The sequence below is a fragment of the Ranitomeya variabilis genome, chromosome 3, assembly GCF_051348905.1.
Source record: "Ranitomeya variabilis isolate aRanVar5 chromosome 3, aRanVar5.hap1, whole genome shotgun sequence".
In the NCBI taxonomy this organism is placed as follows: domain Eukaryota; kingdom Metazoa; phylum Chordata; class Amphibia; order Anura; family Dendrobatidae; genus Ranitomeya; species Ranitomeya variabilis.
In genome coordinates this window covers 613062793-613351150 of record NC_135234.1, presented here as the reverse complement: position 1 = coordinate 613351150, position 288358 = coordinate 613062793, and the positions used below count along the sequence as shown (strand labels likewise).

Below are 288358 nucleotides of genomic sequence, written 5' to 3'. Positions count from 1 at the left end.
AGTACACTGAAGGTACAGATCTCGGCCCTCAGTTCCTTCTATGACTTCCAACTAGCCTCCCATCCTTGGATAGTGAGGTTCGTCAAGGCCATTCAGAGACTTAGGCCTACAATTCGCAGTTCAGTGCCTCCCTGGGACCTAAACTTAGTGCTAAATGAACTTTGTAAAGCACCTTATGAGCCATTAGGTCAGGCAGACCTGAAAGCCGTAACACTTAAAGCCCTTTTTCTAGTGGCAATAACGTCAGCACGTCGCGTTGGTGAGATCCAATCTTTCTCTATTAAACATCCATACTTAAAAGTCCAGGATGACTGTATCATCCTTAAACTAAATCCCGGGTTCCTTCCTAAAGTGGTTACAGACTTCCACAGAAGTCAAGAGATTGTTCTACCTACATTCTGCCAGAACTTCAGTAATGACAAAGAGCGATTTCTCCACGCTCTAGACGTAAAAAGAACAATTCTACACTACTTGGAGATTACAGATAGCTGGAGAATTGACTCTAACCTCTTCATCCAGATGACCGGGAAAAACAAGGGGAAAAAAGCATCCAAAGCTACTCTAGCAAGATGGATTAAATCTACCATCACGGCAGCCTATATCTCGGCAGGAAGAACTCCTCCAGAAAGTCTCAAGGCACATTCGTTGAGAGCAATCTCAGCCTCATGGGCAGAAAGCGCTGGGGCTTCTATGGACCAAATATGCAGAGCTGCAACATGGTCGAGGTCAAATACCTTTTGTAGACATTATAAGTTAGATGTAACTGTGAATCAACAGACTACATTTGGGAGGAAAGTCCTCCAGGCTGTAATCCCGCCCTAAAAAATAAAGGAGTTATTTGGTATTTCTCCTGGTGGTGCTGTCAGGAGGGACGTCCTGGAAAGTAGGAATTAGTCCTACCGGTAAGTATGTTTCCAGGAGTCCATCATGACAGCACCCCTTATATACCCTCCCTTGAGTTCCCCTCTGATATGTGATGTAAACATGGGAAGAAGGGAATTTCAATAAAATAGAGTTGCATCCATCCTGGTGTGGTACTTGGAAAATCACTGAGGGGTGGAGGTGGGGAGGGGCTATTTAACCTCTTCTGTGTTTCCTGTCCCTATCAAGGATAAGAAGGACAACCTCCTGGTGGTGCTGTCATGATGGACTCCTGGAAACATACTTACCGGTAGGACTAATTCCTACTATCCCTGTGTGGCCTATTAATAAAAAACAACAACATAATCACGTTCCTCCATCATGTTCTCATACACTTTATGCAGTTAATAGCCTCTGTGTCTGTACTGTTACATACTTAGGCAGTTAACTGGTTCATGCAGCTTTACATGAACACCCGAGCCTTACACTATGGCTGGTCCAAATAACTAAAGCAATTGTTACCATCCACCTCTTGTGTCTCCCCTTTTCCTCATAGATTGTAAGCTTGCGAGCAGCAGGGCCCTCATTCCTCCTGGTATCTGTTTTGAACTGTGATTTCTGTTATGCTGTAATGTCTGTTGTCTGTATAAGTCCCCTCTATAAGTTGTAAAGCGCTGCGGAATATGTTGGCGCTATATAAATAAAATTATTATTATTATTATTATTATTGCCAAGTGAATTTTCATAGATTAGCGGTTCCAAAGGTTAATGGAGATCAGCGGTTGCCATTAGAGCACAGATGGGCGCAGGACTGGTATTATGTACTCCATCTCTAGTTTAGTGGATTAGATGTATTATATACATATATGTGATAGATGTATAATTCTTGTGGTCTCTTTCCAATACTAATGTCCGTGCAAGCAGGGCTGTGGAGTCGGTAAGCCAAAACCACCAACCCTGACTCTGACTCCTCAATTTCCCTGACTTCTGACTCCAACTCCACAGCACTGCCTAACTACTGAGCATGCACATAAAGTACCGTACAGATTAATATCAACTAAAAGCCAAGATCCTTCGATCAGGAACAGAACAGACATTTATAGGACATTTCATAACTTTTCCAAATTATTATGAAAACATTTACAGCACATCCTGCACTGAACTACTGTACCCAATTTATTATCGGAGTTGGTACATTTTATACCGACTAGGACTTCACCAAAATGGACACCAACTCCGACTCCACAAGCCAGTGTGCAAGTTTACTTGCCGCAAATTGAATTTTTATAAAGAATTCAGCAAAGCTGACAAATTTAAATTTCAACAGCTGCACGTGCAATCTCTACTACACAGTCGTGTAATTAATTTGGGTGGGTAGGGTTTGTTAAAGTTTCTTACAAGTTCCGTTAACTGTTCTATAATTTCTCATACACTATGTATTTTACCTATTGCCTCATTATTCCAAAATCTTGTTGTCACAATTCCACCACTCCCAATGTCCTCATCACACTGTGATTGACAGCTCAGCCACCCTATGAGATCAAGGGTGTGCTGGGTTGTCAAGTATTTTGAGTGACAGCCCAATTATTGAATATGAGGCAGGGGGGTACTTGGCTGTCAATATTTTGAATGATAGTCCAGCGGTCCTATCTGGCCAGGCGAATGGGGTGATTACCTGACTATTAAGCTGGCTGGCAATGGTTATTAGCAAAAAGATGATCCATTTCAAATGGGAGAACAACATATGGCTAATTAATGGATCAGTTTTCCATAGATTTCAATGTTAAAAAAAAAACGGATCCAGCTGAAATCAGTTTTTTTAAATGGCCAAAAATGGTCTGCACAACTTATTTTGCCAACGGATTGCTACTGGATCCATTCTAAAGGATTATTACTGGACATTACTAGGACATGTGAACATGACCTAAGACAACATTAATTACCCTATTAGCAATAAACGAAAGACAAATATTTCTTAAGAAAAGCTTCCTGTTGCTTTTTTTTTTAATGATCTAAAAACATCATCAGCAAACAGGGTGGATTTATTGATATCTGTATTACAGGATTGCTTTCACAGCACACATTTCAAGGACATAGCGTAACCTCTTAATAAAATGGTCCTTTTTTTCACTACTTAATTAAGTGGTTCTTTCAGCTGCACATGATATAAGTACCGTATATTCTCGAGTATAAGCTGACCCGAGTATAAGCCGACCCCCCTAATTTTGCCACAAAAAACTGGGAAAACTTAATGACTCAAGTATAAGCCTAGGGTGGGAAATGCAGCAGCTACTGGTAAATTTCAAAATAAAAATAGATACCAATAAAAGTAAAATTAATTGAGACATCAGTAGGTATTAGGTATCAGTAGATATTCAAAGTGTTTTTGAATATCCATATTGAATCAGGAGCCCCATATAATGCTCCATGCAGTTCTTTATGGCCCCTTAGATGCCCCTTATAATGCTCCATGCAGTTATGGCCCCTTAGATGCCCCATATAATGCTCCATGCAGTTATGGCCCCATAGATGCCACATATAATGCTCCATACAGTTCATGATGGCCCCATAAGATGCTCCATACAAAATACGCCCCATATAATGCTCCATGCAGTTTATGATGGACTCCATAAGATGCTCCATATTAAAATATGCCCCATATAATGCTGCACAAATGCTGATTATGGCCCCATAAGATGCTCCAGAGATATTTGCCCCATATAATGCTGCACATAGCCTCATAAGATGCTCCATACAGATATTTGCCCCATATAATGCTGCACATAGCCCCACAAGATGCTCCATACAGATAATTGCCCCATATAATGCTGCACATGGCCCCATAAGATGCTCCATGCAGATAATTATACTTATACTTATACTCACCTACTGTATTCTCACCCATCCCTTGTAGATTGTGAGCCTTCGCGGGCAGGGTCCTCACTCCTCCTGTACCAGTTATGACTTGTATTGTTCAAGATTATTGTACTTGTTTTTATTATGTATACCCCTCCTCACTTGTAAAGCGCCATGGAATAAATGGCGCTATAACAATAAATAATAATAGTAATAATAATAATTGCCCCATATAAAGCTACACATGGCCCCATAAGATGCTCCATGCAGATATTTGCCCCATATAATGCTGCACATGGCCCCATACAGATATTTGCCAAATATAATGCTGCTAATGGCCTCATACAGATATTTGCCCCATATAATGCTGCACATGGCCCCATAAGATGCTCCATACAGATATTTGCCCCATATAACGCTGAACATGGCCCCATACAGATATTTGCCCCATATAATGCTGCACATGGCCCCATAAGATGCTCCACACAGATAATTGCCCCATATAATGCTGCACATGGCCCAATAAGATGCTCCATACAGATATTTGCCCCATATAACGCTGCACATGGCCCCATAAGATGCTCCATACATATATTTGCCCCATATAATGCTGCACATGGCCCCATACAGATATTTGCCCCATGTAATGCTGCACATGGCCCTATAAGATGCTCCATACAGATAATTGCCCCATATAATGCTGCACATGGCCCCATAAGATGCTCCATACAGATATTTGCCCCATATAATGCTTAATGCTGCACATGGCCCCATACAGATTTTTGCCCCATATAATGTTGCACATGGCCCCATAAGATGCTCCACACAGATAATTGCCCCATATAACACTGCACATGGCCCCATAAAATGCTCCATACAGATATTTGCCCCATATAATGCTTAATGCTGCTCATGGCCCCATACAGATTTTTGCCCCATATAATGTTGCACATGGCCCCATAAGATGCTCCACACAGATAATTGCCCCATATAATGCTGCACATGGCCCCATAAGATGCTCCATACAGATATTTGCCCCATATAACACTGCACATGGCCCCATAAGATGCTCCATACAGATATTTGCCCCATATAATGCTTAATGCTGCACATGGCCCCATACAGATTTTTGCCCCATATAATGTTGCACATGGCCCCATAAGATGCTCCACACAGATAATTGCCCCATATAACACTGCACATGGCCCCATAAGATGCTCCATACAGATATTTGCCCCATATAATGCTTAATGCTGCACATGGCCCCATACAGATATTTTCCCCATATAATGCTGCACATGGCCCTATAAGATGCTCCATACAGATAATTGCCCCATATAATGCTGCACATGGCCCCATAAGATGCTCCGTACAGATATTTGCCCCATATAATGCTTAATGCTGCACATGGCCCCATATAGATTTTTGCCCCATATAATGTTGCACATGGCCCCATAAGATGCTCCACACAGATAATTGCCCCATATAATGCTGCACATGGCCCCATAGGATGCTCCATACAGATATTTGCCCCATATAACACTGCACATGGCCCCATAAGATGCTCCATACAGATATTTGCCCCATATAATGCTTAATGCTGCACATGGCCCCATACAGATTTTTGCCCCATATAATGCTGCACATGGCCCCGTAAGATGCTCCATACAGATAATTGCCCCATATAATGCTGCACATGGCCCCATAAGATGCTCCATACAGATATTTGCCCCATATAATGCTGCACATGGCCCCATAAGATGCTCCATACAGATAATTGCCCCATATAATGCTGTACATGGCCCCATAAGATGCTACATACAGATATTTGCCCCTCATAATGCTGCACATGGCCCCATACAGATATTTGCCCCATATAATGCTGCATATAGCCCCATAAGATGCTCCATACAGATAATTGCCCCATATAATGCTGCACATGGCCCCATAAGATGCTCCATGCAGATAATTGCCCCATATAAGGCTGCACATGGCCCCATGAGATGCTCCATGCAGATATTTGCCCCATATAATGCTGCTAATGGCCTCATACAGATATTTGCCCCATATAATGATGCACATAGCCCCATAAGATGCTCCATACAGATAATTGTCCCATATAATGCTGCACATGGCCCCATAAGATGCTCCATGCAGATAATTGCCCCATATAACGCTGCACATGGCCCCATAAGATGCTCCATGCAGATATTTGCCCCATATAATGCTGCTAATGGCCTCATACAGATATTTGCCCCATATAGTGCTGCACATGGCCCCATAAGATGCTCCATACAGATAAATGCTCCATATAATGCTGCACATGGCCCCATAAGATGCTCCATACAGATATTTGCCCCATATAACGCTGCACATGGCCCCATAAGATGCTTCATACATATATTTGCCCCATATAATGCTAAACATGGCCCCATAAGATGCTACATACAGATATTTGCCCCTTATAATGCTGCACATGGCCCCATACAGATATTTGCCCCATACAATGCTGCATATAGCCCCATAAGATGCTCCATACAGATAATTGCCCCATATAATGCTGCACATGGCCCCATAAGATGCTCCATACAGATAATTGCCTCATATAATGCTGCACATGGCCCCATAAGATGCTCCATACAGATATTTGCCCCATATAACACTGCACATGGCCCCATAAGATGCTCCATACAGATATTTGCCCCATATAATGCTTAATGCAGCACATGGCCCCATACAGATTTTTGCCCCATATAATGTTGCACATGGCCCCATAAGATGCTCCACACAGATAATTGCCCCATATAACACTGCACATGGCCCCATAAGATGCTCCATACAGATATTTGCCCCATATAATGCTTAATGCTGCACATGGCCCCATACAGATTTTTGCCTCATATAATGCTGCACATGGCCCCGTAAGATGCTCCATACAGATAATTGCCCCATATAATGCTGCACATGGCCCCATAAGATGCACCATGCAGATATTTGCCCCATATAATGCTGCACATGGCCCCATAAGATGCTCCATACAGATATTTGCCCCATATAATGCTGCACATGGCCCCATAAGATGCTCCATAGAGATATTTGCCCCATATAATGCTGCACATGGCCCCATAAGATGCTCCACACAGGTAATTGCCCCATATAATGCTGCAAATGGCCCCATAAGATGCTCCATACAGGTAATTGCCCCATATAATGCTGCACATGGCCCATAAGATGCTCCATACAAATATTTGCCCCATATAATGCTGCACATAGCCCCATACAGATATTGCCCCATATAATGCTGCACATGGCCCCATAAGATGCTCCATACAGATATTTGCCCCATATAATGCTGCACATGGCCCCATAAGATGCTCCACACAGATAATTGCCCCATATAATGCTGCAAATGGCCCCATAAGATGCTCCATACAGATAATTGCCTCATATAATGCTGCACATGGCCCCATAAGATGCTCCATACAGATAATTGCCCCATATAATGCTGCACATGGCCCCATAAGATGCTCCATACAGATATTTGCCCCATATAACACTGCACATGGCCCCATAAGATGCTCCATACAGATATTTGCCCCATATAATGCTTAATGCTGCACATGGCCGCATACAGATTTTTGCCCCATATAATGTTGCACATGGCCCCATAAGATGCTCCATACAGATAATTGCCCCATATAATGCTGCACATGGCCCCATGCGATGCTCCATACAGATATTTGACCCATATAACACTGCACATTGCCCCATAAGATGCTCCATACAGATATTTGCCCCATATAATGCTTAATGCTGCACATGGCCCCATACAGATTTTTGCCCCATATAATGCTTAATGCTGCACATGGCCCCATACAGATTTTTGCCCCATATAATGCTGCACATGGCCCCGTAAGATGCTCCATACAGATAATTGCCCCATATAATGCTGCACATGGCCCCATAAGATGCTCCATACAGATATTTGCCCCATATAATGCTGCACATGGCCCCATAAGATGCTCCATACAGATATTTGCCCCATATAATGCTGCACATGGCCCCATAAGATGCTCCATACAGATATTTGCCCCATATAATGCTTAATGCTGCACATGGCCCCATACAGATTTTTGCCCCATATAATGCTGCACATGGCCCCGTAAGATGCTCCATACAGATAATTGCCCCATATAATGCTGCACATGGCCCCATAAGATGCTCCATACAGATATTTGCCCCATATAATGCTGCACATGGCCCCATAAGATGCTCCATACAGATAATTGCCCCATATAACGCTGCACATGGCCCCATAAGATGCTCCATAGAGATATTTGCCCCATATAATGCTGCACATGGCCCCATAAGATGCTCCACACAGGTAATTGCCCCATATAATGCTGCAAATGGCCCCATAAGATGCTCCATACAGGTAATTGCCCCATATAATGCTGCACATGGCCCATAAGATGCTCCATACAAATATTTGCCCCATATAATGCTGCACATAGCCCCATACAGATATTGCCCCATATAATGCTGCACATGGCCCCATAAGATGCTCCATACAGATATTTGCCCCATATAATGCTGCACATGGCCCCATAAGATGCTCCACACAGATAATTGCCCCATATAATGCTGCAAATGGCCCCATAAGATGCTCCATACAGATAATTGCCTCATATAATGCTGCACATGGCCCCATAAGATGCTCCATACAGATAATTGCCCCATATAATGCTGCACATGGCCCCATAAGATGCTCCATACAGATATTTGCCCCATATAACACTGCACATGGCCCCATAAGATGCTCCATACAGATATTTGCCCCATATAATGCTTAATGCTGCACATGGCCGCATACAGATTTTTGCCCCATATAATGTTGCACATGGCCCCATAAGATGCTCCATACAGATAATTGCCCCATATAATGCTGCACATGGCCCCATGCGATGCTCCATACAGATATTTGACCCATATAACACTGCACATTGCCCCATAAGATGCTCCATACAGATATTTGCCCCATATAATGCTTAATGCTGCACATGGCCCCATACAGATATTTGCCCCATATAATGCTTAATGCTGCACATGGCCCCATACAGATTTTTGCCCCATATAATGCTGCACATGGCCCCGTAAGATGCTCCATACAGATAATTGCCCCATATAATGCTGCATATGGCCCCATAAGATGCTCCATACAGATAATTGCCCCATATAACGCTGCACATGGCCCCATAAGATGCTCCACACAGATAATTGCCCCATGTAATGCGGCAAATGGCCCCATAAGATGCTCCATACAGATAATTGCCCCATATAATGCTGCACATGGCCCCATACAGAAATTGCCCCATATAATGTTGTACATGGCCCCATAAGATGCTCCATACAGATATTTGCCCCATATGCTGTTGCTGCGATTAAAAAAATAAAAACCACATTCTCACCTCAGGCCCCCGGCACTTGCTATATTCACCTGCTCCCCGTTCCACCGCCGACCGCCGCTGTGTCTTCTCCATCCTGTGCACTGACGCTCAGGCAGAGGGCAGCACGTACACTAATCTTGTCATCGCGCCCTCTGACCTGAGCGTCAGTGCAGAGGACGCGGAAGACGCAGCGGCGCCGACGATGGAAGGGGGAGCAGGTGAATATCGCGCACTGCGTTATACTCACCTGCTCCTGGCGCGGTCCCTGCACTTCTGTTCCCCGGCGCCGGCAGCTTCTTCCTGTAGTGAGCGGTCACATAGTACCGCTCATTACAGTAAAAATTATGCAGCTCCACCCCTATGGGAGTCGGGTCCATATTCATTACTGTAATGAGCGGTACCATGTGACCGCTCACTACAGGAACAAGCTGCCGGCGCCGGGGTAAAGACATGCAGGGACTGCGCCAGGAGCAGGTGAGTATTATTACACAGCTCCGCTCCCCCTCCCCTGCCGACCCCTGCGTATGACTCGAGTATAAGCCGAGAGGGTTACTTTCAGCCCAAAAAAGTGGGCTGAAAATCTCGGCTTATATTCGAGTGCATACGGTAATTTTGAGGTTATAGTAATTTGTCTTCTGTATACCAAATTAAAGCGGAATTTTGTAGAGATCAAAACAATATTCAAGCCATTATGCCTTGGGTGATGTTTATCTGACATATGCTTTATTTTGTGTTTGCTACAATTAACTTTGCTCCATTTTGATGAAGGTTTTTTAGCCACGTTTAAGTGTACAAGCCCACGATCCGGAATAGAAGCATTTTGGACACAGCTCACCTGCACTACATCTAAAATGCCTCGTTGTACAGCACAAGCACAGTGGATGGGATTTATAGAAATTTATAGATGACATGTGCTTGACTATGCTGGTGATGCTGGTGGTAGTTAGGCTCTTAGTGGTCAGGCCCCTGCTGATCTTGGAATGATACAGATTGCAATTTTCCATTTGTTTTGTTTTAGAAATTTCTTTAAAAAAGTCCCAAACTGGGGTACACCTAAACCCCTCTGATCACCCCACTGCCTCTTACAGCCTGTTTCGGTGCTGCCGATCCCTCCCTCTCAGCGCTGCTGTCATTGCTCTGCATGTCAGCTTCCTAGGTTGGGTCAGCGACTTCATCATCCACCACTTTGTCTTTCAGCTCCGCACTCTGGTCCTCCAGACTTGGTGACTTAACAACCTGACTTATTGGTAACTGTCTCAATCATCATCTACCTTCTTAGACAAAATTTGCCATTCCCCACCATCATCATCTTGTGACTGCTCTAAGTTATGTGCATTACTAAACAGCATGTTCTCCTATCCCTCTTGGAACATGCAGTGTGAGAGGGCACAATCAAGAAATGATAATGGAAGAACTCTTCGTAGTGTCCTAGTGTGGGATCACTGGTCTCCTGGAATTGAACATAATGGGAGGATGTCCCATGGGGATAATGATCAGATCGCCTGTAAGTAGCAGAAATGATCACTTGCGATGAGTGCCGACCACTGTACAAACCAGTACTCCTGAGGGACGCTTGTCACCGGCCGGGAAAGAACCCGTGGTCCTCGAATCTTAGTACCGAATTACTGACTTCACACCACAGAAGTACTATAAGTGGGCAGCAAAGACACCAGCGCTCTGAACGGAACTGCTGCAACAAAGGTATTTCTACCTAGTACCTAAGTGTCCTATTTGATCTAATCCTTCCTTCAGAATTTATCCCTCTGATTATTGATTTGATTTGTGTCGATTAGCAGGGCATGGTTTCAGCCCATGCAAACAGCTAATGCTACATTGCTTCACAATTGTAATTTGTTGCCACGGTTTTACCATAAGTCTCCCCACTTCTTATCTGGCAGCCAATTTTTCAATTTCTGAGTAAAGCATAATTTACTATATAATCATTGTCAGTAGTATAGGGCATACGCAAGCGCAAATATATAGTTTTTGGTTTTCTATTTTAAACATTGGGACAAAAGGGTGGTATTGTCGTATTATTTGCAGCAGGGGCTCTACCATGCTATTGCCACTGGTTAATTTCCTATTTCCAGACAATATAAATTATTTGAAAAAAATTTTCTAAGACAATTTGGTGTTTTTCATGTCTATTTAATACTGGGAAGTTGTGTGGTAGATCTCAAAACAGGGGGATATACAAAGGCCTGGTTGAGATGGGCACATGGGGCAATATTATCGAGAATCACTCCTTCTACCGTGCTTCTTACAAATCAAGCATCTTTTTTAGGGATCGTTTTGGGTGGGAGTGGCAGGGACAGGGTGAATAAAATGTTGCTCTGATAGTTTCCGGACATCTTCTGACACAAAAACTGTCCTGTGCTGTTGAGTCAAATAGGAGACACTTAAAAATTTTCTTCTGGAACTGAAGGAAAGTGAGTGCTACTTGAGACTTCTTTGTTGTGTATCCGCTTTTTGGGCTCCCCTGGTGGTTGCTGGTGGTACTGGTGACTTGTTTGCACTTTGCTGCTTCTGTTCACCTGCTTCCATCAGTGTTTGGGAGTTTCCTATTTAGCCTTGCTCTCCAGTCATTTCCTTGCCGGTCATCATTGTAACCAGAGCCTTCGGTTGCATGTTCCTGCTACTAGTCTGCTGATCAGCTAAGTGGACTTTGTCCTTTTGTTTTGTACCTTTTGTCCAGTTTGCAGTTTTTGTGATTCTCTGTAGCTGGAAGCTCTTGCGGGCTGAAATTGCCACTCCTGTGTCATGAGTTGAGACAGGAGTCTTAAAGTAATTTCAGGATGGTTTTTGAAAGGGTTTTCAGTTGACCGTGAAGCAGGGCCGGACTGGGACTAAAATTCAGCCCTGGCATTTGAAGTTACACAGGCCCACTTGTCACATGGTAACTGTATAATATCTTTGTACACTTGTAGGCAGGGCCGGTTTTAGGCAAAGTGGGGCCCTACGCCTAGGCAAAGATTAAAATGGGGCTCCAAATGCTAACATATTGCACATCACACAAAAGCATTTCGGTTGTATTTACAAGTGCTGAGTTCAGGCCGCTAAATGAGTTTGATCAACAATACTGAAGTTGTTCAACACTTGTTTCCCGGCCTCTTTCCACCAGCTGAGGATTAACGATGGGACAGAATGATGGGACAGATCCCCATACAGTATCATGTTATCAGCAGCACATCTACAGTTTACACCGGCGATGTGCTGCTGAGAACAAGGATTTTTGTTCCACCAAAAACAATCTGAATATGCAGCATTTTACTTGTTTAGTAAAATACACCCCATAGTCCTCCATATATTATAATGTGCACCACAGTCCTCCATATAGTATAATACACTCCCTATAGTCCTCCATATATTAAAATACACTGCTCAGTCCTCCATATAGCATAATACACTCCTCATAGTGCTCCATATAGTATAATGCATTGCCATAGTCATCCATGTAGTACAATTCACTTCCCATAGTATAATGCACCCCATAGTTCTTCATATAGTATAACGTATTGCCCATAATCCTTGATACAGTATAATGCAGCCCACATATAGTATAATGCAGCCACCACCCTACAGAATATAATGCAGCCACCCCAGAGTATAATGCAGCCACCCCAGAGTATAATGCAGCCACCCCATAATATATAATGTAGCCCCCATAGAATATAATGCAGCCCCCCATAGTATAACACAGCCTCCCCCATAGAATATAATATACCCCCACAATAGTATATAACAGCCACATAGTATATAACACAGCCTCCCCCATAGAATATAATATACCCCCCATAGTATATAGCACAACCCGCATAGCAGATAACACAGACCATGTAGCAGTATACAGCACAGCCCATGTAGCAGTATACAGCACAGCCCACATAGTAGTATACAGCACTGCCCACATAGTAGTATACAGCACTGCCCACATAGTAGTATACAGCACTGCCCACATAGTAGTATACAGCACAGCCCACACAGTAGTATACAGCACAGCCCACATAGTGGTATACAGCAGAGCCCACATAGTAGTGTATAGCACAGCCCACATAGTGGTATACAGCAGAGCCCACACAATAGTATACAGCACAGCCCACATAGTATACAGCACAGCCCACACAGTAGTATATAGCACAGCCCACATAGTAGTATACAGCACAGCCCACACAGTTGTATATAGCACAGCCCACATAGTAGTATACAGCACAGCCCACACAGTAGTATATTACACAGCCCACACAGTAGTATATAGCACAGCCCACACAGTAGTATACAGCACAGCCCACACAGTAGTATATAGCACAGCCCACATAGTAGTATACAGCACAGCCCACACAGTAGTATATAGCACAGCCCACATAGTAGTATACAGCACAGCCCCCCACATAGTAGTATACAGCACAGCCCACACAGTAGTATATAGCACAGCCCACACAGTAGTATATAGCACAGCTTACACAGTAGTATACAGCACAGCCCACACAGTAGTATACAGCACAGCCCACACAGTAGTATACAGCACAGCCCACACAGTAGTATACAGCACAGCCCACATAGTAGTATATAGCAGAGCCCACACAGTAGTATACAGCACAGCCCACATAGTAGTATACAGCAGACCCCACATCTCTCCTCCCCCCTAGAATGGCCCCACAGTCCAGTAAAAAAAAAACACTCCTCACCTCCCCTCTTCCCTGCGGTGATCCCTGCTCCTGTCTCGGCAGCTGCCGCTACACTGCCTGGGACACAGTGAGTGCGCGCGCATCCACAGTGTCAGAGGCAGAGCGGGGAATGATGGGAGAGGGATCGTCAGGTGACGCTCTCTCCTCCATTATTGCATTCAACTGTACAGGCATCATAGACGCCAGTATAGTTGAATGCGGCAGTGGCGGCGCTGGGGGGGGAAGGGTGAGTCGGCGTGCAGCAGCCCACTACTGGCACCGGCCCTTCTGGCATTTGCCAGAACTGCCCAATGGCCAGTCCGGCCCTGCCGTGAAGTCCTCTTTTGTATCCTTCTGCTATCTAGTAAGTGGACCTCTCTTTGCTAAATCTACTTTCATACTGTGTATGTCTTTTCCTCTTAATTCACCGTTATTACATGTGGGGGGCTGCTATCATCTTTTGGGGTATTTCCCTAGAGGTAAGCCAGGTCTGTTTCTTCCTCTACCAGGCGTAGTTAGTCCTCCGGCTGGCGCGTGGCATTTAGGAAGCCGTAGGTATGCTCCCTGGCTACTGTTAGTTGTGTGGTAGATTTAGCTCACGGTCAACTCGAGTTTCCATCACCCGAGAGCTCGTTCGTTATTTATATGTTTCTTACGTTCCCTTGCCATTGGGAACCAGGACAGTATGACCGGCCCATGTTAAACTTATTGGCAGAAGAAAGGAGAGAAAAAAGAAGTCTGTAAATTTTTTTTTTTTTTTTTGTTTTTGTTTCCCCTATGCTTGCTCCATAGTTGGATCAGTTGTATTTCAGCTCTAATTACTGCCTTTGCCTTTCTCTCCTTATAATCCTTGAATGGCTCTGAGCTCACCTGTTTAAAGATGGATCCTCAGAGTTTGGCTGCAGGTTTAAATAATCTTGCTACGAAGGTTCAAAATTTACAAGATTTTGTTATGCATACTCCTATTTCTGAACCTAAAATCCCTACACCAGAGGTGTTTTCCGGAGATAGATCTCGGTTTCTGAATTTCAAATATAATTGTAAATTATTCCTTTCTCTCAGACCTCACTCGTCAGGAGATCCTGTCCAGCAGGTTAAGATTGTAATTTCTTTGCTGCGAGGTGACCCTCAAAATTGGGCATTTTCATTGGCACCAGGGCATCCTGCGTTGCTCAATGTGGATGCGTTTTTCCTGGCTTTAGGGTTGCTTTATGAGGAACCTAATTTGGAGATTCAAGCTGAAAAAGCTTTGATAGCCCTATCTCAAGGGCAAGATGAAGCTGAGATATACTGCCAAAAATTTCGTAAATGGTCTGTGCTTACTCAGTGGAATGAGTGCGCCTTAGCGGCAAATTTCAGAGAGGGCCTTTCTGATGCCGTTAAAGATGTTATGGTCGGGTTCCCTGCGCCTACAGGTCTGAATGAGTCCATGACAATGGCAATTCAGATTGATCGGCGTTTGCGGGAGCGCAAACCCGTGCACCATTTGGCGGTATCTTCTGAAGAGACGCCAGAGAAAATGCAATGTGACAGAATTATGTCCAGAAGCGAGCGGCAGAATTATAGGCGTAAAAATGGGTTATGCTTCTATTGTGGTGATTCTGCTCATGTTATATCGGCATGCTCTAAACGTACTAGGAAGGTTGACAAGTCTATTTCCAGACGGAGACTTCAATATCTGGTTAAATGGAAAGGCTATGGTCAGGAAGATAATTCTTGGGTAACTGCCTCTGATGTTCATGCCTCGGATTTGGTTCGTGCCTTTCATAGGGCTCATCCAGATCGCCCTGGCGGTTCTTGTGAGGGTTCGGTGCCCCCTCCTTAAGGGGAGGGTACTGTTGTGTATCCGCTTTTTGGGCTCCCCTGGTGGTTGCTGGTGGTACTGGTGACTTGTTTGCACTTTGCTGCTTCTGTTCACCTGCTTCCATCAGTGTTTGGGAGTTTCCTATTTAGCCTTGCTCTCCAGTCATTTCCTTGCCGGTCATCATTGTAACCAGAGCCTTCGGTTGCATGTTCCTGCTACTAGTCTGCTGATCAGCTAAGTGGACTTTGTCCTTTTGTTTTGTACCTTTTGTCCAGTTTGCAGTTTTTGTGATTCTCTGTAGCTGGAAGCTCTTGCGGGCTGAAATTGCCACTCCTGTGTCATGAGTTGACACAGGAGTCTTAAAGTAATTTCAGGATGGTTTTTGAAAGGGTTTTCAGTTGACCGTGAAGTCCTCTTTTGTATCCTTCTGCTATCTAGTAAGTGGACCTCTCTTTGCTAAATCTACTTTCATACTGTGTATGTCTTTTCCTCTTAATTCACCGTTATTACATGTGGGGGGCTGCTATCATCTTTTGGGGTATTTCCCTAGAGGTAAGCCAGGTCTGTTTCTTCCTCTACCAGGCGTAGTTAGTCCTCCGGCTGGCGCGTGGCATTTAGGAAGCCGTAGGTATGCTCCCTGGCTACTGTTAGTTGTGTGGTAGTTTTAGCTCACGGTCAACTCGAGTTTCCATCACCCGAGAGCTCGTTCGTTATTTATGTTTCTTACGTTCCCTTGCCATTGGGAACCATGACACTTCTTGTAGAGAACCAAGCTGTTTTAGGTAGCAATCTGGATGAGATAGATTGCTAAATTTTTATACCAGGCTCTGGTCTTTCAATTCACCAGATACGGTTGAAGCACCTGGTCCAATGCTTGTCTCTGGTGGCTCCCCTGACTCTGACCATCACAGTGGTGTCCACATGCAGCATGGTGAGACTTCCTTCCTGTCATTGCTACAACAATTTGGGCACTTGCCAGCAGGGCCGGACTGGCCATCTGGCAATTCTGGCAAATACCAGAAGGGCCTGTCTGGTCATGGGTTGCCTTGTCTGTTAGGTTGTTAACAGAATCGGTGTTCTCAAGTTACCCATACTGTTAAGAGTTGTGATAGAGCACAAGAATGCTGACTCCGTCACTTACCCCAGCAGGCCACGGGTATCATTAGAAATATTGGTCTTGTAGAAAATCTTTCTTTCCTCCATACAGGGTAATATTAGTAATATATCCCATCTGGTTCATGGGGACGGGGACAACATGGGCCTGTGTGATTTCAAATGCCAGGACTGAATTTTAGCCCCAGTTTGTACTTGCTTGCCAGTGAGAATGATTCCCCCTTCTCCAAACTATTTTTTCTGGGATGCCAATTGTCTGGGGGCAGTTTGGTGGGTTTATTTGGTGGTCCCTACCTTCGTATATTAGAAAGGTGCACGTGTACCCTGTCGTGCTCTCACACATTTATATAATTTGATACCATATTTGGCTCACTTGGAGGGAATGAATTGCACAGATGGCCCTTGAAAATCATAAAGGAATCGTCAAATGCAACATTTTGTTCCAGGGGTATAGGAATTTAAAAAAATAACCCCTTTTAGGAGGGAAATTAGGGGTTTCAAGGGATCATAGTTGGGGGGTCATTTCTTGGAGGGGAGGGGTGGCTTGGAAATTATCACTAAAATGAAGGAATCTCATTAGGGTTTCATAAAGGGCTTGGGAAATCACTCTATTGGGCAATAAAATCTGTCCACAGTGTTGAGAGTGTTTTTTTAACAAACCAATGTTCAGGATAAAAATATTTGAGGGATATTTGTGAGGATTCATGAACGAGAATGAAAGGCAGTAAGTTTCTGGGAAATGTGACCCTAGTTACTACTTACGAACACGCCGTAAAGTGCAGAAGTCAGAGAGTCCGAGGTCAAAAGCCAGGAGTGTACATCATAAACAGAGGAGTGATGCAAAAGCATAGTCAGGTTACAGTCCAGAGTCAGAATTCCAAGAAAGTAGCAGATCAATATATAGGGGCTATGCAAATGGATGGTCAAAGGCAAATCCAAGGTCAGTCAACAAAGATCAAAATATTAGAACTCAAAGAATAAATTAAATACACACCAAACTGAGCAGAGCTACAACTGGCAGATATAAGAAGCAAACAGCCAGCTAAAAAGCCTGGGAATAATTCCAATCAGGAGACACCTGCAGGAAACCCAGCACGCCCCGACCCTGATTGGGCGACTGGACTGTCACTCACCACGCTGACAACTCAGCACGCCCAATCCTCAGATTGGAAGTCTGAGCTGTCTACCACAATACCGAAAGCTCAACATGCCCCTGCCCCAGATTGCCACTCACCACACTGAGAAGAGGAATCATGACAAATGTATTGTCGGGCATATAAATTTGTTTGATGGGCAATTAATTGCAGGTCTCCTGGGGTAACAAAAAATTGGAAAAAATCAAAGGGGGTTAAATTAGTCAACTTTTATACCAGGAGCTGCTAAAAAGGGGGGCAAAAGGAATTATTGGGATACCACAGTGGAGGAGGGACTGCATAACTTGGCTCTGCCTCTAATGTTTCAGCAGTGGCTGAAAACTGTTCTGCCTCAGAAGCAGACTCTGTATCAGTCCCGGAACTGCCGGAGAAAATCAGGGTGTATGCTTGCTCTGCAGTCAACATTCTTCGAGCAATTATTATGTTTTATCTCTTCCTAACAAAAAAAAATTCTAAATCTAATCTACAATAACACTAGTAAACCTAAACCTAATCAAACACATATTTTTTGGTAAGTTTTGAGAAAAACCATAAAAAAAACCCTAATCGCAAAGTGTAATGAATGGAAGCGGAGGCACAGGTGGTGAAGTTCACATTTGTTTTTTATTGATATTTTTGTGGAACCTCGATCAGGGGGGCTCCGAAGGGGGCGTGACTACATGAGCCCCAGGCACCTGTGGTAAGTCCCCTCATACAGGGTTGGAATGGAATGCCTGGGGACATGGGTGCTACTTCCAGTTAGACCATGAACACGTGGCAGCTGTCCCAGTGGAACAGACGGACAAGCAGGGTTAACAGATATTGTGGAGCTGACACAGGTGGTACTGGCATTGTCCAGAGGTATGGATGGCTGAATGGCGGGACATGACGGCCAGAGCTGACTGCGCCCGCACCAGACAGTACTACACAGCGCAGGCGCCGGATTTCATGCAAAAACAGCGCGGAGGGGGCGGCGCCCGGTGCCCCTGAAGATTTCAGTGATGGCAGTGTGGCGTTTCAAGCAGGGGGGTGAGGACCTGCCTCCCTGGCGAAAGACAGGTATTTTGGAGAAGTTATAAAACGCTTTATTTTGGGAATACATGCACCAAAAACTAATAGAGCCACCTTGTTAGAATGCAGCATTACTGCTGCACAAGGTGGCTCTTTTAGTTTATAACGGCTGGAGGGGGTGACAGTGGCCCTTTAAAATTATAAAATAAGAAAAAATTAATATGATTAGGGGGATGACATGGCGGGGGTGATCAAGGGGGTGAGTAGGAGATTGAGGAAAGATTTACTGGAAATGACTTAGAAATTAGATTTTCTCCAGTCACCTTCCACGACAGCGGTACCGGAGGATGTCTCCCCGCCCTAATGGGGGACAGGAAACACACAAGAGGTTAAATACCCTCCCCTTCCTGCAGCCTCCAGTGTTTTTCCTGTCCCCTATGGGGCATGAAGAGGTCCTGCTATAGTGCTGCCGTGGCCAGCGTTTGGAGCACGCAGCTTTACTCACTCTTAGCCGGGCAGCCTGGTAGGGTGCGATGCTCTCCTGCCTGCAGTGCTGCTCCCGTCTCCATTTCGTTTGGACTCGGGACCTTTGTCCCGCTCCTCCTGCGCCCCTTCTGGGGTAAAGCGGAGTGGTGATGTGCGACCGGGGTCCCCGCGCTTCCTCCTCTCTCGTCTGGTGCCGGAGTCTCTGTACGTGCGAACCGGAAGTGACATTCCCAAACTTCCGGTTCACTTCCTGTGCGTTCCAGCGTGGAACGCACGCACGTCTCAGCGGTTTGATGCACTCGCCTTCCATGTGGACATAGCGGTTTCTCCCTACTACCTACACCTGGGATCAGGAGAGGAGGAGCACACAATCGGACGCAGTAACCTCAGCTATTTAACCCTGGTTAGGGTTCACCTCCAGGTAAGGCCCCTGTCTGTCTGTCTGTGTAACTGCAGTACCGACTGACAATGGATGGTGACAGACCCCCTCTCTGCATCTGCCTAGCCCTGCGTCCTCCCTCCCACTGTGAGTAGCGGGCTAAGGTTCTTCCCACCTCCCCTTTACTTCTAGGATACATTACATTTAGTCCCCTTCTCTCTCTTTCAGGGAGACAAGGCCTCTGCCCCTAAGAAGGACAAAACTTCCAGAAAATTGGAAGACCGCAAATGTGGCGTGTGTGCATCAAAGCTTCCTTCCTCATACAAGAAGAAGCTTTGCCAGCCCTGCACTGATGAAGTTTTACGCTCCGAACAATCATCTCTGTTCGAAAGCATTAAATCTCTCATTAAACAAGAAGTTCAGTCCTCCGTATCAGCCCTTTCCCAGTCCCTAGTACCGCAGCCACCTCCTCCCAAAAAGAGGAAATTGGCAACGGTTGTTTCTGACTCTGACTCTGGGGAACTTCATTCTTCTGACTCAGAGGATTTGTGGGAGAATGAGTGCTCCACTTCTACCCCCAAAGAGGATAATAAAAAATATTATTTTTCCTCTGATGACATACAAGAATTAATTAGTATGGTCAGGGGGACAATGGGTGTTGAAGAGGAGGAGGAAAAGCAGTCAGTGCAGGATGAAATGTTTAGCGGCCTAAAACCTAAAAAATTGAAGGGGTTCCCGGTTCATGAAAATGTGCAGCGTCTCATCCTACATGAATGGGAGTCACATGAAAAAGGGCTTAGTGTTCCATCTGAACTAAAAAAAACGATTCCCTCTAGGGTTGAGCGAAACGGATCGTTCATTTTCATAAGTCGACGACTTTTGGCAAAGTCGGCGTCTCATGAAACCGACCCGATCCCTGTGAGGGGTCGGCCATGCGGTATGCGACTTTCGCGCCAAAGTCGCGTTTCAATGATGCTAAAAGCTCCATTTCTCAGCCAATGAAGGTGGACGCAGAGTGTGGGCAGCGTGATGACATAGATCTCAGTCCCCACCATCTTAGAGAAGGGCATTGCAGTGATTGGCTTGCTTTCTGCCGCGTCACAGGGGCTATAAAGGGGCGTTCCCGCTGACCGCCATCTTACTGCTGCTGATCTGAGCGTAGGGAGAGGTTGCTGCCGCTTCTTCAGAAGCAGGGATAGTGATAGGCAGGGTACATAAAGCCACAAACCGCTTGTGCTGTAGCGATTTCCACTGTCCAACACCACCTTTTGTTTGCAGGGACAGTGGAAGCTACATTTTTTTTTCCTCAGTGCTGTAGCTCATTGGGCTGCCCTAGAAGGCTCCCTGATAGCTGCGTTGCTGTGTGTATACACCGCTGTGCAAACCAACTGCTTTTTTCAAAGCACAAATCCTGTTGTTCCTTCCTTTCTGCACAGCTATCTTGTGTGTTTGTCCCCACTTTTGTGTGCAGCAGTCCTTTTTATAGCTGCCTGCCATACTTTTCTGAGATTACTGCAGGGAGATAAAGATTGGCAAGTCTGCCTCTGTGCCAGTCCTGTGTGTGGCATCTGTCTCTCATTGTGTGCCACCGAAAACCACTGTGTAATACTTGGCCATTTATTTTTTTGGGGTAAATTCTCCCTGTAAAAAAAAAAATAATTAGTGGGAGATAAAGATTGGCAAGTCTGCCTCTGTGCCAGTCCTGTGTCTGGCATCTGTCTCTCATTGTGTGCCACCGAAAACCACTGTGTAATACTGGGCCTTTTTTTTTTTTTTTCTAAATTCTCCCTTTAAAAAAAAAAATAATTAGTGGGAGATAAAGATTGGCAAGTCTGCCTCTGTGCCAGTCCTGTGTGTGGCATCTGTCTCTCATTGTGTGCCACCGAAAACCACTGTGTAATACTTGTCCATTTATTTTTTGGGGGTAAATTCTCCCTGTAAAAAAAAAATAATTAGTGGGAGATGAAGATTGGCAAGTCTGCCTCTGTGCCAGTCCTGTGTGTGGCATCTGTCTCTCATTGTGTGCCACCGAAAACCACTGTGTAATACTTGGCCATTTATTTTTTGGGGGTAAATTCTCCCTGTAAAAAAAATAATAATTAGTGGGAGATAAAGATTGGCAAGTCTGCCTCTGTGCCAGTCCTGTGTGTGGCATCTGTCTCTCATTGTGTGCCACCGAAAACCACTGTGTAATACTTGGCCATTTATTTTTTTTGGGTAAATTCTCCGTGTAAAAAAAAAAAAATTAGTGGGAGATAAAGATTGGCAAGTCTGCCTCTGTGCCAGTCCTGTGTGTGGCATCTGTCTCTCATTGTGTGCCACCGAAAACCACTGTGTAATACTGGGCCTTTTTTTTTTTCTAAATTCTCCCTTTTAAAAAAAATAATAATTAGTGGGAGATAAAGATTGGCAAGTCTGCCTCTGTGCCAGTCCTGTGTGTGGCATCTGTCTCTCATTGTGTGCCACAGAAAACCTAGTGTGTAATATTGTTTTGGTTTTTTTGGTTTTTGTTTTTTTTAAATTCTCCCAGAAAAAAAAAATAAAATAGTGGGAGATTAAGATTGGCATTTCTGCTTGAGTGCTGGTCCTGTGTGTGCCATCTGTCTCAAATTATTGGGGCACAGAAAACCTAGAGTGTAACATTGGGCCTGATTTTCCTTTCAGTGTCAGGCACCTATAAAGGTATATATAAATCCTACAGAAGTTTGAGTTCACCTTATAAGTTGTTTTACAGTAACAATTACCGTTACTTTGGTTACGTTTTGCAAACAATGAGGAAGTCTAGTGGAAGAGGTCGTGGCCATGGGCGGTCATTGTCAGCTGGTAATGATGGTAGTGGTGGTGGAGCATCAGGTGGTCGTGGTAAAAGCAGTACAGCACCTAAGTCTCGAGTTGTTGAGCCAGGTTCGTTGTCTGGCTACACAAGGCCTCAAACGCTCTCTTTTCTGGGAGTAGGAAAACCACTTTTGAAGCCGGAGCAGGAGGAACAAGTATTGGCTTTCATTGCTGACTCTGCCTCTAGCTCTTTCGCCTCCTCCTCGGAAAGTGCCAAATGTCAGAGCAGTGCATCGTCAGTGGATGCTCCCGGTCAGGAACAAGTCGCTTCCTTGTGTCCTTCACCCAGAACAACAGTGAAGGATGCGTCAGTCGACAGAACAGGTTACTCCATGGAGCTCTTTACACATACCGTTCCTGGGTTAGACAGTGAAACAGTTAACAGGCCATGCCCATTCGAAGTTGAATCGGACATGGAGTGTACAGATGCACAGCCACAGCCAGATTACTATGCTGTTCCTTTGACTCAGACCAGAACATTGCCCTCGCAGTGTACTGAGGCAGAATCAAACCCAGCGGAGACTATGGTGCCCCGTCACGAACGCAATACCACCGGCTTACACGGTGACACAGACGAAGTTGCACACGACATAGAAGAGGAGGTCATAGATGACCCAGTTGTTGACCCCGATTGGCAGCCATTGGGGGAACAGGGTGCAGGCGGCAGTAGTTCTGAAGCGGAGGAGGAGGAGCCGCAGCAGGCATCAACATCACAACAGGTTCCATCTGCCGGGCCCGTATCTGGCCAAAAACGCGTGGCAAAACCAAAACCAGTTGGAGGACAGCGTGGCCATCCGGTTAAAGAAGCTCAGTCTGCAATGCCTGAAAAGGTATCCGATAGTAGAAAGAGTGCAGTCTGGCATTTTTTTAAACAACATCCAAATGATCAGCGCAAAGTCATCTGTCAAAAATGTTCAACTACCTTAAGCAGAGGTCAGAATCTTAAAAGTCTAAATACAAGTTGCATGCATAGACATTTATCCACCATGCATTTGCAAGCCTGGACTAACTACCAAACGTCCCTAAAGGTTGCAGCACCCTCGGCCAATGAAGCTAGTCAGCAACGCTACATCCCTTCCCTCCCTGTAAGCCCACCATTTCCCGTGCCACCTGCAGTATCTGTGCAGCTTTTGTCGCCAGGCCAAAGCAGTCAGGGAATCACCAGGTTAGTAGTAGGAAACACTGCATGTAGGGCACCTGCAAGAATACCATCTCCAACCCTCTCTCAGTCACCCATGTCCACCGGCACCACCGCTAGTTCCACGATCTCCAGCTCTCCAGTCCAGCTCAGCCTACATGAGACTCTTGTTAGGAAAAGGAAGTACTCATCCTCGCATCCGCGTACACAGGGTTTGAACGCCCACATTGCTAGACTAATCTCATTAGAGATGATGCCCTACCGGTTAGTTGAAAGCGAAGCTTTCAAAGTGCTGATGGACTACGCTGTACCACGGTACGAGCTACCCAGTCGGCACTTCTTTTCTAGAAAAGCCATCCCAGCCCCCCAACAGCATGTTAAAGACCGCATCGTCCATGCACTCAGGCAGTCTGTGACTACAAAGGTGCACCTGACAACAGATGCATGGACCAGTAGGCATGGCCAGGGACGTTACATGTCCATCACGGCACACTGGGTGAATGTGGTGGATGCAGGGTCCACAGGGGACAGCAATATTGGGACAGTTCTGCCTAGCCCACGGTCAAGGAAAGAGTTGGCTGTAGGCGTTCGCCCCCCCCTCCTCCTCTTCCTCCTCCTTCTCCTGCAGAAGCGAGAGCTTGTCCACAGACCACAGTCGCACATCCACTCCATCCGCAGCTGCCACTGTTGCACACCAGGTGTGCCATTATGGGACAGCTAGTGGCAAGCGTCAGCAGGCTGTATTGGCAATGAAGTGTTTGGGCGACAACAGACACACCGCGGAAGTTCTGTCCCAGTTCTTGCAGAAAGAAACTCAGTCATGGCTGGGCACTGTACATCTTGAGGCAGGCAAGGTAGTGAGTGATAACGGAAGGAATTTCATGGCTGCCATAGCCCTTTCCCAACTGAAACACATTCCTTGCCTGGCTCACACCTTAAACCTGGTGGTGCAGTGCTTCCTGAAAAGTTATCCGGGGTTACCCGACCTGCTCCTCAAAGTGCGCAGACTTTGCTCGCATATCCGCCGTTCGCCCGTACACTCCAGCCGTATGCAGAACTATCAGCGTTCTTTGAACCTTCCTCAGCATCGCCTAATCATCGACGTTGCAACAAGGTGGAACTCCACACTGCACATGCTTCAGAGAGTGTGCGAACAGAGGTGTGCTGTTATGTATTTGTGGGAGGATACACGGGCAGGCAGTTGGATGGCAGACATGGAGTTGTCAGGTGTGCAGTGGTCGAAGCTACAAGACCTGTGTCAAGTCCTTCAGTGTTTTGAGGAATGCACACGGCTGGTTAGTGCAGACAACGCCATAATAAGCATGAGCATCCCCCTAATGTGTCTGCTGATGCAAAGTTTGACGCACATAAAGGAGCAGGCGTCTGCAGCCGAGGAAGAGGAAAGCCTTGATGACAGTCAGCCATTGTCTGGTCAGAGCCGTGTAGAGGACGCGGTAGCGGGCGAAGAGGAGGAGGAGGATGATGGGGATGAGTACTTTTTTAATGAGGAAGCTTCTCCTGAGCCAACAGAAATTAGTGGCGTTGCAAGGCCGGGTTCTGTTTTTTTAAGGGAGACAAGTGACGTAGATTTGCCTGTAACTGCCCCTCAAAACCAGCACAACCGCAGATTTGACAACTGGAACTTTGGCCCACATGGCGGATTATGCCTTACGTATCCTCAAAAGGGACCCACGCATTAGTAAAATGATGAGCGATGACAATTACTGGATGGCCTGCATCCTTGACCCTCGCTATAAAGGCAAATTGCAAAATATTATGCCACATGAGAACCTCGAACAAATATTAGCAACCAAACAAGCTACTCTTGTAGACCGTTTGATTCAGGCATTCCCAGCACACAGCGCCGGTGATGGTTCTCACACAAGCTGCAGGGGGCTACAGGACAGAGGTGTTAGAGGTGCACAGATCAGAAGTGGCGTTGGACAGAGGGGTTTTCTGACCAGGTTGTGGAGTGATTTCGCAATGACCGCAGACAGGACAGGTACTGCAGCATCTATTCAAAGTGACAAGAGACAACATTTTTCCAGTATGGTTACTAACTATTTTTCATCCCTTATCGATGTTCTCCCTCAACCGTCATACCCATTTGATTACTGGGCATCCAAATTAGACACCTGGCCTGAATTGGCAGAATATGCATTGCAGGAGCTTGCTTGCCCAGCAGCTAGTGTGCTATTGCAGCACCCCAGAGTCCTGGTTGTTGCAGTGCTGTGGCTCCGCCACTACGGGGAGCTATGGTGCGTCTGATTGCACTAGGGAGTTTCTCTGATCAGGTACACTCACACCACACTTCACACTCCGGCCACCAGGGGGGGTGGTCCTATCTAGTAGGCCACTCCTCACAACTCTGGTAAAACTGGGGGTTGGACAGGAAGACAGGGAGAAGTAGCTGGGAAGAGCTAGTGAGAGGACCTGTCAGGGATGGGATCCTGGCAGACTCCTCAGAGCAGAACTAACCAGTAAACAACGGGAATACAGAAAAGGAGAAATACCAGAAGGGGTCTTGCTGTTAGACCGAGGCAACATCCTTCTGAGGCGCAAACAGTCGGTGGCCGGAACGCCGAGCAAGTAAGAGACTTTAAGTACATTGCAAACCACGGCAGGGCAGCTAACTACAGGTTGGCTGTCTCACTTAACACCTAAGCAGACAACGGAGGCAGCTGTGGGAGAGGGGCGACTCTAGGGTCCCGGAAGAACTCCAGGCCTACCCCGTCATACGGGTGCGTCCTACCATATCAACTGGAGGACGGAGAAGGAACAGTAGAGACAGAAAGAAACAGTTGTGAGGACTATCCCGGGAGCTCAGCAGGGAAGAACTACAACACACAGCGCTAGAAGGTAGATACTGATTCCCACCTGTAAAGAGAGCTCCTGATGTGTCGTTGGACCGGCCGGTCTCTGAAAACCCAGTTAACAGCGCTCTGGACTGAGGTCTCCCACATCTTCAGTAAAGAGGTAAAGAGACTGCAACCTGGTGTCCTCGTTATTTACCGCGACCTGCACCCCACAACTGCACCGCTATACCACCGTTAACAGCACCTATTTGCAACGGACGTCCCCCACTGACAGACAGGGCCACGGACCGGGTCTAGCCACCGTGACAACCCCAGGACTGAGACCCCAGAGGCCCGGCTCCGGGTACCCCTCGGCCCTGCGGCGGTGTGGGGGCGCTCCAAATCTTGGCGTCACGAACAGGATCTACTTAAGCCTGAAGAATCAGGTCATGTGTGCCTAGAGACTGTGATTTGTCGTGCTTGAACTGTACTTTATTGAGAGAACTGTGTGCTACTGCTTGCCGCGGAAAGTTACCGCCAAAATTCGCCATTGCCGCGCGCGGAGGGAGGAGCCTTAGCTACGTGGGCGGGATCGGCCAAAAGAAGCGCGGAACGGAAAGCGCGGTGAGACGCCAATCCCGGAAGAGGAACTCCGACCTCCAGCAGGTTAGTGGGAGGAAGGGACGGCCATGTCCGAGTCGGGAGGAGAGGAGGTGGCGGTCGCAGCCGCGGACGCAGGGGCAGCTCCGGTCCCCGCAGCGGGCGAAGCCGCGGCCCTAATACCGCCACTGGCTGCCGCAGAGCCCGTTGCCCCCATCAGCCAGTCGGACACCGCCGCTAACGCAAAAGCCATAATGCCCTTCTCCATGCCCTACCTGCCCGGAGCGACCTGGCTCCCACGATACTCTGGGGAGGCGCATACATTCACTGACTTTAAAGAAGGGCTCTGCAGCCTACTCGAGTTCTATCCCCTAACCGAGCCTCAGAAGGTCCATATGATAACCGGTCAACTCTTTGGGGCGGCTCTGAGAGAAGTGAAATCCTGGCCCGCTGAGGATAAAGGAACTGCACAACAGATTTTTGCCAAGCTTAAAGCCACCTTTGATACTCGCACTGCCACAGAGATTAAACTGACTTTCTATGGATGCAAACAGAGGTCGCAGGATAGCTTACGGGACTATGCCCTTAATCTCCAGGAAGCGATGCGGGCCATTAAGCAGAGTGACCCCGGCAGCATGCAGGATGAGGATAAAATCCTGAAGGAGCGGTTCATCGAGGGGCTCCTGTGCAGTCACCAGCGGGGCCAATTGCACTTCCTGGCCATGCAAAATCCAGACTTGACTTTTGCGCAGTTTAAAGATAAAGCTATCCAGGCATTGCAGGAGCGGCAGCCCAGCCGCGCAGTGCCACCCAGGCGCCCCGCTCTCACCTACCACCAGGAGGTGGCATCGGATACCCCAGTTGCCGCGGAGGCCGACGCCCAGAGCTTCGAGGACGACTCCCCTGCAGGACTCCGTCTCCAGATGCAAGAGCTAACCAAGAGCGTTGCTGCCCTGGCCCGGACGGTGCAGTCCCTACAGGAGGCCCCCAAAGAGAAGATCCAGTTGGCTTCCAGCCCGGAGGATGTCCCTTGGATGCGACGGAGGAGGACTCCGCCGACCAGGAGCCGGCCCGACGATCGCTTCCACCAGGATGGACGACCCATCTGCCGCCGCTGTCATCAGGTGGGCCATCTTGCAAGGTACTGTCCTTTAAACGAGCAACCCCTGGGGCAAAGGGCCAACCCCCAGGAGTAGGACGGTCAGGCCCGCAGCATTGGAGAACCAAGTATATTGGAGGACGACCAGTTCTCCCTGTAGTGATTGATGGAATCCCCTTGAATGCTTTGCTGGACACCGGTTCTCAGGTGACGACTATACCTTACGTGCTCTACAAACGGTATTGGGAGGACGCTGATATTACTCGTGGCCCTGACGATGATTTCACCATAATCGCCAGTAATGGTCAGCCGTTGCCACAAGTGGGGTATAAGGAGGTCACCATCAAAGTGGGGCGGGTGGAATTGAAAGCCCAAGGGATTGTGATTGTAGATATTGATCGTCGAGAATGTAATCCCATGATGACTCTTGGTACTAATGTTATAGAAAATTGTCTTGCAGAAGTGATTGTTTTGTTGCAACAGGTGGCAGAAACCGCTGGCCACAGTGAGCAACGTGCCCTGCAGAAGGAAATCAGAGCTCTGATGCAGAGACAGCAGGTAGAGCTGACTGGTGGTGAGATTGGTTGTGTCACTGTAAGTGATTCAAACCCCATCGCGATACCTCCCAAGAGTGAAATGTTAATATGGTGTCGAGCAGCCATAGGCCTCAGGGGTAAGGACTACCAGGCCTTGGTGGAACCTGTATATTCAGACAATAGGCCTACTGTTCTGACAGCCCGGGGGGTGGTTGACGTCTGACAGGGGAGAGTGCCCGTACGTGTCCTCAATTGTGGGGAGGAAGAGGTCCACCTAACCAAGTATACCACGCTCGCCAAATTGTCCACTGTCAATAATAGTGTAATACAGACACCTGAACCCTTGGTCCCGTCAAACGTGGCGGAGAACAAAGGTTCTGCAGAGCACTCGAAAGACTGGTGTCGGGAACTGCATGTGGGCACTGACTCCACCCCGTCTCATCAAATACAGGGGGCTTACAGGGTGGTACACGAGTACGAGCAGGTATTCAGCAAACACCCCTCAGATTTTGGGCAGGTGAAAGGGATCCAACATCACATCCCCACGGGAGATCATCGACCCATAAAAGAGAGATATCGCCCTGTACCCCCAGCTCATTACCAGTGTGCCAAGGACATGTTGCGGGAAATGAAGGAGGCTGGGGTGGTGAGAGACAGCTGTAGCCCCTGGGCAGCTCCGTTAGTCCTCGTTAAAAAGAAAGATGGTACAATGAGGATGTGTGTTGATTACAGGCAGTTGAATCGCATTACACATAAGGACGCATACCCACTGCCCAGGATAGAGGAATCTCTGGCTGCTTTAAAATCTGCTAACTACTTCTCTACCTTAGATCTCACCAGTGGGTACTGGCAGGTTCCTGTAGCGGAGGCGGACAAGGAGAAGACGGCCTTCACGACACCAATGGGTCTCTGCGAGTTCAACTACATGCCCTTCGGACTGTGCAATGCTCCAGGAACATTCCAGAGGATGATGGAGTGCTGCCTAGGACACATGAACTTTGAAACTGTGCTGCTGTATTTGGATGATGTCATTGTCTTCTCTAAGACCTACGAAGACCATCTGAAGCACCTGGCCGAGGTGTTCGAAGCCCTGTCCAAATTCGGCTTAAAGGTGAAACCGTCCAAGTGTCATCTGCTCAAACCTAAAGTGCAGTACCTGGGCCATGTGGTGAGTGCTGAAGGAGTGGCCCCAGACCCCGACAAGGTCACAGTGATCAAGGACTGGCCAAAGCCTAGTGACCTCCACGAAGTCCGGCAGTTCCTCGGGTTGGTAGGTTACTATCGGAGATTCATTAAGGATTTCACCAAGAAGGCCGCACCCTTGCAAAATCTGCTGGTGGGCCAACCAAAGAAGACCAAGGGGAGGAAAACCCCCTTTGATTGGAACGAAGAGCTGGAGGAATCCTTCACCTGTTTGAAGTCGGCACTGACGGGAGAAGAGATACTGGCTTACCCCGAATACGATCAACCGTTTGTGCTGTACACAGATGCCAGTAATGTGGGATTAGGAGCCGTGCTGTCCCAGGTTCAGAACAGCAAAGAAAGGGTGATCGCTTACGCCAGCAGGAAACTCCGTCCCACGGAAAGGAACCCTGACAACTATAGTTCCTTTAAGCTGGAATTCCTGGCCCTCGTCTGGGCAGTGACAGAGAGGTTTAAGCACTACCTGGCCTCCGCGAAATTCACCGTCTTCACGGACAACAATCCGCTAACGCATCTGGGTACTGCCAAACTCGGGGCTTTGGAACAGCGGTGGATGGCCCGGCTGTCCAACTATGATTTCACCATCAAATATCGGGCAGGACATCAGAATGCCAATGCCGATGCTCTGTCCCGAATGCCCAATCTACCAGAAGTGGGAGAAGACCCGGAGGCACTTGAAGAGGTGGAGCTGCCTGCCTTCCATCGCCCCAAAGCCACTCAGAACTCTCACCATGTGAAGAACAGGCACAAGAACCAACCGGATGCCACGCTGAATCCCCTGCCCCACCACGGATGGGCAGAAACCCAGGATAGTGACCCCGCGGTCCGTCAGGTGAAGGAACTCTTGACGCAGGCTGGGTTGCACCCTGGCCCAGATGATCCACAAGAAACTCAACAGCTGTGGAAGGGGAGAAGCAAACTGTTTATCCATGATGGCAAGTTGTGCAGGAGGAGCATCGACCCACGTACTCATGAATTGGTGTGGCAGATAGTGGTGCCAAGGCGAGATGCGCCCATGGTTCTGGGAGCCTACCATGATGGAGCCGGACACTTCGGATGGAGGAAGCTGGAGAAGCTGCTCCGAGGGAGGTTCTATTGGATTGGCATGAAGAGAACCATTGAGAAGTGGTGTCGAGAGTGTGGTCCGTGTAGTCTGCGAAGGAAGGACCGTGACAGTCAACGGGCTCCCCTGCGGCCTATCATCACCAAACGGCCGCTCGAACTGGTCGCGCTGGATCATGTGAAGCTGACGCCTAGCCGGTCGGGCTATATCTACGCCCTTACCATCGTGGACCACTACTCCAGGTTTTTGGTGGTTGTGCCTGTCAAGGATCTAACAGCTAGGACTGCCGCCAGGGCCTTCCAGCAGCACTTTTGTAGACCCCATGGCTACCCAGAGAAAGTACTGACCGATCAGGGGCCTGCATTCGAAGCGGAAGTGTTCCAAGAATTCTGCCAGTTGTACGGGTGTAAGAAGATCAGAACTACACCCTACCACCCCCAAACCAACGGGATGTGCGAGAAGATGAACCAGGTAGTAATCGATTTATTGAAGACCTTGCCTGTGGAGGAACGGAACCTGTGGCCGACAAAGTTGCCTGACTTGGTGGATATGTACAACCACATCCCAGTAAGTTCCACCAACTGTACTCCAGCGTACCTGATGCGAGGAAGGTCTAGTCGGTTACCCGTTGATCTGGACATGGGGGTCCTAGTACCCGAAGATACCTCGCCGGAGGCAGATTGGGATACAGAAAGGCAGCGAAGATACCGCGAAGTACAGGAGTGTGTGGAGAGAAGTCTCGCCCAGGCTAGGCAGAAACAAGAAAGGGACTACAATCAACACGCTCCTGCGATTCCCCTGTCACCTGGTGAGCAAGTGCTTAAACGAAAGAGGAGGTTACACAAGCTTGATGACCAATGGGAAGCGGAACCGTATACCATCTTGCCATCCGACTTCGACAACACTAAGGTCTGTCTCATCAGCAAGGACAGAGGGGAGACCTCGACAGCGGTATCCAGGGATCACCTTAAGGTCTGCCCCGATAAGTTGAAAGAGAGGGGCACGGCCCCAGAAATCTCCCCGCCGGTGGAAAAGGAGAAGATGTTCCATACTGTCCTTGGTGACTTTCCCCAGTCCTGGACTCAGATAAATCAGGCCATCGCGGTACCTGTTCTAACGTTTCCACAGCCGGACCCACCAGAAACAATGGTGGTACCAGATCATCCGGTCCCGCAACCTCAACAAGCCTTGCCTGAAGAAGCCATGCCAACCGTTGAACCGGCAAATCCTCCCTCTGCTGTCAGTGAGCCTGCCGTACCCACTGTTGATAGCAGCAGCTCTGAGAGCCCCAACCTGCCAGTGCTACCCAGACTCACTAGAAGTGTAGTTAGAAAACAGCGCACTACACCAGCGGTAGCAAGCATAGCGGACCCTGTTAGACCAATAGCAACCCCTGCGCTGCGAAGGTCCACACGCAGCACTCAAAATCAAACTCCCCTCCGCTACAAAACTTGGAGGTATTGATAGGGCTGCTATGTAATTGAAAATGTTTGTATGCATATCCTTTTGTTACAGGTTTTTAAATGGACACTAGAGTAATGGACGGTGAATTGCTCAAAAACTTCCACAAGGGGGGCCCCTTTGTTTACCCGGGGTCCCCGCTGTTTCAACCACTGAACTGAGAGTCATAAACTGTGCATGACCAAACTTTCGCAACGTTCAAGAATCCTCACCTCCCGTAAAGGGAAGCTCTGTTATGTTCAATTGTTATGTATTATTGTTCTTGTTTTCCCAGTCCCGGAGTACTGGATTTAACCGGGGGGGAGTGCAGCACCCCAGAGTCCTGGCTGTTGCAGTGCTGTGGCTCCGCCACTACGGGGAGCTATGGTGCGTCTGATTGCACTAGGGAGTTTCTCTGATCAGGTACACTCACACCACACTTCACACTCCGGCCACCAGGGGGGGTGGTCCTATCTAGTAGGCCACTCCTCACAACTCTGGTAAAACTGGGGGTTGGACAGGAAGACAGGGAGAAGTAGCTGGGAAGAGCTAGTGAGAGGACCTGTCAGGGATGGGATCCTGGCAGACTCCTCAGAGCAGAACTAACCAGTAAACAACGGGAATACAGAAAAGGAGAAATACCAGAAGGGGTCTTGCTGTTAGACCGAGGCAACATCCTTCTGAGGCGCAAACAGTCGGTGGCCGGAACGCCGAGCAAGTAAGAGACTTTAAGTACATTGCAAACCACGGCAGGGCAGCTAACTACAGGTTGGCTGTCTCACTTAACACCTAAGCAGACAACGGAGGCAGCTGTGGGAGAGGGGCGACTCTAGGGTCCCGGAAGAACTCCAGGCCTACCCCGTCATACGGGTGCGTCCTACCATATCAACTGGAGGACGGAGAAGGAACAGTAGAGACAGAAAGAAACAGTTGTGAGGACTATCCCGGGAGCTCAGCAGGGAAGAACTACAACACACAGCGCTAGAAGGTAGATACTGATTCCCACCTGTAAAGAGAGCTCCTGATGTGTCGTTGGACCGGCCGGTCTCTGAAAACCCAGTTAACAGCGCTCTGGACTGAGGTCTCCCACATCTTCAGTAAAGAGGTAAAGAGACTGCAACCTGGTGTCCTCGTTATTTACCGCGACCTGCACCCCACAACTGCACCGCTATACCACCGTTAACAGCACCTATTTGCAACGGACGTCCCCCACTGACAGACAGGGCCACGGACCGGGTCTAGCCACCGTGACAACCCCAGGACTGAGACCCCAGAGGCCCGGCTCCGGGTACCCCTCGGCCCTGCGGCGGTGTGGGGGCGCTCCACTATCAGAAAGAGTATTCAGTGCTGCTGGTTCAATATTAACCGAAAAAAGGACTCGTCTGGCTACCCAAAATGTGGATGCTCTCACCTTCATTAAAATTAACCACTCCTGGATTTCAAATTATTTTGCCCCACCTTTCCCGGCTGACACCTAGCTTTCCTATAAAAAGGTCTTGCTTGTGGACTGGTCTTACTGAGTGTTCCAATCTCTTAATTTACAGCAGCTGTTTGTCCAGCATACGACATGTTTACAACTCCCTCAATGGGAAAATTCCCCCCACGGGGCCGTGGTCTCGCCAAGCACCCGTTACAGTGCTGTTTGTCTGAAGAGGTGGGTGTGCCCGCTTTTGGTCGACGGCACTGCCACTGGGTCCCTCATAGTACAATGAAGTGTCTCTGGCGGTGGTGGTGCGCACCCAACGTCAGACACACCGTTGTAACATGAGGGGCCCTGGGACGGTACCGCCGGCCACAAGAGAGTTCCCCCCCCAGCTCAAACTGTGCTCTACCACGTGCAAAATTATCTCGCACAGCTCCACCAATGTTTAGTCTATGCGCTGACATCATTCAATGCCTGGCACTGACAATACCAATTTGTTGACATCTATGATGCTAGTTAAAGTAGTCTGGGTCAGTGTCCTATATTGACACCAGTAAATACTTACTGCCAAATTACTTTGTCAGAAACTCAGCAGATGAGCCCACCCCTGTACCTAAGTATGCCACACTTTTTTTTTATTGTTTTGCGAGACATTAACATCTATTTATTTTTTGTGAGTACTAACTGTGTCAGACACTCCTTGCAATCCTCCTCCGCTGACCACAATGTTGCCTGTGTATCCATGTAACCAATTTAAAACTGCCTTGAGCCTATTTTTATTTATTTTAGGCCTTCATTAGCCTGTCTGCGGTCCCTCCTTGCAATACTCCTCCACTGACCACAATGCTGCCTGTGTATCCATGTAACCGATTTAAAACTGCCTTGAGCCTATTTTTATTTATTTTAGGCCTTCATTAGCCTGTCTGCGGTCCCTCCTTGCAATACTCCTCCACTGACCACAATGCTGCCTGTGTATCCATGTAACCGATTTAAAACTGCCTTGTGCCTATTTTTTGTTATTTTAGGCCTGCGTTAGCCTGTCTGCGGTCCCTCCTTGCAATACTCCTCCACTGACCACAATGCTGCCTGTGTATCCATGTAACCGATTTAAAACTGCCTTGAGCCTATTTTTTGTTATTTTAGGCCTTCATTAGCCTGTCTGCGGGCCTTCATTAGCCTGTCTGCGGTCCCTCCTTGCAATACTCCTCCACTGACCACAATGCTGCCAGTGTATCCGTGTAACCGATTTAAAACTGCCTTGAGCCTATTTTTATTTATTTTAGGCCTTCATTAGCCTGTCTGCGGTCCCTCCTTGCAATACTCCTCCACTGACCACAATGCTGCCTGTGTATCCATGTAACCGATTTAAAACTGCCTTGAGCCTATATTTTGTTATTTTAGGCCTTCGTTAGCCTGTCTGCGGTCCCTCCTTGCAATACTCCTCCACTGACCACAATGCTGCCTGTGTATCCATGTAACCGATTTAAAACTGCCATGAGCCTATTTTTTGTTATTTTAGGCCTTCGTTAGCCTGTCTGCGGTCTCTCCTTGCAATCCTCCTCCGCTGACCACACCAAAACTGCCCGTGTACCCCTGGAACCTATTTAAAAGTTCATAGAGCCTATTTATATATTTTATTTAATATTAATAAAGCCATGATGGACTACGCTGTACCACGCTACAAGCTAACCAGTCGACACTTCTTTTGCGAGAAAAGCCATCCCAACCCTCCACCAGCATGTAAAATACCGCATTGTCCATGCACTCTGGCAATTTGTGAGTACAAAGGTGCACCTGACAACAGACGCATGGACCTGTAGGCATGGCCACGGAAGGTTACGTGTCCATTACGGCGCAATGGGTTAATGTGGTGGATGCATGGTCCACAGGGGACAGCCTACTAAGTCTGTCTGCAGTCCCTAATTCAAATTGTCCTCCACTGTCTAAATCTGAGCTTCAACCTTCTGGCTCTCCTTAAGTGCTTTTTTTTTTAAAAAAATTGGTGTTTGGGGCCTAATACCTCTGTTTGCCGCTCACTGGTGTTCTCCTCAACTGAATAAATCTGAGCTTTAACCTTCTGGCTCTCATTAAGTGCTTTTTTTTAAAAAAAAATTGGTGTTTGGGGCCTAATACCTCTGTTTGCCGCTCACTGGTGTTCTCCTCAACTGAATAAATCTGAGCTTCAACCTTCTGGCTCTCATTTTTTATTTATTTTTTTTTAAATTGGTGTTTGGGGCCTAAAGGTACCTTCACACGAAACGATATCGCTAGCGATCCGTGACGTTGCAGCGTCCTGGCTAGCGATATCGTTTCGTTTGACACGCAGCAGCGATCAGGATCCTGCTGTGATGTCGCTGGTCGCTGAATAAAGTCCAGAACTTTATTTGGTCGTCCGATCGCCGTGTATCGTTGTGTTTGAAAGCAAAAGCAACGATACCAGCGATATTTTACACTGGTAACCAGGGTAAACATCGGGTTGCTAAGCGCAGGGCCACGCTTAGTAACCCGATGTTTACCCTGGTTACCAGCGTAAAAGTAAAAAAAGCAAACAGTACATGCTCACCTGCGCGTCCCCTGCCGTCTGCTTCCTGACACTGACTGAGCTCCGGCCCTAAAGTGAAAGTGAAAGCACAGCGGTGACGTCACCGCTCTGCTGTTAGGGCCGGAGCTCAGTCAGTGTCAGGAAGCAGACGGCAGGGGACGCGCAGGTGAGCATGTACTGTTTGTTTTTTTACTTTTACGCTGGTAACCAGGGTAAACATCGGGTTACTAAGCGCGGCCCTGCGCTTAGCAACCCGATGTTTACCCTGGTTACCCGGGGACCTCGGCATGGTTGGTCGCTGGAGAGCTAGCTGTCTGTGTGACAGCTCTCCAGCGATCAAACAGCGACGCTGCAGCGATCGGCATCGTTGTCGCTCTCGCTGCAGCGTCGCTTCGTGTGAAGGTACCTTTATACCTCTGTTTGCCGCTCCCTGTTGTTTATCCTCAACTGTATAAAGCTGAGCTTCAACCTTCTGGCTCTCATTAAGTGCTGTTTTTTAAAAAATTGGTGGTTAGGGCCTACTAACGGTGTCTGCCGCTCCCTGGTGTTTGTCCTCAACTGTATAAAGCTGAGCTTCAGTCTTTAGGCTTTTGGCCTATAGTAGCAAATATTAAACTGCATTTGGCCTACTAGTGTGGTTGGGCCCTTAAAACAGTGTCTGCTGCTCCTGGGTTTGCTACTCCACTGAACAAAGCAATGCCGCCTGTTTAGTCCTGTTACCAATTTTGAACTGCATTTAGCCTACTTTATTCTTTGGCCCTATATCTGTGTTTCCTCTTCATCCTGCCCATTGCCCAGCCACTGCTAGATGAGTCTGCTGGTACATTGACCTAGACCACTACATTCCCCTTGCACTCTACACAGCCAGAATCTGACCCTGCTGAAAGTAAGGTTCCCCTTCCCGCATACTATACCACCTTACACAGGGACAAAGAGGAAGGTGCAGATGAAAGTGCAGGTTCCTTCATCAGGTGGGGGGGCATACTCGTTGGCGACGTCACTGGCACAGGGCCCCTCAGAGTACGCAAAAGTGTCGCTGCCGGTGGGAGGCGCCCCCGCCGTGCAAACACACCACTGTACTTTGAGGGGCCCTGTGCCAGTGCCAATGCCAACGAGTGGGCCCCCCCTGCTTGCTTAGGATCACAGCACTTGCAAACGTGACATACTTACCTCCCTGCTCCACCGCCGTGACGTAGTCCACGTTTCCTGGGCCCACTAAAACCTTGAACCAGCCCTACCCCCCACAACTTTTGCCAAATGACCCCCAATTTCCAATGCCCAACTATTATTATAAAGTTAATTAAGATTGACAAGCTTCAGAAACAAGAATGGATGTTTTTGGCATTAAAATGGGCACTGTAGGTGTTTTCCTGGCCTCCACTCACTGTCGACTATGCTTCCCCATTGACTTGCATTGGGTTTCGTGTTTCGGTCGATCCCCAACTTTTAGCGATAATCGGCCGACTGCACTCGACTCGACTCTGGACAAAGTCGGGTTTCGCAAAACCCGACTCGATCTTAAAAAAATGAAAGTCGCTCAACCCTAATTCCCTCTAGATGGAGACGTCTCTCTTTGGGATACCCCGAAAGTAGACGTTCAGGTGTCTAGAGTATCAAAAAAGACAGCCCTCCCATTTTGAAAAATGGAAAGCCTACTAAGGAGATCTTGGGATACCTCCACGAATCTCCTTAGATCTAATATAGCATCCACTTGTGTGGCTAGGTCTCTGTTTCGCTGGCTCCGCACTCTGGAGGATCACCTTACCCAGGGAACATCTAGAGAAGTAATCCTGTATTCCCTTCCCCTTCTCCAGAAAGCTACGGGATTCCTCGCCGATGCTTCGGCAGAATCTGTTAGAGTGGCTGCTAAGGCAGCAGTCCTCTCTAATTCAACCAGAAGAGCTCTATGGCTGAAATCCTGGAGTGGTGACATCACTTCTAAGACAAAGTTTTGTGCCATTCCTTTCCAAGGTCACTATCTATTTGATGATACTGTATATTAGACAAGGCCACAGACAAAAAGAAGGCGCTTCCCGAACAGAGGAATCCAAAAAAGCGTTTTTTTCGTCCCTCAAAAGATCAACCCTCCCAGAGAGAAATCAAGGGGAAGGGCAAGTCAGGCCGCTGGAGCCATCCAAAAGGGGGGAAAGGTAGGAATACCCTCGTTCCCCAGTCCCAGCAGACTCTGGACAAACAGTGACTACCCTCAGGGCGTGGAGGGTCGGCTCTCGAGCTTTATCAGCCAGTGGAGGTCCATCTCCTCAAATCAGTGGGTACTTGCTACTATCCAGGATGGACTAAAGCTAGAATTCGAGAGCCCTCCCCCTTGTCGCCTAAGAATCACCCCATTACAGAGTCTCAGCCCTCAAAATGCATTTCTTTCGGGACTTCAAGAATTACTCCAAGCGAGAGTGATTTCCCCAGTACCTCAACAGGAGATAGGCAGAGGACACTATTCCAACCTATTTCTAATCAAAAAACCTTCAGGGAAGCATCGGATAATCATCAACCTGAAACCCCTAAATCAGGCAATTACTTACAGAAGATTCAAGATGGAATCTGTCAGATCTGCAATTCCCTTGATTGGTCAGGACTGGGTGATGGCCACGGTGGATCTGAGGGACGCATATTATCACGTCCCAATCCATCAAAAATTCCAGAAGTTTCTAAGATTTGCAATATCTCAGAACCAGCAGATAACACACTACCAGTTCAATGCCCTCCCCTTTGGGATCGCATCGGCACCTCGAGTCTTCACAAAGATCATGACGGAGGCAGTAATGTTTATACATCTTCAGGGAATTTGCATAGTTCCATATCTAGACGATCGGCTAATCATCGCTCCTTCTATCTCCCGTTTCAATGTGGACATAGTAAGAACCCTAGAGATCCTAGAGTCTTTGGGATGGATCCCGACTCAGGAGAAGTTGGACCTACTTCCTTTCACAAGGAAAAAATTCCTAGGGGTCCTACTAGACTCCGAACTGAGAAAGTCCTTTCTACCCAGAGAACGCCAGCTCGATCTGGTACAGAAGCTAACAAAATTCAGAGCCCTGAAAGCCCCCACTCTGCGACTCCATGTCCATTCTGGGGTCCCTAACATCTAGTATCTAGATGGTTTCATGGGCCGAAGCTCACCCGAGAGTCCTTCAGTCCCACGTTCTATTATCCTGGAACAGGCAGCAGAGTTCTCTATCCAAGAGAGTCCTCCTCCCCAATCATGTCAAAACATCCCTAGTATGGTGGCTATGTCCCCGGAACCTCCAACAGGGAGTCAGCTGGGACCAGATCCCACTGAAAATACTCACATCACACACCAGTCAAAGAGGATGGGGAGCCATGGTTGAAGGAACCCATTTCCAGGGCACATGGTCTCCAGACATCAGAGCTAACTCTTCAAATTTCAGAGAGCTGAAGGCGGTGGAAGTGGCCTTGAAAACCGTGTCATCTCTTGTCCAGGGTCACCATGTCAAGATATACTCCGATAACATGACCACTGTAGCGTACCTCCGTCATCAGGGGGGTACGAGATTCGAAAAACTAAAAATCCTGACTTCAAGAATTTTTTCCTGGGCAGAAAGACACCTCCTCTCTATCACGGCAGTCCACCTAAAGGGAGCTGCAAATACCCAAGCAGACTTCCTCAGCAGAAGAGATGTACATCCAGGGGGAATGGTTCCTAGATCAGGAAGTCTTCCTCTCCCTGGTATCCAGATGGGGGATCCCGGAAGTGGACCTATTTGCCAACGGTCAGAATACCAACCTACAAACATATTTTTCTCTAAATATGACAGACAGAGCGCTGGGCATAGATGCTTTCTCTCACCCCTGGCAGTTCAACCTCGCCTACGCTTTCCCTCCAATCCCGATGCTGTCAAAAACCCTACAAAAAATTTGAGGCGAATGGGTTATTACAATTCTGATTGCCCCCATGTGGCCGGGAAGGAATTGGTACAGTGCCCTGTTAGATATGGCCCAAGAGGGGCCAATAAGTTTATCTCAGAAAAGCGACCTACTTCGTCAGGGGCCACTATTACATCCGAACCTACACAGGTTGAATCTTGCAGCATGGCTACTGAGGCCGAGATACTAAGAGCAAGAGGCCTCTCTGATGAAGTGATTCACACTCTTCAGAGAAGTAGGAAACCAATAACCAATGCTATCTATGCCAAAGTCTGGAAGAAATTCTCATCTTGGTGTCTGCCGAACATCCCAGACCCATTCCATCCGAATATTGCCCAGATTCTAAACTTCCTCCAGAAAGGTTTGGATCTAGGTCTTAAACCGAGTACCTTAAAGGTTCAAATATCGGCTCTTAGCTTTTATTTTGACCAGAACCTAGCCAACCATCGTTGGATAAAATGTTTTATAACATCAGCGACAAGAATCTGTACCAGAGTTCATAGCCGTGTTCCCCCGTGGGACCTAAACCTGGTCCTTAAAGGTCTAACTCAGTCAGGACCCATTCGAACCTTTATCACAGTCTTCTTTAAAGGTTCTTACCCTAAAAACTGTCTTTTTAGTGGCCATTACCTCCGCCAGATGGATAGGATAACTACAAGCCCTATCCATGCAGGAGCCCTATTTGAGGATAACATCTGACAGTATAATCATCCGTCTAGACCCTACTTTTTTACCTAAAGTAACATCATACTTTCATAGAACCCAGGACATAGTGCTGCCCTCATTCTGCCCAGATCCCTCTAACAGGGGGGAAGAATCCTTCCACACTCTGGATGTCCGCAGAGTGGTTCTATATTACCTTTTACAAACGGAGAGTTGGAGGATTGATCGAAATCTCTTTATCCAACACTCAGGAAAGAACAAAGGTAGACAGGTGGCAAAGAACACAATCGCCAGTTGGATTAAACAAGCCATATCTCTCTCATACTCATCTCAGAATCTATCCCCTTCTTCTTCACTGAAGGCCCACTCTACACGGTCATTGTCAACATCATGGGCAGAGAGAGGTGACGCATCTATGGAGCAGATATGCAGAGCCGCCACCTGGTCTTCGGTTCATACGTTCACCAGGCACTACAGGCTAGACTTTAACCGGGATTTGACATTCGGCAGAAGAGTTCTGCAGGCTGTTGTCCCCCCCTAGAAATTAAATTGTTGGTACTACTCTGGTACCGCTGTCGTAGAAGGTGACTGGAGAAAATAGAATTAGTCTTACCGGTAATTCAGTTTCTACGAACCTTCCACGACAGCACTAATTTCCCTCCCTATTTAATGATACTTATCGATGGGTTCCTGCACCTAAGTGGTAATTATACATGCTACTGTGTCCAGAAAAAACACTGGAGGCAGCAGGAAGGGGAGGGTATTTAACCTCTTGTGTGTTTCCTGTCCCCCATTAGGGCGGGGAGACATCCTCCGGTACTGCTGTCGTGGAAGGTTCCTAGAAACCGAATTACCGGTAAGACTAATTCTATTTTTTTTTCTCGCTGACAGGACAGCACTTGAGCATAGTGTATCTCTCTTCTCTCCCAGGTTTTGATTTCTGTGGATGGGGATAGGGGATAGTCTCACTGGTACCGAGGTACCATGTGGGTGTTTGGTGACACCGTTTCTCTCTCCTCTGACATATTAGATCATGTATGAAAATGGTCACCCTTGGCACTCTATCAGTTAATAATAAGTTCAATTTTCAAGTTATTCTAATTTTTAATGAATTATAAGTAGGAACCTCAGGGAAATATCTGGATGCTGGTGATGGGTACCAGCATCCAGATATTTCCCTGAGGTCCCTACTTATAATTCCATAGAATTCTCTCTTCTCTTCTTTACTGAGCGAGCGGCGCATGCGTAGTTCACCTCTCGCTCTTTTCTTTTCTTGCCTGATACCTGGTGCTTCAATGCGCACACGCGAGCTTGATCTTTCACTTCGGGTCCTTCCGTATGCTCACGAACCCACCACCGGATGTGATGTCTCGGCTGCATTTATACACAGCTTCCTGTAGCGTTTTGCACCTCACTGCACGTAATCACCGGAGGCTCACCGGCATCTCTCCATCACAGGTAGCTATGTTTATACCCGGGTCTTTCTATCTTTAATCGCTGTATTTATACCCTTAGTTTATCTGAATATCGTGTAATTGTTATACCACATTTCTTTTGATGGGTTTCAGCATATGGGCTGTCCTTCGTTATGCCTAACAGCACGATACGCACCACGCTGCACTGAATACCCTCCATTTATTGCACACAGGTATTTAGAATCGTCACTCTATGGCTAGACCTTTTAGTCATACGTGTTATTTTTGGTATATAGCGTTGGATTATTATATCTGAACCTTTAGTTATCATTTTATTATGATTTCTTACAGTCTGCATTTCTCTTTTATTGCATTACGGAATGCACTGGCTATTTTGTTGAATTCTTGTAGGGAATAATATTGCACTTCAATTTTACGTGCTGTACTTTCTTTTCCTACATTACTTTTACTTTAGGATCTTTTATCTGTCCTCCCATCTGTTTGGTCTATTTTCAATATTATTTTCAATATTATTATTAATTAGTTTTGGATACTTACCTCATTACCTTCATGCGATACTTTATTTATCCATATGGAAATATACAGCTGCTTGCTATATTTTATTATACTTTATTTAACCTCTTTTCCGTGTTTTTGGATTCGATGTATATGATGATGTTAATCATAAGTTGTTCATTTATGTTTCAATGTTCATAGACTTCCTTGATCAAGGCAAATGCTGCCGAAACATTGGATGAAATTATGTCTGTTATCCTATGATGTTGGCTGTTCATTAAAAACTTGAAATCACTTGAAAATTGAACTTATTATTGACTGATAGAGTGCCAAGGGTGACCATTTTCATATTTGACTTTATTCCTTTGAGCACCATCCACTTGATAGAGTGCACCACTTTTGATCGATTTGATATTAGATCATGTGAGAGGACAGGGAAATTATTTTTAATTCTGATTGCACTTTTTTTACTTGATCGCCTTTATGTTGATTAATAGCAATCACATGATTGGGGACCATAAAAACCAGGCTCCAATAATATTTTCCAGGGTCTTAAACTTGAGGGTGGATCAATCATGCTTTGGGTGTTATGGACTGACCTGGTTTGGAGTAGTGATATTGCAACCACTAGCGGCAGCACCGGCAGGTAGTGTAGTCAGGAATAGTCAAGGAGTCAGTACACAGGAACAGCAATTAAGTTTTGAGGAATAAGCAGGAATCGTAATCAGGGAAGCCAGAGGTTGTTACCAGGAGCAGCAATGTTGTTTGAAGGAATAAGCAAGAATCGTAGTTAGGGAAGCCAGAGGTCGTTACCAGGAAGCATAAATGTCGTTTGAAGTAATAAGCAGGAATCGTAGTCAGGGAAGCCAGAGGTCGATATCAGGAGCAGCAATGTCGTTTGAAGAAGCAGCAGGTGGAAGGAAGCTTGACTACAGACTGGTAGCTCAATAATCACGAATGGAAGGAGAGCAAGGCCAGGTTTAAATAGGGTGTTCAATCAGGATGGAGCCAATCAGAAACTCAGGGTGGCGACCAACAGGAACTCAGGGTGGAGACATCAGCAACAACATAGGTACAAGCATTTGGGTTAGCACGGACCTGTCCAGTGCTCAGAGGGAAGAGCTGCCATCTGGTGCACAGGAACTGATGGGTTCGAATCCTGGCATTGAGGTTGTCTTGCAGCCAATGGCACAGGGAACATTTGACAAGAATGAATTCAATGAAATTTCAACAATTTGTTGATGCAAACACAGCACCATTTGTAAAAAAAAAAAAAAAAAGCTGAAGTTGAAAAGAGGATGGCTTCTGCAAATGGATACTGATTCTAAACAAATGTCAAAATCCACAATAGACTACCTCAAAAGGTGGAAGCTGAAGATTTTACAATAGCTCTTAGTTCCTTGACCTGAACATTATTGAAAATCTAGACCTCAAATGCAGTGCATGCAAGATGAATAGATGGTAATCCCTCACATAATAATACATTTTGGCTGGCTACAAAAAGTGCCATGCAGCTTGCCTAAATTTTTGAATTGGCCCATTTTCCTTTTTGTAATTTTTCAAATATAAAAAATGACAATATTCAGTATTTTGCCTAAAATACAAAGGAAATGTGTCCACTTTAACTTTAGGCCTTTTAGAGATCGGGTTTGCTCATCCCTAGAAATGAATGGGAAATTCCATTACACTGCAACATGTGTAGAGTTTAATTCCACTGTGTGGTCATATCGCATATCAACCGGTTAACCAGTAGTCCAAAAGATCTCTATACCAATTGAAGTGGAATGGTGGAAAAGAGAAGACAACGACAGTGTTTTATACAGCAGCGCATCCAGACTGGGACAGTAGCCAAGGAATTGCTGTACCATCAGGCTGAGGATGTGAGCCATGCAAGGCACGTGTGTAAGGTTGATCCGGTGTAGGGCTGCCACCAGGATTGCACCATTATTGCACACTGCCTTCCTTGGCTCCAGGTTAAGTAAAAACAGCCATTGCTCAAACTCGGCATGGATAGTTATCCACAACTGTTCTGTATGACTGTCATCTCCAAGGCATATTAATGTAAACACTGCCTGATTGCTGTGAGCCCTGGCTGCGCAGTACAGAGGTGGGGGGATTCTTTCTGCAGTGTTGGAACGTGTGTTTCATTAAGGGTGAGGCTGAGGGTGCAGGTGAGGCCCTAGAGGAGGTGGAGGAGGCAGAAGCACCTTACGAACTGTTACATACAGATATTTGTTCTGTAAGCCCTGGGGATTCCAAGACTTGGTGTCTAGCAGGAGCAGATTATAATAGGGTCAATCTGGCCGGTAGCCCAGGGCCCAGTGGTGTGGGGTGACACACACCACCGCCGCAGACACCAGCAGTTCCTTTGCTATAGCCCCTAACGGGACTCCAACACCCCACCAGGGATTTGTGCCCCTGTTTCTACCACTTGAAGTAAGGTTTGAGAAAGACCCTGTGGGTCGAAACGTTACCTACCTTAATGACACTGCGGTGATATCTTCAGTTTGGTGTTTATAATAAAGAAAAACACGCTTTTCAACCTAAGCAAAATTTGAAAATCTTTTACTTGTGTGCGACTGTTGTTGTATAGGACAATATTCTGGAGTATCCCTCCACGTTCAGTCTGCACCACCATTAGTGAGAGTGCACGTCTTTTTCTTTACGATGGCGTATGGGACCGGCGGGCAGAGGGGGCCCGCATCGGGCCCCGTCTTATCTGCTCACCGGCCCCCCCTACAGGTGGTGCGGCAGTAAGGCAATTGATGTGCGGGTGCGGGCCCGCACGTCAATAGTTAACAGCCGCCAGCCAATCGGAGGCTGGCAGCTGGCGTGTGCCGCAGGGCGCACTTCGCCAGCATCTGACGTCACTGTCAGCCGCCGGCGAGTGCACGCTTCACCTGAGTGGAGGGAGGAAGCTTCGCCCGCCGGCCGCCGCAGGAGCGCGGCTTGTTAAGTAAGAACTCGTGTTTTTTTTTTTTTTAGAGTGGCGATCCCGAGACAGAAATGCTGGACATGCTGGGGGCAGAAATACTGGACAAGCTAGGGGCAGAAATGCTGACCAAGCTGGGGGCAATATGCTGGACACACTGGGGCAGAAAGCTGGACACACTGGAGGCAATATGCTGGAGACACTGGGGCAGATTGCTGGACACACTGGGGGCAATATGCTGGAGACACTGGGGGCAGGAAGCTGGACACACTGGGGCAGATTGCTGGACACACTGGGGCAGATTGCTGGACACACTGGGGGAAGGATGCTGGACACACTGGGGGCAATATGTTGGAGACACTGGGGGCAGGATGCTGGAGACACTGGGGCAGATTGCTGGTCACACTGGGGCAGAATGCTGGAAACACTGGGGGCTATATGCTGGAGACACTGGGGGCAGATTGCTTGACACACTGGGGGCAATATGTTGGACAAACTAAGGAAGGATGCTGGACACACTGGGGGCAGGATGCTGGACACACTGGGGGCAGAATGCTGGACACACTGGGGGCAGAATGCTGGACACACTGGGAGCAGGATGCTGGAGACACTGGGGCAGATTGCTGGACACATTGGGGGCAGAGATGCTGGACACATTGGGGGCAGAGATGCTGGACACATTGGGGGCAGAGATGCTGGACACATTGGGGGCTGAGATGCTGGACACACTGGGGCAGGATGCTGGACACTGGGGCAGGATGCTGGACACTGGGGCAGGATGCTGGACACTGGGGGCAGAGATGCTGGACACACTGGGGGCAGAGATCCTGGACACATTGGGGCAGGATGCTGGACACATTGGGGCAGGATGCTGGACACGCTGGGGGCAGGATGCTGTACACACTGAGGGCAGAATGCTGGACACACTGGGGGCAGCATGCTTGACACACTGGGGGCAGGATGCTGGAGACACTGGGGCAGATTGCTGGACACTCTGGGGGAAATATGCTGGAGACACTAGGGAAGATTGCTGGACACATTGGGGGCAGAGATGCTGGACACATTGGGGGCAGAGATGCTGGCCACATTGGGGCAGAGATGCTGGACACATTGGGGGCAGAGATGCTGGCCACACTGGGGCAGAGATACTGGACACATTGGGGGCAGAGATGCTGGACACACTGGGGCAGGTTGCTGGGCACTGGGGAAGATGCTAGACACATTGGGGGCAGGATGCTGGACAGACTGGGGGCAGAGATCCTGGACACACTGGGGCAGAGATGCTGGACACATTGGGGGCAGGATGCTGGACACATTGGGGGCAGAGATGCTGGACACATTGGGGGGCAGAGATGCTGGACACTTGGGGCAGAGATGCTGGACACTTGGGGCAGAGATGCTGAAGACAGGGGCAGAACGTAGATACGGGGCATGATTGAAAACACGGGGCAGAATGAAAGACATGGGGCAGGATTGGAGACAGATTGTGCAGGATCATGGGGCAGGATGGATACAATGGAGACGGATGGGGAGATCAAATGGGGCAGGATGGATACTCATGAGGGCAGGATGGGAGAACATATGGCTGGAGCCAGGAATGAGATACACGGGGCCAGGATGGGGGATATTATTATTACCATAGAGGCTAATTAAGGGATATTATTACTGCAGTTATGTATTTATTTTATTTTTTGAGGACACTGTTTTAAATGGGGGGGGCGGTCCTGTTACTGTGTAGAGTGACACTATGTTGCCTCTTTTTCTTCATGTGGTGTAATGTAGAAGTTGGGAAAAATTAAGTAATGTGTTCTGCAAGCGGAGCTTGAGATAACTGTGTTATTTCCTGCAGAGACGAGTCCTGGCTGGATGAAGTGATGGCGGTCTGTGCTGGATGAAAGATGAAGGACTTCACCTAGAGACGTCACTGGTGAGTCAGTGTGACCTATACACTGACACTATACACTGTATACTATATACTGAACTGAAGGGTAAATTGACTAGATCAATGGATGTTTGACAGGTTATATTTTCACACAGCAACTATTTTTCTGGAATAATCTGGTTCAGGTGTACGATGACCCCCGTCGTATGACCCCCGTCACATGACCCCGTCACATGACCGGGGGGCCCACAGTGTCTGAACAGCCCGCGGCCCTGGCTACCCTTAATCTACCCCTGGTGTCTAGTGACACCTTGGTTTCTATGGCTTTAATTATGCATCCCCTGGTGTGTACTAGTTTAATTCCCCAACCCAAGCTGTTTAGTAGTTTAGTTATCAACACCTGTTATCTATTAGTTTAGTTCTCCATGTTCTGGTGTTAATTTGTTTTGTTCTGCAATCATAGCTATTTAGTAGTTTAGTTCTCCAACCCCTGTTGTCTATTAGTTTAGTTATCCATCTTATGGTTTGTGTTGGTTTATTTCTCCATCCCCAAGAGCTTTGCAAGCCTTGGAAATTGCAAGACTTGTGTAGCAGCCCCTTCCCCGACTGCCCCCACAGCCACCATAGTCACCCAGTGCCCAGTCACCGAGATGTAACGCCCCTGCCCATGCTTGCTTGTTCCAGGTGTCAGTGTTGAAATGCACAGTGGCAGACATAGAATAATTTTTCAGGGAACGGGTGCTCTCTGCGACTTGCTGCCCTAGTGCAGGCACATCTTTCTTAGAGAAGTAATGGTGACTGACCAAGTGGTACTTGGGGACTGTGACAGCCATCAGCTTTCGGAAACCGTCTGTATCCACAAGGTGGAAAGGCTGCATTTCCGTGGTCAACAGATTGGAGTGGCCTTGCAATAATCACAGAGATCACAGGCTGTTAACGATGCAGAAAAAAAGCGCTGTGATGATTCTAGTGAATAACTCTAAGCTGGCTCCTATCGTCCAGACAATGACACGATTGGGCGACGATTATCTGAGGAGGCCACAGGCTGTTCATGATAATTAGTTCTCTGAAATGTCATAGTGAGCATACGGCTTATCCACCTCTGGATTAGAACACATGCCATATGTGTATATCCCATCATCACTGCTAACTCCACGATAACCCTATACCCCTCGCTGTCAACAACAATCCTGTTTTTAACCAAATAAATAAATACAGGCCGATTGGACACCATTCTTTTTTTGAGGTTCACACATACAGGGTACAGAGTCATCCATCTCCTCTTCCTCAGAGTAGCAGTCATATATAGTGTTGAGCATTCCGATACTGCAAGTATCGGGTATCGGCCGATATTTGCGGTATTGGAATTCCGATACCGAATTCCGATATTTTCCGTATATCGGATACCGGAATCGGAAGTTCCCAGAATTCAAACTGCCCGAATTCAGCCAATGAGGACTGATTAGAAGTGTGGGCACATCCTGTTCTGCATGGTGGGCATGTAACTACTGGCATGGCTGTGATTGGCTGCTGAAATGATGTCATGCTGCAGTTTAAAAGTCGCTGCTGCCATTTTGGGCTCACTCTGCTGTGAATTAAGTTTGGGACAGGACGCTGTGTTCTGACTGAGGACCAGTTTAGAGATAGCGATTTGCTTCATTGTGCTTTACCCAGGCTAATTTAGCAACCGCTGTGAGAGAACCTTGCTTTTGCCTTGCAGCGCTGTTCACAGCTGTCTGCAAGGTCTCTGTGTGAGTGCACATCGCTCTGTTGTCTGTGTGCAGCCACAGCCGGTTGTATTCAGCTCAGGGTGCGTCACTGCCTCATACCGTTCTATCCATTGTCCTTTTTTGCTATTAGTGCATTTTTTTCAAATATTTCCTATTAGTGGCTTTCCACCCTTATCCAGCTACATTGTGGAAAAACACTACATTGGATAACATAAAGGAGGTTTTTTTGGTCTTGCAGCGCCGTTTACGGCTGTCTGCACGGTCTCCATGTGAGTGCACATCGCTCTGTAGTCTGTCCGCAGCCACAGCCGGTTGCAGAAAGCTCAGGGTGCGTCACTGCCTCATACCGTTAAATCCATTGTCCTTTTTTGCAATTATTGCAGCCTGCTGCACATTTTTTCAAATATTTTCTATTAGTGGCTTTCCACCCGTATCCAGCTAAATTGTGGAAAAACACTACATAGGATTACATTGAGGAGCTTTTTTTGGCCTTGCAGCGCCGTTTACGGGTGTCTGCACGGTCTCTGTGTGAGTGCACATCGCTCTGTAGTCTGTCTGCAGCCACAGCCGGTTGTAGTCACCTCAGGGTGCGTCACTGCCTCATACCGTTAAATCCATTGTCCTTTTTTGCAATTAGTGCAGCCTGCTGCACATTTTTTCAAATATTTTCTATTAGTTGCTTTCCACCCGTATCCAGCTAAATTGTGGAAAAACACTACATAGGATTACATTGAGGAGCTTTTTTTGGCCTTGCAGCGCCGTTTACGGCTGTCTGCACGGTCTGTGTGAGTGCACATCGCTCTGTAGTCATTTCTGCAAAAAAAAAATAATAATAATAAAGTTCACCAAACACACCACTTTACAGTTGTGTAGGCCACATTAGCTCATATTAAAGTCTAGTCCACACTTTAGAAAATTAGTGTTTCTTATACCTGTTAGGAGCTGTTCAGGAATAAGCACACTAAGCCCTTAGTACTTTTCTGCTTATCTTTATCAGTCAACCAAGATGAAGAGGGCAGGGAGTAAGGCACGTGGGCGTGAGCACGGAGCAGGGAGAGGACTTGGGGATTCTGTGCCTGCTGCGGGCACCGGTGACTCATCACCCAGTTTCAGCAGGGAAGTCCTTCATGCGCAGCTTTGTAGGAGATCGCCGTACACCACTGCTGCGTGAAGAACAAATTGAAGCCGTTGTCGGATGGATGGCAGCTAATGCATCAACTTCAATTAGTGCCACATCCTCTCAGGCACAGAGCACTGGAGAGCACCCATCTGTCTCTTCACCACCTGCCAAATTGCCCAGGCAGTCAGAGAGCCCAGGACAGGAGTCATCTCTACTTCTGTTCTCTGAATCTCTTGGCTTGGAAACGGGGCCAGCCAAGCAGCATTGGAGAAATGGAAGAAGAGGCAGTGTGCAGTGATGCCCAACAGCTTTGTCTCTCTGACTCTGAAGAGGCGGGTGGGCCAGTGCCTTTGGTCACCACACCGCAGTACGCATCTGATGATGAGACTCAGGTGCCACTTTCTGGTGCGTACTGTGCTGCCGAGACTACCCAGGAGGAGCAGTTGGTGGCAGAGGGTAGTGTAGATGATGAGGTCCTTGACCCATCGCGGCGTGAGGTACAGGAAGGTGTTGGGAGCAGCTCTGAGTTAGAGATTCCAAGAACGGGCCAAAGAGGGAGTGGGAGGGGGAAGACTGCGGTTCCTGTAGCCTCCACTTCGGCACCTGTTAGGAGCATGTGGAGCGCCCCCACTGCTGCAGGGCCGAGGGGCACCCAGTACCGGGCCTCTGTGTCTCAGTTCTGGGGTGGTCACAGTGGCTAGACCCGGTCCGTGACCCTGCTGAGGGGCATCCAGCGAAGATAGAACGTGATGATGTTGGGGTGTGGGGTGCGATGAATAACGAGGACACAGAGTTACAGTCTCTTTGTAATAGCGTGCAGGTACTGAGTATGTCACCACGGAACAGACAGACCAACAGTTGAGGGATTTAATAACAGGAATTAGGTTCTCCTCGCAGGGAGGAAGCAATGGAAAATAACTAGCAATAAAACAATGCAAAAATACGAGAGTTAAACAATATAACAGAATTAAGCAGGATTTCTTGAGAAAAGAACACTTATCAGTCTGATGAGGACTTGCTTGGAGGGTCGTCTTCTCCAACGTAGGTGCCGAGAATCAGCGGCACTTGTCGTCCCTCTGTTGTCCGTGAGCAGAGTAGTCTCTCTGAGCCTTTAACTTTTATAGCACAGCCAGAAAATCAGGGCTCCGCACTGTTGTCTCTGTACCAGGAAAACAGGGTCTCTGCACTGTTAAGTCTCTGTACCAGGAGTCAGGGGCCAGGGTGTCGTAGTCTCTCAACAGGTCTCAAAGCGCCCCTCTCCAGTCACAGCAGAGTCCGCTTTATGTACTCACAAGATGCAGTCTTTCTGGGCAGTCTCTACAAGATGCAGTCTTTCTGGGCAGTCTCTACAAGATGCAGTCTTTCTGGGCAGTCTCTTTCTCTCTCTCTTCTGGAGCACAGCTGCACCCTGCTCTGCACGCTGCTCTGCACGCTGCTCTGCAAGCTGCTCTGCACGCTGCTCTGTCTCCTGCGTGCGTCCTTTTCCCGCTCTCTGGCTGCTTCCTTTCTGTCCCAGTCTACAAGTGCCCCCCCTAGGGAACCTGCGGCACAGCTCAATGGTTCCGGGCACAGAGCCGAGAAGGTAACCGCCCCCAGACTCTTCTTGTGCTTTTAACTCCTTACATCTTTACCTCTTTACTGAAGGTCTCGAGGTACTCAATCCAGAGCACTGTTAACAGGGCTGTCTGAGACCGGCCGGTCCGAAGGCACATCAGGAGTCCCCTTAACAGGTGGGAATCAGCGTCTACCTTCTAGCGCCTGTGTGTTGTAGTCCTTCCCTGCTGAGCACCCCGGGATAGTCCTCACAACTGATTCTGTCTGTCTCTGATGTTCGTTCTCTCCGTCCCCAAGATGATATGGTTAGGACGCACCCGTATGACGGGGTAGGCCTGGAGTTCTTCCGGGACCCTAGAGTCGCCCCTCTCCCACAGCTGCCTCCGTTGTCTGCTTAGGTGATTTGGGTGAGACAGCCAACCTATAATTGGCTATCCTGCCGTGGTTTGCAGTAATGCTTAGAGTCTCTTACTTGCTCTGCGTTCCGGCCACCGACTGTTTGCGCCTCAGAAGGATGTTGCCTCGATCTTACAGCACGACTCCTTCTGGTCCTATCGCCTCTTTGCTGTATTCCCGTTTTCTCACTTTTTGTCCTTTCTTAGGAATCTGTCAGGATCCCATCCCTGACAGGTCCTCTCTCTAGCTCTTCCCTGTTACTTCTCCCTGTCTTCCTGTCCAACCCCAAGTTTTACCAGAGTGTGAGGAGTGGCCTACTAGATAGAACCACTCCCCCTGGTGGCCGGAGTGTGAAGTGTAGTGTGTGTGTTACCTGGTCAGGTGAACTCCTTTAGTGCAATCAGACATAACATCACTCCCCTTAGTGGCAGAGCGACGTTACTGCAGCGACCAGGACTCTGGGGCGCTGCACATGCCTCTTCCAAAAGCCAAAACGGGCGCTCCCAAGACTTGCAGTGCCTGGTCCTTTTTTGACACAGTTGCAGATGACATTTGCTTTGTCAAATGCAAGGTGTGTCATCAGAAAGTCAAAAGAGGGAGAAATGTCAGCAACCTCAATGCCACAAATATGTGGAAACATGTGCGGACCAGGCACGCGGTGGAGTTACAAAAACACACTGAAGAGCTAGGCCAACCTACAGCGGCACCTACCACCTCTTCAGCTCGTGTTGTTGCCTCTTCCTCCAGCTCACACACAGCTGGTTCGGCTTCCTCACAGGATCGCCATGGAAGAACCTCTGGCACTGTTATCCAGAGACCCACTGTAATTCCACCCGCAGCACCACGTTCCCAGTCATCCTCACACTCCCAGCCCAGTCTACAGCCATCGGTAGCACAGGCATGGGAGAAAAGGCGGCCATTCTCGGCAAACCACCCCCGAGCACAGGCTCTGAATGCTGGCATTGCAAAACTACTGTCCCTTGAAATGCTGTCATTCAGGCTGATGGAGACTGACAGCTTCCGTAACTTGATGGCATTGGCAGTCCCACAATACAATGTGCCCAGCCGCTTTTATTTCAGCAGGCAAGCCGTCCCTGCCCTGCACAAGCATGTGGAGGGATACATAAAACACGCGCTACTGAACGCCGTCAGTAGCAAGGTCCACCTCACCACCGATGCATGGACCAGTCACAATGGACAGGGGCGATACCTTTCCCTCGCTGCCCATTGGGTTAATGTTGTTGAGCCGGGTACAGATCGTGCGAGTGGCGCAGGACGTGTTCTGCCAACTCCAAAGATTGCAGGAATCCAGTCTGTACGCATTGACTCCTCCTCATACACAAGTTCCTCAGAATCATCGCTGCAGGAGCCGTCACAGTCCACCTCCACATGGACCCGTGAACGTTTACCTGTTACGACTGACATGAGCACAGCTGTGGCAAAATGTCAACAGGCTGTCTTGAAATTAATTTCTTTGGTGAATCGAAGCCACACAGCGAAGGAGCTCTGGAATGCCATCAAGCAGGAGAGCGACGTGTGGTTTGTGCCAGCGAATCTCCAGCCAGGCATGGTAGTGTGGGACAATGGCTGAAATCTGGTGGCAGCTCTGGCCCTAGGCAACCTCACTCACATCCCATGTCTGGCACATGTGCTCAACTTGGTCGTTCAGAGTTTTTTGAGGGACTATCCGGATCTTGATGCACTGCTGCACAAGGTCCGCCTAGAGTGTGCTCGCTTGCGGCGTTCCAGCATGGCAAGATCGCGCATTGCAGCTCTGCAGCGCTGATTCCGCCTTCCTGAACATTGCATCATATGTGACCTACCCACCAGGTGGAATTCCACGTTACATATGTTGGAGCGGTTGTGTGAGCAGCAGCCAGCAGTAATGGAGTACCAGCTGCATCAGGCGCAAAGAAGTCGCACTCTGCACCGTTCAGACTTCACAACCACTGAGTGGGCCACTATGAAGGACGTCTGCCAGGTTTTGCGTTCCTTTGATGATTCCACGCGGATGGCGAGTGCAGATGATGCACTAGTCAGCATGACTGTCCCCCTTATCTAGCAAATAGATAATGGCTGCATTCAATTTTACTGTGCTAAAGCAAGGAAATGTGCGATACATGAAATGTGAATAGCATACTGGCTTGTGAAATCTATGAAAAAACACATGAGATGCTTAGCACAAGATTTGGTCAAAAATTGTGAGCCCATCCACCAAACGTCAAGGTAATCTCAGATCGGATGGGTAACTAACCTGTCTGCCTAGTGTGAACACTTACCTATGGCTAATAGCATGGTAAAGCCTGCATTTATAGGAAGGTCAGAACCAACTGTGTTTGGATGTAATTAAAATCACAGCATGGTGAAGGGCGGGGCGTAAAAGTCAGAAAAAACAGTACATAGTAAATATAGGAAAACTGACTGAACAGCAATCTAGTCTGAACTGGTGCATAACCAAAAAAGTCTTACATAGCAAATAGATAATGGCTGCACTCAATTTTACTGTGCTAAAGCAAGGAAATGTGCGATACATGAAATGTGAATAGCATACTGGCTTGTGAAATGTATGAAAAAACACATGAGATGCTTAGCACAAGATTTGGCCAAAAATTGTGAGCCCATCCACCAAACGTCAAGGTAATCTCATATCGGATGGGTAACTAACCTGTCTGCCTAGTGTGAACACTTACCTATGGCTAATTACCTATGGCCGCGCTGCCCGAGATCCCGCCTCGCAGTCTCTTCTGATTTAATCACACTGTGGGCCTGGGATCCATGGGCATGCGCAGTGCATATCTTCACCTCAGGCTCTCACTCATCTCCCTCCGCCTTCTTCAGACTGTGCGCCGTCAGCTGATCCCTAATAGCATGCCACGGCCGTGACGCCACACAGTCTGAAGAAGCCGGAAGGAGGGGAGTGAGAGGCAAACATATGCACTGCACATGCCCATGGATCCCAGGCCCGCAGTGTGATTACATTAGACGTCACTGCGAGCTGGGATCTCGGGCAGCGCGGCCGCACAGGCGCAGCCAGACTGACAACAAATGATGTCAGAAGACGGGCAGCGCTAAGTGAGCATGGCCAAGGGATAACATAACAGCGAAGGCTACGGGACAGATTCAAACAACGCTGAGGAAGCGGCGCACGGCATCAAGGGGGTAGGAATGATGGCTGTGCTTCGTCCCATTACGAAGGAAAGTCCCACCTCCGGGACGGTCTCACGGTGTGAGGGGACATTTCATAAGTGTCTAGTTCTGCGTTTGCAAGGAACATAATTAAAAGAGCCACCTTTTCCTTTTGCAGCATTAGTGCTGTACAAGATGGCTCTTTCAGCTACAAATGCCTGGGGGGGGGGGGGGGGTTAAAGATTCCCTTTCAACTTGCTCCAATTGGGCCTCGGCCTACACTCCGCTCCTCCTTGATTCCCTGGGCTCTAACACCGCCAGTTGGTGCTCGGAAGTGCTGGCTGCACAGAGAAACACACTCACCACTGTGTCAGTGGGGTTCAGTAATGCCAGCTGTTCCCCTGCTGTGTAGCCCGCAACGTGTCCTGCAAACGCCACGCAGACACAACAGACACTAAGCTGCCTCCAGTGCAGGCTTCGGCCTACACTCTGCTCCTTTTGCTGTCCCTGGGCTCTAACACCGCCAGTTGGTGCTCGGAAGTGCTGGCTGCGCAGAGAAAAACACTCGCCACTGTGTCAGTGGGGTTCAGTAACGCCAGCTGTTCCCCTGCTGTGTAGCCGGCAACGTGTCCTGCAAACGCCACGCAGACACAACAGACACTAAGCTGCCTCCAGTGCAGGCTTCGGCCTACACTCTGCTCCTCTGCTCTTCCTTGATTCTCTGGGCTCTAACACCGCCAGTTGGTGCCCAGAAGTGTTGGCTGCACAGAGAAAAACACTCGCCACTGTGTCAGTGGGGTTCAGTAACACCAGCTGTTCCCCTGCTGTGTAGCCGGCAACATGTCCTGCAAACGCCACGCAGACACAACAGACACTAAGCTGCCTCCAGTGCAGGCTTCGGCCTACACTCTGCTCCCCCTGCTGACCCTTGGCTCCAACACTGCTAGTTGGGGCTCTAGGAAGACAATCTTGAATAGGTCCCCCTGGTTCCAGTACCGTCAGCTGGTTCCGGGCAGAGCCTTTGGCTTAGGTGCCTCCTTCTGGGTATCCGAGTTCCACCAACGTCAGGTGGACCTTGGTAGTGCTTTCTGGCACGGGTACCTCCTGCTTAGTCACCGGGTTCCATTAACGTCAGCTGGTCCTCGGTAGTTCCATTGGCTCTTGTACCTTCGTCTACCCATCCGGGTTCCAGTACCGTCAGCTGGTTCTCGGCAGTGTCTTTTTCTCTTGTACCTTCTGCTCCCCATCCTGGTTCCAGTACCGTCAGCTGGTTCCGGGCAGAGCCTTTGGCTTAGGTGCCTCCTTCTGGGTATCTGAGTTCCACCAACGTCAGGTGGTCCTTGGTAGTGCTTTCTGGCATGGGTACCTCCTGCTTAGTAACCGGGTTCCAGTAACGTCAGCTGGTCCTCGGTAGTTCCATTGGCTCTTGGACCGTCGGCTACCCATCTGGGTTCCAGTACCGTCAGCTGGTTCTCGGCAGTGTCTTTTGCTCTTGTACCTTCTGCTCCCCATCCTGGTTCCAGTACCGTCAGCTGGTTCCGGGCAGAGACTTTGGCTTAGGTGCCTCCTTCTGGGTATCCGAGTTCCACCAACGTCAGGTGGTCCTTGGTAGTGCTTTCTGGCACGGGTACCTCCTGCTTAGTAACCGGGTTCCAGTAACGTCAGCTGGTCCTCGGTAGTTCCATTGGCTCTTGGACCTTCGGGTAGCCATCCGAGTTCCAGTTCCATCAGCTGGTTCTCGGCATTTTCTCAGCCTTCTTGTACCTTCTGCTACATTTCCAAGTTCAAGACCCTAAAGACGACGACCCAGAAGACATAGAAGCAGAAGAACAAGAGGCTGCAGAACAAAGAGCAGAAGAACATTAAGCATAAGACTAAACATCAGAGCAAAAGATATTATCTAAATTATAAGCAGAAGAAGACTAAGCAGTGTATGGGGGTGAGTCCGTTCCTCCTCGTGGTGCCCCTGGAAAAAGCCTGCTGCTGCAGGCCTAACTGAACGCGGACAAATCCTGTTGTAACTCTTTTGTGATAGGCAGAACGTAAGGTGTAATCTTCAAACTGTTATAGATAACAACTACAGGAATGCCTGTCACAAATAAGAATATGATGAAGAAGTAGAATATGAAGAAGAATAATAGTTTAATAAAAAGAATATGAAGAATGTAACAAAAAAAAATAATAGGTAGAAGAAGAAGAAGATGAATAAGGTTCTTCACCTAGAAGTTGATGTCAAAGATGCTGCTGCTGCTGAGGATGATGAAGAAGAAAATGTCGGAGAAGTAAAAAAGAAGGTGAAGGGCATGGAAGTAGTGAAACATCAATATCTGACAAAATAAAAAAAATCTTAACGTAGTCAATATCTTTGTAACTCCGAACGTCTTTAAAGAAAAATTTAAAATTCCTGCTATTCTATTTGATTGGGCTAAACCTCTATGCCTTTAATGTCTCCGCCACCTCCCCCAATACATCCTACATTATTCTTAGTTGTTTTCCTTCATGTAGAATGAACCTACAAGGAAAGAAAGGGTTTATTTTAATTCCGATATTTTGGTCCCATTGACTTGCATTGGTATTGGGTATCGGTATCGGCGAGATCCGATATTTTTGGAATATCGGCCGATCCAATCCGATACCGATACTTTCCGATATCGGAAGGTATCGCTCAACACTAGTCATATACCATTCCTCAGACTCCCCCACTCACTTCCTTGACCACTTTTATGCATTGCTGCTGCAGCGCCCCAGAGTCCTGGTCATTGCAGTACTGACGCTCCGCCACTAAGGGGAGTGATGGTATGTCTGATGGCACATAAGGAGTTCACCTGACCAGGTATCACAGTCACACATTACACTTCACACTCTGGCCACCAGGGGGAGCAAAGGGTTCTATGTATTAGGCCACTCCTCACAATCTGGTAAAACTGGGGGCTGGATAGGAAGTTAGAGAGAAGCTGACTGGGTTTTGCCCAGGCAACACCTAGTGAGAGAAGAGGTTGCTTGGGAAGATTCAGGGGGGTCCCTGTCAGGGGTGGGATCGTGACAGAGGCCTAGCGAAAAGGACAGATCGTTATGGAACAGCGCCTGCACTTCATTGCGGCGGTATCTTAAAAAAGGATAAGAAGCGAGGTTTATTGTGGAGAAGTGAGAAACGAGATCACAGCACAAAGGCGAAAGAACCAGTAGGAATCGTGCCCCGAGATCGGCAACATCCTACTGAGGCGCGTAGCCGGTGGCCGGAACGCCGAGGAAGTATTGGGCTCCATGCATTACTTCAAATCAACGGCAGGGCAGTTAATTATAGGTTGGCTGCCTCACCTAAATCACCTAATGAAGACAACGGAGGCAATTGTGGGAGAGGGGCATCTCTAGGGTCCCTATAAAATAACTCCAGGCCTACCCCGTCATACGGGTGCGTCCTATCCATATCATCTGGGGGACGGAGAAAAAGAACAGAAACATACACAACAGTTGTGAGGACTATCCCGTGGTGCTCAGCAGGGAAGTACTACAACACCCAGGAGCTAGTAGGTAGGCACTGATTTCCACCTGCAAAGGGAACTCTGGATGTGCCTTCGGACCGGACGGTCTCAGACAGCCCAGTTAACAGTGCTCTGGATTGCGGATGCCGAAGCCTTCAGTAAAGAGGTAAAGAGACAACCCTGTGTCCTCGTTATTTACTGCGACCTACACCACCACCTACACCTTTTATTGGGCACCCCTTAGCAGGACCACGGACCGGGTCAGGCCACGTGACATCCTCAGAACCGATAGACCCGGTACCGAGTACCCCGCCGTCCTGTGTCTGGGGGCCGCACCACTGCCACACTTCATGTCCTCAGAATTGCCACAGAGTGCCTCAACCATATTTCGCACCATGTTTGGCATTTCTGTAGCAATGAGAGCCCACCTAATTTACAGGTGCGTTTTTCCAGAAGAATGAGCTGGGCACAATGTACTGGTCACTACAATGAACTAGTCACTATAACATACTGGTCACCACAACAGCAGTTTGCAATTTTCACTCAGCAACATCCACTGTGGCTTGTTTCTGTAAAACATCCATGGAGTCAAAATCGTCACACCTGTAAATAAATTCCCAAATGAGTATAATTTCCAAAATGGGGTCACTTGAAGGATGATTCTTCTCTTCTAGCACTTGGGGGCTTTGCATATGTAGTCTGCAAACTATTCACTGTCAATGGCATAAAAGTCTGTGACACACCTGTGGTGACAATATGATCACTGCACCAATAGATAAATTCACTGAGAAGTATAGTTTGTAACATAAGGTCACATATGGGTTTTTTTGCTGTTCTGGCACCTCAGGGGCTCTGCCAATGTAACATGGCACCCTCAAACCAGTACAGAAAAATCTGAACTCCAATATGGTCCTTCTTCCATTCTGAACTTTGCACTGTACCTCAAAAGTAGTTTTCGACCAGATATGGGGTATCAGTGTTCTTAGGAGAAATCGCACGACAATTTTGGGGTCCATTTCCATTTCGTCCTGTTACTCTCGTGACAATAATAAATTTGAGGATAAAATAACATTTTGGTGGAAATTTTTTTTTTTTTTTGCGGCTCTACATGAAAGCACATGGGGGTTCAATGTGCTCACCACACATATAGATACATTTCCTGAGGGGTCTAGCTTCCAAAATGGGGTCACTTGTGGGTGGTTCCCACTGTTTAGATACATCAGGGACTCTCCAAATGAGACATGACAACCACAGACCATTCCATCAAAGACTGCGTTCCAAAACGTCACTCCTTCCTTTTGGAAGCCTGCCGTGCTCCCAAACAGTATTTTTCCCCCACATACTGTGTATCTGAGTATGTAATCTCTTGTTACCTTTGTGAAAATGCAAAATTTGGTGCTAAAAGAACATTCTTGTGGGAAAAATGTGATTTTTTTTTATTTTTCACTGCTCAATGTTATAAACTTTGAGATAAGTTCCCTGAGGGGTCTAGTTTCCAAAATGTTGTGACTTGTGGGGTTTTTCCACTTTTTAGGCACATCAGGGGCTCTCCAAACTCAACATGGCATCCGCTAATTGCAGCATATTTCATATTCAAAAAGTCAAATGGTGCTCCTTTCCTTCCGAGCCCTGCCATGTGCCCAGTGTTTTTCCTTCACATATGGGGTATTGACATGCTCAGTAAAAATTGCACAACAAATTTGGGGGATAATTTTTTCCTGTCACCCTTGCAAAAATGAAAAAAAAAAAGGGGTCTAAAGTAAAAATTTTGTGACAAAAAGTTAAATGTTCATTTTTTTCTTCCACATTCCAAAAAGTCATGTGAAGCACCTGAAGGGTTAATAAAGTTTTTAAATGTGATTTTGAGAAACTTGAGGGGTCCAGTTTTTGGAATAGTGTCACTTTTGGGTATTTTCTGCCATATGGGACCCTCAAAGTCACTTCAAATGTAATGTGGTCCATAAAAACGGTTTTATAAATTTTGTTGGAAAAATGAGAAATTGCTGGTCAAGGTTTAACCCTTATAACTTCCTAACAAAAAAAATTATATTTAAAAAATTGTGCTGATGAAAAGTAGATATGTGGGAAATGTTATTTACTAACTGGTTTAAGGGCATAAAAATTAAAAGTTTGATAATCCCAAAATTTTCAAAATTTACGTCAAATTTCAGTTTTTTTTTTCCCAAATAAAAGCAATATCGAAGAAATTTTACCACTATCATGAAGAACAATGTGTCACTAAAAAAAACAGTCTCAGGATCACTGGCATATGTTGAAGTGTTCCAGAGTTAATACCACATATAGTGACACTGGTCAGAATTGTAAAATTTGGTGCAAATAGGCTTGGGGTGTGAAGGGGTTAATACAACATTTCAAGGTTGTCTTATGAGTTAACTTGCCTGCATAAACTTCATTGTTTAGCTATACACTCTACAAGATCAATGCAACTGTATTTACGGGTGTAGTACATACAATAACCACTTGACTGCAAGAAACTTTTCAAAAGATCTTATTAGTAGAAAGTGGCATCTTAACCTGTCAGCCTCCCTTATAAGTGTTCCCACACTATGTTTGTAGGTCCTTGTAGAAAATTTTTGCCACTGAATGGAACTTGCAGAAATTCATGTATCTACCTGGAAAACAACCCCATTTAGATTATTGGAACTGATTTTCAGTTACAGAAAATTTCTGCTGCATTGGAATGCACTTTAAATTAGTTACAGAGTTCCAGAGATTATCCAGAACCTAAATGACAAATCTATGCATATAACTGAGGTTCAATAAAACTCCAAACATATGATGTGGAGTTTTCCAGCAAAATTCACCTGTAACAGAATTTCTAGCCACTTCACTGCAGAAGTACGCACATGGCAATAAGGCACTGAAAATCAGATCTAGACAGAAAAAAAATTATTAGGGACATGCTGTAATCTCTCTTCCTCAGCCTGTTTGTGAGACGACATGTGACATCTACAGTAATCATCAGAGGTTAATTCTAAGGCTATGTTCACACGGAGCTTTTTGAAGTGGATCGGTCATTTAAATATCACAACAATTAACAATTAAGATTAACCCTTTCAGGAGCTCATTTGGGGGTTCAGGACCATAAGAATTGATGTGTCCTTGCATCACAATATTCAGAGATCTATAACATTTATAACTTTTTCATCAACATATCAACTTTTTTTTTTGCTTGTCAAGTAGTATTTTTCAACTGTAGTGTGGGGTATGTATAACTTGATTTATTTATTTATTTTTAAAGGGAAGGTACCGCGTTTGTAGATCATTAATAAATCAATGTAATGCAGCATAACATGCTGTTATAACCAAATTTTGATTGCATTTGAAACATATTTTGTGTGTTATAGGAGTTTAAAGAAGGCACTGGGGGCTGACATCTTGCTTTCACAGTAGCAGCACGACACTTTCAGTGTCATAATACGGCACCCCCTGGTCATAGGAGATAACAGACTGACACGGCCCTATCTATTGTAATAGAACTGTCACTGCTGTGAACGGGGCATGCCTCTGTGAGCTGCACAATTCACAGTAGTGAGAGTGTTCTGTTGCCAATTTCATGGAGCCCTCGGATCTGCTAACATAAGCAGTACTGCTTCCAGCAGAACAAATCCTAGATTGACGGCTGACGGGAGTAAAATGCAAGAGAAAAGCACAGGCAGAATAACAGAGACATCAAGGAGAAACAGTGTACCATTAGCATCATCGGAGCAGGAGCTGTCAGCTGCTTGGCAGGAGTTGTGACTCATCCCTCAGTAAAATAAGATAAGGAGCTGCAGGTCTCTGCAGCGAATGACCAGACATTGTGGGGGGGTGAGAGAATCATGTAATCTGGGTGAGAAAGACTGATGGGAGAGAGACAGTAACTGCTGGTGATAGCAGATCACAGGGCAGTCACCCACAAAATGGTGCTGCCATGTGATGCTATTCTTCATTCTGCCCCAGTGATACTACTGTACACCACCTAAAAGGGGAGGGAAATGGTGATATCAGCAGTTAATGCCCCAATTTTGCTGCTAACAGTAAAGCTGGTAAGTTTTACTATAGGTGCTTGAGGCCTAAAATGGAAAATGCTCCCCCTAGTAGTATACATATATTTCTAAGAAAATATGATATTTTTCATACAGAAATGTTCGAAAACAGTGCAAACATTGCATTAATACATTTTAATTACTATTTTAACCCCTTCACCCCCAAGGGTGGTTTGCACGTTAATGACCGGGCCAATTTTTACAATTCTGACCACTGTCCCTTTATGAGGCTATAACTCTGGAACGCTTTGACGGATCTTGGCGATTCTGACATTGTTTTCTCGTGACATATTGTACTTCATGTTAGTGGTAAAATTTATTCGATATAACTTGCATTTATTTGTGAAAAAAACGAATATTTGGCGAAAATTTTGAAAATTTCGCAATTTTCCAACTTTGAATTTTTATGCCCTTAAATCACAGACATATGTCACGCAAAATACTTAATAAGTAACATTTCCCACATGTCTACTTTACATCAGTACAATTTTGGAACCAAAATTTTTTTTTGTGACGGAGTTATAAGGGTTAAAAGTTGACCAGCAATTTCTCATTTTTACAACACCATTTTTTTTTAGGGACCACATCTCATTTGAAGTCATTTTGAGGGGTCTATATGATAGAAAATACTCAAGTGTGACACCATTCTAAAAACTGCACCCCTCAAGGTGCTCAAAACCACATTCAAGAAGTTTATTAACCCTTCAGGTGTTTCACAGGAATTTTTTGAATGTTTAAATAAAAATGAGCATTTAACTTTTTTTCACACACAATTTATTTCAGCTCCAATTTGTTTTATTTTACCAAGGGTAACAGGAGAAAATGGACCCCCAAAGTTGTTGTACAATTTGTCCTGAGTACGCTGATACCCCATATGTGAGGGTAAACCACTGTTTGGGCGTATGGCAGAGCTCGGAAGGAAAGGAGCGCCATTTGACTTTTCAATGCAAAATTGACTGGAATTGAGATGGGACGCCATGTTGCGTTTGGAGAGCCCCTGATGTGCCTAAACATTGAAACTCCCTACAAGTGACACCATTTTGGAAAGTAGACCCCCTAAGGAACTTATCTAGATGTGTGGTGAGCACTTTGACCCACCAAGTGCTTCACAGAAGTTTATAATGCAGAGCCATAAAAATAAAAAATCATATTTTTTCACAAAAATGATCTTTTTGCCCCCAATTTTTTATTTTCCCAAGGGTAAGAGAAGAAATTGGACCCCAAAAAATGTTGTGCAATTTGTCCTGAGTACGCTGATACCCCATATGTGGGTGTAAACCATTGTTTGGGCGCATGGCAGAGCTTGGAAGGGAAGGAGCGCCATTTGACTTTTCAATGCAAAATTGACTGGAATTGAGATGGGACGCCATGTTGCGTTTGGAGAGCCCCTGATGTGCCTAAACATTGAAACTCCCTACAAGTGACACCATTTTGGAAAGTAGACCCCCTAAGGAACTTATCTAGATGTGTGGTGAGCACTTTGACCCACCAAGTGCTTCACAGAAGTTTATAATGCAGAGCCGTAAAAATAAAAAATCATATTTTTTCACAAAAATGATCTTTTCGCCCCCAATTTTTTATTTTCCCAAGGGTAAGAGAAGAAATTGGACCCCAAAAAATGTTGTGCAATTTGTCCTGAGTACGCTGATACCCCATATGTGGGTGTAAACCATTGTTTGGGCGCATGGCAGAGCTTGGAAGGGAAGGAGCGCCATTTGACTTTTCAATGCAAAATTGACTGGAATTGAGATGGGACGCCATGTTGCGTTTGGAGAGCCCCTGATGTGCCTAAACACTGAAACCCCCTACAAGTGACACCATTTTGGAAAGTAGACCCCCTAAGGAACTTATCTTGATGTGTGGTGAGCACTTTGACCCACCAAGTGCTTCACAGAAGTTTATAATGCAGAGCCGTAAAAATAAAAAATCATATTTTTTCACAAAAATGATCTTTTCGCCCCCAATTTTTTATTTTCCCAAGGGTAAGAGAAGAAATTGGACCCCAAAAAATGTTGTGCAATTTGTCCTGAGTACGCTGATACCCCATATGTGGGTGTAAACCATTGTTTGGGCGCATGGCAGAGCTTGGAAGGGAAGGAGCGCCATTTGACTTTTCAATGCAAAATTGACTGGAATTGAGATGGGACGCCATGTTGCGTTTGGAGAGCCCCTGATGTGCCTAAACATTGAAACTCCCTACAAGTGACACCATTTTGGAAAGTAGACCCCCTAAGGAACTTATCTAGATGTGTTTTGAGAGCTTTGAACCCCCAAGTGTTTCACTACAGATTATAACGCAGAGCCGTGAAAATAATTTTTATTTTTTTTCTCAAAAATGATTTTTTAGCACCCAGCTTTGTATTTTTACAAGGGTAACAGAATAAATTGGACCCCAAAATTTGTTTTCCAATTTGTCCTGAGTACGCTGATACCCCATATGTGGGGGGGAACCACTGTTTGGGCGCATGACAGAGCTCGGAAGGGAAGGAGCGCCATTTGGAATGCAGACTTAAATGGATTGGTCAGCAGCCGTCACGTTGCATTTGCAGAGCCCCTGATGTACCCAAACAGTACAAACCCCCCACAAGTGACCCCATATTGGAAACTAGACCTCCCAAAGAACTTATCTAGATGTGTTTTGAGAACTTTGAACCCCCAAGTGTTTCACTAAAGTTTATAGCGCAAAGCCGTGAAAATAAAAATTCTTTTTTTTTTTCACAAAAATGATTTTTTAGCCCCCAGTTTTGTATTTTCACAAGGGTAACAGGATAAATTAGACCCCAAAAGTTGTTGTCCAATTTGTCCTGAGTACGCTGATACCCCATATGTGGGGGGGAACCACTGTTTGGGTGCATGACAGAGCTCGGAAGGGAAGGAGCGCCATTTGGAATGCAGCCTTAAATGGATTGGTCTGCAGGCGTCACGTTGCATTTGCAGAGCCCCTGATGTACCCAAACAGTACAAACCCCCCACAAGTGACCCCATATTGGAAACTAGACCTCCCAAGGAACTTATCTAGATGTGTTGTGAGAACTTTGAACCCCCAAGTGTTTCACTACAGTTTATAACGCAGAGCCGTGAAAATAAAACATCTTTTTTTTCCCACAAAAATGATTTTTAGCCCCCCAAATTTTTATTTTCCTAAGGATAACAAGAGAACTTGGACCCCAGAAGTTGTTGTTCAATTTGTCCCGAGTACGCTGATAACACATATGTTGGGGTAAACCCCTTTTTGGGCGCACGGGAGAGCTCGGAAGGGAAGGAGCACTGTTTTACTTTTTCAACGCAGAATTGGCTGGAATTGAGATTGGACGCCATGTCGCGCTTGTAGAGCCCCTGATGTGCCTGGACAGTGGAAACTCCCCAATTCTACCTGAAACCCTAACCCAAACACACCCCTAACCCTAATCCCAACGGTAACCCTAACCACACCCCTAGCCCTGACACACCCATAATTCTAATCCCAACCCTAATCCAAACGTAAATGTAATCCAAACCCTAACCCTAACTTTAGCCCCAACCCTAACTTTACCTCCAACCCTAACCCTAACCCTACCCCTAACCCTAACCCTAAACGTGACTGAAATACGTGGCACTGAAATACGTGGCACTGAAATACGTGGCACTGAAATACGTGGCACTGAAATACGTGGCACTGAAATACGTGATACGTGGCACTTAAATACGTGGCACTGAAACACGTGGCACTGAAATACGTGATACGTGGCACTGAAATACGTGGCACTGAAATACGTGGCACTGAAATACGTGGCACTGAAATACGTGGCACTGAAATACGTGGCACTGAAATACGTGGCACTGAAATACGTGGCACTGAAATACGTGGCACTGAAATACGTGGCACTGAAATATGTGGCACTGAAATACGTGATACGTGGCACTGAAATACGTGATACGTGGCACTGAAATATGTGATACGTGGCACTGAAATACGTGGCACTGAAACACGTGGCACTGAAATACGTGGCACTGAAATACGTGGCACTGAAATACGTGGCACTATGACTGTCAGAAAATGTTCATTAAACGGTTAGGGGTGAGGTTAGGGGTAGAGTTAGGGTTAGGGTTTGGATCCCTTTATCACCTTGATGGTGGTGGGTGGCTTTTCAGTGTGTTTAAATGCATGCGTTTTTAACGCAAACAAACGCATGTGCTTAAAAACGCAAGAAAATACTGCAGGTTGTATTTCTGAAAATGAACGCATGCAGAAAAAAAACGCATGCGTTTGAAAACGCGACCAAACGCGTATAAAAAAACCGCATGCGTTTTCAATGTTAAATATAGGGAAAAAACGCATGCGTTTTTTTGTGCAAAAAACGCTGCAGACAAAAACGCAAGTGTGAAACCAGCGACGCTTTTTATAGCAAAAAAGTTTTTGCGTCTCCACATTTTGAGACCTATAATTTTTCCACATTTTGCTCCACAGAGTCATGTGAGGTCTTGTTTTTTGCGGGACGAGTTGACGTTTTTATTGGTAACATTTTCGGACACGTGACCGTTTTTGATCGCTTTTTATTCCGATTTTTGTGAGGCAGAATGACCAAAAACCAGCTATTCATGAATTTCTTTTGGGGGAGGCGTTTATACCGTTCCGCGTTTGGTAAAATTGATAAAGCAGTTTTATTCTTCGGGTCAGTACGATTACAGCGATATCTCATTTATATCATTTTTTTATGTTTTGGCGCTTTTATACGATAAAAACTAAAATATAGAAAAAATAATTATTTTCGTATCGCTTTATTCTCAGGACTATAACTTTTTTATTTTTTTGCTGATAATGTTGTATGGCGGCTTGTTTTTTGCGGGACAAGATGACGTTTTCAGCGGTACCATGGATATTTATATCAGTCTTTTTGATCGTGTGTTATTCCACTTTTTGTTCGGCGGTATGGTAATAAAGCGTTGTTTTTTGCCTCGTTTTTTTTTTTTTTTTCTTACGGTGTTTACTGAAGGGGTTAACTAGTGGGGCAGTTTTATAGGTTGGGTCGTTACGGACGCGGCGATACTAAATATGTGTACTTTTATTGTTTTGTTTTTTTTATTTAGATAAAGAAATGTATTTATGGGAATAATATATTTTTTTTTTTTATTATTTATTTAGGATTTTTTTTTTTTTTTTTTTTTTACACATGTGGAAAAAATTTTTTTTAACTTTTTTACTTTGTCCCAGGGGGGGACATCACAGATCATTGATCTGGCAGTGTGCACAGCACTCTGCCAGATCGACGATCTGCTGTGCAGGGCTGCAGGCTTACCAAGTGTCTGCTCTGAGCAGACACTCGGTAAGCCACCTCCTTCCCTGCAGGACCCGGATGCCGCGGCCATCTTGGATCCGGGACCTGCAGCCAGGAAGGAGGTAGGAGACCCTCGCAGCAACGCGATCACATCGCGTTGCTCCGGGGGTCTCAGGGAAGCCCGCAGGGAGCCCCCTCCCTGCGCGATGCTTCCCTATACCGCCGGTACACTGCGATCATGTTTGATCGCGGTGTGCCGGGGGTTAATGTGCCGGGGGCGGTCCGTGACCGCTCCTGGCACATAGTGCCGGATGTCAGCTGCGATATGCAGCTGACACCCGGCCGCGATCGGCCGCGCTCCCCCCGTGAGCGCCGCTGATCGGTGATGACGTACTATCCCGTCGGCGGTCATACGGGCCCACCCCACCTCGACGGGATAGTACGTCAAATGTCGGGAAGGGGTTAAGCTTAATTTCACAAAAAAACAAACTACAAGAAAACTGGTGGCACCTTCCCTTTAAGCTGACTGACTGGCTGCACTACTGTTGATGTGATGTCAGCACTGCAGACAAACAACAGGGACCGTGGCAAGGGTGGGGAGCTGATGCTGGACCTCAGTAGGGTAAGGAATACTCTTTTTTTTAATTTTTATAACTACAGCAAATGTTTTCTAAAATAGGACAACATGTACATGGATTAAAAGTTGATTTTTCTGCCACGCATTAACTAAAATGTATATTTCTGGATTGATTTTTATAGGTGCTATGTTAGTGGAAAATTAATATCCATAAAGACATCTCCAAAGATGGAACATATCATCCTCACATTGAACATATGGGATCTTATGTGCAATCGTAGAGACCCAGCAAGACTGGCGCCAAACCAGCAAAGGTGTAGCCACAGATGCACTTGGCACAAGCTGCCCCAGCCAAGCGAGCCTTAAAGGGCCAGGAGACCCTTCACCCAGCTTCCAGTTAATAGAAGGAGTACTTAAGCAGAGCCCTTACCAGGCCCGCTGTCGCCAGGCAGCTGGCATTTGGTGACGGGGCTGGAGCCTAGTCGAGAATAGGTAGATGGGATAAGTTTTAATTGAAAAAACTAATTATATCTGAGGAAGTAAGAAATTAATTACAACGAAGTGAGAGAGAGCTGATACTTCAACTCCGATTGAAGTAAGGATCTCATGCCGTGAGCAGGTAATTACAGCAGAAATTTGCTTCGAGAACCAGATACTCAAACTGGGATTTGTTTATTCAAAAGTGGAGACAAAGGATTTTTCAAAGGATTTTTCTCAGACCTTTTGGAGCACCTGGTCAGTGATGAATATTGAGGTCTGATTCAATCCAATATTTATGAAAGAAATATTTTTGTTGTCGTAGAGAAGGGACTAATGTAACACATTTTCTCACATCAGCGTAAGACCATTCTAACCCCTCCAATTTAATATTGGTCTGATGATAATACTTTCAATGCCATGTTTCATCTCTATAGAAAGGTAAAATCGAATTAGAAAAAATGATGACAATATCTTCCACCTGGGACCTCCAGGGGTGAAGATATCCTGAAAGTTAGGAATGTCATAAAATTCTAACAGACTTAACACATCCCACAACTAGTCCCCATATGAGCTCATCAAGGGGAGGTTTGTGGGAGTAACTTAGTCACGCACAGTGTAGGAAAGACTAAGTGCAACACAAAGGGATGAGGGGAAGGGAGCCCAACACTAGGGAAGCGGGGAGTGTAGACCTCTAGGCAGATCTAACGTCATCCTGTCTTCCCTAAGCATCCCTATATAGGTTCCGCACCTAATACTGAGCAGGATACCTAAACCCTGCTTGACCCTAGCAGTAAGCCCTACTTAGGGAAGGATGTATTGAGCGCTGGTCGATCCCAGCTATAAATAAAGACAGATGGGATAGACAAACATGGGGAACCCTTAGCTTGAGTGGACTCAGAGAGAAACACAGGCGTCCTCCTAACACCAAAGAAGAAGATAGCCAACTGCTATAGCTCCAAGCCTCAACAGTGGGAAATGGAAATATCACTGGTAACTCCCAGCAGCAAGCTGGGAGTCTATAAACACCCTGGTCCAGGTGTGTCAATTAGAGCCAGGGGAGGTTGCCACTGGGTCCTAGAGTCAGAAGGACTAGGAAGGAGTCAGAAAAGCCAACCACTGAGACCTTCTGCAGCTAGATGCAGTGCGACTGTCTGCAGCCTCTAATAATGGAACCAGTGGCACTATTATGCAAAGATAATCAAGGAAGGTGCAAAAGCCAGTAGTAAAAACAAATAACGAGGCCAAAAAGAATAAAAGCACTACTGTAAGGCATGCACACTACACTAAAATATAATAATTTTATTGACCCACAATTACAGAAACAGAAAACATAAAACACAAGTAAAAACATGTGAGAACAACCACTCAAACCCACTGCAATAAACAAATACAGTAAGTGCAATGCAATCCTATAACCCTGAGGCTATATAGCTCTGAATAAATATTTATCCAATACACCATAGGATATAAATAATCAGAACATGTCAAAATTTGAATGATCCCTAGTATGCCCTAAAAGGGACCAAATTTGGAGGAAAAAAATCAGTGATGGAGAACCAGCACAGTGCATCCCTACAGCTGGGGTAAATGTAAGAACCCCCCCAAATACCTGGGTTTATAATATAAGCGCTGTGAGTAGCAGATCAGTCAAATAGGATTGATAATGATAACCAATGACTGATAAACCACTGAAGGAGTAATGGCCAAAAATGGCCAAATGTACCAGAAAAGACACAGCAGGAAAGCCAAGAAAAGATGAGCCAGGCAGGAACATCCAAACAGCAGCGGATATGAATGGGGGACCCCAGAATGACTCCACGCGTATCGCCGTAACCCATACGGCTTCATCAGGGGAAGTAATACAATTGTGGCCAGGAGGGTATTAATACCTTAGTAATTAAGCTAATAGACCGCCGGTGTCAGTCGGAAGGCATCATGGTGAGGGCGGAACTGAGCATACGGAAATTAAGCAATCTAAAAAAGGCAGATGTCTCTGCCAGAGAAAGCGCGCTGGAACGCACATGGTGTGAGGGAAAGTAATCCCTCTTGCTCTGTAAACCACAACCTGAAGCCATATGCTACCTGTAACATGTGTCCAATTAGCTAGATTTTCCATTTTGTTATTGTGGAGTTGGCAGTGACTGTACCGGGATATATATACAGTATATATTCCATGAGCTTGAATCAGAGTTGTACAGTGAGGAAAATAATTATTTGCTACACTGCCAATTTTTCAAGTTTTCCCACCTACAAAGAATAGAGAGGTCTATAATTTTTATTGCAGGTACACTTCAATTGTGAGAGAAAAAAACAGAAAATCACATTGTATGATTTTTTAATAATTAAATTGCATTTTATTGCATGAAATAAGCATTTGATCACTTACCAACCAGCAATGATTCTGGCTCTCACAGACCTATTAGTTTTTCTTTAAGAAGCCCTCCTACTCTGCACTCATTACCTGTATTAATTTCACCAGTTTCACCTGGTTGCCTGTATAAAATATACCTGTCCACACAATCAATCAATCACACGACAACCTTTCCACCATGGCCAAGATCAAGGAGCTAGGGACACTAGCGACAAAATTGTAGACCTGCACAAGGCTGGGATTGGCTAAAGGACAATAGGCAAGCAGCTTGGTGAAAAGGCAACAGTTGTTGGCACAATTATTAGAAAATGGAAGAAACACAAGGTGGCTGTCAATCTTCTTCGGTCTGGGGCACCATGCAAAATCTCGTCTTGAGGGGTAAGAATGATTCTGAGAAAGGTCAGGAATCAGCCCAGAACTACACAGGAGGACCAGGTCAATGACCTGAAGAGAGCTGGGACCAGAGTCTCAAACATTACCATTAGTAACACACATCGTCATGGTGCACGCCCTCATCATCTCCCGCCTGGACTATTGCAACCTCCTACTCTCTGGCCTCCCCTCTAGCACTCTTGCAAAACTCCAATCTATCCTAAACTCTGCTGCCTGACTAATCCACCTGTCTCTGTTATTCCCCAGCCTCTCCTCTCTGCCAAGCCGTTCACTGGCTTCCTATTGTCCAGAGGCTCCAGTTCAAAATCCTAACTATGACATACAAAGCCATCCACAACCTGTCTCCTCCATATATCTGTGACATCGTCTCCTGGTATTCATCTACACGCAACCTTCGATCCTTTCAAGATCTCCTTCTCTACTCCCCTGTTATCTCTTCCTCCCAAAACCACATACAAGACTTCTCCAGGACTTCCCCAGAACTCTCGAACTTTCTACCCCAACACATCAGACTTTCACCTACCAAAACCTTCAAAAGGAACCTGAAGACCCACCTCTTACGACAAGCCTACAACCTGCAGTGATCCTCAGTCTACTGAACCGCCGCTTGATGAGCTCTACCCTTTCCTAGTGTATCTTCACCCATCCCCTGTAGACTGTGAGCCCTCGTGGGCAGGGTCCTCTCTCCTTCTGTACTAGTGTGTGCCTTGTATTGCTCATGTTTATTGTACTTGTCTATGTGTGCCCCTTTTTCACGTGTAAAGCGACATGGAATAAATTGTGCTAATAAAATGAATAATAATAATAAAATGGATGACTGGAAGCGAATGGCTGCAGGAATAATATATCTTTTTTCTCTGTACCACTGCTCCAGTATGGCTAGTTTCACATTTGCTGTTGAGTAAGCAGTTTCGTCTGCAACTGCAAACGCATGCAAAAACGCATGCTAACGCAGTGTATTTTTGCCGCATCCGCTTACACATGACGAGAAAAAAACGCTGCATTTGAAAGCGTTTGCAAGCGTTTTTGTATGCCTTTTGTGGTTTTTATGCACATGCATATACACCCTTGTACTCATGAAATCCTCAGATTTTGCTCCTGTATCTAGCGTCAAGATGGATCTTCACATGGGCAGTTTCTATCGGAATCTGGATTTGGATGTCAACTTTTTTTTTGCCTTTGCATTTGCTTGTGAGCAAGAACAGAAAAGAGAAAGACAGAGAAGACGGCGTTGGAGATTTTGGCAACACCCCATTGTTGAACTCCGACAGCCGTGGAGCCTACCACTCCTTATTCAGTGAGCTCCGTGAAAACCCGGAGAAATATTTTGAGTACACGAGAATGTCTCAAGAGAGCTTCAGGGATTTGCCTCTTTGTGTACAAGGAGCCATCAGCAGGCAGGACACCCAGCTTCAGAGAGCGATTCCTGCTGAGGAACATCTGCTGTTGACACTAAGGTACATAATATTTAAAAATAAACGCCTGTCATAATTATTAGGCCACATTCACACGCTGCGGGTTCCTCTGCGGGTTAATCCCGCAGCGGAATTGAAAATCTGCAGGGCAAAACCGCTGCGGTTATCCCTGCAGATTTATCGCGGTTTGTTCCGCGGTTTCCGCTGCGGGATTACTGCTGTACTATTGATGCTGCATATGCAGCATCAATAGTAATGTAAAAAATAATAAAAATTGGCTATACTCACCCTCTGACGTCGCGATCTCCCCGGCGCTGCAAGCGGCTGTGCCGACAAGGACCTTCGTGACGTCACGGTCATGTGGCCGCGGCGTCATCACGGTCATGTGACCGCGACGTCACCACAGGTCCTGTTCGGCACAGCAACTGAGACCGGACGCCGCGGGCAGCGCTGAGAGGTGAGTATAGCATTATTTTTTATTTTAATTCTTTTTTTTACACCCAAATATGGTTCCCAGGGCCTGGAGGAGAGTCTCCTCTCCTCCACCCCGGGTACCATCGGCACATTATCCGCTTAACTTCCCGCAACGTGGGCACAGCCCCATGCGGGAAGTTAGCGGTTCAATGCATTTCTATGGGTGCAGAATCGCAGCGATTCTGCACCAAGAAGTGACATGCTCCTTCTTTTTTTCTGCAGAAAATCCGCGCGGATTTTCCACAGAAAAAAAGGATCGTCGGCACAGCGGGTTTTGTTTTCCATTAGGTTACATTGTACTGTAACCTACATGGAAAAAGGATGCGGACCCGCAGCTGCAAAACAGCTGCGGGTCCGCAGCAAAACCCGCAGCGTGTGAACATAGCCTTATTGTTCTGCAATGTACTTTTCTTTTTTTTTCCTTTTTCTGTTTTGCTAAACAACTGTCTTAAATATTATTGTTCTAAAAGCCATGTCCTTGTCCTTTTTTTTCATAAATATTATTGTTCTGAATATTTTTCTTTCTCTGTTCGGCAGATTCCTGGCTACCGGAGAGAGCCTATCATCGCTCCATTTCCATTTCTGGATAGGAATTTCCACAGTATCTGGTATTGTCGCAGACACCTGTCAGGCTTTGTGGGATGTTCTCCGTGAGGAATCTATCCCCCTACCCAAAACGGAAATCAGGCAGGAAACTGCAGATAAATTCTTGGAAGTTTGTAATTTCCCCAACTGTTTGGTAGCAGTGGATGGAAAATATATTAGAATTACCAAACCGACTGGAACTGGATTCGAGTACCGTATATACTCGAGTATAAGCCGAGATTTTCAGACCACTTTTTTGGGCTGAAAGTGACCCTCTCGGCTTATACTCGAGTCAGTGTCGGCGGGGGGGTCAGCGGGTGAGGGGGGAGTGGCGCGGTGACATACTCACCTGCTCCTGGCACTGTCCCATGGTCTCCGGGCAGCACTTCCTGTGTTCAGCGGTCACGTGGTACCGCTCATTAAAGTAATGAATTTGGACGCATATTCATTACTTTAATGAGCGGTACGTGACAGCTGAACACATGAAGATGCCGCCGGCTCCCGGAGACCATCTGACAGTGAGACACTGCCAGGGACCGCACCGGGAGCAGGTGAGTATATCAGGGGAGGTGAGCATTGCGCAATAGTCACCTTCCTCGTTCCACCGCTGTGTGCAGCTCTGACTTCCATCCTCTGCACTGTTCAGGTCAGAGGGCGCGTGACGCGATTAGTGTGAGCGCCGCCCTCTGCCTGAACAGTCAGTGCAGAGGATGGAAGACAGAGCGGTGCGTGGAATGAGGAAGGTGACTATCGCAAGTGCCGGGGGCCTGAGCGAAGAGAGGCGAGTATGTGTTTTGTTTTTTTTTAATCGCAGCAACAGCAAGTGGGGCAAATGTATGGAGCATCGAATGGGGCTACAATGTATGGAGCATCTCATGGGGCCATAATGTGTGGAGCATCTTATCTATGGAGCATCTCATGGGGCCATAATGTATGGAGCATCTCATGGGGCCATAATTTATGGAGCATCTCATGGAGCCATAATGTGTGGAGCATCTCATGGAGCCATAATATATGGAGCATCGTATGGGGCCACAATGTATGGAGCATCTCATGGGGCCATAATGTATGGAGCATCGTATGGGGCCACAATGTATGGAGCATTATATGGGGCCACAATGTGTGGAGCATCTCATGGGGCCATAATGTGTGGAGCATCTCATGGGGCCATAATGTGTGGAGCATCTTATGGGGCCATAATGTATGGAGCATCTTGTGGGGCATAATGTGTGGAGTATCTCATGGGGCATAATGTGCGGAGCATCTTATTGGGCCATAATGTGTGGAGCATCTTACGGGGCCATCAACCTTTATGCAGCATTGTATGGGGCAAATGTTTCTATGGAGCATCTTATGGGGCCATTATTAACCTTTGTGCAGCATTATATGGGGCATATTTTAATATGGAGCATTATATGGGGCATATTTTGTATGGAGCATCTTATGGGATCCATCATGAACTGTATGGAGCATTATATGGGGCTCCTGATTCAATATGGATATTCAAAAACACAACCTACTGATGTCTCAATTAATTTTACTTTTATTGGTATCTATTTTTATTTTTGACATTTACCGGTAGCTGCTGCATTTTCCACCCCTAGGCTTATACTCGAGTCAATAAGTTTTCCCAGTTTTTTGTGGCAAAATTAGGGGGGTCAGCTTATACTCGGGTCAGCTTATACTCGAGGATATACGGTACTTTAATTATAAAAAATATTTTTCCATAGTGCTAATGGCAATTGTAGTTGCGGACTGTAGTTTTGTCGTCGTGGACATTGGATCTTTTGGCCATGGTAATGACTCACAGACTTTTAAAAACTCGGACATGGGCCAACGGTTGTATGGCAATCATTTCAATTTCCCCCTGCCACGACCTCTTCCCAACACTCAGGGCCCGCCAATGCCATTTGTTGTGGTTGGGGATGAGGCCTTTCAGATGTGTGGAAACCTCCTTAAACCATACTCCAGTGGGGACTTGACACACACAAAAAGGATTTTTAATTACCGACTGACCAGGGCACAAAGAACAGTTGAGTGTGCCTTTGGTATGCTTGTCTCGAAATGGCGCATTTTAGGGACAGTCATTAATCCCAAAATTGAGACAGTCGATGAGGTGGTCAAGGCGTGCATGGTTCTGCACAACTACATAATGGCTAAAGAACAACCCAACATTGAGCTTGATGAACCTATTTGTCACCCATTGCCAGATTACCATCATCACACTCTCAGAACAACAGTTGAAGTTGCCCAAATGAGGGATACATTTGCGTCCTACTTTGTTTCTGAGAGTGGACGTGTGTCCTGGCAAGATGAAATGGTTTAGTAAAATGTTCTTGTAATGTTATGTACCTGGAATTATTAAAATGTACCTTTAATATTTGCTGACAATAAAACACCTCTATTGAAACACCTGTTCCAAGTGCCCTCTAATTTTAAAAAAGTCTAATAAGGTGATCACCAGTTCACTACTACAGTCTTTATAAAATCCACTGTCTTATGCAGGTTGCATGAGACAGGGATTGGATTATAAACAAATTGGGTTATGTCACCCATGCTTTACACTACACCTCTTCTCTCTGGGGTCAGTGCTATGGTAGGTGACGTTGCATTAGCTCCATCGTCTCTTCAGTCTGCATTTCTATAGTCCAATAGATTAATGCAGGCTGATGAGATGATGGAGCTAATCCACCTCATATCTTTACTCACCTGCCCATGTAAAAACCCAGCATCCCGAGTGCACTAGTGCTGACACCTGGGCAGGTGAGCATTGCTGACCCCTGACCCTCTGTGCTGTATTAATATATATTTTTGGAGGATTTTCAGTCCTCTTTGTTTTTGCCACCTCATAGCATCATGACAGAAACAAGAAGCAAAGGTGCAGTGTAAAGCAAATAAAGAAGATGGGCAGCAGATTTTGTGTCATGGAGCTATGAGGTGGCAATAACACAGTGTGTGTAGACGGTGATGTGTGCGTTGACGGTGCACGGTGTGTGTTGCCGGCGACGAAAGAGACAAAGAACAAGCAGCGATAGGGGATAAACAACACAAAAAATATATATTTTTGACGAGACAATGAGGGGGAAATAATATGAACATGGGGGTGTGGAGCTGGGAGGATTGGCTAGGTGTGGACGATAAAGCGGTTCCAGGGAAGGGCTTACTAAACTTGTGGGGTCTGAGTGGTCAAGGATGGAAGTAGACACATTAGGAGCGGAAGCATGGGACGGGAGAGACACATTGGAAGGGAGAGACAAACTGGACAACACAGACACTTTGGGTGGTGAGGGTGGAGGTAGTTGGACACTTCTGGTGGACCGACTTTTTAGATTTCTGTCCCATATTAGGTGACTGCCTTCTTTTTTTGTGTCTCCTTGGGAGGGTGGGAGTGGTGGGGTCAGCAGAGCGTGCAGGATCTGGACTCGGCCTTGTGGTGGCGGTGGACAGCCGTCCAGGATCTGGAGCCAGCATAGTGGTGGTGGCGGTGGACAGCCGTGCAGGATCTGGACCTGACATGGCGGTGAACGGCCATGCAGGAGCAGGACTCGGCTGCTGTAAGTACCGAGTCTGCTGCACAGCCATGAATGTAAGCAGCATTGCAGGCCTTCATCACATTGAGCTGGAGTTCAGGCGTAAGATGTTCCGACATGCCCCGCTCTATTTGATTAAAAAAATGGTGTGCTGGTTTCTGGAGGTCGGCTTCCAGACGGTTAAGGCGTTGGTTGACATCCTGGAAAAGTGTGTTAATATGGGTCAGACCACTTTCCAGTCTATCTCCCAGCACCTTCAGGCCATTCTGGAAGACCGAGCTCAAGTGAAGAAACTTGGCATGAGTGACCTGTCCGAGGCCTTCTGCCGCTGGCGGGAAGAACCCCCAAAAAAAGAGGCACGGGACTGGGACAGGGGAACACCTGAAGGACCAGCTGCCTGTTTTCCAGACTTTGACGCCGGCCCACTTGCTGCTTCACTGGTGGATGGCTGGGACTGGTCCATGGCTGTTCGATGAGGGACAGCTCCAGAGAACGATTCAGGTTTGAGGGTGCTGCTCCAGGTTCTGTGAAAAGAAAAGTAAAACATTACTACCAAAAAATAACAATTGTAAAAGCGCCAACTCCTGTGGAATAGAAAAATTCAGATTAAGGAATACAACACAATGGAATACAACACAAAAATACTTACGTTCTCTGAGCAATAATAATAATAATAGCAAGGACAGGCCTCAGGAAATCCAGCACCCGGTGGTATTTATATTTCCCGATCCTTGCTGCAGCACCACTGTGAGCTTGGATCTCCTGTCTCAGGTCCTTGTTGAAGTGATCCTTCATCGAACGCCAACGGGTTTTGACTTTGTTCACTGTGAATAGGGAAAAAAAAAAAAATTGTTAAACAATGCACTTTAGGCCTGGATCACACAACCGTGTGTGATGAGAGAAACTCGAAGGAGTTTATCGCATCACACACGGTTGTATGACCCGGCCTTCAGGTTCACTGCCGCATCAGACCACATTGCAATACTTACAAAATTCCTTTCTGACTCGTGGCGTGGCGTTGTCCCAGTCATCCATCAGCGCTTGGGCCACATCATTCCACAGCCGCCGAATCACCACAGTGTCTGAGTGCTGCTGCTCCTGGGTGTCCGAGAATGGAACTCTCTCTTTCACCAACGTTATGAGGAGTTCATTGTCAATGACATCTTCATCCCATTGTAGAACCTAGAAATGAAAGAAAGACATTAATGTTGGAATGATAAAACATTTAAAAAAAATAAAAGAGAAACAAAAGACAGTCAAGAAAAAAAAACAGTCAAGAATACTTACACGCCGTCTTGCCACCGCAACTTGGGCCGAAGTCTGCTGCTCCTGCTCCTCTGCACTTGTTGAAGTGTTTTGTAAAAGAAAATGCATGATTTTGCCACATATAGTGACAGTGAATACTTACCAATCACTACCAAATGTACTCACTTCATTCTCCTGTCTAGTGTGTTCGCTGTGCTCTGGACTTGAGGCCATGGTGATATAGTGATGAATGCTGCAAGAAAGAGCCAGAAGTGAGTACAAACTGCATGGAGAAACAAAAAAAGGCAGACAATAGCTTGTATACTCATGTTTTGTTAAGAATAGTAGAGTCTTCCCTTAGAATCAGCTTGCTTCCATTTGCAGACTGTCTGGAGAGTACCCTCTTTTAAAAGCTTTATTTGGGGGGTGGCTTAAAACCAGTTCCTGCACAGGTTTACTCATAAAAACGCATGCGTACGCAAACGCAATCATACGCGTGTTTTTGTGTACACATGCGTTCCCATAGACAGTAATGCGTTTTTTTTAACGCACTCATCTGCATGCCTGCGCATATTTGACGGAAATTTGCCGCCTCAAAAATTGCAACATGGTGCGTTAGCCGCGCCCCGCCGCACACCGCAAAATGACGCATGCGTAAGCCAGATAGACATGAATTAAAAGCTATCTGCCAGCAGAATACCATTATATGTATACAGGTAAACAGTGTTTTTGGAGCCGAGAGGCTCCCTTTAAAATTGTGCACATTGGGAATTAACTGAATTGTCGGGATACTGCATTCCAGAGAACTGGTGCTGCACAAGAAAAGTCTTAGAGATTGTTGTGGCAGGCTCAGATTATAGAGAATATGCTGTATTGCAATTTTCCAAAATCATAGGAAAACAATGGGGGACCATTGACATCACAGGTATGCCACAAACTAGTGCAAAAAACGTACAATTTATGGCACATACCATAAGTATATAAAGTGACCAAGGGCAGTAGCCATGGAGGATCTGTTGCTCCATGACGCCCTGGCACTTTACAGGAAAATTATGTCCCCATCCCAATGTGCTGTCAGGTGTGGGGTGTATCACACTCACGTGTAGGCCGCAGGCCTCCGGTGTCTCAAGGCTTCCATCTCCCGGAGCCGCCTCACATAATTCAGGGGACATCCAGTTCGTTTCAAGACACAGAAGTTTACTGTACAGTCCATCAGATTGTAACAAGCAGTATTGGGCATAACACTTCTCATGTCTTGGTTCCTTCATTCAGTACCTTTTTAGAATTCCTATCCATCCCTCTTGGATTATCCTTAGGCTATGTGCACACTTTGCAGATTCCACTGCGGTTTTTACTGCGGATTTATCGCGGTTTTTACTGTGGATTCTTCTGCGGTTTTTCATCTGCCTTTTCCTATTGGAGCAGGTGAAAATCCGCAGAAGTGACATGCTGCGGAATGTAATCCGCGGCTTTTTCCGCAGCATGTGCACAGCGTTTTTCGTTTCCCATAGGTTTACATTGTACTGTAAACTCATGGGAAACTGCTGCGGATCCGCAGCGGTCAAATCCGCTGTGGATCCGTAGTGGAATCCACAAAGTGTGCACTTAGCCTCACATTTACTGGCTCTGTCAGACCCAGGGATTTCCCTTCCAGTTCCGCAGTTCCCCTGGGATCTGTTACCTTCCCTGTATACCAGAGGATAAGGCACTTTTCATAGTACCTGTATCGAGTCTTGAGCTATGGGCGTTGCAGGAATGTCTGTAAGGCTAGGTTCACATTGCGTTAATGGGTTAACGCTAACGGACTGCGTTGCACAGCGAAATTGTAGCAATTAACGCCGTGCAACGGGTACGTTAGCGCACCCATTGACAGCAATGTGATTTTTCCCTGTAGCGCATCGCTAGCGCATGCCATTTTCGGCACGCGCTAGCGATGTGCCGTTCTTTTGTGACGGACCTCGGACGCTGCTTGCAGCGTCCGAGGTGCGCCCGAGGTCCATTCCTCGCTAGCGCAGATCGCGGATCTGCGCTAGCGGGGACGGCGAATGCGGACCCTAGAGAAACATTACGTTAGCGCAATCCGCTAGTGCTATGCGCTTAATGGATTGCCCTAACGCAATGTGAACCTAGCCTAAGGGATCCCAGTTAAGCCTCCCACTGCCCCGAACAATAGATCCATACTTCCACTATCAGCCCACTGCAACCTGAACTTGACCTTGGTTAACGAACTTCCCTATCTCACTCTCATCAGCAAACAGACCCTTTATACTGGGGCTTGCCACTCCCAATATGGGCTAGTCACAAACTTTAACTATGTCTGTCCCTACGTCTGTAGCTGACAGATCTACTTTTACAAACATTGTGCATTGCATTTGCATACATACCAAAGTTTATCTTGCCCTATATTAACTACATTATGTCCTAAAACCTAACCTATGTCTTACTCTTTACTTTACACATTACCATATCACAGTCTATATCACAATACACACTAAGGCTACTTTCGCTATGCAACGTTGCGGCGCACCAACGCTAGCAGTGAATGCGCCGCACAACTGGGGCAGCGGATGCAGTTTTCCAACGCATCCGCTGCCCCATTGTGAGGTGCGGGAAGGAGGGGGCAGAGTTCTGGCCGCGCATGCGCGGTCGGAAATGCTGCAGACGACGCACCAAAAAACATCACAAGCAACGTTTTTTGGTGGCGACGGTCCGACGCAACACGACGCAACCGTCGCACGACGGTTGCGACGTGTGGCAATGCGTCGCTAATAAAAGTCTATGGAGAAAAAACGCATCCTGCAAGCACTTTTCCAGGATGCGTTTTTTCTGCAAGACGAAACATAGCGACGTGCAGTGCACGACGCTAGTGTGAAAGTAGCCTAAGAACCGCAGGACATAGTCAGGGCCAGTTTTAGACAAAATGGGGTCCTAAGCAAAAAAGTTTAAAGTGGGACCCGAAATGCTAACATTGCAAAATCACACAAACATTTAGGCTACATTACATGAGCAGAATGCGGACACAGTTTGGCCTGGAGCCAGTGCTGGCACTGTGGCCCCAATATTCAGGGGCCTCATATCGGCCAAGTGGTCTGCCACTATTAGCAGTACACAAGGGCGTTGCTAGGGTCAGAAAAGATTGGGGACAGATAAAGTAGATGTCACCTGCAGTCCTATGTAACACCACAGATAACACAGTGATACGTCTCTGAATACAGATAATGTAGTAGATGTCACCTGCAGTCCTATGTAACACCACAGATAGCCATAGTGTTTCAGAGTAAGACTATGTTCACATGCAGCGCTTTTTTTCAGTAGCAAAAACCTGTTCCATTGGCAGTAAAAACTTTGCGCTCAAAACACCTGTTTTCCAGCTTGTTTTGTGGTGTTCTTTACACTTTTTTTCAGCTTTTTTTTTAAAGTTCGGATGTTTGGTTTGTCTACAGTATGTTCAAGGCCACATTCACACGTTCAGTATTTGGTCAGTATTTTAAATCAGTATTTGTAGCCAAAACCAGGAGTGGGTGATAAATACAGAAGTGGTGATGTGTTTCTGTTGTACGTTTGCTACGATTGTTTCACGGTAAGTGATTATTAGTGCATTAGAAGTTTAAACTAGCTGGATAGATCGTGTGTCAGATGTATGGCACATGATCTGCTAGCAGAAGCAGATAGACAGGGTCACATAGAGTATCAGGAATCTCAGGATCACCAAAACAGTATGGATTTTAACTGAAGTACATTACAAAATAGGACCACATAGCTTTGTGGTATTATTATCCCATACAGGTATGCCGCAGGTTGGTGGCAGGCTCATGGGGTAAGTATCTGGCAGGTAACAGCTAGTGTCTTAGCCAGGACATGCCACCAAAAGCCACAGGTCGTAGATGGAGGGAGTTCCGCCTGCAATTATTAACCTGTTAAATGCCACTGTCAAACTCTAACAGAGGCATTACCAACGCAATGGCATGGGGGAGCATTATTCTATGCACTCATCAGTGCCCCTGTACCTGGATCGTGGGGTGCCAATGTGTTGCTATGGCAGCTGGGGGTCTGAGGAAGACCTCCATGCCTGTCATCACGGAGCTCCTTTGAAACCAAGTCTGGAGCTGAGCTTCCAAGGAGACCGTGACTTTTACTATATGCAGCAATGTACATAATACAAGCCATCAAACGGTAGAAGGTTCAAGTTCCCTAAAGAGACTAGTAACAACAGTAAGAAGTAAAAAAAAGATTTTAAAAATAAGATAAAAAAAATTAAAGTTCCTCCTAATAAAAATAAAGATATAAAAAACACGACACACAAAAGTGGTATCGCCAAATCCAGAAAATATAAAAAAAAATTACCTGAGCAGTAAATACCATAATAAAAAAAAATTCTAATTGCCAAAATTGTGTTTTCGATGGGTCGCCACAATACCACTAAAAATCCTGTAAAAAGCAAAATAAAATCAATAAAATAATTTATTTCTGCAAAAAATAAGCACTCACAGCTCCATCAAACAGAAAATGAAAATGTTACAGGTCTCAGAAAATGGCGACACAATCAAAATGATTTTTTTTTTTTACCAATTTCTGATTTTATTTTCATTACTAAAATAATAAAAACAAAATTGCACAAGTTTGGCATCGCCGTAATCATGCTAATGAGGAGAATCATATTGGAAAGTCATTTCTATTGCACAATGTAGGTCATACAAACAATTCCCCAAAAACAATGTCATAAATGCATGGGTTTTTTTTTTGTAATTTCACAGCACTTGGAATTTTTTTTTTACTGTTTTACAGTAAACTATGTGGTAAAATTATTGGTGTTATTCAAACGTATAACTTGTTCTGCAAAAAACAAGCCCTCATACGTCTATGTGGATGGAAAAATAAAAAAATAAAAAAATTATGGCTCTTAGAAGAAGGAGAGGAAAAAACAAAAACGCAAATTGGCCATGTCAGGAAGGGGTTAAAATTAAATGGCAAATCCCATTGAGGCAAGCTGTAACTCATCAAGTGTCTATATAGGAATTCTGACCACCTCTCCATTGATCACAGCGCATGATGGGCCTACATTCTGAAGATCGTTGCGGGTCCCAGTGGTGGCATCTGCATGTATTAGACATGGAACATCCCTTGGATTTGATCATTTGCTCCCTATATACAGTTTGGATATTGTTGGAAGCACATTCCCTGGTTACACAGGGACATCGGCTGCGGACAAGGATTATTTTTTAGGCTGCAGTGCAATCAGCTGCTGAAAAAGTGTTTACTGATTGCTGCCAAGTTAGCGCAATCCAATAATAAGGAACAAGTGTTCTTACAAATGTTTGTTCAGTCAATTATTGGTCCATGTAAAGGGCATTGAAGCTCGAAGTGGTAAATCATGGTTGAATTGACAAATTACAGTTGCAAACAAAAATTTTTTTTACTGTTTTCAATAAATCAATGAAACAAGAACAATTTATGAGCTGAACACAAGCTCCAGATTCATCACAAAATTCCACTTTTAATAACTTCTGCAGTCTCAGAATTATTCAACTAGGACGAATAGCCAGACTCCAGCTTCTGGCAGGGTTTCTGAGAAATCTTAGTCCATTTCTCATGGGACACAGCCTCCAAATTAATAATATTCTTGGGCTATTGAGACTGTAGTCCAAAAAGTGACGAGAAGAGATCAATGCCTTGCACAAGGAAAAGGATACAAAGAGATTGCAAACAAACCAGAAGACTTGCATTAAAGGGCCACTGTCACCCCCCTCCAGCTGTTATAAACTAAAAGAGCCACCTTGTGCAGCAGTAATGCTGCATTCTAACAAGGTGGCTCTTGTAGTTTTTGGTTCAAGTATTCCCAAAATAAAGCGCTTTGAAACTTAGCCAAAATACCTGTCTTTAGCCAGGGAGGCAGGTCCTTACTCCCCAGCTTCAACCGCTACTCTGCCGTCACTCAAATCTTCAGGGGCTTTCGGCGCCACCCCCTCCGCGCTTTTTTCTCTTCAAAACCGGCGCCTGCGCTGTGTGTAAGCTTTGGCCGTGTGACGTCCCAGCCAGGCTTGCAGACTGCGCCTGTGCGGGCATTGCGGCCACCCACCTTGGGAATCCCAGCCCCGCAGTGTGTTATGCATTATGCACAGTGCGGGGCTAGGATTCCTGGGCATGCGCACTGCGTGTCAGCCTGTCACCCAGGTCCCCCGCCTTACAGCGTCTGTATACTGTATTCAGCTGATCGTGCCTCCTCATACAGTATACAGTACAGTACAGTATTCAGACGCTGGAAGGCGGGGGACCTGGGTGACAGGCTGACACACGCAGTGCGCATGCCCAGGAATCCTAGCCCCGCACTGTGCATAATGCATAACACTGCGGGGCTGGGATTCCCAAGGTGGGTGGCCACAATGCCCGCACAGGTGCAGTCTGCAAGCCTGGCTGGGACGTCACACGGCCAGAGCTTACACACAGCGCAGGCGCCGGTTTTGAAGAGAAAAAAGCGCGGAGGGGATGGCGCCGAAAGTCCCTGAAGATTGGAGTGACGGCAGAGTAGCGGTTCAAGCTGGGGAGTGAGGACCCGCCTCCCTGGCTAACGACAGGTATTTTGGCTAACTTTCAAAAGGCTTTATTTGGGAATACTTGAACCAAAAACTAAAAGAGTCACCTTGTTAGAATGCAGCATTACTGCTGCACAAGGTGGCTCTTTTAGTTTATAACGGCTGGAGGGGGGTGACAGTGGCCCTTTAAACACTTTTAAAAGTTGAACAGTTTTTGTTTAGTGCAGAGTGGCGCAAAACAGCCAGAGCTGGGGAGAAGCCAAGGTGGGACACTGCATGGCTATGCTCGCCCATCAAATTCATCAATAGGTGGCATTTCTTATGTTGCAACTGTTATTTCTGGTCCCTAACGGGAGTAACATTTCTGGTGAGGCACACCGAGATGCACACGAAAGACAAGATGCATCAAATTTATGACTTGGTGTGCGCCTGTTAATGGATTTAGTCACATGCGTAGCTAGGAGTACAGCTCAAAAGGGAGAAATCTGAGTGGGCCTCTAACATGGTAACCCTCATTATAACTACGGTGGCGCAACCTAATCGTGGGTATAGTGAAATCTCAGCAGGTGATCCTGCTGTTACTGAAAAAAAAAAAAATCTCTACACAAAGACCAACACTGATATTACTGCCATATGGAGACCATATAGTGGTAAATACCAGTCCTGCAGAACATGTAAGAGATTACAGCACAGTTATAGATGGTGATTATATGTGACGTTCTGTCTGATGGAGTTGTTCACTGTATGGCCGGGATCACACACAGTGAGAGAGGCTGCCGTCACACTAGCAGTATTTGGTCAGTATTTTACATCAGTATGTGTAAGCCAAAACCAGGAGTGGAACAATCAGAGGAAAAGTATAATAGAAACATATGCTCCACTTCTGCATTTATCACCCACTCCTGGTTTTGACTTACAAATACTGATGTAAAATACTGACCAAATACTGCTAGTGTGACAGCAGCCATATGGCCGAGTCTTGCAGGTTAAAAACAAGTTCTGGCGCCGGCACTCCAGAGCGGAGCATGCGGCCACACAGCAACACATGGAGCCACACGCTCCGCTCCGGAGTGCCGGTACCAGAGCTTGTTTTTAACCTGCGAGACTCGGCCGTATCTCGCTGTAGTGTGACTCCAGCCTTCCCATCTTTTCCATCTTGCTCAGACGGACATGACAACTTCTCCAGACAAGACGTGTCTGAAGATTACATCAAAGTCACAGTTGACTTCTCATATTTCCAGCACCGTCGCCATTTATTCCCAAACTACACAAACTCCTCTTATTTCTCATACCCCAATAGTGAGCAGCTGCTGCCATATGTGTCTCAATGAATGCACCTGCTGTATGGTACAAAAACAGTGCTCCTCTTACTGCCCCACATAGTAAAACCACACTGTGCCCCTTACATAGTGAAACATCTTCTTTGTGCCCTCACAGTAGCCTCCACACTCTTTAACCCCTTCACCCCCAAGGGTGGTTTGCACGTTATGGACCGGGCCAATTTTTACAATTCTGACCACTGTCCCTTTATGAGGTTATAACTCTGGAACGCTTCAACGGATCCCGGTGATTCTGACACTGTTTTCTCGTGACATATTGTACTTCATGATAGTGGTAAAATTTATTTGATATTACATGCGTTTATTTGTGAAAAAAACAGAAATTTGGCGAAAATTTTAAAAATTTTGCAATTTTCCAACTTTTAATTTTTATGCAATTAAATCACAGTGATATGTCACACAAAATACTTAATAAGTAACATTTCCCACATGTCTACTTTACATCAGCACAATTTTTTTTTTTTGTTAGGGAGTTATAAGGGTTAAAATTTGACCAGCAATTTCTCATTTTCACAACACCATTTTTTTTTAGGGACCACATCTCATTTGAAGTCATTTTGAGGGGTCTATATGATAGAAAATACCCAAGTGTGACACCATTCTAAAAACTGCACCCCTCAAGGTGCTCAAAACCACATTCAAGAAGTTTATTAACCCTTAAGGTGTTTCACAGGAATTTTTGGAATGTTTAAATAAAAATGAGCATTTAACTTTTTTTTCACACAAAATTTACTTCAGCTCCAATTTGTTTTATTTTACCAAGGGTAACAGGAGAAAATGGACCCCAAAAGATGTTGTACAATTTGTCCTGAGTACGCCGATACCCCATATGTGGGGGTAAACCACTGTTTGGGCGCATGACGGAGCTCGGAAGCGAAGGAGCGCCATTTGACTTTTCAATGCAAAATTGACTGGAATTGAGATGGGACGCCATGTTGCATTTGGAGAGCCCCTGATATGCCTAAACATTGAAACCCCCCACAAGTGACACCATTTTGGAAAGTAGACCCCCTAAGGAGCTTATCTAGAGGTGTGGTGAGCACTTTGACTCACCAAGTGCTTCACAGAAGTTTATAATGCAGAACCATAAAAATAAAAAATCATATTTTTTCACAAAAATGATCTTTTCGCCCCCAATTTTTTATTTTCCCAAGGGTGAGAGAAGAAATTGGACCGCAAAATTTGTTGTACAATTTGTCCTGAGTACGCTGATACCCCATATGTGGGGGTAAACCACTGTTTGGGCGCATGGGAGAGCTCGGAAGGGAAGGAGCGCCGTTTGACTTTTCACTGCAAAATTTACAGGAATTGAGATGGGACCCCATGTTGCGTTTGGAGAGCCACTGATGTGCCTAAACATTGAAACCCCCCCCACAAGTGACACCATTTTGGAAAGTAGACCCCCTAAGGAACTTATCTAGAGGTGTAGTGAGCACTTTGACCCACCAACTGCTTCACAGAAGTTTATAATGCAGAGCCGTAAAAATAAAACAAACATTTTTTTCCCACAAAAATTATTTTTTAGCCCCCAGTTTTGTATTTTCCCGAGGGTAACAGGTGAAATTGGACCCCAAAAGTTGTTGTCCAATTTGTCCTGAGTACGCTGATACCCCATATGTGGGGGGGAACCACTGTTTGGGCGCATGGGAGGGCTCGGAAGGGATGGAGCGCCATTTTGAATGCAGACTTAGATGGAATGGTCTGCAGGCGTCACATTGCGTTTGCAGAGCCCTAATGTACCTAAACAGTAAAAGAAAACCACAAGTGACACCATTTTGGAAAGTAGACCCCCTAAGCAACTCATCTAGATGTGTTGTGAGGGTTTTGAACCCTCAAGTGTTTCACTACAGTTTATAACGCATAGCCGAGAAAATAAAAAATAAAAAATTTCCCCCCAAAATTATTTTTTAGCCCCCAGTTTTGTATTTTCCCAAGGGTAACAGGAGAAATTGGACCCCAAAAGTTGTTGTCCAATTTGTCTTGAGTACGCTGATACCCCATATGTGGAGGGGAACCACCGTTTGGGCGCATGGGAGGGCTCGGAAGGGAAGGAGCGCCATTTGGAATGCAGACTTAGATGGAATGGTCTGCAGGCGTCACATTGCGTTTGCAGAGGCCCTAATGTACCTAAACAGTAGAAACCCCCCACAAGTGACACCATTTTGGAAAGTAGACCCCCTAAGGAACTCATCTAGATGTGTTGTGAGAGCTTTGAACCCCCAATTGTTTCACTACAGTTTATAACGCAGAGCCATGCAAATAAAAAATATTTTTTTTTCCACAAAAATTATTTTTTAGCCCCCAGTTTTGTATTTTCCCAAGGGTAACAGGAGAAATTGGATGCCAAAAGTTGTTCTCCGATGTGTTCCGAGTACGCTGATACCCCATATGTTGGGGTAAACCCCTGTTTGGGCGCACGGGAGAGCTCGGAAGGGAAGGAGCACTGTTTTACTTTTTCAACGCAGAATTGGCTGAAATTGAGATCGGACACCATGTCGCGTTTGGAGAGCCCCTGATGTGCCTAAACAGTGGAAACCCCCCAATTATAACTGAAACCCTAATCCAAACACACCCCAAACCCTAATCCCAACGGTAACCCTAACCACACCTCTAACCCAGACACACCCCTAACCCTAATCCCAACCCTATTCCCAACCGTAGATGTAATCCAAACCCTAACCCTAACTTTAGCCCCAACCCTAACCCTAACTTTAGCCCCAACCCTAACTGTAGCCTTAACCCTAACCCTAGCCCCAACCCTAACCCTAGCCCCAACCTAACCCTAGCCCCAACCCTAGCCCAAACCCTAGCCCCAACCCTAACCCTAGCCCCAACCCTAACCCTAGCCCCAACCCTAGCCCTAACCCTAGCCCCAACCCTAACCCTAACCCTAGCCCTAACCCTAGCCCTTACCCTAGCCCTAACCCTAATGGTAAAATGGAAATAAATACATTTTTTAATTTTTTTTATTTTTCCCTAACTAAGGGGGTGATGAAGGGGGGTTTGATTTACTTTTATAGCGGTCTTTTTAGCGGATTTTTATGATTGCCAGCTGTCACACACTGAAAGAAGCTTTTTATTGCAAAAAATATTTTTTGCGTTACCACAGTTTGAGAGCTATAATTTTTCCATATTTGAGTCCACAGAGTCATGTGAGGTCTTGTTTTTTGCGGAACGAGTTGAAGTTTTTATTGGTAACATGCTCGGGCACGGGAGATTTTTTGATCGCTTTTTATTCCGATTTTTGTGAGGCAGAATTACCAAAAACCAGCTACTCATGAATTTCTTTTGGGGGAGGCGTTTATACCGTTCCGCGTTTGGTAAAATTGATAAAGCAGTTTTATTCTTCGGGTCAGTACGATTACAGCGATACCTCATTTCTATCATTTTTTTATGTTTTGGCGCTTTTATACGATAAAAACTATTTTATAGAAAAAATAATTATTTTGGCATCGCTTTATTCTGAGGACTATAACTATTTTATTTTTTCGCTGATGATGCTGTATTGCGGCTCGTTTTTTGCGGGACAAGATGACGTTTGCAGCGGTACCATGGTTATTTATATCTGTCTTTTTGATCGCGTGTTATTCTACTTTTTGTTTGGCGGTATGAGAATAAAGCGTTGTTTTTAGCCTCGTTTTTTTTTTTTTTTTTTACGGTGTTCACTGAAGGGGTTAACTAGTGATATAGTTTTATAGGTGGGGTCGTTACGGACGCGGCGATACTAAATATGTGTACTTTTATTGTTTGATTTTTTTATTTAGATAAACGAATGTATTTATGGGAATAATATATATATTTTTTTTCTTTATTTAGGAATTTTTTTTTCTTTTTTTTTTTACACATGTGGGAATTTTTTTTTTAACTTTTTTACTTTGTCCCAGGGGGGGACATCACAGATCGTTGATCTGACAGTGTGCACAGCACTCTGTCAGATCACCGATCTCACTTACAGCCGTGCAGGCTGCAGCTTTCATCTGCAGTCTGCACGGCACCCGGAAGTAATCCCTGCAGGACCCGGATGCAGCCCCGCGGCCATTTTGGATCCGGGGCCTGCAGGGATAGGAGGTAGGAGACCCTCGCAGCAACGCGATCACATCGCGTTGCTCCGGGGGTCTCAGGGAAGCCCGCAGGGAGCCCCCTCCCTGCGCGATGCTTCCCTATACCGCCGGCACACCGCGATCATGTTTGATCGCGGTGTGCCGGGGGCGGTCTGTGACCACTCCTGGCACATAGTGCCGGATGTCAGCTGCGATAGGCCGCGCTCCCCCCGTGAGCGCGGCCGATCGTGCTGGACGTACTGGGGCAGATTGCTGGACATACTGGGGCAATATGCTGGACATACTGGGGCAGATTGCTGGACACACTGGGGGTAATATGCTGGACACACTGGGGCAGATTGCTGGACACACTGGGGGCAGGACTGGAGGCATGGTCAGAATGTAGACACGGGGCATGGTTGGAGACACGGGGCAGAATGAAAGACATGGGGCAGGATTGGATCATGGGGCAGGATGGATACGATGGAGACAGATGGGGCAGGATGGGGACATCACATGGGGTAGAATGGCTACTCATGAGTGCAGGATGGGAGAACATATGGCTGGAGCCAGGAATGAGACACAGGGGGCCAGGGTGTGGGAATATTATTACCAGAGGGGCTAATTAAGGGATATTATTACTGCAGTGATGTATTTATTTTATTTTTTGAGTATAATGTTTTAAATGGGGGGGGGGGGGGGGCGGTCCTGTTACTGTGCAGAGTGACACTATATCGCCTTTTTTTCTCCATGTGGTGTAATGTAGAAGTTGTGAAAAATTAAGTAATGTGTTCTGCAAGCAGAGCTCGAGATAACTGTGTTATTTCCTGCAGAAACGAGTCCTGGCTGGAAGAAATGATGGCGGTCTGTGCTGGATGAAAAATGAAGGACTTCACCTAGAGACGTCACTGGTGAGTCAGTGTTACCTATACACTGACACTATACACTGTATACTTTATACAGAGGTCCTGTGTACAATGTCACCAGTGATCTCTGTATTACCTCTACACAGACACTGCATACTAAGTACAGATCTCCTGTGAATACTGGCACTTATGGTGATAGTATTGTGTTTTTTGGTTTTTTTTAAATTACTGATCAGTATTGTAGTATTCAGTCACTATGTGGTGGTAATATGTGGTCTGGAAATGGTGTTGTGGTATTTGTCCCTTGAATGTGCTATTTGGTCACCAAGTGGTGGTAATATGTGGTCTTGACATGGCGCGGTGGTATTTGTTCCTTGTATGTGATATTATTGGTCAAAATATACCTAAATTGTATTGCAGATTTTAACAAATATTTAATAGGTTACAGTAGAGTAGGGCCCGGCCATTTTTCTGGAATAATCTGGTTCTGGCGTCACATGACCGGGGAGGGGGGCCCACAGTGTCTGAACAGCCCGGGGCCCTGGCTACCCTTAATCCACCCCTGGGAGGACGATATATATTCAGTCACTTATCAGGAAATCTAATAGGACAATGCCATGCCCTCTATAGAAAGCTGAAGTTTGGACATCACTGGACCTTTCTGCAGAACAATGATGCCAAGCACACCTCAAAGTCCAATTATTGGTTTCTGAAGAGGTTCTGGAGTTCGGAGAACCACACGGTCTATTCGGTGCCAGATTATCCGGACTCCCCCTCTGTGGACACTTTACATTAGTCACCAGTTGGCTGCCGCTTTCTGTGACTCGGGAAGCTGGAGTGTGGAGATGGCTGACACTTCGCTCGTCACAGTGTGACGGTGCAGATGACACACAGGTGGTCCCTGCTCCCCGGTGCTGCCCCCTCCACGTGTCCCGACCATTGCACAATGGCCTATGTCTCACACTGCCCTACATTCAACAAGCAGGACACGTCTGCATGACTCCCGCACTGACGTCATCCATGCGAGAGCCCGAGCGCTGCCGAAACCCTCGCCTCCGTTCGGCAGTTTCCGTCAAGCTTCGGGCGAGCCCGCTGCGTCATGCTCGACTCTATCCCTCCCCCTGCAGGCCGGCCGTCTTGCTACAGCTCCTCTAGCGTCGTAGTGCGCATGTCCGGCGGCCATTTTTCCCGATTCTCCGCCCCTAAGTGAGCAGCTTCCCCGGCTGGCAGCCGCTGTCCTCCAATACCGTGTAAGATTAAGGAAGGGGGAGGGAGGCACAGGCGCCGTGTAACAGGGAGCCGGAGCCCAGAGACACTGCGAGAGAAAAGAAAGGCAGAGTCACGGGGGACAGAGCCAGGCTGAGGAGTCCATGAGCCGCCGGCCTCCTCCTCGCCACCGCTGACCCGGATTCTCCTCAGCGCTACACGGACGGTTATCTGTGCGGAGGATGGGCCCCGGCCAGGAGCTGTGCTGATGACTGTAAGTGATGGCCGCGGCCACCGGCTGCATCGTCCCGGCCATCTCCGCACACCGCATCCTCGTCATCCTCGTCTCCCGGCAGCAGAGTGACCACACCTGCCTTGTGGCCCCGGATCCCGGGCTCCGAGCCGCGCTGCCCTCCCCGAGGAGTGCGCTGTCAGGACGCGGAGCGTGCCGCTGACCCTGCGGCCCCACATCCGTGCATTGTCCGCCGCAGCATCTGCTGCCCGGGCTCCATCCGTACAGCGGGGGTCCGGCTCCCAGCTCGGGGAGTGAAGGTGGGTGGGCTGAGAGGAGGAGAATCAGCATGCACCAGCCCGAGCCATCTGCAGACCTAGCTGGCAGGAAGATGGCGCAGCCGGCAGACCTCCCCAGAAGGGGCAGTGGGACCGGTGCGACCCCCTCAGCTGTGAGCACCACAGGTGGCCCTGGAGGCGGCGGCCACAGCCTGGCCTCTGATGAGTACCAGTCTCCCCTGCTGGTGCAGCCCCCACCTCCCGCCTCCTCCTCCTCACCTGGACCTCAGCAGCATCCTCCCCAAACCTTGAACCTGATGGCACAGCCCATGGTACAGTCTGGGGCACAGATTAAAAAGAAAAGTGGCTTTCAGATTACCAGTGTCACCCCTGCTCAGATTTCAGCCAGCATGAGCTCGAATAACAGCATAGCGGAGGACACCGAGAGCTACGATGACCTGGACGAGTCCCACACTGAAGACCTGTCCTCTTCTGAAATCCTGGATGTGTCGTTGTCCAGAGCTACAGATCTCGGCGGCCCCGAGAGAAGCTCCTCCGAGGAGACCTTGAATAACTTTCAAGAAGCTGAAACTCCTGGCGCCGTGTCTCCAAATCAACCGCACCTTCATCAACATTTACCTGCTAATGTCCAGAATATTCTGATAAATGGGAACGTGCACCATCTTCATCACCACCATCATGGACTTCCAATGCCGACCCATCATGGCTTATCCAGTGCCTCTGTGCCTGCAGCTTCTCACAACCCCACATCTGTGAAACTGGCTTCTCAAGGATCTACAGAGACTGCAGCACCTGTTTCTTCTGCAGCGCCACCTGTGGGGACTATGCCACCCATCGTGCGTAAAGCAAGTGGGCCTGTTAGTGCAGGGGTCAGTCCTGCAACCGGTAGTGGTACCACACATAATGTCAATATCCAAAATGTCAGCAGCGTGGCGGCCCCTGTGGGTCCTGTGCCCACTAGTGTAAATGTTAGCTCCACCAGTGTGACAAGTACTAGTAATGTCAGTGCTGTCTCTGGAAACGTTAATCCTCATTTAGGTTCTTCTGGCAATGGAAATATTGCTGCATCTAGTATACCTAGCAATGCTACTAGTGCCCCTGTAGGGCCAGCTGCAGGGCAGCAGCAGGCAGCACCTTCGGCTGCTGCGACCTCCAGGTTTAGAGTTGTAAAGTTAGACTCCAGTTCAGAACCGTTCAGAAAAGGCAGATGGACATGTATGGAGTTCTATGACAAAGAAAATGCAGCAGCTGCTTCAGAGGGATCTGCGGTCAACAAAGCAGTGGAGAGCGTTAAACAAAACCCACTTGAGATGACGTCTGAGCGAGAGAGCACCAGTGGGAGCTCAGTGAGTAGCAATATCAGCACTCTGAGTCACTACACAGAAAGTGTTGGAAGTGGCGAAATGGGGACACCTGCAATGCAAGGATTTCAAGCACTGGGACCCCAGCAGATAGACTTCAGCAACCCTCTCACCCAGAATGTCCCACCTTCAAATATACCACAGAGTGTTTCCCAGCCTCAGCTTGCACAGTTACAGATACATTCACAAGATGCCACTTATTCTCCCCAGAAACAAGTAGGACAGGCTGCGCCAGCTGCTATGAATGCCCCTGTTGGTGTGCAGCCAGCTGCTGTTAGCATACTTGGTGTCCCATCTTCTATAGGGCATCAGCCACCAGCAGTTTCTACGATGATCCCACCACAGTTGCCATATTCTCAACCGGCACAGTCCTTACAAAGTCTGCCGACTGTTCAGCAACAGCCTCCAACGATACAATATGCACATCCACAAACTGCTCCAACTCAAATGACTACTGGGCATGTCATGCCAACAAATCAGAGTTCTGTGCCAGGGAGTTTACCCGAATACATGCAGCATCCCCAAATTGTTCAGACAGGAGTGGCTCCTATACTGTCTGCATCAGCTGGAGTGGGTAGTACCGCAGCATCAGTACCTGTTATCCAAGCACAAGTTTTGCAGGGACAGATACAGTCTGTATCAGCACAAGCGCCACCAACCTGTGTAGCTCCAACCCAGCCTGTGGTACACACTCAGCCCACAATACCGGCAACTGGTGGACAAATTGTAGGTGTTATGCAGCAAGGCAATCTGCCAACTGCAGTGCACCAGGTATCTACCAGTCAAACTACACCATCTCTTATGCAGCAAAGTGTTCCAGCTCCTTCTCAGCCGGTACTTCCTCCCACACAGGGGATACCAGTTGGCGCTCCTACTCATCCACCTCCTGTAATGATTGCACCTCAAAATCCTCTGCTCCCTTCAAAGCCTCCAACTCAACTTGTTGAACCCACCGCTGTACAGGGAATGACCACTCCGCAAGTACCTGCAGTCAGTCCTTTACCCGCAGCTACCAATGTTCCAGCCGTTCAACAGCTGGGGACGAGTGTACCTACTGGAATATCACCTGCTGCTACCACCCTGGGCCCACCACCTACTGTTCCTCAACTTCCAACACCTCAAAATGGGAATTTGGTCCAGAGTGGAAATCATGCTCCAGTTATTGCAAGTGTACCCATTGCACAAAATATTGCTCTTCAGATGGCTGGTAGTGCTGGTCATTTCTTTGCACCATCTCTTATTCAGTCAGTGGCAAGTCAGATTGAGGATGCTCGGCGTTTGATGGAGCATTCAATGGTGGGCCTACCGCATGTCCTGGAGGGGTCCTCTTTGGATACAAGTGGTGGTCTTCAAGGAGCGGGATCTTTACTTCCTTTGAAGTCTTTACCCCTGACCACTCCTTTGGTTGATGGAGAAGATGAAAGGTGAGAATGGCATCACTGTCATTGTATTCTGTTGTCACATGAAATATTCCTGTGAAGTCAGTTTCCCGTCTTTGCTTCCCCATTGTAGACTTTCTGTGTCTTAGGCCTGTGAGATGTTGGGACTATTGTCCTTGACACATAACAGGCATCCTGTATTATTCACTTGGTGGGATCTGAATGTCACAATTTCCCTTCTTGTTGTATGGATTTTCCTGTGCTCCCACCCAACCTCAGCCCAGAAGTGCAGTCCCGGTGGCTTCAGTCCCTCGGCTTCTTGGCAGACCGTGATCCTTGAGTCTCACATGTAACCAGCTTTAGTTTTATTTGAGATGGTCTGGAATTGAAGTCAGCTCATTGAGATTTTACTGTGGTTTTCCTCATCTGCATTGGCTTGCATAATGGATATGATCACAGGTATTCACTATTTTATTAGCTAGCACAAGAGATTTGTCATCGTGTTCCCAGGCCTGCTCATCATGAAGCCGGCGTTGTCATATTTATATTAGCGGCTACGACCGAGGTGAAAAGTTCAGTTGATTCTCGCACCACTCGGAAAAAAAAAAAATTCCATTGCTTGTTGTACGTTTTGTGTAAAGCAGACATCGCTCACGTTTGGTAGTGTTTTATTTATTTTTTCCTTCATAGGTTTCCTTGTCTTGGATTCATGCCTCCTGGCTTTTGGTCAGAAACATTACACTAGAAGTGCAACCAAAAAAACTGCTTGTGTAAATGATTGCATGCAAGATACCAATGACAGGAAATCAAACTTTTCATTGTAGGTTCTCTGCAGCTGCTCACTTCTTCCTGTAAGTGTTCGGTGCTGTGGTTTAGTCTACTTTCTATAACATGTTCTGTAGGGACCTAGTGTCTCCTTTACCCACATTTACATCCCCATCTCACTGGGGAATGGGTACTTAACAAGATGCACAAAAAATGGAATGTATGATGTCAGTTTTTTATTCCATCTACTTTGATACCAAGTGAGTAGAATGTGACAAAGAGAAATTAAAGTGCTACATTTGTAGGCAAATGTATCCTGCAGTTAGCAGCAGCTCATACGTTTGTGTCCTACAATCCGGCTTGAAGGGAACCTGTCACCATGTTTGGCCGATATAAGATACGGCCGCTGCCTTTCAGGGCTTATCTACAGCATTCTATAATGCTATAGATAAGACCCCGGTCCGACCTGAAAGATATGAAAAATAAGTTTTATTATACTCACCCGAGGGGGTGGTCTGGTCCGATGGGTGTCGCAGGTCTGGCACCTCCCATCTTCTTATGATCGCCGCCCTCCTGCTTGTGTCATGGTTCCTGGCATCGTGCTCCTGCGTGCGCAGGCGTACTTATCTGCCCTGTTGAGGGCCGAGGAAAGTACTGCAGTGCGTAGGCGCCTGGAAAGGTCAGAGAGGCCTAGCGCCTGCACACTGCAGTACTTTTCTCTGCCCTCAACAGGGCAGATAAGTACGCCTGCACAGGAACGCGATGCCAGGAAGCAATGAAGCAACAAGAGGGCAGCGCCGCAAGAAAATGGGAGGCACTGGACCCGGACTTACGACACCCACCGGACAGCCCCGGGTGATTATAATCTTATTTTCTTATCTTTCAGTTCGGACTGGGGGGGGGGGGGGGGGGCTTATCTACAGTATTATAGAATGCTGTAAATAAGCCCTGAGAGGCGGTGGCCGTGTCTTATATCGGCCAAAACTGCTGACAGGTTCCCTTTAAAAGTCATTATGGTATATTCCCACGGTCAGTAAACACTGCTGGTTGGACGCTGCGTACACCTGCAGCGGCCAGATGTTACAGCGTAGTGGATGGGATTTCAAGAAATCCCATGTCCACTATGCGTGCACAGACGGCTCCGGCTTCCCTGCAGAGACAGACATGCGACCGCGTCTTTCCAGACCGCAGCATGTCTATTTATCTTGCGGAGACTGAGCGTAAGTATCCCAAGTTCAATGCATAGGATGTGGTGATTCCACATGGTTCTATGAACACATGCGGAATCGCCTGCGTTCAAAAGCTGGCAGCGCTTTGGACGGAGCGGACATGTACTGTGTCCAGAGCGCTGCCTAGTACTGACCGTGGGGACGTAGCCTTAACCCCTTCCCGACCTCCGCCGTACTATTATGGCGGAGGTCGGGTCCCCTGCTTTGATGTGGGCTCTGGCGCTGAGCCCACCTCAGCCAGGACATGTCAGCTGTTTTAAACAGCCGATATGTGCCCGCAATAGCGGCCGGTGAAATCGAGATTCACCCGCCGCTATTAACCAGTTAAACGCTGACAGCGGCATTTAACCGGAGCTTCCGGCTGCGCGGCCGGAAATGATCGCATCGCAGACCCCCTTCACATGATTGGGGGTCGGCGATGCGTCAGGATGGTAACTATAGAGGTCCTTGAGACCTCTATGGTTACTGATGCCAGCCTGCTGTGAAAGCCCAATCTGTCGTCGGCGCTCATAGCAAGCCTGCAATTCAGCTACGTAGCAGCGATCTGATGATCGCTGCTATGTAGCTGAGCCAATCCAGTTGTGCCAGCTTCTAGCCTCCTATGGAGGCTATTGAAGCATGGCAAAAGTAAAAAAAAAAATTTTTTGAAAAAGATAAAAAAAAGATAAAACTTTAAATCACCCCGCTTTCGCCCCACTCAAAATAAAACAATAAAAAAAAATCAAACCTACACATTTGGTATCGCCGCGTTCAGAATCGCCTGATCTATCAATTAAAAAAAAAAAAAAAGGATTAACCTGATCGCTAAATGGCGTAGCGCAAAAAAAAATTTGAAATGCCAGAATTACGTTTTTTTTGGTCGCTGAGATACTGCATTAAAATGTAATAACAGGTTCTTTTGATCGACCATCTGCAACAGTTCAGCACGCAAAAAATAAGCCCTCACCTGACCCCAGATCATGAAAAATGGAGACGCTACGGGTATTGGAAAATGGCGCAAATTTTTTTTTTTTTATTTTTTTTTTGTAGCAAAGTTTGGAGTTTTTCTTACCATTTAGATAAAACATAACCTAGACATGTTTGGTGTCTATGAACTCGTAATGACCTGGAGAATCAAAATGGCAGGTCAGTTTTAGCATTTAGTGCACCTACAGTAGCAAAAAAGCCAAACAAAAAACAAGTGTGGGATTGCATTTTTTTTGCAATTTCACCACACTTGGAATTTTTTTCCCGTTTTCTAGTACAATGATGTTGTTGAAAAGTGCAACTTGTCCCGCAAAAAACAAGCCCTCACATGGCCATATTGACGGAAAAATAAAAAAGTTATGGCTCTGGGAAGGAGGGGAGCGAAAAACGAGAACGCAAAAACTGAAAAGGGCAAGGTCGTGAAGGGGTTAATGTTCTGTCAGTTTCTGTTTAGTATCCTTATTGGGAACCTTTTTTCAGAAAGCTAGGTGACCACCAGACAGACCACCATTTAAGGCTATGTGCACACGTTCGGAATTGCCACGGAAATTTCCGTGGCAGTTCCGCAACTCCCTGCTGCGGGAAATACGCATGTGGAATTGGCATGCGTATTCCCACTAAACACTAGCATTTTGCAAGCGTAATTGGCTTGCAGAATGCTAGCGTTTTCCAAGCGATCTGTAGCATCGCTTGGAAAACTGATTGACAGGTTGGTCACACTTGTCAAACATAGTGTTTGACAAGTGTGACCAACCTTTTACTTTTGATGCTGCCTATGCAGCATCAATAGTAAATGATATAATGTTGAAAATAATAATAAAAAAAAAAAATTGTGATTCTCACCTTCTGGAGGCCTCCACAGCCTTCCCGATCCTCGCGATACTCCTGTTCCCAGTGATGCCTTGCGACAATGACCCCAGATGACGTAGCATCAAGCGAGACCGCTACGTCATCACAGGTCATTGCCGCAAGGCATCACTGGGAACGGGAGCATCACTAAGGCCTGGGCTGGAACCAGGGGCCACCAGAAGGTGAAAAATACGCAGCATTAGCACAGCATTGCGGAATCCCATTGAATTTCAATGGGTTCTGTTGTGTATGCATTTTTGAGGCAAAAAAATGCAGCAAAAATGCATACAATCCGCAATGTGTGCACATAACCTTAGTGTGCTCAGATGAGACCTTTTTGGCACAGGTTTTTTTTCTGTGTTGAGGGTACTTAATATAAGGACGTAAAAAAACAACAACGCTAAACGCATTTATTAACCCTTACCTGACAACTGTGCACTTGTACGGCACAGCGGATAAAGAATTCTGGCGAACCATACCATGCATGTATGGCTGGTGATGGTGCCGGCTCAGCAGCAAAGCCAGCCCCATCTGCAGCATGTGTTGAGTGTGTTTTGTAGCTGACACCCTGCTGCAACTTCTGCGGTCAGTTGTTTTAGATAGGCCGCCACAATACAATTGCAGGAAGCTGATGGTGTCTAAAGCAACTTAAAGGGGCTGTCCAGTCTAATTTGAGATGTCTGCAGTCACTGTGTAGCGGTCACAAGCTCTCAATGTAGGTCTGAGGGAGCCAGAACGAGGTTGTCATAGACTTGCATTGAAAAGTGACCTCCACGCTGCAATGCGGCAGGTCACAAACTGCTGGAGACCCCCAGGAGCAGCAGCGATAAGGGTATGTGTCTACTATCAGGAATAACAGCGTTTTGGATATCGCGCTTGTGCTTCATTCAGAACGCTGAGTTGTACAGTACAAGCACAGTGTGGATGGGATTTCTATAAATCCCATACCCACTGTGCTTCTATTTGACACTGCGTAAACTTACCTGCAGTGCGGGTTTAAGAGCCGCAGCATGTCAATTTCTGTTGCCGAGATGCTAGTCTTCACAGCACAAATTTCCACAATAAAGTGTGTTGGATGCATGTAAATCCGCATTGTTCAGTGAACACATGCGGATTTACTTGCATGATTAGAACACAGCGAAAATGCTCTGCGTCCAAAGCGCTGCCACTACCTGATCGTGGGAACATAGCCTAATAGTTGAAGACAGTGGCGGGTGGCAAGTACAAGTGCAAGGACCTTACATTAGTGGCCGCAGGGTATAAATCAAACATAACGCTGGAGCGATGCTTTAACTCGATTGGTGAAGACTACAAAAGTAAATTGTGTAAAAACTAGTTTTTTCATCATGCTATCAAAATAAATGGATTAAATAGTGATCAAAAAGTAAAAAAACAGCAACAACAAAAAAAAATTACGGTACTGGAAAAACAAATTGGCTCATTATGCAAAAAAAGCCCTCGGTAAAAAATGGTTATTTCTCTGTGTGGCGATATAAAAATACATTTTATTTTGTAAAAATTAGTTTTTAATGTTCATAAGTCGCAAAACAGAAAATCGATAACATTTTGGTAATGAAGTCGAAAATGGTAACAATAAAAAAAAAAAAAAAAAAAATAAACTGCAGCTCATCCCCCAGATCTTATTGTAATCCATCTGATAACTTTTTCTGCATGATGAATGGCGTAAATAAATATAAATTCAGGAATTGATTTGCTTGGTCCATTCGGTCTCCCAAAAGTTCTGTTAAAAACTAAGAAAATTTTTTAGATATCCCAAAATAGTATCAGTAAACACTTCAACTCATCCAACAAAAAAGTAAGCCGCCACTGAGACCTGTGAAAAAATAGAGGTAGCTCTAAGGCTGCCGTCACACGTGCAGTATTTGGTCAGTGTTTTACATCCGTATTTGTAAGCCAAAACCAGGAGTGGGTGATGAATACAGAAGTGGTGCATATGTTTCTATTATACTTTTCCTCTGATTGTTCCGCTCCTGATTTTGGCTTACAAATACTGATGTAAAATACTGACCAAATACTGCTAGTGTGACGGCAGCCTTATACTGGTCTTAAACTCAGCCTGATTTAAAAGGGCCACACATAGTGGAAAATTTGAGCGTGACTGGCCGCGTTCTTTGTGGGACAAGATGTTTTCAGTGGTACATTTTTTTTTTTTTTTCTATATGACTTTCTGATCGTTTTTGCACATTTTTTGATGTGCTTTTTAATGTTATTACATGTCTTATGGCACTAGTTTTACTTTTTACTTCAGTTTTTATTTCGTCATTTTTAGTGGCAAAATATTTTTATTATGAACTTACACTTTTTTTTTTTTTTTTCTTGTCCCCCCCCCAACTCGATCCCATACAGTAATATTGTTTTGCAATTAGTCACACACAGTAATTCTGGCCCCAGTCGTGTAATAATTTCCCCCATCCTGCTCCCCCTCTAGTAGTAATGTCCCCATCCTAATCATCTTGTATTAATGCCCCTCATACTAGTCCCATATTGTGGTAAAATTTCCAGTCCTGGTCCCCTCTTGTAGTAATGTCCCTCATACTAGTCCCATCTTGTGGTAATATTTCCAATCCTGGTCTCCTCTAGTAGTAATGTCCCCATCCTAATCATCTTGTATTAATGTCCCTCATACTAGTCCCATCTTGTGGTAATATTTCCAGTTCTGGTCCCCTTCTTTTAGTAATGTCCCCTATCTTGATCCTTGTCTTGCAGTAATGTCCCTCCAGTATGCAGTTGTTCACATACATGGGGGGGAACCACAACTTCTCACCTGACTTTGGGTCTCACTGGAGAGCATCCTCTTCCTCCTCCCCAGCCGGAGTGGCGCATGGCGGACGTCGGCTGCTAGCCTCTGGCCGGTTGCTAGTATAATTATTGTGGTGCAGAGAGTTGGTCTCTGTGCCCTGGTACAATGCAATTGAATGTCTCCAGCAGAAAGCAAGCACTGGCATCAGCGGTCCCCTGACTCCCTGGACTCGTTTGTCTCGGGAGCTCAGGGGCATGCATGGGGCCGCAATCCCCCAAACCACAGTTAATATTGACATGTATGACATTACATCAGAGAGGGGTTCTCCACTTGAATCGGTTGCCTAGTTCTTACCAATTCACCTATACATTGGGTCAGTATGAAATCGATAAGGGTCTAACACCCACCGGTGAACTGGAAACTGCGGTGTATGCAGCCATCATCTGGATGCTCCTAGCCATACGGTATGAGGCAGTTAGTTCAGGTTGTTTTCTACATTGCAGTCTGTCTGGACTGTGGAACATGGACATGTGAATTCAATTTTGGTTGCTTTATATTGCTCCAGAAAGTTGGCACGCATCCTTCATTCATGGTCTGAGTCCATTCCTGTGTGTGTGGACTGGCCGTGAGTCTGCTGACCAGAATTGCCTCATATATCCTTATGAGACTGTGATCAGGTTAGGTGACCCGCGGCCAGTCTCTACACAAATCTGGAATGACTGATTTGTTTAACCAAAATAAGGCTATGTTCACACCAAGGTTTTTTGCTACTTTTCTTTTCTACAGCCAAAACCTGCTTGACAGTAAAAACTTTATAAAAAAAATAAATAAATTTTTTCACCTCATTACTTTTTAATGGGTAAAAAAAAAAAACGCTGAAAGAATTGACATGCTGCAGATTTAAAAACACTGCAGTTCACAAATTCCGTGAGGAAAGAAACCAAGTGTGTGCATAAGATTTCTGAGATCTCATAGGTTTTGCTGGTACTGTAATAACAGATTTTAGCTTGCATAAAAACCCTGCATGTGAACATAGGCTAATAGGCTAAACCAACACAGTCTAGAACTGGTCCCTGAGGCGAGAAAGAAAAGGGGTCTAAAACGCACCATTTTGTGCAAATTAAGCAGTTAACGACAGCGATAGATATGTATAGTAGTATATAGCACAGCCCACATAATATATAGCACAGAGACGTAGTATCTAACACAGCCCACGTAGTATATAGCAATGTGGGCACCTTATCCCTGTTAAAAAAAAAATAATAATTAAAATAAAAAATAGTTATATACTCACCTTCTGGTGGCCCCCGTATCCAGCCCAGGGCTTTAGCGATGCTCCTCACAACTCTCTGGTCCCAAGAATGCATTGCGGCAATAACACGTGATCATGTAGCAGTCCCGCGACACCGCTACGTCATCATCTTGCGAGACCGCTATGTCATCTCCGGTCATTGCCGCAGTGCATTCTTGGGATCGGAGCGTCGCGAGGAGTGGGAAAGGCGCCGGAAGGTGAGAATCTAATGATTTTTTTTAAAATATATTTTTAACATTAAATATTTCTACTATTGGTGCTGCATAGGCAGCATTAATAGTAAAAAGTTGGTCACACAGGGTTAATAGCAGCATTAACGGACTGCTAAACCGCAATGGGGGCACTGACTGGAGGGGAGTAGGGAAAGGCGAATTCGTGGCCGGACTGTGCCCGTCGCTGACTGGTCGCGGCCGGCCGCGACCAATCAGCGACGCAGGATTTCCGTGACAGACAGACGGAAGTGACCCTTAGACGAATAAATATATATGTATATATTATATATATATATGTATCCAAACGAGAATTTTTTTTAATGTATCAGAAAATGAAACTGGTTAATGTATGTACAGTACATTTTTCCATAATGTCAGGAGAAAAAAAATTAAAGGAAATGTCTATTCTTCATTTTTTTTTTTCTATTTGGTGTTGGGGTAGAAACAGAGTTTTTTTGGAGATGCATTTGAACATATTAACTTAATTTTTTTTATTTATTGCTGATATTCCCCTGTAACTGGTCTTGGGATTTTGGCCTCCTGACTGAATAGCCGTGTTGATGGGGTCTCCAAGGACCCAACACGAGGTCCAGAGGAAGAAGCGCAGCTAGCGCTTCCTATATTGTATACACAGAGCTTGTTCAGCGCTGTGTCTACAATGATTGGGAAAAGCCTAGATGGTAATAAATCTTAGGGCTGTGTCTGAGGATGGCTGAAGACTAGTGTATGAAAATCCGGGTTTCATTCGTGTCTTTTTTTTTTTTTTTTGTCCATGTGATGCCCATTTGACATCAGTGTGTGACCTGTTTTCATATAGCTACACTAAAAATGTAAATGACCTAATACAGTTTCCTAGGTTTATAATAGAAATGTATCTGTAAAAATCAGATTATACTTGGATATTCCATGTGGAATCTGTGGTTTTTTTTTTTTGATTGTTTTGTTTTTTTTGCACACTTGTTGACTTGAAAGTAGTGCTTGCTGCTTATTTTTTCTTTTTAATTTTCTTTTTTCTCTTGGACAGTTGGACCGAACAGCTCTACTGAATAACATGGGTCTTGTACCGTCCGTTCGTGCGCTATCCGATTTCTACACTCGTCGGCATCAATAATAAAAAGTTGGTCACACTTGTCAAACAGTGTTTGACAAGTGTGACCAACCAGTCAATCAGTTTTCCAAGCGATGCTACAGATCACTTGGAAAACGCTAGCATTCTGCAAGCTAATTACGCTTGCAAAACGCTGGTGTTTAGCGGGAATAGCATGCCAATTCTGTATGCGTATTTCCCGTCACAGGGAGTTCCAGGATTTGCCGCTGAAATTTCTGTGACAATTCCAGACATGTGCACATAGCCTTACATGTGAATGGATAGATCAGCGCATGCTCGGACCTTTCCATTCCCAGCAGCACAAGACAGAATCCCGATTTTGAGATAGATGCTGGCCTCAGAGGTTGGATCCGCTTCTATCAGACAATTGACATATCTTGTGTATAACATAATTGTATGGGAATTTCCCTGAGCAGCTTAGAAGATGAAAGTGGATCTGTAGCTATGGGTAACGGGCTCTTTTCTTCCGGATATTTCAGTAGCGTTCTGTTTTATCCTACCTGTAACAACCCACCAGGCAGGTAGCCAGTCATTATACAGCATCAATCTCCTATTTCCTGAGGCTTCAACCATTCATTGACTCCAATAGATGTCTATTTTGACTCCCATTTTTGGTCATCTTGCGCACCCCATCAAGGAGTCGTTGAGTATTGTCATTTTCAGCGTGGTGTGAATGGTTAATAACCAGTTTTAGGATTGTTTTCCAGGACTTTTTATTTCAGGAAACATTAGTAATGTAGCCCAAGCGGCAGTATTGACTCTTCCTTGTTATAATTGTGATCTAGAAATAAGCCGGTGAATTTCCATCGCCTCTTTGTATACAGGGAATGTTGATGATGCTGTTGCCAAATGAGGTTGAGAACAAAAGCCTTTTGTTAACACCTTTAGTGCTGGAAGGCTTTGCACATGTTGATGTCTATAATGGAGATGTAGCGGAATAACTTCAAAAATATTATACATAAGTAATGTTCATTGCCTGCAGTATAATAAACATGAAAATCCATCTGGTATCTAAAACTCTATATAAATGTGCCCATGCAGACGGTTAAAGTATGAGGCAGTTAGTACATCGCATTGTTGGCGTCTTTACATTGCAGATTTTCTGTTTTATACAGATTATTGACGGTCATGGTGCACTTTAAGCTTTGAATATTTGTAATGCTCCTATGTAAAGTAGTTGTATCAGTGTGTTATTGGCCATTTATGAAATCCGCTGTGCACAGAGCCTTACCATTAACTAATCTGCCAGGAATATTTTCCCTGATTTAGGAAGAGATCTGCCAAATTTAACACGGACTATGCATCCTTTAAAATCGGAAGTCACTATAAGGGTAGGTTCACACAACCTTATCAAATTTTCTGGTTGAAACTGACGATTTTTTATTTATTTATTTTTTTGCAGCAGCTATTAATAATTTACAAGATGGGAAACTAGGCTATGTTCACTCACTGCGTATTTGCTATGTTTTTTTTTCCCGCAGGCAAAACCTGCTCGAAACTGATACAAAAAAAAGCAGGTTTTGCTGCGTTTTTGTTGTCCCTTGTGTGTGCTAATAAACCTTAGTGCCCCTCAAAAAAGCATGATGCAACTTTCTTAGGTTTTTGCACCAAAAATGCAGCAAAAACTGATACCTGTGTTTTTGCACTTACCCATTGCTTCCTATGGGTGAAAAAAACGCAAATGCGCAGAAAGAACGCTGACAGAAGTGACCTGCTGCAGTTTTCAAAAGCGTAGCACTGTTCCAAATTGGTCAGGAAAATAAAACCAATTTGTGTGCTTGAGATTAATGAAATCTCAGACTTTGCTGGTACTGTAAAACGCAGCTTAAAATTTGCATAAAAACTGCAAAAATTCAACATGTGAACATAGCCGTTAGCATTGCAATGTATCTGTAAAAATTGGAAGATTATATATAATATATATTAATGGATTTTTTTTTGCACTCCTATATCCAGTACTTGAGTGTGTGGGGTTCATCCGTTTTGTAGAAACCACTCGTTCGTCAGGTGAAAAGATCTTTCGTGCTGCACAAAACACTGTTCTCTGCCTCGCATTGCCTTTTATAAACGTTACTCGCTTTGCCAAGAACAATGGCGGCCTATGTGCACTGAGCTATCTAATAAGAATGATTCAGGGTGCATTGTTAAGCACAGTCTGTATAAACAGACTATTAAAGGATCCTTAAAGGGGCTGTTCAGGTTTGGGATCAAAGTTGCATTCACCATGTTGCTGCACTTCTTCGTACTCACAGCACACACAGGGCGATGGCGACCTTATGCGATCATGGCCTCCCTCAGATCACGTGCATTGAGCGAGGCCGCACTCGTCTAATCTTATCAGGATTCAGAAGTCTGCAGTCGCATAGTGTCTGCAGGCTTTCATCCCAAATCTGGACAACCCCTTTAAGCCACTGACTGATTTCTCTGATTATGTTCTCTTGTCCACTAAAACTAAAATCATTGGGCATGTTGAAATCCAACTGCCCAATCCTTTTTTCCTTGCAATCTGTCATGGTGGGGATCAGGAGGTTCCAATACACATTACAGGCTGGGCCAAAATCGATGGGAAAGGTATACTGGCCTTTACCAGCCCAATGTAGACCAACAAAAGGATAGTCTTAGTGCTTTGTCATGTGAACGAGACCCTATTTACTGCAATAATTACCGTATATGTGGGAATGTTTACACTGTGCTGAATACATGATAATGGCAAGAATAGGATGGTTCCATGCTGCAGCGTCAGACTTGGTGTAAAAGTTATGATTGTTACATAAGAAATGTGACATCCAGGAAAACCTGTTCACTGGCGGCTCCTTGTCACTGCTGATACTATCTTTAGCCTTACACACAAGCTATACCCTACAGTGTGCAAATCTTGTTCTCAGTACTGTTGTGTTTTCTAGAAGATAAGCGAATATTATGGTAGACCCTGCACGTCCACCTAAAAACATGGTAGAAATGGAATGAATGAGCCAAACGCCCGTTACAACAGCATATGGTAGCATCATTATTGGTACAAGGCTCAGCAGGCGTATTAGCAGCTTATGCTCTGACAAGTACACACCTACAGTGGCACATTTTGGTCATTGGCTATAATGTTTTGAAAACTTTTTATTTTTGCAACTGTATAGGAAACTTCATTTGCTGCAATTTCCAATACTGTAAAAAACAAAAGGGCCTATGGCTTAATTTGACATATATACTCTTGGAGTGCCTTGAAGTCGGCTTGATATACACACAAGTTCATAAGCTTGTGTATTTCCCGGATGGTTGCTCATTTATGCCATTCTTTGTATATGCTGCCCTTTTCTTCCATTGTAAAATCCATCTTATGCATATTGTGGCAATGCTGTACATAGAAAAGTGAGTGACAAAGCTTTTCAGCACTTTAAAACGAAGCGTTGTGTGGACACTCTTTTAGCATACAGAGCCCTGAGAAGTCTATGGATATGAGAATGAATTTTCCACCAAATGACTTCAGTAAGGAAAAAACACAGTAATGAAGACCTGAAAGTAAAAAAAAAAAAATGTAGTTTTCCATAGGAATATTGATGAAATATTGTGAAATTTCTGAAGGCACTATGAAGCGCTTTGGAGATGTAATGTATTAATGCCTTAGGCCTCTTTCACACTTCAGTCTTTTGGCATCAGTTTGAATCCGCCATTTTCGTCAAATAGCGGATCCGCCATTTTTTGTGAATCCGCTATTTTCCCATAGACTTGCATTAGCGATGGATTGTGGCGGATGGTCGTCCGTTCCATCCGCCATGTGACGGATCCGTCGAGATTTGGCGGACATCGTCTAGACATTGATGGACATATAACGTTTTTTGTCTGCGCCAAAATGGCGGTTCGTGATGGATCCGTCGCGTCCGCCATTCCCTAGAATGGCCGCCTATGGGCGACGGATCCGTCGCGATCTGTCATTTGGCGGATCCATCGCCCCAATCCGTTTTTTCAATTGAGCATTCTCCAAAAAGTAGATACTTTTCCCAGACAACCCCAAAACTATATAAACAGGACAGGTGGGCTTCATTCTTTAATGTGCCATCAAGCAGAGAAGAAGCAGAGAGAGAACACCGTGCCAGCCAGCAAGACAGACCCTGCCAGCAATTTTTCAGGATTTTCCCTCAATTCAATATACAGTGTGGAATAAACGCCACGGGTCATGCGTTGGGCTGTGATAGGATGGATCCACAGCCTTCTCTTCCGCCGCTGCCGCAGGATGCGCAGTCTTTCTTCCTCCTTGTCCCGAATGATGACTGCCAACCGATTAGCCTCAAAAGTGAAATCCGCACATATCTTCACAATATTCGCCAGTACTCCATCTGCCACTTTCTCTACAACCTTTCAAAGATGTGGTGTAAATACACTGTATATATAGTTTCCCAGTAGTTTCCAGTAGCCAGTCACATTTCCAAGTACTTTGTATTAGCCAATCACATTGAGATCCTCTGTTTTTAAAAACGGATCCGTCAAAAAACGTTTCCAACGGATGTAAAAAACGGTCGCAACGGATCCGTAAAAAAAAACGCATCCGTTAGAACCGTTTTCTCAACAATTTTGACGGATCCGTCGATCTGTCACTGTCGGAGCAGACTGACGCTAAACAAATGAGGTGTGAAAGAAGCCTTAAACAAATTTAAAGGAGTTTCCACTAGCGGTCAATCCTTTTTTTTTTTTTTTTTTTTTTTTAAACGGCTAAACTGTCCTACATAAAATAAGACCTAACCTACTTGACCCATCACCACTAATCGGCACTATGTCTCCTGGCAGTCGCATGACATTGTTATCCCGCGGGTCCAATGCAGCCTTTTGGGATTTTGTTGATGGATTAGTGAAGCCAGACATGCTGGTCCGAAACGTAAGTAAATGTAAATATATCTATTTGGGATTTTTGTCCATTAGTGGAAACCTCTTTAAACTGTAGAACATTAAGATTCTCCATCTTATAGGAGTCATGGAAGTTCACATCAAGATTAGCTTTTGGGAAAGCGGTAAGCCTCTATGCCAGGAATAACTTCCAGGATAAATGTTAGTGGTTTTCTGGACCCCTTTTCACAAGACTGACACAGTGGGCCTCTAAGGTGGACAGATGCCAGTGTATCCGTCCAGACTTTTTGCTGAGAAAGTGTATGTTGTCAATAAGGATACGTTGTCGAGGACCGTGCGCCAAATTTCGTCTCGCGTAGCAGTCTAACCAGAGATTTGTATAGAAGCCGTATAATGCTCTCATCAATAGTAACATAGTTAGCAAGGCCAAAAAACGACATTTGTCCATCCAGTTCAGCCTATATTCCATCAGAATAAATCCCCAGTTCTACATCCTTCTAAAGAACCTAATAATCCCCACCTCCTCAGGCAAGGAATTCCAGATTCTCACTGCTCTAACAGTAAAGAATCCTCTACTATGTTGGTGGAAATACCTTCTCCCCTCTAGACGCAGGGAATGCCCCCTTGTGACCGTCACCTTCCTTGGTATAAACAGATCCTCGGAGAGATATTTGTATTGGCTCCTTATATACTTATACATGGTTATAAGTTATATGTCACCATTCCTTATGTGAGTACAGTATCTGAAGAGGAGGTGGAGAGCCGAATCAGAGCGAATAGCATCACAAGGGCACGTGAGGACTGAGGGTAAGCATTCGGGCGCTGTCACATTGCGCCTACACACCCGTTCAGTGGCCCTGTCGGGGTTTACGTCCGAACCCTCGCAAAACGTGATTCGGACGTATGCACTTATCTACGGGGCCATAAAGGAGGGATGTATTATTGACCTAGTCATGTGAGACAATGTCTCATGACCGCTCACACACTTCTCACCTCATTGGTCAGTATTGTGGGCGTCCACTTTTTCTTACCTAGGCCTTATGATTGGACAGGTTCAGTGGGATGAAAGTACAAATCTACAGAACTGGACAAAGGGAAACGTGCAGTCGAATCAGAAAATTAGCACTTTAGACACCAGTAAATTTGGTGATGTTTATCTCCACTATAGAATGGAGATTAGTAGTATCAGCAGCTATATAATGGGTTTTCTGTACATTCCTGCTTCTATTTGCAGGAGTGCAGTGTTTGTAAGGCAACATTTGGTGAAAGGTCCTCTTTTTAAAAGGCTTTGCTAGCAAATGCCCATTTGCATTCAAGGAAAGTATTGGTGACCCCCAATACAATGTTAGGTGGCTATCCAGGACAGCCGAGATGCGAACTCTGCTTCAGGAAAATGGCCGCCGCGATCTCCATCTGCGCACGCGCGGCATCCCGCGGCCATTTTCCTGAAGCCCCGGGCAGCAGAGCACACTCCATCTGCGCACGCGCGGCCACAGGAAGATGGCCACCCCCACCGATCACCAGGGGAATAGCGCAGATCGCGCTCTTTTCCCTCCCCTGTGCAGTGGATTCGGGACTTGGGCATGCGCACACCACTACGCCACCAACGGAAAACTAAGCAAGATCTGGGGGAAGAAACAGCGATGTCACCACGCCCATCTGACCAGACCAGCCTGATTGACAGGCGAAAACGGCTACTTTGGTAACGTATTTCGGCAGCATAGGTGGGCAATCGGGGTCCACTTCGGCAGCATAGGTGGGCAATCGGGGTCCACAAAATACACTATTGTAATGCACAGCTCAGGCCCTATTTAACAGTATTTTTATCTCCTACGGAAAAAACGGGGTGACAGGTTCCCTTTAAGGAAAGTGATCCAATATGACATGAGCAAGGCAAAAGTATGTGAACCTTTTGCTTTTGGTATCTGTCTCCCTTTTGTGCAGCAATGACCATTCTGGTCCAAGAATGGCAATGTTTGCATGATTGTAGCAATGTGGGTCATTTTACACAGGCATATTGCTGGTCTTCACTCATTTCTTGCTTTTGATAGCACAGTTATTGTTGTTTCTTAAACACATTCCTCTGATCTCTCCTTTACATAAGTGATGTTTAGAATTGATGCAGTAGATAAAGACTTCTGGGACTTATTGTCCTCGGGAACGTAGGCCTCCACAATCGCATCAACAACCAAACAAAAAACCTTTCTATGAACGAAGCATTCATTCATTTGGCCTGTATTTTCAGGAAGCTGTTCTCCTGCTTGAAGAATTTAATTGTCAGCATGGCCATGGCTTTAAATAGCTTTGTAGACATTGCTCAACTGACATTGGAGATTCGCTGGCAATCTGCCAAGAACATGGCACATTTGAGGGTCCGGGATCCTATTTTCCTGGCTGGCATTTTGTATAGGTGGTGTTTAAATCAGATAAATATATATTTTTTTTCCCCAAAAATGTTCTATGGCATTAATCATGTGACAGGTCTGCGGTCCAGAAACCAAAAATCATCAGCAAAGTACATAGCAAGTGAGTGGAGTCTTAATTCCAATCTTCTCTGCTTTAGGGGTGCGCAGCAGTGCTTCAAATTCACAACATAGCCATATTGTTGCCTCAGATTTAACCTGTGGCACTATAGATCCATGTAATGGTAAATGCCATTATGTCAAGAACAGAAACCCTTTGTAAAGCGAATTTGTTCACACCACTGAATTTACAGTCTGAGCGCTGTCCGTGAAAACACAAACTGGCCTCGCACACATGGCGCTCAGACCAATGTTATTCACCTGGGCTGTTCAGGTATCATTTCTTTTATAGGCACCAAATATCTGTGGGGGAAATAAGATCACACACTTTTGTTTTTTGTGTATTTCAGATGAAACTGGCTAAAACTTTATTGTGCACAAGCAGAATCTGATCCCATACGGAGCATCCGACTTTTATGGATACATAGGAAATTGAATATAGCCTTGTACATTTATTAACTGCTGATGTATAAAATTGGATGCCATATAGATGACAATACAGCTGAAATTTTTTTATTTTTTATTTAATTTTTGTATTTTTTATTTTGACAATCAAACCATTTTTCGTATGCTGATGTGAACTTTCCCTTAGGGTAGCATCACATGTCTGTTTGGTTTTTATCACATCCGAGAAAAATGGTCGGATTATACTAAACACTCTGATCAGAGTGTGATCCAATTTTCTCAGAGATGGAGAAAAAAAAGTTTCTCCAGTTTGTCAATTCAGAGTTTGGTCTGACTTTCACAAATAGACTGATGTCTGTGCGGTCTGATGTTTTCCTTGCACCCATAGATATGAATGGCCATGTGCAGTCCGAATATTGGAGACAAATTGAGCATGCTTGGTCTTTTGTTTTTTGGTTTTTTGTTTGTTTTTTTAACACCCCCCTCAACCAAACTTCTCGGTCCAAGTAATAAACCGGACATGTGCACTACTTTTTTGAATAAGTAAAAAAAATTCTCAGACAATGTACACATGTAAAATTAGTGATGTGATAAGCGATGTAGTAAAGAAAAGTGTTTTTACCACCACATGTGTGCAACGGACATAGTATGGTGGCATATCGGTAAGGATAAATCATGAACAAAGAAAAAAACAAAAACCAAATTGTGTAGAAAAATTATGATTACAAAATTATTTAAAGTAAGGTGCAGATGGAAACAAATAACTGAAATGAATGCAGTATACAAGGGACAGACTGACAATAAGATGTGGGGGTAAGGTAATAGTAGCAGGCTGGATTACAATATCATAAATAGAAAGTTGTAAAAATGTATGTGCTGTACTGCCAATAAATCGAAAAAACAAAAATGGATGATTAGTGAAATTGAGCCTGTTTCTCTATCTGGGTCTATGTAGATCAGAAGATATGGTGCAAGTAAGATATGTAAAGTGCCTGTGCATATAATATCACCTTAAATCAATAGGGACCACATGGTGCATGGCACTTTTGGCAGCATGTTATTATCCCACACTACTTCTGTGGCTACACTTGCTATACACCATGTGTTCCCTGTTGATTTAAACTAATATTCTATGCACAGGCACTTTACATATCTTACTTGCGCCATATCTTCTGATCTACATAGACCCATAAGAGAAACAGGTTCAATGTAGGTATATCAGAAGATATGGTGCAAGTAATATACGTATGTAAAGTGACTGTGCATATAGTATCACTTTAAATCAATAGGGACCACATGGTGTATAACAAGAGTAGCCACAAAAGTGGTGTGGGTTAAGAACATGCTGCCAAAAGTATCAAGTTAAATGGTATCTGTTAGGCCATGTGCACACGTTCAGTATTTTTCGCGTTTTTTCGCTATAAAAACGTGATAAAAACGCTTACATATGCCTCCTATTATTTTAAGTGTATTCCGCATTTTTTGTGCAAATGTAGCCTTTTTTTCCGCGAAAAAATCGCATCGCGGAAAAAAAAGCAACATGTTCATTAAAATGCGGAATTGCAGGGGATTCCGCACACCTAGGGGTCCATTGATCTGCTTACTTCCCGCACGGGGCTGTGCCCACGATGCGGGAAGTAAGCAGATTATGTGCGGTTGGTACCCAGGGTGGAGGAGAGGAGACTCTCCTCCACGCACTGGGCACCATATAAGTGGTCAAAAAATAAGAATTAAAATAAAAAACAGTCCTATACTCACCCTCGATGTCCCGCGCAGTCTTCCCGCCTCCACTGCACGCTGCCGTTCGGTTCCTGTAGCTGGTGTGCGGCGAAAGACCTGCCGATGACGTCACTGTCCTGTGATTGGTCGTGAGCGGTCATGTGACCGCTCACGTGACCGTGACGTCACGCTAGGTCCTGTGCGCACAGACCAGCTATAGGAAGAGGAGCCGGACGCCGGTGAGGAGATGTCTGGGTGAGTATAAGCATTTTTTTATTTTTTTTATTATTTTTAAACATTCTATCTTTTACTATAGATGCTGCATAAGCTGCATCTATAGTAAAAAGTTGGTCACACTTGTCAAACGCTATGTTTGACAAGTGTGACCAACCTGTCAGTCAGTTTTCCAAGCGATGCTACAGATCGCTTGGAAAACTTTAGCATTCTGCAAGCTAATTACGCTTGCAGAATGCTAAAAAAAACGCGAAAAAAACGGAAAAAAAAAACGCAAAAAAAAAAATGCGGATTTCTTGCAGAAAATTTCCGGTTTTCTTCAGGAAATTTCTGCAAGAAATCCTGAACGTGTGCACATACCCTTAAGGAATGGAGAAGGGTCATCAGTTGTGCAGTGGATGCGTCCACCCCTGATGAAGGCAGACGCCAAAACGCGTGTCTGGGTGGGGGCATCGACGAGACAACTGATGAGTGATGACCCTTCTCTCCACTCCTTAACAGATACCATTTAACTTGATACTTTTGGCAGCATGTTCTTATCCCACACTACTTTTGTGGCTACTCTTGCTATACACCATGTGGTCCCTATTGATTTAAAGTGATACTATAAGCACAGTCACTTTACATATCTTACTTGCACCATATCTTCTGATATACCTACATTGAACCTGTTTCTCTATCTGGGTCTATATTTATTTTCACTAATCGTCCATATTTGTTTTTTTTTTATTTATTGCCAGCACAGCACATATACGTTTTTACAACTTTCTATTTATAATATTGTAATCCAGCCTACTATTACTTTACCCCTACATCTTATTTTTATTCTGTCCCTTTCTTCCCTGGTTATTTGTTTCCATCTGCACCTTATTTTAAATATTTCCAAAATCAAAGTATTCTCCATTTTCCACTGTTGGGGTCTCCACCTAACGTCTTGAAGGCCCGTATGCACTGTATGCTGCCATGTCAGATTTCTTTTAGACTACCTACCCTTTCAACCAACTTTTGGTCAGTGAGGCCATGGGTATTGAGACCCCTCTCCTTTCCCCTAATATCTGAAATGAATGGGCAGAAGCTCAGACAAGTGGTATTAGCTGAAGGTACAGTAAACCAGCAGCAGTCCCCAGTGCTAGACCTCCGATATAATTTGCATGGCACGTCTTAAATTGTGAATGTAGGAAATCCCCTTTGAATATCTGATTTATAGGAACCTGCCAGTTCCTGAATTTGCTGATAAGCTTCTGTAATGTGTTTCTGTGAGGAGCTGCCATGCATGTCCTTCACTGAAAGCGGACCACCACGGTCTGATGTGCAGTAAACGCAAGTGATGGAGCCTTGAGCATTTGTATCTTCCATTACTAATCTCTCTCGTTCATGAATGACAGCGCCCAGGTTTACACTTTACAGTATATGGGCAGTGTATGTATTACAGGATAGGCCTGCTAAGTCTTCTTCGTGATCCCTAGATGAACCACACATGGAGAAATGGATGTAAAGGATTCAATTGCTTGTATGCAGAAAGACAGCTTCACCTACATTCCAGCTAAATGGCTTTAACTTGCCTGGAGCGATAAAACAAAGCGCTGAGCAGATACATTGCAGAAGCTGTAACGTATGAAAAAGAGCTACATGTGAAATCCTACATATCTAGTCATGCAGCATTTATAGTCACTGATGGAGTAAGTGTCACTTACATGATGGCCCTATTCCTAGTACATACGTGGGGGAAGGTCTGCTTGGTCCCTGGCCCACACTTCATAGAACTCTACTGTCCAGGTAGTGTCATATAGCCAGGCTGTGATTATAACTAGGAGCCCTTCTATTAGTTTTCTGAAGCGTCCATCTTTAGCGTTTGGAGTTGTCATGTGAAAACAAGCTTTTACTAATCTACAGTATAAGCACTAACTGGCTGATCAGTGGGTTTCCCACAGCTGGGAGTTGCGCTGATCAGGAAATCACAGAATTTGTATCCCCCATTACAGAATGGAGTAGCAGGTTGGACGCCCAACGAGGGTTTCATTCATTCCCTATGGGGCTGCCAGAAAAAGCCGAGCACAACACTTGGCTTCCCCCTAGAGAATGGATGGAGCAACATCAAGCATGTCACTGCTTCTCCATCTAATTGGGATACAAGTTCCCATTCTGCCAATCAATGCGGCTCCCAGTGGTTGGACGACCCTTTCCTCCTAGTCACAAGTTAATAATGGATAATTGTTCACCTAATAAATCCTTTAAATAAATACCCACGTTCCTGCCATTCATAAAACAATGTAATGCATTTATCCCAAACGAAGGTTTATGCCCACAAGTTTCACTTTAGATGTGCCCAATGTCTGAGTCTGTACGTGCTACCAGTTCACCCCCCCCCCCCCCATTCCCCAGCCGAAATGGCGAGGAGCTTACAGACGAGTATATCTGATCTGTAGAACCAGCAGCGGACACTAAATGGCTGGACGAGCTGTGCTGTTCATCTGCTTACATCGGGCTGGTCGGGTGGGATTCTGGGTGTTGGAAACCCGCTAATCTGGTATTGCTGATCTATCCTAGAATGGTTTTAAAGAGCTTGGTACTCTCACCAGCAATCTGTTTCTGACGAAGGTCTGATTTATGGACCACAGCATCACTTAATTTATTTTGGATTCTCTCAAGAATAAAATTGTATTTATGCATCTGAGTGTCAATTCTTCATAACCATATCATTCGGGTGGAACCCTATCCGAGCATCCAAGCGTGGAGTGCTGTACATCCTTCTTTAGGCTAGAATTGGTCATCTATCCTTGTAGTGATAAACTAGAAGTGTTTGAGATGGTGATTGCTCCAGTGACAGATGCCGTGCAGAGAATGGAGTGTTAGCACAGGGTTGATATTGAAGCCTCCAGTTTCATTCCTTGTGTTGCCGTGTCACATTATCGGTCATTGGGAAGAGCCCATGTGCCCTTGGTCCTCCTGCATCATTACTGACCGCTCGGTGCTGTCATAGGCGCACGGTCGCTCTTGGAAGCCACATAGGATCCAGCTTCTATTTGGTATCGCTGCTCAGATCAATATACATATTTGTCAGGGTCTATCATTCCTATGATGACCACAATACCAGAGAGCGTTGTCATAAGTGGGTAAAACGGTTGCTGATATCTTGCTACTGGCAGAAGACATAAAATGGTCCTGACTAGGGTTGAGCGACTTTCATTTTTTTAAGATCGAGTAGGGTTTTGGGAAACCCGATTTTGTCCAGAGTCGAGTCGAGTGCAGTCGGCCGATTATCGCTAAAAGTCGGGGATCGACCGAAACACGAAACCCAATGCAAGTCAATGGGGAAGCATAGTCGGCAGTGAGTGGAGGCCAGGAAAACACCTACAGTGCCCATTTTAATGCCAAAAACATCCATTCTTGTTTCTGAAGCTTGCCAATCTTAATTAACTGTATAATAATAGTTGGGCATAAGGAATTGGGGGAAAGTTGTGGGGGGAGTAGGGCTGGCTCAAGTTTTTCGTGGGCCCAGGAAATGCGGACTACGTCACGGCGGTGTTGCAGGGAAAGGTAAGTATTTAAAAGTTGCAAGTGCTGTGATCCTGAGCAAGCAGGGGGGGCCCACTCGTTCGCATTGCCACTGGCACAGGGCCCCTCAAAGTACGGCGGTGTGTTTGCATGGCGGGGGCGCCTCCCACCAGCAGCGACACTTTTGCGTACTCTGAGGGGCCCTGTGCCAGTGACGTCGCCAACGAGTATGCCCCCCCACCTGATGAAGGAACCTGCACTTTCATCTGCACCTTCCTCTTTGTCCCTGTGTAAGGTGGTATAACATGCGGGAAGGGGAACCTTACTTTCAGCAGGGTCAGATTCTGGCTGTGTAGAGTACAAGGGGAATGTAGTGGTCTAGGTCAATGTACCAGCAGACTCATTTAGCAGTGGCTGGGCAATGGGCAGGATGAGGAGGAAACAGATATAGGGCCAAAGAATAAAGTAGGCTACATGCAGTTCAAAATTGGTAACAGGACTAAACAGGCGGCATTGCTTTGTTCAGTGGAGTAGCAAACCCAAGAGCAGCAGACACTGTTTCAAGGGCCTAACCACACTAGTAGGCCAAATGCAGTTTAATATCTGATAGTATAGGGCGAAAGCCAGAATGTGGAAGCTCAGCTTTGTTCAGTTGAGGACAACACCAGGGAGGGGCAGACACCTTTAGTAGGCCGGAAAAGCCTATTGCATTTTTTAAAATGGTAATTTGGAGCAGAAGGTTGAAGCTCAGCTTTATTTAGTTGAGGGCAACACCAGGGAGGGGCAGAAGCCGTTAGTAGGCCCTAACCACCATTTTTTTTTTTTTTAAAACCACTTAATGAGAGCCGGAAGGTTGAAGCTCAGCTTTATTTAGTTGAGGACAACACCAGGGAGGGGCAGAAGCCGTTAGTAGGCCCTAACCACCATTTTTTTTTTAAAACCACATAATGAGAGCCGGAAGGTTGAAGCTCAGCTTTATTTAGTTGAGGACAACACCAGGGAGGGGCAGAAGCCGTTAGTAGGCCCTAACCACCATTTTTTTTTTAAAACCACTTAATGAGAGCCGGAAGGTTGAAGCTCAGCTTTATTTAGTTGAGGACAACACCAGGGAGGGGCAGAAGCCGTTAGTAGGCCCTAACCACCATTTTTTTTTTTTTTAAAACCACATAATGAGAGCCGGAAGGTTGAAGCTCAGCTTTATTTAGTTGAGGACAACACCAGGGAGGGGCAGAAGCCGTTAGTAGGCCCTAACCACCATTTTTTTTTTAAAACCACTTAATGAGAGCCGGAAGGTTGAAGCTCAGCTTTATTTAGTTGAGGACAACACCAGGGAGGGGCAGAAGCCGTTAGTAGGCCCTAACCACCATTTTTTTTTTTTAAACCACATAATGAGAGCCGGAAGGTTGAAGCTCAGCTTTATTTAGTTGAGGACAACACCAGGGAGGGGCAGAAGCCGTTAGTAGGCCCTAACCACCAATTTTTTTTTTTTTAAAACCACTTAATGAGAGCCGGAAGGTTGAAGCTCAGCTTTATTTAGTTGAGGACAACACCAGGGAGGGGCAGAAGCCGTTAGTAGGCCCTAACCACCATTTTTTTTTAAAAACCACTTAATGAGAGCCGGAAGGTTGAAGCTCAGCTTTATTTAGTTGAGGACAACACCAGGGAGGGGCAGAAGCCGTTAGTAGGCCCTAACCACCATTTTTTTTTTTTAAACCACATAATGAGAGCCGGAAGGTTGAAGCTCAGCTTTATTTAGTTGAGGACAACACCAGGGAGGGGCAGAAGCCGTTAGTAGGCCCTAACCACCAATTTTTTTTTTTTTAAAACCACTTAATGAGAGCCGGAAGGTTGAAGCTCAGCTTTATTTAGTTGAGGACAACACCAGGGAGGGGCAGAAGCCGTTAGTAGGCCCTAACCACCATTTTTTTTTAAAAACCACTTAATGAGAGCCGGAAGGTTGAAGCTCAGCTTTATTTAGTTGAGGACAACACCAGGGAGGGGCAGAAGCCGTTAGTAGGCCCTAACCACCATTTTTTTTTTTAAAACCACATAATGAGAGCCGGAAGGTTGAAGCTCAGCTTTATTTAGTTGAGGACAACACCAGGGAGGGGCAGAAGCCGTTAGTAGGCCCTAACCACCATTTTTTTTTTTTTTAAAACCACTTAATGAGAGCCGGAAGGTTGAAGCTCAGCTTTATTTAGTTGAGGACAACACCAGGGAGGGGCAGAAGCCGTTAGTAGGCCCTAACCACCATTTTTTTTTAAAAACCACTTAATGAGAGCCGGAAGGTTGAAGCTCAGCTTTATTTAGTTGAGGACAACACCAGGGAGGGGCAGAAGCCGTTAGTAGGCCCTAACCACCATTTTTTTTTTAAAACCACTTAATGAGAGCCGGAAGGTTGAAGCTCAGCTTTATTTAGTTGAGGACAACACCAGGGAGGGGCAGAAGCCGTTAGTAGGCCCTAACCACCATTTTTTTTTTTTAAACCACATAATGAGAGCCGGAAGGTTGAAGCTCAGCTTTATTTAGTTGAGGACAACACCAGGGAGGGGCAGAAGCCGTTAGTAGGCCCTAACCACCAATTTTTTTTTTTTTAAAACCACTTAATGAGAGCCGGAAGGTTGAAGCTCAGCTTTATTTAGTTGAGGACAACACCAGGGAGGGGCAGAAGCCGTTAGTAGGCCCTAACCAAAGTTGAAGGCCAAATGCAGTTTAATTTCTGATACTATAGGCCGAAAGCCAGAAGGTGGAAGTTCCGATTTAGACAGTGGAGGACAATTTGAATTAGGGACTGCAGACAGACTTAGTAGGCTGTCCCCTGTGGACCATGCATCCACCACATTAACCCATTGCGCCGTAATGGACACGTAATCTTCCGTGGCCATGCCTACAGGTCCATGCGTCTGTTGTCAGGTGCACCTTTGTACTCACAGATTGCCAGAGTGCATGGACAATGCGGTCTTCTACATGCTGGTGGAGGGTTGGGATGGCTTTTCTCGCAAAAGAAGTGTCGACTGGTTAGCTTGTAGCGTGGTACAGCGTAGTCCATCATGGCCTTATTAATAGTAAATAAAATATATAACTAGGCTCTATGAACTTTTAAATAGGTTCCAGGGGTACACGGGCAGCATTGGTGTGGTCAGTGGAGGAGTATTGCAAGTAGGGGCTGCAGACAGGCTATCAAAGGCCTAAAATAACAAACAGTAGGCAGTCATGGCAGTTTTACATCGGTTACATGGATACACAGGCAGGCACTCCAGGCAGCATTGTGCTCAGTGGAGGAGTATTGCAAGTAGGGGCCGCAGACAGGCTATCAAAGGCCTAAAATAACAAACAGTAGGCAGTCATGGCAGTTTTACATCGGTTACATGGATACACAGGCAGGCACTCCAGGCAGCATTGTGGTCAGTGGAGGAGTATTGCAAGTAGGGGCCGCAGACAGGCTATCAAAGGCCTAAAATAACAAACAGTAGGCAGTCATGGCAGTTTTACATCGGTTACATGGATACACAGGCAGCTAGGTGGTGAGTGGAGGAGTATTTAAAGTAAGGACCGCAGACAGGCTATCAAAGGCCTAACATAACAAACAATAGGCTCATGGCAGTTTTACAGCGGTTACATGGATACACGGGCAGGCAGCTTGGTGGTGAGTGGAGGAGTATTTAAAGTATGGACCGCAGACAGGCTTCGAAGGCCTAACACAATAAAATGGGCTGGCTGTAGGCACTTTAAAATTGGTTCCAGGGGTACACGGGCAGCAGTGGTCTGGTCAGTGGAGGCCTAGTGGAAGTATGGACCGCAGACAGGCTTCGAAGGCCTAACACAATAAAATGGGCTGGCTGTAGGCACTTTAAAATTGGTTCCAGGGGTACACGGGCAGCAGTGGTCTGGTCAGTGGAGGCCTAGTGGAAGGAGGGACCGCAGACAGGCTTCGAAGGCCTAACACAATAAAATGGGCTGGCTGTAGGCACTTTAAAATTGGTTCCAGGGGTACACGGGCAGCAGTGGTCTGGTCAGTGGAGGCCTAGTGGAAGTATGGACCGCAGACAGGCTTCGAAGGCCTAACACAATAAAATGGGCTGGCTGTAGGCACTTTAAAATTGGTTCCAGGGGTACACGGGCAGCAGTGGTCTGGTCAGTGGAGGACTAGTGGAAGTATGGACCGCAGACAGGCTTCGAAGGCCTAACACAATAAAATGGGCTGGCTGTAGGCACTTTAAAATTGGTTCCAGGGGTACACGGGCAGCAGTGGTCTGGTCAGTGGAGGACTAGTGGAAGGAGGGAGCGCAGAAAGGCTTCAAAGGCCTAAAATAACAAACAATAGGCTCATGGCAGTTTTACAGCGGTTACATGGATACACGGGCAGGCAGCTTGGTGGTCAGTGGAGGAGTAGGGACCGCAGACAGGCTATCAAAGGCCTAAAATAACAAACAATAGGCTCATGGCAGTTTTACAGCGGTTACATGGATACACGGGCAGGCAGCTTGGTGCTGAGTGGAGGAGTAGTGCAAGGAGTGTCTGTCCCAGTACTCCCAAAATATAAATAGATGTTAATGTCTCGCAAAACAACCAAAACAAAAAAAAAGATGGCATACTTAGGTACAGGGGTGGGCTCATCTGCTGTGTTTCTGACATAGTAATTTGGCAGTAACTATTTAATGGTGCCAATATAGGACACAGACACAGACTACTTTAAGTTGCATCATAGATGTCTACAAATTTGTATTGTCAGTGCCAGACATTGAATGATGTCAGCGAATAGACTAAAGATTGGTGGAGCTGTGCGACATAATTTTGCACGTAGTACAGCCCAGTTTGAGCTGGGGTAGGGGGGAACTCTCTTGAGGCCGGCGGGACCGCCCCAGGGCCACTCATGTTACAACGGTGTGTCTGACGTTGGGTGCGCACCACCACCGCCAGAGACACTACATTGTACTATGAGGGACCCAGTAGCAATGCCGTCAACCAAAAGCGAGCACACCCACCTCTTCAGACAAACAGCAGTCTCACGGGTGCTTGCGCCAAGTCGCGATACCACGGCCCCGTGTGGGGAGTTTGGCCATTTAGGGAGGTGTAAACATGTCGTATGCTGTACAATCTGCAGCAGCAAATTAGACATTAGAAAAGTAATTCACAGGCAAGAGCTTTTCATAGGAAAGCTAGGTGTCGGCCGGGCAAGGTGGGGCAAAAGATTTTGAAATCCAGTTGTGGTTCATTTTAATGAATGTTAGATCGTCAACATTTTGGGTAGCCAGACGAGTCCTTTTTTCGGTTAATATTGACCCTGCAGCACTGAATACTCTTTCTGATAGGACACTTGCTGCCGGGCAAGCAAGCTCCTGCAATGCATATTCTGCCAATTCTGGCCAGGTGTCTAATTTGGAGGCCCAGTAATCAAATGGGAATGACGGTTGAGGGAGAACATCGATAAGGGATGAAAAATAGTTAGTAACCATACTGGACAAATGTTGTCTCCTGTCACTTTCAATTGATGCAGCAGTACCTGTCCTGTCTGCGGTCATAGCAAAATCACTCCACAACCTGGTCAGAAAACCCCTCTGTCCAACGCCACTTCTGATGTGTGCACCCCTAACACTCCTAGTCTGCTGCCCCCTGGAGCTCGTGTGAGAACGATCACGTGCGCTGTGTGCTGGGAATGCCTGAAGCAAACGGTCAACAAGAGTTGATTGTTTGGTTGCTAATATTAGTTCCAAGTTCTCATGTGGCATAACATTTTGCAATTTGCCTTTATAGCGTGGATCAAGGAGGCAGGCCAACCAGTAATCGTCATCGTTCATCATTTTCGTAATGCGTGTGTCCCTTTGTAGGATACGTAAGGCATAATCCGCCATGTGGGCCAAAGTTCCACTTGTCAAATCTCCGGTTGTGATTGGTTGAGGGGCAGTTGCAGGCAAATCTACGTCACTTGTGTCCCTCAAAAAACCAGAACCCGGCCGTGACACGCAACCAATTTCCTGTGCCCCCGTGAAAGTTTCCGCATTAAAAATATACTCATCCCCATCATCCTCCTCGTCCTCCACCTCCTCTTCGCCCGCTACCTCGTCCTGTACACTGCCCTGACCAGACAATGGCTGACTGTCATCAAGGCTTCCCTCTTCCTCTGGTGCAGACGCCTGCTCCTTTATGTGCGTCAAACTTTGCATCAGCAGACGCATTAGGGGGATGCTCATGCTTATTACGGCGTTGTCTGCACTAACCAGCCGTGTGCATTCCTCAAAACACTGAAGGACTTGACACATGTCTTGTATCTTCGACCACTGCACACCTGACAACTCCATGTCTGCCATCCTACTGCCTGCCCGTGTATCCTCCCACAAATAAATAACAGCACGCCTCTGTTCGCACAGTCTCTGAAGCATGTGCAGTGTTGAGTTCCACCTTGTTGCAACGTCTATGATTAGGCGATGCTGGGGAAGGTTCAAAGACCGCTGATAGGTCTGCATACGGCTGGCGTGTACAGGCGAACGTCGGATATGTGAGCAAAGTGCACGCACTTTGAGGAGCAGGTCGGAGAACCCAGGATAAGTTTTCAATAAGCACTGCACCACCAGGTTTAAGGTGTGAGCCAGGCAAGGAATGTGTTTCAGTTGGGAAAGGGAGATGGCAGCCATGAAATTCCTTCCGTTATCACTCACTACCTTGCCTGCCTCAAGATCTACTGTGCCCAGCCACGACTGCGTTTCTTGTTGCAAGAACTCGGACAGAACTTCCGCGGTGTGTCTGTTGTCGCCCAAACACTTCATAGCCAATACAGCCTGCTGACGCTTGGCAGTAGCTGGCCCATAATGGGACAACTGGTGTGCAACAGTGTCATCTGCCGATGGAGTGGTTGGCCGACTGCGTTCTGTGGAAGAGCTGTAGCTTCTGCAGGAGGACGAGGAGGAGGAGGAGGGGGTGCGAACGCCTACAGCCAACTGTTTCCTAGACCGTGGGCTAGGCACAACTGTCCCTAAATTGATGTCGCCTGTGGACCCTGCATCCACCACATTCACCCAGTGTGCCGTGATGGACACATAACGTCCCTGGCCATGCCTACTGGTCCATGCATCTGTAGTCAGGTGCACCTTTGTACTCACAGATTGCCTGAGTGCATGGACGATGCGCTGTTTAACATGCTGGTGCAGGGCTGGGATGGCTTTTCTGGAAAAAAAGTGTCGACTGGGTAGCTCGTATCGTGGTTCAGCGTACTCCATCAGGGCTTTGAAAGCTTCGCTTTCAACTAACCGGTAGGGCATCATCTCTAACGAGATTAGTCTAGCTATGTGGGCGTTAAAACCCTGTGTACGCGGATGCGAGGATAAGTACTTCCTTTTTCTAACCAGAGTCTCATGTAGGGTGAGCTGGACTGGAGAGCTGTAGATCGTGGAACTTTCGGGTGTGCCGGTGGACATGGCAGACTGAGAGACGGTTGGAGACGGTATTGTTTCCGCCGGTGCCCTACATGCAATATTTCCTCCTACAAAACTGGTGATTCCCTGACCCTGACTGCTTTTGGCTGGCAAAGAAACCTGCACAGATACTGCCGGTGGTGCGGAAAATGGTGGCCTTACAGTGACGGAAGGGATGTTGCGTTGCTGACTAGCTTCATTGGCCGAGGGTGCTACAACCTTGAGGGACGTTTGGTAGTTAGTCCAGGCTTGAGAATGCATGGTGGTTAAGTGTCTATGCATGCAACTAGTATTTAGACTTTTCAGATTCTGACCTCTGCTTAAGCTAGTTGAACATTTTTGACAGATGACTTTGCGCTGATCAGTTGGATGTTGTTTAAAAAAATGCCAGACTGCACTCTTCCTAGACTCTGATCCCTTTTCAGGGATTGCAGACTGAGCTTTAACCGGATGGCAACGCTGTGCTCCAACAGGTTTTGGCTTTGACACGCGTTTTGGTCCAGATACGGGCCCGGCAGATGGAACCTGTTGCGATGTTGATGCCTGCTGCGGCCCCTCCTCCACCTCCGCTTCTGAACTACTGCCGCCTGCACCCTGTTCCCCCAATGGCTGCCAATCGGGGTCAATAACTGGGTCATCTATTACCTCCTCTTCGAGCTCGTGTGCAACTTCGTCTGTGTCACTGTGTCGGTCGGTGGTATAGCGTTCGTGGCGGGGCAACATAGTCTCATCAGGGTCTGATTGTGGATCTGTACCCTGAGAGGGCAATGTGGTGGTCTGAGTCAAAGGAGCAGCATAGTACTCTGGCTGTGGCTGTGCATCAGTGCACTCCATGTCAGAATATACTTGTAATGGGCATGGCCTGTTAAATGTTTCACTTTCTAAGCCAGGGACGGTATGTGTAAAGAGCTCCATGGAGTGACCCGTTGTGTCGCCTGCTGCATCCTTCTCTCTTGTTGTAGTTTTTGCTGAGGAGGACAAGGAAGCGACTTGTCCCTGACCGTGAACATCCACAAGCGACGCGCTGCTTTTACATTTACCAGTTTCGGAAGAGGAGGCAAAAGAGCTAGAGGCTGAGTCTGCAATGTAAGCCAAAACTTGCTGTTGCTGCTCCGCCTTTAAAAGCGGTTTTCCTACTCCCAGAAAAGAGAGCGTTCGAGGCCTTGTGTAGCCTGACGACGAAACTGGCTCCACAGCTCCAGACTTAGGTGGAATATTTTTATCCCCACGACCACCTGATGCTCCACTACCACTACCATCATTACCAGCTGACAATGAACGCCCACGACGACCTCTTGCACCAGACTTCCTCATTGTTTTAAAATCTTAACCAAAGTAACTTTATTTGTTGCTATCAAACAACTTACACGGTGAGCTATAACTTCAGTATGATTTCAATATCCCTTAACAGGTTGGTGAGACCACAAGGAAAATCAGGCACAATGTTACACACTCTGTTTTCTGTGGCACAAAATCACAGAGATGACACACACGCAGGACTGTCACTCAAGCACTAATGTCAATATTAATCTCCCACCTAATTTATTTATTTTTTTTTCTCAGGGAGACTTTAGAAACCAAATAATATTAAAAAAAAAAAAAAAAAGGCTTTCTATGGCCCACAATTAGAGAGAGAGAGGTGGCACAACCAGGAGTCAAGACTGGCGCACAAGCTGAAAGGGCAATATTACTCTCCCACTGTTTTTTATGTTTTTTTTGTTTTTTTCAGGGAGACTTTAGAAACCAAATAATATTAAAAAAACCAAAAAAAAAAAAGGCTTTCTATGGCCCACTGAATGAAAGGGAGAGAGGTGGCACACCCAGGAGTCAAGACTGGCACACAAGCTGAAAGGGCAATATTACTCTCCCACTGTTTTTTTAGGTTTTTTTTTTTTTTTCAGGGAGAATTAGAAACCAAATAATATTAAAAAAAAAAAAAATAGGCTTTCTATGGCCCACTGAATGAAAGGGAGAGAGGTGGCACACCCAGGAGTCAAGACTGGCACACAAGCTGAAAGGGCAATATTACTCTCCCACTGTTTTTTTATGTATTTTTTGTTTTTTCAGGGAGACTTTAGAAACCCAATAATATTTTAAAAAAAAAATAAATAGGCTTTCTATGGCCCACTGAATGAGAGGGAGAGAGGTGGCACACCCAGGAGTCAAGACTGGCACACAAGCTGAAAGGGCAATATTACTCTCCCACTGTTTTTTTAGGTTTTTTTTTTTTTTTCAGGGAGAATTAGAAACCAAATAATATTAAAAAAAAAAAAAAAAAAAAAAAAAATAGGCTTGCTATAGCCCACTGAATGAGAGATAGCACACACAGCAGTGGCACACAAGCCCTTACTGAGGCCAATATTTTTCTCCCACTGATTGATGTAGTGTTTTTGTGTTGAGGTAGAATTTAGAACACAAATCACGGAAAAAATAAATAGGCTTTCTATGGCCCACTGAATGAAAGGGAGAGAGGTGGCACACCCAGGAGTCAAGACTGGCACACAAGCTGAAAGGGCAATATTACTCTCCCACTGTTTTTTTATGTATTTTTTGTTTTTTCAGGGAGACTTTAGAAACCCAATAATATTTAAAAAAAAAAATAAATAGGCTTTCTATGGCCCACTGAATGAGAGGGAGAGAGGTGGCACACCCAGGAGTCAAGACTGGCACACAAGCTGAAAGGGCAATATTACTCTCCCACTGTTTTTTTAGGTTTTTTTTTTTTTTTCAGGGAGAATTAGAAACCAAATAATATTAAAAAAAAAAAAATAGGCTTTCTATGGCCCACTGAATGAAAGGGAGAGAGGTGGCACACCCAGGAGTCAAGACTGGCACACAAGCTGAAAGGGCAATATTACTCTCCCACTGTTTTTTTATGTATTTTTTGTTTTTTTCAGGGAGACTTTAGAAACCCAATAATATTTAAAAAAAAAAATAAATAGGCTTTCTATGGCCCACTGAATGAGAGGGAGAGAGGTGGCACACCCAGGAGTCAAGACTGGCACACAAGCTGAAAGGGCAATATTACTCTCCCACTGTTTTTTTAGGTTTTTTTTTTTTTTCAGGGAGACTTTTGAAACCAAATAATATTAAAAAAAAAAAAAAAAAAAAAATATAGGCTTGCTATAGCCCACTGAATGATAGCGCACACACAGCAGTGGCACACAAGCCCTGACTGAGGCCAATATTTTTCTCCCACTGATTGATGTAGTGTTTCTGTGTTGAGGTAGATTTTAGAACACAAATCACGGAAAAAATAAATAGGCTTTCTATGGCCCACTCAGTGAGAGATGGCACACACAGGGATGGCACTGTAGCAGAAATGCCAATCTTAATCTCCCACAAAAAAAAAACAAAAAAAAAAAAAAACTGTCCTACAATTACTATCTCCCTGCAGTAATGTAAGCCAGGTATGGCAGGCAGCAATAGGAGTGGACTGATGCACAAATTAAATAAAAAGTGTGGACAAACAAAAAAGATAGCTGTGCAGAAAGGAAGGAACAAGAGGATATGTGCTTTGAAAAAAGCAGTTGGTTTCCACAGTGGCGTACACACAGCAATACAGCTATCACGGAGCCTTCTAGGGCAGCCCAATGAGCTACAGCGCTGAGGGGAAAAAAAAAAAAAAATAGCTTCCACTGTTCCTGCACACCGAAGGTGGTGTTGGACAGTGGAAATCGCTGCAGCACAAGCGGTTTGGTGGTTAGTGGACCCTGCCTAACGCTCTCCCTGCTTCTGACGAAGCGGCAGCAACCTGTCCCTAAGCTCAGATCAGCAGCAGTAAGATGGCGGTCGGCGGGAACGCCCCTTTATAGCCCCTGTGACGCCGCAGACAGCAAGCCAATCACTGCAATGCCCTTCTCTAAGATGGTGGGGACCAGGATCTATGTCATCACGCTGCCCACACTCTGCGTTCACCTTCATTGGCTGAGAAATGGCGCTTTTCGCGTCATTGAAACGCGACTTTGGCGCGAAAGTCGCGTACCGCATGGCCGACAAGCACAGGGGTCGGATCGGGTTTCATGAGACGCCGACTTAGCCAAAAGTCGGCGACTTTTGAAAATGATCGACCCGTTTCGCTCAACCCTAGTCCTGACCAGAAAAGCATGGGCAGTGTGGGAGTTCCCTAATATTGGTGTCTCTGCGTCCTGGTCTTCCTGCGATATTCTCAGGACTCTATTAGTGAATTCTTGGCAGTGGTGGATGACTAGAGAACAGGCAAATGCATTTCTGACTGCACTTGCGTATCATTTTTGTTTTTAATCTCCCTGTACCCTGCGACTGGCAAGGTTCTAATCATGCAGCAGTTTTGTGCCATCCTCTATTGCTCTGTTTTGTAGATAATTGTTCTGTATTACACCCAGTTTGTTTGCATGGTCCTCATTAGAACAACATAAAGAGCAGCAGCTGATTCAGTGCGGTTCCTGTTTGTGCACTGGCTCTTTTATGTGTACTGTGAGCCATGTGTTACACATTTCTGCTGCGGCTTTGACTATTACATTACGTAAATTGATAATCTGCCAGGTTTTTTTGTTTGTTTTTTTTTTTAAGTAAATTTGAGGTTTTCAATTCTCCTATAGTGTTACATTGCTTTCTTTTAATTTGTTTTTTTAAAAAAAGTGACTGGGGCAAAGGCGAGGTTAAATGTTATGACGCATAAATTGGAAAACTGTTCTCCAAGACCTCACACAAAATACTGGATACATACAGTAAAGGGGTGAGTCTAGGATTTATGAAACCATCCAGAGGTTTGTCTGTGGCCATTTCTTAAATGTTCACTGACCTTTCAACAAACCTTTCATAAGTTGATAGTACAAGCAAAAATAACAAATTTTAAAATATCTTTTTCAGATACATTTTTCTCCTCTTATGAGCCGCCACTTCTCCTGCCTCTCAAACTCATTACTCACTCCAGAAAACTGTTTAAGTCTGTCTTTATCAAGACAAGACGGACTGTTAGCAAAGTGAGTTCTCAGATTGCTGCCACCTATTGAAGTCTTTGGAGAGGAGTAAGGCGCAGTGAGAGGGTGATGATGCTTCCTAGTGTTTGTCACCGCAGAGCTGGATTCATAGCTACTCTGCTCAGTACTGCTGTGTAATGTACACCATTCTGCTGCTTCTTCTGAACATGTGTGACAGACAGGGGAGGAGGAATGCCTTATGTCTTTATGTATTGTTTAAGGAAATATTATAGCAGCTGGTCTCCTCACCCCCGCCCCATAACAGAGAACTGTAAATTACAGCATGTACAGAGGGAAACTAGTTAAAAATACAGTATAGGAGTCAACTGATCTGAACGTATCATTGATGGTTGGGTTTGTGGCCGTAATATGGGTACAGCCCGTATTCCACTTTTGTGACATGGTCATGAAACTGTGTCCCAGTTCTGTATGAGTCCTAATTACAGTTTACTCCTTACTGAATACAAGGAAGAAGAAAACGTTGAGGTAACAGTATAAGCAGAACTACTAACTTTTTGGTAGCAATCACAATTATAAAAAAACTCTTTATTTTTTGTCTATATACCGTAACACCTGAGTTTAAAAATCGTTTCTTTTGTAAACTATTCCCTTTTGCCCCAAAGCCAAACACCTAATCTCTATATTAAATCTTGCAGACTGCACGCAGGTTAAAGCTCCGTATAATCAGAATGGCCCTGCAGGGCAAAGTAATTTAGCTATTCCAACTCTACCGCTGTACGAGAACAAACAGGACTGAAAATCCTCTCTATCGAGGGTAAAACCATAAACTACTTAATTCAATAATTCATCATATTTCTGCTGCACTTGTGGTCTAAAATTAGTAAGTTGTAAATTTGTTGCGTAGGGAAAATGTTTAAGGATCAGTTTGAACAACAATTTATTGATCCCCTTCATCATTTAAGTGTAAGAAAATGCAAAAAGCCTCATTCATAGGTCGGTGATTTTTGTCCTATGATGTTGTTAGGAGAGGCTGGGAACCCTTCTCTTCCCGTATCCTAGTGCTGTTTGATTTTATTTTTGGAACTTCACAGCTGATACATGCTGCCCAATTCTTGGCCAGCATGTGGAAGGTACTGGCTGTGTTATCTCAGCCAGGTATGTTTGGACACTAGTTGGTCTAGGCACGTCTCTGGCGGCCACTCCCCGCCCGCTGACAGTGACTGACAGGTCTCTAGCTACCGTGGACAAGTGGATACCCAGCGGCTACTCCTCGCCCGCTTCCCTGAATTTACAGGTTTTGCCTATATTTTAATGTAGGCATACCTGTCACTCACTGTTAGCGGTCAGGAGAAGACCTGCCTGGCCGACCAGTCTATAGCACGGTCTAGGTCCTCAGTGGTTATTTAAAGTATGGTTGTTTTTTTTTCTTCTGTGTAACACCATAGCGTGTAACATTCAAACATACCTGGCTGAGATACTACTGTACAGTCAGTGGCTGATGCATGCTGCCCACAGTTTGGGCAGCACTTATTTATCACTTGTCAGGTTTCCTTTAAGGACCAATAGACTTAAAGGGATATTCCCATCTCCAAGATCCTAGCTCAATATGTAGTAGGGGTAATATTAGCAAATACCTCCAGTAAGAACTGTAGTATAGTTTTTCTGATTCGCTATGTATTTTTACCCATGTGCAGGCATTGCAGGACCTTGGGTATCCATGGTTACGACCACTGATAGTGCATCTAGTTGATTGTGATCGTAACCATGGATACAGAAGGTCCTGAAACGCACATACACTGTGTGCAGAATTATTAGGCAAGTTGTATTTTAGAGGATTATTTTTATTATTGATCAACTTTCTCAATGAACCCAAAAGACTCATAAATATCAAAGCTTAATATTTTTGGAAGTTGGAGTGGTTTTTTTTTTTTTTTTTTTTAAATTTGGCTATCTTAGGAGGATATCTGTTTGTACAGGTAACTATTACTGTGCAGAATTATTAGGCAACTTAATAAAAACCAAATATATTCTCATCTCACTTGTTTATTTTCATGAGGTAAACCAATATAACTGCACAAAATTTAGAAATAAACATTTCTGACATGCAAAAACAAAACAAAAACAAAAAAATTAGTGCCCAATATAGCCACCTTTCTTTATGATGACACTCAGCAGCCTTCCATCCATAGATTCTGTCAGTTGCTTGATCTGTTTACGACCAACATTGCGTGCAGCAGCCACCACAGCCTCCCAGACACTGTTCCGAGAGGTGTACTGTTTTCCCTCCCTGTAGATCTCACATTTTATGAGGGACCACAGGTTCTCTATGGGGTTCAGATCAGGTGAACAAGGGGGCCATGTCATTATTTTTTCTTCTTTGAGACCTTTACTGGCCAGCCACGCTGTGGAGTAGTTGGAGGCATGTGATGGAGCATTGTCCTGCATGAAAATCATGTTTTTCTTGAACGATACTGACTTCTTCCTGTACCACTGCTTGAAGAAGTTGTCTTCCAGAAACTGGCAGTAGGTCTGGGAGATGAGCGTCACTCCATCCTCAACCCGAAAAGGTCCCACAAGTTCATCTTTGATGATACCAGCCCATACCAGTACCCCACCTCCACCTTGCTGGCGTCTGAGTCGGAGTGGAGATTTCTGCCCTTTACTGATCCAGCCCCTGGCCCATCCATCTGGCCCATCAAGAGTCACTCTCATTTCATCAGTCCATGAAACCTTTGAAAAGTCAGTCTTAAGATATTTCTTGGCCCAGTCTTGACGTTTTATCTTATTTTACTTGTTCAAAGGTGGTCGTTTTTCAGCCTTCCTTACCTTGGCCATGTCCCTGACTATGGCACACCTTGTGCTTTTTGTTACTCCAGTAACGTTGCAGCTCTGAAATATGGCAAAACTGGTGGCAAATGGCATCTTGGCAGCTTCACGCTTGATTTTCCTAATGACTACTTCATTAGACAGGTTCCAAAATATTGCTTTTGGCCTCCAGATGGCTGCTGTGTGCCTCTATACTGCTTTTCTCCTGTCTGGTGGAAATTGGGGCTGTGGAGTTTGTATAAAATGGATCGGCTCCTAAAATATATAAGAAATTGGGTACAGTAGTACAATGCAGTATTTACTATAAATATTTTCATAAGAATTTGGGAAAGCTCTGAAATGTCCTGTAAATGTCTGTTCTGTTCGATCTCTGCTTTTAGCTGAGCTGGATCTGTGCTGACCTTTATGTACATGTTCAGTAGTGAGGCGAGGCCGTGCTGTGGGGTCGGAGGTTTGGCTTACCAACTTCACATCCCTGGTGGAAACCTATCATCCCTGCCCTTGCCGCATCAGCTAAGCCAATGATCTGTTAACCCTTAGCAACAAGGAACCCCCAAGAATGTGTTTATTTTAGTTGACCACCTCTTCTCACAGACTGGGAGCCATTTCTATAGAGTACGGTAGTTTTTTTTTATTTTTTATTATTTGTTATGCATTGCTTATATAGCGCCATCATATTCCACATCACTTTACAGACTTTATCATCGCTGTCCCCAATAGGGCTCACAATTTAGATTCTCGACTCAGTGTGGGAGGAAACCCATGAAAAGACGAGAACATACAAACTCCTTGCAGATGTTGTCCTTGGTGGCATTTTAACCCAGGACTCCAGCGCAGCACTGCTAATCACTAAGCGACCGTGCTGCACCCTGTAGTTCTTCATTCTGGCTTCCATTGGGACCCCAATCTGGATGTCCCTTTTTTCTGATGTCCTTATGCTATTTGAGACTACCTCTTTGGCATAGGTAACTCTGGCTTTAGTATCCTCTTAAAATTCTCCCACAGCTGAGATGCCGTAATAAGTTATGAAGAGGCTAAAATTACACTAAAATCATAAACTAAATTTTGCTCTTATATGCCCACTATTCCAAATTGAGGATTCATGTCTCTTAATTAAAATGTAGCTAAGTGATCTGCACATAAGGTAGCTAACTTACTGATATAGTCCTGTTCTCTCAGGCGCCAATTGTTGTCCCACTGTGGCATCCTGGTTCCAGGCTGCAGATGGGTACACATCTTTTAGCTACATTTTGAGTTCGGTGGAAGACTTCTGTATGTAGCCGATTTATGGCCCCATTCCAAACTCTATAGCAGCAATATAAAGTGCAATCAGTTGTAATATGGGATTCAAACTCTATCCACAAGAAGAATACAAGCTTCACAGAATTCAGGGTATTCTGTAGATATCTCTGCAGCATAGTTCAATGTTTTGTAGGTGAAAACACCTTAAAAACTCAGATGTCACAAATGTGTATTTTGCCTTAGATGGTGCTAAGCCCGAAAAAAAACCTGCCATGTAACCGCCATCATGTAACATTTGTGCTGGTATACAGCTTCCATGTTCTTTGCTATTGTAGGAACCTTTGCTCAAATTTTAGTCTTAGGCTAGGTTCACATTGCGTTAATGTGTGCGTGCTAACGGACAGCGTTGCACGGCGAAAATGTCGCAATTAACGCCGTGCAACGGGTCCGTTAGCGCACCCATTGACAGCAATGTAAATTTCACCTGCAGCGCATCGCTAGCGCGTGCCTTTTTCGGCTCGCGCTAGCGATGTGCCGTTCTTCTGTGGCGCGCCTCGGACGCTGCTTGCAGCGTCCGCGGCGCGCCCGAGGTCCGTTCCCCGCTCTCGCAGATCGGGGATCTGCGAGAGCGGGGACGTTAACGCGGCCCCTAAATAAACATTGCGTTAGGGCATTCCGTTTAGCGCTAGCGGATTGCGCTAACGCAATGTGAACCTAGCCTTAGAACTAATGCATCTCGTAGCCCTCGTTGGGCACAAACTTACTATTCTTATTGTATAGAGGTTTTTTCATGAAGCACATTGTTTTTATAGGAGAATCATGTTCATTTTTAGAAGCACCAAATAGTGACACATTGTGCTGCCTTAGTGCCTGCATAAAAGTTTGCTTGGTGCACAAGCCTTTATAGGATTAATCCCATTAATTTTTCTGGCTAAAGGTACCTTTACACTAACCGACACTGCAGCGATACAGACAACGATGCCGATCGCTGCAGCGTCGCTGTTTAGTCGTTGGGTGGTCGCTGGAGAGCTGTCACACAGACGGCTCTCCAGCGACCAACGATGCCGAAGTCCCCTGGTAACCAGGGTAAACATCGGGTTACTAAGCGCAGGGCCGCGCTTAGTAACCCGATGTTTACCCTGGTAACCACTGTAAAAGTAAAAAAAAAAACACATACTCACATTCCGGTGCCCGGCGTCCGCTTCCCTGCACTCCTCCTGCATCCTGTGTCAGCGCCGAACATCTCCGGCATCTCCCACAGAGCAGAGCGGTGACGTCACCGCTCTGCTTTACGGCCGGCACTTACACAGGATGCAGGAGGAGTGCAGGGAAGCGGACGCCGGGCACCGGAATGTGAGTATGTGTTTTTTTTTTTAACTTTTACAATGGTAACCAGGGTAAACATCGGGTTACTAAGCGCGGCCCTGCGCTTAGTAACCCGATGTTTACCCTGGTTACCAGTGAAGACATCGCTGGATCGGTGTCACACACACCGATCCAGCGATGTAAGCGGGAGATCCAGCGACGAAATAAAGTTCTGGACTTTCAGCAACGACCAGCGATCTCACAGCGGGATCCTGATCGCTGCTGCGTGTCAAACACAACGATATCGCTATCCAGGACGCTGCAACGTCACGGATCGCTAGCGATATCGTTTAGTGTGAAGGTACCTTAACACGGTACCACAATACAATTTGTAATTGTACATTAGGATTAATCCCGACATTTAAAGAGGACCTTTCACCTGTTTAAGCATATTAGTGTGTGGTTATCTGTCATTGCATATCCAACAGACATCTGTTCAAAGCTGTTGTAGAGGCGTGTTCTTCTTTTCCCACTATGTTAATGTCTGCTTATGATTGGTCAGTCTTATGCAGGGGAAGAAGTTCACGCTCCAGAGGCAAATCTCTAACGCCTGTTTGGACTTAACATAAAGTATATCCTAAACTTTACAAGCTTATATCTCCGCAACGAAAAGGAGACATTTAAAAAACAAAACAAAAAAAACAACTACGTTTTACTCTGCTGTGCCGTGATAATCCCACGATTGGGTCTGTTTAACATGCTCAAACTGGTAAAAGGTCCTCATCAAAAGGATAAGTGGTAACTTTTGAATTGGTGGGTGTCTGACTGAGGCTGCCGTCACACTAGCAGTATTTGTCAGTATTTTACATCCGGTTTTGTAAGCCAAAACCAGGAGTGGAACAATTAGAGGAAAACTATAATAGAAACATGTGCACAACTTCTGCATTTATCACCCATTCCTGGTTTTGACTTACAAATACTGATGTAAAATACTGACCAAATACTGCTAGTGTGACAGCAGCCTGATATGTCCAGCTATCCCATAGAGAATGAATGGCGCAGTGGTGCACATGCGTGGCTACCACTCTACTCTGACAGGGCACTCTCAGGATTTTTGTGAATAACTGTCTAAAGGGAACCTGTCATATTAAAAATGGTGTGTGATCTACAAGCAGGATATTATAAAGTAGGAGGAGCTGATCTGATTGATATATCATTTTGTGTAACATCGAAAGAGGGTGATGTCTCGCGATCTGTCAAATTAATATGCAAAGCAGAGGTGTCCAAGAAGGGGGGGCGCACACCTTGTAGCTGTTGTTAAAAGCCTTGCCCAGTTAAAGGGTGAAACTAACAAGAGAAACTACTGATGCTGGAGTCCCCTGATATGCTTGCATTCCCCAGAGGAGTGTCACGGGTTTACCGCGACAGGACCCAGAAGACTACAGCATCTGATTTCTCCTACTCCTGGACTGATTATAAGCACTTCACCTTCATATTAAATGATGCAACTTTCTTTTAGCAGTGCAGGGGTTATTCGGCTCAGTTGAGAACTCCTGGAAGCTTTCCTGCTTTATGACTTTCAGGTGTTCGCCAATCCCATCTCCTATATAATCTGGGCCCTGGCTAGCAGTCATTGTCAGAGTTAGCTTTTCCTTCATGGCTGGAGGTTGTTGATGGTTTTTATTAGAGAACTCTTTTTGTCGATTTATCTGTGACTGTTACTAAGTTTTGAGTGTGTGATAATTACCTTTCTACTCCTACTTTGGTTTAACCCCATCCTCCACTCCCCGGTGCATTCCTTTGTTGTCTGAGTATATTTGTATGTTTGGTATTTTTCGTTATCCCTGTTCATATTACCTTGTTAGTCTGGTTGGTTTATTACAGTATGCTACTACTTCCCTCGTCCCTGGGTGGGGGATGGGTACAGACTGTGGGCGGATTCAGGAGTTAAGGCAAGGTGCGCGGCCCTGACATCTTCACCATCAGAAGTACTCTGGGGAACAGGGCTATCTAGTGCACCCCTAGTGGCGTTAGGGACAGGGAAGGAGCCCTTGGTCCTGGGACACCCAACATAGCCTTGGCGAGGAGTTTCAGACTGTTCACGAAACCAGAATAGATTTGTATATAGTAGAAAAAGACGCTAAAATTGGCACTATCATTCCAGGGGTTGGGTGAAAGGTACAATTTTACTCATACAGCGTTGTAAAAGGTTATCCCATTTTGCAGGTCTGCCCATCTTCATCAAACTAAAATCAAGACGTTTCAATCTCCCCGGTGTTTGTATACTTAAGATTCTAGTGAGTGATCTGCCTGTGCATGCAAGGATTGCTGTCAATCACTAGTAGCACCTCCCACTGGACTCCTAAGTATACAAGCGCCTCGGATTGTAATGAATAAATTACAAGTTGTACTGATTCTAATCGCAAACCTGTATATCATTCTGCTCTGGTTTCCCGTCTCTTATCATTCTGTTCAGATTCTGTTCAGATTAGACCTCATGTACAATGAGGCAGGTGCCTTCAATAAAGCCGCTATACAATGTGTATACTTGGTGTTACAGTTTAGGTTGCTATCTGAATCTAACCAACATTATGTGATTAATGACACAGGATGTGCATGTCACCCATTTCCGTCATGTCTGTGAAATATTATTTTTTTTCTTTTGTTGCTTTCTTACTCACTTTGCTCTAAAAAATGTTCTTATTTATTAAGATGGGCCCAATAGATGTAGAAGTCTGCAAATCTACATGAATAGTTTCTTATACCGCTCCTGAAAACAACTTTTTGTAATTTGATGCTTTTTAGGTGCAGTTGTATGGATGTAAATTTTATCACTTTTTACAGGGTCATCAGAAGGATCATGTGGGTCTGATATAAATCTTGTATCAGATTAATAGATCTATGGGATGGATTTCAGCCACACAAACATCTGCTGTGAAATTTTCTGTGTGGAGATGTGAATTATAACTAGTGTGTACCGTATTTTTCGGACCACAAGACGCACTTTCCCCCCCCCCAAAAAAAGGGGGGGAAAATGGGGGGTGCGTCTAATAGTCGCAATGCAGGCTTACCGTGGCGGCAGAGGTGCGGCGGCAGAGGTGTGGCAGCAGAGGTACGGAGATGAGGAGGCGCAGTGAGCGGGGTCCCTTTTCCCGGTGAGGTGATGCAGCAGCCCGGTAAGGCAGCAGAGCCGGGTGAATCCTGATGTTATCGGTGGGCGCGGCCATCTTCCTGAGGCCGCGCGTTCGCAGATGGAGCTCTGCTGCCCGGGGCTTCAGGAAAATGGCCACGGGATGCCGCGCGTGCGCAGATGGGGATCGCGGTGGCCATTTTCCTGAAGCCCCGGGCAGCAGAGCTCCATCTGCGAACGCGCGGCCTCAGGAAGATGGCCGCGCCCACCGATATCAACAGGATTCACCCGGCTCTGCTGCATTACCGGGCTGCTGCAGCTGCATCACCTCACCGGGACTTTGGACTCTGTATACTCCATCCTTTTGCTTCCCAGGATGGGTGCAGCAAGGTTCAGGAAGGATCTCGTGGGCACATGGACTGGAGATGATGGAGGTAGTGGTGTACATTGTGAAGCGAGTATTCCACAGGCGCTCAGATGTCTGAGTCCTTGCCGCTTCCCGGCGCTCCTCAGCACCGCATGGCACGGCCGGCTCTCCGCCTCCAGCAGGGCTCGCAGCAGTACAGAGGCGCTTTTCCCGCAGTGTCCGGTCATGGCGGCTGTGTCTCGGTAGCGGAGCTCCTCACTTATTACCGGCTTCTGAAATAATTATTGCGCTGAGGAGCGCCGGGAAGCGGCAAGGACTCAAGACATATGAGCTCCTGTGGAATACTCGCTTCACAATGTACACCACTACCTCCATCATCTCCAGTCCATGTGCCCACGAGATCCTTCCATCACCTCACCGGGGAAAGGGACCCTGCCCACGCCATACCTCTCACTGTGCCTCCTCATCCCAGCTCCTGTCGGTAACCACTGCTGCCACCCTCCCATGGACACCAGGCCGTGGCGTCGCCCACCTAAGCAGGAAGGGACCCTGCTCAGGTGCACGCCGTACCGCATCACCCCACCTCTGCTGCCACCATGCCTCCTGTGACCCTGCTCTGCCACCACCAGCCCTCAGGTAAGATACTGTAAATTCGGACAATAAGACGGACCCCCATCTTATAAAACTTTTTTTCTGCAATTTTCACCCCAAATTTGGGGTGCGCCTTATGGTCCGGTGCGTCTTATAGTCCGCGAAATACGGTAATTTCTTGCCAATCTCTGTGCCCAAGTACACATTTAACTGTAGATTAGGGTGCAACCACTCGCTTTTTATGAGGTTATACTAAAGATCTATACATAGATCCATACCTAATTTGCAGATACATGGCATCTGATGTAAGCCACTTGTGGCATTAATGGTTATACATAGAGGAGATCCATGTTCTGTTATGATAGGTGGAGGTGATGCACTATTATTTTAAGGTGTCCATACACTTCTAATAGAGATGTTTGTCACCTTCCATTCTGGCATGACATAACTGTGTTCATGAAGTGTATGCACTCCCAGCAACCTGATCATGGAGAACAAGAAGTGGGCAAATCTTGTGATCTCAGCAGCTGCCCTAGGGATTGGTCATTAAAAGGAAGGTCTTGGTGAATAAACAGCTTGTGGAAGCATCTGTGCTGCGGTGGCTGTAATGTTACTGCACATGGTATTGCTTCCCCTGACTGGCATGTGAATGTAAAGTCTGCTGCTTGCTAACTACTGCTCCCCATCTCCTGCTGCCTCTACTACCATATGTGCATTTTATAGATCCTGGTACCTGACCTGAACCAGATTTTTATTTGTAGACCATTTTAGAAATTCTATAAAGTTATCCCGATTTGTGCAGAGAAACATTAATAAGGGGCTTTGACACAATTTAAAAAAGGACTCTCAACCCAAAATTTCAGTATAAACTAAGCCCACAGCCTTGTAAGCGATATAGCCCTATAACATTCGCTATGTTCTAAACTTTGCCTCCTTTCTGTAGAAACTGAAGATTGATCAAACTCCATCTCAAATGATTGACAGGATTGGCTGGCCTGAGCTTTCCCTGCAGACCGTGCAAAAAAAAAAACAAACCTATTCTATAGTTGTATTTTATCAACTCCTGAACCACCTGTAGACTGCTACACTTTGCGGCGTACTCTGCGGGTTCTCCCGCAGCGGATTTGATAAATCTGCAGGGCAAAACCGCTGCGGTTATCCCTGCAGATTTATCGCGGTTTGTTTTGCGGTTTCCGCTGCGGGTTTACTCCTATACTATTGATGCTGCATATGCAGCAATATGCAGCATCAATAGTAATGGTAAAAATAATAAAAATTGGTTATATACTCACCCTCTGATGTCCCGATCTCCTCGGCGCTACACGCGGCGGTCCGGTTCCAAAGATGCTGTGCCGAGAAGGACCTTCGTGATGTCACGGTGACCGCGACGTCATCTCAGGCCCTGCTCGCACAGCAACCCAGACCGGACGGCCGCGTGCAGCGCTGAGAGGTGAGTATATCATTATTTTTTATTTTAATTCTTTTTTTTTTTTACACACAAATATTGTTCCCAGGGCCTGGAGGAGAGTCTCCTCTCCTCCACCCCAGGTACCATCTGCACATTATCCTCTTACTTCCCGCATCGTGGGCACAGCCCCATGCGGGAGGTAAGCGGTTCAATGCATTCCTATGTGTGCAGAATCACAGCGATTCTGCACAAAGAAGTGACATGCTGCGGGTTGTAAACTGCTGCGTTTCTGCACGGTTTTTCCCGCAGCATGTGCACAGCGGTTTGCGGTTTCCATAGGGTTTACATGTAAATGTAAACGCAATGGCAACTGCTGCGGACCCGCAGCATCAAAATCGCCGCGGATCCGCGGTAAAACCCGCAAAGTGTGAACATGGCCTAAACATCCGGGCGGTCCATACTTTACTCTGCACTGATGTTCTAAAACGCCATTGCAGAGGAATTTGCTTGCAGGTAATCGTGCAGCTGGGAGTCACCACTTGTCACACAGCTGGACTTCCCAAAGAGGGGGCCGAGAGCGTTTATTACCAAGCACTGTGTACATGGTATAGAAGGCAAAAGCAATGCCTTTTCCTTCGGACCCAGCAGTCATTTGATTGGTGGATGTAGGAAGAAAGTGGGAGCTGTTGGATCCTAGTAGACCCAGTCAGCTCTGCTATGTGGACACGACTGAATTTCTCCTGTAACTGTGACTAATATACAAGCCCCACAGGAGAAACTGTGAGTGTTAATATGTTGAAATGCCCCTCAAAGGTCTATTAAAGGGGCATTTTCATTATATTAAATTGCTTTTAGTTAGAAAAAGAAAGTAAATTGCAAACTTTCTTATTTTGGTCTATCTGCTGCAGGGTGGATTGATTTAAATCACGCCGATTTAAATCATGATTTAAATCACGATTTAAATCAAAAGATTTTTTTCTATTTAAATCGGATCGATTTAAATCATGATTTTAATCATGATTTAAATCACTGATTTAAATCAAAAGGTTTTTTTTAATATAAATCACGATTAAAATGAGAAGTGAGAGCAGTGCGCATGTGCGCCCATAGTTACACGGATGAAACTAGGGGCAACGATCTAACGCCAGGGTGAGGGGGGGACCCCAAAGTAAGTAAAAATCTTTTTTGTTTTACTATATGGCAATAGGTAGGTGTTTAAAAGCAGCATGTCTTAATTGTATAAACTATTAATAGCCTCCACATTTTGTTCATACTGCCCCTTTAATTCCACACTTCTAGCTTGGTTTCACTTTTGGTTTAGTTTCTTTTTCCATTCAGTTGACATGCCCAAACTTGTTGGATAGTCAGCATCCTACAGAAACCTCTGGAAGAGCATGGCATTGTGAATGTTACACATATACAGCCTTTATTCTACTGAGTTAAACAACTCCGCTTTATCTCATGATGGAAGAACCTTTGGATGGTAAAATATTTTCCTCAAAAAGCAGTTTATTGAAAAAAATCCGATTTAAATCAAAAAAATCCGATTTAAATAAAAAAAATCCGATTTTTTTGATTTTTTTAAAAAAACATTGATTTTTATCCACCCTGATCTGCTGTCATTCTCCTGCAGTGAGTGCTTTTATCTTTCATAGTTTACAGCTGGTTTCCATGGAGCCTGGCCACTAGTGACTGCCAATACTCTGTCTGACAGTGCGTGCACAAGTTAAATTCCAGGGGAGGAGCTAACTCTTAACATCCCAGCCACGTCCATACAGCCCATTGGTTTCTGTACAGCAGATTGTTGCTTACCTCCCTCCCTGTCGCTCTCAGCTCTTGCTCTGTCCTATAAAATTACCAGCCTCCACTATCGGTAGCCTCCAGAGCAGTCCTCGTAATCGCAGCTCTTACAATCCTGAGCTTTGGGCTTGTACAAATTCAGTTTTCTCTATATGTAAATATTGGGAAGACTCAGAGCAAACACTGACAGATCATTAATGATTAATGTATTGAAGCAGGATGAAGATCTTGTATCATAGGTGTGATTCAAGGAGGATTGCACATCCCCCCCCCCCCCCCCCAAGCAACCAGCCAGTGTGTGAAATGAAGAAAAAATATAAAGTCCCATACCTGTTAAAAATAAATAAATAAAAAGTCTTTTTATATAAAAATAATTTCTATGGAAAGGTTAATGCAATTTTAAGTGTATTGTTGTGGTCATAAAAAAGAAATATATTTCCTATTTTTCTTTTACTTTGTTTCTTAATATCTGCAAAAAAGGAATACAAGACAGAAATTATGCTCCATGTATCGAGAAATTCAAATATTATTTGAACATCCATACAGTATCCATTTTTAGAGTTGTTAAAAATTGAAAATGTGCCTTTTATCAGGAAGGGGTGAAATGGCCCAATCTCTAGCTGGTTAATATACTTTTGATTATCTCTGTTTGTCTAACATGACTTCACCAATGGCACTTCTGCAGACGTCCTGTTCAGTGGGCCCCATGATTCTCTGTGAATGACGTCTAGTGTTGGGGTGGGGGGCTTCCTTACCCTCACTGAGCATGTGCGGCTTTCTCGATGCTCACCTGGCGAGTACACAGTTGGTGCGCTCCGGGACCCTTCCCACACCGCACAGACACTGCAGATTCATTGTGGATTTTCCTCACTGAAAACTTGCTGCATTTTACAGTGCCAACATTGTGCATGAGATTTTTAGAAATATCACACCTACGATGTAGAGAATACTCAATGTGGATTAGAAATCTGCAGCATTTCAGTTTATGCTGCACATTTTATAGCGGATTTCACTGCGAACGGAGTGCGTGTGCGGATTCCTTGCACCGTTACCTGCTGTCGTTTTCTCAACTGTAAATACCGCAGTGTGTTTTTTTTTTCTACAGCTTTTCTGCTGCAGTAGATCCAAAGCAGAAATGCCCAGTGGGAACATTTTTAATTCTTTTATCCTAGAAAAAAAAAATCCTTTGGTAAATTTGTTATAGTGCTTTATTTTTATTTATTTTTTTCTGAAGAATCGTCCCCTTTCAGAATGTAACCACATCTCGCACCTGGCCCTCCGCAGTGATCTGCTGCTATAGGGGGTATATATGCCGGCCATTCAGATGATGGCATGATATTCTCATGTTATATATATGTGCCATTGTAGCAGTTGTATAACAAGGTGTACTAATGTGTTTGCTGATGATGAACAGCTACGTGGCCTGGTTACATGTTTGTCAGTAAAGGGTCTGTAGCACTCACTGCAGCACATCTACTAAATATGGAAAGAAATGCAAAGCTAAACACATTCCTTCTCTTCAAAGGGCCCCTGCACCTAAAATATGATGGTGTATATTTACCCCTATATGCGTCATGCTGTGCAATGTCACTTCAAGATGCAGCTCTGTCATGTGGGGCATGCTGCTCATGGTGGCTCGGGTTCACAAGTCTTTATTCTCTGGTCAGCTGACGGAGTGAGAAGTCTTCCTAAGATCATGAGCCTGCCGGGTAGCACTAGTCTGTGCGTGGGTCAAGGATAAATGGAGTCACCATCACCCATCACCCATATGATGCTTTTAGACATTTCAAATACTTGAGTGTTTATACACAACTATACAAGTAGGTGACTGACTTCATAAATTGGGTGCTTTGCGTCTGACAACATGCAGGGGAGGTTTACTACTGCTTCCACTTTAGGATCAGTGCATTATAGTCATTAATGAGTGAGTTGTATACAAAGGTAAAACTACGGTAAGTCCTTATACCAATTAGAAAAAAAAATTGGAAACAAAATTGCACCTTAAAATAAATAAATAAATAAATTAAAATAAATAAATAAAATCCACAATCAGCACTTCTCCCCTCTCTGGATTATTGGTGATGGCTGTTGATGCTGAAATATCATCTTTAGTCTGGCGATCTGGCCACTACACCAGTCACACGGCCAAAGATTGCAACCTAATGCAGGTGAATGGGGCCACGTTATAACCCCACACAAGTCGCAATAAATCTCACTTGTTCTGACTCTGCAACTTGCGTGTTGCTGCCGTGACCCCATTCACCAGCATTAAGCTGCGATGCATGGGAATGGACGACCGTCACAGAAATAGGGGTCCTGTGCTTTTTATAATGTCCTCTTGAAAAAAGAGAAATACATTTTATTTAAAAAGACAAGTTTAGAAAAAGACTTTTAAATGTTTATTTATTTTTTTTTTTTTTTCACCTTTACTTTATTCCTTATAACATCAAAAAATGCTGATCACTTATATAGTTCAGGTATAGCACAATGAAGACTCTGTTCAGTCCGATGTTTTGCACGGACCCCAATACTTGTTTGGCTAATTTTGATCTGACATTCAAGTCACAATGGGCTGTCAATGATTTTTTTTTTTTTTTTTTTTCCCTTGGACCACTCTGCCAGGGAAAAATCAGACGTGTACAGCCCCATGGAATAACCTGGATATGAGTATTATCCTTGAAAACCACGGGTAGTACTCGTTTGCTTTAGACTGTCATGTACACGAACCGTTGAAATCAGATAGTTACCCCCAGCAAAAAAGGACGCATAAATACTATAATCAACAACCACTAGTGGGAAAATTTGGGCGTCCAAAATAACTGGTAATAAATATACGTTCAACGCTATATAGATAGAATCAGATAAAGAAGTTGCGTATAAAGAACAAATAGTATAATAATCTTTATTGAAAAAAACAAAAAAGACAAGGGATATGATCCCTATAAAACATACAAAACATTAAAACTGGTAGCCACAAGTGTGTCCCAATGGTGAGCCAAAAGGATATTAGTGGCACCATCTTCTGAGTGTTGGTAAAGTACTATGCATTTCTTTTTCTGATTGTGCAATCTTTCTGTCATGTTGCTGTCAACTCCATACACGTAGTTCTGTGCAGTGGTTACGGGCGCACGCCATAGAGGTTAAATACAATGGTTGACACAATGCTTGCTTTGATTGTGTGCCTGTAATCCTACTTGGTACCATCTGATAGTACTAGTAACATGGCTTGTTAGTCTTATTACTCTTTTTGCTATAATATTCACTCAATAGTGGTGCCACTAATATCCTTTTGGCTCACCATTGGGACACACTTGTGGCTACTAGTTTTAATGTTTTGTATGTTTTTTATAGGGATCATATTTCTTGTCTTTTTTGTTTTTTTCAATAAAGATTATTATACTATTTGTTCTTTATACGCAACTTCTTTATCTGATTCTATGTGCACACGTTGCAGAATGTTGTGCGGATTTTTCCGCACTGCGGAATTACCGCGGATTTACTGCGTTTTTTGTGCGGATTCCACCTGCAGTTTTATACCTGCGGATTCCTCTTGAGGAGCAGGTGTAAACCGCTGTGGAATCCGCACAAAGAATTGACATGCTTCAGAAAAAACAACGCTGCATTTCCGCGCATTTTTTCCACAGTATGTGCACTGCGGATTTTGTTTTCCATAGGTTTACATGGTACTGTAAACTCACGGAAAACTGCTGCAAAAGCCGCAGCGTTTGCACATAGCCTTAACCCCTTCACGACATGGGTCGTAATATACAGTTCTGCTTTCCCGCAAAGCACAATATATATACGGCTCTGCTGTTTCCGGTCACCGCCCTGCATCTCGCGGAAACAGAGTTAAAGGGAACCTGTCACCCCCAAAATCGAAGGTGAGCTAAGCCCACCAGCATCAGGGGCTTATCTACAGCATTCTGTAGATCTATCAAAATATAAAATCAATTAATCTGATCGGTAAACGGCATAACATACCATACATAATGCGGGATATGCATGACGATAAATACTAAACAAACATTTAAAACTGCAATATGATGTGCCATTGAGCAACCAGTAAATGATAACTAATCTTAAAAAAAAAAAAAAAAAAATATATATATATATATATATATATATATATATATAATATCTGACCAAAAAGGAACAAAATTAGGAGGTAAGATCTTCAAAAACTTGCTACTTAATTTTTACAATGCATTTCCTTGGCACCCTAATACACACGTGGTCAAAATTGTTGGTACCCCTCGTTTAATGACAGAAAAACCCACAATGATCACATAAATAACTTGAATCTGGCAAAAGTAATAATAAATAAAAAATCTATGAACATGAACAAATGAAAGTCAGACGTTGCTTTCCAACCATGCTTCCACAGAATTAAAAAAAAAAAAAAAGTTCTAAATTTGTGAAGCGCCTGGGAGTTCAAGGTGTTCACCACACATCTAGATACATTCCTTGGGGGTCTAGTTTACAAAATAGGGTCATATTTAGGCGGGTTTCTACTGTTTAGGCACTTCAGGGGCTCTCCAAACGCGACATGTTGTATGCAGACCATTGCATCAGTCTGCACTCCAAACAGTCACTCCTTTCTTTCCTAGCAATGCTGTGCACCCAAACGGTGGTTCCCCCCACCCACCCACACTTATTGAGTATCTGCGCACTCAGGAGAAATTGCACAACAAACGTTGTGGATCATGTTCTCCTGTTACTCTTGTGAAAGTAAAAAAAAAATTGGGTCTAAGGAAAAATTTTTGTGAAAAAATGTTAAATATTTATTTTTTACCTCCACATTGCTTCAGTTCTTGTGAAGTACCTGAAGGGTTAATAAACTTTTTGAATGTGGTTGTGAGCACCTTGAGGGGTGCAGTTTTTAGAATGGTGTCACTTTTGGGTATCTTCTATCATATAGACCCCTCAAAGTGACTTCCAATGTGATGTGGTCCCTAAAATAAAATGGTTTTGTAAAGTTTGTTGGGAAAATGAGAATTCTCCTATCAACTTTTAATCCTTCTAACTTCCTAACAAAAAATTGTTTCAAAAATTGTTCTGATGTAGACGTGTGGGAAATGTTATTCATTAACGGTTTTGTGTGACATAACTGGTTTAAAGGGCATAAAAATGAAGTTTGAAAATTGCGAAATTTTCACCAAGCTTATGATATTTTCACACATAAACACAAGTTATATAGAACAAGTTTTACCACTATCATAAAGTACAATATGTCACGAAAAAGCAATCTCAGAATCTGTGGGATCCGTTGATGCGTTCCAGAGTTATTACCTCATAAAGTGACAGTGGTCAGAATTTAAAAAAATTGGTCTAGTCAGGAAGGTGAAAACAGGCTTCGGGTGAAGGGGTTAATGAATCAGATACTTGAGCCTCAGTTAGGAAGATGGGGGTACTTCTAGGTCTACAATCCATTTGATGGTGCCTTGCTGAAAGGATAAGGACTTCATAATCAGTGATGCACAGTTCTGTGTCTGCCATTTATTTTTTTGTTCCATATCCAATTTTCAAAGTCCAGTATTTTGACTACTAAGATTGAACAGTTTGTGAAATACTGTCATTCTGGTCCGTGCCGTGTCCTGAGGATGATATATGTTTGCAGAGAGCATGGTGCGGTGCGTTGGAGGGACAGGAGGGGAAAAAAATCACTATTGAAATGTGGTCAGGTGTTCCACCTTTTGCTGTGAGAAGCGTGTAGAACAAGCCAAGGAATGCAGGGTCAAGTCCCCTAAGGAAATTTTTAAATGAAAACTATAAAAAAAAAAAAAAAAAAAAATGTGAAAAATGATACATATAAAAAACCCTTTAAATTTGACTTGCCACCTTTTCTCAGTTTAAAGATAAATTAAGAGCAAACCCAAACAAAAAAGCAACAAGCATCATCTTGTATGACTGTCTGCCATAAAGGTTACTTTTATATTTTGTCTGATCAGACTTTAGCAAGCACCAAAAAGAGAGTAAATGAAATGTCAGACTCGCAATTTTTTTTTTTTTGTCACGCCACAGCTCTCACAATATAAATGTCATATGTACCCCAAATTAGTGTTAGTAGAAAGAGTGGCGAGCCAATGTTTCTACTATGTGCCCACGTTGCAGAATAGAAGCCGATTTTTCCTCCTCAAAACCGCACACCCTTGCCAAGGAAAACGCATGCAGATTTTGACGCGTTTTCAAGCATTTTTTAGCACAAAGTTGGGGAAAAAATATATATTTTTACTACAGCATGAACAGTTCGATGGGAAATACTGCTCCCATCGAGCTGATCCTGCTGCCACTAAAGGGGAACAGACATAGGCCGATGGGAGCAGTCTCATCGACCCACGTCTAGTTACACACATACACCGCTAATACAACACACACACACAGATCATACCAGCCATCATCCAAGAAGACTGGAATGATCTGGGATTCTCGTCTTCCAGGATTATGGGATGGCATGATGTCTCTTCCTATTTGCTGCGGTTTTGATTTGCAAAACCGCAGCAAATGCGCTTGAAATCCGCAAACATTTTTAATATTTGCGGATTTCAAGTGTTCCAATACAAGTCTATGGCGGCGAATCGTAGCGATTCCGCAAAATAAATGCATGATGCGTATTTTACCGCAATGCGATTCCACTGCAGAAAAATTAGCAGCATGGGCACAGCAATTGTGGAATGCAATTAAAATTAATGGGATGCGTTTTGTTAACGTTTTTTAAGCGTTTCCACAGCGGTGGAAACGCTTAAACGTAACATGGACACACGGTCTAAAAATCCTTACATAGCCCTAGTTCCAAAAAATAAAAAAAGTTATGGGTGTCAGAAAATGTCGACATTTTTACCTCTAAACTAAAAAAGAAAAAACTATACAAGTTTGATATCGCCATGTTCATACTGACATTAGAAAGCATATTGCCAGATTATTATTATTTTACCATAAAATGAACGCTCTAAAAGTGAAATCCAAACGCTATAATGGGATTGTATTTATTTTGTTTCATTTTCATCCCTCTCTGAATTCTTCATTTTTTTTTTTTTTTTTTTTTAATTTCCTAGTATATTCTATGGCAAAGCTATTGGCGTTCCTGTAAAAACAAGCCCTCATACATCTCTGACGGAAAAATAAAGTTATGGCGCCCGAAAGGAGGGAAAGATGTAAAGCTCATATTCTTAGAATAGGTCCTCAATCTTTTATTAGTGGGGAGGCAGCACTCTGCACCCTCACTAATTTAGCTGTTCCTGGTGGGGGGACAGGTGTTTCGTGCTCACCGATCAGGTATTGATGACCTGTCCTAAGGATAGCCATCAATATAAAAGTTCCGAACATTCCTTTAAAGGGGGCTGCTAATACAATCTATCACCACCTCAAGAGGGAGCCATCAGTTGGATGATCTTCTGTAGATTCCAGGCAGTGCGCTAACCTGCAATGTAATGTTGTAATCTGCACAGCCCTTCGGTATCTATTCTTGTATTCTCTTGTGTAAACTTTACAAGCTGCTGCCACGTTATTACAACTTGTTGGTACATTATAGCCGGTGGTTATTTGGGTGGAGTTCCCTGACTCTCCCATTTAGCCAGATTGCCATTTCCTAGAAACCTGCTGCTGGCCCTTTTGTTATAGATTAAAATCAAGGAAATGTCTTTTTGGTCAAAAAACGACTCCTAGCGTGGGCAGCCCCACATCCATCTTCTTATTGGCCAAAGCCTGGAGAGGATCCAAAAGAAAGGAATCGCTTTAAAAAAACAAACAAAAAAACTTGGATCTATTCTGTTTCCACTTTTGTCTTTGGTTCAAAAAATGACTTCCATCCCTGTGAGGTTGTGTATCCAGCTTTAATAGTATTTTGTTTATCCCTGCTACTATTAATAGTGGCATGATGGCTGCTTGTAAGCAAACACCAGGAAGACCGCCGGATCATCGGTGCTGGAATCCTGGGGGATAGTATTGCTTATTTTGTTCTTTTATAACAATTGAATGTTTTGCAATGATGGCCCCGTTCAGCTTCTCACCAATAATAGACGATCGTGATAACGCTTAGGTATTTCATAGCATATTTTATCTAACAGGACTTGGAGCAATGGGATTGGGAACAAACCTACTTACAATCAGCTTCTTGTCATCAATAAGCTGGAGGGGACTTCTGATACCTAGAAAAGGATTCCCAAATCCTTCATCTGCTCATTTGCTTAATATGGACAATTTGTGTTTACGGTTAGTCTATGATGGTGATTGGGTATACGGTAAATGTAAAGTCTGTGATTCTAAAATGTAACGTGGGTGCTTGGTGGGTAAATGGCACTGTGGCTGTGAAAACCTTATCTCCAAGAGCCGGCGTCTTGCACAAGCGCACGACTTTACTTCCTACACATCATTGCACCTCTGTAACCGGATGTACGCTTCGCAGCTTCAGGGATGCACTACGCATGTCCAGAAGCGAAGGAGAAGCCACACGGGGCGTGATCACATGTTGAATGGAACAACTAGTCTGGGGAAGTCCATTGACTAGTCAAAAGGTTATCTGGGTATTAAAAATAGTGATGAGCGAATATACTCGTTAGTTGAGATTTCTTGAGCACGCTCGGGGGTCCTCCGAGTATTTTTTTAGTGCTCGGAGATTTAGTTTTTCTTGCCGCAGCTGAATTATTTACATCTGTTAGCCAGCATAAGTACATGTGGGGGTTGCCTGGTTGCTAGGGAATCCCCACATGTAATCAAGCTGGCTAACAGATGTAAATCATTCAGCTGCGGCAATAAAAACTAAATCTCCGAGCACTAAAAAATACTCGGAGAACCCCCGAGCATGCTCAGGAAATCTCGAGTAACGAGTATACTCGCTCATCACTAATTAAAAACTTTAAAAATCCTTTTTTTTTTTTCTTTTAAACATCTGTTATTGTGTAATCCAGGATAAAGGGCTGCTTAGGCAGGGTATTTAGAATACAAATGCTGGTGGGTTGGATGGTATTGGTGACCTGTCATGTTCCCTTTTAATAGACTTAGTCTGTGATTTGTTACGCAGTTGGGCTGATTTCTTAGGGAACATCATTCTGTTGCTATATAAAAATGGACTAAATGGGTTTCCCATCTGGACAACCCCTCCTGTAACTGAAGCTGGCTGCCGACAACCCACCAGTCAGCCGTGATTGCTGGGGATGCTGAGAACAGCCGTGCAATTCTCTCTGCTGGAGAAACTCCTTTCATGTTGTCTTCTTTCAAATTATTTGGGCAACTATGTAATATGTGGTTACAGTAAGTTCCCCACGAGTGGAAGACATGTTTGAAAAGTCGCAATCCGCTCTTAGCGGGGGCTATCTCTATGATCATTAGCGCTGTGGTCCCCGGATTTTCTAAATGTAGGCATATTTAGTATATTTTCCAGCTTTTAATGAGTGTGTGTCTGTAGTTCAATTTCTTCAATTTTAAGAATTCGGGACCGTAATCATAAAAAAAAATATCAATCATACTGCCAGACACTGGCTTTCATTTGGCACTGTATACCATGACTGCAAATCCTTGTAGTAAAAAGTGTCTGGGCACGGGAAAGTGTCTCCTATGTGGCTCCCTCTGGCTTGTTCCCGGCCAGCTAGACGTGAATGACAGGTCTCTGCCAATGCACTAATATGGGAAGACTGTCAGACTACCCAAAATGAGTAGGGAGAAGCCAGAAGGACCCCTCTCTCATATACCAGCGCAGCAGCAATGTTTGGCAGGATGAAACTGCTCACAGGTTCCATGTAAATTGGCTTTTTTCTTTTTTTAACTCTTCTAGTGTTTGTTTTTCTTAAAAATCTGTGCGATGAGTGACGTCTGTGACCAGTGATGATATGGTTTAGATGGCTGTTGAATACTCATTTGGTTTCATCCCGACCCCTCCATACAGATGCATGCCACTTACCCCTCATACTTTTATAAGATGAGTGACTTGCTTGTTGAAAACTTCGGCGTGGCCAAATTTAATCTAACATGGGAAGATTTTTAGGTGTACAAAATTTCCAGTGGATATGTATGTATGTATGTATGTATGTATATATATATATGTGTGTGTGTGTGTGTATGTATATATATATATATATATATATATATATATATATATATATATATATATATATATATATATATATATATATATATATATATATATATATATATATATATATATATATATATATATATATATATATATGCACACACACGATTGTGGCCCGATTCTAATGCATCGGGTATTCTAGAATATGCATGTCCCCGTAGTATATGGACACTGATGATTCCAGAATTCGCGGCAGACTGTGCCCGTCGCTGATTGGTCGAGGCAACCTTTATGACATCATCGTCGCCATGGCAACCATTATGACATCTACGTCGATACTGTGCCCGTCGCTGATTGGTCGAGGCCTGGCGGCCATGACCAATCAGACGCGGGATTTCCATTATGACATCATCGTCGCCATGCTGTGCCCGTCGCTGATTGGTCGAGGCCTGGCGGCCTCGACCAATCAGAGACGCGGGATTTCCAGGACAGACAGACAGACAGACGGAAAAACCCTTAGACAATTATATATATGGATATATATATATTTTTTTTTTTAATACTGAAACATTAAGCTTCAATAAAAAGGCTAATTGTGTTATAGGGAATATTTGTTACATTAATTTTCAGACCCTCCTTTTCCCTGCTTAAATTGAAAGACTAGGCCCGTAGGACCCAGAGCCTCTGCTTTGCAGATGTTATCGGGTCTTGTTTTAAAGGGGTTGTCCATTCCCACAAGCATATATTCTGTTGTGTATGTGATGCTTATATAGTTCATTGGTCACGTTACCCGGAATCCTGGATTCAGCACCCTTCTCTGGTCTGGCGAATCCAATGGTTTCAACAGGAGCAACACCTCAGTGTCTGCATGTGACTGTAGTGTGAAGGGGGGCTGGCTCACTGCCTAATTTCTCATTGGCTGTGACAGAAAAGAGGGCCGGCTCTGTCTACATGCAGCCATTGTTGCTGATGGAAATGGATGGAAGCAGGGCTGCCTGGGCCAGAGACGGACAATGAAACCAGGACATCTTGGCAGCTTTCAAGGTTAAAGTCTTTGTAAGTGCAACTATATAACCAGATACAACACATAGATATAATTTGGGGCTGCTGGACATCCCCTCATAAAGGTAAGAGACCTGTATATTCGGACTGGGTGCAGATGTTGCCCGGTGGAGAATATTAGCCCTCTCTCGGAGTTAATAAGCCTTCCTCTAGTATCCAGATATGCATTACTCACACAAGAAGTGTTGTCACATGTTGGGAGCGAGTCTCACAATTTATTGTCTTTCTGGAGAGATTGGAGAGGGCAGGAGACCATATTTAGACATGAAGTCCTCCAACTAAACTTTCCACGAGAATCTGTGATTACTTCACTTACGGTTTTTTGCTGGTGCCGTGCCCGCTGCTTTCTATGCATGTGATAATGCCAGCATTGTGTCAGCGGGTAGCAGTAGTGGGTGTCCAGGATGGGAGTTATCAGTTACCATGTACAGGTGTAATGGCTTTAGATGCGAAGAGCCAAAGCATTGCCATGTTCAGAGATCAGGTGTCCGATGAGACATTCCGCCGCGTGCACCAGTTTTTGCAGAAATCCTCCTTATGTAATATACCGCCAGCACATAGATGTAGACCGTGTTTGTGCTGCTCTAAAAATAGCCCCGAAAAAATCACTTGCTCAACACATGTTGAATGTGGAAAGTTCCCGTGTCTTGTAAGAGCAAAGAGCTATTATTTCCTTGTGAGAGCGAGCCAGCTCACTATGTATAAATCAATAAAAGTGTGTCGACAATTTATACTTTCCAGTTATTGGCGGTGTCTCCGGGTCACATACCTTGTTACAGTGGAGCATGAACGCCTAGTAATCTACCATTTACAATCCATCCAGGCTTTCTTTGAGTTACTATGAAACTTGGGAACAGCAATTTAGCCGGACAGTTAAGCCCAAGGTCATGCACTTGTGCTAGTCACCTTCACGGTTTGTTTGCCAGCCAAATGGGAGCCTTCAGCTAAACGGGACTGGGATATACGCATAAACAGTTGGGCATATGACATTGTCTATTAACATTTTCTTTAGTTAATCAGTGAAGTGTGATATGTCCCGTGACTTGGCATCGCCCTGTATTTTTCAGATGCGTTAGACATTGGTCTTTACATGTTCCTCCTAGTAAACAGTGCTGGGCGCACGGTGCGGCATTCTAGTAGACACCGCGACCTTGGTGAATCCATCAGAGAAACCGCCATCGATCTGCAGGTTGTGTCTGCACCTTCCAGTCTTTCCTGACAAGATACAGATCTATGGAAGCACCAGAAAGTTGTAACTTTAGGGAAGTAGGACCTGTCGGCTCTGTAGACTTGTATGTATTCGTAACAAATTGTGTTCCTCGATATATAACCAGTGTGTAGCATCTTTTCACAAAACACTACATTGTACTGTACCTCCATTCATTCCACAAATGAATGAGTAGATTGCACAAAGTTTAGGGACGCCCCCTCCAGATGTCAACTGGTGCTGACAGTCCCAGACTGTCTAGGGACACGCCCCTTTGGCTAGGATAATAGTGTCCAAATGTCAGTTTCTTCTAGTGATTGCAGGAACGACATAGGGTAGAGTTGTAAGACAGGATGTCTCCAAATTCTGGGTTAATGGACTATAGAAACTTTTACTAAAACCGGTATATTGGGGTAACCATCTCTTGAAGAGAAATATCAGACTGGCCCCCTGCGCTTCAGAAGATGCTGGAAGGGTCTTTCTATTTTATCCTGTAATACAATAGCAATTGTTGGTGCAGATGAGCAGCGCTGTGCGTTTGGCAGGATGGAGCACATTGATAGATGTCAGGCCTGTGCCACCGACCTGTCACATGACATATTGTAACCCTATACTTGCAGTATTTTTTTTGAGGCATTTATGACTGCATACGGAGGCGATGGTATACATACTGTTGACTTAGGCTACGTTCACATTTGTGTTGTTGGGCGCAGCGTCGCCAACGCAAAACGCATACACAACGCAGCCTTTTTTGACGCATGCGTTCAACGTTTACATGAATTTTGGCCGCAGAAAAACTGCATCATGTAGCGTCGGCTGCGCCCGGACTCTTGCGCCCAAATGACGCATGCGTCAGACAACGCTAGACAACGCATACGGCGCACAACGCATACGGTGCATGCCCATGGGCTTCCCATGTTAAAGATAGGGGCGCATGGCGCATGCGTCGGTATCCGTTGGCGACGCTGCACCCAACAACGCAAATGTGAACGTAGCCTTAAAATGACTTTCTGAAAAGGAAATATTTGATTTTCTGAATTGCGTAAATCTGCAGATAGCACGAAGTGTCTGGGTTTCCTAAGACCATGTTCTCATTTTGCACTTTGCATGGTTGTGGAGAGAGAATAGTTCTATTTTCCTTGCGGCTTCTTGCTTAGAGCGACACCCACCCTCAGTGTATGTATGCTGAGCAGGGGGAGCCATTAGCGCACACTCAGCGTGTAGTGAGCAGTTGCTGATCAGCCCCAGCGGCTTGATGCGAGCAGGTGCAGGGAGAATAACATTTTCTTCCCTGGAGCCGTGCGTCCAATTGGATATCTTCACATGTTTTAAAATTGGAAAATGTTGTCTTTTTTTTTTTTTTTACTCTCGCCGTGTCATCCACGTCCCAAGTTTTCCAATTTAGTACATGATCAGGTCACAGATTTCAATAGAAAATGTGTAAAGATTTTCCTTGTGAAGGCGACAAAAGGTCAACACGCTTGCTGAACTTGCAGATAGCCAAGAACCTTGTAGCCGGCTAGATGGTGCTAGGTTCAGCTGCTGTAGCACCACAATAACAAAATGAGGGAGGGGGAATGCAGCATGTCCGTCCGGTAAGTATAAAGAAAACTATTAAACAAACACTGTCCAGGAAAAACCTTAAAACTAATGGTGAAAAACGCCCTTAATTAATCATAGTATTAAAAAAAACCAAAAAAACCACTGCTGGTTGTTGGGGGTCCAAGCATCTTAAGAACCCCCCCCCCCCCCCACCCGTACAGACACTAGTGTCAGCCGCACCTGCTGATATCAACGGGTTTGGCCGACACTGTGTAGGGTCCCCGGCCAACTGATTTGTTGGGGAAGATGCTGATCGGGCATGTGCGATTTCACACTGCTAACCGCTGTTTCCCGGAGATAAGCTGGTGGTGGATCTGTCAGTCGTCTGCTTTCTCACAAAATACGGGAACGCTCTGTGAAAGACATTGTTTGAGGGAGAAACGGTAGAGATGGCGATCTGACGGTCAATCAGCTGAAGCAGTGTTTGGCCAACTGCTGTTTAATGTGTGGGGGCTTTACTGTTTAGGTACCTCTGACAGTGCTTAAAGTGAGCAACCCTTTGTAACATGTTGGTGGACAGGCGTGTTTCCTGACCCTTCTTCACATGTCCATACTTCTTTTAGGAGCTACCCTGGTCTATTTTGTGGACAGAAAAGCAGATGACATATGGATAGTAAAAATGGACGCATGGAATACAAGCGGCTGAAAAACAATTTGTTCTTTTTCATATGCAAAACTGACATGATTTAATAAGACTCCACAGACAGAACCTGGGAAATAGGCGCTCTCCTTGTATTAGCTCTGAATTCCCACCACTCCAGCGTTTATTTTTTTGCGGGTTGTTTTTTTTTTTTTTTTTTTTAGAGATGGAGTGGTGCTCCTAAGCAAAGGTTCCTGCCCCTACTCTTACACTTACCCACTGCCTTCATATTTTTATCAGTGCTGCTTCGGTCCTGCGGCGCCATCTTGAGACTACGACTTCTGACTGGCCAGAAGTCAGAATTAACGGTCACAAGCTCTTGATGTAGGTCTATGAAAGCCAAAACAGGTCTCCCATAGAGTTGCATTGCAAAGAGATCCTTGTCTTTCTCTAGCAAACACTGGAGCAATTGAGGAGGTTACAAACTGCTGGAGACTGACCAAAGCCGCGCTGATAGGTGAAGACTAAGGTGGGTAACTATTAGAGTAGGTGCAGAAAACTTAGATAGGAAGCACCACTCCAGAGGTAAAGAAATCTGGGTTGATTTAAAAAAAAAAAAAAATGAGATAATATGCTGTGTGGCTATGATACCCTAATTATGCGCCCCCCCCTCATTGCTTACAGTGCAGTACAGATCAAACTGGGAAGTTCATGAAACTAGTCTGTGACCAGACAGCAGTCTGTCCTTTTACAGAATTATGTTTCTGGCCATTTAAAAGTGGAAACCTAATTTGTTGCTACGGACGACTGCTCTGCTTTTTCTTTTGCATTGGTTTTGTGAACCTTCCAGTGTATTGCCGCCGATCTTGTGCCCCAGATCAGTGCCCACCACACTCCCTTGTGCTTCTGACCTGTAGAATACAGAAATATATTGCCTGCATACTCTGTCCATGTAAACTGGGCATAATTTACTAACGTACCATGTTTAATAAAATGTAATTTGCTGAAACCAGAGATGACTTCTGAAAATACTTTTTTTTTATGATGTTGAATCATTAGTTCAGTATTTAAAATATTGATCTAATAATCAGAATAGCTGTGGCCGTCCCATACCCCCAGAGAACACCCAGCTCTTTCCACTGCACGCTCACTATTGTAGTAATAAAAAAGCCCATCTAAGCCGTGAGCAGTTTTCCACTGAGCAGGACCCCACCTAGCCCTCCTCTTAGCATTTCCTCTTGGCTCTGGTTGGATTGATGCTTCTCATCTCCGTGTTCCACACAAACATCAATGATCATGTAACGTCTGGTCTGGTGCGAGCAGGCTGGCACTTCTCGCTCACATCGGTGTTGGGGTGCTGTAGTTACTTTGGCTGTGGCTTCCTCCCTGCATTTCTGTTCAGTGAGCTCATTCTCTGTTACTCATGGTATATATGCACAAAAGACTAAACATTAAAAGAAATGAATGGACTTTGAGAAATGCTTTCAAGCTCATCAATTATTCATGAGTCCCCTCCATGGTTTTCCACTTTCACAGCAACTTTGCTTCAGTGAATGCGTGTTGAGTGGTTTCTCTTAACCATCTGCTTGGGTTGGTCACTGGGTGATTGATACAGTTATTTGGTTGGAACGTGACACCCTGAGCCACAAATGTTTTAAGAACAGTCTAAATCATAGCTGAAAGTTTAGGTCTGTTCATTTGGGTGGAAGGAATAAATGGCTCCTGGCTGAAGTACTGCAGGATGTAAGCACTTGTGATCTGTGATGTATGGAAGCGCTGGGCACCGTGGCATGTGACTTGTCATACCGCTGTAACCAACGCTTCCCTTTTTAAGCACATTTTCTGCCATCGTTTTAAATCTAAAAGAGCAAATAAACTTTTGCACATTTTTTTTTTTTTTATACTGTAGTCAAAAGCCCCTGCAGGTCAATGCACAGAAGCACTCTCCTCTTTTGAGACCCCTACTGCTCTCTCAAGACTGCTCTGAGGTACGCAGGTCAGGGGGCAGAACAGAAGCACTCTCCTCTTGCCTGTGCAAACACAGGGCAGTTCAGACCATATATATGTATATCTCTCAAAAAAATAAAGGGAACACTTAACACAATGTAACTCCAGGTCAATCACACTTCTATGAAATCAACCTGTCCAGTTATGAAGCAACACTGATTGTGAATCAATTTCTCCTGCTGTTGTGCAAATGGGACAGACAACATGTAGAAATGATAGGCAATTAGCGAGCCAACCCCTATAAAGGAGTGATTCTGCAGGAGGTGACCACAGACCAGTTCTCTTTTCTCATTCTTTTTGGCTGTTTTGGTAACATTTGCATTTTGTCATTGCTCTCACCCCTAGAGGTACAGTAGCATGTGGTGGTGTCTACAACCCACACAAGTGGCTCAGGTAGTGCAGCTGATCCAGGATGGCACATCAATGCGAGCTGGGGCAAGGAGTAGCTGTGTCTGTCAGCAGTGTCCAGAGCATGGAGCAGGTACCAGGAGACGTGGAGGGGGCCATAGGAGGGCAACAACCCGGCAGCATGACCACTACCACCTCCTTTGCGCAAGGTGGAACAGGAAGAGCAGTGCCAGAGCCCTGAAAAATGACCTCCAGTAGGCCACTAACATCCATGTGTCTCCTCAAGCTGTCAGGAAGAGACTCAGTCAGGGTGGTATAAGGGCCAGACGTCCACAAGTGGGTGTTGTGCGTACCTCCCAACACCGTGCAGAGAATATCAAGATTGGCAGATTCAACATTAGCACCTTGTGCTTTTCACGGATGAAGGCAGGTTCACAATGAGCACATGTGACAGAGTCTGGAGATGCTATAGAGAAGGTTCTGCTGCCTGCAACATCCTGCAGTAACATAGTAACATAGTTATTAAGGTTGAAGGAAGACTTTAAGTCCATCTAGTTCAACCCATAGCCTAACATGCCCTAACAGGTTGATCCAGGGGAAGGCAAAAAAAACCCCATGTGGTAAGAGTAAGTTCCACCATGGGGAAAAAAATTCCTTCCTGACCCCACATACGGCAATCGGACTAGTTCCCTGGATCAACGCCCTATCAAAGAATCTAATATATATACCCTGTAACATTATACTTTTCCAGGAAGGTATCCAGTCCCCTCTTAAATTTAAGTAATGACTCACTCATTACAACATCATACGGCAGAGAGTTCCATAGTATGATTAGTTTGGCAGTGGGTCGGTAATGGTGATGGGAGACATTTCTTTGGAGGCTAGTCAGAGGTACCCTGACTGCCATTAGGTACTGGGATGAGATCCTTAGACCCATTGTGAGACCAGGTGCAGTGGGCCAGAGTTCCTTCTGATGTATGACAATGCTAGGCCTCATGTGGCTAAAGTGTGGCAGCAGTTTCTGCATGATGAAGGCATTGATGCTATGGACTGGCCTGCACTGATGCTTTAACCCAGGTCTTGAGATCCCACAGAACATCTGCCTTATCAGGACCATGCCTAGGCATTGTAGGGAGGTCACACAGGCACGTGGAGGCCACACACTACTGAGCATCATTTCCTTGTCACGAGGCATTTCCACTGAAGTTGGAGCAGTCTGTAATTTGATTTCCACTTTGATTTTGAGTATTATTCCAAATCCAGACCTCCATGGGATATTAGTTTTTAGTTCACGTTGATCATTTTATGTTTTATTGCTTTCAACTCGCTCTGCAACATAATGCAAATCTTTATTCAACTGGAATATTCAATCAGTGATATTTGGGATGTGGTATTTTAGTGATCCCTTTATTTTTATGAGCAGTGAATGTGTGTGTAAAAAAATATATATATATATATATATATATATATATATTTTTTTTTTTTTTTTTTTTTACACACATTCACTGCTCATAAAAATAAAGGGATCACTAAAATATGTATATAGGGCTCCAATTACCCTGTATATAAATACCGCTGGAACGAGGAGTGATTAGCTGCGTAAGATGCATATATCCTTCTCTATAGTAAAGCTGGTCACAACGTTAGATGTACAGTACTGTGCAAAAGTTTTAGGTAGGTGTAGGGGGGGAAAATGTTGATTAAAGAATGTTTTAAAAATGGAAGTGTCAGTGAATTATATTCATGAAATGTACAGTAAAATGCAAAGTGAACAAAATGGAAATCTAAATCACATCAATATGTGGTGACCTCCCTTTGCCCTCAAAGCGGCATCAGTTCTTCTAGGTGCACTCGCATAGTTTATGTAGGAACTTGGTAGGGAAGTTGTTCCAAACGTCTTGAACCAACCACAGGTCACTTCAAATTAAACTAAGGGTACCTTCACACTGGTCGATTCTGCTACGATTACGACGCATTTGCGTCATATTCGACATCGCAGTACGAGCTCGTAGCCAGCGGTCACACTCTACGATGTTAACGCTTTTTCTGACGTAGTTGCGATGTGAACGTCACGCGTCGCAATCGTACGCTACCCTTCACACCGCCATAGTCCTACGACTCCGAGCGTGACGTATTACCAGCATGGGCGTGCTAAAACGTCACGCCCAATCAGGAGACAGGTATGCGGAAGCCCAACCCACGTAGTCGCATTACGAGCTCGTATGACCGCCGTCACATACTACGATTTCGACCGCCACAGCGGGACATTTACGACGAAAGAAAGTTCTGCTCTTTCTTTCACATCGTACGATGCTGGGCTGCGTCGCAAATCGTAACGCCATGTCACACTTTGCAACCTCGGAACGAGGACGGATAAACGTCACAAATCGAACGCTCGTTCAGACTTTGATTGCACAGTGTGAAGGGGCCCTAACACTTAGGTTGTCCACTACTTTTACATTGATGGCCTATCCTTAAGATCAATGTCTGACACCCCCACTGATCAGCTGTTATCGGTGGTTTAATAATCACCTATGAGGTTTTGTTGGCCCCTAGATAAAATAGAAAGGATGTGGAGTTTCTGGATTTAGGGAGCAGATTGTATTATACACTGATTTTATTTTTGCAGGCTTAATGGGTCCGAGGAGATTTGCTTTTAGAGACATTTTGGAGCTGCTACATAAAGGACAAGTTTCTTGTGTCGCTCACGATGCCACATTAGCGGGAGTCCTTGCACTTATTGCCTGGGATTGTAATGGCACTGGTAAACTTTAACATTTGCTGCTTTTTATTTTCTATCTGTTTTGTGTAGTGTAATGGTCTCTGAATATTTTATGATAAAAGCTCCTGCTGCCTTGCTGGGATCTGGCGGAGTTACTGTATTCATACTGTCAATACAAAGGGTATAAAATGAGATTCCAGGCTCCAAGCTAATCCCCCACAGTAAGCAAATATGCTAATGTGCGGCCGTCCCGGCACAGAAAGAAAGCAGCGAGTAGTCTGCCACGTCCAGCTTGCCATCAGACAGTGCCGTGGTAGCGGGCTTTGTACCAGGCGTCTTTGAATCACCAAGGAGTGACGGTGACCTCATGGTGCTTTACTCGCCCTGTGTCTTTATTGTAATTGTCTGTGCTGGTGGTGGAGAAAATGAGAACCCCCCACCCTGCCCATCTTCTGCCATATGCCCCATCAGGCTGCATGTCTGCATGATTGGTGCTCCAGGAGTAAGTATACATTTCAGGATAGTCTTAACGGGACAGTAATGGTTCTTGCCTGCATGTTGTGTACAGCCTGTAACTTTTATTTATATTGTGTTCTTGAATGGGGCTGCTGATGAGATATCTGTCCTCCGATACTCTACATTACTCTGCCTATGGGTATAGTGTTCCTTTAAATCTTACAGAGGAAGTGTCCAGCAACTCCAAGGCGGAATTGTTCTTTTGAATACAACTTAATAGAAACCTCGTGAAACAAAGGCGCCATTTATCTTTGTTTAGCTGTCACACAGATTAGACTTTGCTGCAGATCAAAGGCAGGAGACCAAAGTTATGCAGATATGGCCCCCAATGTTGTCCAAATTTCTTTATCGGGGGGGGGGGGGTCTTATCCTGCAGCCATGCTTCTGGATGCTAGATGGAAGCTTCTAGAGTTTTGTGATGGCGTGCCATAGAAATTGTGCTGTGCATCTCACATATATGTCCGCTAGCCGGAGAGCAGATGTGTTCTACTTATGTATGCTTCCAAAAAGCTGAAGACACCGTTTTGGAAAGCAAGGTGACAACCTATCAGTCCACCAGCTCCACAGGAGTTGTCACCAAGTTATCCCAGATGCCGATTGACAAGTCAGTAAAGCACGGGCAATATGTCGTCCTGCGCGACGTCGCACCGTGACCGGTGACCAATGCTTCTTACAACTGCCCTACATGTATAGATAGCATTAGCTCCATCACTGCTGGCGGTTTCCCAGAGCAGAGCCCTATACAGTGTGTGCTTTCAGCTACATTATAAAACAGGATTTCCAATCACAGCATTGTGACATCATCGGCTGCGGTAGATGCCACAGAGGCAACCGCATATAAAAAGCGTAAAGTGCTATTATTGTAGTATGAGCGCAGAACTATAATGATATGGTCGGGGTTTTTTTTTTTTGTTTGTTTTTTAATAAGGGAAAGTGTTTTATGTAGTGTTTAATAAAAACTGTCTAATTACCTAAGGAATAAGTGCATTTTTAGCAGTATGTAGTTGTAATAGTGCATCTTTGGAGACTTTGTACATCTATTTCTGTGAATGTGTTACTTGTCCTCCTTCCACAATGCTCTGAGCCATTCAGATTTTTCCCTACATAAGATTCTCCTTCCCTCATTCTGCAGCACAAAAGCTGCAGCTGCATCCCCCTTCCTCCCTATTTGCTGTTGACTTAAAGGGTATAGATCACCTGATTTTTGCCATCTAATTTGTGAGCAACATAATGTAGAGACAGAGACTGATTCCAGCGATGTCACTTAATGGGCTACTTGCTACTCTCCTGCTGATGAAACTGATTTTTATTAATAGAAGTAGTAGTAAACCTGCTGCCATGTAGGTTAGTCGTGATCATTCTTGAGCGCTGTATAACTCCACCCCCACCACTGATTGGCCGCTTTCTGTGTAGACTGAAGAAGCAGGCAATTAATGAGCGGAGTGGGCGGAGTTATACAGAGCTCAGCAGTGAGAAAACTGCGAGATCAGCAGCACATTGAAACAGTGATTTTAACAAAATGACAGATAGCAGCCCAGTAATTACACACTGCTGGAATGAGGGTCTCAGCCCCTGCCTAATACTGCTCTCAGATCAAGAAGCAAAAAGCTGGTGACATATTCTCTTTAATACAGTATTTTCTTTGGGGTGACCTGATGGTTTACTGAAACAGTTTCTGATTTACAAATGTTTTTAGAGGGTCTGCAGGCGAAGAAATGGTATAAGCTGCTAAAAATGGGGAATATTCCCCTGCTGATTTCAACGATCTAATTGGAATGGGTGTGTCGAAATATTTCCCCATTGGCAAATGTCTGGGGGGAGGGGGAAGCATTGGGCATTTTGATGTCGGCATGCCTAATCTTTTATTCTCACTGGCTATGAGACCTCCATGAAGGATATCTGACAGTATTTTGTATCCCTCTCCTCATAGTTCTGCTCTCTGATCCTTTTACTGCAGTAAAAGCTTTAGTGGAGATGTGAACACAGCCCGAGCGGCTCTTCAGGCTGATAGGGGAATGGATGCACCTATCATTGGTCGTTATTAACGGGCCACAGATCAGCGATGAATTAGCAAAATTCTTGTTCCCTTGTGTAGAGGTTGTGCTGCCGACACCAAATCACAGCATGAATGATCCTTCGGCCTCCAGTTTGTAGCAGTCAGAAACCCTCCATAAGAGCTGTACTGTGAGCACAGGAGGCTGTACGGTAACTTATGGTGCTGAAGATCTCGGCCAGCGATATCTGCTGGGCACCGGATGTTCCTGACGTTCATCTGTGACTTGGTCTCCGCATGTAGTTCCGTTGTCTTAGGTAATGTTTTTTTTGGAAATGTTACTAGAGCAGTTTGCATGAACAATTGAGGCTTTTATTCAGTATAATTTTTTATATAGGCTTTTGCTGAAGTCTGTGGTGTAAAGGGCACAAAATGGATGGGGGGCCGCAGGGGGCATAGAAAGGTTTCCTATCCTCAGTGTATGCCTCTTACCCCTGTGCGGCGTGCCTCTCTTACCCCTGTGCGGCGTGCCTCTTACCCCTGTGCGGCGTGCCTCTTACCCCTGTGCGGCGTGCCTCTCTTACCCCTGTGCGGCGTGCCTCTCTTACCCCTGTGCGGCGTGCCTCTCTTACCCCTGTGCGGCGTGCCTCTCTTACCCCTGTGCGGCGTGCCTCTCTTACCCCTGTGCGGCGTGCCTCTCTTACCCCTGTGCGGCGTGCCCCTCTTATGTGCGGCGTGCCCCTCTTACCCCTGTGCGGCGTGCCTCTCTTACCCCTGTGCGGCGTGCCTCTCTTACCCCTGTGCGGCGTGCCTCTCTTACCCCTGTGCGGCGTGCCTCTCTTACCCCTGTGCGGCGTGCCTCTCTTACCCCTGTGCGGCGTGCCTCTCTTACCCCTGTGCGGCGTGCCCCTCTTATGTGCGGCGTGCCCCTCTTACCCCTGTGCGGCGTGCCTCTTACCTCTGGGTTATGCTTAGCATTTTATAAAGTAATCTTCGCAACCACCAGAATAAAGCTGTACTACTTCCAGTGGTTTCCTCACAAAGTTCATTTTAATCAACAGATCTTTTGATCAATAGTGCCTTTCAGATTAATTTTTTTCCTCAATGCATGAGAAAAAAATTGCAGCATGCTCTACATTCTTCTGAATCTCGGATGAGACTCACTCATCACTCACTCACTATGGGCGCTTAAAATAAATAAATAAATAAAAATGCATCTTGCTCAGAACATCCGAGTGGCATCTGAATTTTCTGGATACATTTCTATTATAGACCTAGGAGACTGTATGTGATCTGATCGTGTACATTTTTTTTTGTTTGATGTATGAAAACAGATCGCACATGGATGTCACACAGAGATTAAAAAAACAAACCAGACATACGGATGAAAATCAAATGAAAGTTAGTTGAATATGCACTAGCATTCACATGGATATGAAAGGAGCATGTGGAGCTGTTCTCAGGAGCAGTGGATGTTCCAGTGGTCGGACACCCAGGAGTCATCGCTGTGGATAGCTGATAACTTGTCAGCCTAGAAATAACGGTTTAGATGATGGTCTGGCGACAGATCACCGTACTCTTCCCTTCTACAAACACTCTGCTCTCCCCAGTGAGGACACTGAGTCAGGCGTGTAATCCGCTGCCGGACATTTCTGCTGATGGCTTATCTCCTCTGAGAACTAAAGGATGAGAGGTGAATATATAAATGAAGGTCGGGGCTGCTGGATTTTACCTTCAGCTGGTCTTCCCATCCCTCTGGTATTGGTGGGCTTGGACGATACTAATCCAATGTCTGTCCTCCTTTACGGTCACTTATTGTGTCACTGGTGTGATCGGCAGTCTTCTCTCCGATATTCTCCTCCTCTCTCCTAGCCATTATTATGTTATTACCTATTCTCCGTGGTTGGCCAGTGGAAATGGTTTCTTGGTGACATTTTTCTTAAATTTTTTTTTTTAACTTATTTTAAACATTTGTAGAAAATGCCACAAGTTTCCAACATTTTCATTGCGTCTTTATTAGCATCTTTTAACATAAGTTTTCTAAATGTTACTAGAATCTTCTCTTAATCTCACCAGATAAACAGAGAAATACCATACCTAGAGTATTCTGCATATGGGAAAAGCAAGTCTAGCCAGAGGGGCGCTTGAAGACCCCTCCTCAGTGGCCATGCATTAACCATAGTGATTGTCTGGTATCTTCCTGATCACATATAGATCTATATTTTGTCACCAGCACTGTGGGAATGTTAATGCTTTTATAGCCTGGACCATGATCTAACACTTATGAGGCCTTATGTAATGTGAAGAATTGTTTTGTGTCGTGGTTTGTTTTGCTATGGCATTTGTATAACATTTATATTTTTAAGTTATGATCAAGTCCAATCTCTTGACAGCCACTAGATGTCACTATACAGCCATGTTAGTTTGGTAGATAAATGGACTTACACTGCCACCTTCTGGAGGACTGGATTTGTAAACTGAAAGCTGAATATGGTATATTGTGCCCCAAAGCGGCTCCACGTCACATCATAGCACGTGCCTGCAGGCTCGCTGTATGTAGATGGACCCTAGCTTAGATATATGCAGGTCGGCCACATCATTCGTAGGAAAGGAAGGATCTCTCATTTATAAGGATTTTGCCCAATCGGTACTATCTAGCTCAGATCACACAGTTCTTCATGCTGTAATCTCTTGCAGTGACCATATCACCCCACTGTGTGGCAGTATTGTGACCACGTGGCTTGTATATGAAATTAGAGAGCATAGAATCCTACAAGGGATCATCTCTAGATAAATTGGTAACATTGGGAGGCTGCTCCTATCTGTGCTTCTAGAGTTAGCACCCCTCAGACTATGATGACCCTCTTCTCAGTCATTCTTTAGCTTTTATAGATGCTTGTATGTTTTTTTTTTTTTTTTTTTTTTAGTATTTCTAGGACAAGATTAAGACACTAATTGTTTTTTTTTTTTTTTTCCTCCATCATTCTCTTTACTTGGATGGAAATAACGATTTGTTTTGCTACTTCAGGTAAGCGGTTTCATATTTTGCACTTTGTATATTAATATCCCTCTGTATACCTCTTACTGTCTGTCCATGTTCTAAAATCTATATATGCACTGTATGAACAAATGTATTGGGACAAATACACATTGCTGTTGCAGGGGGCTTTTATGACCTCCTATACTACATCCATAGACATTTAAAGGGGTTGTCTGGCCATAAGGTACAAGTCTACAATCACTCAATGTGACTGCAGACTTGTGATCCTCCCATTACGCTCACTGTGAGGATTATCCAGTACTGGTTTTGGAAGCGGGAGGTCATGTGACCGCAAGTGTGTGATTTGCATATTTCAGGCCACATTCAAACTAGACGTCTAATACACTTGCATTAAGTGAGGCTGCGCACGTCTAGTCGGCACTTGACCCCACGTATGTAAATCACATACTTAAACAAACCCGTCCGCAGGCCCTGGATAATCCTCACAGCGTGCAGTGACTACAGACTTGTCACATAAGGCCAGACAACCCCTTTAATATGGAGTTCGTTTTTCCCTTTGCAACTACAATAGTTTTCATTTTTTAAAGAAGGTTTTCTAAAAAAAATTTCTAGTGTCTGTGGGAATTTTTGCCCATTCACCCAGAAGAGCATTTGTTCGATGAGACACTGATGCCGGATGAGAGAGTCTCGCTCACAAGCTCCGCGCTGGTTAAATGCAAAAGATGGGGTCGGGTCAGCACTGTGCGGCCAGTCAAGTTCTTCCACACCAAGCTCCCCCAACCATGCCTTTATGGACCTTGCTTTATATACCTGTGCCAATGGGACTCTGAGAAAGCTGCATTTACTGATTAAGGCTACGTTCACATTAGCGTCTTTGGGCGCAGCGTCATCGACGCAACCCAAAACGCATGTCAAACCGCATACACAGCGCAGCGTTTTTTGACGCATGCGGTCAACGCAGAACAACCCAATAAAAATTAAATATACCACCATAAATTGCAAGAAAAAAAAGTCACACACATAACAAAAAAAACAAACAACAAACATTGCAAAGAATAAAAAAAAAAATGGGCAGAGAAATTATATACTTACATCTCTTGAAGGCAGAGCTGTGTCTCGTGTCCTCTCTGTTTCCAGACGTGCAGGCAACTGAAATACAATGCAATCACCCTTTTTTTTATATCTATGGGTGGTCTTGTCACTGTCTAGACACTTCATCACTTGTTTTTTACTCAAAAGGCGCATGCGTCGAACAACGTGGGTCAATGCAGGCACCTGCGCCCTATGCGTTGTACATAGACAGTAATGTGGTTTTTTGGCGCATTTATGACGCAAGTGCGTTGCATGCATTGTTTACCGGAAATTTGGCGTAGGAAAAATGCAACATGTAGCGTTGGCCGCGCCCTGTCTGGTGCGCCCAAATGACGCATGCGTCGTACAACGCTTGACAACGCGTACCGGCGCATGTCCATGCGCCCCCCATGTTAAAGATAGAGACGCATGCGTCGGTATCCATCGACGACGCTGCGCCCAAAGACGCTAATGTGAACGTAGCCTAACAGGTGTGTCCTAATACTTTTGTCCATGTGGTGTACTATACAATGAAGACTCTTAGCTGTCAGAGGGGTTTTCTCAGGTGCAAGGAGTGGTTCTAAGGAAAGACGGCCAGTATGCAATTTAGGACCAAAAATCTTCTGTTGTAGCCAATCAATAGCACATGGTACAAGATGAGTAACAAGCAATATAATTCATCTTTATTACATTGTAAAAATGATCACATGACTAAAACACTTAAAGGGAATCTGTCACCTGGTTTTGGCTATCTAATCTGAGACCAGCATAATTTGGTGGCAGAGAACCTGAATCCAGTGATGTCACTTACTGGGCTTCTTGCTGTAATTTTGATAATCTCTTGCTGATACATGATTTTATCAGTAGAGGACTAGTAAACCTGCAGCCATGTAGTCCTGCATGTTCATGAGTTCTGTATAACCCCGCCCCCACCACTGACTGGCAGCTTTCTGTGTACACTGTACATGGACAAAAAGCCGCCAATCACTGGTGTGGGCGGGGCTATACAGAGCTCAGCATTCCGAGAACTGCAGGAGCTAGAACAGTGGTTTTATCAAAACGGCAGGAATCAGCCCAGTACTTGGGGGGCTCTGCCCTTACATCGTGCTGCTCTCAGATTGGACCTGCTGGCAGATTTCCTTAAACCTCTTACGCACATTTGACATACTGATACATCGTAAGTCGGTCTCCATTGATGCAGGGTCAGGAGGAGCGGAGGCTGCATCTTTCCTGGCATGTGATGGCTGTTAGTCAGCCATTATCTGCCCCCGACAGCCACGCGCATAGCTTTGCCCTCTGTTGCTAAACTGTTAAATGCCACCGTCCTTATCGTGACAGTGGGATTTACACTGAAATCCAGGGTATGCTGTTCTAACCACCCAATGACTTCCCTGCAACACACCCTTGGATGGCAGTGACGGCTGGGGGTCTTCCGAATGCCCCATGCCTTTCATGACCAATTGTATGAAAGACAGCCAGCTGGTATGAAATATAGGGCAATACTTTGATATGCTAACATGGGAAATCGGGTGATCGCAGGATCAAGCAAGAGTCTACAAAATACTGTAAAATAAAATATTAACAAAACGTTGATCCCACCACCACCACCTTCTTCCCCCATAACAAAAAATTAACTCAGTATGTGGGATCTCCATGTCTGTAAAAGTGCAATCTATCAAACAAAACAATTGGTAAATGCTGTAATGACAAAAATCAAATCAAAGCTCCAGATTTGTGATTTTTTTTTTTTCCATCCTCCACAGGAGGATGCTAGAAGAAGCGATCAAATGTTTTTATTTACCAACATTTTTTTTAATAAAATCGTACTCTCAGGCGCTAAAAAAAACCTCACGCCATCGACTGAAAATGTAAAAATGTTTCGTGTCTTTAAATTTGGCAATTTTTTTTTTTATTTTATTTTTTTTGTTTTCACTTCTTAAATATGTTTGTCTGGTATCGCCATAATCCTACTGATCAGGAGAATCTTATTACCAGGCATTTTGACCATATAATGATCGCTGTAAAAATCAAACCCAAAAAAACCACAACTTTGGATTTGCACTTCTTTAGTAGTTTCGCCACACCTTGTAATTTTGAATGACACCATCTATTTTATGATGTGAAGGCAAGAAAAAAAAAATTACATCTCATCCCGCATAATACAGACCCTCATATTGCCATGTAGATGAAAAAATGTTATGTCTCTTGGAAGCAGGCGAGCAAGAACCAAAGTGAAACAACAAAAAAATATTATATTTACCGTATTTTGCCTTTTATAAGGATTATAATCGGATTATAAGACTCATCTCAAATTTTGAGGAGAAAATTAGGAAAAAACTTTTTTTTTTTTAATAAAATGGTGGCGCTTCTTACAATCTAGGCAAGGGTGGTGACTGCGGTGAAGCGGGGTCGCTGCGGGTGTCTGCTGGTGCGGGGGCTCCGCCGGCATTTTGTGAAAGCCCGGAGCTCCCGCATTGTTTACTATGCAGTGGACTCCAGGAAAATGGCTGCCAGAGAGAGCTTGGCACCATCTGTTCGGCATCAACGGCCATTTTGCCAGTGTCATCGCATAGAGGCAGGCGCAGATGGAGATCTCGGCTTTCCTCCATCTGCACCTGCGCTCAGTTAGAAGCCGGACCCCAGAAGAAGAATGCCTGCTGCCATATGCCGCTGTACCACCAGCGCAGGACCACCACTCGCCGCCGTGCCACCACTGCACTCCGCAGGACCACCGCAACACCCCCAGCTCCGGGCCTGTAGCATTGACCCCTCGGTAAGAACCGTGTTAGGTCTATGAGACGCACCCCCATTTTCCCCCTAAATTTGGGGATCATAAAAGTGTGTCTTATAATCTGAAGAATACGGTGTATATAAGGCCAAAAAAATAATGAAATAATTTTAACAGATATTATCCCAGTAGGCAAACGGCTGAGCGCAAATCCTGAGATACTGCATACTCCAGCACAGAGATGGCAGGAAATGAACTCTTCCCACCATGATGAGCGCTATTATTGGCCTACTCCCATCTTCACATATGTTATCCGTCCAATACTTTCGTGACTAGTTATTAAAATATTCAGCATCTCTTGAGATGGTAACACTTTTTTTTTTTTCTCTCTGGTATAAAAACGTTTGCTAGGTGACCGACCACCGCTGCTCTTTAGCTGTGGTGGCTGAATCTGCTCATTGCCCGCTCTTTTCTATTGATTGAGCTTGTACTGCTTTGAAATTGTCCAGGATTGTGGGAGCGGCTGTCATCGCCTAATCCTGGCCAGCTCTATTGCAGTACTTACAAGCTAGGCATCAGCGGTGGTCGGTTTCCTTGGCAATGAGCTGAATTTCCAGAATGGCTGAAAATGTATAATAAACAGTAAATTGCAAAACTGTTTTATTTCTGCAAGCACTGTTGTAGAATATTCACCCATTGAGATGGGAATAACTCTGTAAGATTGAGATGCCAGACCCCCACTGTTACACCGACGCGCGCTTTCTGAAGTGCTGTGCGTATTATGTGATTATTATACTTCTATAGCTCCATCATGTTCCGCAGCGCTTCACAGATCTCATCTGTCCCCATTGGGGATCACAATCTGAACTGAGCTCCTGTCACAGGAAAACTGCTCCTGATAAGTAGGTGGTGTTCTGAAGAGCTTTCACTGTGTAAATGTTTGTGTGTAATGCATACTGTATATACTGTATGTGTGGAGATGGGAGTGTGTATATGTATATATTTATATATATTTTTGTATTGGGTGTGGATGAGTTCAATAAAGCTCCCCCCACACTCCCTTTTTTCTGAATACAGAAATCATGTTTGACTATTCTTACTTTTGCCTGTGCAGTTAATTATTTTTTTCTTTCGGAGACCTCTGCGCTGAATGTCAGTGACTATTGGCAAAACCAATGTTTTTTTTTTGTTTTGTTTTTTTAATAGTAGTGAAGGTCAGTTCAACCTCTGTCCACAAGGTGGTGCTGCAGCTTCACATTATCTTTTCACACTGGCTTCCTAGCCCTGTGATTGGCAGCATAAGGGAACATCATGTCTCCTTCACACTCTGGGTTCTGTGAATGTCCATAAGAGCACTTCTTGGGACACGTTCAGTATTTGGGGGAGTTTTTTTCCTCAGTATTTCTAAGCCAAAACCAGGATTGGAACAATTCGAGGAAAAGTATAATAGAAACACGTCACCACTTCTGGATATATCACCCACTCCTGGTTTTGGCTTACAAATACTGATGTAAAATACTGACCAAATACTGAACATGGCCTTAGTGTTAAAGGAGAATGGTTTGTCTGGATTTTCTTAGAAGCAGGCGGATGTGTTTTACACTGTAATGGGCTATAGTGTGACCAGTGCGGAGTTGTACGGAAAATAGGTGGTCATATGGCAATCTAGAAATAAATGGTTAAAGGGCTCTCAAAGACCATGCAAGGGCAGGTATTTTAGTAGCTTTACTTTGCTTCTTATTTGTTACAATGATGTGTTATAGTGGGGATAGGCATGTGACCGCTGCAGCCTAGTCTCTGGCCACAGCAATGATTAACTGCAGCAGTCACATGTCTGTATGACCAAAACAGGATGGATGGAGACAGGGGAGTCCTGGAAAATGCAGACCAGGCCTTTCCTTTGTGTACAATCTTAGGCCGGAGACCCACTTTCAACTGCAATGTGAGAAACTTGCATGAGTCTTTCTCCTCAATTCCCGGCACTGCCGCCGGCGGTTCGGACCGGAGCGTTCAGCTGCATGGAAATACGTGCAGCCGCACACTCCGGTCCTAAGTGCCGGCGGCAGTGCCGGGTGTTGAGGCGAGAGACTCGCGCAAGTTTCTCACATTGCAGTTGCAAGTGTGATACCGGCCTTATCTAGATCATTTATCCTCTTACAAAAATGAGGATTACTCTGCTCATCCTGCGCCAGTATATGCTGCAAAGCTAGCAAATAAGTTATAGAAAATCAGGAGTGAGTGTCCTCTGGCTTAAAATCTCTGATGTTTCAAGATATTTGATGTGGATAATTACAATTAAAATGAAGTTTGAAATCAGATTTAAATATGGTCATTATCTTTAATAATAACTTTCAAATAATTGGTTTGGGTAGTAAGATTGTGTACTTTGGGGAAGCTAGTACTTTTTTTGAAGTATTCACACATCCTTGTTTACTTTTTAAAACATTTTTTATTACTCCTATTTTTCTTAATGTGCTTAAAGTCTTGTTCACACGTTCAGTATTTGGTCAGTATTTTCCATCAGTATTTGTAAGCCAAAATCATAAGTAGGACAATCAGAGGAGAAGTATAATAGAAACTCCTGGATAGCGCTTACAAATGATGTAAAAGACTGAATAAATACTCAGCATGTGAAAGTGGCCTTAACCCCTTCCCGACATGCGCCGTACATATACTGCTGTTTGCTGGAACGCAGCGCAGTATATGTACAGCGGCACTATCGTGCGGGTTCACGCTGAGCACCGCGGCAATCGGGTGCGGGTGTCAGCTCTATGTGAGAGCTGACACCCTGCAGCAACGCCCGTGATCGGCGCTAGGACCATTCGCTGGCATTTAACCCTTCTGATGCAGCTGTCAGTAGTGACAGCGACACAGAGAGGAGCTTCGCGCAGAGAATCTGTTCCCTGCACGCTTCCATCAGGACAACGTGGATGCGGTTTCATTGTCCTGATGGTCTCCATGGAGACCCTCGGTCGCAAGGTGGCCACGGGTCCTGCAGGGAAGGTTGCTTGTGAGCACCTGCTTAGAGCAGGCACTGACATGCCCCCTTCTCTGCCTGTCAGATTCTGATGTGATACTCTGCGATCTGACACTATACAGTGATGTCCCAGGATAGGACAATGTAAGAAAAAAAGTGAAGAAAAATTAAGTGTAAGGCTGTGTGCACACGTTGCAGATTTTTCGCATTTTTTTCGCTATAAAAAAAATCCCATTTAGAATGCATTCCACAATTTTTGTGCACATGATGCGTTTTTTTCCTTGAAAAAAACGCATCGCGGTAAAAAACGCAGCATCTTCATTAATTTTGCGGATTTCCCACTATATCATTGCATTGGGAAATCTCCGGGGAAAAAATGCAAAAAATCTGCAAAAAAAAGCGAAAAAAACGCATGCGGATTTCTTGCAGAAGGCTAAAAATATTTAAAAAAACCCAAACAAATATTTTTCCCAAAAATATATTTATTTATGTAAATAATAAATGTACACATTTGGTATTGCCGCGTCCGTAACAACCCACTCTATAAAACTGTCCCTCTACTTAACCACTTCAGGGAACACCGTAAAAAATAAAAATAGAGAATGAGGTAAACAATTCTTAATCATCTTACCGCCGAACAAAAAGTGCAATAAAACGCGATCAAAAAGATGAAAGTAAATAAAAACCTAGTCTTGTCCCACAAAAACGAGCCACCGTACCCCTCCATCAGCAGAAAGTTATAGCTCTCATAATAAAGCAAACATAATATATTTTTTCTATTAAATAGTTTTTGTGTAAAAGCGGCAAAACATAGAAAAAGATATAAATGAGGTATCTCTGTACTCGCACTGACCCAAAGAATAAAGCTGTTTTACCAATTTTACCACACACGGAACGATATAAAAAAACACAAACAAAATGCAATTCCTGAATTGCTGTTTTTCTGTTCATTCTGTCTCCCAAAAATCGTAATAGAAAGCTATAAAAAATGTCATGTGCCCGAAAATGGTACCAATAAAAATGTCAGCTCGTCCCACAAAAAGCAAGCCATAACATGACTGTCGGCTGAAAAATGGAAAAATTATAGCTCTCAAAATATGATGGTTGCAAAAACTAGTTTTCACAATAAAAAGCGTCTTTTAGTGTGTGACAGCAGCCAAACATAAAAACCCGATATAAATCTGGTATCGCTATAATCGCACCAGTCGATATGTGATTCAGACAGAACCCCCGGTGGAAGATTCCCTATGAGGCAGATGGAGACACTGTGGACGCCGTCTGACCTGTGATACAGTGGTGTCCGTCTTTTTAGGATTGCATAAAAATAAAAGTGCCGTCGGGGACAGTTTTGTGCCCTTCTGAAAAGGACACCACGGAACAGAGGCCAGACTGAGTGCAGAGTAACTCTGCTGCCTCATATAGTGAATGGGTCTCTTGGACATTTCTTCTGAATCACGTCACTCAGAGATTTAGATGGAAACCCCAAAGTAAGTGCTCAGCCTAAAGCACAGGATAACTGTGATCCCAAACATTATGTAAAATGTTCCCAATAAAAGCTTCAACTCAATCCACAAAAATGTCCCCACTCAGATCTGTAATATGTTAATGGAAATATAGGGGGCGTTCACGTTACTGGTAGCACAAAGTATCTAGAAAAGCGAAATGGCTCCTCGCCCCCCAAAGAAATTCAGAAAATTCTCCGCTCCCGAATCCAAATGCCCTCTCCCTTCTGAGCACCAGTGTGCCTAAACAACATTTAGGTATAAATAAGTGACGTGGCACAACCGTTGTTGGTGCTCAGGTAGGGTCCCAGACCTGAATATGTAGTAAAATGAAACTTGCCACTCAACAGATGAAATAGGAAATGATTTTAATGCAGTCTAAGACTACTTTCACACTAGTCCGTTGGTACAGGCCGTCGCAAACCATCGTCCCGACGGACAGTGTGTTAATGTAGCACAACGTGGGCAGCGGATGCAGTTTTCGACCGCATGCGCGGTCGAAAATGGCGGACACGACGCACGAAAAAAGGTACATGGAACTTTTTCTGTGCCGACTGTCAGCCAGAACACGACGCATCCGTCGCACAACGGATGCGACGTGTGGCAATCCGTCGCAATGCGTCGCTAATGTAAGTGTATGGAGAAAAAACGCATCCTGCGGGCAACTTTGCAAGATGCGTTTTTTCTCCAAAATGACGTATTGCGACGTGCGTCACACGACGTTAATGTGAAAGTAGCTTAAGATATAGTACATACAGTGCGACATTCGGTCATATAACGACCTTCATCAGTGTACCGACTGCAAACAGAAGACGTATGTTCGTAATGCTCAGAGAGTCCAATCACACACAGGGTGCTGTCCTAAAGCATAAAAAAGAAAGTGCTAAGGTGAATGGTTGCTCGTGGCAATAACTCAAGTGTCCCACCGTTGAGTTAAGGCTAATCGGTGCGCTGTATGTTTGGAGGTGGCTCCTCGGACATGGTATCCACCACTGGTGGGGAGTCATTGGACTCTATGAGCATTACGAACATACCTCTTCTGTTTGCAGTCAGTATACTGAAGGTCGTTATATGACCGAAACGTTGCTCTGTATGTACTATATCTTGGACTGCATTAAAATAATTTCCTATTTCATCTGAGTGCCATGTTTCATTTTACTAAACCACATTTAGTGCTCACATGTTTGGCATTTCTGTAGTGATCAGAGCCCGCCTAATTTACAGGTGCATATCTCCAGAAGCATGAGCTGGGCATAACCTGCTGGTCACTGCAACGGCAGTATAGCATTTCTTCCCTTCCAAGCCCTGCCGTGCGCTCAAACCGTAGTTTTCCTCCACATATGAGGTATCGGTGTACTTAGGAGAAATTGCACAACAAATGTTATGGAGCAGTTTCTCCTGTTACCCTTATGAAAATGCAAAATTTGGAGCTAAATGTTTTAAAAAAATTTTTTCAATTTTTTATTTTTATTTTCATGGCTCTATTATAAACTTCTGTGAAGCACCTGGGGGGTTCAAGGGGCTCAATACACATCTAGATCAGTTCCCTGAGGGAATGTGCACACGCGGCGGATTTTGCTGCGGAACCGCAGCGTTTCCGCAGCTGCGGGTCCGCAGCGGTTTCCCATGAGTTTACAGTACAATGTAAACCTATGGGAAACGAAATCCGCAGTGCACATGCTGCGGAAAAAACAGTGCGGAAACGCAGCGGTTTATGTTCCGCAGCATGTCAATTCTTTGTGCGGATTCCGCTGCGGGTTTACACATGCTCCAATAGAAATCTGCAGGTGAAAACCCGCAGAGGAAACCGCGATAAATCCGCAGTAAAAACCGCAGCGGTTTTGCACTGCGGATTTATCAAAACCGCTGCGGAGAAGCCACAGCGTGGGCACAAGCCCTTAAGGGTCTAGTTTCCAAAATGGTGTCACTTGTTGGGGAGCTCCACTGTTTAGGTACATCAGGGGTTCTCCAAACGCAACATATACGCTAATTAAGCCAGCAAACTTTACATTCAAAAAGTGAAATGGCGCTCCTTCCCTTCCAAGCCTTGCCGTGTGCCCAAACAGTTGTTCTCCTCCACAGATGGGGTATCGGTGTACTCAGGAGAAATTGCACAACAAATTGTCCATTTTCTCCTGTTACCCTTGTGAAAAAAAATAAAAAATTAGGTCTAAAGGAAAATTTTTGCGAAAGAAAAGTAAATGTTTATTTTTTCCTTCCACATTCCAAAAATTCTTGTAAAGCACCTAAAGGGTTAATAATCTTCTTGAATATCTTTTTGAGCATCTTGAGGGGTGCAGTTTTTAGAATGGTGTCACTTTTGGGTATTTTCTATCATATAGACCCCTCAAAGTCACTTCAAATGTGAGGTGATCCCTAAAAAAGGGTTTTGCAAATTTTGTTATAAAAGTGAGAAATCGCTGGTCAACATTTAACCCTTATAACTTCCTAACAAAAAATGTTTCAAAAATTGTGGGAAAGTAGACATGTGGGAATTGTTATTTATTAACTATTTTGTGTGACATAGCTCTCTGATTTAAGGGCATAAAAATTGAGTGTGAAAATTGCAAAATTTTCACCAAATTTCTGTTTTTTGTTTTTTTTTGCAAATAAACGCAAGTCGTATGAACAAAATGTTACCACTATTATGAAGTACAATATGTCATGAGAACACAATCTCAGAATCGGTGGGATCCATTGAAGCATTCCAGTTATGACCTCGTAAAGTGACAGTGGTCAGAATTGTAAAAATTGGCCTGGTCAGGAAGGTGAAAACAGGCTTCGGGGTGAAGGGGTTAAAGGGAAGGTGCCATCAAAAACTTTTTCAATAATTGAAAAATATGTAGACTATTAATGTTTTAATTTAAAATAAAAATTCTATATGTTTAATGAAGTAAAATATGAAAAATAATTTTGAAAGGTATTGGTATTTTCACTTTTGAACACTAGAGGGAGCAGCTGCTGAAATTTGCCATGAAAACCTAGTGGACAACTGGCTCACATTAGGAGTAAATGTGAAATGTAGGCAGGGTCTGCTCCAATGTGTGTGACATCACTCCTCGCCTCCCCTGCTGCGTGTTTGTAAAAGGATAACCGATTATGAAGTCTAGGATCACAGTGAGGAGCCATTTTGTTGGTGACTGCCAGTGATACTGACAAGTAGACGGTGTCACCGAGGACGGCCGGCAGCATTGATTGTTAGTGCTGCTTGCTGTATCATAAGCTGGGGTTAGATAGGTGGAGTATATCATGTGCACAATTAGATACGATTAGAGTTATACATGCTGGGATTAGATACAGGGCTAACGAAGTGTAGTTTATCACATGATTGTGTTGGATATTGAGCTCAGCGTCATGTAGCACACAGAATAGGATCAGATACACAGTATCTAATGTATGTAATATGTGACCCTTCTCCGTCCACTTCTATGGGAGCAGTGGTGTAATGGGCAGAGCCTATGCAGAGCTATGCTACTGTAAACTATATCGGCCTGAGCCGATGAAGTTAAACTCTGCGGCAGAGCAGGGAGACACTATTTCCTTGCACTGCCACGCGGTTGCTGTGGAGCCAGTGAGCCGGGGGGGGAGGGGGCAGTACCAGGCCCCCGCTCTTCATCGCAAGTTCGCTCGATGCCGATACAGTTTAAAGCAATGATGATGACTGAGGAAGTGTGATGCATCAATCTCCCTCTGCGTTTGACGACGTCACTGACGTGGACACTGACAGTGGGCATGATTATGTCACTACATGGGACCCGCTGAGGCCTGTGGGGGAGTGCATGATGCTATATGGAGGAGTGGGGAATGCATGATGCTATATGGAGGAGTGGGGAATGCATGATATACGTAGGCTGTTTAGAGGACCATCATACAATGTGAGATCTAATGTGGGGCCTTTTTACAGGAACCACTCAGACACCCCCATTACTAACCCGATAATGAAAGAAAAATACACAGGCAGAAATTTTTTATTAAAAAAAAAAAACACACTCCCCAACGCTTTCCCTTTCACCAATTTTATTTTTTTGGGAAAAAAAACTCCATGCTGTAGTCCACAAACTGAAACCTGAAACAAAACAAGAGGAATAAAGACAACACTGTCCCGCGTTCACCAATTTATTAGAAAATAAAACGTTCCCATGCAGGTCCGATGAAGTCCATGGTGTTCCCACGACAATCCCCGAATCCAACGTCCAAAGGCTATAAAGCCCGGTTCAGAGAACCAAGCGCCATAGGGTGTGATGCCAGTAACTACAGCGCTAATCAGTCGTCATGCCCTCTGTATAATGGCCCCCTCTAGGGCCCTGCACTACAGTGGCCCCCTCTAGGGCCCTGCACTACAGTGGCCCCCTCTAGGGCCCTGCACTACAGTGGCCCCCTCTAGGGCCCTGCACTACAGTGGCCCCCTCTAGGGCCCTGCACTACAGTGGCCCCCTCTAGGGCCCTGCACTACAGTGGCCCCCTCTAGGGCCCTGCACTACAGTGGCCCCATCCTATATTCAATGAAAAGAAAAAAAAAAAAACAAAGCTTTCTACTTACCTTCCTTGCACTCCCACGCAGCTCTGTGTTGTGTGCTCTCAACAGGTAACCAGTCCCCGGCACTTACTGACAGCCGGCTCGGCACTGATGCATTGTAGTAGTCAGGCAATAAAGGGCGTAGTTACAACAACCACTATGTACTGAGCAGTGACTGAAGCCGAACCTCTAGGTCTGAAAGCCCGAGGTTGCTGGGAGGAATAAAGTTAATTTCCTCCTGGCAGCGGTGCTTTCAGTGCAGCATCCGCACTGCTTCAGAACACTATTACCTGCAGATTAACCTCATATCTGCAGGTTAATAGCGTTTTTTCACATGTCAATCTGTGATGGCGGCATTTAAGATGAGCAGTCGTGGTATGTTGATATCCTGGGCTTCATAGGAGACCTTGATTTTGTATATTCCAATATTGTGGTATTACAGTATATACTGTGGCATTGCAGAGTATAGAACAAGCTATCAAAGAATTATAATATCAAGGGGAAAAAAATCATGTTGCCAGGTTATTTTACTACACCATAATCCCCATAAAAGCAAAAAACAAAGATGCAAGGATAGAAACAGTGTCTAAATAATTTATAACCCCAAAAAAACTTCTAAAAGTGGTTTTCATGTATTTATAGAAGTAATAATGCAGAAAAAAATGAATGTGAAGGGGACATTAATATAGTTTTCTGGGCATATATAATTTTTGTCACCAACCTGATCAAATCCTTGACCCTTAGCAACATTAGACGTACAGAGACAAGTGGCGCTGAGGTGAACCCACAGCTGTTAGCACCTTAAATCTTACAGTCAATCTCTGACTGTCATTTACTGCGTGTGACGTTAGCCATGATGGCCGTGAACCTGCTGCAGACCCCCATCCCTACCATAACAGTGATTTGTGCTGTATACTGCAGTACTGCGGTTTTGCAGTGCATAGTATGGACGATCGCAGAACTAAATCCCCGAAAAAAGAGAAATTGAGTGAAAAAATGTTAAATATAAAAAGTTCAAATCGCCCCCATTTTCCACCGTTAAAAATAAATTTGAAAAATACTGTATTGCTGTCTCTGTAAAAGTCTCGTAAAACATCTAATTAACCCACTCTGTAAAAGCCATAAAAAGAAAAAAATACGCAATAAAAAAAGATCAAAACGTATCTACCCCAAAATTGTATCAATTAAAACATCATCTTGGCAGAAAAAAAAACCCTTAAGCCGCTTAATCGACAAAAAAATGAAAATGTCATGTGTTTCACAAAATGATGGCGCAAGTGAAATTATTTTTTCACCCCTTTGAAAATATATATATTTGTATATCTTTTATTTATGGATATACATGTGCACTTTTTACATTTTAAGCTACTGGTTTTTTGTTATTTTTTGCAAATTCACTGCACTTGGAATTTTTTCTCTTTTCACATGACATGGTGAAATGGATGGTATAATTCAAAGCTCGTTCTGCTGGAAAACAAGCCGTAATAAGGCTATGTTGAAGGAAAAGGTAACAATTTATGGCGCTTGTCGTAAGGAGAGAAAAAATAAAGGCGGAAAAATTAAATATTGCCATGTCTGGGGTTAAAGACTGCTTTTATAACATGAAAAATGGTCCATTCTTCAACAAATAAAATATATATTGGACAAGAATGGACCATATTACTTAGGAAGTGGTCATAATGCACGGTGAGAACATGACATGGACTGGAGTGGTTTCGGTGTGTTTTGTGGTGTTCGTGGTAGACATTAACTACAGGTTTCATATGTTGTGAGAATCCAGATAAGTCTTTCTCTTTTGGACATCACTTGCTTGTTGTTCCTTTTGGGTGCTGCAGTTTTGTGTTTTCAGAATATTTGCTGGATATCCTCGAGCAGGCAGCTTTGTAATTCCTGTGGTTATGAAGGTATGTTCCACTTGGTTGGTCTTGAGACAGACAAGTTGTTCTCTCAGGAGTCTGAGGTAGCATTTAGGAAGTAGACGTAGCTGGACTGGGAAGTGTGTGTTACCTCTTTACATACTTGTTGGAGTTGCTTGTGCCTTGTGGTCAGGCTGACAGAACTGCTCGATGATGGAGCAACTGCTGACAGACTTGTGCACCTCCCAGTATAAGAACCAAATTATTACCAATTACTCATATCAATCTTAACCGCATATCACTTAGTCCATCACATTTATGGACACGAAGGGTGTTCAATTTATCTACCTGAATATGAAAACAAAAGTTTCTGGAAAATGATACTTGCTACTTTTCAGTGTAATCTCCCTTGGCTTTGATTCGCTATCTCTTTCCTCATGTGCAGGCATTGCAGGACCTAAGGTATTTATGGTGACTACTGAAATGGTGACAATTAGCTAGTTGGCGAAGGTCCTGCAATGCCTGCACATGAGGAAAGAGACATAGCGAATCAGAAAAGCTTTACTACATTTCTAATTGGAGGTATTTGCTAACATTAACACACCTAGTACATATTGTGATAGGATCTTGGAGATGGGAATACCCCTTTACACACACATTCCCCTTTGCCCCCAGTGATTGAATGCCCTCCATATAGGAGACTTATGGCTGCTGCAAGAACCCTGTTGCTGCCTCTTTGACTGCAGCGTCATCAGGAAATTGTTGCCCATGCAGAAATGTTTTCAGGTTGCGAAATAGAAAGTAATCACTGGGATCCAAGTCTAGACTGTAGGGTGGATGGTTAAGCTCCATGAATCCGCATTCTCTGACAACAGCTTGGGATTTGCGGGATTTGAGAGCTGGCACATTGTCGTGAAGCTTGAACACACCTGCCAACAACTTCCTACGGAGTTTCCCTTTGATTCTCACATAACACCTTCATTGTTGAGGCATAGGTGTCTCTAGTAATTGTTGTCTTGTGTGGCATGAATTATAGTAATAAAACACATTCTGTATCCCAAAAAACTGTTGCCATGATCTTTGCAGCTGACTGCTACACAATTTCTTGGCGTTGGTTACCACTTGTGCTTCCATTTCATGGGCTCTTGTTTAGGCTGAGGATCATGTTGATGGACCCATGTTTCATCACCGATAATGATTTGGGAATAGAAATCTCCTGGAGCTTTTTGTAAGCATGTCTAAATTCTTTTGACTAAATTGCCAGCTACATGTTTTTGGCTCAGGCGTCAACATTTTTGCACCCACTGGGAACTGACCTTTTGACATCCTCAAAACATCAGAAATGATAGTGGAAACGGTACCAACCGAAAAGCCTAATTCATGAGCTATAATACGGACTTTGACCCAGGGCCACCCTGAATGGGGGAGTCATCTTCAATTGATTTTCTACCAGTTTTAAACTTCTTAGCCCAAAACTGTTCTTGATGGTAGGAAGATGTATTATCACTATATATACCTTGGATTTCTTTTGGCTTCTTTTCTTCCGTTCGTGAAGAATTTAATCACAGAATGAATCTTCAAATCCCTCTCTTTGTAGAGATGCACTGTACTGCACTTGCCATCCTGTCACTTCCAATGCTTTCATTAGACTTCTGTTGCATGTCCCGTCATGTCTCAACATGCACAGAAAAGCTCAGCAATCTAAAACTGACAGAACATGCTGGGGTAAATGTTATTGAACACCCTTCATAATTGATTTGCCTATTATGTTCCAATATAGCAATAGCTGGCCAATTGTGACCAGGCTGCCTGGATTACCGCGTAACGGCGGGCATACATGGGCAATTTCAACCATAACATGTTTGCCGGGTGGTATTTACCAACGATCATCTTAGGCTACTTTCACACTAGCGTCGGGCACTGCACGTCACAATGCGTCGTTGTGGATAAAAAACGAATCCTGCAAAGTTGCCTGCAGGATGCGTTTTTTTCTCCATAGACTTTTATTAGCGACGCAATGCCACGCAGTGCCACACATCGCAACCGTCGTGCTATGGTTGTGCCGTGTTTTGGCGCACCGCCGCCACAAAAAAACATTACATGTAACTTTTTTTGTGTGTCGTGACCGCCATTTTCGACCGCGCATGCGCTGCCGAAACTCTGCCCCCTCCTCCCCGGACCTTGCAATGGGGCAGCGGAAGCGTCCTAAGACTGCTTCCGCTGCCCATGTCTGGCATTTTTTGCACAGTATGCGTCGGTACGTCGGGCCGACGCAGCGCGACGGCCCCGTACTGACGTCAGTGTGAAAGCAGCCTTAGCTATCCCATGGCTCGCTGTCCTTTTCTGTCTTCGCAAGAGGGATTGACATGCTGCGGTGTAGAAAGACACATCATATACCCGTCTTCGCTGGAGAGCCTCGAGCATCTGTGGACGCATAGTGGGCATGGGATTTCTTGAAATCCCATCCATTATGGTGTAACAGCTGGCTGCTGCAGGTTTGACCCTGCACAGGTACGCAGGGTCCATCCTGCAGCGTTTACTGATCGTGTGCACATAGCTATCTAAGGGTATCAGCAGAGCGTTCATATGTGTTCAGTAGGGGAAAAGCAGTAAGCTGCTGCCAGACATCTTCGGCACTGGATTTTCTCCTGGGAGAAAAAAAGGTTGGGTATTAAAATTCAACATGCCTGATCCTTATACCTTACATTGACTGTCAGGGGAGTTAGAAGAACCCTATCCATAGTAGGGGATCGTTCAGTCCTGCTAAAAACAGCATGTTCATCTCACTTTTTGCTTTTGTGTTAGGGGATCATTACTCAAGCAAGTCGTCTTAGTTATTTGATGGGTAGCACTTTATATGCCAACAGAATAAGTTAAGTTTTGTATCAGTTATGAGAATTACATTGAGATTTTGTCAAGCAAAGTAGACTTGTTAAATCCCTTAACCCCTTTGTGCACCCTGTTGTACATTTCTGGTTGGACATACAGTAAGCTTAGAGCGGGCTCAGCTGTATTATATAGCCGGTACTTGCATCTAAAGGCCCCCATGTACGTGATCCAAAGCTGAAAAACAAGACTCCTAAAATATAACTTTTAATGATATCTTAAAAACTCTCCAAAAGACACGTTAACTATAGAAGTGAATCAATATATGATCAATAGTATAACAGTTCAGCACAAAGCGAGTTAGGGCATAGCGGGAAGGGGGCAGAATTCCCTAATAATCCCTAACTAATTACAGCGGTTAGAACCCTAATATTTGCGAAATAGTGCCCCCGCTCAATGTTGGGTGATCCTAAAGACCATATTGTACACCTAGGCTATAATTAAAGTGTAGCACAGGTAGTAAGAAAAAATCCTGGATATATTCGACATATATGAACCCCCCTGGGACATTGCCGACACACTGAAAAAAGATGCATCAAATCCCTGTATATACAGTGCCTTGCGAAAGTATTCGGCTCCCTGGAACTTTTCAACCTTTTAATATCTATGTTTGAAGCATGATATGTGGGAAATGTAAATTTTTGGTGAAGAATAAACAAGTGGAACACAATTGTAAAGTTGAACGAAATTTGTTGGTTATTTTAAATTTTTGTGGAAACTGAAAAGTGGGGTGTGCAATATTATTCGGCCCCTTTAACTTAATACTTTGTTACGCCACCTTTTGCTGTGATTACAGCTGCAAGTCGCTTGGGGTATGTCTCTATCAGTTTTGTACATCGAGAGACTGAAATTCTTGCCCATTCTTCCTTGGCAAACCGCTCGAGCTCAGTGAGGTTTGATGGAGGTCGTTAGTGAACAGCAGCTTTCAGCTCTTTCCACAGATTCTCGATTGGATTGAGGTCTGGACTTTGACTTAGCCATTCTAACACCTGGATATGTTTATTTGTGAACCATTCCATTGTAGATTTTGCTTTGTTTGGGATCATTGTCTTGTTGGAAGACAAATCTCCATCCCAGTCTCAGGTCTTTTGCAGACTCCAACAGGTTTTCTTCAAGGATGGTCCTGTATTTGGCTCCACCCATCTTCCCATCAATTTTTACCACCTTCCCTGTCCCTGCTGAAGAAAAGCAGGCCCAAACCATGATGCTGCCACCACTATGTTTTACAGTGGGGATGGTGTGTTCAGGGTGATGAGCTGTGTTGCCTTTACGCCAAACATATCATTTGGCATTGTTGCCAAAAAGTTCGATTTTGGTTTCATCTGACCAGAGTACCTTCTTCCACATGTTTGGTGTGTGTCCCAGGTGGCTTGTTGCAAACTTTAAATGACACTTTTTATGGCTATCTTTGAGAAATGGCTTTCTTCTTGCCACTCTTCCATAAATGCCAGATTTGTGCAGTGTATGACTGATTGTTGTCCTATGGACAGACTGTCCCACCTCAGCTGTAGATCTCTGCAGTTCATTGAGAGTGATCATGGGCCTCTTGGCTGCATCTCTGATCAGTCTTCTCCTTGTTTGAGATGAAAGTTTATAGGGACGGCTGGGTCTTGGTAGATTTGCAGTGGTATGATACTCCTTCCATTTCAATATGATCGCTTGCACAGTGCTCCTTGGGATGTTTAAAGTTTTGGAAATCATTTTGTATCCTAATCTGGCTTTAAACTTCTCCACAACAGTATCACGGACCTGCCTGTTGTGTTCCTTGGTCTTCATGGTGCTCTCTATGCTTCAAACAGAACCCTGAGACTATCACAGAGCAGGTGCATTTATACAGAGACTTGATTACACACAGGTGGATTATATTTATCATCATTAGGCATTTAGGACAACATTGGATCATTCACAGATCCACAATGAACTTCTGGAGTGAGTTTGCTGCACTGAAAGTAAAGGGGTCGAATAATATTGCACGCCCCACTTTTCAGTTTTTGATTTTCCACTAAAATTTAAAATAACCAATAAATTTCGTTGAACTTCACAATTGTGTTCCACTTGTCGTTGATTCTTCACCAAAAAGTTACATTTGGTATCTATATGTTTGCAGCACGATATGTGGGAAAAGGTTGAAAAGTTCCAGGGGGCCGAATACTTTCGCAAGGCACTGTACATATGTCCAATAAAAACATCCTCAAAATCAATTGTAAAGACTGATAAAGGCTTATAAATTCATGGAATCCTTTCCAATGTCTATCAAAAAATACCAGGAAAGTGCAGTGCATAAAGCAATACTTATCTTGGAAAGACTCAGGCCCTATGTTGAGTGAATCTGTTTCCCCCCAGAGTCTTCGGGGTTCATCAGGGGACTATTGGCATGCTGACAATGCAGTGCCCTAATTCGCATTCTGCTGAACCACTATTAGCTCTTATGTACATGTATTGATTCACCTCTGTAATTAATTTTAAAGTGTCTTTTTGGAGAGTTTTTAACATATCATTAAGAGTTATATTTTTTTGAGTCTTGCCTTTTGGTTTTTGCTAGTTATTGAGGCTCCGCCTTATATTTCATTATGGTTTTCCCCATATACATTACCTGTCAGATGAAGAATGCTTAGGCTGAGCTCTCTCGCTCGGCTCGGCCAAGCACTCCTGTGCTCTGAGAGAACAAGTACCAAACTCCTCACTGAACTAATGGAAATTCCAAGAATTGAAATTCCAGAGACAAGAGGCCCCATACACACTAGACAACTGGCTGATGTCTGTACATTCAGCTGACTGTGTATGGGGGCCTTACTGGGGTCGTCTGGTACTTTTATATTGATTATCTATCCTTAGCTTAGGTCATCAATATCTGATGGGTGGAGGCGAGACACCTGGCACCCCACAAATTAGCTTTTTCTGGAGCCTATGATAAGAGGTGCTCAGTTGTTAAGCTCCACAGCTCCATTAACTACCGTATATAGATGCCTTTGTGGGGTACTGCACATCTGCCCCGTATTCAAACCTATAGGGGTGGATGTGCAGTACCCGACCGTAATCATTATGTGGTTGATGGAGCTATATGCTTCCACTCTTCACCCAGCAAAGTGTCGCTGACTCAGAGCCCACCTACTCCACCAGTAGTAGACTGTTTCTTGGTGCCATTCTATTTTTTCCCTTTTTGGTATACTTCCACTCTGCAGCTGGCGCCAGGAATAGATGATTAGCAGGGGTGTTGAGTGCTGAACCCCCCATTGGTCAGATATTGGTCACCTATACTAAGGATAGCCCTTTTTTTATCTATTCTGAAAATAAAGGAAAAAAAATGGTATTGCTATGGTGACAGGAATTGTTAGAAAAAAGTAGATTTTTTATTTTCTTTAAAACAATGAAATAAAGTGATCAAAAAGTCATATGAACGTTAATATGGTACCAACAGAAACCAGCTCTCCACACAAAAAAAAACAAGCCCCCATGCTCCATCAGTTGGAAAAGTTATGGCGATAGCGACGCAACCTGTAGTTGTAGACATTTTGAGAATAAAAATAATAGGTCATTTTTACCCCAAAAAAACAAAACCCTGAAAACAGAATCCAAAAACAAGTGTCTGAATTGTTGGGGAAAGGGGATTTTTCTTTACAATTCTGCTGCACTAGTGAATTAAATTCCCATTTTTCAAATCTACAACTCGTCCCGCAAGGCAGCGAGCCCTGGTGTCAGCAGAGAAAAAATGGGTCTGGTTCTTGCAGAGAGGGCAAAAACTGAAAATTGGCCTGGTCACAATGTAGTCAAAGGGGTTTCACACTTAATGCGTTTGTTGGTCTTTTAATATACGGAGCTTTGGGGCTCACATTCTTGACATTGGTGGGGGCCCAGCAGTGAATCCTACCCTGTGGATGTATTACCTGTGTAGGGAGAAGCCATAGCCTGCGCATAGGGAAAGGTCCAGTAATGTGCGTGACTTGGACGGTCATGTGAAAAGTCCTGTGGTAATAATTACTAATCTACGTGTTCATACCGAATCCCAGTGAGCTGAAAGCAGCAGTTTCTTCATCGAAACTTGTCAGCGCTGGAAAGATCTTGATTTACCAGTATGGCGGATGCTTCTGTGCACAACCTGTCGCTCCACATTAGACTCTGCGGTGGCCAGGACAATGGGCGCAGACCTGCGCTGGTGCTGAATTCCTCAATGTGACAGCAGAAGAAAACCCATGTCTGCTCTTCACTTGGGTTCGGTTGTAGCTGCGGGCCGTTTTTCACAGAATTTCCAGTGCTTTGCTTTCCGACTAAATCCAGTTTGTTTAGTAATTGAACTGGTTTTAATGTCTGAAAAGGAGAATTCACACATAACTAAGCAATGGCCTACGTTCTGTTACCTCACATTACATTTCCCTGAGTTATCTTGTTGTTTTTCCAATGATGTGAATTTGATTGCTGGCATTTTACCCCATTGTAGTCAGTGCTGCGTAAAATAGAAGTTTGGGGTCTTTTTCTAGGGTTGATGCCTTAGCTCCTGAGCTCTGCAGGTGTTATTACCAGAGCACACATTGGAGACCCCGGATGCCATGTCTGTGAATGTAAACTTGAGTATTTTGTAGTATTCTCCACGTCACTGCTCAGTCCATCACCTAATCTTTATCAAAAATGACCAAAGTCAACATGTTGGGAGAATTCCCCAATAGATATGTCCAGTAGCCCTAAACACCCAGTGTATGACCAGTGTCGTTTCGGTGTACGCTGGGCTTTCCTTTGACCATGTATCCCAGTTTATGCATTTGTTGTGGCATTTGTCCATGCGTCAGACCGGGCATACCCCAAATGTGTACCTCAGATATAGCATAGTATAAAGGTGGTGTCGGGGGACTGGCGGACCATCTAATGTTTATGGGGTTCTCCCTCCTAACAGATGATTCGGCCCAATAACGGATCGACATGTTGAATTACAACACCCCATCCTTTTTGTTTGTTAGAGAGAGCTGTTGGCCAGATGGGTGTGCAGCCGACCGCCATCTAAGGCTACTTTCACACTAGCGTTTTTTTTGCATACGTCGCAATGCGTCGTTTTGGCGAAAAAACGTATCCTGCAAAGTTGTCTGCAGGATGCGTTTTTTCCCCATAGATTTACATTGGCGACGTATGCACACACGTCGCAACTGTCGTGCGACGGTTGCGTCGTGTTGTGGCGGACCGCCGGCAGCAAAAAACGTTACATGTAACGTTTTTTTGTGCCGACTTTCCGCCATTTCCGACCGCGCATGCGCGGCCGGAATTCCGCCCCCACCTCCCCGCACCTCACAATGGGGCAGCGGATGCGTGGAAAAACAGCATCCGCTGCCCCCGTTGTGCGGCGCATTCACTGCTAGCGTCGGTACGTCGGCCCGACGCACTGCGACGGGCCGAGTACGACGCTAGTGTGAAAGTAGCCTAAGGTGTTTGTGCTCGGTCAGGGTTTTACTTGTGAGAGCTACACCCAATAGATAAATGTGAAGTAGAGTCAATTACTGACACGTATGGATGTTCCTCCCCAATTTGGTACACATAACCTGATAGATATTCAGAAAGCCAATATTCTGTATGTAGCTGCAAGCATTGGAAAGCTTGCCGAGGGTGATGTACCCACAAGACAAAGCCGCTGCGGATTCGATGGCAGTGCTACTGGGCCGCAGCATTTGCACGTTTCCGATCCCCAGCATCCATCTGTGTATGCAGTGTGTAATAAGAATATCCACAGAGCTGTTACTGTAACTGCTTTGTTCACACTTTGCAGTTTTGTTTTGCAGCCGAAAAATGCAGTATTTTTACAGTACCAGCAAAGTGAATAAGATTTCTGAAATCTCGTGCACATGCTGCTCATTTTCACCTTGCAGATTTAAACCTTCAGTGTTTTTCTCCTGATTTGCTGCAGCATGTCAATTCTTTTCAGGTTTTTCACCCATTTATATGAAAGGGACAAAAGCGGTCATCTGGATGAGGGATGCGCTGCTTATCCCCCCGTGTTCCTTCTGCCCTTCTAGGTGACTTTAAGATACGCTGTATACAACTGTGTATCGGCCCTGGGAATATGACTGTTTTCCTAATATTCCTGCACACTCCGTACCCCTGGGAGAGCGATAGACAGGCAACCATTAGCCATTACGGAGCTCCTCGAGCATGATGTACCGTATATTTTATATTCCATGGACACATGTTCCGTCCTTCCATATCTATAAGCATGCTTTCTAGCATGTGACTTGGATGTGTTGAGGTAGGCTTCCCCCTCTTCCCCTGTGCTCCGGTTCTGCACTTTTCCATATATCTGCATTCCGTCAGGAAGACGTGGCATATGTATTTTATTTTTTTAAGTTGTGACTTGTTTTCAGGTTGTCTTCATCATGATGGTAATGCTTTCAGACAGGAGCTCTCTGCTCCTACAATAATTACTTGTGACTCAAGTGAGTGGATTTCTTTAACCCTGTGCTGGCTGGATTAGTGCCCTGCTGTATTCAGTCGTGTCGCACCTGCTGGCTAAATGAAGCTCCCCAGCCGTAACGCTTCATATGTCTACCTGGGGTGGATCAGGGTTAACATTCAGAACTGAAGTGTAGTAACAGACTCCTTGTAAGTGGATTAGAAAAGGGGAAAATCTGCACCAATTAGTTACCAGGCTGCTGTGGCGATTTCATAACCGGATTAGCCCACTGTGGAAAGAAGCGAGCTCCTGTGGTAGCGGGATGTGAAATCTCCCAGTCGTAAAGATTTTAATCTCTCTTGATGCTTTATGTAACAGTCACGTGATCCGCAGCTCGTGTTGTCATCATCTGCCCTTGTTTCCTTCTCTTGATCTCAAAGCCAAGCCAGGCACCAACATCTCCGCTAAACATACAAGAGATCTGTGTATCCTGGCGCAGGAAAATCCTCCCCTTTCCCCTAAACCCCCTTGTTACATAGAAATCGCAGACTAGTGAGATGAGCCCCGGCAGCGCTGGACGATTTGTGAAATGAGACTGCATGAAGGGTTAACCCGGCAGCTAGTCAGAAGGTTTCCACCACATCGCCCCATGCCATGGACCATTCACCATAGCAGAGGTTCTTGCACAGTCACCATGAAGGTGCTTGTCCTGGAGCTGGAGCAGCATCTAAAAAGGTAGTCTCATTTTTTGTATTTATTATTTTTCTTTCTGCCATGTTTTTACCCAAATGCAGAAAATACAAGTAATGGCGACGCTTCACCACAGGTCCGCAGATCCCATAGGCTCCCCCGGATAGTGTGCTGGACATAGCAATACAAACTAGTGGCTGGGAGATACAGTAGTGACTTAGTGTTCAGGGACAACTGGGAGTGATTGTTCCCCGGAAGCCCTTCATCTCGCCGCCTGGTACAATAAAATGAGGTTGTAGGAAAGGATTAACTGTGGGATTTTCTGCTGGGGCTGTGAAGGTTAAAGTCTTCCCCTCCCTGTGGTCTCTGCTTCCGATTATCTGGGAAGACGGCTTGCTTTTTATTAATCGTTCCCACAGGACAGACAAGAAGACGCCTTGTGTGATGTGCCGACCCTACTGACACGACTAGTGTGACATAACTAGACGCCATAACAATATGATGACCTGTCTGGGTACAACCAATATCATTGGCTGCTGATCTGGCACAGTTTATATGTTTTTGGAGGGTGTTTTATTAACTGCAATACACACATGACAGATTCATAACATTTCTTAAAAATCTTTAAAGTCCAGCTCCATGTCAGTCATTTCACTGTCAGGGTTGAGTCGGTGCATTTGCTGTAGCGTCGCTGTAACCCTTGGTGCGTCACAAGGCCGGAAGATCTGATAGAAAGTATTGTGGCGGTAGTGTGAGCGCAGCACATTTCTTGTACAATGTGGACGGATTGATGTTTGGAGATTTTTAATGCCTTATAAGTAGGAGTTCTCATGAGTTTTATCATGGGAGAATCCGTGCAATGATCGCCAACTATGTAGACCCCATACAACTGCCGCTAATTCCTGCAGTGTAAAACTGAAGCAACCCAAGCATGCGGCAAGTCCCCGGTTCTCCGGCCCATGTGTCAGATGAGTTTTGGTGGTACCACATTGGAGGGTGGCAATAGATTTGGGGAAAAAAAGATCCAATGGTCCAGAGCTTTAGATACATTCCCACAATGAGCTTTTGGGGAGTTTTTGATGTTGCGGATTTTCTGCACTTATGTTGATTAGGTTACTTGCATTTTTTCATTGGGTTTTTTTTTTTAGTCTGTTTTTTATTCCTTTTTTTTTGTGCTGCCGTTTTTTCCTTTTATGTCAATTTTTAAATAAAGCTGCTTTGTTTTCGATAGTTCCTGGTATTTGGCTTCGACAAACTTTGGAGAAAGTCATGTGCAGATTACAAGCATTTCCACTGCATTTCCGCTGCAGAAACGCACTAATCTCATGTGTGCATTTTACCTGTGGATTTTCCTCATCTAATGCAAGTTTTTAGGAAAAATCTGCACCTAAACTTTGTATACTCATGAGAAATTACCATGCTGCAGATTTGACACACGCACTGCAGGTCAGTTTACGCCAAGTTAAAAAAAAAAAAAAAAGTATGCAGGAGATTACTATAAATCCCATCCACTTTGCTGGAACTGTAAGACAGTTTGTTTTTTATGCAGTAAAAATATGCAGCGTCAAAAACTGAATGTGGGCACAGAGCCTTATTTAAGTGAGTCTGTCACCCAAGTTTTTGCTACTCATCTGAGAGCAGCATGATGTGTTCCAGCGATATATCCTTTACTGGGCTGCTTGCTGCAGTTTTGATAAAATCACTGTATCAGCTGCAGATCTAGCTGTTGTCTCAATGCTTAGCTCTGTATAACCCCGCCCACACCCCTTATTGGCTGCTGTGTGTACATTATGCATAGGCAGAAAGCTGCCAATCAGTGATGCGGGCGGGGTTATGTAGAGCTGACAAATATGGAGGACTGCATGGCGGCAGGTGTACTTGTTTTCTAGCTATACTCTCCTGCTGATAAAACAGTGATTTGATCAAAACTGGAGAAAGCAGCCCAGTAAGTGGCACTTCGCTGGAATTGGGGTCCCTACTAGTGATGAGCGAGTGTACTCGTTGCTCGGGTTTTTCTGAGCACGCTCGGATGACCTCCGAATATTTGTGTTCGGAGATTTAGTTTTCATCACCTCAGCTGAATGAATAATTTACAGCTACTAGCCAGTCTGAGTACATGTGGGAGTTGCCTGGTTACTAGGGAATCCCCACATGTACTCAGACTGGCTAGTAGCTGTAAATCATTCAGCTGCCACGATGAAAACTAAATCTCCAAACACTAACAAATACTCACCCGAGCGTGCTCAGGAAAACCCGAGCAACGAGTACTCGCTCATCACTAGTCCCTACCCCTACATCATGTGCTACTGTTGGATTAGGAGGGAAAATCCTGGCAGTATTGATTGGACATTTATGAGGGGTAGCGCCACATCCCATGATAACACCCAGTTGTCCATTTACTCTATTCATAAATGTCTAATAGTTAGAACAGAGGAACAGAAGAAACGTTCATATCTTAAAAAATAAAAAAAGTATATTTAATGAAGAATATCTGTATTTACTAAAATGACAAGTATAGAGAGCTGCCAGGTCACATTAAGGATTGGGTGGGTGTGGGTCAGACAGCACTTTGTGGGAGCGGGGCGTCTCGAGCATGCACACTCAGGGGTTCTGATAATCCAGCCGTTCACCTTCTGCCTAACTTCCTATGGGGACCTCCGTGTACAGGACATCTGTCCACGGCTCAGGGGATTATTTAGTATAAATTTCGATGTTTTTTTTCTGCCAGGATAATGTGAAAGAATGTGCTGCTATCATATCATGCAGTGTAGGCTATTTTCAGTAGATGACACTGGGTATAGCTGGTTAACTCTTTACATTTCAACTTGTTGGGTTTTCCATCCTGGTCATCCATAATGCATTCTTTGGAAATGGATGAAGTGCAGGCTGACGTACGGAGACCTGTTATGAATTATATTTACCGTACCTGCTGTACATATACAGTGCACCTCTATAAAAAAAAAATATATATATAGAGGGGATCTCATTAACATGTGTAAATATGTGCAGCCAGTACAAAACACTGGCACATGACTTATTCCGTCCAAAGACCATGCTGAGAACTAGGGGGCACTCATTATGGGTGGAAGAAAGGAGATTCCAGCAGCTGAATAGTAAAGGGTTCTTCACAGTTAGAGCTGTCAGACTGTGGAATGCCGACCTCAGGAGGTAGTAATGGCAGACACTGTAATGGCTTTTAAAAAAGGGCTGGATGATATCCTTGATACACATAACATTGCGAGTTACAGCTAGATTAGTGGCAAAATGTACATTTGGTGGTGAACTTGATGGACCTAGGTCTTTTTTTCAACCTATGTAACGATGTAGCGGCTGTGCATCTGCTGCTTTAATGTAGTAATGGAGATATTTCTCACAGCATGGAGCAAATGTTGTATCAACACAGTAAGAAGTATTGATGATTTCCTCAAATCTCTGTATACGCTGCTAGTGGGAATTTGAGAAAGTCTAGTGTATTGTGCAGCGGCGGGCCCCTCTCCTTGGGCTGGCCCGGCTGGCTGCTCTCCTTGGGCTGGCCCGGCTGGCTGCTCTCCTTGGGCTGGCCCGGCTGGCTGCTCTCCTTGGGCTGGCCCGGCTGGCTGCTCTCCTTGGGCTGGCCCGGCTGGCTGCTCTCCTTGGGCTGGCCCGGCTGGCTGCTCTCCTTGGGCTGGCCCGGCTGGCTGCTCTCCTTGGGCTGGCCCGGCTGGCTGCTCTCCTTGGGCTGGCCCGGCTGGCTGCTCTCCTTGGGCTGGCTCGGCTGGCTGCTCTCCTTGGGCTGGCCCAGCTGGCCGCTCTCCTTGGGCGGGCTGCTCTCCTTGGGCTGGCCCAGCTGGCCGCTCTCGTTGGGCGCACAGTAATAAATGAGGGCAGATCCTCGTTTCCAGTTGGGAGTCTGATGACCGTGGCCTACACAGCAGCACACCACTGCCCAATACAGCGTCCGGTTCATTTCAGTATTTTTAATGCAAATGTTTAGAAAAACCACTTAACACTAAAGCCGGATGAGCAGTGATGGCTGCTGGCGGCTCTGCCTCTTCTCTATCAGCAGGTCAGCGACATAAGCAGATTGCTGGGTGACTAGGAAAACTGTGCCCAACAACCACATTCTTTTCTATGGGGTGGTCCAGCAGCACGTCCCGGACAGCCAGGCTAAGGTTCCTCCAGGCGGTATTGTGGTGTGGTGTTAGTAACTGGACACTTTCTAGGATTCAGCAGTGACTATTCCTGCCTGTTAAAAGGGTTTTTGGGAACTTTGATGGCCTTTCGTTAGGAGTGGTGACCATCAGTATCAGATCGATAGGGGTCCGACTCCTACTAACCTGACTGACCAGCTGATTGAAGGCTGTGTTGGAGCGCTGTATGATACATTTTTGTAGCAGCTGTGCCTGATCCTGCCGCTCAAGTAACTGGGACTGGGCGCAGCCGCTGCGAAATCTGGTTATCAATGCCTGGAAAACCCCTCTAATGTCACATTATCCATCTGTTTGTGTAAAGCCTACGTTTAGCTGGGGTCCTAGAAGTTATAGAGGGCTGTAGAGCGGTCTAGCGTCTCACACATACACACATTAGGTTCAAAACCCCCCCCCCCAGGACCACATCTGCAAGGAGTTTGTATGTTCTCCCTGCATTTGCGTGGGTTTCCTCCTCCGGGTTCCCCAGTTCCTCCCACACTCCACAGACAGACGGATAGGGAATGTAGATTGTGAGCCCCATTGGGGACAGTGGTGATGTCTGTAAAGCGCTGCAGAATTAATCGTCCTATATGAGGAAAGCATAATAAGGAAATAATGTATGTATACCCATATACCCTTTTAGTAGACACCCTTGACCAGCCATGCACATGGTTGGAATTTACCAGAGTGGTTACCGATTCCTCCGTACTGCCACACTTTTTGCCATCTTGCTCCCTACCCTCGCACTTACTGCTGAGCAGCACTGGTTTTCGTGGCTGCTTCTCTCACAGATACAGTTATGAAAACAAAACATCTGATCGTTCTCCGAACTGCTGGCCGGCAGCGATAGCCAAGCAGTTTAATTTACTCATTAGCTTTGGGGAAGACTGTGATCTTAATGTACCTAGGAGTCCGGTGGGCGGTCCTAATCATTGGTGATGCCCTTTGCTGTATAAGTACCAAAAAGGACTGCCCGCTGGACTCCAAAGTGTAGATAGAAGATTGTGCCCACCTGCTGAGCACCCCCTGCAGGACTGCAGGTACAAGGTGAGCGGCTTGGAGAGGGGTCCAGCGTCCAGTGCTTGTTCCCATCTGTAACACGGGTGGAAATCCAGCAGTGTGTAATCTGTGCAGGTGGGTGCTGGTATCAGGGAGGTCCGGTGCCTGCAGTAGGGGTGCTGGCTGCCCTGTGTACAGAATATTACACGGGTGGGCTTGTTTTAAGGACCAGTCACAAATGTCCTTTTATTCCCGCCTTCCCATTGATTGTGCCGGGCGTTTTTCTCTGAATTGGCCATACAGTGCCAGCGATACGGCCAGGTCCGGATTGAGGATGAAATTCAGCCCTGGCATTTGAAATCACACAGGCCCATGTTGTCCCCGTCCCCAAGCACCAGATGGGATATATTACTAACTAGCTGTTTCCAGCCAGCTAACGCTTGGCATGCTCATTGCAATCTAATTAACGCTGCTAGTGATTAAACTAAAGTAAATAATGACAACATTCAATAGCGCTTATGCAGGTGGTAAATTAACTTAAAATGAAGTTAATAATAATAATTCAAAATCAGAATAATACTAATACATTTTATTCACAGTGTAAAATCAAAACCAAACTGGATTTGTGTGGTAATGTGTGGGGACGCAGTCTCGTGTGGTAATGTGTGGGGACAGAGCCTCGTGTGGTAATGTGTGGGGACGCAGCCTCGTGTGGTAATGTGTGGGGACGCAGCCTCGTGTGGTAATGTGTGGGGACGCAGCCTCGTGTGGTAATGTGTGGGGACGCAGCCTCGTGTGGTAATGTGTGGGGACGCAGCCTCGTGTGGTAATGTGTGGGGACGCAGCCTCGTGTGGTAATGTGTGGGGACGCAGCCTCGTGTGGTAATGTGTGGGGACGCAGCCTCGTGTGGTAATGTGTGGGGACGCAGCCTCGTGTGGTAATGTGTGGGGACAGAGCCTCGTGTGGTAATGTGTGGGGACAGAGCCTCGTGTGGTAATGTGTGGGGACAGAGCCTCGTGTGGTAATGTGTGGGGACGGAGCCTCGTGTGGTAATGTGTGGGGACGGAGCCTCGTGTGGTAATGTGTGGGGACGCAGTCTCGTGTGGGGACGCAGTCTCGTGTGGTAATGTGTGGGGACGCAGTCTCGTGTGGTAATGTGTGGGGACGCAGCCTCGTGTGGTAATGTGTGGGGACGCAGCCTCGTGTGGTAATGTGTGGGGACGCAGCCTCGTGTGGTAATGTGTGGGGACGCAGCCTCGTGTGGTAATGTGTGGGGACGCAGCCTCGTGTGGTAATGTGTGGGGACGCAGCCTCGTGTGGTAATGTGTGGGGACGCAGCCTCGTGTGGTAATGTGTGGGGACGCAGCCTCGTGTGGTAATGTGTGGGGACAGAGCCTCGTGTGGTAATGTGTGGGGACAGAGCCTCGTGTGGTAATGTGTGGGGACAGAGCCTCGTGTGGTAATGTGTGGGGACGGAGCCTCGTGTGGTAATGTGTGGGGACGGAGCCTCGTGTGGTAATGTGTGGGGACGCAGTCTCGTGTGGGGACGCAGTCTCGTGTGGTAATGTGTGGGGACGCAGTCTCGTGTGGTAATGTGGGAGGGCGGGATTATGTGTGGTAATGTGGTGGGGGGGGCGGGATTGTGTGTGGTAATGTGGTGGGGGGTGGGATTATGTGTGGTGGGGGGGGCGGGATTGTGTGTGGTAATGTGGTGGGGGGGCGGGATTGTGTGTGGTAATGTGGTGGGGGGTGGGATTATGTGTGGTGGGGGGGCGGGATTGTGTGGTGATGTGGTGGGGGGGCGGGATTATGTGTGGTGATGTGGTGGGGGGCGGGATTATGTGTGGTAATGTGGGGGGGCGGGATTATGGGTGGTAATGTGGTGGGGGGACGGCATTATGTGTAGTGATGGGGTGGGGGCGGAACTACTGTGCAGGGGGCGGGATTGTGGTAATGTGGGGGGCGGGATTATGTGTGGTAATGTGGTGGGGGGCGGGATTATGTGTGGTAATGTGGGGGGGGTGGGATTATGTGTGGTGATGGGGTGGGGCGGAGCTACTGTGCAGGTGGTGGGATCTGTGGTGGGGGGCGGGATTGTGTGGTGATGGGGTGGGGGCGGAGCTACTGTGCAGGGGGCGGGATTATGTGTGGTAATGTGGGGGGGCGGGATTGTGTGGTAATGTGGGGGGCGGAGCTACTGTGCAGGGGGTGGGATTAGCGAGTAATCAACGATGCTATATATATATATATATATATATATATATATATATATATATATATATATATTTACCCTGGACGGAGGAAAGCAAGGTTTACTACAAGACCGATATTTCTAATAATATCCATGGCCTGCTGGGGTAAGTGACGGAGGCTGCGACTTTGTGCTCCGTCACGACTCTAACAGTATGGGTGTCTTGAGAACACCATGGTGGCTCAGTGATTAGCACTGCAGCGCTGGAGTCCTGGGTTCTAATCCCACCTTGGACAATATCTGCAGAGTTTGTATGTTCTCCCTGTGTTTCGTGGGTTCCCTCCGGGCACTCCGGTCTCTTCCCACATTACAAAGACAAACTGATAGGGAATTTAGATTGTGAACCCCATCAGGGACAGTGATGATAATGTGTGCAACCTGTAAAGCGCTGCGGAATATGTTAGCGCTATATAAAAATAAAGATTATTATTTAAGATTATGAACACCGATTCTGTTAACAATGTAGCAGACAAGATGGCCCTTGACAGAATTGCCAGATGGCCAGTCCGGCCCTCTTTATTTAGGGCAATTTGTATGTTCTGTACAAGGGGGCGTGGCTTCAGGTTGCTCTGCAATATTACCCTGTGAGGACCGTAAAAATTGTCACTAAATGCTAAAAAAAAATCTCTGGCTCCGTATGGCGGATATAAAGTCACACTGGAGCAGCGGGAATAAAATAATTGGCCACTTGTGGCCTGGTGACAGGTAAAAGATGCTTGCTGGATGGTGCGGGGTGATCACGCGGGGCCTGGACGGGGAGGGTGGTGCGGGGTGATCACACCTGGGTCTTTTCTGCTCTTGGTCACCGTGTGTTTCCCACAGGAGGATGCCCACTCAGGGCTGTGTCCTGGCTGTACGGGTGTTATTAGGGGACTGGCCCAGTGCTACCTCCTGTGCCCGCAGCCCCCGGTGATATGCAGGCAGTGCAGTGGGATGTGCGGCACCGACCCTGTGACGGTTCTCTCCTGTGGCCACCAGAGGGCGGTGCTGCGCCGTACACCCCGCTGCCGTTGGAGCTGTCCAGAATGACAGCCGCGGGTGATGGCAGTGGACGGTGTGCAGTGACGGGTATGTCCCGCTCCCCTGGCGATGGTCACCTCCGCAGCTGTCTGCAACATCACTCATCGCCATCACTCACCGCCAGCACTCACTGCTCACCCCCATCACACACCGGTGCCGGCTCTCCTGGACAGGGAAGGGTGGCGGGGAAGGCGTGGGCGGGGCCGAGCAGGGCGGCAGCCAATCAGCGCGCGGCTCCTGTGTTATGTAACCAGGCCGGCGCTGAGCTGCGCCCGGAGCGCTGAGCTGGGACATTTGTTCCCGCAGCAGCCTCAGCACCACACGCGGCCGCTCCATGTCCCTCTCCGCGTCCCGCTAGAGCGGCGGCCGCCATGGACCTCGGGGTGTACCAGCTGCGGCACTTCTCCATCTCCTTCCTGTCCTCCCTGCTGGGCACAGACAGCTCCTTGGTGACACTAGACAGCAGGTAATGGCGGCACCTGCCTCCTCCCGGGATGTGTGTGGTGGCGGCGGGGGCTGTAGGTACACGGCTGCCGTGTGCTCGTGTAATAACGGACATCTCTTCTGCTTTATTACAGCGCCTCCGGGGCCAGTGTGGTAGCGATCGACAACAAGATAGAGCAAGCCATGGTGAGTACGGGGGCCGGGGGCGCAGGAATATCCCCCTTTGTTATCGGCGCTGCCGGGGCTCCGCCGCTGCTCCTTACACATCCCTGTTACTAGGCAAGAGGAGAAGCTTTAACGCCCGGCTATAAATAGCTCGCCCGCTGATTGGCCGGCGCTCAGTCAGTGCAGTGGGTGGGCTCCTCGTGACGTCACTGACGGAGGAGAAAACACTATGCGGCAACCTGCTCGGCTCAGACCGGCTGTAGCCGGTGTAGTCCGGCGGCCGCGCTCTCCGGCTATTGTCCTCACACGTCCTGCTGCCCCCACTGCAGTGCAGAGCGCAGGTGTACGGGCACAGACCGAGGCAGGCAGTCCTCACACAATGGCATGTCCGCCCCTGTATTCTTATTATTATAGCGCCGTTTATTCCATAGCGCTTTACATGTGAGGAGGGGTATAGTGATACAGCAGTCAGTGGCCACATCTCCACTGCTGATAGTCCACCTGATCCGTACAGAAGCTTATTTGTGGTTCTCCCGGGACTGAGGGTTCTGCTCCCCTGACTATTCCCACCTGTCCGGGTGAATCGGATATATTAGAGCTTGCTTGGGTTACTGTTTATGGTGGTCTGTTACATATAGCTGATGTGTCAGGATGGGAAACGTACCCTAATATTCACTATATTGCCCTCCGACCTCCAATGATGCCGAGATGCATTACTCCTAGGAGCCATGTAACTAGTGTGCCACAGACAGGACCACGGGGTAATGATGGGCTGTAATCCATTGATGGAGGTTGTTAGAGGGAACCTGTCTCTAGATTCATGCTAGTAGGAACACAGGCAGCAAGAGTCAGAGGCTCGCTGTGCCATTGTGCTGGGTATGTGTGTTTCAGATAGCTGGTTGGTGATCACAGACCTGACTAGTCTGGTGCACTCCCAGCCAGATTCCCCTCCACTATCTGACGATAAGGAGAAACCTGACTAGTCTGGTGCATCCCCAGCCAGATTCCCCTCGACCAGCTGACCATAGGGAGAGACCTAACTAGTCTGGTGCACCCCTGGCCAGATTCCCCTCGACCAGCTGACCATAGGGAGAGACCTAACTAGTCTGGTACACCCCTGGCCAGAATCCCCTCGACCAGCTGACCACAAGGACAGACCTGACTAGTCTGTGGTTTACCTCTGGCCAGATTCCCCTCGACAAGCTGGCCATGGAGAGAGACCTAACTAGTCTTCTGCATCCTCAGCCAGATTCCCCCAGACCATAGGGAGAGACCTGACTAGTCTGGTGCACCCCCGGCCAGAATCCCCTCGACCAACTGACCACAAGGAGAGACCTGACTAGTCTGTGGTTTACCCTCGACCAGATTCCCCTCGACCACCTGACCATAGGGAGAGACCTGACTAGTCTGGTGCACCCCCGGCCAGAATCCCCTTGACCTGCTGACCACAAGAAGAGACCTGACTAGTCTGTGGTTTACCCTCGGCCAGATTCCCCTCGACCACCTGACCATAGGGAGAGACCTGACTAGTCTGGTGCACCCTCGGCCAGATTCCCCTCGACCAGCTGACCACAGGGAGAGACCTGACTAGTCTGTGGTTTACCCTCGGCCAGATTCCCCTCGACCACCTGACCATAGGGAGAGACCTGACTAGTCTGGTGCACCCTCGGCCAGTTTCCCCTCGACCAGCTGACCATAGGGAGAGACCTGACTGTTTCAGATAGCTGGTTGGTGATCACAGGGAGAGACCTGTCTAGTCTGGTGCACCTCTGGCCAGATTCCCCTCGACCAGCTGATCATATGGAGAGACCTGACTAGTCTGGTGCTCCTCTGGCCAGATTCCTCTCCACCAGCTGATCATATGGTGAGATCTGGCTAGTCTGGCGCTTTGACGGCCAGATTCTCCTCGACCAGCTGACCATAGGGAGAGATCTCACTAGTCTGGTGCAGCGTGGGCCAGATTGCCCTCTCACTGCTGTGGTTGATTGAAAGGTCTGACACTGTACACACTCATAGGGAGAGACATGTCAGCCCAGGGCGCCCCAGTCTGGTCGCGTGTCACAATTTTCCCCAGCTTTTCAAACTACATTTTCTCCGAGACGCAGGACTAAACATACCTGGCTACAGTTGTGCTTTTTTCAGGCAGCAAGAATCTGATGACCGTTTCCCTTTGAAAAGTGTCCATAAACCTTTGATAGCCCTCCCATAAACAATCAGCCAACACCTCTCCCTACTCGCATACACATGTATGATCTGTTTGGCTGAGCATACATTTGTGTTCTGAATGGCTAGAGGAGTATCTGTTACTGTCAGATGCCTCTGGTGGCCACTTGTATCCATTGAGAACATTTACATGCTCAATTCTTTTTCAAAATAAATGTTGGGCCAAACATCACATACTAATGAAATTGTTGTCCGGTTTTGCCAACATGTTTATAGCTGTCTTTATTCCTGAGCCTGGAGGATGTCACTGGGACCTACCCACCTTTCTTAGTTCCAGGTTTATTTGGTTAAAGCTGACGGTTTATCACATACCTTAGTTCTACTGCATGTATAGTATTGGTTGGTATCACACCAGATGTTTTTCCCTTAGGTTTTGACACAACATAGATCCAAAAGAGGGCAATGTATTAAGGACTGATGCTTTTCTTTAGTATCCGCAAGTCTTCTCTTTGACTCATAACCCACATGACTGCATTGTTCCCTTTCTCTATTGCATAAAATCCAGCCTGATTTCTTGGGATGAACTAATGATTAATCTCATCTGTTCTAGGACTTGGTCAAAAGCCACCTCATGTATGCAGTCAGGGAGGAAGTTGAAGTCCTCAAGGAGCAAATTAAGGAGCTGAATGAGAAGAACTCTCAGCTGGAACAGGAAAACAGCTTATTAAAGACCCTGGCAAGCCCAGAGCAGCTCGCCCAGTTCCAGGCTCAGCTTCAGAATGGTTCTCCACCCTCCTCCTCCTCTTCCTCATCTTCATCATCGTCACAGCCTGTAACAAGCACCACGGCACCCGCACAGACCACCTTACAAAGCTCAGGCCCATCCGCATAGCAGAGTTCTTCACAATACCTTACAAATGGGGCTTGAGTCAGGTTGACTTATTCAGCGAGCATCCATTTCCACCATCCTGACAAGTGCTGAAGAGTTTTGTTACCATCAGGTCTTATTATTATGGAGAGCCCTGTGTATAATACCATCTGATGGTAACATGGTTTTGAGTGCTTTAAGAGCTTGGAGTTTGACATTTACTGAGGAGGAGGCCAGAATCTCGGCCGCCTTTTATAGCTATGAAGTGTCCTAATAATTTCAGTGACTGCAGAATTCACCAGATCTCTTCACCCTTGGATGTGCCTCTATCTCCACTTATTTATAAGGAGCAGGTAGAAATACGTGCCTCCCACTCTGCTATGGCTACCCGCTTGGTTGCAATCATCCTGTTTTCAGTATTAAAGCACCGTCTCACTCCACCTCCTATTGAAGCGTGTTTCATTGGGACTGGTCTGTGGACTACAAGCGACTCTGTAAATACATGGACACTGCATTGTATGCGAGCTGTGATTCCTTAAAGAAAAGTTGTTTTTGTTTGGTTTTTTTTAAATAATTTTATTGTATTTTGCCCATAATGTGCACGGCTGTAAACAATGCAAGTATGTTTGGGCATGAGGGTGTGAAAGCAGTGGACAGGACTGGAAGTAACTGAAGGTTTTCGCTCCTCGGCAGCGAGGAGGAAGCTTTTCTGCCACATAGGCACATTCCTAGTGGGTAAAGGTGTCATGAAGTGCACTCCCTGGTGATCTCCCGATGGTCAGTTGAGCCCTTCATTTGCAATAGCTCTTATTAATAGGATTGGATGCACTGATCCATTATGAGAAGATGCTGTTGGAAATTAGGAATATTATTATTTCAATGAAGTTTAATTGCCTACTGTATATTTGTGTATGTAGTGTAAGTACTCTGTAAAATAGGAAAAACTTGTAAGTACTACTTAGGTTGTACAGATTGAAATTTAGTGGTTTCATTGGCTGAACTGATTTTTTATTTTTTTTGGTTCTTTTTTTTTTATTTTTAAAGCTGCTACCCTTTATGTTAGAGGAGCTGTAGATGCAGGTTCTCCTGGCACGGAAGGCGAGAGCACACCCACACAACTGTTTAGGGGGCGACGTAGACAACCGCTGGCTCCTCAGCTGCTTTGGAAATACAAGTCTCACCACATGCTCTGTCCAATATCGCTTGGCAGAGCATGCTGAGACTTGTGGTTCAACAAAAGCTGGTGAGTCACAGTTTATTACAATCTGGCAGATTCATGCCACATTTAGTGTATTCTTTTATTGAATTTGCCTTGGCTGGAGTATCTTTTGAAGTAAAATCCAGTTCACTGAAGTTTTTTTTTGTTTTTGGTTTAATCACTCCAGATACTGACCACTTTCTGCTAACATGGAATATTTGAGCTGTAAGGTAGTATGCATATGTCGTGCATGTTCTCTAAACAGTTGTAACACGTCGTTGTATTTAACTGTTGCACTTGTCAACTTTCAATAAAGCATACATTGTTGGTAACGCAGAGTCGGAGTACTTCGGCAACGCAGAGGGGCCCAGACAAATGAGGCCACCCCGTCCTGAGGGAGTTGGCCACGGGGTAGATTTATTTTTCATTTAGAAGTCCATCCAGCCATTCAGATCTTTCGTTCTTCTGTGATCAGGCTCACAAGTAGGACTTTTCCTTGGAAAATGTGCTGTGCTGGCATATTCCCGAATGCAGGGAGTTCAGGCTGATCCAGTAGATTTATTATGAGGCCCAGCTTTGCTTAGCAACAGCCCTCCTCCTCCTCCATCGGCCATGAAGGCTTTCCCATGCAAACAGCCTGCAGGCACATGAAGATTACATGGAAACTGTTGCGTGGTTTTACAAATCCTTCAAGGGCTTGAGCGCGTTGGCATGAGATGTTACAGCCTATTACAACAGCCATATTATATGGATTTCAGCCATTTCTGAGGATTTTTTTCCATACCTGATTTAGTTTGAGAATCATTTACTATATTTGGCCGGCTGCCTTTTTCCATATCCCCCGTGCCTTCTATTTTCTGTCTGCTCAGGGTGTGGTTACCAGACGTAAGCCATCGTTTCTTGGCTATTTTCAGCATTTTGTTATTTTCCAGAGTAAACATTGTGTACCTGGTGTTGGTATGGCCTCATATACGTTTTTAGCCATGTCCCATATGTATAAATGTGCCTGTAAGACCCTATAAGCTTAATGAGAACCTGTGACCCGGTCTATTATTTTATTATCACTGCTCCCTTGAATTTTCCATTATTTATGTTTTTAATCCTCCATATAGTTTCAGAGATATGGGGCTCTTTATTTGGTGCTAATTTTTAGGGTCTTGGCCAAGGATTCTCTGGGGTCTTGCCTTTAGGCCGCTTCGCATTATTACCCTGTGAACAAATCCACCTTGGCAAAAACCATACAAATTAACACTAAATAAAAAGGCTTATGTCTTCTGGATAAGTATCTTGGATTTAAAAAAAAAAATGCTCAGGGGAGCTGAGGGATTAAAATAGGAGCAAAAATTGGCCAATTTGACCCGGTGATAGGTTACACAGCACAAATAAAGTGGTCGTTCTTTTGACGCGAAGCCTTTTTCCGATGGTGAAGAAGAGTCTGATAGATGTACATGAAGCCGAATATATAACCACTTATTTTGCCTCCTGTATATTAAGTCTATACATGTACACAGCTCTTGAAGCAAGGGCCAGATTATCTGATTCTAGATAACTCGAGAAAGCGTCATTAAATCTCAAATGCTATAAATTGGAGAAAATAACCTAACGCATCTAGTCCCGTCCCAAAAATAAGATTTTTCTTTTTCAAGAATTTGGTCTTTGTGCAGTCAAAAGAAAACCACTAAGGGTATGTGTCCACGTTCAGGCTTGCTTCAGGATTTGGTCAGGATTTTATGCAGGTAAAATCCTGACCAAATCTGCACCTGAGGTCACTGGCAGGTCACCTGCGTTTTTTCTGCAATGTAAGGACATGCTGCGTTCTTAAGACGCGCTGCATGTGAGTTTTCTCGGGTGTGCCGCATGCGTCTTTTACTGCATAGTGGAGACAGGATTTCATGAAATCCCCTCCACTATGCTGTAACATCTGGACGCTGCGTTTTTTATGCATGCTGCTCAATGCTGCGTCAAAAACTCAGCGTTTCCTGAACGTGGACACATACCCTTAGACTTGGCCATAGGCTCAAAGAGTTTTCTGGCCAGATCTGCTGGAATAACTATTCAACCTGAAATATTGGACCTGTGTGTAAGCTTTCTGTTTTCTCTCTTCATTGCGATCAGCTGAGGATTTCCTATCTGGATTACAGCAGATCAGACGTCATACTGGTATTGGTACAGATTTGAGATGATTTTCTACAGGTTCATTCTTCAGATCCTTCGTTTTGTGTGATTGCTTTATAGCATTATTTTTTAAACAACTTCATTTTCCACATTTCAGAAATGACTGGAGTCTTCCTACTGACAGTGACTACCTTCATAACTGCTGCATCTACAGTATATTAGCTCGGCAAAAGCTACATGCCTGCTGTAAAAAAAAAAAAAAAAAAAAAATGGCATCCCACCAGCCTAGAATTAGAGGGGGATGGGTCGTGTGAATTGAGAGAACTTGAATTTGCTGGCTCAGGTTATATTGAGTTCTTTAGTATATAAAAAAAAGGCAAAATTGAAAATGTTTTTTGTTAAAAATAAATATAAAATGCAGTAAATATGAAAAGCTTCTTTAAGACTGTTCACATGTCCAGTTGTCACCATGTTTTTGTCCTAAGACACTCACCTCTGCACACCTCTAAGTATTCTGAGCTTCTGCAGAGGCATGTGCTAATGGATGATCTGTTTCCCATAGACATTAATGGTAAAAATAAAATGAAAACTCATCCTTTTGCTAATTTTTTTTTTGTTTCAGCTGATGAGGCAAACCAATGACCTTTTATGACGCCTCTGATTTGAAGATCTCCTTTACTGCAATATTTTATTTGTTTTTATGATCCCAAAAAAACAAATATCTAATGGACATATGGACATGTGAACAAATCTTAAATGTGAATGTTCAGAGTATTAAAATAATATTTTCATCTAGGGTTGGCCATTTCTGCCATCAGCCTAATGCATGTTTAATCATGGCGTGTAATGAAATGTTTGAGTGCTCACAGCTTCATGACAACGAACATTACTCAACCATGGATTAATGGACTGACCAGACACGCGGGCCTGAGACTGCCATTACGTGGGTGCTGGGACATGAAGTAGCCGACATTTCTTCCAGGTGAGCTGTCTGCTGGAGCGATGACGTGTCTTCATTAATGTATGATCTGTGAAGAATAGTTGTCACACTTTGTGAATTTCTAGCCAGAAACCTGCCTCATTATGAGGCCTGAGACCCTAAGTACAGATGGAGGGTCACTATCCACTCTGGTTTACTTAGCACCCACAATATTGCTGTTTTCTGATCTTGCTCATTATGGATTTTTATTACAGAACGCATAGGCAAATATTGCTCCATTATCACATGTATGGCTACAATAACCTGCAGTCGGGTGATTGAGTATGGAACCTGGAATAAATAAGGGTATTGTGGGAGCAGGGACTGTCCTGTAATATGCAGTGTATGGTCTATTACATGGTTTATTCAACAGTACGCAAGGAATAATCTACTACTTTAAAGTTTATTTGTATAGCGCCAACATATTCCATGGCGCTGTACAGAGACTTGCATCCCACACATCTTCCCTTATACCAATTATTGCTCACAATCTAAATCCTAATTGCCGGAGTCTTTGGAGCAGTGTGAGGAAACCGATGCAAATATGGGGTGAACACACCAACAGCAAGGGAAGGGTTAACCACAGAGCCACCATGGTGCCCATAGGGGTTATAGTGTTTATATACATATATTTTATCTTTATATACAGTAGCAAAATTTATTACATACTTTTCCATTTATTAAATTTACTCAAAATCAAATGGGGTTGTCCAGTCTAAGACAAATCTGCAGATGGCCAAGTTGTGACTGTTATGTACACCCCACAATTCCCCATGAGGGTGGGCAGTCACGTGACTGCATGTATGCGATCTCAATACTTCCGGTCACATGCCAGCAAGACTTTTCTGCTAGAACATTAAAGGTACCGTCACATTTAGCGACGCTGCAGCGATATAGACAACGAGCCGATCGCTGGAGCGTCGCTGTTTAGGTCGCTGTAGAGATGCCAAACAGCAGCACCACAACGATGCAGGAGCGATCCTGTGACGTAACGGTGACTCACTTATTATTCTCACAGGTCGTTAGCTCCATGTAAAACATTGCTGGCATCGTTGCTTTTGCTGTCAAACACGACGATACACACCGATCTGACGACGAAATAAAGTTCTGGACTTTAAGCTCCGACCAGCGATATCACAGCGGGATCCAGATCGCTGCTGCGTGTCAAACACAACGAGATCGCTAACCAGGATGCTGCAACGTCACGGATCGTTGTCGTTCTCGTTGTAAAGTTGCTCAGTGTGAAGGTACCTTAAGAAGCGAAAGACTCCTGATTTTCCTTAGCCTTGACAACCCCTTTAATAGATAGTAATGAGAAGATGCATGAAGTAAATCTGCATTTTGCACCTGTCCAGAGGAGTGCTGGACTGGCCAAGCATGTCTCCAGACCTAAACCCTATTGAGCATCTGTGAGGCATCCTCAAATAGAAAATGGAGGAGCGCAAGGCTTCTGACATCCACCAGCTCCATGATGTCGTCATGGAGGAGTGCCAACCTGTGAACTCTATGCCCAAGAGAGTTAAGGCAGTGCTTGAAAATCTTGAAAATGATGGTGGCCACACAAATATTGACACTTTGGCCATTTTCACATACAGGTGTACTCACTTTTGTTGCCAGCGGTTTAGACATTAATGACCGAGTTATTTAGAGGGCACAGCAAACTGTTATACAGGCTGTGCACTGACTACTTTACATTGTATCAGTGTCAGATCTTCAGTGTTGTCCCATGAAAAGATAGAATAAAATATTTACAAAAATGTCAGGTATGTCGTGATATACTGTATAAATATTTTATGCCTAAAATACAAAGGAAATGTGCCATCTTTAACTTTAGGCCTTTTAGAGATCATTTCAGCTTGCTTAACCCCTTAACGACCGCCGATACGCCTTTTAACGGCGGCCGCTAAGGGTACTTAAACCACAGCGCCGTTAATTAACGGCGGTGTGGAAAAAGTGAATAGCGCCCCCCAGAGTCGGATTTTCTCTGGCGTCTCGGTTGCCGAGGGTAGCCGAGACCCCAGAGAACATGATTCGGGGGGTTTTTACCGACCCCCGAGTTGCGATCGCCGGTAATTAACCGTTTACCGGCGGTCGCAACAAAAAAAAAACAAAAACGCGATTTGCCGTTTAATTTCTCTGTCCTCCGATGTGATCGCACATCGGAGGACAGAAATGTGGTCCCCGATGGCCCCCAATAGCCCCCCGATACTTACCTACCTCCCCCGGTGCTCCTCGTGGCTCCCGATGGGCTCCGCCATCTTTTTTCCGGGAAAAAATGGCGGGCGCACGCGCAGTACGCCCGCCGCCCGGCACCCGGAAGATCTTTGGGGTCTCGGCTGCCGGGGGTAGCCGAGACCCCAAAGAACATGATCGGGGTCGGTTTGCACCGACCCCTGCTTTGCGATCGCCGGTAATTAACAGTTTACCGGCGACCGCAAAAAAAAAAAAAAGCGATCAGTTATTTCTCTGTCCTCTGATGTGATCGCACATCAGAGGACAGAGAAATAGGGGGATTCGGGGACCCTAACATACTCACCCGGTGTCCCTGGGTCCTCTTCTGTCTTCTCCTGCCAGCCGGCTTTTTCATCATGGCGGGCGCATGCGCAGTGCGCCCGCCATCTGCTGCCATCTGCCGGCCGGCAGGAGAAGACGAGTTGGGGCTAAAATTAGGGTTAGGGTTAGAGTTAGGGTTAGAGTTAGGGTTAGGGTTAGAGTTAGGGTTAGGGTTGGGGCTAAATTTAGGGTTAGGCTACTTTCACACTAGCGTTTTTTGGCTTCCGTCGCAATGCGTCGTTGGAGAAAAAACGCATCCTGCAAAAGTGCTTGCAGGATGCGTTTTTTCTCCATTGGCTTGCATTAGCGACACATTGCGACGGATTGCCACATGTCGCATCCGTCGTGCGACGGATGCGTCGTGCTTTGGCGGACCGTCGACACAAAAAAAAATACATGTAACTTTTTTGTGCGACGTGTCCGCCATTTCCGACCGCGCATGCGTGGCCGGAACTCCGCCCCCGCCTCCCCGCACCTCACAATGGGGCAGCGGATGCGTTGAAAAAACAGTATCCGCTGCACCCGTTGTGCGGCGCTTACAACGCTAGCGTCGGTACGTCGGCCCGACACACTGCGATGGGCCGAGTACGACGCTAGTGTGAAAGTAGCCTTAGGCTTCTTTCACACTTGCGTCGGTACGGGGCGGTCGCAATGCGTCGGCCTGACGTACCGACGCACGTTGTGAAAATTGTGCACAATGTGGGCAGCGGATGCAGTTTTTCAACGCATCCGCTGCCCAGTCTATGTCCTGGGGAGGAGGGGGCAGAGTTACGGCCACGCATGCGCGGAAATGGCGGACGCGACGTACAAAAAAAAGGTTACATTGAACTTTTTTGTGACGACGGGGGCTAAAGTTATGGTTAGGGTTGGGGCTAAAGTTAGGGTTGGGGCTAAAGTTAGGGTTGGGGCTAAAGTTAGGGTTGGGGCTAAAGTTAGGGTTAGAGTTGGGATTAGGGTTAGGGTTTGGATTAGGGTTGGGATTAGTGTTACGTTTGGGATTAGGGTTGGGATTAGGGTTAGGGGTGTGTTGGATTTAGGGTTTTGATTAGGGTTATGGTTAGGGTTGAGATTAGGGCTGTTTTGGGGTTAGGGTTGTGATTATCGTTAGGGTTGTGATTAGGATTATGGATCGGGTTGAGATTAGGGTTAGGGGTGTGTTGGAGTTAGGGTTGGAGTTATAATTTGGGGGTTTCCACTGTTTAGGTACATCAGGGGGTCTCCAAACACGACAGCCAATTTTGCGCTAAAAAAGTCAAATGGTGCTCCCTCCCTTCTGAGCTCTGCCGTGCGCCCAAACAGTGGTTTACCCCCACATATGGGGCATCAGCATACTCGGGATAAATTGGACAACAACTTTTGGGGTCCAATTTCTCCTGTTACCCTTGTGAAAATAAAAACTTGGGGGCTAAAAATCTTTTTTGTTGGAAAAAAAAATATTTTTTTATTTTCACTACTCTGCATTATAAACTTCTGTGAAGCACTTGAGCTTTCAAAGTTCTCACCACATATCTAGATAAGTTCCTTAGGGGGTCTAGTTTCCAAAATTTGGTCACTTGTGGGGGTTTCTACTGTTTAGGTACATTAGGGGTCTGCAAATGCAACAGAACGCCCGCAGACAATTCTATCAAAGTCTGCATTCCAAAATGGCGCTCCTTCCCTTCCGAGCTCTGCCGTGCGCCCAAACAGTGGTTTACCCCCACATATGGGGTACCAGCATACTCAGGACAAATTGGACAACAACTTTTGGGGTCCAATTTCTCTTGTTACCCTTGTGAAAATAAAAACTTGGGGGCTAAAAAATCTTTATTGTTAAAAAATATATATTTTTTATTTTCACGACTCTGCATTATAAACTTCTGTGATGCACTTGGGCATTCAAAGTTCTCACTACACATCTAGATAAGTTCCATGGGGGGTCTAGTTTCCAAAATGGGGTCACTTTTGGGGGGTTTCTACTGTTTAGGCACATCAGGGGCTCTCCAAACGTGACATGGCGTCCGATCTCAATTCCAGTCAATTTTGCATTGAAAAGTCAAATGGCGCTCCTTTGCTTCCGAGCTCAGCCATGCGCCCAAACAGTGGTTTACCCCCACATATGGGGTGTCGGCGTACTCAAGACAAATTGTACAACAACTTCTGGGGTCCATTTTCTCCTGTTACCCTTGGTAAAATAAAAATTTGGAGGCAAAAAGATCATTTTTGTAGAAAAAATGCGATTTTTTTATTTTCACGGCTCTACGTTATAAACTTCTGTGAAGCACCTGGGGGTTTAAAGTGCTCACTACACATCTAGATAAGTTCCTTAAGGGGTCTAGTTTCCAAAATGGTGTCATATGTGGGGGGTCTCTACTGTTTAGGCACATCAGCGGCTCTCCAAACGTGACATGGCATCCGATCTCAATTCCAGCCAATTCTGCATTGAAAAAGTCAAACGGTGCTCCTTCACTTCCAAGCTCTGCGGTGCGCCCAAACAGTGGTTTACCTCCACATATGGGGTATCGACGTACTCAGGAGAAATTGCACAATAACTTTTGTGGTCTAATTTCTCCTGTTACCCTTGTGAAAATAAGAATTTGTGGGCGAAAAAATCATTTTTGTGAAAACAAATGCGATTTTTTTATTTTCACGGCTCTACGTTATAAACTTCTGTGAAGCACTTGGGGGTTCAAAGTGCTCACCACACATCTAGATAAGTTCCTTAAGGGGTCTAGTTTCCAAAATGGTGTCACTTGTGGGGGGTTTCCACTGTTTAGGCACATTAGGGGCTCTCCAAACGCGACATGGCGTCCGATCTCAATTCCAGCCAATTCTGCATTGAAACAGTCAAACGGTGCTCCTTCACTTCCAAGCTCTGCGGTGCGCCCAAACAGTGGTTTACCTCCACATATGGGGTATCGGCGTACTCAGTAAAAATTGCACAACAAAATTTGTGGTTAAATTTCTGTTTTTACACTTGTGAAAATTAAAAAAAATGGTTCTGAAGTAAAATGTTTGCAAAAAAAAGTTAAATGTTCATTTTTTTCTTCCACATTGTTTTAGTTCCTCTGAAGTACGTAAAGGGTTAATAAACTTCTTGAATGTGGTTTTGAGCAGCTTGAGGGGTGCAGTTTTTAGAATGGTGTCACACTTGGTTATTTTCTATCATATAGACCCCTCAAAATCACTTCAAAGGTGATGTGGTCCCTAAAAAAAACATGGTGTTGTAAAAATGAGAAATTGCTGGTCAACTTTTAACCCTTATAACTCCCTAACAAAAAAAAAAAAATTGTTTCCAAAATTGTGCTGATGTAAAGTAGACATGTGAGAAATGTTATTTATTAACTATTTTTTGACATATCTCTCTGATTTAAGGGCATAAAAATACAAAGTTTGAAAATTGCAAAATTTTAAAAATTTTCGCCATATTTCCATTTTTTTCATAAATAATTGCAAGTAATATCGAAGAAATGTTACCACTAACTTGAAGTACAACATGTCACGAAAAAACAGTCTCAGAATCAGCGGGATCCGATAAAGCGTTCCAGAGTTATAACCTCTTAAAGTGACACTGGTCAGAATTGTAAAAATTGGCTCGGTCATTAAGTACCAAATTGGCTCTGTCACTAAGGGGTTAACTGTTCACAATAACAGTTATTTTGACCTGGGGTACCCAAACTTTTACATGCCACTGTAGATGGTAAATGAAGCCATGGTTACTCGGGTTACTAATGATCATGGGGATCCGAGCAATAGGACCCTTACCACGAGTATAAGATATTACGTTATGGCTTTGGGGAAAATGCCTTTAAAATTGATCCATGTTGTTTATGGATCCTGTAAGACTCATCCTAAAACTATGGGGCCTTGTTATTAGTCGTGTTGAAAGAAAATGACCGTAATGGAAGTGGTGGATTTTATCAGCAGTTTCTTAGTGCTAGCTTTGTTTTACAGATTACATTGTGTGGTAGGAAACACAGAGGTATGTAAAGGTTAGATGTCAATGGGCATCTTGGCATGTGCTCCAATGACAGCAGTGCCAGGTCAGTTTTGGACAGTAATATATTATCTGATGATAACCGTGAGTGATCTACTTGAGTCTTTGGATGTGACTATGATATGATAAAGGCTCCATCAGCACATCATCAGATATCTCTCCAGGCTTCATCCAGCTTCCATGTCTCTTCTGATATGTCGCTGATAAGATCCACCATAAGCTTCAATAGATACATTCCCACTTGGCAGCCCTCAAAATTCTCTATACTGTAGAGTCTATAGTGTGTTAATATTTGTCATGGCCCAGGATTGACTTCATAGTAATTATAATAAATTACTGGGATTATAGTAAATGCTAGCAATTTATGCCAATGGAATACATAAAGCTTCAATATGCAGTACTATATTATTTTGTACTTTTCAAGGCTTCTCTTAAATTGGTCATTCAGGACTATTTCATTTTTTACTACATGCCTAAGAACTAACAGGCAGGGAGTGGCAAACTACTTGTCAGTTGTGTCCGGCGCCAATCTCTGCCAGCTCAGAGAGGTCACAGATGCTCCTACTAGAGAGTTAGCGGCTTCCGCTGGCCTCACATCGGCACGGTGGTGGCTCCTATTTCCCCCTGCACTGTTGATGTGGCGTGACTGCCAACATCATGCTGACTGACAGCAGCCTGGAAGAGGAAGGGCGGTTCTGTTGGTGTGGAGCAGCTGAATCGCTGGTGTGGTTGGTGACCACCCTGAGTTGGTGGTTGGTAGAACAGGCAGGTAATTGCCTCTGTTAGCAACTACCTTTTTGTTAGCTAATGGGGCCTATAGTAAAAACAAAAAAAAGTCCTGGACAACCCCTTTAACAGGTTAGTAACCATTTGATTTATAGACTAAGGGGTAGCTAACAGATTTGTGAATGCATTTCTTGGCTGTCATACAGGCTCTATAAAGGTCCAGTACATTTGCCTACTGGTCACAGAGCTAGCAGAGACCGCACCGCTGATTGAAGGACCACCGCCGACTAGCTGGATTCTTTTCAAGCTCTGCTCGCAAATCCTTTTCACCATAACTGTAGTAAAAAGGGAGATCAAATTAGTGAGTCCGTTAAATGATAGGATTCCAGTTCCACGAAAGTTCTAATATTGACCGGCTATCCTGATGTCAGGCCATCTTAGGCCACTTTCAGATGGGCGTGTTTTAGTCAGTGTTTAGCAAGTCAAAATAGTGTAGGCTCCAAAATATGGAAGGGCTGAAAATTTCTGATAGATTTTTATTTTTATTTTCCAGTCCTTATTTTGGCTACAAATTTTGATAATAAAATACCGATCAAAATCCTACTATGTGAAATTGGCCTGATAGTGCCCGTCTTCTATCGCATGTATCTCGTGTATATGGTACCATTGTTCAGCATCCCACATCATACACAATTGTATTTTACCAGAAATAACACCATATAAATAGGGACATGTGTAATAAGAGAGGAGATTAGGGCTATGTTCACACAAAACATTTGCCACAAAAATGCTTCATTTTACAGTATCAGGAAAGTGAATGAGATTTATGAAATCTTTTGAATGAATGAGATTTATGAAATCTTTTGAACTCCTTCCTTGTTTTTTCAGTGCAGATTTGAAGCCATTTTGAATCTGCACAGTATCAATTCTTTCAGCGTTTTCTAATGAACGGGAAAAAATGCATCGCAAAGCACGTTTTTAATCTGGCGATTTTTCTACCAAGACACACATTTTTGAATTCACAAATGTGCACAGCAAATATTTAACGTGTGCACATATCCTAAGATGTTGCTTTGTACTTGTCATGGGCTGATTGATGTTTTCTCATCTCGTTATTGCCACTTATTACCTTCTCCGTGCCAGCAAACTTCTACTCAGCATCTGTGTGATGTCATTACGGTTTGCTACAGTCATGGTCACAGTGGACATGGTGAAATCAAACTGTTGGCTGGAGGAAACTGTATTTTTCAATACCAAGTATTTTAAATAGTCCTGTTGCCATTAGGGCGCACTCAGATGACAGAATAAATGAGACAGAGATCGGACTGCAATGCACGGACCATATATAGAAATATATGAAGCTGTCATGCTAAGGTTGGGAGACCCGCCGGCCAGTCCGTACATTGCAATCCGACATCTGTCAGATTTATTCTGTCATCTGACTGTGCCTTAAATTGTTAGTGCTGACCCACTCACTTCTGCATCAGGATTGGGCAGATGATGTCCCCTCTACTGATCCCCGTTGGGACGCGTGTGCAGTTAGTCATTACCATGGGACAGGTGTACAATACCTGCCTTGTTCACCTCTTGCAGGAGTGAACGGACAGGACTAACCCTCTAGGTGCGATGGGATTTTATTACTATGAATTAAAACTGAATACGTTTTTTGTCTTTCATAAAGATTTTGATAAATTCTTTCTAAAAACACATTGGATCACCAACAATATTATCCTTTCATGTATCCTATGGTTATTTTTTGGTGTGTTGCTTAAACATTCAAGTTTGTCTAAGATTGTGACCCTTCTTCAGCACTATCACAATTCTTTGCTGAATTGAATAAGACGTTGAGTTCTGTTTTTTGTGACCCACTCTGTATTTAATCTAGTCCCATTTTAATAATTCCCTATTTTTTTAACTTAAACCTTGGAACGGTGATATCACGGTTTTAACTCCTATTTATTGACATCTTTACCCTTTAGGATTGTTTATAATGAAAGCTCACACCTCCTTGGTGAAGTAGAGCTCATTACTTCCAATGTTCCAGACTGGTTGTGTAAAACAAGGCTTTGGCCAGAAGACTCCACACTACACACCCTGACATGTTGATTTGATTGCTTTATTATATGCAGAATGCCAAATAAACTGTTGTAAATAAGCTCATAAGTCACTTAATAGTGTGTTGTGTGGATTTCTACAGAACTGGCTGCATCATTTACTCACTCCTTCTAGCATTCAATGAGCAATAAAGGAGCCGACACACAGTGCCCTCATAAATGAGACGTTTTAAGTACTGTACATTCTTACTTCACTAATCACATCAAAGCCAATCGGCAAATACAGGAAGATTCATTGCTCACACTGTCATTAGTGCATCTGACAATCCTCCAATCAGTATGGTACAATAAGACATTACCTTCTGTTTGCACGAAACATTTCCTCTATTTAATTTTATACTCTAGATCTTTCCAGGGATGTTGGCCATCTTTTCTTGTGTCTGCCCTTCTGTAGGTACCAGCGTCCAGTCTCACCATTGGTGACATGAGTTGTCTTGTAATCTCAATGTGACTATTTCAAATTTAGGAATTTCTGCATCTTCAATATATAATGGTGCGTTCACATTGCATTTTGGCACCCGTTTGTTGGTCCCGTCGTGGCTTTCCTTTGAACCCACCAGAAAAAGAAACAGGCTTACCAACACCAAGTCAGATTACAAATGCATTTAGCAAGATGCAGCAGACCCCCATGATAAAGGTGGGGGCAGCACAGGTGTAAAACACTGATGAAAACAGCCACTAACAAAACTAGCAACTCATGGAGGGGGTGGTTGCCTAGTAAAATATGCACACAAATGAGGCTTGGATAGGGTGCCAGTCACACAGATTTGTGTGATGCACAATGTCTGGCTTACAGCCTATTAATGACACCCATACTATTTGATCAGACGGCTGTCCAGCACTGAGTGCCACCCACAAGGACAGATGTCCCAGTTCACCGAACCAACACTAAGAAGGCTGGCAGCACCCTGCAAAAAATGGAAAAATGTTTATGAAATGAAAAATAATGTATACGATAAATACTTTACATGGTGTATTGGTTGATATTTTGGCCAAAATACACAAGCTCGCAACCCACGCCTAGGGTCCTCACACTTGCGACTACGAAAAACATGCATTCAAAAAACATCACAGAAAAAGAAACTGCATTACCAACACCATGTTAATTACAAATGAACTAGCAGAATGCATCAGACCCCGATGATAAAGCCAACCCCTCCCCCACAAAACGGAAGTCAGGCGTATGCGCTTTCAGGGCAATAGACTCCTATGGTGCCGACAGAGCGAACTTGCTATCTGTCGTCCATCGTTTTCGGGCGTATGCACCTACTGGAGGCGAACACTCAGAAGTAGTAGACTGCATCTGGGTGTCCTTTTCCAGTATGCGTATACACCTGAAAATGATGCCTGACAGAGCGCACGTTCGCTCTATCGGCACCATTAGAATCTATGGCCCTGATGGCGCATACGCCTGAATCCTGTTTTGTGGGGGTTTCGGATGTAAGCCACGATGGGACAAACCAACGGATGCCAAAACACAGTTTGAAAGCCCCCTAAGGAGCTTTTGCAGTATCTTATTTTAGTCAGTGTCACACACGCTCCCTGTCAAGGATGAATGTGTCTGGACAAAAAAAAATTGGTGAGATGCAATCTGTTAAATTAGGCTATCCCAGGAATAGCTCGAGCTATTTTTGTTTATGGCCCGTGTAAAAGCCCATTTGCTGCACTAAATAAAGGATGTTACGGTACATTCTACACTAGTGAAGTGGTAAATTTCTTCACATTCAATGTCCAGGGTGGGTCAAAAGTCAAGAACCACCCAAATATCTAGAAGACATTTAATTAAATATTCCAGTGAATGACAGCTGACGCCTCTCCCAGCCCTTTCCCTTACTTTTCATAAACTCCAACAAAGTGTGCCAAGATCTCTTGGCGCCTGACTGTCCATTAGCAATTTATATTATCGCTATTATGGACTCTTGATGAAAAAAGCACAGGTCCATAAAGGCCAACCCTTAATCCTGTACATCCACAGGAAATCAAGGGTGGAAAATACCCTCCTGACTCCATCTGTGGAAATCTTAATAAATCTGCATCTCAACATCCCATCTTCAGAAATCTAAAATACATTTAACTTGGTAATATGTTTTTCAAGAAATTCAACCAGGCTTCTCTTGAACCAATCAATTGAGTCAGACATAATGGAATTGTGCGGTAAAGTTTAATAATGTCATTGCTTTTACAGTTAAGATTAAAATGGAATCTGTCAGCAGTTTTGGCCAATATAAGATACGGCCACCGCCTTTCAGGGCTTTTCTACAGCATTTTATAATGCAGTAGATAAGCCCCCAGTCTGACCTGAAAGATAAGAAAAATAAGTTTTATTATACTCACCGGGGGGGCGGTCCGGTGCGGTCTGGTCCGATGGGTGTTGCAGGGACGGGTCCGGCGCCTCCCATCTTCTTGCGATGCCGCCCTCCTGCTTCTTCATCGCTCCACGGCATCGCGCTCCTGTGCAGGCGTACTTATCTGCCCTGTTGAGGGCAGAGGAAAGTACTGCAGAGGAAAGTACTGCAGTGCACAGGCGCCTGGAAAGGTCAGAGAGACCCAGGTCTGGGGGCAGTGAAAGTGTTCAAATGGATGGGAAAAGTGCTAATGGAAGGAGAACAGCATGAGGAGGATCCCTGGAAGCATCTCTGACTTCCAGATCGCTGCTGAGTGACAATAAAACATTTCAAACAAATGAGAAATTGTACTTTACTGGAAAAAAAAATGTTAAGAAACCCCGTGTGGTGACTTGTATATACGGCAGAATTTAAAAATGATGTAAAAAAAATATAATTCAAGGAAACAAAAAAATTTTTAATTAAAAAATAGGAAATTTCTGTTTCATTTATGAAGAAAGCAAGGACTGCCAAAAATTAGGGACTCGGATACACCCTGTATTAGACATAAAGGAGGGACTTGTACACATTCTGTTCAAATTGTCATGTATTGGTACTCCTAGACTCATAAAGGCTATGCATTTTTGAGGGTTATATACCAAGGATATGTACTCCAGACCATGGAATAGTCTATGATTGAGCAAAATAATACAGATAAGGGTATGTGCACATGTTGAGTAAAATTTCTGCATCTATTCGCAGCAATAACGGAGCCGCAAAAGCACACCTTGTTGGTGTGTATTTGCCTCCATTTTTTATTGAGTTATGTCAGTGGTGAAAACGCACAGAGAATTGACATGCTGCACTTAACATGGGCATGACGCTCTAGGTTTCTCCTTCACTTTGCTGGCATCAGGTTTTGCCACAAATTAGCGCCGATAAAAATGCATTGTGAAGGATGACGCCAGAGAGATCACACGATCCCACCCCTACCACCACATGTGATGAATCCCCACCTCACCAGCCCCGCCTGATGTCACTATTAACCCCTTTCTGACATATGACGTACTATCCCGTCAAGGTGGTATGGGCCCGTTCGACCACCGACGGGATAGTACGTCATCACCGATCGGGAGCGCGGCCGATCGGGGCCGGGTGTCAGCTGACTATCACACATCTGGCACATTAACCCCCTGGGACAAAGTAAACAATTAAAAAAAAAAAATATTTACATGTGAAAAAGAAAATCCTAAATAAAGAACAAAATATATATTGTTCCAATAAATACATTTCTTTAAATAATAATAATAAAAAAATAAAAGTACACACATTTAGTATTGCCACGTCCGTAACGACCCGACCTATAAAACTGTCCCACTAGTTAACCCCTTCAGTGAACACCGTAAAAAAAGGCAAAAAACGCTTTTATCAGACCGCCGAACAAAATGTGGAATAACACGTGATTAAAAAGAGGGATATAAAAAACATGGTACCGCTGAAAACTTCCTCTTGTCCCGCGAAAAACGAGCCGCCATACAGCGTCATAAAAAAGTTATAGTCCTCAGAATAAAGCAATGCAAAAATAATTATTTTTTATATTAAATAGGTTTTATCGTATAAAAGCGCCAAAACACAAAAAACATATATAAATGAGGTACCGCTGTAATCGTACTGACCTGAAAAATAAAACTGCTTTATCAATTTTACCAAACGTAAAAAAAAGAAATTCATGAATTGCTACTTTTTGATCATTCTGCCTCAACACAAAAATGGGAATAAAAAGCGATCAAAAAATGTCACGTGCCCAACAATGGTACCAATAAAAACGCCAACTTGTCCCGCAGAAAACAAGATCTCACATGACTCTCTGGACCAAAATATGGAAAAATTATAGCTCTCAAAATGTGGAGACGCAAAAACAATTTTTTTGCAATAAAAAGCGTCTTTTAGTGACAGCTGCCAATCATAAAAATCCGCTAAAAAACCCGCTATAAATAGTAAATTAAACCCCCCTTCATCACCCCCTTAGGGAAAAATTAAAAAAATGTATTTCCATTTTCCCGTGAGGGTTGGGGCTAAAGTTAGGGTTAGGGCTAAAGTTATGGATAGGGTTTGGATTACATTAACGGTTGGGATTAGGGTTAGGGGTGTGTTGGGGTTAGGGGTATGGTTGGGATTAGGGTTAAGGGCATGTTGGGGTTAGGGGTATCCTCAGGGTTGGAATTAGGGTTATGGGTGTGTTTGGGTTAGGGTTTCTGTTAGAATTGGGGCGTTTCCACTGTTTAGGCACATCAGGGGCTCTCCAAACGCAACATGGCATCCGATCTCAATTCCAGCCAATTTTGCATTGAAAAGTCAAACCGCGCTCCTTCACTTCCGAGCTCTGCCATGCGCCCAAACAGTGGTTAACCCCCACATATGGGGTATCAGCGTACTCAGAAGAAATTGGACCCCAAAAGTTGTTGTGCAATTTGTCCTGTTACCCTTGGAAAAAAAAAAAATTTGGGGTGAAAAGATCATTTTTGTGAAAAATAATTTTTTATTTTTACGGCTCTACATTATAAACTTCTGTGAAGCACTTGGTGGGTCAAAGTGCTCACCACACCTCTAGATAAGTTCCTTAGGGGGTCTACTTTCCAAAATGGTGTCACTTGTGGGGGGTTTCAATGTTTAGGCACATCAGGGGCTCTCCAAACACAACATGGCGTCCCATCTCCACTCCAGTCAATTTTGCATTGAAAAGTCAAATGGCGCTCCTTCCCTTCCAAGCTCTGCCATGCGCCCAAACAGTGGTTTACCCCCACATATGGGGTATCAGCGTACTCAGGACAAATTGCACAATAACTTTTGGGGTCCAACTTCTCTTACCCTTGGTAAAATAAAACAAATTGGAGCTTAAGTAAATTTTTTGTGAAGAAAAGTTAAATGTTAATTTTTTGTTAAACATTCCAAAAATTCCGTGAAACACCTGAAGGGTTAATAAACTTCTTGAATGTGGTTTTGAGCACCTTGAGGGGTGCAGTTTTTAGAATGGTGTCACACTTGGGTATTTTCTATCATATAGACCCCTCAAAGTGACTTCAAATGTGATGTGGTCCCTAACAAAAAAAATGGTGTTGTAAAAATGAGAAATTGCTGGTCAACTTTTAACCCTTTATAACTCCCTAACAAAAAAAAAAATTTGGTTCCAAAATTTTGCTGATGTAGACATGAGGGAAATGTTACTTATTAATTATTAATATCAAAGAAATTTTACCACTATCATGAGAAAGCAATGTCAGAATCATGAGGATCCGTTGAAGTGTTCCAGAGTTATAACCTCATAAAGGGACAGTGGTCAGAATTGTAAAAATTGGCTTGGTCATGAACGTGCAAACCACCCTTGAGGGTAAAAGGGTTAAGTCAGACAGCTCACGTAATGTGGTATCCCCACTTTCACCAATGTGATGTTCCAACATGTAAGATCAGCTTAGTACACTTTTACACATGCACCCACTGTCCACACGTGCGCAGGGAGGCACAGGGTGTGAGAGGATGTGGCACCGCACTCGCTCACAATCCTGACAGGCTGAGAGGCCCCTTTCACTAGCACCAGTAAAACAGAACGCTGTCAGCCTGGTAGGACTGCCATCAGTTCCTCGTTAGACTTAAGCCCGGTCCGTTATCAGAACTATATCGGGCCATAAACCAGCCAAGGTAGCATGGAAAGTTAAACCGTGTGGATTTGTGGATTGAGATGAAAGAGCAGCTAAGATTTAAATTATATATTTAATTGCTTTAAAGGCACACTAGACAATTAACTATATACCCGATGGTTATACATATACAGTGGTCAGATTTGAAAATACAGATAGCGGTAGAACAAAAGATATAAGCAGACCGATAATGTCAATTACCGGGTGATGTTCAATCATGTGTGCGCTGGGTCGCAGGGGGCTTGGGCTGCCAACTGGCTCCTAATTCCTTCACAGCACATTACTCGACATGGCCCCTACTGTCTAAGTAGACCACATGCATAAGAGAGAGGGACCACATGGCCTTTATTCTTTTTGGGTCACTTCCCTCCTGCCCTCTGGGCTGAACCTAAATGCCCTCCGTTTGCCTCTGCGGCTAAAAACTTCAAAACCTGAGATGGGTCACAATTCCTTAATAAACGGTCCTAGGGAGGCGATTTTTGCATACAGCTTTGCTATCTGGTTTCTACTAGCAGTTCTATGTACCTCTATACCCCTGAGTGCTACAACAGGTCAAGACCTAGGTGGTTGTTCCCCATGTTCTGAGGATCTCAGAAATATACACGATTATGGCTAGAACATATAGTACTTCCATAACTCCTTATGAAATTATGTTTCTGTAATGTTCTAGAAAGTGTCTGCAGCATCAGCAGGGCTCTATATGGCCAGCAGTCCTTTGTCCTGCTCTGAGCTGGTTAATGTGTGAGATCTGTCATTCACAGCCTTTGAGGCTTGGCACCCCTGCTGAGATAGCTGCACACTGAAGAAGGTCTAGGTGTTCTGTTACAGCTGCACTCTGAAAGGGGTTTTATAACCCCATGCCACCAAGGATACAAAAAATTGACATGAAGTTATATCTAAATATTCACACGCACCAAATCTGCAACGCGTGCATGCAGTCTAAAATTTTGAGCATGTTTTTTGAGGCTTATATAGCAATGAATTGTACCAGAAGATGTAATACCCTATGGATGAGCAATATACAGATACATTTTGAACAATTTTTTTGAGGGTTATATACACCAACGAAATATACTCCAGAACATGTAAAAGTCTGCGGATGAGCAATATTTTATACCAATCAATTTTTTACCAAGTTTTTTAAGGCCTATATAGCAACAAACTATACCCAATAAGATGTAATACCCTATGAGTGAGCTTTATAATAGCAAAACATTTTGAACACATTTTTGAAGGTTATATACCAATGAAATGTACCCGAGAACATGTAATACCCTATGGATGAGCAACATAATACCAAGAAATTTTTAACAAGTTTTTGAAGGCTTACATAGCAAAAAAAGTACCCAAAAACATGTTATCCTGGGTAGATGAGCAATATAATACCAGTAAGAGTTTAAACCATGTTTTTAGAGGCTTTTATAGCAACAAAATGGACCAAAGAGCACGTTTTACTGTGTGCATGAGCAATCTAATACCGAAAAAAATGTTAATAAGTTTTTGGAGGGTTTAAGGCTATGTTCACACTTTGCGGTTTTTGCTGCGGATCCACTGCGGATTTGACGCTGCGGATCCGCAGCAGTTTTCCATGCAGGGTACAGTACAATGTTACCCTATGGAAAACAAAAACCGCTGTTCCCACTTTGCGGAAAATCCCTTTAAAAACTGCGCGGAATTGCTGCTGAAAAAAAGGAGCATGTCACTTCTTTCTGCGGATTCCGCAGCGGTTTTCAACATGCACCAATAGGAAAGTGCTGTTGGAAACCCGCAGAGGAAACCGCAGGAAAATCCGCAGCGAAAACCGCAGCGGTTTTTCAATGCGGTTTTTCCAAATCCGCTGCGGAAAAATACGCAGCAAAATCTGCGAAGTGTGAACATGCCCTTATACCAATGAAATGTACCTAAGAACATGTAATACTCTAGGGATGAGCAATATAATACTGATAACATTTTGAAAAAATTTTTTGGAGGGTTAGATGCCACTGAAATCTACCCTATAATGTGTAAAAGTCTATGAATGAGCAATATAATAGATACATTTTTAAACAAGTTTTTCGAGGGTTATATACCAACAAAATATACTTCAGACCAGGGAATAGTCTATGGGTGAGCAATACGATACTGATATATTTTTGAACACGTTTTTTAGGCTTATATTGCAACAATATCTTCCCAAGAATATGTAAAAGCCTATGGATGAGCAATATATTACATTGATCAATTTTGGAACACATTTTTTTGAGCGATTTATACCAAGGAAATGTACCCAAGAACATGTAATACTCTATTGATAGGCAATATAATACCAATACATTTTATTTTTATTTTTTTTAAGTTTTTAGCTTAGTTAGCAACAAAATGTACCCAAGAAGACATGAAGAAAGGATGTTTGGGGATGATGAAATCATTTTTCAAGATGATAATGCATCCTGCCATAGAGCAAAAACTGTGAAAACATTCCTTGAAAAAAGACACATAAGGTCAATGTCATGGTCTGCAGATAGTCCGGATCTCAATCCAATTGAAAACCTTTGGTGGAAGTTGAAGAAAATGGTCCATGACAAGGCTCCAACCTGCAAAGCTGATCTGGAAACAGCAATCAGAGAAAGTTGGAGCCAGATTGATGAAGAGTACTGTTTGACACTCGTTAATTCCATGCCTCAGAGACTGCAAGCTGTTATAGAAGCCAGAGGTGGTGCAACAAAATACTAGTGATGTTTTGGAGTGTTTTTTTGTTTGTTTTTTATGATTCCATAATTATTTCCTCAGAATAGTGATTCCATAATTGTTTCCCTATGCTTGGTTAAAAAAAGGTAACCATTACAGACTACCACATTTTTTGTTCTTGATTTCTTTTAGTGTTTCTTAAGGCCAGAAAGTTGCCATTTGAAATTACTTTAGTTTTGTGCCATGTCTGTGATATGCTTTTATTCTACAAAATTAAACAACTGAATGAACATCCTCCAAGTCCGGTGATTTCATAATTTTTGCCAGGGGTTGTATATCACAAAAATGTGCACCAGTACACAGAATAGTGTATGGGTAAGAAATGTAGAAATGTAAACAAACAAGCAAAATTTTTAAATGCTTTTTTTGTAGTGTTATATGCCACCGACAATGTGAAAGAAAGCATGTAATAGTCTATGGATGAGTAATCTAATACAGAAATATTTATACACTTTTTGTAAATTTTACATTGCACAGTAATTAAGCAATAACCTTGTTAAACTGTATAGATTAGTCATTGAATCCCTAAAAAAATTTGGAACATTAATATTTTGAAAGTGTACTTTATCTAGGAGGTTCACCCATAGACCCATGAAAGGCAAAAACTGGTGGGTCTCATTCAAATATTTTAAAAGTGTACTTGCTGTACTCCTACACTTATAAAGGCTTTTCACAAAGGCAGGAAAAATTATAAGCAGGGTAATGCAGTAATCCTCTTCAGGTGTCCGCTTCTACTTCTTCCTCTTGAGGCTGGGGGGACTGCCTCAACCTGCTTCCTGAATCCTGGTTCCTGGGCTGTAAGTGACCTGACTTAAGGTAGTGCCAGAGCCCTCAACATATCAACATATAGAAATGGGCAACAGCCCCTGTGTCACCTGCACTATCTGCTGCTGATGCATAGGATGCGGGGCACCACGAGGACCGTATGATCCCTCGGGGGGGGGGGGGGGTGTAGCACTATCTTGAGCTGCCTTAAGAGCCACTCCAAGGCCTGTTCATTCCTCAAGGAGGGTTCATCATGCTCTCTTCCTTCTAGGATCACACCCACTGCAAACCAGCAATGTTGCTCCTCCATTTTGAGAGACGTGACCCTAGTTCCAGTTGTCAGCTCTTGCAGCCTTAGAGGCAAGTGTTCCGTCTCTACTACCCGATGGTTGAATGAGATGAGATGACCGGTTACAAACTCTTCAATGCACCCACTTCTCCCTGATGGTCATAAATAACTATCACCTCCTGGGATGCCAACTCTTGGCACCTTACGGCTAGCGTAACATTTGACCAGTCCGGTCACCAGTTCCTGAATCCTGGCTCTCCCGTCTGCAAGAACCCAAGCGAGAAGGATGTGGCCTGTATTCAGGCTTTGATGGGTCCGGGATATCAGCCAGATCAGGAATACAGACTCCTGCCACTTCTGCTGTTATGCCAGTTTCCTCTGGCTCCGATATTCCTCCAGTCACTCCCTCAGGTGTTTCACGTACTTCTGCCATCATTGTCACTGACTAAGCACGTTACACTATATGGATGATTAATTGAACACAGTAAAAAAGTTAACACTTTGTTGGAGTGTTGTAAATCACAGAAATGTACCCCAGACCACGTAATACTGTATGCCTGAGAAATGTAACCCTACAAAAATTTTAAACGCTTTTTTTCAGTTTTATAGGTCACACGAAATTTACCCCAGACCACGGAATAGTGTATGGATGAGAACTGTGATCCAGCCAATTTTTTTTTTTTTTTTTTAAACACTTTTTGTATAGTTAGATAATATCACAGAAACTTACCCCCAGACCACAAAATAGTGTATGGGTGAGAAATACACTGCTCAAAAAAATAAAGGGAACACTAAAATACCACATCCTAGATATCTCTGAATGAAATATTCCAGTTGCAAATTTTCACTCATTGCATAGTGGAATGTGTTGAGAACAATACAACATAACAATTATCAATGTAAATCAAAATGAACATCCCATGGAGTTCTGGATTTGGAATGATACTCAAAACCAAAGTGGAAAATCAAATTACAGGCTGATACAACTTCAGTGGAAATGCCTCATGACAAGGAAAAGATGCTCAGTGTTGTGTGTGGCCTCCACATGCCTGTATGACCTCCATACTGTACAAATGCCTGGTCATGCTCCTGATGAGGCGGCGGATGGTCTCCTGAGGGATCTCCTCCCAGACCTGGGCTAAAGCATCCGCCAACTCCTGGGCAGTCTGTGGTGCAACGTGACGGTGGATGGAGTGAGACATGATGTCCCAGATGTGCTCAATCGGATTCAGGTCTGGGGAACGGGCGGGCCAGTCCATAGCTTCAATGCCTTCATTTTGCAGGAACTGCTGACACACTCCAACCTCATGAGATCTGGCATTGTTCTGCTTTTGGAGGAACCAAGGGCTACCTCTGGCGAGCACATGGAGGGCTGTATGTCCCTCCAAAGAAATGCCACCCCACACCATTACTGACCCACTGCCAAACTGGTCATGCTGAACTATGTTGCAGGCAGCAGATCGCTCTCCATGGCATCTCCAGACTGTCACGTGCTCAGTGTGAAACTGCTTTCATCTGTGAAGAGCACAGGGTGTCAGTGGCGAATTTGCCAATCCTGGCGTTCTGTGGCAAATGCCAAGCATCCTGCATGATGTTGGGCTGTGAGCACAACCCCATCTGTGGACGTCGGGCACTCAGACCATCATCATGGAGTCGGTTTCTAACCATTTGTGCAGACACATGCACATTTGTTGCCTACTGGAGGTCATTTTGCAGGGCTCTGGCAGTGCTCCTCCTGTTCCTACTTGCACAAAGGCTGAGGTAGCGGTCCTGCTGCTGGTTTGTTGTCCTCCTACGGCCCCCTCCATGTCTCCTGGTGTACTGGCCTGTCTCCTGGTAGCACCTCCAGCCTCTGGACACTACGCTGACAGACACAGCAAACCTTGCCACAGCTAGTATTGATGTGCCATCCTGGATGAGCTGCATTACCTGAGCCACTTGTGTGGGTTGTAGAGTCCATCTCATGCTACCATGAGTGTGAAAGCACAACCAACATTCAAAAGTGACCAAAACATCAGCCACAAAGCATTGGTACTGAGATATGGTCTGTGGTCCCCACCTGCAGAACCACTCCTTTATTGAGGGTGTCTTGATAATTGCCAATGATTTCCATCTGTTGTCTATTGTATTTGCACAACAGCATGTGAAATTGATTGTCAAACAGTGTTGCTTACTAAAGTGGACAGTTCGATTTCACAGAAGTTTGATTTACTTGGAGTAATATTCTGTTGTTTAAGTGTTCCCTTTATTTTTTTGAACAGTGTATAATCCAGCTATTTTTTTTTAAACACTTTTTTGTAGTGCTAGATGATATCACAGAAATTTACCCCAGATCATGGAATAGTATATGGGTGAGAAATGTAATCCAGCTAATTTTTTAACTTTTTTTTTGTAGTATTAGATATCACAGAAATGTACCACAGAACATGTGAACCTGTATGGCTGAGAAATTTAAGACTGCAAAAATTTTTAACACTTTTTTTTTCAGCTTTATAGATCACAGGAATTGTATGGACAATAATTAAAAAATAAATAATTACTCACCTTACCTTCATTCCCCAGCACTCGACGTCCTCTTGTGAAGGCGGCAGCTGACTTTGGCATGAGACAGGAGCGTATGACGTCACGTGCACGCTGACGTCAGCTACTAGCCCCTGATTGGCCGGCAGCGTGTATTGTCGTGCATGGGCCCGATGTGTCTGTGTGCGAGAATACACTTCAATTGGATGTGTCTAAGGATGTGGTCATTTCCTGAGGAAGAAGTGCTTGACACTTTGAAACGCATTGAATTCCTATCTTCAAGTGCCCACCAGTAACATTGATACTGGGGGCCCACTGTTTTGCTACATGGAAAAGTAACCTGACCTTAATGCATAAATTATGCTTCTATATAATTAACTGAATTATTTAATGAATAGTTAGATACTGCCTATGTCTATAATTAGTGAATCAAGTGTATTAGCACTGCTCACATAGGTGTGGGTCTATCACTTTCACAGGGGCCAGTAGCGTAGCTACTGGGGGGGCAGAGGGGGCCGTCACCCCTGGCCTCATCACATAAAGGGGACCAACGGGAGTCATGAGGCAGAACACAGCACAGGAGGTGAGCAAGAAAATGCCTGCTCCCCTGCCTTACAGAGACTCTGCATGCTGGTAACACAGTGGCCGGTTGCAGAGTCTCCCTCCTGCAGTGTACATTGCAAGATAAGGGTATGTGCACACGTTGCGGATTCGTGTGCGGATTTTTCAGCACAGATTCTGAAAAATCCGCAGGTAAAAAGCCCTGCGTTTTACCTGCGGATTTACCACGGATTTACTGCAGTTTTGGGGCAGATTTCACATGCGTTTTCACACCTGCGGATTCCATTTATGGAACAGGTGTAAAACGCTGCAAAATCCACGCAAAGAATTGACATGCTGCGGAAAATAAACCGCAGCGTTTCCGCACGTTTTTTTCCGCAGCATGTGTACTGTGGATTTGGTTTACATGGTACTGTGCAACGCGTGGAAAACTGCGAAACCACAGCGTCAAATCCGCTGCGCATCCGCAGCCAAATCCAAAATGTGTGCACAGACCCTTACTGACCTGAGGAGCTTCTGTCAGGCTGCAGTTTTGTGCGCATTGGGATTGGCTCAGGCACACTGGGTCCTAGTGCCCACCCTGCATTTCAATCTTGACAATTCCTGGTCCTGCCTCACTGCTTTCAAACTTCATCGGTAAGTGGGGATAGAATTTATTAGATTTATTAAATGAAGGCATGTCAGGGTCACTGTGGGGTGAACATGAGAGGATGGGAGTATTGTGGGGGCTGAAGTGAGGGAGGGGGACAGTGCACTGCGGGGTGAATGTGAGAGGTTGAGGGTATTGTGGGGGAGGGGGATAAGGCAATTGGGGGTGAATGTGAGAGGATGGGGTATTGTGGGGGCTGAAGTGGGGAGGGGGGACAAGTGGGGGAAGGGGGACCGGGCGCTGGCAGGTAAATGAGAGCATGGGGTATTATGGGGAGGGGGACAGGGCACTGGGGGGGGCGAGTGTGAGAGAATGAGGGTTGAGGTGGGTGAGGCGCGACAGGGCACTGGGGACTGATTAATATATTGTTTTGTTAGATTATATGCACTCCATTTCATGCTCATGGAGCTACATTCTTTTGAGCTGTGCGCACAGAAGCCGTTCTGTCCAGCGTGTCCACATGGACATTCCTTTTCTGAATCCTGCTCATACAGGTATTGTACATATGACCAGGTGTTAAATACATCAGATAGGGATTACATACATTAGTTAGGACTGCTCTGATACAGGTATACCTTGACGTTTGGTAGAGCGGCTTAATATACATTTTTTGCAAAAAACGTATCAACCAAATACCCTGTTTTTTCCATCTTTTTACTAGCACTTGCTGTTCACTTTGATTTTTTTTGCAACAGAGTGTTTTGGTTATACTGTGCTTTTTTGTGTTTTCAATGCTCATGGTGTATAATCCAAAAATATTAAGTTTTATTAGACGTATATTAAAAATAGTAATTAAAATACAGAGGCTGCTATTCTAAATGGGGGGAAACAAACAGACTGACTGGATAAAGTGCAAAGTGTATAAATATACACATTGTTTTGGGCAGATATTACAATGATTCAATCATACAAAGTGCCTAAAGCAAATACTGTACAAAAGGTGCACTCTCCATAGAAAAAGCTGAAATAACAGTGCAGAATAACCCAAAACTTCCAGGCTTTCACAACAGAGAGGCTGTATGCAGCCAAGCAATGGTTTGGCCTGTGGGAAATAAAAAAAAACTTGGTCTGCTATGCCTTAAAGGGAACCTGTCACCAGGTTTGGCCGATAAGAGATACGGCCATCACCTTTCAGGGCTGATATACAGCATTCTACAGTATAATGCTGTATATCTGCCACCAACCTGACCCATAAGAGAAGAAAAATAACTTATTATGTTCACCTGCGGGGCGGTCCAATGGGCGTTGCTGATCTTGGTCCAGCGCCTCCCCTCTTCTTGCGATGCCGCCCTCCTGCTTGCTTCGTGTGGATGACGCATCTCCTCAGCACCACACTCCTGCACAGGCACATTCTCTGCCCTGTTGAGGACAGAGCAAAGTACTGCAGTATGCAGGTGCCAGAAAAGGTCAAAGAGCCTCAGCACATGCGCACTGCAGTACTTTGCTCTTAACAGGGCAGATAAGTACACCTGCACAGGAGCGCTGTGCCGAGGAGAGTGTGTGGATGATGCAGGGACACGTCATCCACATGAAGCAAGCAGGAGGACAGGGATCGTAAGAAGATGGGAGGTGCAGGAACGAGAAGAGCAACACCCCTTGGACCGGACCTCCCCACAGGTGAGTATAATAAGTTATTTTTCTTCTCTTGCAGGTCGGGTTGGGGGCAGATATACGGCATTATAGAATCCTGTATATAAGCCCTGAAATGTGATGGCCGTATCTCTTATTGGCCAAAACTGGTGACTTGTTCACTTTAAGAAAGTAAAGTAATATTACATAGGTAGGAAAATGAAAAAAAAAAAGTGTATAGAATACTTACAGCATGGTAAAGTCAGTCTGTATGAACCCCATCGCCCTAACGCACGTTTCGTTGCTACTTGATCAGGAGGCGTCATATATTAATAGGTCATACATTTCCAGGGGGGTGACAGATTCCCTTAAAAGCACCACTCCAGCATTTTTTTAATTTCACCCTGGAGTGGCGCCTTAAAATCCAAGACCTCTACCGACTGTCTGATAATCGCCTTCCGGCATTTTCATTCGTTTTCTTGGCCGCTCGGCTCCATCTGCAGTTTGTGACCTGTCCACTGCTCCAGTGTTTCATGGAGTGGTGCAGAGGTCTCTAATTAGGCCGGAGTCACACTACAGCGAGATACGGCCGAGTCTCGCAGGTTAAAACCAAGCTCTGGCACCGGCACTCTGGAGCAGAGCGTGCAGCTCCATGTATTGCTGTGCGGCCGCACGCTCCGCTCCGGAGTGCTGGTGCCAGAGCTTGGTTTTAACCTGCAAGACTGCCGTATCTCGCTGTGTGTGATCCCGGCCTTAATGTGAGTCTGAGAACCTTGTTCTGGCCTCTTTCTGTCTTTCATGAACTTACAATGAGTGCTTGTGACGTAGCTTCTAACTTCTGGGGGCAACACAGTGGCTCAGTGGTTAGCACTACAGCCTTGCAGCACTGGAGTCCTGGGTTCAAATCCCTCCAAGGACAACATCTGCAAGGAGTTTGTATGTTTGCATGGGTTTCCTCTGGATACTCCGGTTTCCTCCCACATTCCAAAGACATTGATAGAGAATCTAGATTGTGAGCCCCAATGGGGACAGCGATGATAATGTCTGTAAAGTGCTGCAGTATATGTTGGCCCTATATAAATAAAGAGATTATTATTATTATTCTGGCCAGTAAGAAGCTGCGCTCACAAGTTTGGGCTGCGCACCGTGGGACTGGAGCGGTGCGAAAAAAAGGTGAATACACTGGAGGATGAGTATATGATCGAGGAAGGGGACTTGCGCTTAAAGCACCACTCCAGTGGTTAAAAAAAAAACCTGCTGGAGTGCTGCATTAATAATTTAATAATAAGCAATTTATTATTATAAAATTAATTTCAGCTTAGAATAAATGTCTGCAGTGACTTTATGTGACGGCAGACTGCCAAATCATGACAGTGAGTGCCTTCTGCATGAGCCCGCAATATCACTAGCGTTATCAGGTGGTCATTGATCCCACGTTTGCTATTTGCACATGTCCACTAGAAAAGTTTGGATTCTCTCAAGAGAAGACAATTGAGAGAAGCCGAAAGAGTCATCACAAGACCGCCTGCTCAAATCCGTGATACTAGGGCCATTATTACTGTACATGGGGGGACTCGGGGGCCATTATTAAATGTGAGCACTTAAGAAGCATTATTGTTATTGGGGCACTCAGAGTATTGTTGACCATCAAAGTTGCATATGGGGTATTATTACTTTTTAGGGACAAAATGTCGAGGGCACTAGCACAGGGCATTAATATTTTTAGGGGGGAATTTTACTATCTAGAGTGAACAAAGTTGGCATTATTACTATATAAGGGGTAAGAGGAGCACGGTTATTGTACCGCACAGTAGGTGCCTTAATAGGGACACATACGGCGGCAACGGCTCAGTATTGGGATATCATCAGGATGAGGAGTTTGTGCAGGCTGGGAATAGATGGGGACGGTGCTGGAAATGTGAGAAGTCAGATGTGTCTTTGCTGTAATCTTTGCAGACAAGTCCTGTTTGGAGAAGTTGTCACGTCGGTCTGGGCCAGGTGGAAAAGATGGGAAAAGTGAACAACTCCATCAGAAAGAACGTCAGCGGTAAGTCACCATCTATAACTGTACTGTGATCTCTTATATGGTCTGCAAGACTGGTATTTACCACTATATGGTCTCCATATAGTAATATCAGTGTAAGCAGTGTCATCTGCTGATGTTCCCCTATACTCACAATTAGGGTGCGCCACGTAGTTGTAGTCAGGATTACCTGATTAGGGGTCCACTCAGATTCCCCCCCCCCCCCAAGCTGAAACCCTAGCTACGTCTCTGACAATACAGGTCCTTCTCAAAAAATTAGCATATAGTGTTAAATTTCATTATTTACCATAATGTAATGATTACAATTAAACTTTCATATATTATAGATTCATTATCCACCAACTGAAATTTGTCAGGTCTTTTATTGTTTTAATACTGATGATTTTGGCCTACAACTCCTGATAACCCAAAAAAACCTGTCTCAATAAATTAGCATATCAAGAAAAGGTTCTCTAAACGACCTATTACCCTAATCTTCTGAATCAACTAATTAACTCTAAACACATGCAAAAGATACCTGAGGCTTTTAAAAACTCCCTGCCTGGTTCATTACTCAAAACCCCCATCATGGGTAAGACTAGCGACCTGACAGATGTCAAGAAGGCCATCATTGACACCCTCAAGCAAGAGGGTAAGACCCAGAAAGAAATTTCTCAACAAATAGGCTGTTCCCAGAGTGCTGTATCAAGGCACTTCAATGGTAAGTCTGTTGGAAGGAAACAATGTGGCAGAAAACGCTGTACAACGAGAAGAGGTGACCGGACCCTGAGGAAGATTGTGGAGAAGGACCGATTCCAGACCTTGGGGAACCTGAGGAAGCAGTGGACTGAGTCTGGTGTGGAAACATCCAGAGCCACCGTGCACAGGCGTGTGCAGGAAATGGGCTACAGGTGCCGCATTCCCCAGGTAAAGCCACTTTTGAACCATAAACAGCGGCAGAAGCGCCTGACCTGGGCTACAGAGAAGCAGCACTGGACTGTTGCTAAGTGGTCCCAAGTACTTTTTTCTGATGAAAGCAAATTTTGCATGTCATTCGGAAATCAAGGTGCCAGAGTCTGGAGGAAGACTGGGGAGAAGGAAATGCCAAAATGCCTGAAGTCCAGTGTCAAGTACCCAGTCAGTGATGGTGTGGGGTGCCATGTCAGCTGCTGGTGTTGGTCCACTGTGTTTCATCAAGGGCAGGGTCAATGCAGCTAGCTATCAGGAGATTTTGGAGCACTTCATGCTTCCTGGCACCTGCTCACAGTGCCAAAACCACTGGTAAATGGTTTACTGACCATGGTATTACTGTGCTCAATTGGCCTGCCAACTCTCCTGACCTGAACCCCATAGAGAATCTGTGGGATATTGTGAAGAGACAGTTGAGAGACGCAAGACCCAACACTCTGGATGAGCTTAAGGCCGCTATTGAAGCATCCTGGGCCTCCATAACATCTCAGCAGTGTCACAGGCTGATTGCCTCCATGCCACGCCGCATTGAAGCAGTCATTTCTGCCAAAGGATTCCCGACCAAGTATTGAGTGCATAACTGAACATTATTATTTGATAGTTTTTTTGTTTGTTATTAAAAAACACTTTTATTTGATTGGACGGTTGAAATATGCTAATTTATTGAGACAGGTTTTTTGGGTTATCAGGAGTTGTAGGCCAAAATCATCAGTATTAAAACAATAAAAGACCTGACAAATTTCAGTTGGTGGATAATGAATCTATAATATATGAAAGTTTAATTGTAATCATTACATTATGGTAAATAATGAAATTTAACACTATATGCTAATTTTTTGAGAAGGACCTGTATTATATTGGGTGAGCATGTTTGGTACATCTTATAAAATGTAAGTGAGCCTTGGGCAGCATTAGGAGAATATAACTAATGCCGAGCTGTAGACTGATCACTTCCAGCAGGTCCCTGATTTCAGTTAGGGCAGCTGACGTGAAACAGAGCCAGAGTGATGTTATGAATGTGATCACATATGCATTGCACAGATCCTAAGTAAGTCTATAATCCAATCATGCAGTAGGAAAATTGAATAATAAACCATCAATACCCCTGTTATTCATGTAACACACAGAACAACACGTGCAGTAAGAAACTTTCCAGTAAACAGCCCAAGAGAGGCCAGCTCTGTGATGTTCACTGCTTGATATAAATACACCAGTTTTTCCCTGAGGTGGCATATTGTAATTAATTTGTGGCACGGTGTGAGAATTCATTCTGGATATTTATATATTGATTATAATCTTTCAATGGAATGAATAGCATATTAACCAAGTAAAACGTCAAAAAACTGTATTTAAACTTCAGTACATAAAACATCATATAAAATATGCTTACATGTGATAAATATACGAGTCTTTGCTGCGGATTTGCAGCTCTTAAAGTTGGAGTACAAGGATATATTCCTAAAACTATTTTTGTCTTAAACTTTTTTTCCCCCTATCTTCAACCGAGGCACAGGATATGCTGCAATGTCTTTTGAATGCAGCATTTATGAAGAACTATATGTTTTGGGGCCTCATTGTTTGAATATACCCTAATGTGTTCTTTAAACATATTGACCACAAACCTCCTCATCCATAGCAAATATTTAAAATTACTAAATAAATGAAATAATGAAAAAATGGTATGGTAATGGTTAACTGACATGCATTAGCTGACGAATGTTTAGGAAATAAATAAGTCTTTCCTTGGCACAGTTGTTGATGATTAAGCCCATCAGGACTAAAGGTACCTTCACACTCAGCAACTTTACAACAAGAACGACAACGATCCGTGACGTTGCAGCGTCCTGGATAGCGATCTCGTTGTGTTTGACACGCAGCAGCGATCTGGATCCCGCTGTGATATCGCTGGTCGGAGCTAGAAGGCCAGAACTTTATTTGGTCGTCAGGTTGGCGTGTATTGTCGTGTTTGACAGCAAAAGCAACGATGTCAGCAATGTTTTACATGGAGCTAACGACCTGTGAGAATGATAAGTGAGTCACCGTTACGTCACAGGATCGCTCCTGCATCGTTCTGGAGCTGCTGTGTTTGATGTCTCTACAGCGACCTAAACAGCGACGCTCCAGCGATCGGCTCGTTGTCTATATCGCTGCAGCGTCGCTGAGTGTGACGGTACCTTAAGGATAGATTCTCCCAACTTGTCTTTCTTTAAGATAAGCTTTGCAGGCACAAAATATATAATGGATGCTCAAGATGTTGGTGTCTAAAATATGATAACCATAGCCATCTGGTGCTTCTAAAGTGCCAATGAGCCTCAAATAAAAGCATGAATAGTCATTACACAGAAGAGAAAAAAGGGGGCTATTAAAGTGATTGGGTGCATGAAAAATATAGCCTTTGTCAGCCTATTGTGGTACTGCTTTGTATGGGTATAAACAAGTAAATAACCCAGAGAAAAGGCTACAAAGTGCTATAGTGCATATGACCATGTAAACATTCACTAGCCCATGGAAACATTGGGATCAATTAAAGTGCCAAAATAATTCTTACCAGCGTAGAAACTGGGAAAAATCTGCCTTCTACCCCAACGCACATTTCAATATGTTTTTCTTCCGGGGGCATGAAGAAGAAGTACATATAGAAACTAGACCCCTTTTGGAACTTATCTAGATGTGTATTGAACACCCAGGTGATTCACAGAAGTTTATAACGTTAAGCTGTGAAAATATAAAAAATCACATTTTTCCCGCAAAAATCTTTTTTAGCTCTAAATTTAGTATTTTCACAAGGATAACTGGAGAAAACGGACCCCAAAATTTGTTGTGCACTTTCCCCTGAGTTTACCAATACCCCATATGTCATCAAAAACTACTTTTGGAGCACAGTGCAAAGCTCAGAGGGGAAGAAATGCTATATTACAGTGCAGATTTTGCTGCACTTGTTTGAGGGTGCCATGTTACATTGGCAGAGCCCCTGAGGTGCTAACACAGCAGAACCCCCCACCATAAGTGACCCCATTTTACAAACTAAACCTCTCAATAAATTTATCTAGGGGTTCAGTGATTATATTGACACCACATGTGTGCCAGACCTTTATACCATTGAACAGTGAAGATATAATAATTTACATTTTTACCACCAAGATTGTGTGTTATACTGGGAAATGGGTAAAAAATGGCACCAAAATTTGTCCCACAATTTCTACTGAGTGTGCCAATACCCCATATGTGGCTGTACAGTACTACTTAGCCATATGGAGAGACTCGGGAGGAACTGAGCGCTATTTACCTCCTGGAACGCAGATCTTCCTACAATAGTTTGGGGATTCCATATAAAGAGCCCCTAAGTGGTAGAAAAGCAGAATCCCCTCTCAAGTGACCCCATTTTGGAAATCCCTTTGGGAATGTATCTACCCTTTCCAGAAACAAGCAGCAGTGGATGTTGCTGAGTGAAAATTGCAAACTGTCGTAGTGACCAGTACATTGTGCCCAGCTCATGCTTCTGGAGACACGTACCTGTAAATTAGGCGGGCTCTCATCACTACAGAAATGCCAAACATTTGAGCGCTAAATATGATTTAGACACACTGGGGCTCAGAAAGGAAGGGGGGATTTGGATTTGGGAGCAGAGAATTTGCTGAATTTCTTTTAGGGGAGGAGCCATTTTGCTTTTCCAGAGCTTTTGTGCCACCAGTAATGTGGAAGCCCACTATATTTCTATTAACAGATGACAGACTTGAGAGGGACTTGCATTTTTGTGGATTGAATTGAAGCTTTTATTTGACATAACATTTATGATCACATTTATCCGGGGCTCTACTCTGTGCATCTACATCGGGGTTTCCATCCAAATCTCCGAGTGACGTGACAGATGGATCCATTCACTATACACTGTGTTCCAAATTATTATGCAAATAATATTTCCTCATATTTTCTCTAAATTACCCATCTGAATTGCAGTCATTGTTATTTTCCAGTCATCTACTATTCTAGTATAATTGCAATGTTTTGGAACAAACTGCCTATGAAAACAGTATCTTTTTAAAAAAAATAAACACTCAAAATGCATGTTCCAAATTATTATGCACAGCAGAGTTTTCAACCTTTTTTTTTATTTTGAACAAAAAAATGGTCAATTGTGAAGTTATAAGCATTATCAGCTTATTACAAAATAAAATCAAACAGTTTTCAAGTGAAAACTTTATTCTAGGTGATTTTACATTTGCACATAGGACCCCTTGTTCGAAAGAAGCTTCTGAACTCTCTCGTCCATTGAATTTGTCAGTTTTTGGATGGTTTCTGCTTCAATTGTTTTGCATGTGGAAAGAATACCCTCCCAGAGCTGTTGCTTAGATGTGAACTGCCTCCCGCCATCATAGACACTCCTTTTGATGATGCTCCAGAGGTTCTCAATGGGGTTGAGGTCAGAGGAAGATGGTGGCCACACCATGAGTTTGTCCTCTTTTATGCCCATAGCAGCCAGAGATGCAGATGTGTTTTTTGCAGCATGAGACGGTGCATTATCATGCATGAAAATGATCTTGCTGCGGAAAGCACGGTTCTTCCTCTTGAACCATGGCAGGAAGTGTTGTTTTAGAAACTCCACATAGATTATGGAGTTCATCTTTACCCCTTCAGGGATCATAAAGGGGCCGACAATCTCTCTCCCCATGATTCCAGCCCAAAACGTTACTCCACCTCCTCCTTGTGTCCATCAACCAGCCATATTCCACTCCATCCATCTGGACCATCGAGCGTTGCACGGCACTCATCGGTGAACAAAACAGTTTGGAAGTCAGTCTTCATGTATTGTTTGACCCACTGGAGCCGTTTCTGCTTGTGTGCAGTGGATAGAGGTGGTCGACAGGATGGCTTACGCACAGCTGCAAACCTCTGAAGGACCCTGCATCTTGTTGTTCTGGGGACGTTGGAGGCACCAGCAGCTTCAAAAACTTATCTGCTGCTATGACCAGGCATTTTTGCAGCTGCTCTTTTAGCCTTACGCAATTGCCTGTTGGAAAGAGTCCTCAATTTTTCCTTATCAGCATGCACACGTGTGTGCTGGGAATCAGCTACATACTTCTTGATTGTGCGATGATCACGATGAAGTGTCTTGGCAATGTTGATTGTAGTCATGCCTTGACCTAAATACTCCACAATTTGTTGCTTCTCAGCAGCCGACACATCCTTTTTCTTTCCCATTTTGGCAAAAAATGTAGGCTGCTTAATAATGTGGAACAGCCTTCTTAAGTAGTCTTGCCTTTATTTGGATACACCTGCCAAACTAATTTGCACAGGTATCTGACATTGCTTTCAGTGATATAAAGAGCCCTGACACACATCACCATCAATGAGTTTAAATGACAAACAAAAAAATTCTAACCTTATCACTCCTAAACTCTTTGTTCATAATAATTTGGAACACAGTGTAATGAGGCAGCAGAATTACTCTGGACTCCATCTGGCCTCTGTTCAGCGGTGTCCTTTTCAGAAGTGTACCAAGCTATGGCTTACAGCACTTTTATGCAATCGTAAAAAGACAGACACCGCCGGATCACAGGTCCTATGGCGTCCACGTCTTTTTGATCGCGTTTTATTGCACTTTTTGTTCGTCAGTATGATAATAAAGCATTATTTTTTGCCTCGTTTTTCATTTTTTTTACGGTGTTCACTGAAGGGGTTAACTAGTAGGACAGTTTTATAGAGCGGGTCGTTACGGATTCGGCAATACCAAATGTGTACTTTTAGTGTTTAATTTTTTATTTACATAAATGTATTCATTGTAAAAATGCTTGTTTTTTTATTTGGGGATTTTTAAAAATATATTTTTACTCAATTTTTTTTTTTTTTTACTTTTTACATTGTCCGTGGATTGGACATTACTGTATATCATTAGATCGCTGATCTGATGTTCTGCATGCATCTTCACTGCAGGGCATCAGAGCAGTGTCTGACAGGCAGGGAGGAGGCATCTCAGGTCCTGCTCTCTGCAGACACTGACACGCCACCTTCCCTGAAGGACTTCACGGTCATCTTGTGGCAGGGGGTCTCCATGGAGAACATCAGGACAACACGATCGCATCGCATCATCCTCGTGGAAGCGCACAGGGAACCCATTCCCTGCGCGATGCTCCTCTATGTTGCTGTTACTAATTACAGTGGCATTAGAGGGCATAAATGCTGTGTTGCTGCGTGGTGTCAGTTCTCACACAGAGCGGACACCCGCACCCGATCAACACGGCGCTCAGTGTGAGGCCGCGTGATCTTGCCGTTGTACAGATACTGCTGTTTGCTGGAACGCAGTTCCCACAGAGCAGTACATGTACGGCGCCTGTCGGGAAGGGGTTAAGTTCTGTTTTTCTATTGTATCAAGTACTTATTTCATGAAATAAAATGCAAATCAATTATGTAAAAATCATACAATGTGATTTTCTGGTTTTGATTTTTATACTGTGTCTCACAGATGAAGTGTGCCCATGATAAAAAATTACAGACTTCTTCATTCTTTGTAGGTGGGAAAATTTGCAAAATAGAGTGTGTATAAAATACTTATTTTCCCCTTACGTTTTTGTTATGTGCATCAATGTCTTAGCAACAATAGCTTGCACTAATATACTATATAAGCTAGTCAGAGTGAAACATTTCTGATATTTTACATGGGATATGAAACTTGTAATTTTGTGTAATCATCATTTTAATTTTTTTTTCACAAATCAATAGTGCACATGAAAATAAGAAACTTTTTTTTACTTTATCTTATTAGAGAAATCTGCTTGTTTTCCCTCCTTCAGTGAATACAGACTTTCCCATTACTGGCATAAGAATGACAGTGTTTCAGGGGAACTTGCAGCAGAATATCAGTGTCGGCCTCCCGCTCATCCTTCCTCCATAGAATGTCAGTGTCGGCCTCTCGCTCCTCCATAGGATGGCGTTGTCGGCCTCTCGCTCCTCCATAGAATGTCAGTGTCAGCCTCTCGCTCCCCCATAGAATGTCAGTGTCGGCCTCTCGCTCCTCCATAGAATGTCAGTGTCGGCCTCTCGCTCCTCCATAGAATGTCAGTGTCGGCCTCTCGCTCCTCCATAGGATGTCAGTGTCAGCCTCTCGCTCCTCCATAGAATGTCAGTGTCAGCCTCTCGCTCCTCCATAGGATGGCGTTGTCGGCCTCTCGCTCCTCCATAGAATGTCAGTGTCGGCCTCTCGCTCATCCTTCCTCCATAGAATGTCAGTGTCGGCCTCTCGCTCCTCCATAGAATATCAGTGTCAGCCTCTCGCTCCTCCATAGGATGTCAGTGTCGACCTCTCGCTCCTCCATAGGATGTCAATGTCGACCTCTCGCTCCTCCATAGATTGTTGGTGTCGGCCTCTCGCTCCTCCATAGAGTACACAAAAAAGCAAAAAAGGCTGACAGCACTCACTGTTCAATAGAGCGCTCGTTCCACATCCAGAGAACCGTCCTGGATTTCAGCAGACCAAGAAATGTATAATGAACAGCGCTCAATCCAGGTGTAAAAATCTTCAAGATGAACTTTATTTAAGCCATGGTTCAATGCGACGTTTCGACCACAACATGGTCTTTATCAAGCATACAATAAAACACAAAGGGCTGTCTTAAGTAGTGTGGGTGCCACACAGTGCACCAATCACCACTCAGTACCGCCCATCTAATACAATTAACAAATATCGTAGAAACAACAAACAACAGTGGTATATACATACACATAATAGCAAAAATTACCCATACAGTGTATAAAACTTATCATGCCTCATCAAGATCGTGAGTTGATCTTCACGTATTTACACCCGATCGGTCAGCTGTCATTATCTGTTTACACCATTGCCATGGGGACAGACCAACCCTCAATAGTCTCATGGTGTATCACATCGTCTAATCCTGGTTCATAGCGCCAAACAGATCAGCAACCAATACATGTGTCCAATATAACCCACCCCAAAAAGAGACACCAATCGGAGGGATTCTAACACAATTGAAAGCCCCCATCCCTGTGTTCCACCGCCGGGTCACCCGGGACTCACCACCAACATCATCAGGCCGCGTCGGCGCAGGAGGAAGTAGATGAGCCCACATCACATGACCAGAGTGGCCGCCCGTTACCCCGTCACTGAGCGCAAGCACCAACCCCCGAACACCCACCAACAGGGCGCCGGAGGAGAGCGCACGTGCACAGCGCACGGCCCGAGCCGCACCACATGACCGCAATGCCGGCCCGCTCCCCCCGGCCGCGCAGGCGCCTAGACCCTCATCAAAGGTGCAGAGGGAACTACTGCTCTGGAGCGCACGCGCACCAAGCCTCCAAGACAGACCAGAAAAATCCGGGCCAATCAAGGGAGCCAAATCACGCAGGCGCAACACAGCACAGGATGGGGGTTATTTCCATCTATCCAGAGTAACTATCCTGATCTAATGTAGCAAACCGGGGGCTAAAATACAGAAAACATACTATAAGGCATGAAATAACTACCCAACATCATAGGAAAAACACACATATTTCCACAGTACCGTGAGACAGTCGGCCGGCGTGAGAGAAAAAGATCAAATATAAAAATCCATTTATTGTCACCATGGAATATAAGTAATCCAAACTTAACCCCATCCATCCAGCCACCGACTGTCACAGAGTAACCTGAAAAATAAAAAATAAATAAAAACATAAATACAATGTACATAAACCCACATGTATAAAAACAACACACACTGGTAAAAGACAACTGCACCACAATCGAAAGCACATCAGGTACAAGAATGTAGGTTAAAATCTAGGTTTAAACCCTTAGGTTGCAGGGACCCCAACGTATAAATCCACCTCATCTCTTTTGTTTTCAACATAAGTGCCCTATCACCACCTCTCCTTAGCACAGGGACACTATCAATGACCCTAAATCGCAACTGGTTCACAGAGTGTCTCTTCTCCAAAAACTGCCTAGGAACCAGTAAATCTGTCAAGCCCGTCCTTATAGTGCTCTTGTGCTTACTGATACGGTTCTTCACCTCCATCGTGGTCTCACCTACGTAGGTCAAGCCACATGGGCACACAAGCATATACACCACATAGCTTGACAAACAGGTATACCTCTGTTTCAAGAATATTTTATTACCCGTGTGGGGGTGATAGAAAAACTCACCCTTCAACATATTATTACAGCAGGCGCAGCCCAAGCATGGGAAATTCCCATGTCTGGCCGCGCTCAACAAAGTTTGAATAGTGGTCCTCTCAGGGCCGACATCAGATCTCACTAGTCTATCTTTCAAATTACGACCCCTCCTGAATGACATCATTGGAAAAGCCCCAAAACCCACAACCGTGGGAAGCCCCCGTTGTAAGAATGTCCAGTGCTTCCTCAGGACTTGACCAATCTGTTTACTAGCAGAACTGTAGGTGGACACAAAAGGAATACGCTCACAAGATTGCCTATTAGATGACATATTCCGAATACTCCCACGTGACAAATCACGAGCCCTAGCTTTATACCTATCGACCTCCATTCTTGGATACCCCCTCCTCAAAAATTTGGAGCACATCTCCTCCAACCGCAAATCCACCCTTTCCTCATCTGATACAATGCGCCTAACCCGCAATAATTGACTCCACGGCAGGGAACTGACCATCCTCCTGGGATGATCACTATTGAATAGCAAAAGACTATTTCTGTCCGTCTCCTTGACGAAAATGTCCGTCCTCAACTCAGACCCATCCTTATATACCAATGTATCTAAGAATTGTACCTGGGAGGTTGAATGGGTAAGGGTAAACTTCAATTCCGGGTATATCCCATTGATTTCACCCCAGAACTCCTCCAATCCCTTTAAGTAACCATCCCATATAACAAAGATATCATCTATATAACGCCACCAGGCTCTGACATGGCGCCAGAGGTTGGAAACGTACACAAACCTGTCCTCGAGTACCGCCATATAGATGTTAGCGTATGTGGGGGCCACATTGGACCCCATGGCGGTACCCCTCAACTGCAGGAAGTACTCATCCCCAAAGAGGAAATAATTCCTCCTGAGGATGAATTCCAACAGCGAGAGGACAAGCTGTGCACAATCTGGGGCCATGTCAGAGCCCGATAGCATAGAGGATACCCCATCCAGACCCTTCTCGTGTTCAATTGAGGTATAAAGTGATACCACATCAAATGAGGCCAGAATAGTAGACTCAGAGATCACCAACCCGCTGATTTTCTCAAGAAAGTCATTTGTGTCCTTAATATATGACCTCGCATTAACAGCGAATGGGCGAAGCACCTTGTCCAAGAAGATCGCCGTCCTATTAAATAATGAACCTCTACCGGACACAATAGGCCTGCCTGGCGGGTTAAATAAGTCTTTATGAATCTTCGGTATTGTGTATATCACAGGTATCACTGGAGACTCCACTATTAGATATTCAGACAACTTAAGGTCAATGAGTCCCAGGGAAAGGGAGTCACTGACCATAAGTTGTAGTTCCCTCTGGAACCGACTGGTGGGGTTACTGGACAGTTTCTCATACACCAAATGATCTCCTAGCTGTCGTTGTATCTCAGCTTTGTATTTGAGGGTGTCCATCACAACCACCGCCCCACCCTTGTCTGCCGGTTTGATAGTTAAAGCAGTGTTCTTAGCCAATGTGTTCATGGTTGATTTCTCCAACACAGACATATTATACCTAGGCCTAGGTCTGAAGGTAGTCCTTATTTTGTCAATATCCCTCTGGACAAGCTCGATATAGAACTCCACAAAGTGGTTCCTGTTGGGTGGCTGAAATTTACTTTTATTATACATTCCTACCTTCTGTAAAGAAAAACCACCAGTAGACTCCTCCGTGTCCACACTGCTTTCAGTCTCTTTATCGGAAAAAAATGATGAAAGTCTCAATCTCCTAAAAAAAGCCTGCAAATCAACTTCAATACCAAACCAGTCTGGATTATTGGTAGGGCAAAAGGACAAACCCTTAGATAACACTTTAACCTCAATTTCTGATAGTGTAACAGATGAAATATTTACCACCAGTTGGTCGTCCGTCACTAGTTGTCCCTCCTGTTCCTCATTTTCATTGTGGTGTTCCGCATCTGGCGCTGTTCTTTCGACGATCCCTTGTCTCCTGTGCTTCCGACCCCCTCGGCGGCCTCGCCTCCTGGAGTAGTCTTGTCTATCCTTCCCTTCCCCAAAAAATGGGGCGCTCCAGTACTGCTCCCTGCTGCGGATTCATCCGTAGAGTCAGATTCTGCTGTTGTGAAGCCAAAATTAGACTGTCTCCTTCCTTGCTGTCTTTTATATCTTCTGGAGGCCATCGGCCTACCCCGTCCACCTCCGGGGTGCTGATTAGATCTCATCTGCCAAGAGAAGACCCGGCCCACACGATAGTCCTCAGCATCCCGAAACCACTTATTTCTTTTAGTGGTCTCAATGTCCACTCTGTACTTCACAAGATTCTCCTCGATCTTAGTTTTCAGTGGGACCCAGACCTGTGCTGTTAATTGTCTTTTGATCTGTTCCTCCAAATCAAATACATTCTTTTTAATCAACTCCATCTCCCTTTTCAGGAACTCGATGTTCAACAGCATTATATCAAATGCATATTTATTGGAAATTGATTCAAATCTTGTACAAAATTGCACATTGTCCGGTAACAGAGTCGGTCTCAAGTGTGGCCGTAGACCTCTCGGAATCCTCCTTGCTCTAAAATATTCCGTTAGAGTCATAACATGGAGTTCCAGAGAGATCAATCTTCTCCTCTCATTCTCCCATTTTTTGCGCAGCATATCCGAGGTTGGTGTGCTCAAGAAGGTTGAGTCCATATTTGTGCCAGATAAAATGCGTGCAGCGTCATCATCAGTGTATGAAAAAATCATGGCATTCTCTAGATCACCCACCTCTAGATTAGCAGTAGCTTCCATATCTATGTTCAGGGTGCAAGTCAGTCCAGGTTCCAACAGTCCACAAAAAAGCAAAAAAGGCTGACAGCACTCACTGTTCAATAGAGCGCTCGTTCCACATCCAGAGAACCATCCTGGATTTCAGCAGACCAAGAAATGTATAATGAACAGCGCTCAATCCAGGTGTAAAAATCTTCAATATGAACTTTATTTAAGCCATGGTTCAATGCGACGTTTCGACCACAACATGGTCTTTATCAAGCATACAATAAAACACAAAGGGCTGTCTTAAGTAGTGTGGGTGCCACACAGTGCACCAATCACCACTCAGTACCGCCCATCTAATACAATTAACAAATATCGTAGAAACAACAAACAACAGTGGTATATACATACACATAATAGCAAATATTACCCATACAGTGTATAAAACTTATCATGCCTCATCAAGATCGTGAGTTGATCTTCACGTATTTACACCCGATCGGTCAGCTGTCATTATCTGTTTACACCATTGCCATGGGGACAGACCAACCCTCAATAGTCTCATGGTGTATCACATCGTCCAATCCTGGTTCATAGCGCCAAACAGATCAGCAACCAATACATGTGTCCAATATAACCCACCCCAAAAAGAGACCAGAATTATTTCCTCTTTGGGGATGAGTACTTCCTGCAGTTGAGGGGTACCGCCATGGGGTCCAATGTGGCCCCCACATACGCTAACATCTATATGGCGGTACTCGATTACAGGTTTGTGTACGTTTCCAACCTCTGGCGCCATGTCAGAGCCTGGTGGCATTATATAGATGATATCTTTGTTATATGGGATGGTGACTTAAAGGGATTGGAGGAGTTCTGGGGTGAAATCAATGGGATATACCCGGAATTGAAGTTTACCCTTACCCATTCAACCTCCCAGGTACAATTCTTAGATACATTGGTATATAAGGATGGGTCTTAGTTGAGGACGGACATTTTCGTCAAGGAGACAGACAAAAATAGTCTTTTGCTATTCAATAGTGATCATCCCAGGAGGATGGTCAGTTCCCTGCCGTGGAGTCAATTATTGCGGGTTAGGCGCATTGTATCAGATGAGGAAAGGGTGGATTTGCGGTTGGAGGAGATGTGCTCCAAATTTTTGAGGAGGGGGTATCAAAGAATGGAGGTCGATAGGTATAAAGCTAGGGCTCGTGATTTGTCACGTGGGAGTATTCGGAATATGTCATCTAATAGGCAATCTTGTGAGCGTATTCCTTTTGTGTCCACCTACAGTTCTGCTAGTAAACAGATTGGTCAAGTCCTGAGGAAGCACTGGACATTCTTACAACGGGGGCTTCCCACGGTTGTGGGTTTTGGGGCTTTTCCAATGATGTCATTCAGGAGGGGTCGTAATTTGAAAGATAGACTAGTGAGATCTGATGTCGGCCCTGAGAGGACCACTATTCAAACTTTGTTGAGCGCGGCCAGACATGGGAATTTCCCATGCTTGGGCTGCGCCTGCTGTAATAATATGTTGAAGGGTGAGTTTTTCTATCACCCCCACACGGGTAATAAAATATTCTTGAAACAGAGGTATATGTCATGATTCCCCAATGGCATGGGAACATCAGAAACACAAAATAACAGACTAGCCCTCGGGTGATGGAAACTCAAGCTGACCGTGACCTAAATCTACCACACAACTAACAGTAGCCAGGAAGCATTCCTACGGCTGCCTAGATGCCATGCGCCAGCCGGAGAACTAACTACACCTGGAAGAGGAAGGAACAGACCTGGCTTACCTCTAGTGAAATTCCCCAAAGATGATAGTAGCCCCCACATATATTAACGGTGAGTTCAGAGGAAAAGACATACACAGTATGAAGGTAGATTTAGCAAAGCGAGGTCCACTTACTAGATAGAGGAAGGATACAAAAGAGGACTTCACGGTCAGCTGAAAAACCCTTTCAAAAACCCATCCTGAAATTACTTTAAGACTCCTGTGTCAACTCATGACACAGGAGTGGCAATTTCAGTCCACAAGAGCTTCCAGTAACAGGAAATGACAAACTGTAAACTGGACAAAAAATACAAAACAAAAAGGACAAGAGTCCACTTAGCTGATCAGCAGACTGGTAGCAGGAACATGCAACTGAAAGACTCAGGTTACAATGATGACCGGCAAGGAAGTGACTGGAGAGCAAGGCTAAATAGGGAACTCCCAAAACTGATGGAAGCAGGTGAGCTGAGGCAGAAAAGAACACACAAGTCTCCAGTACCACCAGCCACCACTAGGGGAGCCCAAAAAGCAAATCACAACAGTACCCCCCCCTTAAGGAGGGGGCACCGAACCCTCACAAGAACCGCCAGGGCGACCTGGATGAGCCCTATGAAAGGCACGAACCAAATCCGAGGCATGAACATCAGAGGCAGTTACCCAAGAATTATCTTCCTGACCATAGCCCTTCCATTTAACCAGATACTGGAGTCTTCGCCTGGAAATACGGGAGTCCAAGATCTTCTCTATAACGTACTCCAATTCACCCTCAACCAGCACAGGAGCAGGAGGCTCAGCAGAAGGAACCACCGGCACCTCGTATCTCCGCAACAACGACAGATGGAACACATTATGGATAGCGAAAGATGCCGGGAGGTCCAAACGAAAGGAAACAGGGTTAATAATCTCCAAAATCCTATAGGGACCGATGAACCGAGGCTTAAATTTAGGAGAAGAAACCCTCATTGGGACAAAACGGGAAGACAACCACACCAAGTCCCCAACACGAAGGCGAGGACCAACCCGACGCTGGCGGTTAGCAAACCGCTGAGTCCTCTCCTGGGACAAATTCAAATTGTCCACCACTTGTTCCCAAATCCGATACAACCGATCCACCACAGCATCTACTCCAGGACAATCCGAAGACTCCGCCTGACCAGAAGAAAAACGGGGATGAAACCCCGAATTGCAAAAGAAAGGGGAAACCAAAGTGGCCGAACTAGCCCGATTATTAAGAGCAAACTCCGCCAACGGCAAAAAGGCAACCCAATCATCCTGATCCGCAGACACAAAACACCTCAAATACGTCTCCAAAGTCTGATTAGTTCGCTCCGTCTGGCCATTAGTCTGAGGATGGAAGGCAGACGAAAAAGACAAATCAATGCCCAACCTGGCACAGAATGCCCGCCAAAATCTAGAAACGAACTGGGTACCCCTATCAGAAACGATATTTTCAGGAATACCATGCAAGCGAACCACATTTTGAAAAAACAAAGGAACCAACTCAGACGAGGAAGGCAACTTCGGCAATGGCACCAAATGAACCATCTTAGAAAAACGGTCACACACCACCCAGATAACAGACATCCTCTGAGAGACAGGAAGATCAGAAATAAAGTCCATCGAGATGTGCGTCCAAGGCCTCTTCGGAATAGGCAAGGACAACAACAACCCGCTAGCCCTAGAACAACAAGGCTTGGCCCGAGCACACACATCACAAGACTGCACAAAAACACGCACATCTCGAGACAGAGATGGCCACCAGAAGGATCTAGCCACCAAATCCCTGGTACCAAAAATTCCAGGATGACCCGCCAGCGTAGAAGAATGAACCTCCGAGATGACTCTACTGGTCCAATCATCAGGAACAAACAGTCTACCAGGTGGACAGCGATCAGGTCTATCCGCCTGAAACTCTTGCAAAGCACGTCGCAGATCTGGGGAAATAGCGGATAATATCACCCCATCCTTAAGGATACCTGTAGGTTCCGAATCACCAGGGGAATCAGGCTCAAAACTCCTAGAAAGGGCATCTGCCTTCACATTCTTAGAACCTGGTAGATATGAGACCACAAAATTAAACCGAGAGAAAAACAACGACCAGCGCGCCTGTCTGGGATTCAGGCGCCTGGCAGACTCAAGATAAATCAGATTCTTGTGATCAGTCAAAACCACCACCTGATGTCTAGCACCCTCAAGCCAATGACGCCACTCCTCAAATGCCCACTTCATGGCCAAAAGCTCCCGATTACCGACATCATAATTTCTTTCGGCGGCAGAAAATTTTCGAGAAAAGAACGCACAAGGTCTCATCACTGAGCAATCGGAACTTTTCTGCGACAAAACCGCCCCCGCTCCGATCTCGGAAGCATCGACCTCAACCTGAAAGGGAAGAGAGACATCAGGCTGGCGCAACACAAGGGCAGACGAAAAGCGGCGCTTAAGTTCCCGAAAGGCCTCCACAGCGGCAGAGGACCAATTGGCAACATCAGCACCCTTCTTAGTCAAATCCGTAAGAGGCTTAGCAACACCAGAAAAACCAGTCTGTTTCTATTGGCACTTTACAGTCTAAATTTCTTCTGTCTGTAACTCTGATTTGTTCATTATCAGTTATTACCGTGGATGCCTATGTGGACTCTGGCGCCGCTCTGAGTCTCATGGATTGGTCCTTCGCCAGGCGCTGTGGGTTTGATTTGGAGCCTCTGGAAGTTCCTATACCTCTGAAGGGTATTGATTCTACACCTCTGGCTTGTAATAGACCACAGTTCTGGACGCAAGTGACTATGCGTATGACTCCAGACCATCAGGAGATGATTCGCTTCCTCGTGTTGCATAATTTACATGATGTGTTAGTGCTTGGATTACCATGGTTGCAATCTCATAACCCAGTACTGGACTGGAAAACTATGTCTGTGTTAAGCTGGGGATGTCGGGGGGCTCATGGGGACATACCTTTGGTTTCTATCTCGTCATCTATTCCCTCTGAGGTTCCGGCATTTTTGTCGGATTTTGGGGATATTTTTGAAGAGCCTAAAATTGGTTCTCTCCCTCCCCACAGAGAGTGTGATTGCGCCATAGATCTGATTCCAGGCAGTAAATTTCCAAAGGGTCGTTTGTTTAACCTATCTGTACCTGAGCATGCTGCCATGCGAGAGTATGTTAAGGAGTCCCTGGAAAAGGGACATATTCGTCCTTCTTCATCACCTTTAGGAGCTGGGTTTTTCTTTGTCTCTAAAAAGGATGGCTCGCTGAGGCCTTGTATTGATTATCGACTCCTGAATAAAATTACTGTCAAATATCAGTATCCGTTGCCGCTGCTTACTGATTTGTTTGCTCGCATAAGGGGGGCTAAGTGGTTCTCCAAGATTGATCTCCGTGGAGCGTATAATTTGGTGCGAATTAAGCAAGGGGATGAGTGGAAAACCGCATTTAATACACCTGAGGGCCACTTTGAGTATTTAGTAATGCCTTTCGGCCTTTCTAATGCACCTTCAGTTTTTCAGTCCTTTATGCATGATATTTTCCGTGAATATCTGGATAAATTTATGATTGTGTATTTGGACGATATTTTGATTTTTTCTGAGGACTGGGAGTCTCATGTTCAGCAGGTCAGGAGGGTTTTTCAGGTCTTGCGGGAGAATTCTCTGTGTGTAAAGGGTTCTAAGTGTGTTTTTGGGGTTCAAAAGATTTCCTTTTTGGGGTACATTTTTTCCCCTTCTTCTGTTGAGATGGACCCTGTCAAGGTTCGGGCTATTTGTGACTGGACGCAGCCTACTTCTCTAAAGGGTCTTCAGAAGTTCTTGGGCTTTGCTAATTTTTATCGTCGATTTATAACTGGTTTTTCTGGTGTTGCTAAGCCTCTTACGGATTTGACTAAGAAGGGTGCTGATGTTGCCAATTGGTCCTCTGCCGCTGTGGAGGCCTTTCGGGATCTTAAGCGCCGCTTTTCGTCTGCCCCTGTGTTGCGCCAGCCTGATGTCTCTCTTCCCTTTCAGGTTGAGGTCGATGCTTCCGAGATCGGAGCGGGGGCGGTTTTGTCGCAGAAAAGTTCCGATTGCTCAGTGATGAGACCTTGTGCGTTCTTTTCTCGAAAATTTTCTGCCGCCGAAAGAAATTATGATGTCGGTAATCGGGAGCTTTTGGCCATGAAGTGGGCATTTGAGGAGTGGCGTCATTGGCTTGAGGGTGCTAGACATCAGGTGGTGGTTTTGACTGATCACAAGAATCTGATTTATCTTGAGTCTGCCAGGCGCCTGAATCCCAGACAGGCGCGCTGGTCGTTGTTTTTCTCTCGGTTTAATTTTGTGGTCTCATATCTACCAGGTTCTAAGAATGTGAAGGCAGATGCCCTTTCTAGGAGTTTTGAGCCTGATTCCCCTGGTGATTCGGAACCTACAGGTATCCTTAAGGATGGGGTGATATTATCCGCTATTTCCCCAGATCTGCGACGTGCTTTGCAAGAGTTTCAGGCGGATAGACCTGATCGCTGTCCACCTGGTAGACTGTTTGTTCCTGATGAACGGAGGTTCATTCTTCTACGCTGGCGGGTCATCCTGGAATTTTTGGTACCAGGGATTTGGTGGCTAGATCCTTCTGGTGGCCATCTCTGTCTCGAGATGTGCGTGTTTTTGTGCAGTCTTGTGATGTGTGTGCTCGGGCCAAGCCTTGTTGTTCTAGGGCTAGCGGGTTGTTGTTGCCCTTGCCTATTCCGAAGAGGCCTTGGACGCACATCTCGATGGACTTTATTTCTGATCTTCCTGTCTCTCAGAGGATGTCTGTTATCTGGGTGGTGTGTGACCGTTTTTCTAAGATGGTTCATTTGGTGCCATTGCCGAAGTTGCCTTCCTCGTCTGAGTTGGTTCCTTTGTTTTTTCAAAATGTGGTTCGCTTGCATGGTATTCCTGAAAATATCGTTTCTGATAGGGGTACCCAGTTCGTTTCTAGATTTTGGCGGGCATTCTGTGCCAGGTTGGGCATTGATTTGTCTTTTTTGTCTGCCTTCCATCCTCAGACTAATGGCCAGACGGAGCGAACTAATCAGACTTTGGAGACGTATTTGAGGTGTTTTGTGTCTGCGGATCAGGATGATTGGGTTGCCTTTTTGCCGTTGGCGGAGTTTGCTCTTAATAATCGGGCTAGTTCGGCCACTTTGGTTTCCCCTTTCTTTTGCAATTCGGGGTTTCGTCCCCGTTTTTCTTCTGGTCAGGCGGAGTCTTCGGATTGTCCTGGAGTAGATGCTGTGGTGGATCGGTTGTATCGGATTTGGGAACAAGTGGTGGACAATTTGAATTTGTCCCAGGAGAGGACTCAGCGGTTTGCTAACCGCCAGCGTCGGGTTGGTCCTCGCCTTCGTGTTGGGGACTTGGTGTGGTTGTCTTCCCGTTTTGTCCCAATGAGGGTTTCTTCTCCTAAATTTAAGCCTCGGTTCATCGGTCCCTATAGGATTTTGGAGATTATTAACCCTGTTTCCTTTCGTTTGGACCTCCCGGCATCTTTCGCTATCCATAATGTGTTCCATCTGTCGTTGTTGCGGAGATACGAGGTGCCGGTGGTTCCTTCTGCTGAGCCTCCTGCTCCTGTGCTGGTTGAGGGTGAATTGGAGTACGTTATAGAGAAGATCTTGGACTCCCGTATTTCCAGGCGAAGACTCCAGTATCTGGTTAAATGGAAGGGCTATGGTCAGGAAGATAATTCTTGGGTAACTGCCTCTGATGTTCATGCCTCGGATTTGGTTCGTGCCTTTCATAGGGCTCATCCAGGTCGCCCTGGCGGTTCTTGTGAGGGTTCGGTGCCCCCTCCTTAAGGGGGGGGGGGTACTGTTGTGATCACAACAGGTATACCTGTTTGTCAAGCTATGTGGTGTATATGCTTGTGTGCCCATGTGGCTTGACCTACGTAGGTGAGACCACGATGGAGGTGAAGAACCGTATCAGTAAGCACAAGAGCACTATAAGGACGGGCTTGACAGATTTACTGGTTCCTAGGCAGTTTTTGGAGAACAGACACTCTGTGAACCAGTTGCGATTTAGGGTCATTGATAGTGTCCCTGTGCTAAGGAGAGGTGGTGATAGGGCACTTATGTTGAAAACAAAAGAGATGAGGTGGATTTATACGTTGGGGTCCCTGCAACCTAAGGGTTTAAACCTAGATTTTAACCTACATTCTTGTACCTGATTTCGATTATGTGGTGCAGTTGTCTTTTACCAGTGTGTGTTGTTTTTATACATGTGGGTTTATGTACATTGTATTTATGTTTTTATTTATTTTTTATTTTTCAGGTTACTCTGTGACAGTCGGTGGCTGGATGGATGGGGTTAAGTTTGGATTACTTATATTCCATGGTGACAATAAATGGATTTTTATATTTGATCTTTTTCTCTCACGCCGGCCGACTGTCTCACGGTACTGTGGAAATATGTGTGTTTTTCCTATGATGTTGGGTAGTTATTTCATGCCTTATAGTATGTTTTCTGTATTTTAGCCCCCGGTTTGCTACATTAGATCAGGATAGTTACTCTGGATAGATGGAAATAACCCCCATCCTGTGCTGTGTTGCGCCTGCGTGATTTGGCTCCCTTGATTGGCCCGGATTTTTCTGGTCTGTCTTGGAGGCTTGGTGCGCGTGCGCTCCAGAGCAGTAGTTCCCTCTGCACCTTTGATGAGGGTCTAGGCGCCTGCGCGGCCGGGGGGAGCGGGCCGGCATTGCGGTCATGTGGTGCGGCTCGGGCCGTGCGCTGTGCGCGTGCGCTCTCCTCCGGCGCCCTGTTGGTGGGTGTCCGGGGGTTGGCGCTTGCGCTCAGTGACGGGGTAACGGGCGGCCACTCTGGTCATGTGATGTGGGCTCATCTACTTCCTCCTGCGCCGACGTGGTGGTGAGTCCCGGGTGACCCGGCGGTGGAACACAGGAATGGGGGCTTTCAATTGTGTTAGAATCCCTCCGATTGGTGTCTCTTTTTGGGGTGGGTTATATTGGACACATGTATTGGTTGCTGATCTGTTTGGCGCTATGAACCAGGATTGGACGATGTGATACACCATGAGACTATTGAGGGTTGGTCTGTCGCCATGGCAATGGTGTAAACAGATAATGACAGCTGACCGATCGGGTGTAAATACGTGAAGATCAACTCACGATCTTGATGAGGCATGATAAGTTTTATACACTGTATGGGTAATTTTTGCTATTATGTGTATGTATATACCACTGTTGTTTGTTGTTTCTACGATATTTGTTAATTGTATTAGATGGGCGGTACTGAGTGGTGATTGGTGCACTGTGTGGCACCCACACTACTTAAGACAGCCCTTTGTGTTTTATTGTATGCTTGATAAAGACCATGTTGTGGTCGAAACGTCGCATTGAACCATGGCTTAAATAAAGTTCATCTTGAAGATTTTTACACCTGGATTGAGCGCTGCTCCTCCATAGAGTGTCCGTGTCGGCCTCTCGCTCCTCCATAGAATGTCCGTGTCGGCCTCTCGCTCCTCCATAGGATGTCAGTGTCGACCTCTCGCTCCTCCATAGAATGTCGGTGTCGGCCTCTCGCTCCTCCATAGAGTGTCCATGTCGGCCTCTCGCTCCTCCATAGAATGTCCGTGTCGGCCTCTCGCTCCTCCATAGGATGTCAGTGTCGGCCTCTCGCTCCTCCATAGAATGTCAGTGTCGGCCTCTCGCTCCTCCATAGAATGTCAGTGTCGGCCTCTCACTCATCCTTCCTCCATAGAATGTCAGTGTCGGCCTCTCGCTCCTCCATAGGATGTCCGTGTCGGCCTCTCGCTCCTCCATAGAATGTCAGTGTCGGCCTCTCGCTCCTCCATAGAATGTCAGTGTCTGCCTCTCACTCATCCTTCCTCCTCCCCTTCACTCTCTACACTGTGTTCCAAATTATTATGCAAATTGGATTTCAGTGTCGTAAAGATTTAATTGTTTTGTTTTTCAAATAAACTCATGGATGGTATTGTGTCTCAGGGCTCAATGGATCACTGAAATCAATCTGAAACACATGTGATAATTAGTTTTCCAGGTGATTCTAATTAAAGGAAAACTACTTAAAAATGATGTTCCACATTATTAAGCAGGTCACAGGTTTCAAGCAATATCGGAAATAAAAAGGATCTCTCTCTTCCTGAAAAGCATCAAATAGTGCAATGCCTTGGTCAAGGGATGAAAACAATAGATATTTCCCAAAAACTTAAGCGTGATCATCATACTGTGAAGAGATTTGTGGCTGAATCTGAGCACAGACGTGTTTGTGCTGATAAAGGCAGAATGAGGAAGGTTTTTGCCAGTCAAGTTAATTGGATTAAGAGAGCAGCTGTTAAAAAGCCATTACAAACCAGCAAACAGTTATTTGAAGCTGCTGGTGCCTCTGGAGTCCCTCGAACTTCAAGGTGTAGGATCCTTCAAAGGCTTGCTGTGGTGCATAAACCTACTATTCGGCCACCGCTAAACAGTTCTCACAAGCAGAAATGGTTGTAGTGGGCCCAGAAATACATGAAGACTAATTTTCCAACAGTCTTGTTTACTGATGAGTGTCGATCAACTGTGGATGGTCCAGATGGATGGAGTAGTGGATGACCACCATGTCCCAACAAGGCTGCGATGTCAGCAAGGAGTGGAGGAGTCATGTTTTGGGCCGGAATCATGGGGAAACAGCTGGTAGGGCCCTTTAAGGTTCCTAAAGGTGTGAAATTGACCTCTGCAAAGTACATAAAGTTTCTGACTGACAACTTTCTTCCATGGTATAAAAAGGAGAAACGTGCCTTCAGGAGCAAAATCTTCTTCATGCATGACAACGCACCATCTGAAGCTGCAAAGAAAACCTCTGAGTCATTGGCTGCTATGGGCATAAAAGGAGATAAACTCATGGTGTGGCCACCATCTTCTCCTGACCTCAACCCTATAGAGAACCTTTGGAGTATCATCAAGCAAAAGATCTATGAGGGTGGGAGGCAGTTCACACCAAAACAGCAGCTCTGGGAGGTAATTCTGACTTCATGCAAAGAAATACAAGCAGAAACTCTCCAAAAATTCACAAGTTTAATGGATCCAAGAATTGTGAAGGTGATATCAAAGAAGGGTTCCTATGTTAACATGTAACTTGGCCTGTTAGGATGTTTTGGAGTTAAATAGCTTTTTTGTTCAGTGAATGTGACCTCCTAATGCTGCAAATTCCACAATTGAGCATTTTCAGTTCTTTAAAACATATCAAATGTTTAGAAATTCTACTGTGCATAATAATTTGGAACAGTGCATTTTGAGTTTTTATTCATTTTGGAGATTATACTGTTATCATTGGGAGGTTTCTCAATAAAATTCAATGTATAATCTAACGGGTGATGACTTTTATTAGACTGACTGTCATTTGCCCCGACCTTTTAGGAAAATCTGAGAAAAATGTAATTTGCATAATAATTTGGAACATAGTGTATAGTATTTTAAAAACACTAACTACCATCCCCTATCTGAGTAATGGTAATAGCTGTCTTCACTGAACATACAGTGCCGGCAAAAAAAATCTTTACACTTGCGCAGCAAAAAAAAACTTTACATATAAAATCCACATCATAATTTCACTTTTTAAAAGTGTACACAATGGGAGAGATAATAAAAAACTGTCTAATGTTAAAGATGGCTTTGTTGCAAATATCAACCAATCAACGCTCAGTTTTCACTTCTCTGGTAAAGCGAAAGCTGCACTCTGATTGGTTGTTATGTGCAGCTCAGCCAGTTTTGCTATTAGGCAGTCTTTTATTATCTCCCTCAGTTTTTTATTATCTCCCACAATGGGTCGAAAGAAGCTTAAAGTGGAAGAGAAATCCCTGACCTTAACCCCATAGAAAATGCCTGGAATTTAATGAAAAACAAGGTTCAAGAGACACGACCCAGCAACATCAAAAATCTAAAGGAGGTGCTGAAGACATTGTTGGTAAACATGGACTCCACATACTTAGCCAGCCTTGCTGAATCCATGCCATGCCTAAACAACTGCAGATGGTGACAAAATGTAAGGGTGACATGACAAAATACTAATTGTAATAAAATATCCACAATAAAACACTTGAATCCGCTTGAATATTAAGATTTTGTGGTTTCATTGAACTTGTAAAGATTTTTTTTGCCGGCACTGTATTACCTATGAAGTGAGCTTGAATGATCAAGAGGAGAAAGAAGCAGATTTCTCTGATAACATATGTTCCAAAATTGCTTATGTTCTTTAATTTAATAAAAATAAAAACGGCGGTTACTCTTTAAGTCCATTGTTCATGTTTTTTCTTATCAATGTCAAGAAACATTAAGCTAAGTATAATTACTAGTACTAATGTAACCTATGTTGTTGTCTGCTTAACCCCTTCACCCCCGGAGCTTTTTCCGTTTTTCCGTTTTCGTTTTTCGCTCCCCTCCTTCCCAGAGCCATAACTTTTTTATTTTTCCGTCAATTTGGCCATGTGAGGGCTTATTTTTTGCGGGACGAGTTGTACTTTTGAACGACATCATTGGTTTTAGCATGTCGTGTACTAGAAAATGGGAAAAAAATTCCAAGTGCAGTGAAATTGCAAAAAAAGTGCAATCCCACACTTGTTTTTTGCTTGCCTATTTTGCTAGGTTCACTAAATGCTAAAACTGACCTGCCATTATGATTCTCCAGGTCAGTACGAGTTCATAGACACCTAACATGACTAGGTTATTTTTCACCTAAGTGGTGAAAAAAAATTCCAAACTTTGCAAAAAACAAAACAAAACAAAATTGCGCCATTTTCCGATACTCGTAGCGTCTCCATTTTTCGTGATCTGGGGTCAGGTGAGGGCTTATTTTTTGCGTGCCGAGCTGGCATTTTTAATGATAGCATTTTGGTGTAGATACGTTCTTTTGATCGCCCGTTATTGCATTTTAATGCAATGTCGTGGCGACCAAAAAAAACGTAAATCTGGCGTTTCGAATTTTTTTCTCATTACGCCATTTAGCGATCAGGTTAATGCTTTTTTTTTATTGATAGATCGGGCGATTCTGAACGCGGCGATACCAAATATGTGTAGGTTGGGGTTTTTTTTTATTGATTTATTTTGATTGGGGCGAAAGGGGGGTGATTTAAACTTTTATATTTTTTTTATTTTTTTCACATTTTTAAAAACTTTTTTTTTTTACTTTTGCCATGCTTCTATAGCCTCCATGGGAGGCTAGAAGCAGGCACAGCCCGATCGGCTCTGCTACATAACAGCGATCATCAGATCGCTGTTATGTAGGAGAAATGCAGGTGTGCTGTGAGCGCCGACCACAGGGTGGCGCTCACAGCCACCGGCGATCAGTAACCATAGAGGTCTCAATGACCTCTATGGTTACAATGGAGGAGCATCGCCGACCCCCGATCATGTGACGGGGGTCGGCGATGCGCTCATATCCGGCCGCACGGCCGGATGCGGTAGTTAAATGCCGCTGTCTGCGTTTGACAGCGGCATTTAACTAGTTAATAGCGGCGGGTGATCGCGATTTCACCCGCCGCTATTGCGCGCACATGTCAGCTGTAAAAAACAGCTGACATGTCGCGACTTTGATGTGCGCTCACCGCCGGAGCGCACATCAAAGCGGGGGTCCCGACATGTGACGTACTATTCCGTCACATGTCGGGAAGGGGTTAATGAGCTGGTGCATTATCAATGTGAGTAGCTATGGCTTTCGGTACACGCAAACCTATTAAGGCCAAATAGTGTTCAAGCTGACATTTTAATAACCCAGAGAAAAAGATTAACATTTCCAACAACATTCACCTTATTTAAGCTCTCTATTAACTTACATTCATACCTAAGACTTAATATGTCTGAATAACTGATGCATATGTATTTTCAAAATGTACTATCTACAATCCTAGATTCCTTCAAGAAACACTTTCAGATCCAGAATTGTGTGAAAGTATAAAAAATAAAAAAATATATACTTTTACTGCAAAGGGCTCATTCAAATGAGAAGATTTTTGGATTTTAGTCCTCCAGTGAAAATCTCCTGATGATTAAACAGTGACATTAACAAAGCTACAGCAAGCATTCCAGTAAGTGGCACAACACTGGAAGCTGTGGAGACTTCAGTGCATGTGATGGAGCATTGTTCTGCATAAATATGGTTTTCTTGAAAGATGCAGACTTTTTCCTGTGCTGCTTCTTGAAGAAAGTGTCTTCTAAAAAAAAAAAAACGCCTGAATTGAGTCCATCTCCAACTTGATAAGGTCCAAGTAGCTCTAATAATACCAGCACATAGTAATGCCCACCTTCACCTTGCAAGTGTCAGAGCGAAGAAGATGTCTGTGCAGGCTACTGATCCTGCCAGGGGCTCTTCCATAGTCTGTTAAGAGTCGTTCTCATCTCATCAGTTCATAAAACCTTTGAAAAATCTGTCTTCAGATATTTTTTGGCCCAGTCTTGACGTGTCACCATCTGTATCTTGCTCAGTGGTGGTCAGGCTTCAGCCTTCCTTACCTCGGCCATATCTCTGAGCACTGAACAACTTGTACTTCTGGGATCTTCAGGGAGGTTGCAGTTCTGGAATACGGATGCACTGTAAGAAAATGGCTTCCAATGTCGCTTCACATTTGATTATTCTGAAATCTTTGACAGTTAATTTGCAGCTTTTTTCTCAATATGTTTTTTTCTGGCCTGCCAACCATTTGCATCAAAACTTTTGATGATTATGTGATCACGCTACAATATGTTAGCAATTTTAAGAGTACGTGCCCACCATCAGGAACTGCTAGTAATGACATCTATAGAAATGTTCTAATTGCGGGAAATCCACATGGTTCAGTGAACACATGTGGATTTACCTGCGTTCAATAGACTGCAGCGCTTTGGTGCAGTGAATATATGTTGCATCTAAAGCGCTGCTAGTTCCGGATCGTGGGCACCCGGCCTTAGAGTTCTGCATCCATATTGAAGACTTGTAACAATTTTTGACTTTTCAGAATACGTTAAACCCATTTTGCCTGAGGAAGATAAGCTGCCTAATAATTCTGCACTCCTTGATAAAGGGTGTTGAAAGTACTCGTCTGATAATTCTGCACACAGTGTACGTTGATGTATATAATATACTAGTGATTGTGCAGAAAGGCAGTAAATGGTTATTGGGCTGTTCCCTCTTGTGCTATAGTAACAGGCTTCTTAATGGCTATACTACATAGATAAATGAAAATTGTTGCTGTAGTGATGCGTTTCTTCCATCATATGCCCCTGTCTCTCCTGTTTACTTCATTTTTAGAAACCAAACAACCAAGATGGCTCGGCAGCCTGCCAAACTACATTTCCCTGGTGTCCAGCACTTATCTCCAACGCTCCCCTCCCTTTGTCTTCTCCACACTTATGAGAACATAACCTGGAGGGCGGCAATATCCACAGACTTATTATGCATTCACATACCTACAAATAGACTACGAAAAAAACATTAGTCTTATATGAAGTGACCACAGATGAAGAAAAAAGTGACATACCATATTGCTTTCAAGATTACAAAATGAAATAAGGAAAAATTCTCCTTACTGTTAAAGATCAAGCTCTTCAAGAAGATACCTAAATTCACCTGTCTTTTTATCTTACAGTGATCTGATAAGTGGTATCATGTCATGATTGGTGTCAGCCAGTGCAATAACAGTAGAAGATCTTGACAGTAACATACGGGGTAAATCAGCCTTTGGCATGAGGTTTAATGACAGTTTTCTGTAGTTATGGATTGTGAACATTGCATAGATTGTTCAGAGAAACAATCTGCTGTGATATGACATGCACCGGTCACTTTACGTCACTTACTCAGCATGTAAACATCATGTACCTGCAGTGTGTGGTTATTATTCTGCCCACTAGTGACCCAAAAGACATCACGGGGCCAAAGTAGTAGGGCGAAAGTGAATCCTAAGTGCAACTTAGGTATTACACTGAGAGAATTATATAACAAGTTTTTTGGGGGGTTTTTTTCAATGGGTGTCTATAAAAAGTGTTAACAAGTAGCAATGAGCGAAAGTGCTCCAATAGTGTGTTATCAGAGCATGCTTGGATGTTATCAGAGTATTTGGGGCATGCTCAGATAATATGTTTGAGTCCCTGCAGCTGCATGATTCGCGGCTGTTAGACAACTACAACACATGCGGGGATTCCCTAGCAAACAGGAAGTCCATGTATGTAAAACAAAGAAAACCTAAAACTGAGCAGGAGTATGAGTTGAAAACGTGCATGATGTAAAGGTATGTTCACACTGGCCATGGAAACAAACAAAACCAAAGAAAAGACAATGTGTGCATATACCATAATGTAAATCAATAAGTTAAAAAGGAAGTGCATTAAATAACATAGGGTATTTAGTAAACACTGTATTTAATCAAAAAAAGTATAAAGCTGTCCCACTGCGACAAGGTATACCCAATTGGGACAATACCTACACTCTCTAATGTTAAAACCTACCTAATGGGAACAGTGGCAGAGAGTTACCAGGTCCCAACCGGACACCCAGCTTTGGAGGGACTATATATGAACTGCCCATCTCATTGAAAAGGGGACCTACACCTGTCTAACATCTGCAAAACAGTCAGTTGCAGGAACGAGATCATATTATCCGAGCATGCCCAAGATACTCCGATACCACCCAAGCATGCTTGGATAGCACGTTATCCAAGCACCTTCGCTAATCACTATTAACTCGGCAACCTACTGACTTCTGGAAAAGTTTAATAAGCTCATAAAGTGTACTGTCTATTTATATATGACGTAGTAGATTACTTACCTTCAGCTGTGGCTTGGTAACATGTTCCCTAATACACTGGTGAAGCAGAGCAAGGGATCCTGGTAAAATCTATATTTTAACCACATGTTCTGCATTCCACATAAATGAAATGGGTATTCTTATTTTGATTGTTTGTGGATAAGTCATTAGTTCCTGGTAAGGGCAGCTTTTGCCTCTGGGACAATTGGCATCCTCTGTGATTTGTGTTTGTCCAACAGATTGGTCACTTTTCCCAATTGTCACATACATGGCTCATTTATTTTTTTATTTATTTTACTCACTTATTTAGCAACATTAATTTTACAGCGCTTTACAGACATCATTGGCACTGTCCCCGTTGGGCCTCACAATCTAGATTCCCTTTCCGCATGTCTTTGGAGTGTAGAAGGAAACCGGAAAACCCGGAGGAAACCCACAGGAACACGGGGAAAACATTCAAACTCTCTGCAGATGTTGTCCTTGGTGGGATTTGAACTCAGGACACCAGCGCTGCAAGGCTACAATGCTAACCACTGAGCAACTGTGCTGTCCAGAATTAATGGACGATTGCCTCCACAACATAGTTCCACCTGTTTTTCCTTTTAAAATGGAACTTGTCAGGACTCTGAAAACTCACATACTGCCTCAGTACAATTTAGAACGTGAACCTAGCTTCATTATGATTATTTGGATATGTGAGACAATAGCTTGCTGAAAAATAAAATTCTAATGTCATGTGTACTTGACTAGTCCAGAGAGGGGCATTCCTTCAGTGAGAGCAGTCCTGCTTTACACACTGTACACCCCCCTCCCTAAAGGTACCGTCACATTAAGCGACGCTGCAGCGATAGCGACAGCGATGCCGATCGCTGCAGCGTCGCTGTTTGATCGCTGGAGAGCTGTCACACAGACCGCTCTCCAGCGACCAACGATGCCGAGGTCCCCGGGTAACCAGGGTAAGCATCGGGTTGCTAAGCGCAGGGCCACGCTTAGTAACCCGATGTTTACCCTGGTTACCAGCGTAAAAGTTAAAAAAACAAACAGTACATGCTCACCAGCGCGTCCCCCAGCCTCTGCTTCCTGACACTGACTGAGCTCCGGCCCTAACAGCAGAGCGGTGACGTCACCGCTGTGCTTTCACTTTCAGTTTAGGGCCGGCGCTCAGTAAGTGTCAGGAAGCAGAGGCTGGGGGACGCGCTGGTGAGTATGTGCTGTTTGTTTTTTTAACTTTTACGCTGGTAACCAGGGTAAACATCGGGTTACTAAGCGCGGCCCTGCGCTTAGTAACCCGATGTTTACCCTGGTTACCAGTGTAAAATATCGCTGGTATCCTTGCTTTTGCTGTCAAACACGGCGATACACGGCGACCTAGCGACCAAATAAAGTGCAGACCTTCTAGCAGCGACCAGCAATTTCACAGCGGGATCCAGATCGCTGCTGCGTGTCAAATACAGCGATATCGCTATCCAGGTCGCTGCAACGTCACGGATCGCTGGCGATATCGCCTAGTGTGACGGTACCTTAAGTGTAAGGGACATCCTCTGGACTCACTTCTCCTCTTCTGTGCCTAGGAAGCAAAGACACAGGCCTGTCTTGATGAGAAGGCATGCTGGAGTCACAGACCTCTTAATGAATCAGGCTCATCTGAAAAGTAGTGTGCGTGTTGGTGCTGCACCCTACCGCACTCCAGTCCACCCAGCTCCACCCATTTTGGCAGAGCAACAACAATCGCAATTTTCTAGGAAAATGTTGCGTTGCACAAAAACTTTGCAACTTTTCAAAACGTTTTAAGGTAGAATTCTGTTGTAACCATTTTGCTGAATCGGGACTGCAGGCGAGAGAATTCATACACAGAAGAAAAAATGCAGAAAGTCAGGAGGATGTCAATTTCACCCAGGGAGTCCTGATTCCAGCGTGTAAAGACAAACTCCTCTCAGGCAAGAAACACCCTCCAGGATTAGTCAGGTACATTTACATGTAGAAAAGGATTAACCAGCGCACCCCAGCTAGGCGTCCCAGGAGGCACCGATCTGCAAGGAACCACTTGTAGAAATGAAGAGAGGAAATGATCCAGCTTCCAAGCTTGAACAATTTATTGGATAAAAAAATATTCATAGATTCTATCATGAATGTAGACATAGCTACGCATTTCGAACATCCATTACGTTCTTTAACAAAGCTAAACATGTGCCAAATGCAGAGTAATTTATACAACCATAAACCAATTGGAACACAGATGGTCTGTCACATGATAAAGTGTCCTAATTGAATAAAAGCACCATATGGAACTTGGCTTGAAAAACACACATAAATGAATAATGATAAAACCATTACAAAAGTGTGTGAACAAACAACAATACAAAAAAAATTAAAAAATTTTTAAGAAAATTTTTTGTTAAAAAAAAAATCTTTAAATAAAAAGGAAGAGTGGCATGCGAACAAAGGAAAGCATATAACATTAAGAGTGAAACATTAATTCCCGTTTTAGAGAAAAACCATTTGGATAACATGTGTCAAGATTAAGCATCCAAAATGCTTCCCTGTCCAAGAGACGCTTTCTGATGTCACCACCCCTGGGATTAGCAGCTACTTGCTCTATTCCAAACATTTGCACTGAGAATGAAATGTCTGGATGCACGAGAGATGGTACAATTTGTGTTGGAGGTGCTGTACATATCTGTGTGATGTTATAATATGTGTTTTTTTTTTCAGTTTTAGTAGAGTACACCCCACATACAGTTTATTACATGAGGTACATTTTATAACATAAACTACATGATCACTATAATAGTCGATGTATTGTTTGATAGTGAACATTTCAGTTTGATTACTATGAGAAAAGGTTTTGGTGACCATAGAAGGTGATTTATTTTTCCAATAATAACATCTATGGTTTCAAGTATCAGAGACATTGGGAAGCTTCACGATTCCTGACAAATGTAACAGATAGCCAAAGCAAAGACCTTGAATAGTATGTTCCTGTAGAATAGCAGATATTTACCTACATTACTCTGTCTTGAGACATCCAGATCAGGCATACAGCTCTCAACGAATGTTTATCTTCACTTATATGTACTGACATCTAAAAATTTGTGCACCTTTGGCAAGTGCCTTGACCTTAGGCCTTTGACTTATCACTACCTCTTGATGGGCATGTGTAAATAAAGTTCCTATTATGTCTGCAATACATGTTTTTCTGTTTTTAGTTAATATTTTCATAACCTCTGGAACAGGAAAACATAAATGGAATGTACCTATTGCCAATCGGAAGAAATCAAAGTGAATCATCTAAATACATATCACTAAAGCTCCTTAGACTCCATAGAATTGATAGGTTACCATCTTTGTAGCCCAGTAAGTGCACTAGTGATGGTGCTGAGAATAAATTTCAGTGGAATTGAAATTTACAAAAATCCGCATACACCAAAAAGTTATTTTTTTAAAAATTGCTTCCTTGCAGATTCGCCAAAGCATTTCATAGGAAAATATACCTGGCTAAATCGTGCAGCCACGTTTTAATTCATGTTGTGCGTGGTTTGGATAATGAACACTAATGAACAATGAAGGCTGTTATTATTGTGGGGATTTTTTTTACGTACTCAATGACTGAATCCATCATGGAAAATGTGGGTCTATATTGCAACACATTGCAAGCACGCTATATTATGATAAAAGGAAACAAGCTGCCTAATTTCAGATAATGGGCCTAGTAATTCAATCTAAGTCATCATCCCACCATTTCAGATTTCCTTTGTGCAGTAGGTCTCTCATGAGAAAAGCATCTACAACATTTTCAACTTGGTATTATCTATAGGTTTATTGACTTTTTTGTCTGTCATTAGTTAATTTCCTTAAACCAGGTACACACAGGATGGATTGCACACAGAAATTCCTTTTATCCTAACTTATGTCTTACTGTATATTGTGCTATAACTGAAGAAAATGGTCATGGACCACACATCCAAAACTCATACACTGATCTATTGCGCCTAAGCAAAAAATTACAAAACTGAATATAAGGTTCTTACACAATATTTTGATCACACTGTATGAAGTCTACGTTACAGTGAATGGCTTAGTGGGTCCCTAACCTTAAAGGTGTGGCAACAGCGCCAAAGTGATACCGTATCAGCAGAGGGAGTGATCTGGATGCCCCATTTGTCCCATGCTGGAAGGCAAAGACCCCAATGGCTCTGGGCTACACAATCCCCTAGGAAAAGTGTTATGACTGTATAAGCACACTCACACGGGAAATGTACAAACAAGGGGGGATGATAAATCTGTACACCACAGAATCCTATTCAGATTAGGCAATTCCTAACCTGACTCTGATTTGTCCCTGCCTGACCACGGAGGATGGCACCCTAAGATTACGCATTTGTGCTCCCACTCAACATCAGCTGACCCTGAGTGTCCTTGACTGCACCATAAACTACACACAGTGTGTACTCCAAAACAACAGAAAGTTATGCACACAAGCAAAGGGTAAGAAGCAGGGTTAAGCCACGCATGAAAGATGGCAGAAAATAAGAACCAAACAACAAACGGAATATGTGGAAAAACTTCCTAGACGTTAAAGGTAAATAAAAGGATAGGGTACTAGGGAGGAAGACTGTCATGAATCCCCAATGGCTAGGGATAGCACAGGACAAGCAAAGTACAAATAAATAACGGACGAGCTCTAGGGTGATGGAACCTGGGCTGACCGCTGCCCTACGCCTGACAAACGCAACTAGAGATAGCCAGGGAGCGTGCCTACGTTGGTTCTAGACGCCACGCACCAGCCTAAGAGCTAACTAGTACTGCAGAGAAAATAAAGACCTCACTTGCCTCCAGAGGAATGAACCCCAAAAGATATAGTTGCCCCCTCACATGTATTGACGGTGAAATGAGAGGAAGGCACACACATAGAGATGATATATATAGTTTTAGCAAATTGAGGCCCGCTGTAAACTAGAAAGCAGAACGATACAAAAGGGGACTGAGCGGTCAGCAAAAAACCCTAATCAAAAAAAAACCATCCTGAGATTGCAAGAACCCATGTGCCAACTCATGGCACATGGGGAGAACCTCAGTCCACTAGAGCTACCAGCTAGCATAGAGACATCATAAGCAAGCTGGACAAAAAAACCAAACAACTGAAAATCAGCACTTAGCTTATCCTGAAAGATCTGGGAGCAGGTAGGCAGGAACCAAACAGAGCACATCTGAATACATTGATAGCCGGCAAGGGAATGACAGAAAGGCCAGGTAAAATAGGAAACACCCAGCCTCTGATGGACAGGTGGAAACCAAAGGCCGCAACCCACCAAAGTCACCCAGTACCAGCAGTAACCACCAGAGGGAGCCCACAAACAGAATCCACAACAGTACCCCCCCCTTGAGGAGGGGTCACCGAACCCTCACGAGAACCCCCAGGGCGATCAGGGTGAGCTCTATGGAAGGCGCGGACCAAATCAGTCGCATGAACATCGGAGGCGACCACCCAGGAATTATCCTCCTGACCATAACCCTTCCACTTAACCAAATACTGGAGTTTGCGTCTGGAAACACGAGAATCCAAGATCTTCTCAACAACATACTCCAATTCTCCCTCCACCAGCACCGGAGCAGGAGGCTCAACCGAAGGAACAACGGGCACCTCATACCTCCGCAACAACGACCGATGGAACACATTATGAATAGCAAACGATGCTGGGAGATCCAAACGAAAAGATACAGGGTTAAGAATCTCCGAGATCCTATAAGGACCGATGAACCGAGGCTTGAACTTAGGAGAAGAGACCTTCATAGGGACAAAACGAGAAGACAACCACACCAAATCCCCAACAAGAAGTCGGGGACCCACGCGGCGACGGCGATTAGCAAACTGCTGAGTCTTCTCCTGAGATAACTTCAAATTGTCCACCACCTGATTCCAAATCTGATGTAGCCTGTCCACCACCATGTCCACTCCAGGACAATCCGAAGACTCCACCTGACCAGAGGAAAAACGAGGATGAAACCCCGAATTACAAAAAAAAGGAGAGACCAACGTGGCAGAACTAGCCCGATTATTAAGAGCAAATTCGGCCAGTGGCAAAAAAGCAACCCAGTCATCTTGATCAGCAGAAACAAAACACCTCAAATAAGTTTCCAAGGTCTGATTAGTTCGCTCCGTCTGGCCATTCGTCTGAGGATGGAATGCAGACGAGAAAGACAAATCAATGCCCATCTTGGCACAAAACGTCCGCCAAAATCTAGACACAAACTGGGATCCCCTGTCAGAAACGATATTCTCCGGAATCCCATGCAAACGAACCACGTTCTGAAAAAATAAAGGGACCAACTCAGAGGAGGAGGGCAACTTAGGCAAGGGCACCAAATGAACCATCTTAGAAAAGCGGTCACACACAACCCAGATAACGGACATTTTCTGTGAAACCGGGAGATCAGAAATAAAATCCATGGAAATGTGCGTCCAAGGCCTCTTCGGGATGGGCAAGGATAACAACAACCCACTGGCCCGAGAACAGCAAGGCTTAGCTCGAGCACACACTTCACAAGACTGCACAAAGGTACGCACATCCCTAGACAAGGAAGGCCACCAAAAAGACCTGGCCACCAAGTCTCTAGTACCAAATATTCCAGGATGACCAGCCAACACAGAAGAATGGACCTCGGAGATGACTCTACTGGTCCAATCATCCGGGACAAACAGTCTTTCTGGTGGACAACGATCCGGTTTATCCACCTGAAACTCCTGCAATGCACGTCGCAAGTCTGGGGATACGGCGGACAATATTACCCCATCCCTAAGGATACCAGTAGGCCCAGAGTCTCCAGGAGAGTCAGGCACAAAACTCCTGGAAAGAGCATCTGCCTTCACATTCTTTGAACCTGGCAGGTATGAAACCACGAAATTGAAACGAGAAAAAAACAACGACCAACGAGCCTGTCTAGGATTCAAACGCCTGGCAGACTCAAGGTAAATAAGATTCTTGTGATCAGTCAAGACCACCACACGATGTTTAGCACCCTCAAGCCAATGACGCCACTCCTCAAATGCCCACTTCATGGCCAAAAGCTCCCGATTACCCACATCATAATTGCGCTCGGCGGGCGAGAATTTTCTAGAGAAGAATGCACATGGCTTCATCACCGAGCCATTAGAACTTCTCTGTGACAAAACCGCCCCCGCTCCAATCTCGGAAGCATCAACCTCAACCTGAAAAGGAAGTGAAACATCTGGTTGACACAACACAGGAGCAGAAGAAAACCGGCGCTTAAGTTCCTGAAAGGCCTCCACGGCCGCAGGAGACCAATCAGCAACATCAGCACCCTTTTTAGTCAAATCAGTCAAAGGTTTAACAACACTGGAAAAATTAGCAATGAACCGACGATAAAAATTAGCAAACCCCAAGAACTTCTGAAGGCTCTTAACAGATGTAGGTTGTGTCCAGTCACAAATAGCCTGAACCTTGACGGGATCCATCTCAATAGTAGAAGGAGAAAAAATGTACCCCAAAAAAGAAATCTTCTGGACTCCGAAGAGACACTTTGAGCCCTTCACAAACAGAGAATTGGCCCGCAGAACCTGAAACACCTTCCTGACCTGTAGAACATGAGACTCCCAGTCATCAGAAAACACCAAAATATCATCCAAATACACAATCATAAACTTATCCAGATATTCACGGAAAATATTGTGCATAAAGGACTGAAAGACTGACGGAGCATTGGAGAGTCCAAAAGGCATTACCAAATACTCAAAATGGCCCTCAGGCGTATTAAATGCGGTTTTCCACTCGTCACCCTGTTTTATCCGCACCAGATTATACGCACCGCGAAGATCTATCTTAGTGAACCACCTAGCCCCCTTAATGCGAGCAAACAAATCAGTTAATAATGGCAATGGATACTGATATTTGACTGTAATCTTATTCAGAAGGCGATAATCTATACAAGGCCTCAGGGAACCATCTTTTTTTGCCACGAAAAAAAAACCTGCTCCCAGAGGGGACGAAGATGGACGAATATGTCCCTTTTCCAAGGACTCCTTAATATAATTCCGCATAGCAGTATGCTCTGGCAGTGACAGATTAAATAAACGACCCTTAGGGAACTTACTGCCAGGAATCAATTCTATAGCACAGTCACACTCCCTATGAGGAGGGAGCGAATTGAGCTTAGGCTCCTCAAAAACACCCCTATAGTCAGACAAAAACGCAGGGATCTCAGAAGGAGTAGATGAAGCGATTGAAATCGGAGGTGCATCATCATGAACCCCCTGACATCCCCAGCTTAACACAGACATTGTTTTCCAGTCCAGGACAGGATTATGAGTTTGTAACCATGGCAGACCAAGCACTAGTACATCATGTAAATTATACAGTACAAGGAAGCGAATCACCTCCTGATGAACGGGAGTCATGCGCATGGTCACTTGTGTCCTGTACTGCGGTTTATTCATAGCCAATGGTGTAGAGTCAATTCCCTTCAGAGGAATAGGAACTTCCAGAGGCTCCAGACTAAAACCGCAGCGTTTAGCAAATGACCAATCCATAAGACTCAGGGCAGTGCCCGAATCCACATAGGCATCGATGGAAATGGAAGACAGTGAAAAAATCAGAGTCACAGACAAAATGAACTGAGGCTGCAGAGTACCAATGGCAAAAGATTTATCAACCCTTTTTGTGCGTTTAGAGCATGCTGATATAACATGAGCTGAATCACCACAATAAAAACACAATCCATTTTTCCGCCTATAATTTTGCCGTTCACTTCTGGACTGAATTCTATCACATTGCATAGTCTCAGGTGCCTGTTCAGAAGACACCGCCAACTGGTGCACGGGTTTGCGCTCCCGTAAACGCCGATCAATCTGAATGGCCATAGCCATAGACTCATTCAGACCTGTAGGCGTAGGGAACCCCACCATAATATCCTTAATGGCCTCAGAAAGACCATTTCTGAAGTTTGCAGCCAGGGCGCACTCATTCCACTGAGTAAGCACCGACCATTTCCGAAATTTTTGACAATATATTTCCGCTTCATCATGCCCCTGAGAGAGGGCTAATAAAGCCTTTTCAGCCTGAATCTCCAGGTTAGGTTCCTCATAGAGCAATCCCAATGCCAGAAAAAACGCATCCACACTGAGCAATGCAGGATCCCCTGGTGCCAATGCAAATGCCCAATTCTGAGGGTCGCCCCGCAGGAAAGATATTACAATCTTGACCTGTTGAGCAGGGTCTCCAGAGGAGCGAGATTTTAAAGAAAGAAACAATTTACAATTGTTCCTGAAATTCAGGAAGGTAGATCTATCTCCAGAAAAGAACTCTGGAATAGGAATTCTAGGTTCAGACATGGGAGTGTGAACAACAAAATCCTGTATATTTTGAACTTTTGCCGCGAGATTACTCAGGCTGGAAGCCAAACTCTGGACATCCATGTTAAACAGCTAAGATCAGAGCCATTCAAGGGTTAAGAGGAGGTAAGAAGCAGCTAGACAGCAATTAAGGGCTAGGCAGCAAAACTCTGAAGGGAAAAAAAAAAAAAATTTCCCTTAAACACTTCTTTTTCTCCTGCTTCAGCCCAAACAATTAACACTTTGTGGGCCGGCTATACTGTCATGAATCCCCAATGGCTAGGGATAGCACAGGACAAGCAATGTACAAATAAATAACGGACGAGCTCTAGGGTGATGGAACCTGGGCTGACCGCTGCCCTACGCCTGACAAACGCAACTAGAGATAGCCAGGGAGCGTGCCTACGTTGGTTCTAGACGCCACGCACCAGCCTAAGAGCTAACTAGTACTGCAGAGAAAATAAAGACCTCACTTGCCTCCAGAGGAATGAACCCCAAAAGATATAGCTGCCCCCTCACATGTATTGACGGTGAAATGAGAGGAAGGCACACACATAGAGATGATATATATAGTTTTAGCAAATTGAGGCCCGCTGTAAACTAGAAAGCAGAACGATACAAAAGGGGACTGAGCGGACAGCAAAAAACCCTAATCAAAAAAAAACCATCCTGAGATTACAAGAACCCATGTGCCAACTCATGGCACATGGGGAGAACCTCAGTCCACTAGAGCTACCAGCTAGCATAGAGACATCATAAGCAAGCTGGACAAAAAAACCAAACAACTGAAAATCAGCACTTAGCTTATCCTGAAAGATCTGGGAGCAGGTAGGCAGGAACCAAACAGAGCACATCTGAATACATTGATAGCCGGCAAGGGAATGACAGAAAGGCCAGGTAAAATAGGAAACACCCAGCCTCTGATGGACAGGTGGAAACCAAAGGCCGCAACCCACCAAAGTCACCCAGTACCAGCAGTAACCACCAGAGGGAGCCCACAAACAGAATCCACAACAGAAGACACACAAACAAACCATAGGAAAAGCAACATGGATTAGTCAGGAAGATAATCTCTAGCTGAGAAGCTGGATCTCAAAACACCATCTTCCTTGGAATATAGCTAGCAAAGAATGCCAGTTCAAGGTGTGTATAGTCTCTCTCAAGATGTGATAGAACAAACCAAACGAGAAAGTGAAAACACCTGAATAAAAGCACCACAGCAAAGCAAGACGAGCATTATCAGCAGTTGGACAGAGAAAACCCAGACTGTGGTCCAGCAGGAAGAGAATCTGACCCACAGCAAGAGGTCACAATATCGAGTCCCGGAGATGAGCCATAACAAACATCACCTGTGGCCACCATGCATTATCACCAACAACTAGTGAAATGAGATAAAAAATCTTACCTTCCCCGTGACTTCAGACAGAAAACTGAGAACAAACTAGGCAGAACCCTTTTACAGTCTTCTATATTTTAAAAACTTTTGCTGTGGTGTTGTGCCTGTGGGGTGGTGTGACCTCAAACTGTGGAGGCTTTGCCTGGCAGCATGAGTATTGCAGTACGTCTGTGTTGCTTTTCCTGCTAATGTATTATTTTTAAGGCGGTCCCCACATCTTTAAGGTCCAGGACCCACTAAGAGATTTGCTTTGATATGGCATTGGGCTTCATATAAGATAATTAGAATTTTAAAGGGGTGATCTGAGATTCTTATTATTTTTGTATATGTTGCTAAGAACTAACAGCCAGGTAGTTTCTAACTACCTGCTTGTTTTGCCTGGCATCTTTTTCTGCTAGCTCAGAGTGGTTACGGACTGCTCCTGCTGGTGATTCCCCTGCTTCCACTGACGTCATGTTGACAGAGCAGTGCCTTCCCTTCCACTCTGCTCTGTGGACGGGGCGTCTCTCTGCCTATATCATGCTGACTGACAGTCAGCTCCCCTCTGCTTAAGTGCAGGAAGCAGGCTGTCAATTAGCATGACATCTGCATTGATGCTGCAAAGAGACACAGCTGGTGTCACAGGAGGTTTTGCCTAGGGGGCGCTGCAGGATGGACAGAGGAGACAGACCAGCCAGAAGGTCGAGCAGATGCCGCAACGTGAAGTGTGAGCGGGACCTGAGACCTGGCGGGGAACGCGATGTCAGGACAGACAGTGGAGGCGGAGCCAGCAAGCAATCATGAGGACGGAAGCCGACCGAGGCTGTAGTACAGAGGGAGAGAACAGAATGCTGTCAGAAACGAACAAGAGCGTAAAATGCCAGACGGGAGCGTGGGATCCAGAGGACAAGACGTGAGTGTGGTCAGAGGTGAGTTCGGGTCAGAAGCCAGACAGGAGATTAAGAACCAGAGGGCAAGACAGGAGCGTAGTCATGGACGAGCCGAGGGGTCAGGAAACCAGAGAGGACTGAACGGTACCAAAGAGAGGCGTATAAAATTAACCCTGAACTGACCAGGGTGGAAAAGGAACAACCTTGTCCTGGATCATGACAGTACCCCCTTCTCAACAGGGGGCCACCAGGCGCCCAGGTTTTCCAGGATATCTGGCATGAAAGGACTGAACCAAATGGTCAGCTTGTACCAATCGGGCCGGAACCCAAAATCGCTCCTCCGGACCATAGCACTTCCAATGCACAAGATACTGAAGAGTACGGCGGACCATCTTAGAATCCACAATGCGCTCCACCTCGTGCTCCATCAGACCATCCACCGAGACTGGTGATGACTGAGCTAACGACCCTTCCTCAACAGCCCCCAATGGTTTCAAAAAGGCCTTATGGAATGCATTGGAGATCCTAAAAGACGACAGAAGACGCAACCGAAACGCCACCAGGTTAACTACCTCAGTGATTAAATAAGGGCCAATAAACTTAGGCCCCAGTTTTGCAGAAGGAACCTTAAGTTTAATGTTTTTAGTAGACAGCCAAACCTTGTGCCCAACCCGGAACATAGGTCCCAAAGCCTGTGTTCTGTCAGCAAAAAAATGTATATCTCCTCTGAGCCTCCCCAATATTTCTCAGGACCTCCCGCCACAACTCCCCCAACTGCTGTACTGCCCCATTAGCCCTGGGGCACCCAGAGTCCAAATAGGAGAACTCCCCGAAATATGGATTGAACCCATAATTGCAGAAGAACGGGGCCCCGCCCGTAGAGTGACTAATGCAGTTGTTAAATGCAAATTCAGCTAACGGCAAGGCATCACACCAATCACCCTGCCTAGCCATGGATAAACAATACAGAATTTGTTCCAGATGGTATGCGGACAAAAAGGATAAAACAACACCCAACCTCTTGCAAAATGTCCTCCAAAACCTGGACACAAACTGCACTCCCCAATCAGACACCACACTCAAGGGCACCAAAAGCAATCGAACCACATGCTGCACAAACAACCTGGGCAAGGTTTACGCAGAGGGCAAAGCCACCGAAGGTACAAAATGCTTGTTTGCTAAACCTGCCCACCACCACCCATATGACAGAATTGTCCTTGGAAGGCGGAAGATTGGTGATAAAATCCATGGACAAATGGGTCCATGGTCTATCAGGAATTGGCAAAGGCACCAATTCCCTGGCCGGCCAGTTGTGGGAGTTCTTAGCATGGGCACAAACCTCACAAGCAGACACAAACTTCCCCACATCAGAAGTAAGCGAGGACCATCAATAACCCTCACGATGGCCCCACGAGTAGTCAAGATTCCAGGAGGTCCACTCAGAGCTGAATCATGGAACTCCCGGAGAACCCCGAGATGAAACTGAATCGGAACAAACAGTTTATCAACCGGTTTAGTTGGAGGGGTCTGTGACTGAGCCTCCCGAATCTTTTTTGCCAACTTAGACGACCCATCAGCCACAACCACCCCAGGTTGAGGAATGGAGGATGGAGGTTCAGGGGGAGACACCGGATCCAGACTCCGAGACAAGACATCAGCCCTAACATTCTTGGACCCTGGACAAAAAGTGATCGAGAACTGGAACCAGGAAAAAAGTGACCACCTGGCCTGCCTCAAGGTAAATCTTTTGGCAGACTCAATGTAATCCAGGATCTTGTGACCGGTCACCACGGTAATGGGATGAATCGCCCCTCTGCCGGCGAGAACTTCTTTGTGAAGGCACAGGGTCTAAGATTGGTCAATGTGGCGGGCCCCTGTGACAACACCACCCACACCTCCGAGGCATCCACATCAACAATAAATGGTTCAGACGGATCTGGTTGAACCAGAACCGGGGTAGTCATAAAACATTTTTTCAAAGACAAAAATGCCACCGCAGCTGAGGCTGACCAATTTTTGACATCAGCCCCCTTCTGCATCAAATCAGTGAGGGGCTTGACCACTTGTGAGAACCCCTTAAAAGACCTCCGATAATTAGGCAATCCCAAGAAGCGCTGAAGTCCTTTCAGATCACAGGGCTAAGCCCAATCCACAATGGCTTGAACCTCCTTGGGATCCATACGAACCCCCCCAAAAAAGTTCCTGAATGAAAAACGAACATTTCTCTAATTTGGCGAAGAGCTGGTTCTTCCAAAGTCTCTGGAGAACTGTGTGAAGATGACCAATATGAGCCTGCTTATCCAATGAATAGATCAGTATCTCATCTAAATATATAACTACAAACTGCCCAATAAAATTAGAGAACACATAATTGATGAAATTTTGAAAGACTTCTGGAGCATTTGTCAAACCAAAAGGCATCACCAAGTTTTCAAACAGCCCCTCGGTGGTGAAGAACACTGTGTTCCATTCATCCCAGTCCCATACCTGGATCAGGTTTCATGCCCCCCGCAAGTCCAACTTAGAAAACCATTTGGCCCCAGACAATTGATTACACAAATTGGGAATGAGTGGAAGAGGGTATGTGTTTCTTACAGTGATCTTATTAAGTTCACAAAAGTCGAAGCATGGGCGGAGACCACCGTCTTTTTTTTTTTTTACAAAAAAGAATCCTACAGCTACAGGAGAAACAGAAGGGCGGATGTGTCCCTTGCGGAGACTCTGGGATATATACTCTTTCATGGCCCAAAAGGTTGAACAAATGTGCATTAGGCAATTTAGTACCCGGAATCGGGTCAATGGCACAATCAAAAGGGTGATGCGGTGGTAAAACCTCTGCCTCACTTTCGAAGAACACGTCCTCGAAGTCCTTCAGGTACTCCGGAATACCCTCCAGACCGACGGACGACACAAATGCAGAAATCAGACATTTATTTGTACAATTCAGACCCCATTTAACAATCTCTCAGGATTCTCAGTCAATGACTGGGTTATGACATTGCAACCAAGGGATCCCCAAAACTAAACCCACAGGAAGATTGTCCAAAACAAAACAGGCTATACCCTCCAAATGTACAGGGCCCACCTTTAGGATGAATTCCTCAGAAACGGAGCTGATCCCATCCTTGGTGAGAGGTATAGAGTCTATAGCCACAACCTTTATGGGAGTCCCCAACCTCACTGTCCCTATCTCACAATGGGCCACCAACTTTGAATCAATCAAGTTAAAAAAAATGTACCTGAGGGTCTGGGTAACCTCCTCGACAGCTACCCAGACCTAGGCATTTCCCGACACCTTGGAAACTGCTGGACAGAAGGGACAGTCCTTTCTCCAATGTTCCGGGGCACCCCAATAGAAGCAGGGTTTGTTCTCTCTTCGATGTCTTCTCTCTCTTTCCTTCAAGGAGATGGCCCCCACCTCCATGGGCATGACAGATGGTGACGGTTTGGGTTTGACCAGAAACAAGGGAGCCTCACATTGCACCATGCCCCTCTCTCACAGTCTGCGATCCATGCGGATGGCCAGAGTCATAGCCTCCTCCAGAGAGTCGGGTGGTGGATGCAGAGCCAAAGTGTCCTTTAAATGCTCGACAGCCCCCTTCGGAATAAACCTCTGAGTGCCGAGTCATTCCAAGATACCTCTGGAGCCCATCGCCTATATTTAGAACAGTACCACTCGGCATAGAGCTTTCCCTGGGAGAGACTCATAATCGTGTCCTCAGCCAACCTCACACGATCAGGTTCATCGTAAATCAACCCCAAAGACTCAAAGAACAGATCAACAGACATTCTCTCAGGAGCAGTGGGGGATAGGGAGAATGCCCAAGCTTGCGGACCCTCCCGCAAAAGAGATATGACTATCCCCACCCTTTGACTCTCATCTCTCGAGGACGAAGGGAAAACAGTAATCTGCAACCCTCCCTAAGCACCCGGAATTTACCTTTTTCCCCAGAAAAGGTATCCGGGAGTTTGACCGAGGGTTCAGGGGAGGGCAAATAAACATCTGACACACCACTGCCATTCCAATAGGAAGCATTCTGGACAGATTTTACAGTGTCAGCCAACTCTCTTTGCACCTAATGATGGGATGCCACCAAGGCCCTCTGTTCCACTGACAGATTCTGCATCATTTTGGTCAGGTTGGTCACCTGATCCAACAGAGCATGGAGTGGATCCATGAAGGAAAGTGAGAAAGGAAAAAAAAGTTCCCCCAAAAGTTTGTGGTCGGTGATAATGTAATGACGCGCAGCTGGTGTCACAGGGGGTTTTGCCTAGATGGACAGAGGAGACAGACCAGCCAGAAGGTCAAGCAGATGCCGCAACGTGTAGTGTGAGCGGGACCCGAGACCTGGTGGGGAGCGTGGTGTCAAGAGAGACGATGGAGGCGGAGCCAGCAAGCAACCGTGAGGACAGAAGCCGACCGAGGCTGCGGTGCAGAGAGGGAGAGAACAGAACGCTGTCAGAGACGAGCAAGAGAGTAAAACGCCAGACGTGAGCATGGGATCCAGAGAACAAGACATGAGCGTGGTCAGAGGTGAGCCAGGGGTCAGAAGCCAGATGGGAGCGTAAGAGCTGGAGGGCAAGACGGTCAGGGACAAGCCCAGGGGTCAGGAAACCAGAGAGGACTGAACGGTACCAAAACGGAAGATGGAACCACAAGTCGGGGAACAAACCGGGTCATACACAATAGCGATCACACATACAGAGGAACAACTATTATAGCAGAGTAACCTGGGCCAGCTGCTCAAGTCGAGTGAACGGAAGTATCACCGACACCGAACCTTGAAGTACCATCACTAAATAGCCGCCCCTGAACCAGAGAGAGGCGAATAAAATTAACCCTGAACTGACAAGGATGGAAAAGGAACAGCCTCGTCCTGGATCATGACAGATGCGATGTTGACAGAGCAGACTGGAAGAGAAGGCGCTGCTTTGTTGACAAGAAGTAAAATGATACGGGGGAATTGGAGCCATCAGAAATTGTACCTCTGCAGAACAGGAATGTAGTTAGTATATAAAGAACTTTGGGTTCAGTTTGATACATATTTGGGCAGCATAGTCACTCAGTGGTTAGCCCTATTGCCTTGCAGTGCTGGGCTCCTGGGTTTACATCTCACCAAGGACAACATCTGCAAGGAGTTTGTATGTTTGTACTTTTGTTTCCTGCCACACTCTTAAAAGACATATTGATAGGAACTCTAGATTGCGAGCCACAATGAGACAGTGATGATAATATCTGTAAACCACCATTGAATATGACGGTGCTATATAAGTGAGTAAAATAAATCAACATATAGCACATCTATTGCAGATTTCAAATAGGATATACAGTAATACCAGATATACCAGTGCTAAGCCTAGACTTTACAACAGAGGTAAGTCCCACCATAATCACAATTCTAAAGTCACATACAGTGGCATGTAAAAGTTTGGGCACTTCTGATCAAAATTGCTGTCATTATGAACAGTTAAGCAAGTTGAAGATGAAATGATCTCTACAAGACCTAAAGTTATAGATTACTTATTTCCTTTGTATTTTAGGCAAAATAAATTGTAATTTTTTACATTTTAAAAATTACAAAAAGGAATATGGCCCAATGCAAAAGTATGGGCACCCTTAGAGATTTGTGTGCTCAGATAAATTTGACCAAGATTTCAGACCTTAATTAACCTGTTAGGGTTATGGCGTGTGGACAGGTGATTCAAATTTTTCCAGCTTTGCAAAAACCCAGCTTCCTCTAACCTTGTGTCAAAAGCACTCCGAATATGAAAATTATCGAGGCCCACAAAGCATGAGAAGGCGATAAGAAGAGAACAAATCATTTTCAAGCTGCCCTTTCCTCAGTTTGAAATGTAATTAATAAATGTCACTTAACAGAAACAGTGGAGATCAAGATAAGGTCTCGAAGACCAAACAACATTTTAATGAGAGCTGTTTGTAGTTTTGCTATAGAGGCAAATCAGAACCCCTGCTTAACTGAAAAGAGTTAGCAGACTCTGGAGATGTGGTACATTGTTCTCCTATTCAGAGACACTCACACATTCCATTGGCCCATTTTCCTTTTTGCAGTTTTTAAAATGTAAAAAATAACATTTTTTTGCCAAAAATATTCAAGAAATGTGTCATCTTTAACTTTAGGCCTTTTAAAGATCATTTCATCTTCAACTTTTCACAAAAACTGGAGATTAAGTATGGAAGGGGGAAGGGATGAAATGGAGCTCACCACACTGGAAGCTGGAATCAAATCAATTTCAGCTGGTGTTTGTCCGGTGAGTGCCATACCTGCTGGTGATTACAGCCATTGGAGAGGCAAAGGAAAAAGGTTGGTTCCAGCACATACAGGTAATAAAACAAAAATAACTGGTTGGGCCACCCTTAGCAGCAACAACTACAATCAAGCATTTGCGATAACTTGGAATGAGTCTTTTACAACGCTCTGGAGGAATTTTAGTCCACTCATCTTTGCAGAAATGTTGCCACATTGGAGGGTTTCTGAGCATGAGCCACCTTTTAAAGATGATACCACAGCATCACAATCAGATTAAGGTCAGGACTTTGAATAGGCCACTCCAAAGTCTTAATTTTGCTTTTCTTAACCCATTCAGATGTGGACTTGCTGGTGTGTTTTGGTTAATTGTCCTGCTGCATAATCCAAGTGAGCTTCAGTTTGACGTCACGAACAGATGACCGGACAGTCTGCTTCAGGGTTTTTTGGTAGACAACAGAATTTATGGTTCCATTTACACAGCAAGTCTTCCAGGTCCTGAAGGAGAAAGACAGCTCCAAACCATCACACTACCACCACAATATTTTACTGTTGGTATGATTTTCCTGTTTTGAAATGCTGTAGTACTTCTACACCAGATGTAATGGGGCCTATACCTGCCAAAAAGTTCAACTTTTGTCTCTTCAGTCCACAGAGTATTATCCCAAAAGTCTTGGGGTTTATCAAAATGTTTTCTGGCAAAACTGAGAAGAGCCTTTATGTTCTTATTGCTCAGCAATGGTTTTCTTCTTGGAACTGTGCCATGTAGGACATTTTTGCCCAGTCTCTTTCTTATGGTGGAGTCATGAACACTGACGTTAACTGAGGCCTGCAGTTCTTTGGATGTTGTTGTTGGGTCTTTTGTGACCCTTGAATGAGTTGCCACTGTGCTCTTGGGGTAATTTTAGTCATCTCACCACTCACCACTGTTCCATGTTTTTGCCATTTGGGGATAATGACTCTCATTTTGGTTTGCTGGAGTCCCAAAGCTTTAGAAATTACTTTATAACTTTTTCCAGACTGATAGGTCTCAATTAATTTGTTTCTGATTTCTTCTAGAATTGCTTTGGATTGCGGCATTATGTCTAGCTTTTGAGGTTCTTTTGGTCTGTTTTTGTCAGGCAGATCCTATTTAAGTGTTTTCTTGACTGAGAACAGGTGTGGCAGTAATCAGGCATGTGTGTGGCAAGGGAATTTGAACTCAGCTTTCCAAAGATGTGATAAACTACAGTTAATTTATGTTTTAGGGTGGTGGGAGGAGGAAAATCACTTTTTCACACAGGGTCCCATAGGTTTGGATTTCTTTTTCCCTTAATAATAACAACCTTCATTTAAAAACTGCATTTTGTATTTACTTGTGTAATTGTTGTCTAATATTTAAATTTGTTTGATGATCTGAAACATTTAGGTGTGATAAGCATGCAAAAGAGCAGGAAATCAGGAAGGGGCAAACACTTTTTTACACAACTGTTTGTGTACGTGTTACCATCTGGAAGAAGCTGAACTATTTTTCTAATGTGTCATCCTTGTGGCATCCTATTTTTTTCTCTTGCTTATTTTTTAACTGGACTGTCTGCAAGTTTTCATCCTTTGAAGTTTAATAATATATCAATTAAAATGAATGAAACTCAGACACACCTATGTAGTACCAAGTATGTGTAAATAGTGTGTGATCCATTTTACATGAATTCCCATAGACTTCAACGGGAGTTAGATCTGTGAATCAAATGAGAATAGGACATGCTTTGAGTCTCATGGACCGAAAAACATGGATCCATTTTTTAAACTGATGTGTGTATTGCTCAATTAAACTCTATGGGTCTGAGAATAAAGATGACAGCACTAGGATGGAATGTAACCTCAGGCTGTCTTTGTGTTAAAGACATAAAGGTTAGATACAGTCCTAGGAGACCTCAGAGTGTTGTACACATTTTTTCTGCGCATTTGTAAGATTTGGAGTACTTTGTATTAAAGGCAAATTGATTTTAGTTTTTATGCTATTTGAATTTCCCAAGCAAATTCGGCCAAGCTAGTGAACTCAAAATTCAGAAGATTCGCTCATCATTAGTAAATGGTAACAAATTCAACCTACTGTTAGGAAGCATCCAATATTCCATATTCAGCTATGTAAAAATCTACATCTTCTCCTCATTTGACATATTCACTCAAAAACAATGATTTTTGGAAAGTCAAAAGCCACTGACATCTCATCTAATTTTATAATGGTCTTAAGTCTGTATTTGCTTTATGTACATACCTGATCCACAGACAACAAAAACAAACAAAGACAGTAGCCAAGGTCCTACAGGATATTTCTCTTCTTGTGGTCTCTAAAATGAAAAAATAATTTAGAATTTGAGTGTAAACATCATTCTGTTTCTCTAAAAAATAAAAAGCGCAAAAAGTGTGAATGAAATTCCACTATTATGTATATATTGAATAGCATTTCTGAAATTAATTACCCACAAGTAGAAAACCATTCTTTGGCTTATTTTGTCAAGTTATTGATCATTATGTTTTTTATCCCCTTTATGACTGAGCCAATTTTAACTTTGATGAAGAGGCCCAATTTTTAAAATCTGACCAGTGTCATTTTATGTGGTAATAACTCTTCAGCAGATCCCAGTGATTCTAAGAATGTTTTCTTTCATGCCACATTGCACTTTAAGTTAGTAATAAACTTAAGTCAATATGCTTTGCTTTTAAAAAAAAAAAGTTGAATTTTTGGCAAAAATTTCTAAAAATTCGCAATTTTCAAACTTTCAATCCTTATATTGTTAAACCAGTTAGTCATGCTGTACAAACTAGTGAATACATTTCTCATATGTCTACTTTACATCTGAATCATTTTTCAAATGCCATTTTATTTTGTTAGGCTGTTAGAAGGGTTAAAACTTTAGCAGCAATTTCTAATTTTTAAAAGAATTTACAAAACCTGCTATGTTTAACTCCTTAACGACCGCCGATACACCTTTTATTGGCAGTTAAGGGTACTTATTCCTTAGCACTGCTTTTTAATGGCTTTGAGAAAAATGGTTATAGCGCCTCCCAAGCGTCAGAAATTCTCAGGGGTCTCGGCTACCAGGGGTAGCTGAGACCCCAGAGAACATGATTCGGGTTGGTTTTTACCGACCTCAGTGTTGCAATCACCGTTATTCACGGAATAATGGCGAACACCAAAAAAATCTGATTTCCTATTTATTTCTCTCTCCTCTGATATGATCTAGCACATCAGAGGAGAGAGAAATGGGGTCCCCTGAACCTCCCTGGTGCCTCTGGCTTCTCCTGCATCTCCCGGTAATGTCCCCCATCTTGGCAGACGCATGCGCAGTGTGCCCCTGAGATCTGCCGACCGGCACCCGGCAACATTAGGAGATTTCTCCTATTGGTTCATTTTGATCACTGTGATAGACCCTATCACATAGATCAAAATAGAGAAAATAGTAAATCAAACTCCCATTCATAATCCCCATAGTTAGGTAAAAATAATAAGATAAAAAATGTATTTATTTCCATTTTTCCATTAGGGTTAGAGTTGGGGCTAGGGTTAAGGTTAGGGTTGTGGTTAGAGCTAGGGCTAGGGTTTTGGCTAGGGTTAGGGTTGGGGCTAGGGTTAGGGTTGGACTAGGGTTAGGGTTGGTGCTAGGGTTAGGCTAGGGTTAGGGTTGCAGCTAGGGTTGGGGCTAGGGTTAGGGTTGGGGTTAGAGCTAGGGTTATGGTTGGGCTAGGGTTGGGGTTAGGGTTAGAGCTAGGGTTAGGGTTGTGGTTGGGCTAAGGTTAGAGTTGAGGCTAGGGTTAGGGTTGGCACCAAGGTTAAGGTTGGAGCTAGGGTTAGGGTTGGGGTTATAGCTAGGGTTAGGGTAGGGTTAGGGTTGTTGCTAGGGGTAGAGTTGGGGTTAGGGTTGAGGTTAGGGTTGTATTGGATTTAGAGTTGTGTTGTGGTTAGGGTTGTGGTGTTGGGGTTACGGTGGTATTGGGGTTAAGGTTGTGGTTAGGGTTATGGTTAGGTTTGGGATTAGGGTTAGGGGTTCGTTATGGTTGGGTTTAGGGCTGTTTTAGGGTTGGAGTTAGATTTGGGGTTTTCCACTGTTTAGGTACATCAAGGGGCCTCCAAACGCAACATGGTGCCCACCATTGATTCCTGCTAATTTATCATTCAAAAAGTCAAATGGTGCTCCCTCCCGTCTGAGCCCTGCCATGTGCCCGAACAGTGGCTTTCCCCAACATACAGAGTATCGGCGTACTCAGTAGAAATTGCACAACAAATTTTGTGGTCCATTTTCTCCTGATACCCTTGTGAAAATAAAAAAGTTTGGTTCCAAAGTAATTTTTTTGTGAAAAAAGTAAAATATTTATTTTTTCCTTCCACATTGCTCTCGTGAAGCACCTGAAGGGTTAATAAACTTCTTGAATGTGGTTTTGTGCACCTTGAGGGGTGCAG

The 288358-nt window shown here is 44.9% G+C and overlaps 1 protein-coding gene across 4 annotated transcripts; it reads left to right on the top strand.

The window, feature by feature from the left end:
* The first annotated feature begins 92541 nt into the window (after nucleotides 1-92541).
* TSC22D1 (TSC22 domain family member 1) lies at nucleotides 92542-207449 on the top strand. Of its 4 annotated transcripts, XM_077297353.1 has the most exons (3): nucleotides 92848-96819; nucleotides 202858-202909; nucleotides 205662-207449. In XM_077297353.1, exons 1-3 carry the CDS (start codon nucleotides 94085-94087, stop codon nucleotides 205941-205943), a joined length of 3069 nt encoding a protein of 1022 aa, XP_077153468.1. In that variant the 5' UTR covers nucleotides 92848-94084; the 3' UTR covers nucleotides 205944-207449. The 4 variants fall into 4 exon arrangements, with proteins under 4 accessions (XP_077153469.1, XP_077153471.1, XP_077153470.1 ...); XM_077297354.1 differs by lacking the exons at nucleotides 202858-202909; nucleotides 205662-207449 and adding an exon at nucleotides 107246-107550 and having other exon boundaries at nucleotides 92542-96819; XM_077297356.1 differs by lacking the exons at nucleotides 202858-202909; nucleotides 205662-207449 and adding an exon at nucleotides 169274-170502 and having other exon boundaries at nucleotides 92544-96819.
* The last annotated feature ends 80909 nt before the right edge of the window (nucleotides 207450-288358 follow it).

Bases quoted from the DNA above. Each gene is read 5' to 3' on its own strand.
- TSC22D1 (XM_077297353.1), top strand. From the start codon at position 94,085: ATGCACCAGCCCGAGCCATCTGCAGACCTAGCTGGCAGGAAGATGGCG. The intron at 96,820-202,857 runs GTGAGAATGGCA...GCTTTATTACAG, and splicing joins GTTGATGGAGAAGATGAAAG to CGCCTCCGGGGCCAGTGTGG. The intron at 202,910-205,661 runs GTGAGTACGGGG...CATCTGTTCTAG, and splicing joins ACAAGATAGAGCAAGCCATG to GACTTGGTCAAAAGCCACCT.